The sequence below is a fragment of the Lithobates pipiens genome, unplaced genomic scaffold, assembly GCF_037356315.1.
Source record: "Lithobates pipiens isolate NorthernLeopardFrog02 unplaced genomic scaffold, aLitPip1_a1.2 Scaffold_19, whole genome shotgun sequence".
NCBI classification, from domain to species: Eukaryota; Metazoa; Chordata; class Amphibia; order Anura; family Ranidae; genus Lithobates; species Lithobates pipiens.
In genome coordinates, this window is record NW_027507764.1 from 44,267,024 (window position 1) to 44,555,381 (window position 288,358).

The 288,358-nt window shown below is 41.3% G+C and overlaps 2 protein-coding genes across 2 annotated transcripts in view; both read left to right on the plus strand.

Moving 5' to 3' along the window:
- The first annotated feature begins 87,345 nt into the window (after positions 1–87,345).
- On the plus strand, positions 87,346–241,544 carry MEOX2 (mesenchyme homeobox 2). The gene is made up of 3 exons (XM_077490702.1): positions 87,346–88,133; positions 206,451–206,623; positions 231,898–241,544. Exons 1-3 carry the CDS (start codon positions 87,632–87,634, stop codon positions 232,120–232,122), a joined length of 900 nt encoding a protein of 299 aa, XP_077346828.1. The 5' UTR covers positions 87,346–87,631; the 3' UTR covers positions 232,123–241,544.
- Positions 241,545–284,158: 42,614 nt separating this feature from the next.
- AGMO (alkylglycerol monooxygenase) overlaps positions 284,159–288,358 on the plus strand; it is a 311,710-nt gene continuing 307,510 nt past the window's right edge. Inside the window, exon 1 of the mRNA XM_077490703.1 lies at positions 284,159–284,440. Coding sequence (XP_077346829.1) covers positions 284,315–284,440 — 126 coding nt within the window. The 5' untranslated portion in view covers positions 284,159–284,314. The remainder of the gene's footprint in view (positions 284,441–288,358) is intronic.

A 288,358-nucleotide genomic window follows, 5' to 3' on the forward strand; every position in this document is an offset into this window, starting at 1 on the left:
AACTGCAAGGGACTGCACACTTGTCTCTGCTTGTGTGACAGAGGATGAGGAGAATGAGGAAGGTTTAGTAAGCCAGTCCACCACCTCTTCTGCATACTGTGGCTGATAGCACGTGCAAACTCACTAAACAGAGGAACTTATGCCCTGCCTGAGGACTGACCACCACGTCCACCTTTGCCTGTGGACACATTTGTTGCTGACCCCCTTACAGTGCCAAGGGAATGTCTGCCTCTGCTTGTCCTCCCAGACATTATTGGGAGGGAGGGGGCAGTGCTTATAAGCAAATTTAAAGAAGAAGTTGAAATCTGTACGGAGATGCAGTTTAATCAATGCAAAGAGTTTGGTGCACTTTAATTTGAGTACTCACACTACACAGACACACTCCACGAATACACTATAATATACTGCAATAGAATGTGCCAAATATACAGTGACAGACAGAACTGTATGATGATAAACTGCTAGCAACGCACAAAACTACAAGGCTTTAAACTGGCAGCAATCCACATAGAACTATATGGCGTTAAACTGACAGTAACGACCACAGAACTATAAGGCGTTAAACTGGCAGTAACACACACAGAAGTAAATGGCGTTAAACTGGCAGTAATGCACGCATAACAATATGGCGTTAAACTGTCAGTAATGCACACAGAACTATATGGCGTTAAACTGGCAATAATGCACACAAAACTATATGGCGTTAACCTGGCAGTAACACACACAGAACTATATAGCGTTGGCCGCTGCCATTGTGCCGACGTATATCGACGTGCAGCGGTCAACAAGTGCTTAAATATAGGCACCACATTGACTTATGCCAATCCAGGGGTACCATTCCAGCCATTAATGAGTCCCTAAAAATTAGATACAATGGCTTTGAAATGACAGAGCTCAATTCTTTTAGAGCCCTTTGGTGGATGCCTTTCGAGCCATTTTGTATCATTTGGGGCTGTGTCACTACCACCCCCATTATGGACAGGAGCTCCCCCATGCTCCTTTGTATACACAGAGCTGAAAAATGTATTTAATAAATTTGCCTTCTCTTTGTCCCCAGTCACCCACTTTAGATTATTTTGTAAAGGGCCTACATGCTCAGACCTGACCTTTTTACCATTAATATATTTGAAGAATTTTTTGGGGTTTGTCCTACTATCTTTTACAATCTGTCGTTTTGCGGCCTTGATTTCCTTTTTTTCCTTTTTACATATTCTGTTATAATATGCTTTGCAACTGTAGCGCCAGCTCCTGATGAGCATGTGCTATATGTTTTGAAAAATTTATATTCCTAAAACCACAGTTGCTAAATTATGTTTTCAGTACCGGTCTGGCTGGATTGCACTGAGTTCTCCTGGGCTGCAGGTGTCGCTGTCACCGCCAGCAAGTGGTAGAACACAGTCTAGTTGGGTGTATTGAGTGCCATTCTTTTCTCTGAACCAGCCCAGTGGGAGGGTTTTCCTGCTGTGCATTCTGGGAGGTGGTATTTAAGGTACTGAGGTCACGTTCTTCAGGGTTCCGGTCCAGAATATATTTTCTGTCTGTTTGGTCCTGGCCCCCCTGACCAGCCCCCATGGCCCTCCTGGCATGGGGTGTGGATCCATGCAATTAGGAGCCTCGGGGCTGGATAGCCCGAGGCGAAGCAACTGCAGGGACAAGCCCGAATGGATTTGAGGCCCTAATGATCCAAGGGTGGTCCGGTGCCATCTCATCTGAGGAGAGGCCCAGCAACTGGAGAAGCATGCAGGGGAGGAACTCTTCGGGAGAAGGCCATGCGCAAGGCTGGTTTCTCTGAAGGAGCCTGGAGGCTCAGTTGAAGGACACTTTGTGGATCTATATTTCCTACGGTATCGCCGGACCGGCTGAGAGATACTGGCACCGTATGATAGTTCTCTAAATTTGTCTACGTCCCTCAGTTACATCCAAGTCTGTGGCAGAGACTTTGTTTCTCAAGCATTCTACATCCAAGTCTGTGGCAGAGACTTTGCTTTACTTAACACCCTACCGGCTGCTAGGCCTAGTGAGAGGAGGTCTACCCGGTGGTTGTGAGAATCCAGCTGTGAAACATTTATTCTCTGGATTTCTTCTATAAGGCCCCTTTCACACTAACGTCCCGTTCAGGCCCGCCTGTCAGTTTTTCAGGCGGACCTGAACGGGTGCTCCATAGAGCTCTATGGAGCGTCGGATGTCAGCGGTGACATGTCCGCTGACATCCGACCCGCTCCGATCCGAAAAAGTGTGACGGAGGAAAAAGCTATTTTTCCATCCGTCTGCGGATCGGATCGGATGACGACGGGCACTGCGGTCCGTCGTCATCCGATCTCCCATAGGGGAGAGCGGCGCTGTGACAGGTCCGTCCCTGCACAGTGTGCGGAGACAGACCTGTCATCTCCCTGCTCAGCGGGGATCGGCGGAGTGATCCCCGCTGAGCAAACGGACATCCACGGGGCGGATCAGAACTGATCCGCCCCGTGTGAAAGGACCCTAAGAGACTTTCTATTTTTCCAGTTCCAAAAGTACCTGAACTTCCTTCCTAACCCTCTATCCTGCATTGTGTTATCTTCTAAATAAATAACCCAAAAGAAGATTCAGTGTCAGTTTCTGCATTTCTTTGGGCCATCTACCACGGGAACCCTTAGACGGAGGCGAGGTCAAGAAGGTAACGGTAAGCCCAACAAAACCAGAAGCTCCTTTGGGGGTAAGTGCTACACAACATTTAAATAATGATAGTGTTCCTTCATTATTATATAATTTTAAAAGCTCTTTTTTAATTATTGATAGATTTTTTACTTTGGCCGTGAGCCACATAGGTTTTATTTTTCGCCTTAAATACGTGCCACCAGTTGTTTCCTTGAAAAGTCCCCCTTGTCTTAAAGTGGCAAAAATAAAAATATATAAAAAAAAGTTATAAAAAAAAATTATACTTTTTAAGATATTTTTTATATAATTTTTTTAAACACTTTTATATAATTTTTTAATATATATTTTTACTTTTGCCACTTTAAGGCAAAGGGGACTTATTTGTTGATTTCGGTGAGTTTCATGTTGCTTGTGAGCAGCCGCTAGCACTTATTATTTGGGTTTAATACCCATAACGCGCGTTTTATTTGGATTTATATGTTCCTGTTATATTTCAGTGTGCACTTACATTCATGCACACCTGCATTTTTAAAGTGTTTAATATATTTGTTTGTTTTTTTTTGTTCTTTTTTACTTTCTAGTATATCATTTGTCATTTTTTTTAAGTTTATTGGCTCTATCAGAGGGGTTGTTCCCTTTAAGCAGTTGGTAGCAGTAGTAGTGTATTACTAGTACTAATGTTAGTGTAGTTGCAGCAATTCCGCCTAATGCATACAGCATGTTTGCCGCGGATACTGAATCCTTACACAGTTGCTGACAAGTATCTGTTTAATCTTCATCTGCCTGCACGGAGTATCTAGACTTTGAACTCGCCTGAAATCTAAAACTGAATAAACAGACTTTTGCTAAGGACAAAAGAAGTTAAAACATTTTTATTTACCAATTAAAGCCAAACAGAGCCCCGTACCCAACCACGGCGCAGATTTTTCTCATCAGGCTCATAAAGCGAATAAAGGGACCCCCGGTTCCCACACAAGGGAGATGTATGTTAAGCAGGACTCCGGATATTTTAGAGAGATGGAACACGGATTGCGCTGCTGTCACATCCAGGAGACCGGCCCGAGCAGATCATTCTTGATCATATCCAGGTCCCGACATATCTACATAATGCAATTGTGATATCATAATATATAATGGCTTATAGATGAGATGGAAATGATAAACAGATGGCTTAACTGTCAGGAAGATCTAACAAGTCTTTGGAAACGTTCCCAAGGATTGTTTTAATATCTCATTCTATGCATTAATTTATAGGTGTGCTGCCTTCAATCCCGCTCTTGTGTCAGGGTCGGCCCAAGATAACCTATGTGGTGCAAACTATGGGATAGAGGCAGTGCAAAGGGACTCCTATGTATCTGACCTGTCTCCCATGGCCTGTGCAGATCGCATGCAGATGGGAAAGTCTTTATTATATGTATGTTCTGGGCTAAGTGATGGATATACACCAAGGTTTTTCTTATTGGATCCAAATCAACAATGTTAATATGGGTAGCTTAAAGCAGACCTCTGGCAGTTAAAAAATTATTTATTTGCACTTTTGTTTGAACCAAGTGCTTCTCAGCCACTCTTGGGATTCATCAACCCTTGCCACAAAACCATAAAATACCATAGGTTCCTGTGACACCAACTCCTTGCTACTTTGACTACAGATAAGGATTAATACACCAATGAGGTCGCCCTTGTTCCCCCATCTCCATGTAGGTTGCACAAAATACCTCCTTCATCAGCCCCTCGTGCCTGAAAACACATCAGATTTTTGGTGCAATACAGACTTATTGGACGCCAGTGCATAACCTCCATTAGGACATATCGCTTTGCTACTTTGCACATTCTTCCTGGCTAGCTTGTAGGAAGGCGGTAGAGTGGTTACCCTTTAAGGTGCCTCCTCCCCCTGGGAAATGGATAGGAGACAAGGCAGGACCTAAGAGTGAGGTGGGTTAGACTGCTGAGGAAAAGAGAACTTGTAGGCAGGTGGTTGAGTGTTTTTTCCTTTAAGGTGCCTCCTCCCCCAGGGAGATGGCTGGGAGGCTAGGTAGGACATAGGAGTGAGGAGGGTTAGACTGCTGAGGAAGAGAGAGCATGTAGGCAGGCAGTAGAGTGGGTTTCCCTTTAAGGTGCCTCCTCCCCCTGGGAAATGAATGGGAGACTAGGCAGGACCTAAGAGTGAGGTGGGTTAGACTGCTGAGGAAGAGAGAACTTGTAGGTAGGCGGTTGAGTGGGTTTTCCTTTAAGGTGCCTCCTCCCCCTAGGAGATGGCTGGGAGACTAGGCAGGACATAGGAGTGAGGAAGGTTAGACTGCTGAGGAAGAGAGAGCTAGTAAGCAGGCGGTAGAGTGGGTTTCCTTTTAAGGTGCCTCCTCCCCCTGGTAAATGAATGGGAGACTAGGCAGGACCTAAGAGTGAGGTGAGTTAGACTGCTGAGGAAGAGAGAACTTGTAGGCAGGTGGTTGAGTGGGTTATCCTTTAAGGTGCCTCCTCCCCCTGGGAGATGGCTGGGAGAGTAGGTAGGACATAGAAGCAAGGTGGGTTACACTGCTGAGGAAGAGAGAGCTTGTAGGCAGGCGGTAGAGTGGGTTTCCTTTTAAGGTGCCTCCTTCCCCTGGGAAATGAATGGGAGTCTAGGCAGGACCTAGGAGTGAGGTGGGTTAGACTGCTAAAGGAAGAAAGAGCAACAAACAATATCCATCTGCTGTGCTTCTGCTCTCCCTCTCTTGGGGGAGGGCAGGGTGCCCTGTGGTTCCCTATCCTAGCTCCAGGAGAAAGAGAAGAGAGAGCATGGAGCTGGTTTTCCCTCATTCTGGGTCAGAAAGACTAGAGGCCCATCTAACTGCAAGGACAAGAGCAGCCACCGACAAGACCTAGGACTAAGAGTCCATTACATGACTGAACTGTGTTGTTCTATTGGAGCCATGATTGATTGAGGCTTTCAGTAAATTAATTTTAACTACATACAGCCTTGTGGTCCTTTATTTGGTAAGAATGCTGCTTTGAGGAATGTGAGAGTGAGTTATTCTGGTGTCCTCTGCTGGGCCTGAATAGGTCACCCAATGTCTGGTTAGGTTTCCGACACATCCAGGAGAGTCGTCGGACAAAGTTCTGCATTGGCCAGAAAATCAGTGTTACATTTAGGGTTCACCTTGGGTGCTTGCCATGCGAGAGAAAGCCCACCACACACCAACAAGCTCAGAGAAATGTTTTATACCAGGGATATGTAATTGGTGGACCTCCAGCTGTTGCAGAACTACAACTCCCATGAGGCATAGCAAGACTCACAAGCCACAAGCATGACACCCAGAGGCAGAGGCATGATGGAACTTGTAGTTTTGTAATAGCTGGAGGTCCACTAATTGCATATCCCTGGTTTATACTGTATAAGCCAGAAGGCCTCCTTGTGTAATGCACATGGTATTTTTTATTTTTTTCACTTATTTTTCAGGGGCACTTACACACCTATGTTTTTTTCACAGAATCTGAGGGTGCAGGTTTTTTGGGGTCTGTCTTGATGTCAGGGAATGGATCTGTGACCATAGGGTCTTTTTCCTCTTCTTAACCAGGAGTCTCTTTTTGGGAGAACTCTCACCAAGTCCCAGGAGGTCCAGCTTCAGTAGGTCCCTAATGAGCAGGGTCCACCTGAATTTGGCCTAGGTAGAATATAGATGCCCCTTGCCCGTGTCAGAAGCCTTGCACCCGGGGGGGGGGGGGGGATTCCTTCCATTTTAGGAGTTGGTCCTATTCTGTACCCTTCTTGTGCACTTTTCTGTGTGCTCTAATCTCACGGTTCACGTTTTTTGTTCACAGGATTTCGACTGAGCACCACAGAACCTTGTATAAAAAAAGAAAAAAAAAAGAAAAGAAAACCCTCCTAATTTTATGGTTTGTTGTATTTGGCTCCCACATTCAATCACCATTATAACTGTTGCTGGTAGTTTCCATTCTTTATTTATGTGGTTTTGTGATCGAAAGATGGTGGTAATTTGAAGGAGTTGCTTTAAAAGTTGCAATGTGTATGGCCAGTGTTTGTTTTATTTCTGCTCTGTGATGGATTATGGGAAAATATATAATACTCTATGGGGTCTATGTATAAATGTTTTCACCCCAGATTCACACGTTTACCCAGGAGTCGCATATTTTTCCATTTTAATCCAATTAGAAAAATGTGTGAACTTTGGGAGAAAATATTCATAAATAGACCTCTATATCACTAGGTTCATAGACACCTCATAAAATGAAGGCAATAAGAGTATCAATTGCTTGTCCCCAAATAACATGAATAAAGCCTCATACACACGGTCGGACTTGTACAAACTTTTCCGTGGACTTTTGTACAAAGGGCGTGGTCCACAAGTTTGTATTGCATACACACGGTCGGACTTTTTGACAACAAACACGAACGTGGTGACGTCACAACGTACGGACGCCACTTCAAAAGAGGACGTTCAATGACTCCAGCGCCACCTTTGGTCAACTTCTGTATTGTAGTCTGATCGTTTGCAATGGTTCTGAGCATGCGTGTTTGTACCTTGTACAAAAGTCCGATGCTTTTGCATACACACGGTCGGACTTTGCTCCATCGGACTTCTGTTGTCAAAAAGTTTGTCCGTTCGCAGAGCCAACAAAAGTCCGATGAAAACAGAAAAAGTTTGTCCGATGGAGCGTACACACAGTCGGATGTTGCTCCAAAACAGCTAATTTGCATGTTTGTTGTCAAAAAGTCCGACCGTGTGTACGGGCCTTTAGAAGGACGAGATGCCCCCTTGGGTCTTTAACGCAGCTTGAAATATAACACACATGTATTAATATAGAAAATAATATACTATATTGTACAAAACATTCTTAAATTCATCATGTGGACACTAAACATCTATATGGCAGCCCTGACAAAGCCATGAACATGATCCCCATATTGGAATAATTAATCCATCCAAAAACATATAATAACAATCATGAAAAATACGTATAACAGCCCCAACATGTTTCAGTCTTTCCAATCCAAGATCTTCTTCAGGAGGCCTTGAGAAGAGGGAGATCTCTAAGTGTTAGCCCTTGTACACACGGTCGGACATTCTGCCAACCCAATCCGTTGGATTTTGTCCGACGGATTTTGTCCGACGGATTGTGTTCGAAACTGTTGCATACACACAGTCGGACCAAGTTGTCGGAAAATCCGATCGTTCAGAACGTGATGACGTTATTTCGTTACGACGGGACTACGTTCACGCTAGTAGCCAATAGCTTTGGTGTAGGAATTTGATCTGAGCATGCGCGGCACTTTGTCCGATCAAAATTCTCTGCACATGATCGGAGTATGTCCGATCGGACCAGTTTGTCGGAAAATATTTCCAACAAGCTGGAAAATTGGGTCAGACGGATATTCCGACGGAAACAGTCCGATGCATACCACACACAGTCGGATTATCCGACAAAGCGGTCCGATAGGACACATTCTGTCGGAATCTCCGACCGTGTGTACAAGGGCTTAGACATACAATTAGTTGGTATGATATCACATTTCATTACAGACAATAATAACAGCAGATGTGTTTTTTGTTCTTATGCTAACAAAACGTTCAACTAAGAATCACTCATCCGTCAGAACCTCCTTAAAAACAGGAATCCTGAGTCACAGTGGGTGAGGGTGTCATCTAGAGCAGTGTTTCTGAACTCCAGTCCTCAAGGCACCCCAACAGGTCACATTTTCAGGATAAAATGGCTGTGGTAATTACTAAAGCAGCAAAACTAATCAAATCACCTGTGCCAAATAAGGGAAAACCTGAAAACATGACCTGTTGGGGCGCCTTGAGGACTGGAGTTGAGAAACGCTGATCTAGAGGTACACGGGTGAACACATGAACATCCCAACAATGGTGGAAGGGGGCGGAGAGCCAAAGGTGGCCACAAAAAATTATCAAAAAAAACAAAAAATAGACGTGGGCAGGGGAGATGTCTTACCTAACGGTCTGTGGTATATGATGTACTAACTGTAATACTGAGATGAAGAGAGAAGCAAAGATGTATTGTTATTCTTCCTTGTTAGATGATGATTGTGCTTGACTCAATTATCAAATAAGACTGCCCAAATTAGCTTAAAGTGGAGTTTCACCCCCTTTTTTAAATTCACTTCTTTTCAATCCCTACCCCCCCCCCCCCCCCCCAGGTGTACAGTGCTAAATGGCAATTATTATTTTTTTTCAGTATGTAAATACCTTTTTTTGTTGTCTTTAGGCGGCACTTTCTTGCCGCCTAGGCGATTACATCATTAGGCGAGGCCCATTGACTCCTGGGATATCGGTGTCATCTATCCCAGGAGTCTTTGGGAAGCCCAATATTCAAATCTCATGGTATTTGCACTTGCCGGGTTCTTGTTTGATTGACAGGTTGCCATAACAACAGGACGGGAAGTTCCGCCGCTGCCCTCATTGCTATGACAACCTGCAAACAACAACCTGCACCGTGCAGTGCCATTACAAGTCGGGAGGTTTATGCTGGGTAGCCAGCTGCACCTAATCCTGGAAATGAACAGGAGCGGGCTTCATATGCCCCTTTACGAGATGGACCCCGCCTACTTCCGAGATCATGTAAGAGATTAGCCATTTAAAATGTACTAGATAAAAGACATATTAGGAACAGCATACAATTATTATTATGCAAGATTTGACAGTTATGGAGGATCTTTAAAAAAAAAACTGATTGGGGGACTAGAGCCAGGGCTGGACAGGCCTACCGGGAAATTTCCTGGTATCCCGGTAGGCCTGTCCAGCCCTGGCTCCAGTCCCCCAATCAGTTTTTTTTTAAAGATCCTCCATAACTGTCAAATCTTGCATAATAATAATTGCATGCTGTTCCTAATATGTCTTCTATCTAGTACATTTTAAATGGCTAATCTCTTACATGATCTCGGAAGTAGGCGGGGTCCAGGCCGCCTGCCCTGGGGCCGATTTGAGCAGCGACTGCAGCACTCTCCTTCCTCTGTCCTCTGGTGCTCGTATATCACGGAACTGGGTCTGAGTGCAAGGTCCTGCCCACCTAGACCGGCTCATGTGATAGTAGATTGAATCAGTGTTCCGCCTATCACACAAGCCGGTCTAGGGGGGCGGGACCTTGCACACAGACCCAGCTCCATGATATACAAGCACCGGAGGACAGAGGGAGGAGAGCGCTGTGTTATCCAGAAAATGGTGAGGCTGACATTAGTGGGCACAGAAGCTGCAATTGGTGGGCAAAGTGAGGCTGCATTAATGGGCACAGAGAAGCTGCATTGGTGGACACAGTGAGGCTGCAATGAAGTGAAGCTGCATTGGTGGGCACAATGAGGCTGCATTGGTGGGCACAGAGTGGCTGCATTGGTGGACACAGAGAGGCTGCATTGATAGGCACCATGAAGCTACAATGATGGGCACAGTGAGGCTGCAATTATTGGCACAGGGAGGCTGCGTTGATGGGCACAGGGAGGCTGCGTTGATGGGCACAGGGAGGCTGCGTTGATGGGCACAGGGAGGCTGCATTGGTGGGCACAGGGAAGCCTTACTGAATGATCACTCTGACAGACAGTCTCAGTGAGAATTCAGTGTAACATTTTAGGCCAAAACAACAACAAGTAACATAGTAGCTATCTTATCTCCTGTATTCCCTGTCAGACCAATTTGTGAGAGAGCTGCAGCTGACAGAGGAAAGTTTTTATTGTGTGCACAGGGAGTTAACTCTTAATTAACCAGGACTCAAGCTCTTTTTTTTTTACTACTTGACCTTTTCACTTCAACCTGTATAATCACTATTTAACAGTTTCATCTCCTGTTCCATGTTTCTATATTAAATTATTTGCTGGAAATATTTTTTTTATAATGCACATATATACACACAGTGTTATCTTTAAGGATTTACTGTTAAAAATACATGGTTTAGGGTATATCTGTTTTTATTTAAATCAGTAAGAAGTATAAAATACTGATGCATTATACGAAAAAGGAAATGTATAAAAAAAACAACAGAAAAAAAAACTATTTATTTTATAAATATTTTTAACATGCTTTGCAACAAAAATTAAATTTTAATGTTGCAGTAAATAGAACAAGCAGCAAAATAAAGTTTTTGATGATGTTTGTAGATGTTTTCCTCACATTAATGTTATTAGTGTTCATAATAAAACTGATCAAACGTGAAAAAAAAAAAATGTCAGATTTGTACTCTTTTTCCTCTTAAAAATGCAAATAAAAGAAAAAAAATTCTATGAGGACTTTAGGGTCACGAGAAAGCCCCATTTGTCCCCCAAAAAGCAATATATGTAGTAATTCTTTATCATAAGTAATTACAAAGTTATAGACTCATGAACAGACACAACAGAAATGTGAAATATGATCTGGTCCGTAGGGGGTAAACAGATGTGAGAGCCAAAGTGGTTAACAGGTTAAAGCTTATATGAAATGTTAAGCCTCATACACACTACTCGTTTTTTCCCGTTCAACCCAGCGGGCTTAGGTCAGAGCCACGGTACTAATGATGTGATGTTAGTAAAGCGGTCTCTCCTGCTGTTCTATTGTATTCTGACAGGGGGACGCCCCCCCGCCAACCAAAACACTCTGGTCAGTGCTCTCAGCCCCGTTGGATCGGCTGCAGTACACACAGCTAAATTGTCAACTGGTTTCTATTGAACCGGCCGATGCCATCCGACATTCGGACCATTTTTACTAGGCTTTAGTGATTTGGTTTATATATACACTTCAACTCCGTTTATTCCTAATTAGGGATTTTGAGGGGGACCCCCACGCCATTTTTTTTTTCTTTTAAAATTTTGGCGCGGGGTTCCCCTTAATATCCATACCAGACCTGAAGGGCCATTATTTTTTTACATTTTGGTTCGGGGTTCCCCTGTGGGGAAACCCCATGCCATTTTTATCATTGAACTTTTATGTGTATTGCCGGTGTCTTGTCATATAACGTCCTCCATCCGATAGTGTCCGCTGCGTACTGCGCATGCGCATTACACAGCAACACAGATTCCGAAAATTGCCGAGGATGAACGGCGCCTGCGCCGTGAGTCCATGTTCTATCCCCACTATCCAAGTGGACAGAGAGTAGGAATAAAAAAGAGCTGAGCGCAGCGAGGCCGAGCCCGAAGCGTGACGAGCGAAGCTCGCCCACGAGGGGCCCTCTAATATTCACAACCATATGTCCGCTTGGATGGTGGGGCTACCACCTCCACTCACGGCGCAGGGGCCGTTCAGCTTTGGAGATTTTCCGAAGCTTCGGCTGCTCCGTACTGCGCATGCGCAGTACAGCCCGGACACTATTTGATGGCCGGACATTATACAGCAGAACACCGGGACCGACAATTCATTATAGCCGCGAGTAGTTTTAAATGACTTTTCTCCTTTAGAAATGTAATTTTGCTGTCAGACTGTTCTAAGCACGGGAAACATGCTCCACTTTACAGGCATACTATAGACACCCCCCAGGTATGAAATGTAAAGGAATATTACACTTTTATTGTTTCATTATTACCTGCATTGGTGGGCACAGTGAGACTGCATTCATGGTCACAGTGAGGCTGCAATTATGGCATGGTGAGGCTGCATTGGTGAGCATGGTGAGGCTGCATTGATGGGCACGCCGAGGCTGCAATTGGTGGGCACATAGAGGCTGCAATTTGTAGGCACAGAGGGGCTGCAATTGGTGGGCACAGAGAGGCTGCAGTTGGTGGGCTCAGAGGCTGCAATTGGTAGGCAAAGTGAGGCTGCATTTATGGGCACAAAGAAACTGCATTGGTGGGTACAGTGAGGCTGCAATGATGGGCACAGAGAGGCTGCAATGGTGGGCACCATGAAGCTACAATGATGGGCACAGTGAGGCTGCAATGATGGGCACAGTGAGGCTGCATTGATGGGCACAGGGAGGCTGCATTGGTGGACACAGTGAGACTGCATTCACAGGCACGGTAAAGCCATTTGATGGACACCATGAGGCTGAAATGATGGGCACAGTGAGGCTGCAATGATGGGCACAGTGAGGCTGCATTGGTGGGCACAGTGAGGCACAGTGAGGCTGCATTGATGGGCATGGCGAGGCTGCATTGATGGGCATGACAAAGCTACATTGATGGGCGAGACTGCATTGACGGGCACAGTGAGGCTGCATTTGATGGGCACTGATGAGGCTGCTTTGATCTCTTGTATCATGTCTGCAGTCTCTGGCCATCTTTAGTATGATGTCAGTATCTCCTGTACCATGCCCGCAGCCTCTGACATCTACTATATCATGTCTGCAGCCTCTGACATTTACTGTATCATGCCTGCAGCCTCTGACCATCTCTTGTATCCTGTCCTCAGTCTCTAGCCATCTCTTGTATCATGTCCTCAGTCTCTAGCCATCTCCTGTATCATGTCCTCAGTCTCTAAACATCACTTGTATCATGTCCGCAACCTCTGACCATCTCTTGTCTTATATCATGTCTGCAGTCTCTGAGAGGGAGTCTGGAGAGGAGTTAAGAGTGGGGGTGCCGCCAGGATGGAGGTCATGGCAGAAGTCAGATGTGTGTGGACTGTGGAGAGGAGACTATAGGATAAAACCAGAGCCACCAGCCTGGACCATCTAACTGAGCCCTGCACAGTGCACCCGAGAGGAGGTCAGTGACAGCGCCGCCAGGCAAGTCTGAGGAGAGGTCACTGATGAAAGGGAGGAGTGAATACAATAATATAAGGGGACAATGATATAAAGGTTTCCCCCTTATGTCAGTAACCCCCCCCCATTCTTTCTGCGGAAGGAGGTCTCTGGAAACCAGAGTCCCCCCCTCACATTCCTAAAGTGCCCCTTGATGATGGACCACTTTGAACTGGAATTTGCTTTTATATATATATATATATATATATATATATATATATATATATATATATATATATATATATATATATATATATATATATAAAGCCCTATGTGCTTTCATATCTGCCTTCTATTTATATATATAATACACTCTTCAGATGTGCTTTAAAATGCATGATTTTCCCTTTAATGAACAAGGAAATAATGACGTTATGGTGTTGGGCTGGTATAATAATGCTATGGGGCTGGTATGATATTTTTTACAGGGCTGGTTTTTATTCCTAGTCCGGCCCTGACTGGAGCTCCGCTTTATTCTGTAGTAAGGATCTAAAAGCAATATATTGAAGGTTCAGTAATCCAAAAGGTCATGACTAGTCCGGTCAACACAACCTTAATCCCATATATCTATATTGAAAAAAGACTTAGATGCCACCATAGTATGGTGGGGGTAATTAACAATGAAGCCATGGGTACCCTCTGAGATGTATGGAGGTTCCCTTAAAATCTAACTAACAATATCAAAGCATGTATATAAAATAAAAAAGTTTGTTCAGTATCAAAGAAGGGGTGAGGCTCTTTCTGTCTAATTTGCGAATCCCTAATGCTCACCGCAGTGAAGTCTTCAAACAACGTCTACCACAGACTGCCAGGAAAGCAATGACCCAAGCCAGAGGTCCTCTATCATTTCTGCTGTCTGTATGTCTAATTAAAAAAAAAATGACCAAAATAATTGGAGTCCAGCCCCTTCCACTCATCGAAGATGTTGCCATTCATAGGCACCTGATCATCACACCTATTTGGCAAAAAGTATGTGGGCACATCCCAAATTATGAAGTTCAGGTGTTTCCAGGGAAAGGTTCTGTTAATGCTACAGCACACAAAGACATTTTAGGGAATTGTACAGTTCCAAAACTGTGGTAACGGTTTGGTGAAGGCCCTTTTCTGTTCCAGTGTGACTGTGCCCCTTCATACAAAACTAGCTCCATAAAGACATTGTTTGATGGGTTTGGCTTGGAGGAACTTGAGTGGTCTGCACAGAGCCCTGACTTCAACCCTACTAAGCACGTTTGGAATTATTAGATAGGTCATCTCATCCAACATCAGTAACTGACCTCACAAATGTTCTTTTGACTAAATGGGCACAAATTCCCACAGAAACACTCTATAGCAGCCTTTCTCAACTAGGGTTTCTAAAGAGGTTTTCCAGGGGTTCCTTGAGTAATGAGCCACTTGTGCCTCTCTGGTGAACAATTAGCTATCTGTAAAGGGGGATTCTTCCCAATGACCCTTACACTAATGTACTGCGAGCTACAGATATAATAATTATTATCAGGGGTTTCCTGACTTGAACCCAGAAAGTTATTTCAAGGGTTTCTCTGTGGGCTGCTCTAAAATATTGTGCAAATTCTTACCAGAAAAACAGGGGTGTGTATTGATGCCATGATTTTGGAATGGGATGCTGTGTACTACACAGCCTGTAGTACATGCTTGACCAGACATATGTTGACCTGCCATGCAGCTCGTTGGCAAGCGTACCTCAAAGACCCACACCAAAGAACAAAGTGGACCTCTCCTTGCTCCTCATCAGCTGGGATCTCCAACCACACTAGACCTTCAGTCCTCTCTGAAACCTGCGCTGAGAGGAATGAAGGTGTAGAATTAGTGCTTGCGGGCACTCTGCTAGCAGTACACCCACATCCGATTGTAGCAGGCAAATTTCCCTGCCTCAGCTGCTGGACCGTCGAAAGAAGTTCACTCCCAGCCATCCACATGCCCAGCGGTTGAATGCTAGCTTGGCTAAATTGCTAGCACTTCAGCTGCTACCTTTTCAGTTGGTAGACTCGGCCCCCTTTCATGGGTTGTGCAATGTGCGGTTCCTCAGTGGCAGGTCCCCAAACCCCACTTTTTCTCACGGAAGGCGATTCCGGCTCTCTACCGGCATGTGGAAGGCAATGTCCTTGCCTCGCTGGACAGGGCGGTTAGCGGTAAGGTTCATATTACCACTGACTCATGGTCCAGCAGGCATGGACAGGGACGTTACCTGTCTTTCACGGCCCATTGGGTCACTCTTCTGGCAGCTGGGAAAGATGCAGGACAAGGTGCAGTAGTGTTGGAGGTTGTTCCGCCACCACGCCTCCAAAATGCTACTACTGGTTGTGACACACCTCTCTCCTCCACCCCCTCCTTATCTTCTTCCTCCATGGCCTCTTCCAGTGCTCTGTCCTCTGAACCAGCGGTGCTCCATAGGCGTTCAAGGGGCTACGCAAGTACACAGGCAAAACGATGCCATGCCGTGCTTGCGCTGGTTTGTTTGGGGGACAGGAGCCACACTGGGGCAGATATTTTGCCAGCTCTGCAGGGGCAGGCCGAGAGGTGGTTGACGCCACGCCAGCTTAAGCCAGGATTGGTGGTTTGTGACAATGGCACAAACCTCCTCTCCTCCCTCCGACAGGGACAACTGACCCATGTGCCCTGTGTGGCTCACGTCCTTAACCTGGTGGTGCAGTGGTTCTTGGGCAGGTACCCGGGCTTACAGGATGTCCTGAGGCAGGCCAGGAAAGTCTGTGTGCATTTCCGCCAATCATTTAATGCCTGTCCTCGGCTGGCTGAGCTCCAAAAGGAGTTGAACCTGCCCAAGAACCGCCTTATATGTGACATGCCCACCAGGTGGAACTCAACGTTGGCCATGCTGCAGCGGCTGCACACGCAGAAGAGGGCCATCAATGAGTACCTGTGCGACTACGGCACCAGGATAGGGTCAGGGGAGCTTGGTTTTTTCTCACCACGCCATCATGACCACGTGGGGCATGATCAGGGATGCATGCACTGTCCTGTCAACGTTTGAGGAGGCCACAAGGATGGTGAGCAGTGACAGTGCATGCATCAGTGACATTGTACCTCTTGTCCACCTCTTGGAGCATACGCTGCGTGAAATAATGGACAGGGCACTTGAGGCAGAACAGAGGCAGGAAGAGGAGGCCTTCCTTGCCTCTCAAGGCCCCCTTTATCCAGACAGTGTCCCTGCTGTCCCACCCATCACACAGGAAGAGGATGAGGAGGAGGAGGAGGAGGATGATTGTGTCAGCATGGAGGTGGAGGCTGGCACTCAGCATCAGCAGCAGCAGCAGCAGTCTTGTAGGGATGATTTACAGTCCCAAGAAACCCATGAACTTGTATGTGGCTGGGAGGAGGTAGCTGCGGATCATGTTGTCCTTAGTGACCCAGAGGACTCCGGACCGAATGCCTCAGCTAACCTACGCTGCATGGCCTCCCTGATCCTGTAAAGCCTGCGGAAGGATCCTCGTATTCTTCGGATCAAGGAGAGGGACTATTACTGGCTGGCCACTCTCCTTGATCCACGGTACAAGGGTAAGGTTGTCGACCTTATCTTGCCATCGCAGAGGGAGCAGAGGATGAGACATCTCCGGGAGGCCTTGCAGAAAGGTCTGTGCAACGAGTTCCCGGAGACTGGGAGGTTACAAACTCCTGGTCCTGGACAACGTGTTGCTGAGGCATCGGTCAGAAGGAGCGGTGGAGAAAGTGGCCGTCTGACCGATGCGTTCAGACAAATTTTTAGTCCGCAGCGCCAAGGTATGATCGGTTCCAGCAACCATAGCCAGCGTCTGATTTACATGGTACAGGAATACCTAGGGGCAAGGTCAGACTTGGACACCTTTCCCACCGAAAATCCTCTGACTTACTGGGTCTTGAGGATGGATCACTGGCCAGAGCTTGCACAGTATGCAATTGAGCTGCAATTGAGCTACTGGCCTGTCCTGCATCCAGCGTTCTTTTGGAACGCACCTTCAGTACTGCTGGTGGCTTTGTTACTGATCACAGGGTGTGTCTGTCCACCGACCCGGTTGATCGACTGACCTTCATAAAGATGATTCAGTCTTGGATCACCCACAGCTACCAAGCGCCAGAAGCTGATGTAACCGAATAATTTTTTTTGAAATATCACATCCCTTCAAGACTGCCTATGCTGATGCTGAGTGACTGTCCTGTTATGTTGACTGTCTATCCTCTTCTTCCTCCTCTGCTGATATCTTGGAAGAGCATTTTTGGTTCTGCCCAATTTTTCTGCCCCTGTTTAACAGGGGCGTTTAATTACAATTTTTGATGCAATGCTTTGCAGCAGGGCTCATTCCTGCACTACAACTAGAGTAGATGGGAGAAGTTGCAGTGCCTAAGGCCAAATTTTTCAGCCCCTGTTTAACAGAGGCATGTAATTACAATTTTTGATGCAATGCTTTGCAGCAGGGCTCATTCCTGCACTACAACTAGAGTATATGGGAGAGATTGCAGTGCCTAAGGCCCAATTTTTCAGCCCCTGTTTAACAGGGGCATGTAATTACAATTCTTGATATAATATTTCACAGCAGGGCCCGTTCCTGTGCCCACCGAGAGTAACTGTGAGGACTTATAGTGTTGTGGCACCAGCACCACCACCACCACAACCACCAAAGGCCCAATTTTTCTACCACTGTTCAACAATGGCATGTAATTACAATGTTTGATATAATCGTTCACAGCAGGGCGCTCCAACGCCCACCAAGAGTCACTTTGAGGGCTTACAGTGTTGTGGCAACACCAACACCTTGTTCCGCCATTTCTGCAGAGCATATAGGGCAAGCCCCTACTTTCAAACATCCAACTTACAAACGTCTCCTACTTGAAAACGGAAGGAGACAACAGGAAGTGAGATGAAAAAAGACGTATCGCAAAAAAAATTATACAGGAGTGATAACCCTTGCCTATGTTTTCCAAAAAGCTTAAAAATATTTTTTTTGACTGGATCTACACTTTAAAAATGTACCAGTTCAAAATTACAAACAGATTCTACTTAACACAACAAACCTACACAGTCCCTGTCTTGTTTGCTCCGCCTGTATACTGCTGTTCTGAGTATATAGGGCCTGGGGGCCCCACGTCTTTCCTTTTTTTAATATGGGTACGAGGTTCCCCTTAATATCTGTACAAGACCCAAAGGGGCTGGTAATGGGCGGGGGGGGCTACCCATGCCATTTTTCTCAATGACTTTCATCCATATTGCCGGAACCAGATATTACATTAAAACCGCAAGCAGTTTTAAATGACTTTTTTCCGTTAAATGTCATTTTGTGCAGGGACTGTTCTAAACACGGGAAACACGTGGCAATTCACAGGCATACTATAGACACCCCCCAGGCACGATATTTAAAGGAATATTTCACTTTTTTTCCCTTTAATCATCATCAAAATCAGTGCTCCGGAAAAAAATCGCCGTTTTTAAAAACATTTTAGGCATTGACCCATGTCCCCTGGGGCAGAAACCCTTTTTAGGACAACATCTTGCATATTAGCCATTAAAATTAGCACTTTTTATTTCGAACGTTCGAGTCCCATAGACTTCAATGGGGTTCTAAAGTTCGCACGAATTTGCGGTCCGTTCGAAAGTTCTGGTGCGAACTGAACTGGGGGGTGTTCGGCTCATCCCTATCCTCAACCATATATACGTAGATGTCCAGGAAATTTTAACTAGAACCCAGTACCCTTAATATTTTGAAGCCATGGTGATGGGGCCCTTAAAATTCCGAAATGTGTTGGTCTTTCTTGTTAGCTTGTTACAATGAAATACACTTCTTGGACTCCCAATAACGACGTGGTGCTCTTTTCCCACTATACCCCTTAGACCATATTTTGATGAGCCATTTCAGATATGCAGGGTATTTCAGACAATCTTGTATTTTAAGCTGATCCTATTTACATCCAAATCCAAAAATATTCAAAAGTCCACCGGAATCTGACAAATGTAAAAATAGAGCAAAAAAAAAAAAAAAATGATAATATTATTGCATCACCCAGTTTTCTTTTTCTAAAACATTTATTGCACTTAATTATTTTCCAAGGGCTGCAAGCTCAAGGTTATTACATTTCCAAAGCCTTCGAATCGGTGTCCAAATATGTCAGTAGCACTTTCATGGTTTGCTAAAACAAATTTAAAATAACAAACTGAGCACTTAAGCGGCCCCGGACAGACACTGCCAAGATGAGGGGAACAACGAAATGGACTTTTAACGAGACAGATCGATTTGCCCTTGTTTTTTGCTTCTCAAGCTGTGAAGCCTGCTGAAGGCAATAGACCTCGTGTTAGAGGTTTGTTTAGGTCAACTCCTTGGATGTTCAAGTTACAGCAACACTTTGGATGATAAATCCTTTAATCCATCCTCTTCTTAATTTTTTATTTTTTTTTTATAAATGGAAGATCATTGGGCTATTGGTTGGAATAATATTTTGTACAATGTTAAAGATTTGTAGCAGCAAAGAAAAATTATTGCCACTTTTTACACAATTTATGTCTTGGAAAAGTGTTCAGAGTTCACGTTCTTAGAGATGGTAATAACCAAAGGGAAAGAATTCACCGTGACAACCTGTAGCCTGCTGTTGATGTTCCTCTTTTACTATTTTATTTATTTATTTTTATTATTTTATTATTTATAATTAGTTTATTATTATATTATTATTATTATATTTATTTTTTGATTACTAATTATATTATTTAGGTGAATTCACATCACAGCAAGTTGTTGACTTAGTGGTGACTTACTAAAGTTGTTGTCCAGTCATTAGCTTATGCTGGCCATACACTATACGAAAAAAAATCGGTCGAAATTCGGTCCTTTAGACACTTCGTTTGTTTTCCGGCCAGTTAATGGGCACAAAATCGATAATCGTTGGATCGTTTTTGAGCAGAAAAAAACGAAGGACAAGTTTGGAAATTTTCTGCCGAACGAACGATAAATTGAAAGGTTAATGTGTTTCCCGTCCAAACTGTCTGCACTAGGTATATGTAAAAAAACGAATGGGAAACACATTAACCTTTCAATTTATAATTCGTTCGGCAGAAAATTTCCAAACTTGTCCTTAGTTTTTTCGGCTCAAAAAATGTCCCAACGATTATCGATTTTGTGCCCATTAACTGTCTAAAGGACCAAATTTTTGTATAGTGTATGGCCAGCATAAGCCAATGATTTTTAGTGGAAAACAAAATTATTGTGGCGGACAGATTGGACACTTTTGACACATTTTTGGGACCATTGACATCTATACAGCGATCAGTGCTATAAAAATGCACTGATTACTGTGTAAATGTCACTGGTAGGGAAGGGGTTAACACTAGGGGGGCGATCAAGTGTGTGTGTTCCCTCGTGTGTGTTTCTAACTGTGCGGGGATGTGACTGACTAGAGGAGGAGCCAGATCACTGTTCCTAACAAGTAGGAACATATGATCTCTCTCTGCTCTCCTGACAGAATGGAGATGTGTGTGTGTGTTTACACACACACATCCCCGTTCTGGCTCTCATGCCTGCGATCGCGCGTGGCCAGCGGACATTGCGCCTGCCGGCTGCTATAGCTGTTTAAAGGGCCCACGTTCAGCTACAGCGATTTGCACAGGGGAGCCGACCTGACACAGTAGAATTTCGATGGCTGGTCGGCTAGTGCTTAACCACTTGCTGACCAGCGAACTGTCGTAGCTATACGCCGGCTCGGGGGATCGGAATAGCAGGCGTCTGCGCCAGCTGCCCAGCGGGGGTGCCGATGCTCATGGCCGACGGTCCCGATGATCGCCGGCCACGAGCAATCACGAGCACCAGAGACAGAACAGCTAAGTGTGTGTGTAAACACACAAATCCCTGTTCTATACTGAGAGGAATGACAGATCCTGTGTTCCTAATAGCTAGGAACCCCGATCCGTCACTTCCTCTACTCATTCCCCTCCCCCCACAATTAGAACACTTCCCTAGGACACATTTAACCCCTTGATCACCCCCCTAGTGTTAACCCCTTCAATGCAAGGGACATTTATTACAGTAATCAGTGCATTTTTATAGCACTGATAGCTGTAAAAATAATAATAATAAAAATTCTATAAATCTAGCCCCTATTTTGTAGACGCTATAACTTTTGCGCAAACCAATCAATTTACGCTTATTGCACTTTATTTTTTACCAAAAATATGCAGAAGAATACATATCGGCCTAAACTGAGGAAAAAATTTGCTTTTCTTTTTTTTTTAAATGGGGATATTTATTACAGCAAAAAGTACAAAATATTGTGTTTTTTTATAAACTGTTGCTCTTTTTTTGTTTGCAGAGCAAAAAATAAAAACCACAGAGGCGATCAAATACCACTGAAAGAAAGCTCTATTTGTGGGAAAAAAAAGGACGTCAATTTTGTTTTGGGTGCAACGTTGCACGACTGTGCAATTGTCAGTTAAAGCGACGCAGTGCCGAATCGCAAATAATGGCCTGGTCATTCAGCAGCCAAATCTGAAGTGGTTAAGCAGGGTCCTCTTAAAGAGGAAGTAAACCCTGATGGGTTTACTTCTTCTTTCTCTCCCTGCAAAGGTAAAGCATAATGGACTACTGTGCATTGCCCATTATGTGCCATTATGTGTCACTCCTGTGTCACTTACCTGACACAGTAGCCAGCGATGTCACCGTTGTCCCCTGTAGTCCGGAGCATCCAACTTCTCCCAGGTATCGCTGCTCCGGGCACTCACAGCGCGGGAGCAGCGATGATGTCACACCCGCGCATGCGCATGGGAGCCGCCACTAACGGCATATCGCCGTTAGCAGTGGCATGCTGTGGCAGTGGCATGCTGCTAACAGCGATAGTGCTCCTGTGCGCCGCTGTCTACGGCTGTGACTGTCTATTAGTAAATATCTCCTAAACCGTGTAGGTTTAGGAGATATTTCTTGGACCTACAGGTAAGCCTTAAAGCGGGGCTCCACCCTAAAGTGGAACTTCCGCTCATCGGAACCCTCCCCCCCTCCGGCGCCACAATTGGCACCTTTCAGGGGGGAGGAGGGTGCAGATACCTGTACAGTACAGGTATTTGCACCCATTTCCGGCATAAATATCCGCAGAATCTGTGGATATTTACACCACTTCCTGCGGGTCCCCCACTGTCCGCTGGGAAATACACGGATCCCAGGGACAGCGGGGGACCATCCTTATTGCGCAGCACGATCCGCGCATGCGCAGCAGGGAACCGGGAAGTGAAGCCGCAAGGCTCCACTTCCTGATTCCCATACCCAAGATGGCGGCGGCAGCACCCGAGAGACGATCGAGAGATCGGCTTTCGGGTGCCGACATCGCGGGCGCGCGATGGCGGGTAGGTGTCCTTATTTTAAAAGTCAGCAGCTGCAGCATTTGTAGCCGCTGACTTTTAAAAAAAACAAAACAGCCGAACTCCCGCTTTAATCTAGCCTTACCTGTAGGTCAAAGGGGTTTGTAAGGGTTTACAACCACTTTAACCCTCTTGTATAATAATGCATTGTAACTGTATTGTCTCCCTTTTATATTGTAAAGCACTGCGTAAACTGTTGGCGCTACATAAGTCCTATATATCCTATAATAATAATAATAATAATAGACTTCAATGTGTCTACAAAATTTCAAACAGGATTCTCCAAACTCTTGCCGAATTGAACGCGGTCTGATTCACTTATCCCCCTGATAATAACCTAAAAATGATCGCCTCCAGGAGATAAATCTGTGTTTTCCTTACATTATGAGAACATACAGAGATTTCACAAGAACTCAGCTCAAGGCAATGATCATGTTTATTTAACAGGTCAAAGGCCGGCTGTATGTACTCATGCTGACATTATACTCTCTTCCCTTGACACTTCTATGGATGACATATATAATATACAGAAGAAGGCACCATCTTCAGGCACTCATACAAAAGCACCAACAACATCAGCTTTTTTTTTTTTTTTTTCTTTTTTTTAAAGACTTTACCATCTAAATTCCCTGTCTGTGACGTATTTATTAGTGAATTTGTAACAAAGGGTTCATAAAGCAAATAATATACCTACAGAAAAAAATAAAATAAAATAACAGACCAATAAATGTAAACCATATGTGGAACCACAAGAAGTAATTGTTACTAAAAGGCATAAATATTTGTGTAATTGTTCCCACACATTGATAAATATGTCACATTTTATTAATGGGATATTTAAAATTCTACCAGGTTTTTTTTTTTTTTTTGAACAATACAAAAAAAAAAAAAACCCCAAAAAACAACCATGTAATAAGGAGATTTATGGTCACGTAGACACACCAGGGACCTATTTGTATTGCTATCAGCAATCTTAACTGATGTCATTTGGCATGACTTCTGAAGCTATAAAAGTGATTCAAGAACCATAAATTAGGATTTATTTATTGATTAGGAGAAGTAGTATGCTGAGCAGTGAGGACTCTGGGGTGGGTTATTTACTAAAGGCAAATCCACTTTGTACTACAAGTGCAAACTACAAGTGCAAAGTGCACTTGAAATTGCACTGAAAGTGCACTTGGAAGTAAAGCCGCTGTAAATCTGAGGGGGACATGCAAGGGAAATAAAAAACAGCATTTTAGCTTTCACATGATTGGATAATAAAATCAGCAGAGCTTCCCCTCATTTCAGATCTACCCCTCAGATGCTGCCCACCCTGAATCAGTCATTTGAGCCAGCCACCATCACCATAGCAATGAATAGCGCCATGCATCCTGGCCCTAGAGTATTGGCTGTTATAGGGGTGTTGGCTGGCCTGCCTGCACCATGGCAACTCATGACACTAATCTATGTCTAACTGGGTTCCATGCTTGCGGCACCACGGTGGAGAAACACCGAGATAGCCAAACATGGTTAGAGTTTTATTGGAACATTCATACAAAATTCAGAAAAGGTGTTCATCAGAGCATTCGATGATGCCATCATTGAGTGAACACATTTTCGGTAAATCCGACCGTGTGTACACTCCATCGGACAATTGTCAGATTTTCTGCGGGCAAATGTTGGATGGCGGGTTTTAAAATTTTCCACGGACAAATGTGTGTTGTCGGATTTTCCGAGCGTGTGTACACAAGTCCGTCGGACAAAAGTCTAAAGTACAAACACGCATGCTCGGAAGCAAGGACGAGCCGGAAGCGGTCGGTCTTGTAAACTAGCGTTCGTAATGGAGAATTAACATTCATGACGCAGCAAATTATGAAATCTGGAAATGCAGCGCACAATTCTCTTCTTCTTTAATGGGATAATAATGAAGCTGCTTTGCTGATGATACTGATGGAGTTATTGAAAAAAAAGAATAATATTATTATGTTTTTTTTGTATTTTTTTTGGGCAAGTTACCACAACACCATTATCCTGTAGTTTTTAAGATCAAAGATACAACTATGTTGGTGTCCCTTGTCAATTTTATATTGTATTTTTTTAAATGTAACTGCCTACTCCCAAACTGTCATTTGAAGTAAAACACACAGCCAAGTATTATTCTACACAATTTTTTTTATTGTGCATTAAAAAAATAATAAAAATAAAATTAGACATGCTATCTGCCAATAGAACTTAACCAAAAAGTGCATTCTATGCCTCCAAAAATATAGAAAATACACCAAATCAAATCATTATTATTCAACCCAAAAAAATAATGTTAAAGCAATAACTCCAAGGCCAATAATAAATAACACATTATCTCCTCCGATTCTGCAACATGTCTGGTTGACGAACGGCCGTTCAGAAACTAACTGAAAAGCGCAAAATGAAAAGTGTGAAATGAATACCGTGAATCAACACTCACCAAACTTCTACTAACATGAAATTATCAGAAGGAGCCCAAAGGGTGGCACTACAGAGCTAAAAAACAATGCAGTACGTCACTATGTTCGTATTTGTTGGCCAACAATTCCTTGCTCTTTGTATGCAAGACAAGTTTGGGCCAACGCCCTTTGGACAAAAGTCCATGGTTTTGTTTGCCAACAATACAATCGTGTGTACGAGGCTTAAGGCTACGTTCAATCTTGTGTGTTGCAGGAATGCGCGCAAATTTATGGACTTTCCCACAATGCACAAAATTGCTCTGCCCTTTTGCAGACATGGGATGGTGCCATTAATGATTAACTCACGGTGCTGCAGTTTTGGTGCAGCATGATTTCTCTAAGGCCGCGTACACACGGGCGGACTGTCTGTCCAACTTAGTCCGCTGAAACGTGTTTCAGCGGACAATCCGCTCGTGTGTGGGCTTCAGCGGACTTTTTCAGCGTGCAGTCTGGCGGACTAAGTCTTTCGGAATTTCCGTAATACAGTCCGTCCAAACTTGGTTTCAGCGGACAGTCCGCTCGTGAGTAGGCAAGTTGGACGGACTAAGTATGGCGCATGCTCAGAAAGGATTTACACGGCCGAAGGTTGCATTGCAGTGTATTGGACGTCGTATTTCTAGTTCCGTCGTACGTGCTGTACACGTCATAGCGCAAGCTTTCAGCGGACTGTCTGTTCATCGTGTGTGGTCAAGTCCGTTCATTCGAAAGTAGGACGGACTGTCTGTCGGATTGTCTGACAAACTTAGTTGGCCAGACAATCCGCCCGTGTGTACGCGGCCTAAAGGATCAGGGGTTTCTTTTGAGTGTTTTTCACTGCGTAGGGCAGCCCATTGAAATGAATGGTGCAAATGGAGCCTTAACAGGTCAGGAACTGCTGCATTGTGAAATGGTTAAAGCGGGAGTAAACCCAGTTTCAAAAAACACTTACATTCCCGGCATGCCGGAAATGCTAACTTTCACATTGGCTGTTTTCTCAACCAAACTTTCAAACCATCCAATGGCTGGTTTCATAACTGATCACATGTGCAGCATTATGGCAGTTGAATAATCATTAGGCCGCGTACACACGGGCGGACTGTTCGCCCAACTTTGTCCGCTGAACAGAGTTTCAGCGGACAGTCCGCTCGTGTGTGGGCTTCAGCGGACAGTTTCAGCGGACAGTCCGCTCGTGTGTGGGCTTCAGCGGACAGTTTCAGCGGACAGTCTGACGAACAAAGTTTTTCGGAATTCCCATAAGACAGTCCGCTGAAACTTGGTTTGAGCGGACAGTCCGCTCGTGTGTAGGCTTGTTCGTCAAACTAAGTTCCGCGCATGCTCAGAAAGGATTTACATGCCGAAGGTTGCATTGCAGTGTATAGGACGTCGTTTTTCTAGTCCCGTCGTACGTGCCGTTCACGTCATCGCGCACGCTTTCAGCGGACTGTTCGTTCATCGTGTGTGGTCAAGTCCGCTCATGCAAATTTTGAGCGGACTGTTTGTCGGATTGTTTGACAAACTAAGTTGGGCGAACAGTCCGCCCGTGTGTACACGGCCTCAGAGACCAAGATGGCAGCTTCCTTGACTGAAAACAATAGAAGGGTTTACTTCCACTTTAAAGTAACACTGAGTTCTAGTTTAAAAAAGAAAAAAATATATACTCCAGTGTGTATTCTTAACTTTAAAATAAGCAGGGCAATAACTTCACATCAGGATATAGAATTCTACAAAAAGACCTGAACAAAATCATGGAGTGGGCAACCATATGGCAACTATATGGCAAATGAGGTTAAGGCTCCCACAGGAGTCTGGTGCATCTTGGATCATTGTTTCATGCCCGATTTCTGCCTGAATTTTGGGCTGAATTCTGACCTGAAATGGACCAAAAGATGCACAGGACCCCAGTGCAAATCCGCACTGGAGCTGCCGCGGATATATGTAAACTGGCTCCGTAGAGAACCGGTCAAAATCTCCTGCTATTACGACTTGGATCCGACTCCCCGCATCCAATTCGCAATGGTGTGAAGCCAGCCTTAATGTGAAGAAATGTAAAATAATGCACTTGGGGGTTAAAAACATAAATGAAAATTACTCACTTAAGGGAGAACCTCTGGGGGAATCAAGGATGGAGAAAGATCTGGGGGTCCTACTAGAAGACAGACTGGGCAATAACCTGAAATGTCAAACTGCAGCCACCAAAGCCGACAGAATATTAGCACGCATAAAAAAAGGGATATACTCCAGAGATAAAACTATAATCCTGACACTTAATAAAACACTGGTTAGGCCACATCTGGAGTATTGCGTCCAGTTCTGGTCACCAGTCCTCAGGAAGGATGTGCTGGAGCTGGAGAGAGTCCAAAAAGGGCAACGAAATTAATAAGGCGATTGAAGGACCTCAATTACAAGGAGCGAATACAAGCACTAAATGTATTCTCGCAGGAGAAGCGACGCTTGAGAGGGAACATGATAGCGATTTACAAATACCTCAATGGTGAGCCCAGTGTAGGAAAAAACCTATTGAGTCTCAGGGAGTGTAAGAGGAAATGGGGGCCACACAATGAGATTGGAGGAGAAGCGGTTTAACCTTAAACTGCATAGGGGGGTTTTCACTGTCAGGGCAGTAATATGGAACACTCTCCCTCAATTGGTGGTGTCAGCGGGGAGTATTCATATTTTTAAAAGACTCTTGGACGTGCATCTTAAGGAACACAATATACAGGGTTATGGGAAATGATTATCAATGCTGACACACGTACACCTACACAGGTTAAATTGGATGGACTATTGTCTTTATTCAAACCTGCCTAATATGTAAAAATGTAACTATTTAAAAAGTCGCTTCTATTTCTCTCAGCCTTCTCCAAATCTCCAAGTTTATTTTTTTGTTATGGGTTCTGACTTCCTGTTAGGAAGGGGCAGTAGACTTGTGCACATCGGAAAATTTTGTTTAGTTTCAGTTCGTTGTCATTTGTAAAATACATAAGCATGCCCCGGGACTGTGACGTCATAAGGGGCATGGTCACCGTGTGACATTTCCCGGTGACCGCGCCCCTTATGCCTATATAAGTCGCCGCGCACCATGTCCTCGGCATTACAGCGGGAGAGAGAGTTGTGTCAACATTGGAAGAACAGAAGAAGGAAGAAGATGGTGACGGCGACGACGAAGGAGAAAGCTGGGCTCCTCCTCTATCAAAAGAGCGACAAAAGAGCAGAAAATAGCGAAGGAGCCCGGTGAGAAGAACCAGAAAGCGCAGAGAAGTCGGAAAAAGACCCCCGAAGTCGGAAGAAGACCCACCCCATACTCAATCACCTAGGGTGGGGGGCCAGGATCTGGGGGCCCTCTTATTAAAGGGGGCTCCCGAATTCCGATAAACCCCTCACCCGCAGACCCCGACAACCAACAGCAAGGGTTGTTGGGAAGAGGCTCTTGTCCTCATCAACATGGGGACAAAGTGCTTTGGGGACAAGGTGCTTTTCCCCAAAACACCCACCCCCCATGTTGAGGGCATGCGGCCTGGTACGGTTCGAGGGGGGGGCGCTCGCTCGCCCCCACCCCCTTTCCTTACCGGCCGGGCTGCGTGCTCGGATAAGGGGCTGGTATGGATTTTGGGGGGTCCCCCACACCGTTTTTTCAGCGTAGGGGTTTACCCTTAAAATCCATACCAGACCTAAGGACCTAGTGTACAGTACCCTGTAGCCGAGAACCAGCGCGATAGGATTGCGCTGGAAACATTTTCGTGGGCAGGTGCTGTAGTTGCCATTGCGTTGTAGTTGGTCCGTTGGACCAGCATACAGACAAGCGGACTTCCGGACAGGAACTGGGTCGGGCGGACTTTCGGCGGAAATATTTAAAACATGTTTTAAATCTAGGTCCGCCGGACTTTGGGGAAGAAAAAGTTCGCTGGAGCCCACACACAATCGAATTGTCTGACGGACTCTGGTCCGCCGGACCAAGTCCGCCAGAAAGTCTGATCATGTGTATGCGGAATTAGATTTACTTTGAGTTGACCTTCTGTTTCATTAGATCTTTAACGAATTACTGAATCCTGTCGAATTCATTCGTTATATCCGCTATAATTTCTTTTGTATTAGATAAAATTCGTTATTTTTTTTATTTGGACATTCGGATGCATCTGAATGTCCGAAAGATGCAAAATTCGGCCGAATTTCAATTTGTTATGAAACCAATTGCACAAGCCTAAGGGGCATTAATAAAATAATAGAGTGGCGGGCTCTTGACATCCTATGTAAGAAAGGGGTGGGGTGCTCTGGACATTTAGTCTTACAGATGCAACTGGTCCTTTGAAAGCAACCATAATGCTGATGTGGCTCTTGATGAAATTAAGTTTGATGCCCCAGCTCTAAGGCCTTCTGAAGCAACTTTTCAGATATGCATGAAAGAGATTTGCACTCAAAAGATGAATGTGAGTAAAATGGAAATTGAAGTGCCACGCCACTGATAAGAGGTCCTGATACATCTTTATTTCAGTAAGAGTGAGGGGGACAATTCAAAGGTATCCAAAGCATTTCAGGGGTCCAAGAACACAGCTTGAACCAAATCATTAACATCAATACTTCAGGATAGCAATACCAACAAGATAACCCTATGGGTCCAGCACTATTTTTCCACCTTCCTCAGCTCAAAAGTTGAAGTCCACATACAGTTTAGTAGAAGCGTTTGTATCCAATTTGGGGATTATACAGGGCTGCAAATGTTGGGTTGGGAAAAGTTTTTAGTTGAAGGCTGACAACTCTACACCACTGCACTGTAATTAGGAGCAGTGTTTTCAGCCTTCCGTGTGCGATCCTTCAGTTGGACGTTTAGCTGCCTATCAGGTGTGTGCATGCTTCCTGAAAAACTAGAAGGTATCCTAACATCTAACCGAAGGAGCTCAAGTTTTAATGTATTTCTCTAAGTACAGTGCATTAGGGTGACATTCATGGTAAATGGGAACCCAATGCACTGTACAGTACCAGTCAGCACACAACATACCGCAGTGCACCACTAAGCACATGCCATGCAATGTAGTGCGCTGAAGGTAAGGCATTGGCAAAAAAAGGCTCATCATGGCTACAATGCAGGTCAACACGTCACAGTGGAAAGAAGAAATGTATATGGGCCCTGAGGTTTTTCTATAATAACATGCAGTAAAAGACTTGTAACTTAAACCCACACTGACCTCTGTAACTGCATACACTCTGAAATAATTCATCCTCAAAAACCACAATACACAGACTCTGAAGTTGGTTTATAATAGCTTATAGCACCTGCTGTGTGTTTACAAGTCCCCGCTGCCAAAGAAAATAGAGGGAGAGGGCTTGAGGTTTCAGTTGTGAACTTTGTCTTTAATTTCTCAACCGTATGTGCTGCTAATGAGGTTAGTGAGGGATTACTTTAAACTTTAAATTGCTTTTAATACTTATTATAAATACTAAAACCTATTTTTAGTGCCACATCCCATAATTTCCCATAAATTCTACAAATGATATATAAGAAGGAACATTTTAAGCGCAATAACACCACATTATATAAAAAAAAATATAAATTTTTAATACAATATAGAAAAGACATATAAATACATAATTGAATTCAGTACAGAAATAACAGTTAGAATAGATATAAACAATTGCAATGCAGATATAGCTCAACATGTTTTGCCATATATCATAGGGCTTCTTCAGGAGACTTAATTTATCTCGCATAAGCACATAATTTCTGAAATAAATAAAGAAAAATCAAAACACACAAAAAACACTAATCAATATAATTATAATTTTCACCACACAGGACATCATAGAGACCACAAGTCTCGACCTCAAAAGCTGACCTGTACACTTCAATTGAACTAGTATGGATACTTCACACGTGGCTGGATAAAAGCAAGGATCATATGATGATACCATAGAGAGGGATATATTCTAGAAGGCCATCTGTTTAACACAAAAAAAAAGATGTATATAAATAAATAAAGAAGAGATCACACACATCAAAAGAAAATATACGAAAAAAGGGACATACCTACAATTTTGTCAGGATGCCCAAACTTCTACTGGAAAACTGGACTTCTATATATTGATGTTAGGGGGTTACACCCCAAAATAATCCACAAAATGAAGTCCACAACACAGAGGGGAGTTAATGGTATAAAGATACCAGAATCCCCAGCTAGAAATACAAGCAACAAAAACCTTTTTAATAAGTAAGAAGACTAAGCCCTTGTACACACGGTCGGAGATTCCGTCGGAATGTTTCCTATCGGACCCTTTTGTCGGATATTCCGACTGTGTGTGGTCTGCATCGGACTGTTTCCGTTGGAATACTCCTATCATGTGTAGCCTACTCCGACGGACAAAGTGCCACGCATGCTCAGATCAAATTCTACTAGCCTGAACGTAGTCCCGTCGTAACGAAATAACGTCATCACGTTATGTACAATCAGATTTTGCGACAACTTAGTCCGACCGTGTGTATGCAACATCACTTCCGGACCTCTTCCAGAATTAATCCGTCGGAATTACTCCGACGGATTTGGTTGTCGGAATCTCCGACCGTGTGTACAAGGGCTAAAGTGTACCTGTTGGTATCCGGAGTCCTCAGAAATGGCATCAGCAAATCACCAAAGGAGGTAAATTTGAATTTGAAACACCCTGACTGCACTAACATCCAATTTTGGTTATTGACAGGTTTTTTTCCCAGCCGCAAAGCAAATGTTGGCTAAAGCCTGGTGGTCCTCCACACCAATGATAACCCAAGTAAAGCAGAAAATGGCTTGTTTTCTGATCTATGAAAAAACTATAGCGATACTAATAATACAACCTGTAAATTTGAAAACGTATGGTCCCCCTGAACAGACCACTATCTTCTGAAAGACCTAAACAGGTCTTTGTTGCTTGTGTAGTGGGGCCCCTCATATGTCTCGCCTGGTTCTACAGGCCTCTTAGAGAACTCATCTCCTGTCATCTCTCTTTTTTCCTTTCTTTTCCTTCTTTTCTTTTGATTTTCCACTAGTCTCTCTCCCAGCACTAGCTTGTAGTAGTCATCTCAGTTCCCCCAGGCCCACCTCAATACGTTCTTCTCCTAACACTATCATAAGAGCCGATGATTCTCTCAACCATTGGAGAGAGACCCCCCTTCGTTGTACAGATGCTATAAACAGTCCTTAAAGTACAACTAAAGGCAAAACCTTTTTTTCAGTTTTGGATAGAGTGGAGAGGAATTAGAAGCTCTTCCATTTTTATTGCTATATGTGATCTCTCATTAATTATCCTGTTTACCATTATCATCGAAAGTGAAAGGAAAAGTAAAGGAAACTCCCGCATTTTCGGTTGTCCCCAGAAAAGTCATAGTGGGGAAATCTTCCGATGGGGGCACTAATTCTGGTGACCTGGGGGTCCCCTAGGGATTTTTTTAGTTTGCAAGGATTTTCCTCCACTTCCTGTTTGGCTATAAGACAGGAAGTAAAGGGAAAGCTCCCCAATGGGATACCGATGGTAAAAAAAAAAACTGAAAGGGGATATAACCCTCTCTTACTCTATCCAAAATAAAAAGAAAATATTTTAAGGTTGGCCACAGATGGATAGAATTTGGAATGAAAATTCTCAGGAAAATGTGTACAAAAATTCTCAGAACATACCATAGCCCTTCAAAAGTTTTTTTTTTTTGCTTTTAAAATTTTATTTTGGAATTAATTGGACTGAATAAAAGCCACATCCTGTACATTGATAGAAATGTGTTCATTCAAGAAAAAAACTCCATCCTGCTCCTTCAAATCTTCTCGTCACTGAGGTCAAAAAACGGATGTCAACTTGATTGGAAAATTGAAATGATTGGAAAAATGAATGAACTTTCTTAACACCTTCTTTTCCCAGACATTTTTGTTCAAAATTCTATCCATTTATGTCAAACTTTACTCAGTAAGAGGAATGGTGCCTTTGTAAGTTATCTTTGGTATACATGCATTACCCAGCCGGTAGTGTAACCCTTATCTGTGGGATTTTATATGGTTCATACCATTTTTTGCAGGGTATGTGCACTTATATCAAAAACTTTGGATTCCTTTCCCACTGGCCTCTGCATTTTGGGATAAGGTCCTGGCATACATTGCACAGGTGCATGCAACAAGAATCCCTAAAGACCCTATGCTGTGCCTCTTCTGCTACGAAGGCTTGATGCAAATGTCTAAACCTCAGTGACTGCCTTAGTGGGCACATATTTGCCTTCTGGTGGCCCGCAGAGAGTTCCTCCAGTTTATGGACCCATTCATCAACACCTTGTGTTTCAGCTATGAACGCTTTGATGACTTTATTCACTTTACAGAAATTAGATACCTTCACCCAGAACTTCAAGTCTACTCAGCGTTTTATAGCCAGATGGAGAAGTTTTATGGAACATTCCTTTTCTCCAGTTGAGCTATCATCTCACATGCAACCTTTCCTGCTATACTGACGGGTACCTAAAGTCTGAGCTCACCCTTTCTTTGGACAAAAACTTAAAGTAACCAAGTCAAGTCATTCTCCTGCCCCTTCCATTTCCCCTTGCCTGACAACCCGTGGGCCACTTCCTTAATGGACCTTATCCAGTGACCTATAGTCTAGACCAAGGGTCTCCAAACTTTCTAAACAAAGGGCCAGTTTGCTTCAAACTTTAGGGGAGGGATGGGGGTGGGGGGGGGGTGTACCGTGGCCAGAGGGAGAAGAAAATGTCCTGGGGTCAATGGGATTACACAATGCCCCATGATTGGTATTATTGTTAGTAATAGTGCTTCATCGTTGATATCAATGGGAGGAATAGTGCCCTATCATTGGTGTCTGTGAGAGGAATGGTGTCCCATCATTGGTGTCAAGCAGAGGAATAGTGTCCCATTATTAATGTCAGTGAGAGGAATAGTGCTCCATCATTGGTATCAGTGGTGCCACACATGCTCAGAATAAATTACCAGACTAAAGCTATTGGCTAGTGGCCCGTTTAGAATCCCGTTGTACGTGTTCTATGTCACCGCGTTCAGAACTATCGGATTTTCCGACAACTTTGTGCAACCGTGTGTATGCAAGACAAGTTTGGGCCAAAATCCATCTGAAAAAATCAGAGGGTTTTTGTCGTCGGAAAGTCCGACCGTGTGTATGGGGCATATCTCATATGTTTTTCTAATAAAGTTTTATTGGAAATGAAAACGGGCAGAAAGGAAAAAAATTATTTAAGAAATGCAGAGAAAACCAAAAATTTCAAAAATTAGAATACAGAACCTAAGAATAGTCTGACCTTGCCTTTATAAAATTTTAGAGGAATTTTGTGATTTAGCTGATGTGCAAATGGAAGTTTGGAGGAGTTTTTAAAAAAAATATATATATATAATTAAAATCAACAAGGGGACACTCAGAATGTGGAAGGGATAGGAACAATATCTTTGGAGAGGATATGGCCGTTCTCAGTGTACCTGACGTGGCGACAATATCTGCTGTGTGCCAGGACATTCCACAGCTGGGAAACGCATTGCGCTATAAACTCGCTATGAGTTTTCTCAATACATTTAACACATTCATACCCAATGCCAGACACACGGCGATGGTGATCGTCACCAACCTATTTCTTTATTTCTATTACCAGTATATATATATTTTTTGCATTCATTTTGTTAATCATTTTTTCATCTTTTTAGTTCAGTTATATAGTCGTCTGAAAGCCACAAACGCTTGTTTTCTGTCCAAACACAGTGAGCGCAAAATCTGGTGCAACTCTGCATGGTAGCCAATCAGCTCCTTGCTTCAGCTTGTTCAGTTAAGCTTTAACAAAAACCCTAGAAGGTGAATGATTTCTCTGCAGAGCCGCACCAGATCTCCAATTTTAGTAAATCAAGCCCTGTGAAGCTGAATGTTGTCATTTTCTTAGCAGATTTATATTTTTGGGATATTTATACTACCTTTATCCGATATTTTGGAAGCTCAAGTCTAACAGCTAGGACCACACATCGCTTTATGGATAAAACAGGGTGGGCTTTATGTTAGTACTGTTCAAGTCTCTTTGAAAATCTGCAACAGTTTAATCTAGGTGGGTAAGTCCCTTAGATGGCTATCTATACATGGGATGTTGGTTTTTATGCCCCCCCCCCCCCCTGTTGTCTCTTACTGCCCCCCCCCCCCCCATGAATAATCTTTTATATTTATTTATCATTTATTTTTATTTTTGTTTCTAATTGTTTTTAATTTTTATTAACCACATGCCGACCACCTGGCAGCAGAATGGCTCCCCAGCACAAATCGGAGTAGCTGTACGGCGGACGCTTTAAGGGATCACTGAAGAGTCGGTGAGCATGCCCGGCGGGCCGCAATGTCCGCCAGGTGTCCGCCGGGCACCCACGATCGATCCTAAAAGAGCAGGAACGGGGATCTGTGCGTGTACATACACAAATCCACATTCTGTCAGGGGAGAGGAGACAGATCGTGTGTTCCTAGTATATAGGAACACCGATCAGTCTCTTCCCCCAGTCAGTGCCAACCCCCCACAGTTAGAACACACACTGAGGGAACACATTTAACCCCTTGATCATCCCCTAGTGTTAAAACCTTCCCTGCCAGTGACATTTATACAGTAATCAATGGCTATTTATAGCACTGATCGCTGTATAAGTGTCAGTGGTTTCAAAAAAGTGTCAAAAGTGTCCGATCTGTCTGCTGCAATGTCGCAGTCTTGATAAAAATCGCAGATCACTGCCATTACTAGTAAAAAAATAAATAAAAAAATAATACAAATGCCATAAATCAATAACCTATTTTGTAGGTGCTATAACTTTTGCGCAAACCAATCAATATAAGATGATTGCGATTTTTTTACCAAAAATATGTAGAAGAATACATATCGACCTAAACCGAGGAATTTTTTATTTTTTTTATTTTAAATTAGGATATTTATTTTAGCAAAAAGTAAACAATATCGTTTTTTTCTTTCAAAATTGTTGCTTTTTTTTGTTTATAGCGAAAAAAATAAAAACCTCCGCAAAGGTGATCAAATACCACCAAAAGAAAGCTCTGTTTGTGGGGAAAAGGGACATCAATTTTGTTTGCATACAACGTCGCACGACTGCGCAATTGTCCATTAAAGTAACGCAGTGCTGTATCACAAAATATGGCCCGGCCAGGAAGGGGCTGAAGTGGCTAAAAAAAACATTTTTTCTTTGTCCTTCCTTGTTAAATAGAATGATTAACTTTTTTTGCTCTCTCTCTCTCTCTCTCTCTCTCTCTCTCTATATATATATATATGCTATATATATATATGCTATATATATATATATATATATATATATATATATATATATATATATATATATATATATATATATAAATAAATAAATAAATATATATATATATATATATATATATATATATATATATATATATATATATATGTTGTGTTTTTTCTTTCTGGCTTCTTTGTTTTTGCAGTGTCCATCGCTAGGCGTGAATCCTAAAGAAGCTACTATAGCAAAACGCGTTGATTCCACATGCTTATTACATTCAATATTGACTGTCCAAAACTTTTTTGTTTTTTTATGAAATGATTTTATTGGATGGCACTTTATATTTTAATATGATATAATTAAAACAATAATTGTATATATTTTTTGTTTTTGTCTTTTCTCATTTGTTGGCACATTCAAAGTCCCTTCCCCTGTGGTTGGTGAGGCCCCCCTCTCCTTTTTGTTAGGATGCATTCCTCCCTTTTACAGGGGTTATGGTGTGGTCCAACCCCAGTATGTACCTGACATTGGACCCTATATTGGGCTGACACACATAAGCTGAAGGAATAATTTAGGCTAGCATTGTGAGTGCTCCATAAATCAAATAGTTAGAGGAGGAAGCATTTAAGAGGGGGATCTACAGCAGGAAAAAAAAAACTCAGGGTGGGCATTGCTAGTGTGGTGATATTCAGCAGTAACCACAAGACCAGGAGGTGGAGCAATGGCGCCAAATCTACAGGTTGCAGGTCATGAAATGTGATCACCCATTATGGTATGCCAGCGTATGACCCAAAAGGAATGGGGGGGGGGGGGGATCACAACAGTAAGGACATTACTTCAAACTATTTTGTTCCCAAGCCTCTAAACCAGAGATCTCCAATCAAATCATTATGAGGGCCACCTCATAATAATGGTATATTTTACTAATATTCACCAAAAACAAAATCAGTTTTATTAATCAACAAAATAAATTTAAGTAAATTAATAAGTATATGGTTTAGAACAACAGAAAAAAAACACTTCAGTAAACCAAAGCAAATAAATTCCAAATAAACTTGAGCCCATTAGACTCTCTCATACATCAAAGTCCTCATCAAAGTTCCCTTTACATTAAAGTTTCCCCCCTTGCAGGAGAATCCCCACCAGAGTCCTCTCTTACATCTAGGTCCTCATTAGAGTCCGCTCTTACATTAGAGGGCTGCACAAAATCTTGCAGTGGGTCGTATTTTCTTTGGAGACCTCTGCTTCTAATGGTGTCCTCTGAACCCCGGGTTCACCTTGACTTCACACTTAGACAATCTATCTAGACAGACATACCCAAGTAGCTTCCGTTCTAAGCCCTTGTACACACGGTTGGAGATTCTGACAACCAAATCCGTCGGAGTAATTCCGACGGATTAATTCCGGAAGAGGTCCGGAAGTGATGTTGCATACACACGGTCGGACTAAATTGTCGGAAAATCCGATTGTACATAACGTGATGGCGTTATTTCGTTACGACGGGACTACGTTCAGGCTAGTAGCCAATAGCTTTGGTCTAGGAATTTGATCTGAGCATGCGTGGCACTTTGTCCGTCGGAGTAGGCTACACATGATCGGAGTATGTCCGATAGGAGCATTTTGTCGGAAAATTGTACCGGCAAGTTGGAAAACTTGGTCCATCGGATATTCCGATGGAAACAGTCCGATGCATACCACACACAGTCGGAATATCCGGCAAAACGGTCCGATAGGACACATTCCGTCATAATCTCCGACCGCGTGTACAAGGGCTTACACATTTTGCCTACCTACTGGACCTAAACATAGGGCTCACACCAAGTAGGTTGGCTAGACACATTCAAGTGCATTTAGAATATCCAAACTGGGTTTCTTTGTTCTGTCCGTCTGGATCAAAAAAGTTAACTAAGATTATATGGATTATATGGTGTGTGACTACATTTCTTCAGATTGTTCTTCAAATTCTTCTGATTGTTCTTCATCGATTGTTTATCTGTTTGACCATGATTGCCGAGTAGTTTAATAGTTTTAAAGGGTAATTCTGCCCAAACCTTGTTTCAAGAGGATCCTGATCAGCTGAATCGAGCACCAGCTTTTGGTGATATAGACATGTTTGTTCTTTAAAAAAACGCCTTTACTTAACTTTTCTCTACTCTAAAACTTTTTTTTTGTTTGTTTTATGATGGAGACATAACAGGAAGTGATAGACCTCTACATAAAAATTCCCACTTAGCCCTTGTACACACGGTCGGACATTCCGACAACAAAATCTGTCGGATTTTGTCCAACGGATTTTGTCCGAAACTGGTGTTGCATACACACGGTCGGACAAAGTTGTCGGAAAATCTGATCATTCATAACGTGATGACGTTATTTCGTTACGACGGGACTACGTTCAGGCTAGTAACCAATAGCTTTAGTCTAGGAATTTGATCTGAGCATGCGTGGCACTTTGTCCACGCATGCTCTACAAACGATCAGACAAAGTCCGATCGGATCATGTTGTTGGAAAATTTTATAGCCCAGCTCTATAACTTTGTCGGTCGGATATTTTCAGACGGAAACAGTCTGATGGAGCCCACACACGTTCGGATTATCCAACAACACGGTCCGATCGGACATTTTCCGCCAGAATGTCCGACCGTGTGTACAAGGGCTAAGAGTGTTTTCACCACCAAAGAAGTTTCCTTTGGAAGATTTCCCCTCTGTACCTGTTCAAGGGTCAACTCAAAATAGTCTTCCCATCACCTGTGACAATATTCTCCAGAACAAGTTGAAAAAGAGTGAGCGGGGCCCCCAGCAGGGACACAGACAGCAAAAAAAATATATAGTACTAGAGTAGGAAATCCTGGTGTTCCAGTTTAATATTTTCCATTTATACTCATTATTTTATAATCAAAATAGTTTTGGACAATGAACGTTGATTGTATAAAACTCTTAACCACAAATGAGTATTATGTGTCACAAAAAAGCTGCAATAAAACAGAGGGAATAGCAATCAGAATCCAAAAACACTAACAGCTGTGTAAGTATTGCATATAATGCTCTCAGTAAAAAGTAAAAACAATAGCAAAAGAACAGTGCACTATGGTGAGATGGTAATAAAGTGTCCCAGATAGTTCACCTGTCACCAGCAGGAAAAAAACAACTCACCTGCGGTGGACAAGTAAATGAAAAAAATAAACAATAAAGAGCACAGCCATAAAACCAAATGGCAATCAGACCTAACACATCGCTTCTAACAGCATCACCACGAGCTTGGCCCAACATTTTCCCTCATATCTGAACACATCTAGCTGGGAGTGCCTGTTCGACCAGTTCTGGAGCTGGTGAAAGTGTCTCTATGGGGAAGCTTCGGTGAGGTTGGAATCTTCCATCATTTATGATGGGCACATGACCAATATTTTTTAACATCTAAAGTATTTAATGATGGGTCTACTTGAAATTACCTGGAACCACCTCAAGAGATGTTTTTTGGCTGTTCAGTCAACTCTGGAGCTGGTGAAAGTGTCTTTATGGGGAATCCTCTGTGAAGCTGGAATCTTCTATCACTTATTTTTTAATATCCATAGTGTTCAGTGATGGGTATACTTGTAATTATATGGAACCACCTCAAGAGCTCTCCTATCACTTATGATGGTTTCACAATCAATATTTTTTTAATGTCTAAAGTGTTCAGTGATGGGTCTACTTGGAACTACCCGGAAACCACCTCAAGAACTCAAGAGTTAGTGGAGCTGGTGAAAGTGTCCCTATGGGAAAATCCTCTGTGAAGCTGAAATCTTCTATCACAATTTTGTCCAAGGTATTCAGCGCTGGGTCTACTTGGAACTACCTGAACACATCTAGCTGGGAGTGCCTGTTCGGTCAGCTCTGGAGCTGGTGAAAGTGTCTCTATGGGGAAGCTTCAGTGAGGTTGGAATCTTTCATCATTTATGATGGGCACATGACCAATATTTTTTAACGTCTAAAGTGTTTAATGATGGGTCTACTTGAAATTACCTGGAACCACCTCAAGAGTTGTTTTTAGGCTGTTCAGTCAACTCTGGAGCTGATGAAATTGTCTTTATGGGGTATCCTCTGTGAAGCCGGAATCTTCTATCACTTATGATGGGTACACAATCATAATTTTTTTAATGTCCAAGGTGTTTGGTGATGGGTCTACCTGGAATTATATGGAACCACCTCAAGAGCTCAGGAGTTCTTTTTGCCTGTTCAGCCAACTCTGGGGCTGGTTAAAGTGTCTCTATAGGGAATCTTCTGTGAGGTTGACCTCTTCTACCACTCACAATGGGTATATAACCATTATTTTTAATATCCAAGTTATTCAGCGCTGGGTCTGCCTGGAATTACCTGGAACCACCTAAAGAGTTTTTTTTGCCTGTTCAGTCAACTCTGGAGCTGGTAAAAGTGTCTCTATGGGCAGTCTTCTGTGAGGTTGGAATCTTCCATCACTCATGTTGGGCACATGACCATTTTTTTTTAATGCCCAAGGTGTTTAGTGATGGATCTACCTGGAATTACCTGGAACCACCTCAAGAGTTTACTTTTTTCCTCTTCAGTCAACTCTGGAGCTGGTGAAAGTATCTCTATGGGGAATCTTCTGTGAGGTTGTAATCTCCCATCACTCATAATGGGCACATGACCATTATTTTTTTAATGTCCAAGGTTTTCAGTGATGGGTCTACTTGGAATTACCTGGAACCATCTAAAGAGCTGTTTTTTGGCTGTTCAGTCAACTTCTGGAGTTGGTGAAAGTGTTTTTATGGGGAGTTTTCAGTGAGTTTGGAATCTTCTATCACTCACAATGTGTACATTGTGGGTCTACCTGGAATTATATGGAACCACCTCAAGAGCTCAGGAGTTCTTTTTGCCTGTTTAGCCAAATCTGGGGCTGGTTAAAGTGTCTCTATAGGGAATCTTCTGTGAGATTGACCTCTTCTACCACTCACAATGGGTATATAACCATTATTTTTAATATCCAAGGTATTCAGCACTGGGTCTACCTGAAATTACCTGAAACCACCTCAAGAGTTGTTTTTTTGCCTTTTCAGTGAACTCTGGAGCTGTGTCTCTATGGGGAATCCTCTGTGAGGTTGACATCTTCCATCACTCATGATAGGCACGTGGCCATTATTGTTTAATGTCCAAGCTGTGCAGTGATGGGTTTACCACCTCAAGAGCTGTATTTTTTGGAACTGTTTTACAAGGTTACACATTTTGTTCCTAATTGGTCAACAGTAAACTCCATTTTTTTTTATCCTAACTGCAATAAATAAAGAAAATATGTACAAAATGGACAAAATGCAATGCTTGATTTTTACCAGCAGGTGGTGCTATAAATAAAATGTGGGGTTGGCCCAAGAAAATAGTAGATAATAGGGCAACTTGGAAGGGGGACAACACCAACAGGAAAAATCAGTTTAAGACTTTTTATTTAAACCGTGAAACCCCTTTGTAAGTATACAAATAAAAGTATAAAATTAGATAAAAGTATCTTTCATTTTCATGCCATTCCTATATCCAACTGCAAGTTATGTACAGATGAATAAGACCCATAAGTATCCTACTTCAGAGAACAATTCACAGGCTGTACACGCACCAACATTCTGACTAATATTCCAGATATCCTGCGGTGTAAAATCTTAGGGTTGCTGGTTTTCAAATTCCAAAGCAATGAAATATTGAGCGGCTGACAGGTGTGAAACATCATATTGAAATGACTGTTTTTGCGTCTGCATAGGATAAAAGAGAAACATATCACTATATATTTAAAAGATATTAGGTTGTTTATGGTAATATAAAAAAATCATAAATATGCTTTATAATGTAAAAAAAAAAAAAAGTATAATTAAATTTGTAAAATATGCGCTAAACTCTTACAGGCATACAGAAATGTATATTTACATAGACACACCACATGAGTCATTTTTACAGTGGCTTGTGTCCGCTATAAATTGACAGATCAGATTTATTTTTCATTTTTCATTAAAGCCTGTTTGTAATTAATCTGCTAGAAGAAAAATTCTCCAATCCTAAAATGCGCCAATGATTTTATTTTACTTTATTTTTAATACTTTATTAATGGTAATAATATTATTATGATTCTATTTTAGTATATATTTAATTATACTATATATAATTAATATTATTATACTTATTTATAATATTTTAAAAATACTACCATACCCAATGTATACAATTGTTAAAAAATAATACTAATGCATACAGAGGCAGAGTGGTTACAGGGGCCTACTAGTACATAAACTATAAATATAAAATCACTTTTTTATATGTAAAGCCATTGTCGATCTTACACAATGGGGCTGGTTTGCTAAAACTGGAGGGTGCAAAATCTGGTGCAGGGCCTGCATAGAAACCAATCGGCTTCCAGTCTTTATTGCCAAAGCTTAAGTTGGAAGCTGATTGGCTACCGTGCACAGCTGCACCAGATTTTGCACTCTCCAGTTTTAGTTAATCAACCCCATTGTCTGACACATCATGACATAACGTCATTTACAATACTGACAAAAAAATATTATATAAATGATAACAATTTTCTCAGTTAATTTAAACAACTCTTTTTAAAAGCAAAATACTAAATAGTGTTGACACTGCCATTTTTAGCTCTTTGAACTCAATGCTGGTGAAAAAAAAAAATTCCTTCTGGTAAAGTTTTCCCTAGATATGTCATATTTGTAATCTGTAAAAGTAATTTTTATGCTAGCCTGTTTTGTAAGTACCCAATCATGTTCAAAGGGATAAAAAAAACTTTTACAGTGAACATTTATGGATAATTGAAATGTACAGAGGGAAGGATCAATAAAGCAGCCCCATAAAATGTTTATTCTTGCCAAATATACTAATAGATAAATTATAATTAGAAATTATCATTTAATACAGTTCAATATTTTATTATTTTAAAACTATTAAAATAAATATATAATTGATAGAATGTTGTGGTTACTATTTTAAAACTTGTCACTGATTGTAATATGTGTCTTTAATGGCAGCTTTCATAAAATAAAATCTGGCTCCATACATCCATTATCAATGCTCAAGAAAACCCCCCCCAAAAAACTGAGTTACATTTTTAAAGGATGAGCATTGGCTGTTAAAATACTCTATAGTCCAATTGCATTTTATTGCAGTGTAAATAACGTTTTTTGCTAATATGTTATAATAATAATAATAATAATAATAATAATAATAATTATTATTATTATTATTATTATTGTACTATAATTACACTGCACAGCAAAAAAAGTTTCATCTTAATCAGTATAAATTATCTTAAAAAAAAATCTGCATGGCTGCACCTACATGCTCCCTACATAAGAAGTTTTTCAACGTAATCAAAATCAGCCAAACTACATAATGTAATTGCAATGTGTGTGGGTGTCAGGCAACTCAGTCTAGGTTATCTCAGTGGACGGAAGATGCAAAAGTTCCCAACTAAGCAAGGATCCTACGCATAAACAGAAGCACGTATAAAATTCCAAATGGATAAACCAGAAAGACAAAACAAATTTAAAGTATTATTTTTGTAACAATGATAACAGGGTGCCACTTCACCACTGAAGTAATAAACATTTGTCCTGTAAAAAGTTTTTGTATTTTTATAGAGAAATTGTTGTTTTAAATTTTCCTGTGATGTGATCTTCATCTGTGTATATTAAATATTATATTAAGTGTCACTGGATGTTCATAATCTTGGGAGAATTTTTTCTGGCAGAGGCTAAAAGCGTACTGATTTTGACAGGAAATCTCAAATGCTAAGCTGTTTTTTTTTTTTTTTTTTCTTTAGAAAGAAACTACAATATAAATATTGTTGCAACTAATGCTACATAAATCATTTGAGAGCATTTAAAAAAAAAAAAAAATAACCACACGTTATCCTTGTGATGACAACCCCGAGGAAAGGTCTGTGTTGTTAGAAAAAAAAAAAAATTGCAATCATTCAATATGCAATTCTGGTACAAACAGAAGCCCTTAAAGGCTAATTAAAAATAATAATAATAATAATAATTTTGATTTTTTTTTTTTACTTTCAATAATTTTTATTAGATTTTATACATATGTACAAAGTGATGCAATGATGCACAAAGTATCATAATTTTGACTTATTTTTAAGTGTATAGTATAATTGATTGTATTTTATTAAATGATCAGTTATATTAAAACCATCCAATCAGGGAAAAAAAAAAAAAACAGAGTAAATTTGGTTGGTTGTTTGTAGCGAGAATATTTGACCTGTGTCAGCTGAAAAATGCTCTTTTATTAATTATCCTTACATACATTGAGCAACAAATGATTGCATCATTGCAATAGTTTAAAAAAATTGAGTCTTGAAGGAAAATCTATCCAGTCCAAAGTGAAATATGTGCTTTACAGTCATGAAAAACACTCCAGGCTTAATTCCTAATAAAATATCTTCAAGAAGAGTCTTCAAACCTCCAATCAGAAAATAAAAGTGAGTAATAAATGATTGACTCATTAAAGTAGTGCCTTCAAACCTCCAATCAGAAAATTATTTTGGTTATATTTCCTTATTCCCGAAATGGTATGCTGCATTTTCAATATTGGGCCTCTGTGTTTGTTTCCTAAACCCAGTTTATCATTATAGCAGAATTTTAATTTCAAAAAACCCTGTTGGGTTGGTGGAAAAGGAACACCGATCCAAAGCCTAAAAGCAAAAAGCTTATTCCTTTAGTAAATCATACAACATAGCAGATGCGAGAGAGAGACAGAGAGAGAGCCAGAGACGCGGAGAGCCAAGGTTATAAAATATTCTTGACCCAGCATGGTGAGTTTTGTATTCTGAGCTCCATAGCAGAAGTTCTTGAGCAATCTTCCAGCCAGGCATGACTGGAATAATTCATAGGAGTTATTAATTCTTTTTTAAATCATATATTTTTTTTTCTGGAAGAAGAAATTTTATGAACAATTTTCTGTCTGTACCATTTCAAGGAACTAGTTGTGCAGATCTAACTTTGGAAATTCCGACAGATACTACTGGCTGGTGGCAGAAAAAAAATGAATAGCATACCCGATGATGTCAGTTAATCGCTGTTTTCCTCAGAGTTTCTAAACCCTAGAAAAGTAACGTAATATATTGCAGTTTACCAGTTCATTGATCAACCTTTCTCAACCCTTCAACACAGAGGAACCCTTGAAATACATTTCCAGCCTCAGAGAACCCCAGCAAAAAATGACTATTTACATGGTACATTAGTGTGATGGTCAGTGGGACGGATGCTCCTTACACTCAGTCACTGGGAAGAATTATCCCTTACAAATCAATAGGGTCAGTGGGAACTTATCTAAGAGGCAGAAATTGCCAATTTCGTATAATGATGGCGGGCGGTCTGGAAGTGGTTAAACAATGATAATGGTAAAACCGTAAATCAAGGCCAATTCAGCATCAAAAGTCAATATAACACTATTGTCTTCCTATATTACATAAAATTGTACGTAACTCTTGCTCTCTGAAGTAGCAGGATAGATATGGAATGGCACGTGTTTCGAACACTTGTCTTCCTGAAGGGTACATATGATATGTGATCTAAAACACAATGTACACTATATTGTCAAAAGTATTTTGATGCCTGCCTTTACATGCACATACATTTTAATGGCATCCCAGTCTTAGTCCGTAGGGTTCAATATTGAGTTGGCCCATCCTTTGCAGCTATAACAGTTTAGCTATACTTACTATCTCTCAAGCTTTCTTATGATTCAGGGAAGCCACTCATCACAATTAATGACCATTCGAAAGGGTTTGGTAAGCAGAAGATGGCGGGGTAAGCTCAACTTTTACAGGGAAAAATTAGATTCCATGTGACTTCAATTACTTGTGGTCTTGGGCTATTCTTATCAAGTTTCCACTTAAGTCAGGTCTGATAAAATGTAATAAGTTCTCATACATCCAGTCTGGATTACCCAGGCTTTGATAGGTTTACTTTTAGCTAAAGTGACACATTAAGTTGGCTAATTTGTTAGATTAAATAATAATTTTACAAAGTATTATTTTACCTGTACTGGCCACATAACATCGGGCCAATGTAATTTTTCATTCATGTGGAAGAGATGAAAAAAAATAATAAAATACTATCCCTTCTAGGTCTTCAGCCTAACATAGGTAAAGATTGCTGGCCCAGAAACATCCCCCCGAGTCCTAACTTTCTGAGATCGGTATAGTCACAGCACTTTTCCCACTGACTCTTAGGGATCCTAAAGAAAAGTAGGTTTAAGGCCCCCCTAGTTGGTTTGCTCTTCCTCCGATTCCTGCTACAAGCACCACCCAACTTGACAAACGTTGACATTAAAATTGACAGAACTAGTTTAAAAAATATGGGCTGACTGAATCCTCTCAGATTCAATAATATCTCTGCAACATCACTGTATTTAGGCAGCAGCGGGGTTCCTTGGCTGCTTGCATACAGTAGCCTATGTCTTGTCGAATACTGTCCCCCATTGGATAGTGTCTACCCTGTACTGCGCTTGCAAGGAGACGTCGAAAGTCTCCGAAGATGAAGGGCACCTGCGTGTCCAGGTTCAAGACCCACCATCCAAATGGACATAGAGTTAGAATAAAAAATAGCTGAGCGAAGCAAGGCCATGCCTGAAGCGTGGTGAGCGAAGCGAGCCCAAGAGGGGCCCTCTTACTAAGTGCTGTTTAGCATCATCTACCGTATGTCCACTAGCATGGTGGGGCTTGAACCTGGACTCAGGGCAGAAGGTACTATTAAGTGCGCATGCACCGTTCATCTTTGGAGACTTTCGACTTCTCCTTGTCCTCAGTACTGCACAAGCTCTGCACCTGCGCAGTACGGGGCAGACACTATCCGATGGGGGGAACACCGGCAGTGGAGCTTCCTCCATCCACTCCATTAGCGTGGATGGGGGAAGCTTTTGATTTTCTCTTGTTCAGCCTGTAGGCTGAAGGAGAGAAAATCGAGCCATGCATGCTGTTTGTACTGTCCATGGCCATTTCCTGCCACATCTTGCACTGAAGAAAAAATAGGTAGTTATAAGAAAAAATTCCTAAAGTAAAGGGATTTGCCATCTTAATAAGATAAGTGACTTCAGAGAAATTGATTTTACCTTGAAATTCTATGTTGGTAACATGTTTCCTCAGTGGAGACTCCCAAGCTTGCTAAGCTATGCTTAGGGTAGTTTGGTTTATTTAATTTTACTGTTTTGTAGTTCAGATTTTTTCTTTGTTTTCAACCATTATGTGTGTACTGTTGTTTTAATTATCCTTTGTTCTGTCTGCTTTTTTTTTTGTTTTGTGACAAATGTGAGGTGAATGAGGGACCAATCTGTGGCATATGAGTAGGTCCAGGATAGTTAAAGGGAGCCACCCTAATCGTTGGGAGCCATTTAAAGTGCCTTGCACCCTTAAAAACCAACAAGAAAAATGAAAGCGGAAGTAAACCCATCCATTTAACAGTTTCCAAAAAAAGTCAAATTTCCGGCAAATCCCGGGAATGTAACATCCAATGCTGATCACATGTGCAGCATCATGGCAGTTGAAGAGGCCAAGATGGCAGCTTCCTTGGCTGAAAACGATAGAAGGGTTTACTTCCACTTGAATTCTATCTTTACAATTGACTCTAGTGCATTTCCTCAAAATGGTATAATTTGCCAAAGTCTCACGATTTTATCCAAATATTTTGGGGAATGAAAACTTATAGTAATCTTTAACAGTTGTACCAGAACAGATGTTCTCACTAAAAATTTCCCCTCACTGTGCTGGTGACAACTGTAAAATTTTGAGCTTCTCATCACTTAAGCCAGCCATAGATGATGTGATTATGGGGGAACCATGCAATTTTCTTTCCTGCAACCTCGGGTTACAGTTAAGAAAATTGCTTGATTTCCCTATTAACACAGTCCGTGTTGATGGTCGAATCCCTCCTGCTGAGCTATCGTGTTCTCCTGGTGTGGAGAACACACTGAACTGCCCAAGATTCGAACCGTCTATGGCTGACTGTGTAGTCTCAATGGCAGTGGTCTCCAGGAACAATATAGAGTGTGTACCCGTTAGCAGGGGATACAGACAGCAATAAAACCCAACAGGGGTCCACACTCCATACATTCTATCCAAGAAAAAAAGCCTAGATGGAGTCCAACTGTAAATAAACAGATGGGCTCCACTTTGACTTGAATACTTACAGTTGGACTCCATGTAGACTTTTTTTTTCTATACTAAAGGAGGATGAATAGGATAGGTATGCCCGGTTCTTGGTTCTTGAAGATTTTATTGTATTGTGGAATTATCATCTTTAAAGCTTGCATGTGCTGTATGTTCCTAGGTTGTGCCTTGCTGGCAATGGAGGAGGATGTTGACATTTAGGGGTGCTAAGTAGATACAGAGTCTGGCATTTTGATACCCTCACGAACCCCTTCCCTGGTGGTAGTCAAATGTACATCAAATGTAGTCAGACTGGAAAGAATATTATCGAGAAACTCTGTATACACATTACAGGAGAAGTCTGGAATGAACTATGATAGCCCATTACGTGTCAAGTATGGGCCAATCCCCATAGGAATGTCCTTTGTGGGATCGGGGGTGAAGGATCTCAGGAACATATGAAGAGGTAACTTCCTTTTTTCTGGGAGAAGTCTTGTAATGTCAATGGAAATGAGGTGGCATGTCTAGCTGTGCTGGTGGAGTGTGGTACAGTCTCGGCTGTACCCATTCGGAATTGCTGCATTCATTAGTAGAAGCAGAGAGAGCAGTCAAAGGAAGTGTGAACAGTCAAGAAGTGATATGTACACAAAGGGTTAACTGAGCAGTGGTACATGCTCAGTTCTAAGATGGAGTGCTGCCTTAACGATGATTTCACATGATGGCAGCCTTATAAAGCATGGTCCGATTTATAATGGGGAAAAAAAAAATACCTTGATGATCTCTTAAAGCGGAAGTAAACCTTGATATCGTTTTCAGCCAAGGAAGCCGCCATCTTGGCCTCTGTTTAATCTTCATCTGCCATGATGCTGAACATGTGATCAGTTATCACACCAGCAATTGGATGGTTTGACAGTTTGGTTGAGAGCATAGTTAATGTGACATTGAGCATTTCCGGCATGCCGGGAATATAACCGTTTTTTTTTTAAACGATTAAATCATTGGGTTTACTTCTGCTTTAAAGCAATCGGATATTTCCTGGATCAACAAACGTTATACATATAGATTATATGTATGTTATTACATATAAATGTTATTAGCCAGTTATATTCTGTGCATTTAGCAATGCATCAAACTGCTGGAAGCAACAAATGCCATAACAGAGGTGATATATATATATATATATATATATATATATATATATATATATATATATATATATATATAAATTATTTAAATATCAAAAGTATTGGAACACCGGCATTTACACGCACGTGAACTTTACTGGCACCCCAGTCTTAGGCTGGATTCACACCTATGGCATTTTTAGTGCTTTTTGCATTTTGCAGATTTGCACTACAGAACGTGTTCCATAGGAAACCATGTTAAATGTCCTTTAGTGCAAATCTGCAAAATGCAAAAAGCACTAAAAATGCATAGGTGTGAATCCAGTCTTAGTCGGTACGGTTCAATATTGAGACTCTCCCTTTGCAGCTATAACAGCTTCAATTCTTCTGGGAAGGCCGTCCACAAGGTTTAGGAGGGTGTCTATGAGAATGTTTGACCATTCTTCCAGAAGAGCATTTGAGATCTGGTGAGTGTGGAGGCCATTGAAGTACAGGGACCTCATTGTCCAGTGGTGAGATGATTGGAGCTTTGTGACATGGGGCATTGTCCTGCTGGAAGGAGCCATCATAAGATGGGGACACTGGAGTCATAAAGGGATGGACATGGTCAGCAACAATACTCGGGTAGGTTGTGGTGTTTAAATGATGCTCAATTGGTACTAAGGGGCCCAAAGTGTGCCAAGAAAATATCCCCCCACACCATTACACCACCACCAGTCTGAACCGGTGATACAAGACAGGATGGATCCATGCTTTCATGTGGTTTATGCCAAATTCTGACCCCACCATCTGAATGTCGCAGGTGAAATCGGCACTCATCAGACCAGGCAACGTTTTTCCAATCTTCTACTGTCCAATTTTGGTGAGCCTGTATGAATTGTAGCCTCAGGTTCCTGTTCTAAGCTGACAGGAGAAGCACCTGGTGTGGTCTTCGGCTGCTGTAGCCCATCTGCTTCAAGGCTCGATGTGTTGTGCGTTCCGAGATGGTATTCTGCATACCTTGGTTGTATTCAGTAACTGTTGCCTTTCTATCATCTCCAACCAGTCTGCCCATTCTCCTTTGACCTCTGACATCAACAAGGAATTTTCTAGATATTTTGTCTTTTTCGGACCATTCTCTATAAACCCAAGAGATGGTTGTGTGTGAAAATCCCAGTAGATCTGCAGTTTTTGAAATGCTCAGACCAGCCCGTCTGGCACCAATAAACATGCCACGTTCAAAGTCCCCCTAAAAATCCCCTTTCTTCCCCATTCTGATTCTTCAGCAAGTCGTCTTCATTACGTCTAGATGCCTAAATGCATTGAGTTGCTGCCATGTGATTGGTTGATTATCAATTTGTGTTACCAAGCAATTGAACAGGTAGACCTAATAAAGTGGCTGGTGAGTTTATGTACACTATCTCACAAAAGTGAGTACACCCCTCACATTTTTGTAAATATTTTATTCTATCTTTTCATGTGACAACACTGAAGAAATGACACTTTGCTACAATGTAAAGTAGTGAGTGTACAGCTTGTATAACAGTGTGAATTTGCTGTCCCCTCAAAATAACTCAATGCAGAAAGATTGGGTGCATTCATGGTGATGTGGCCGTTTTTTCTTTTAATTTGTTTTGTGTAATGTTTGGATTTGATGTGTTTAAAGGTTGATGTTACGTGCTTGTAGTTTATTATAAGCAGTCCTTGTATTTTTATGAAAATTGAATAAAGAAAATATTATTCCCACTTTTGCAGTCCTTGTATAATATATTATGATATAATATAATACAATGCAATACAACATAATATTATATAATATATTATAAAATATTATAATATAATATTATAATATATTATATTATAAAATAATATAGAATGAAAATATGTGTCACTATACATTCCTTCAAAGTGTCACTAAACCCACATCATTAAAAAAAACTATTAATAATTGGTGTATTACATGCTGTTCATACTCACTCAGTCGCTATGGGATTCATTTTCTGTATTCTGCAAAAAAAACTGGTTGATCCTGCTGCTCTCTATCTCCCCCTTCTGTCCATGTCCCCAATGCTGATAGGCATTTTGCAGAGCAGTTCTGGCAGCTCTGCACATGCTCAGCTTTCAGTGAGTTTCTATGCTAAACATTTCCTCCCTCACATCTGCGCAGCCCAAGTGACTATAAAGTCACACATGTGGGTGTATACACAGTAATAAATGACAGCCCATTTCCTTCCTTCTCCTCCATGCCCACTAACCTCAATAGGGGTGGGATATTACATGTAGATTGATGGAGGCTTCACCTCCCTCTTATTCTAAGACACAGGCTGGAGGGACATGGCACATCCCGTGACTGGCAGAGATCTGCCCACACCATGTTATTGCCCCAAAAAATTATAAATATTTGATTTTAAATATATATTTGTATGCCAATTTATAACAGTTTATTGATATTAATTATTTATTTTTACTCTGTATTCCAAAGGACTTTTTGTTTTTTAATCTTTATTTTATTTTGAACATGTGACCAGCAGAAAAGGACTAGAAGCTCCTCCTGCTTATGTTTCCCTGCAGACAGGCTGGGAGAGAGCTCGGCCATGTGACAGCTGGATATCCATAAGGAAAAAGGTACTTCGATATTTTTTTCTATGAAAAATAATTACAGTGCCATCATCAATACACAGAAATAGAAGGGATAATTTAAATTAACTACTTTCTTCCGACACTGTAGTCGAAAGACGGTTACAGTGCGGGTTTAGTATGCCCTGTGGCGCGCTCTGTCATCACCGAGTCCTTTGGACTCAGCTGATCAGAGATTGGGGTAAAGGGCCAATCACAGCGGCCCCTCACCACGTGACCAGCTGTGTCCAATGCTTCTGGGTGCACCTGCAGAGCTGCAGAGGAGCGATGCTAGGAGGGCACCAAGCCGTGTGGGGGAGGCTGACTATAACACCCTCCATCTTAAGCTGCCCCTCTGGGATCTTCAATATCTCCAATAGCAGTCGGAGTTGGTGGGCGGAGCTGGGAGTGTGACTGCCTCCTCCACTCCTCCCACAGACCCCTTCATTCTGGCTGAAGGAGAAAAATGTGAGAATACACTAGCCCGGATGTCTTCATCTCCGGGCATGCTGTAGGTTATTGCCCACTGTCTCTACATAGAGTCCTAACCTGCCCTATACCACCCCAGCCTGCCCTATACCATCCTAACCTGGCACAATACCACCCCAACATGCCCTATGCCACCCTAACATCCTCTATGCCACCCTGCCCTACACCACCCCAACCTGGTACATGTCACCCAACCTGCCCTACACCAACCCAACCTGTCACATGCCACCCCAACCTGCCCTACACCACTGCAACCTGCCCTATACCACCCCAACCAACCTGCCTATGCCACCCCAACCTTCCCTACACCCCCCAAACTGCCCTATGTCACCCTAACCTGCCCTATACCACCCTAACCTGCCCTATGCCATCCCAACCTGCCCTATACCACCCTAACTTGCCCTATACCACCCCAGCCTTCCCTATACCACCTTATACTATAATTTACAGGGGCCGTTTGGGGGTGCGCCCCGTGACTGTGACCTGCCTGCAGGACGCTGGCCAGGATAGATAGGAGAAGGGATAACACCATGTTTTGTGGCACCAGGTGACACTAACCCTAATGGCACCACTGAGTGCAGTCCCAACAGTGACCACCAGTGCTGCCAATCAGTGCTCATCGGTGCTATCTATCAGTACCTCCTCATCAGTGTCACATACCATTGCTGCCTATCAGTGTCCATCAGTGCTGCTTACCAGTGCCTATCAGTGCCCATCAGTGCCGCACATCAGTGCTGCCTATCAGTGGCACCTCTCAGTGCCCTTCAATGGCACCTATCAGTGCCACCTATCAGTGCCACCTATCAGTGCTGCCTATCAGTACAGCCTCATTAGTGCCTCTGCATCAGCACCCATCAATGCCACATATCAGTGCCCCATCAGTTCCACCTCATCAGTGCCCATCAGCAGGGCAGGACTTAGGGTGGTAGGGGCCCTGGGCTTGAGTCACTTTCGGGCCCTACCTTCTATACTTTATTTTAAATAGAACAAAATGATGCATACACAAGCTATGTATTAGAGCTACACAATTCAGGATAAACTGAGAATAAAAATAGAGATCACGATTCTGAACAAACAACTAAACAAAATAACATAATTTATGTTAATTGCTGAAATCTATTAAAAATGTTAAATTAATCTGAATTATATAAAAAAAAAAAAAAAAAAGGGTTTGAATGAATGATTCAATTCCTCAATCAAATAAATTTGTTTCACAGATGAATCAGCATTTTTGGCACTGATGACACGTGGTACTAATACGTGCCACTGATGACATGTGACACTGATGACAGATGGCACTGATACGTGGCACTGATGACACGTGACACTGATGACAGATGGCACTAATAGGTGGCACTGATGACACGTGACACTGATGTGGCACTGATGACAGATGGCACTAATACATGGCACTGACAGATGACAATAATAGGTGGCACTGATGACACGTGACACTGATGACAGATGGCCCTTATATGTGGCACTGATGACAGATGGCACAGACAGGTGGCACTGGGGATAGATGGCACTGGCAGATGGCACTGTGAGCACTTTATTTCCCCCCTTTTTTTTTTTACCTTGACGCTGCAGCCATTCGCTCTTCCTCCTCACAGGCTGTCTCTGTGTGAGGAGGGAGAGCCGGCGATGAGAGATGATCTCATATGTTTACATATGAGATAATCTCCTATTGGACACTGCGACCTGTGATTGGCTGTGGCACCGTGGTGGCGCACAGAGGGGAAGTAAAGAGGAGGACATCCAGGGACGCCCTTCCGGCAATTGGCGTTTCGCGATCTAGGCGTCTTTCGGCGAGGCCCCCTATTGGGTGGGGCCCATGGGCTTGAGCCGAGTCAAACCCTATGGTAAGTCTTGCCCTGCCCATCAGTGCAGCTTATCAGTGCCCCATCAGTTCCACCTCATCAGTGCCCATCAGTTAAGGACAAAAAATTACCTGTTTGCAAAATTTCGTAACAAACTATGATTTTTTTTTTTTTATTCTAAATTTTTGGTCTTTTTTAATTTGTTTAGCAAACAATAAACAAACCCCAGTGGTGATCAAATATGATCAAGAGAGAGCTCTCTTTGTGTGAAAAAAATGATAAACATTTCATATGAATACAGTGTTGTATGACCGCACAATCAATTGTCATTCAAAGTGTGAGAGCGCTGAAAGCTGAAAATTGGCCTGGGCAAGAAGGGGGTAAAACTGCCCAGTATTGAAGCGGTTAAACAGTGTGTGTTCAGTATGACTTTATGTCCATTCTGCAGATTTACAACACAGAACAAGATCCAGTAAAGTTTATTCTGGAACTTCAGGAGGGAAATAACCCGGCTGTGCTCTCATCATGGCACAATGTGGAAAAGCAAGCCGCCGCTGACCTGCTATTGATAGTAATGATAAGGTGCGTATTCTTTTCCACAAGTATGCTTTTTTTTTTCCGAGTGCCCGGAGCTCCTCCGACCCGGAGAGTGATTGACAGCGGCAGGTTGCGAAGCAGTTTCAGGGCACGTCGTTAGCATCCGACTGACAGGGTGAAAGAAAATGCAACCTCTCCACATGCAAGATGAAATTCTGCCAGTTCAGGAAATTCTAGTCGCGCCGCTGTGCGGAGAGCCTTGTCACTCTCAGCTCCTGGCTGGCCAACGTCAGGAAGAAAAAAAAATGGAAAAGCCGCGGAGCCGGGTGAAGTGATGATTTACGGTTTCCAGGCACCCAGCAGCAATTTCTCTGTAATTCATCTCCAAGCTTTTGTCATTTCCTGAGAAAGATGAATCGGTAAAGGGAAATTTCAGAGGATCTAAATGACTGTTCTTCATGTAAAAGAGCTACGATGTAACAATTTCCGCAGACTTGTGGGATAGACTTTAGCGCCAAAATAATGAGGCTCGCAACATGCCATTGCCACACCCCTCGTCACTCCCATAGACAGACCTTCAATGCTTCATGCGCAAAATATATGCAATATATATATGTATATGTATATGTATATATATATATATATATATATATATATATATATATATATATATATATATACACACAACACCATCCCTACAGTCAAGCACGGAGGTGGAAAAATGATGCTTTGGGGCCGTTTCTCTGCTAAAGGTACAGACCAACTTTTCTGCATTCAGAGGCCAATGGACGGGGCCATGTATTGTAAAATCTTGGATGAGAACCTTCTTCCCTCAGCCAGAACACTGAAGAAGGGTCTAGGATGGGTCTTCCAGCATGACGATGACCCAAAACATGCAGCCAAGGCAACAAAGGTGTGGCTCAAGAAGAAGCAGATTAAGGTCATGGAGTGGCCTAATCAGTCTTCAGACCTTAATCATAGTTACATAGTTACATAGTTAGTAAGGTTGAATAAAGACACCAGTCCATCCAGTTCAACCTGAGTGAGTGTCTACAATTGTCCCTATCCCTTTACATTGCACACTCACATTGGACCCTACCCTCAAGGAGCCCATAATCCAAGATCCCCATTTGTATACTAGGGACAATTTTAGACAGAAGCTAATTAACCTACCTGCATATCTTTGGAGTCCTATAATCCTATAGAAAATTTATGGAGGGAGCTGAAACTTTGAGTTGCCAAGAGACAGACAAGAAACCTTAAGAATTTAGAGAAGATCTGTAAAGAAGAGAGGACCAAAATCCCTCCTGAGATGTGTGCAAATCTGGTCGCCAACTACAAGAAACCTCTTACACCTCTGTGCTCGCCAACAAGGGTTTCTCCACCAACTACTAAGTCATGTTTTGCTTGGGGATCAAATACTTATTTTACTCACTGAACTGCAACTTAATTTATAGCATTTCTTTTATATGTTTTTCTGGATTGTTGGTTGATATTCTGTTTATATCATTTAAAATACACATATTATAAAAATTATAGACCCTTCATTTCTTTGTAATCGGGCAAACTTACAAAATCTGCAGGGGATCAAATAATTATTTTCCCCACTGTATATCTATCTATATATATCTATATCTATCTATCTATCTATCTATCTATCTATCTATCTATCTATCTATCTATCTATCTATCTATATATATATATATTAGGGCTGTGAAAATTAAAGATTAATTCCTTGATTAATCGTAAATTTTTTTGATCCATCAAAATTATTTTGACCGGTACTCACCTCTCTGCCGACTTCCCGGGTCTTCAGGGAGTTCCGCTGGAGATCCGGTGACGTCACCGGACTCCTCCCCCCTTCCCCAAGTGCCTCCATCTGCTAAAGAAGATAAGGGGAGAGGAGTCCGGTGATGTTGAAGTTTCTGATTGAACGTAACGTGTACAGAAGAGGAACTACGCATGACGTCACCCGCTGCTGCCCTATGGTACTAACACGATTGTCGGCTTTACATGCTGTGTTTTTATCATCTTTATGTGAGTAGTTTGTGTTTGAACACAAAAATTAAATCTTATACTTAAGCGGTGAGCACTTTGATCTTTTCTTTCTACCCATGAGCTGAGATTGTGAGAGAAGTTTATGGTCCGTGTTAACCCTTTTGATACCCGCATGCATGACCACCTGTTTGCACAGGGGTTCATGCCATAAGGTGAGAGTGATTAGTTAGACCGGAGGTGGAGGGATTGTCACGCTACTGTGGAAAAAAAATTACTTACGTCAGCGCTACAGTTTGAATTTAAAACGTTTGTGTGAACTGTGAAGTTAAGCCATGGATTGTAGAAACAACTAGTGTCGGGTGATTGTATATAGTGTATACCACATTTACCACTGACTAATGCAGAGTTGCAATGCAAGGAGATCAGCTAAAAGTAGTTGGATCTGTATGTGCGTTATAATTAATCGAAATTAGTCGATTAATCGATAAAAAAAAACGATTAATCGAACACAAAATTTGTAATCAGTAACAGCCCTAATATATATATATATATATTTATATATTTGTATTTATACATGTAATCAATCCTTGTTTTACAAATAAACATTTAATACACGACAATGATTCCCAGAGCACACTGGGTCTCCAAAAGAGACATCACAGCAATAATCATCTCAATGGGCAAACTTGACATCACTGAACCATGTGATAGCAGTGTCCTCTAATTCCTCCTGTATTGAATTGTATTGTAACTCTACTGTCTGCCCTCATGTTGTAAAGCGCTGCGCAAACTGTTGGCACTATATAAATCCTGTATAATAATAATAATAATAATAATAATACGGGTAGCGGTTTGTTGAATAGCCAGTAAAGGAGGGCTCTCAGATCACCATCACTCCACTTCTGCCTTAAATAGATCTTGTCACCAGGGGATCTATTGTACAACAGGAAGATAATATACTTATCTATGTGTTAAAAAAAATGGTGGGGCGGGGGAGTGAATACCTGCTCCCCCCTTCACATGCTGTCATTCCTTTCAGTCCTGTAGTTATGTATGGGCCACACAGCATTTGCATTGAAATAAGTAGCACCTTAAAGCTGAACACCAGATAAAAAAAGATACAAATTAATCTATATTTTATTTATCTAATTATCTATCTATCTATCTATCTATCTATCTATCTATCTATCTATCTATCTATCTATCTATCTATCTATCTATCTAGATATACAGGGTCTTCGGGGCCTTTTAGGAGACTTTCTTTTTACTTTCTATCATTTATTTTCTAACAATCCATATCTATACTATCTATCTAGATATACAGGAATTTCAGAGTCTTTCTTTCTTTCTTCCTTTCTTTCTATCTATTTATAATCGGATAGGTCATATATATCTGTTTTGTATATAATGTATATATGTCTGTCTTTCCATAAATCAAATAATTTATTTATCTGGATATGCAGGGACCTCATGGATTTGTTTTCTTCTTTTTTAACAAATAATTTATCTATAAGATGTCTATCTCTCTATCTATCTAGCTATATATGCAGGGACTTCAGGGATTTATTTATTTCTATCTATTGATCTATCTGACTAACTTTCTATCTATATATACAGGGACTCTTTCTTCTTTCTTCCTTTCTTTCTTTCTCTCTATCTATCTATCCTTATAAAATGTCATATATACTGTTTTGTATTTATTGTATGTACAGTATGTCTGTCTTTCCATATTTATATTTATATCTCATGGACTTGTTTTTTTTTTTTTTTTTAATAAATCATTTAGCTATAAGATGTCTATCTATCTATCTATATATCTATCTATCTATCTTTTACTTTCTAACCAACAATCCATATATCTACAGTATCTATCTATCTATTTCTTTTCTTTCCTTCTATCTATCTAGATGTGCAGGGATGTCAGGGACTTCATTTTTTCTATCTATCTAGATATACAGGGATGTCAGGGACTTCATTCTTTCTATCTATCGTATCGTATATATCTGTTTTGTATCTAATATATATATGTCTGTCTTTCCATCATTCTAATTATTTATTTATCTGGATATGCAGGGACCTCATGGATTAGTTTTCTTCTTTTTAACAAATAATTTATCTATAAGATGTATATTTCTCTATCTATCTCTTATCTATCTATCTATCTATCTATCTATCTATCTATCTATCTATCTATCTATCTATCTATCTATCTATCTATCTAAATATACAGGGACTTCTCAGGGACTCCCTCTTTCTTTCTTGATATGTAGGGACTTTGGGGTCTTCTTTCTTTCTTTCGTTCTTTCTTTCTTTCTTTCTTTCTTTCTTTCTTTCTTTCTTTCTTTCTTTCTTTCTTTCTTTCCTTTTAAAAGGTCATATTTACTGTTTTGTATTTACTGTATGTATGGCTGTTTTTCCACCTTTCTATTTATCTATCTATCTGGATATGCAGGAACCTCATGGACTAGTTTTTTTATTTGTAATAAATAATTTAGCTATAAGATGTCTATCTATCGTATCTATCTATCTATCTATCTATCTATCTATCTATCTATCTATCTATCTATCTATCTATCTATCTATCTATCTATCTATCTTTCTAAATATATAGGGACTTCTCAGGGACTCCCTCTTTCTTTCTTGATATGCAGGGACTTTGGGGTCTTCTTTCTTTCTTTCGTTCTTTCTTTCTTTCTTTCTTTCTTTCTTTCTTTCTTTCTTTCTTTCCTTTTAAAAGGTCATATATACTGTTTTGTATTTACTGTATGTATGGCTGTTTTTCCACCTTTCTATTTATCTATCTATCTGGATATGCAGGAACCTCATGGACTTGTTTTTTATTTGTAATAAATAATTTAGCTATAAGATGTCTATCTATCGTACCTATCTATCTATCTATCTATCTATCTATCTATCTATCTATCTATCTATCTATCTATCTATCTATCTATCTATCTATCTATCTATCTATCTTTTCACCTAATATATCTATATACAGTAGGAATGTGCAGTGTTTGTCACCACAATATCTACCTACAGGTGATTTAATATAATCTGTCTAATCCATATCTACATTACATAACCAGACACTTAAACACACACATATAAACACTGACTTATTATCACTTTCCATATTTTTTGTTTCTATAACGCGGGACGATCCTCCTGTCGGATAGTCTAAGGAGTTTGGAAACTTCACATTCTAAACATATAGGAAGTTGGTCGGATGCCATACCAGTTTTGGTCTGTTAAAGCAATTTCCCTACCGAGAAAATTGAATTTCCATATTTAAGGGAAGGTTTCATTTTCTTTGGAACGCAACATTTACATCAACTGTTTGTAAATATTACTAACACAAGGCGAAGGAGAAAATGTAGATTTTTTTTTTTATTATATTATATATTATGTATATAGTATTATATTAGGTTAGAAAAATATTTTTTTTCAATTGATAGAAAATACAATTCAACTATGAACCAAAATTAAAATGTAAGCAAAATATAATTCAATGTAAAAAAAGAATAATAAAAAAAAAAACAGTAACACGACCAGCATAGCTGATAAAAAAAAAAATACTGAGCTATATATATATATATATTCACAAAAATTTTAAATTATATAACGCACTTTCTGCAAATTTTACATTCGCTGCAAGATCTCTCCAAGCATATGGTGTATAGATTATCGAAGAGGGAAGAGAAGGGGAGTGAGTCAACACTATTACGATTGTCCGGATATGTAGCCAATAGCTATAATTACCCCGCTCACCACCAGAGTAACATTTATGGAACTTATTTTTTAAAGAAGAACTCCACTCTCCAGTCTAAAATCTAATTTACACAGGCCCTGTACTGGATACAAGTTGGTTCTCCACAGGCGTAAAAGTTGCCTGTATCGACGGTGGTGCTGCCGAACGTGCTTTGCATTGTGTGTAATGGCTAGGTGGTCATCTGACAAAGTGATGATCACTGTAACAGCAATGTTTTTAACTGTTAGGAATTAGTAACATTCATAACAGCTGTGATTACTATTGTGACCTGTGATTGTCCCACAGCTATTACATGGTACAGGGTGGTGTGATTGGCTCAGGTACTATGTGATAGCTGTCGGCCAATCACAGCATCACTATAAGAATCACCACTGTTATGAATGAAATGCATTCATAACAGGTTTGTTGACATTGTGATCATGTAATTGCACATGAGCGGCTGGGAATTAGGTGCCGCAATCTGCTGTGTCCAATGGACCCTTCAGCCGTGGGAGCGGCACGTGGCACGCCTCTCAGCTGGATGATGTACATATACATTATCCAGCTTGCCCGTGCCACCCTGCCACAGTAAATACACTGTGGCTGAGTGGCAACCGGTAAAATGCGACAAAAACAATATAAGGTAAGGGCCTACCTAAGCAACATGTTATTGTTAGTACATCCAAAGGAGATTGGACAACGTGCCACATTATAACATATTACCAACCTAAAGTGTATCAACATTTTTTATGTTTTAAATTTGGATAGCGTGCAGAAGGGAAAGACCCTCTGTCAAGTTTTTTAATTTGTTGTCTATGCCTTATTGGGGGTGATTCAACAATCTATTTGTACTGGTGACCATTGTGACCAAAAAAGACTTCAAGAGAAAATCCAAAAATTGACTTGTCTCCAGAACAGGAAGTGAAGGGAAATCTTCCAATAGAGGACATTCTGCCTAAGAGGAGAATTGCCCTTTACTTTGGGACATTTTCTTTAACTTCCTGTTGTCATGGTCAGGGGTCAGGTTTAGAAACCAGTAGCTAAACCAGTAGGGAGGCTCCCAACGACCAGCAGGATAGGTACATGGGCAGGTCACCCTAGCGGATGACACGGGCTCACCTGAGGTGCGAAGTCTAAGCACTAACCGATCTTTCCCAGAGCTCCTGAAGGTGGAGATGAGTTTTTACTGTGTGCTATTGTCTGGTCATGGTCCTCAGGATCACCAGCCCAAAGGTGAGCAAGCTGGAGTTCAGTGGCAGATGGTGAGGTAAGGATCGAGCAGAAAACCATAGAAAATGCCTCCTGCGCATATATGTGGTAGCCTGGTTCAAGTCTTGGAGAAGACTTCACGTTACGGGGACATAACTTCAAGCTTTGCTGCCCTCTAGGACTGAAGCCACAACTAAAAACAGACAAAAGAGGGTGCACCAGCCTAGTGCATTATCTCACAACATTTAATAAGAAATCATCATAAATTATAATCACAAACATGTGAATTAAAATGGCTCATCGAGCTACTCTTCCGTAGCCATAAAGTCCTAAACACAGTACACTCCAGAGTTCAGGGGGAACTTTGCTGGGGTTCAAACTGACTAACGGGTTTCGAAGGCATCACCTTCATCAGAATCAAGCCATACAAGTTCCTTCATCTGATAAAATATCCTATCTTACACCATCTGAGGATCCCAATCACCACCCTTCGGGTGGGAGGAAACCAAACAGAGGTCAGGAGGGGGAGCAACCAGTCCACGTAATCCATGTATAGACTCAGTGATGGATGAAAACAGCAAAAACAGAAGCAAAGCCAGAACCAGGATGGGATCTAAACCAGAAAAAGAAATTGATAACACATATATTCAGGCAGTCACCGTCCATATCAATCTTCATATCCTGCAGTTTGCCATAGCTTACTGGGCACATATACCCGACTTTCTTCCCAGGCCAACTTTCTGCTTTCAGTGCTGTTACTCTATGAATGACAATTGCGCGGTCATGCAATACTGTACCCATATGAAATTATTAAGGATGTGGAAATTAAAGATGAATTCCTCGATTAATCGTTAATTTTTTTGATCAATCAAAAATGTTTTGATCGGTCAAAATTTTTTTGACCGGTACTCACCTCTGCGACAGCTTCAGGGAGTTCTGTCGGAGATCCGGTGACGTCACTGGACTCCTCTGGACTCCTGGACTCCTCTGGACTCTTTTGTGAGTAGTTTGTGTTTGAACACAAAAATTTAATCTTATACTTAAGCGATGAGCACTTAGATCTTTTCTTTCTACCCATGACCTGGAGTCCTTGCTGAGATCTGAGGAGACGTGAGAGAAGTTTATGTTCCGTGTAAACCCTTTTGATACCCGCTTGCATGACCACCTGTTTGCACAGGGGTCCATGCCATAAGGTGAGAGTGATTAGTTAGACCGGAGGTTGCAATGCAAGGAGATCAGTTAAAAGTAGTTGGATCTGTATGTGCATTATCATTAATCAAAATTAGTCGATTAATCGATAAAAAAAAAACGCTTAATCGAACACAAAATCTTTAATCAGTAACAGCCCTAATATATATATATATATATATATATATATATATATATATATATATATATATATATACACGTTGCAGTTTGCAAGTGGCTTAGCTGTCAGCCATAACCCTAGTATTTTTTTTTTTTCAGTCGGCAATTCTCTATCTCATGAAAGCAGTCTGAACGGTTAATTAGCCACTGGGTCACTCTCAGAAGCAGCGGGAGTGGTCCCCTCTCTCTCCCCCCGTTGCTCGCCGGTGTTTCCTGGGCTTACTGTTTTTACCGGCAAGAAAAAAGAGAAACCAGATCATCTCTGATCACCTCTATGATCTAGGAGGACTGGAACAACATCATGACATCGCTTCCAGTCTGGGCCGGAGGTAACCAATTTTTTATTTTTTTGGATCTTTTACTTTCAAAGGTAGAGGAGATATTTGGGCTCTTTTAGACCCCAGATCTCTCCATAAAGAGGACCTGCCATTATGGCCTTATTTCTATTACAAGGAATGTTTACATTCCTTGTAATAGGAATAAAAGTGATAAAAAAAAATCTATTTTTTTTAAAGCGCCCCCATCACTATGTGCTTACGCTCAGAAGTGAACACACTACAAGTGAACACACTTACGTGTACCTAAGTCGTACACGCATATGTAAACGGTTTTTGCAGCACACATGTGAGGTATCGCCGCAAACATTACAGCGAGAGCGATAATTCTAGCACTAGACCTCCTCTGTAACTCTCAACTGGTAACCTGTAAAAAGTTTTATAGCATCACCTATGGAGATTTTTAACCACTTGCTTACTGGGCACTTAAACACCATTCTGCCCAGACCAATTTTCAGCTTTCGGTGCTCTCACACTCCGGTGACGTCACTGGACTCCTCTGGACTCCTGGACTCCTCTGGACTCTTTTGTGAGTAGTTTGTGTTTGAACACAAAAATTTAATCTTATACTTAAGCGATGAGCACTTAGATCTTTTCTTTCTACCCATGACCTGGAGTCCTTGCTGAGATCTGAGGAGACGTGAGAGAAGTTTATGTTCCGTGTAAACCCTTTTGATACCCGCTTGCATGACCACCTGTTTGCACAGGGGTCCATGCCATAAGGTGAGAGTGATTAGTTAGACCGGAGGTTGCAATGCAAGGAGATCAGTTAAAAGTAGTTGGATCTGTATGTGCATTATCATTAATCAAAATTAGTCGATTAATCGATAAAAAAAAAACGCTTAATCGAACACAAAATCTTTAATCAGTAACAGCCCTAATATATATATATATATATATATATATATATATATATATATATATATATATATATATACACGTTGCAGTTTGCAAGTGGCTTAGCTGTCAGCCATAACCCTAGTATTTTTTTTTTTTCAGTCGGCAATTCTCTATCTCATGAAAGCAGTCTGAACGGTTAATTAGCCACTGGGTCACTCTCAGAAGCAGCGGGAGTGGTCCCCTCTCTCTCCCCCCGTTGCTCGCCGGTGTTTCCTGGGCTTACTGTTTTTACCGGCAAGAAAAAAGAGAAACCAGATCATCTCTGATCACCTCTATGATCTAGGAGGACTGGAACAACATCATGACATCGCTTCCAGTCTGGGCCGGAGGTAACCAATTTTTTATTTTTTTGGATCTTTTACTTTCAAAGGTAGAGGAGATATTTGGGCTCTTTTAGACCCCAGATCTCTCCATAAAGAGGACCTGCCATTATGGCCTTATTTCTATTACAAGGAATGTTTACATTCCTTGTAATAGGAATAAAAGTGATAAAAAAAAATCTATTTTTTTTAAAGCGCCCCCATCACTATGTGCTTACGCTCAGAAGTGAACACACTACAAGTGAACACACTTACGTGTACCTAAGTCGTACACGCATATGTAAACGGTTTTTGCAGCACACATGTGAGGTATCGCCGCAAACATTACAGCGAGAGCGATAATTCTAGCACTAGACCTCCTCTGTAACTCTCAACTGGTAACCTGTAAAAAGTTTTATAGCATCACCTATGGAGATTTTTAACCACTTGCTTACTGGGCACTTAAACACCATTCTGCCCAGACCAATTTTCAGCTTTCGGTGCTCTCACACTTTGAATGACAATTACTCAGTCATGCAACACTGTACCCAAATGAATTTGTGTCCTTTTTTTCCCACAAATAGAGCTTTCTTTTGGTGGTATTTGATCACCTCTGGGGTTTTTATTTTTTGCGCTATAAATGAAAAAAGACCGAAAATTTTGAAAAAAAACGCATATTTCTTTGTTTCTGTGACAGAATTATGCAAATTATTAATTTTTCTTCATAAATTTTGGCCACAATTTATACTGCTACATATCTTTGGTAAAAATAACCCAAATTAGTGGATATTATTTGGTCTTTGTGAAAGTTAGAGAGTCTACAAGGTGTGGTGCGAATCGCACAAAATTGATCACATCTGATGTACTGGTGGACTATCTCGCTTCTTGTGACCCGAACAAGTCAGGAAAGTACAAATACCCCCCAAATGACCCCTTTTTGGAAAGTAGACATTCCAAGGTATTTAGTAAGAGGCATGGTGAGCTTTTTGATGTTGTCATTTTTTTCCCACAATTCTTTGCAAAATTAAGATTTTTCATTTTTTTTTCTCCACAAAATTGTCATTGTAATAGGTTATTTCTCTCACATGGCATGTGTATACCACAAATGACACCCCCCAATAAATTCTGCTACTCCTCCTGAGTATTACAATACATAAATTACACATCTAACTTGTTGACTATTTATTACACTTTTGAAGCACCAGGACAATGACACGTGACACTGATGACAGATGGCACTGATACGTGGCAATGATGACACTTATACGTGGCACTGATGACAGGTGGCACTGATGACAGATGGCACTAATATGTGGCACTGATGACAGATGGCACTAATATGTGGCACTGATGACACGTGGCACTTATACGTGGCACTGATGACACGTGGCACTTATACATGGCACTGAAGACACGTGGCACTAATACGTGGCACTGATGACAGATGGCACTAATACGTGGCACTAATACGTGCCACCGATGACAGATGCCACTAATACATGGCACCGATGACGCGTGACACTGATGACAGATGGCACTGATAAGTGGCATTGATGACACGTGACACTGACAACAGATGGCACGTGACACTGATGACAAATGGCACTGATACGTGGCACTGATGACAGATGGCACTATGTGGCACTGATGACACATGGCACTGATGACACGTGGCACTGACGACAGGTGGCACTGACGACAGGTGGCACTGGGGGCAGGTGGCACTGGGGGCAGGTAGCACTGGTGGCAGGTAGCACTGGAGTGGATGGCACTGGGGGCAGGTAGCACTGGGATGGATGGCACTGGGGGCAGGTAGCACTGGGGTGGATGGCACTGGGGGCAGGTAGCACTGGGGTGGATGGAACTGGGGTGGATGGCACTGGGGTGGATGGCACTGGGGCAGATGGCACTGGGGCGGATGGCACTGGGGCGGATGGCACTGGGGCAGATGGCACTGCTGGGGCAGATGGCACTGCTGGGGGAGGATGGCACTTTTTATTTTATTTTTGTACTTTTTTTTTTTTTTCCTTACTACAGGCAGAACGGCTGCCGCTGCAGCCGTTCATCTCTCCCCTCTCACACTGTCTGTGCGAGGAGGGAGAGCGGCGCTGAGAGATGATCTCATATGTTTACATATGAGATCATCTCCCATTGGACACGCCGATCACGCTGTAAACGGCCGCTGTGATTGGCCGTTTACAGCGATCTGTGTTTGCCTGTCCCCGGGGGACACGGCGAACACAGAACTTCCGCGATGCGCGCCTGCGGCGGCGCGCATTGCGGAAGTAAACATCAGGCCATCCAGGGACGACCACCCGGACGAACGCGCCTGCTCTACGGCCGTCATTCGGCTATAGGGCGGGCGCGAGGTGGTTAAGTATCGTAGTTTGTCACCATTCCACGAGTGTGCGAAATTTTACAGCATAACATGTTAGGTATCTATTTACTCGCCACAACATCATCTTTTATATTTTACCACAAATTGGGTTATCAATGGTGGTTTTTTTGCATTAAAATTCCTTACCACTTACAGACCGGAAGATTTTCCCGAATAATGACCGGGCCATTTTTTGCGATAGGGCACTGCGTCACTTTAACTGACAATTGCGCGGTGGTGCGACATTGTACCCCAAAAAAAAAAATTGATGTCCTTTTCTTCCCACAAATAGAGCTTTTTTTGGTGGTATTTGATCACCTTTGCGGTTTTTATTTTTTTTGCACTATAAACAAAAAAATAGCGACAATTTAAAAAAACAAAAAAATATATATATTTTTTACTTTTTTGCTATAATAAATATCCCCCAAACAAACAAAAAAACAAATATCTTCATCAGTTTAGGCCACTATGTATTCTACATATTTTTGGTAAAAAAAAACGCAATAAGTGTATATTGATTGGTTTGCGCAAAAGTTATAGCATGTACAAAAAAAGTGATAGATTTATGGCATTTTTATCATCTTTTTTTACTAGTAATGGCAGCGATCTGAGATTTTTAGTGGGGCTGTGACATTATAGCGGACAGATTGGACACTTTTGACACTTTTTTAGGATCATTGACACTCTGTAAAAATTCACTGATTACTGTGTAAATGTCACTGGCAGGGAAAGGGTTAACACTAGGGGGGCGATCAAGTGGCTAAATGTGTTCCCTGGGAGGTGTTTCTAACTGTGGGGAAGAGGTGACTGACTGGAGGAGGAGACTGATCGCTGTTCCTGATTACTAGGAATAGCAGATCTCTCTCTCCTCCCCTGTCAGAACTGGGATCTGTCTGTTTACATTGACAGATCCCTGCTCTGGCTCTCTTTCCTGCGATCGCGGGTGGCCAGCGGGCATGTGCGCACGCCTGCTATGGCTCTTAAAGGAGTCGACGTACACCTACGGCAATTTTGTGGGAACGAACTGGCCTGCCGCATATAATGATGGCAACTGGTCATGGTTAAAGTGTACTTTTTCCCAAAAAATCGCATTTGAAAAAGCGATACGCAAATATCGTGTGGCATAAAAAATTTAAACAATCGCCATTTGATTCTCTTTTAAAAAAATAAACAAGACAAAGGTGTACCATAATAGTAAACCTAGGTTGGACTTTGAAGACATAGGAAACAACGAAGAGGTATGAAAATAGACACTACCATAAGGCTGTCTCCCAGGGGCCACACAACATTGTCTTAATATTAAAATTTTGCTAAACATTTTGTGGACAGTCTCTCAGTCTCATATTTGAACACTTTTCCCGGTGGGTGCCCACTTTGATTGGTGGGCTTTGTAGCCCACTCTTTGTGCATTATTCTGCTCCTGTCCCTGGGACCGTCTGGCTTTTCATGCTCCTCTCTTACTAGCAGATTGGGCTGGACTGACCTATCTGTGCATAGACGGTGGTGTAGTAGAACCATTTTCCAGTGGAATGGTACCCTCTGAACCAGTTTCCAAATACTTATAAGTGAGACTTATCTCTTTGTAAGACAGTGAGGTCCGTTCTCTTTATTTGCTATCTGTAGAACCTTGACTGTATCCTGAAGAAGCCTAATGGTGAAACGCGTAGATACACAAGGGCTCACTGCACAATATGTATTAGTATACATGATTTAAAATGTTTCTGTACTGTTCTATTCAGGTTGTGTATTTTACAATAAATAGTGTCTATTTTCATATCTCTTCATTGTTTCCTATGTCTTCAAAGTCCTACCTAGGTTTACTGTTATAGTACACCTTTTTCTTGTTTATTCCCTTAATTTATGGATGTGGCTATGTGAGTGCTCTTCTTTTCTGTTCATTACTACTTTATAAAGAAATCTTTTCTCTAAAGCCTAGGTATAGGTTGCAGTGGTTGCCATTTTTTGTACAGCTGGTTGAATTGAATGGAGGGATGCACTGAATGCTTTCGCTGCCATTGTGCTTTTGCTGGGCATCACTGTGCCTTTAAGGAGGGGTGGGCTCCCTTCAGGCACACCATATGTACGCCTACTATGGACAAGGGTGAACAGCGGCGCTAGATATGGTGATAACATAAAATTATATAACAACTGGAATATAGGTATACATAAAATGTGTGTGAATAAGCACACATGATATTAAAACATTTGTTTAAAACATAATGTCCATAAATGATCCGAGATCTTGTATGATTAGCACCTGGAGGCAGCTCCCTTAGAGTGAAGCGATGAGCTCTGTGTAGAAATGGGAACAGAGGGGCGCCAGACTGAGTGCAGTATAAATCATATATTTAATAAAAACAAGTAGTAACTCACAGGTTAAATTAGATGAGTTCAGTATGCAGTGAAAATCGCCAGTCCTGGAGTCTCATAAATGTCTTCCCTTTGCAGCCTGGGGCACTGGTGTGATCTTACAGGGATCCAGAAAATGCTGGGAACCAGGAGGCAGGAAACAAGAAGCAGCTGGTCGTGACTTCACAGGAACAGGAAGTGTGATTATTCACAGTGGCAAGGAATGGTAATGCATTTCGAAGCTACAGCTTCTTCATCAGACCATGATTAGCTGGCAAACCTGGCAGTCTTATATTACAGAGGAAATAGAAACAGAGAGATCTGATGGGCTGGCCAGCCCGTCAATCAAATACACAGATTCAAAGAGGTAGATGGCTGGAGACCGAAGAGAATGTAAATATGAGTAAGAAGCTTGCTGATTAATAGTGGAAGATAAGTTTATAACGTTTGCAGAAATCGATCAATTCACTAATTGATTAAATACATAAATATAAAATGTATAAATATACCTCAAATTTAAAATGAATACATTTTTATAAGTAAATTAACTAAAAAATGAATTAAGAAAATTATTAGCAATTTGGAAATCAATTGATTATTATAAATTATAATGAATTAATAAAATGGTGAGAATGGAGGAAAGAGAGGACTCTATGCTAGGTATAATATTAAGTTTCTAAGTTATATCATGACCAAAACATCATGTACATGTTCACAACATGCAGTTGTAAACATGTACATGTGCAACAAACGCATGTATATACGTGAGTATATACAAACATCTTTCTGTCCCAATACTCTCTAGAGGGAACATACTATTGTATAAAAAAGGGGAAGGGGGAAGAGAGAAAAAAAAAAAAAAAAAAAAAAAGAAAAAAAAAAAAAAAAAAGGCGGTGCCAAATTTGTGTCTGTTGCCCAAATGAGCTATTTAGTGGATAAAACTGGGTATCCATTCACCAGTAACCGGGCAACCCACTGAGGCATGACCAGGGGAAAATCACACCAGCACCTGATTAAATAACAGTGCTGATTTCGATCTCCTCGTTCATTCCTCTAGGCGACATAGTATCCAAAGTGAAAATCCAATACGTTTCCTGACGACACAGTCTTTTGAAACGTTCTGCTGGGGGAAATTTATCTGGAATTGATTCAAGGACCCAAACTTTTAGATCCTTGGATGATTGTTTATGATATTCTAGAAAGTGGCGGGGGACACTGTGTTTAGGGAGACCAGCATCGACAAATCTGCGATGTTCCCCAAATCTGGCTCTAAGGGCTCTGATTGTACGGCCCACATATAGCATGCCACAAGGGCAGGCTAGACAGTAAACCACAAACATGGAAGAACAGTTATGGAAGGTGTTGAATGTGTATGTCTTACCCTTATGAGCAAAGGATTTTTGACCATGTTCAATATGAGCACAAGTCAGGCACAGGGATTTTTTACACTGAAACATACCCACCAGAGGAATGAGTGTTAGTTGAATGTTATTGGATATAGATTGGGCATATTTAATTTTGCTAGGAGCGATTTTCCCTTTTATATTTGGAGCCTTCCTATAGGCAAATTGTGGCACTGTAGGAATACTGGTTTTTAAGTGTGGGTCTTGCTGTAGTATAGACCAGTGTTTTTTGAAAACGCTCTCCATTTTCCAGTGTTTGTTGTGATATTGGGTTATGAATCTTGTTCCTACATTTTCTTGTGATCGCTGTTTTGATTTTGGAATGTCATTGGTATTGTAAACCATATGAGCCTGATCGATAAGGTCTGGGGGGTAGCCTTTCTCTATAAATTTCTGTTTGAGGTGAACACTTTGTGCATTATAGTCCTCCAACCTAGTGCAATTGTGCCGTAACCGGCAAAATTGACTTTTGGGGACATTTTTAACCCATCTCGGATGGTGACAACTGGTGAAATGTAAAAAAGAGTTCCCTGATGTGGGCTTGGTGTAACCTTTAGCTATAATTGTGGACTCTTGGTGACTGAGTTCCAGGTCCAAAAAACAAAGAGAAGTGGCATTTATTTCTGAGGTAAAGGAAAGACCAAAATTGTTAGAGTTGCAGTGTGATAGAAATTCCTGTACAGTATGAGGAGGACCATCCCAGATGATAATAATGTCATCGATGTAGCGCCCATAGAAGACCAGGTGCGCTGCGAATGGGTTATGTGCCCATATGTACCTGGTCTCCCATAGGCCCATCGTGAGATTTGCATAACTGGGGGCAAAAAGCCCCCATAGCAGTCCCAGTATTCTGAAGGTAATAATCATCCTCAAAGTTGAAGTAATTATGTTCCAGGCAGAATCTGGTCGCTTTCAGAATAAACTGTGACTGTCTGGAATTGATGTCACTGTCCTCGGATAAAAAATGCAAAACCGCCTGTAGTCCAACCTCATGTGATTTTCCCCTGGTCATGCCTCAGTGGGTTGCCCGGTTACTGGTGAATGGATACCCAGTTTTATCCACTAAATAGCTCATTTGGGCAACAGACACAAATTTGGCACCGCCTTTTTTTTTTTTTTTTTTTTTTTTTTCTCTCTTCCCCCTTCCCCTTTTTTATACAATAGTATGTTCCCTCTAGAGAGTATTGGGACAGAAAGATGTTTGTATATACTCACGTATATACATGCGTTTGTTGCACATGTACATGTTTACAACTGCATGTTGTGAACATGTACATGATGTTTTGGTCATGATATAACTTAGAAACTTAATATTATACCTAGCATAGAGTCCTCTCTTTCCTCCATTCTCACCATTTTATTAATTCATTATAATTTATAATAATCAATTGATTTCCAAATTGCTAATAATTTTCTTAATTCATTTTTTAGTTAATTTACTTATAAAAATGTATTCATTTTAAATTTGAGGTATATTTATACATTTTATATTTATGTATTTAATCAATTAGTGAATTGATCGATTTCTGCAAACGTTATAAACTTATCTTCCACTATTAATCAGCAAGCTTCTTACTCATATTTACATTCTCTTCGGTCTCCAGCCATCTACCTCTTTGAATCTGTGTATTTGATTGACGGGCTGGCCAGCCCATCAGATCTCTCTGTTTCTATTTCCTCTGTAATATAAGACTGCCAGGTTTGCCAGCTAATCATGGTCTGATGAAGAAGCTGCAGCTTCGAAATGCATTACCATTCCTTGCCACTGTGAATAATCACACTTCCTGTTCCTGTGAAGTCACGACCAGCTGCTTCTTGTTTCCTGCCTCCTGGTTCCCAGCATTTTCTGGATCCCTGTAAGATCACACCAGTGCCCCAGGCTGCAAAGGGAAGACATTTATGAGACTCCAGGACTGGCGATTTTCACTGCATACTGAACTCATCTAATTTAACCTGTGAGTTACTACTTGTTTTTATTAAATATATGATTTATACTGCACTCAGTCTGGCGCCACGCCTACTATGGAGACCATGGAAGTTAGACATGATTTGTTTGGTTGTTTTGCAGGCTGGCTGGTAATTGTGCTGGAAAGTCTTTTGTTTGTTTGAGAAGCAAAATTTATATCCTTACCTATTTTCAGCCCGCTCCGGTCACATGATCTCCCCTGTGTCAGCCAGCAGCAGCTGCAGGGAAGAGGAATGAGCGCTGTCAACTGATGGGCCATGGGAGCCTATAGCTGACATCACCACTCTAAGCTTTACTATCCGTTGTTGAGGGCTCCCTCCTCTCCCTTGCAGCCACTGCTAGCTGACACAGGGGAGCAGGATCATGTGACTGGCTGACAGGTGAATGTAAATAAGGGAATAGGGACAGGATTTAAGAAAAAAAAAATGGTGTGATGTCCCCCCAACTTAGGAAAATATTGTGAGGTCCCCCCAACCATACTAGACCCTTATCCAAGCATGTAGTCTGGCATAAACTATCAGAGAAAATGCCTCCTGCGCATGAATGTGGTAGCCTGGTAGAAGTATTGGAGATGAATTCACATCACGGGGATTCGCTTTAAGCTTTACTGCCTTCTAGGACTGGGGGTGTCCTGAATTCACTACAAGAAGCAAACACAGAAGGGTGCACCAGCCTAGTGCATTAGCCCACAAAATCACTTCTATTAAGAAATCATCATAAAATGTGCCCACAAACATGCAAATAAAAATGCTCATCAAGCTACTCATCCATAGCTTAACAGTCCTGGATACTCCAGAACTCAGGGGGACCCTGCCGGGGTCCAATCTGACTAAAGCGTTCTGAGCCTCGCCTGCGCCCATCAATGCAGCATGACCAGTGCCCATCAATGCAGCATGACCAGTGCCCACCAATGCAACCTTACCTGTGCCAATCATTGCAGCGTGACCTGTACCCATCATTGCAGCGTGATAAGTGCCCATCAATGTAGCCTTGCCTGTGCCCATCAATGCAGTGTGACCTGTGCCCATCATTGCAGCATGACTAGTGCCTACCAATGCAGCCTCACCTGTGCCAATCATAGCAGTGTGACCTATGCAGAGGAAGAGAGAGGGTGGCCAGATCATCACAGAGTGGGGATTGCCCGCTGTAACAGCTTACATTTGAATTGCTGTCCGCTCGTGGTCACACACAGCTCCTGACCCAGTGCCTGTGACAAACAGAACACTGGTCCAACGCTGGGTTGTGTTCTGTCTGTCACAGGCGCCAGGTCAGGAGGCGGGGCTTTATGTGACCGCGAGCGGGCGGCAATTCAAATGTATTATGGTGGGCAATCCCCGCTCTAGATATATTTATAGATGTATAATATATATAGATCTATATCTATCTTTCTATCTATCTATATATAAATATATATGTAGTATACTGTATATACAGGGCCGGACTTACCATGGGGCTTGACTGGGCTCAAGCCCATGGGCCCCGCCCAATAGGGGGTCCCACCGAGATACATTGCCTCGTGTACTTGGCCCGGCTCCGCTCACAGTCACGCCCAGTCTTGCCCTATGATGGACACAGGGACTGGGCGTGACTGTGAGCCGAGCCAAGTACACTTGGCTACTCTCGGCTCCGCTCGGGACTGCGAGATGGAGCCATTTTTAAACTTCAAGACTGCAATGACAATGCTGCAAATGACACTGACAAGGCATTGATGGGCATTTAAATGTAATTTTTTTCCTTAAAGGGGTTGTAAAGGTAATTTTTTTATTTTCTACATAGTTTCCTTTAAGCTAGTGCATTGTTGGTTCACTTACCTTTTCCTTTGATTTCCCTTCTAAATGTTTTTTTGCTTTGTCTGAATATCTCACTTCCTGTTTCTCCTCAGTAAACTTCTCACCATCATCCGAGCGGTGGTTAGTCAGCCAGAACAGCTTACTGAACAGCTTACTGAGGAGGAACAGGAAGTGAGAAATTCAGACAAAGAAAACAAAGAAAAAAAAAACATTTAGAAGGGAAATCGAAGGAAAAGATAAGTGAACCAACAATGCACTAGCTTAAAGGAACCTATGTAGAAAATAAAAAATTTACCTTTACAACCCCTTTAAACTTCCCTTCTAAAAGTTTTTTTCCTTAAAATTCCCTCCTAAACTTGGGGTGCATGTTATACGCTGGCACGTGTTATATGCCGATAAATACAGTAATGTATAGAAGGTAGGGCCCAAAAGTGACTCAAGCCCAGGGGCCCCAACCACCCTAAGTCCTGCCCTGTGTGTATATAATATATTTTATATTATGTTAATTATATATAATGATTTTTTTTTAGCCAGCTGGTTAAACTGTGCATGGTTGTGCTGAAAGCCTTCTTTCAATTTGCAGACAGTGGCTTTGTTAAAAAACACTGGACTAAAGAAGACTGGTGCCAAGGTGGAGTTGTTCATATCAACAGGTGACACATTTCAAATGAGTTTTATATATTGATTTTAGGGAATAATCTCAGTCTCACTCAGATTTTCCTAGCTAGTACAGTAGTATTTTATTTTATTTTTTTAGATGAATTAATTTACTGTGTGCTCCTTTCCCTCAAACATCTGCATCTGATTTCCAGCGATCTGCGCGGTGACCTGGCTCAGGCTGACGCAGCAGTTAATACTGTTTGTCGCACCTCCAGAGATTGAGTATCATGCTTGTAAAAAATTCACAACAGCTTTTTCTGGCAAAATCCTTCTGCCTTTTAGTTACTATGTATTCATTCTATTGTATGAAGATATCTGAAATCTGGGGAAATAAGAATTAAAGAGGAATTCCAGGTATGAATATTGTCTACATCAACCATTCTCAACCAGGGTTTTGAGAAACCCAAGGGTTCCTCAAAGGATAGTTAGGGATTCCTTGAGCTGTGGCTAACTGACTCTGCCCCCCACCCCATCCCCCCCCCCAATCTGAGGGTGCCCCCATAGCTCCAGGTCCAGTGCCAATTGGCAGAACCAGCAGAATAATTGCAAAGGAATCATTCTGGCCATCACCCTGTAAGTGGAGCTTTCTTCCGTCCTACCACCACCAGTGTAAGGCCGTGTACACACGCGGGGACTGTTCGCCCAACTTTGTCCGTCAAACAGTTTCGGCAAACAGTCCGCTCAAAATTAGCATGGACGGACATGGCCACACACGACGGACGAACAGTTTGCTGAAACCGTGCGCGATGACGTGAACGGCACGTACGACGGGACGAAAAATACGACGTCCTATACACTGCATTATAACTTTCGGCGTGAAAATCCTTTCTGAGCATGCGCGCAACTTTGTTTGACGAACAAGCCTACACACGAGCGGACTGTTCGCTGAAACAAGGTTTCAGCGGACAGTTTTTCGGAAATTCCGAAAAACCTTGTCCGTCAAACTGTCCGCTGAAACTGTCCGCTGAAAGCCCACATACGAGCGGACTGTCCGCCCAAACACTGTTCAGCGGACAAAGTTGGGCGAACAGTCCGCCCGTGTGTACGCGGCCTAAGGGACATTTTCTCAATGACCCTTGATAGGCTAATCTTACCAGGGGTTCCTTAAGACCTGACAATTATTTTAAGGGTTCCTCTGGGTTGAAACAGTTGAGAAATCAAAGTACAAAGATATCTCACCCCCAAAACCCGAGGATTGGGAATGAAGAGAAAAATAGACACTCTGCACTTGATTGGTGTGCACAGACAACAGACTAAAATATATTGTTACCATTTTTTATTAAGAATCTTGGAATACCCCTAATGGTGGACTTTTAAGGCACTTACAGCAAATTTTTAAACTACAAAGAAATTTTTTTTTATTGAAAAGATTAAAAGGGTACATAAAACAAGGAATGCATAAATACACTGATGATCTGTACATATATAGGTTATTCGAAATACCCTACATGTTTCGGAGAGACTAGATCTACTTCTTCAGGGGGTATGCACATTGGTAAGTTATACTATACTCATAACAGTGTGTCAAGTAGACATTCCATCAGAGTTGTGATTAAAAACATGACAGAAAACCAGGGAAGATATTGCCGATGGTTGTTTTGCCCCCCCTGAAGCCTTCGAATGTGATCGTTCCGACAGTAGAGGCCGAGAAACCAGCAGAATGTCATAAAGGGACTAAACCCCTGGTATATGTGGGTAGATTGGAGCTGAAAGCTCCCAACCCGGGAGAGACACTGGGGCAAAGCAGCCGGTCCTGGGAACCAATGAATAGTTCTAGAGGTGATGTCAACACACAGAGCAGCACCTTAGTGTTGTTAAAGTATTCATCCGTCTGTCACAGCATCCAGCACCAAAGTGTTTTTTATTAACAAATCTTAGTTTAAAAATATTAAAACTCCCCAACAGCTTAGACATGACGTAGATGGTATAAAGGGGCTTCTCATTAACCTTCTGACTGCCTCTACGAGTTTTTCAGGGACGAGGCCTGCTTCTTCAGGATTCCAAGGTTCGGTTTTCTAAAATAAAAATTGCACATGTAAGTATTTGTCCAACATAATATACATAGTCCATGCAATACAGTTTATGTACAGTCAAAAATCTCAGCGGGATACAAATAGGGCTTTATTCACTCACTAGAGTATCAGATTCCAGTTCACCAAGAGCCCAATGAAAAAAGGTGGGGGAGGAAGGTGGACATCGAACACCAGGAACCCATGAAGGTTGAGATATGCTGGTTTTATACATAGTTACACTGGTCCAGCTCTGACCAATGTAACCATGTACAGGTGCATCTCAAAAATTAGAATAGCATCAAAAAGTTAATTTATTTCAGTAGTTCAATTCAAAAAGTGAAACTCATATATTTATTTAGATTCAATAAACACAGAGTGAAAAATTTCAAGTATTTCTTTCTTTTCATTTTGATGATTATGGCTTACAGCTATTGAAAACCCCAAATTCTGTATCTTAGAAAATTTGAATAATACATAAGACAAATAAAAAAGTTTTTTTTTACTACAGAAATGTTGAAAAGTGTGTCCATGTACAGTATAGTATGCACTCAGTACTTGGTCGGGGCTCCTTTTGCATGAATTACTGCATCAATGCGGCGTGGCATGGAGGGGATCAGCCTGTGGCAATGCTGAGGTATTACGGAAGCCCAGGTTGCTTTGATAGCGGCCTTCAGCTCGTCTGCATTCTTGGGTCTGGTGTCTCTCATCTTCCTCTTGACAATACACCACAGATTCTCTATGGGGTTTAGGTCAGGCGAGTTTTCTGGCCAATCAAACACAGTGATACCATGTTCATAAAACCAGGTAATAAACGCTGCTGGTGTTGGTCCACTGTATTTTATCAAGTTCAAAGTCAGTGCAGCCCTCTACCAGGAAATTCATGCATTCATTTCATGCTTCCCTCTGCTGACCAGCTTTATGGAGATGCTGATTTCATTTTCCAGCAGGACTTGGCACCTGCCCACACTGCCAAATGTACCAATACCTGGTTTGTGATAGCAATAAAGCATGACAGGTCTTCTTTACTGAGACATCTGTTCTCCCGTCTGTCCTCAAAAGCATCTAAACAAGTCAAGATCGGTTTGAACAGATGCTTTCGCGATCCAAAAATGGATTGTTTACATTCTGCCCAAACCGGAAGTGACAAGTTACTTGTCGCTTACAGTCTCTTAGACCAGGGGTCTCCAAACCCAGGCCCGTGGGCCACATCCGACCCACTTGTGTTTTCTCCGGCTCGCAGCTCAGACTCTGCCAACATAGCATTGCCGATCTGCTGCCTTTTAAAAGCACCTGCTGTTATCGGTAGGATGTCTGTCATCCTCTCACCCCCACACCCTCCCATGCTTCCATGCTGTGCTGAGGATTGGCTGCTGGGAGCACCGATGTCCTAGCAACCAGTGCTTTTTGCCCACTGTTTGCATTAGAAATAATTACACGTGTAAAGCAGGGAGCGGGAGTCCGGGGGTGAGGAGAGCTGAAGTCTGCAAGAGGCAAACAGGGACACTGCTGGGGAACTTGATGCTGGGGACACTGATGGGGAACTTGATGCTGGGGACACTGCTAGGGAACTTGATGCTGGGGACACTGATGGGGAACTTGATGCTGGGGACACTGCTAGGGAACTTGATGCTGGGGACACTGATGGGGAACTTGATGCTGGGGACACTGATGGGGAACTTGATGCTGGGGACACTGATGTGGAACTTGATGCTGGGGACACTGATTGGAAACTTGATGCTGGGAACACTGATGGGGAACTTGATGCTGGGGACACTGATGTGGAACTTGATCCTGGGGACACTGATGGGGAACCTAATGCTGGGGACACTGATGGGGAATTTGATGCTGGGGACACTGATAAGGAATTTGATGCTGGGGACACTGCTGTGGAACTTGATGCTGGGGAAACTGAGGTGAACTTAATGCTGGAGAAACTGGGGTGAACCTGATGCTGGGGACACTGATGGGGAACTTGATGCTTGGGACACTGATGGGGAACTTGATGCTGGGGAAACTGGGGTGAACGTGATGCTGGGGACACTGCCGGGGAACTTGATGCTGGGGACACTGATGGGGAACTTGATGCTGGGGACACTGATGGGGAATTTGATGCTTTGATGCTGGGGACACTGATGGGGAACTTGATGCTGGGGACACTGATGGGGAACTTGATGCTGGGGACACTGATGGGGAACTTGATGCTGGGGACACTGATGGGAAACTTGATGCTGGGAACACTGATGGGGACATTGATGCTGTGGACACTGATGGGGAACTTGATGCTGGGGACACTAATGGAGACACACTGATGGGAACACTTTGCTTGGGGGGCACTGATGGGGGGACACTGATGGGGACACTCTGCTGTGGACACGATGATGAGGACATGATGATGGGAACACGATGCTGGGTACAACTGAGGTGAACTTAATGCTGGAGAAACTGGGGTGAACTTGATGCTGGGGACACTGATGGGGAACTTGATGATGGGGACACTGATGGGGAACTTGATGCTGGGGACACTGATGGGGAACTTTATGTTGGGGAAACTGGGGTGAACTTGATGCTGGGGACATTGATGCTGGGGAACTTGATGCTGGGGACGCTGATGGGGAACTTGATGCTGGGGACACTAATGGGGAACTTGATGCTGGGGACACTGATGGGGAACTTGATGCTGGGGACACTGATGGAGACACACTGATGGAGACACACTGATGGGGACACTCTGCTAGGGACACACTGATGTGGGGACACTGATGGGGACACTCTGCTGGGGACACAATAATGAGGACATGATGATGGGAACACGATGCTGGGTACAACTGAGGTGAACTTAATGCTGGAGAAACTGGGGTGAACTTGATGCTGGGGACACTGATGGGGAATTTGATGCTGGGGACACTGATGCGGAACTTGATACTGGGGAAACTGATGGGGAACTTGATGATGGGGACACTGATGGGGAACTTGATGCTGGGGACACTGATGGGGAATTTGATGCCGGGGACACTGATGGGGAATTTGATGCTGGGGACACTGCTGGGGAACTTGATGCTGGGGAAACTGAGGTGATCTTGATGCTGGGGAAACTGGGGTGAACTTGATGCTGGGGACACTGCTGGGGAACTTGATGCTGGGGACACTGATGGGGAATTTGATGCTGGGGACACTGAGGTGAACTTAATGCTGGGGTCACTGATGGGGAACTTGATGCTGGGGACACTGATGGGGTGAACTTGATGCTGGGGACACTGATGGGGTGAACTTGATGCTGGGGACATTGATGCTAGGGACACTGCTGGGGAACTTGATGCTGGGGACACTGCTGGGGAACTTGATGCTGGGGAGACTGATGGGGAACTTGATGCTGTGGACACTGATGGGGAACTTGATGCTGGGGGCACTGATGAGGAACTTGATGCTTTGATGCTGGGGACACTGATGGGGAACTTGATGCTGGGGGCACTGATGTGGAACTTGATGCTTTGATGCTGGGGACACTGATGGGGAACTTGATGCTGGGGACACTGATGGGGACATTGATGCTGGGGGCACTGATGGGGACATTGATGCTGGGGGCACTGATGGGGAACTTGATGCTGGGGACACTAATGGGGAACTTGATGCTGGGGACACTGATGGGGAACTTGATGCTGGGGACACTGATGGAGACACACTGATGGAGACACACTGATGGGGACACTCTGCTAGGGACACACTGATGTGGGGACACTGATGGGGACACTCTGCTGGGGACACAATAATGAGGACATGATGATGGGAACACGATGCTGGGTACAACTGAGGTGAACTTAATGCTGGAGAAACTGGGGTGAACTTGATGCTGGGGACACTGATGGGGAATTTGATGCTGGGGACACTGATGCGGAACTTGATACTGGGGAAACTGATGGGGAACTTGATGATGGGGACACTGATGGGGAACTTGATGCTGGGGACACTGATGGGGAATTTGATGCTGGGGACACTGATGGGGAATTTGATGCTGGGGACACTGCTGGGGAACTTGATGCTGGGGAAACTGAGGTGATCTTGATGCTGGGGAAACTGGGGTGAACTTGATGCTGGGGACACTGCTGGGGAACTTGATGCTGGGGACACTGATGGGGAATTTGATGCTGGGGACACTGAGGTGAACTTAATGCTGGGGTCACTGATGGGGAACTTGATGCTGGGGACACTGATGGGGTGAACTTGATGCTGGGGACACTGATGGGGTGAACTTGATGCTGGGGACATTGATGCTAGGGACACTGCTGGGGAACTTGATGCTGGGGACACTGCTGGGGAACTTGATGCTGGGGAGACTGATGGGGAACTTGATGCTGTGGACACTGATGGGGAACTTGATGCTGGGGGCACTGATGAGGAACTTGATGCTTTGATGCTGGGGACACTGATGGGGAACTTGATGCTGGGGGCACTGATGTGGAACTTGATGCTTTGATGCTGGGGACACTGATGGGGAACTTGATGCTGGGGACACTGATGGGGACATTGATGCTGGGGGCACTGATGAGGAACTTGATGCTGGGCACACTAATGGGGAACTTTATGCTAGGGACACTGATGGGGAACTTGATGCTAGGGACACTAATGGGGAACTTGATGCTGAAGACATTGATGCTGGGGACACGATAATGTGGACACTGATGGGGAACTTGATGCTGTGGACACTGATGGGGGAACTTGATGGGGGAACTTGATGCTGAGGAACTTGATGCTGGGGACACTGATGGGGAACTTGATGCTGGGGGCACTGATGGGGAACTTGATGCTTTGATGCTGGGAACACTGATGGGGAACTTGAGACTTTGATGCTGGGGACACTGATGGGGAACTTGATGCTGGGGACACTAATGAGGAACTGGATGCTGAGAACACTGATGGGGAACTTGATCCTGGGGACACTGATGGAGACACACTGATGGAGACACACTGATGGGGACACTCTGCCGGGAACACGATGATGGGGACATGATGATGGGAACATTATTTACAATGAACACATTTTTTCGGGCCAGCAAATATTTGTAAATTCTACAGTGTGGCCCTCAGGCTAAAAAGTTTGTAGACCCCTGTCTTAGACCCTAGAGAAGATTGGGGATGTTCAGGTCCCTGCCCAGCTCTATGGTAAGGCAGCCTCAGTCCTGGGTTCCCTAGTGAGACGGGAGAGCCCGGAGATTTACCAGAGGGCGGATGCCGCCTGTAAAATCGATCCACCGGCTAATTAGACGCTACGATCTCTTTTAGATTGTAGAGCATCGCCAGCTCTAAAAAAAGATAACGGGGTAATGACTGCAGATGCAGCCATGGCCCTGGAATAATCACTCAAACTTCCAACTACGGGAATGCCATTCGGTGCCAAGTGGTTAACGCGTGTTTAAGTGCGTTTACATGCATTTCGGTGCATCAAGCATTTTTTCTGTTAAAACCCAACTGCTCCTAAACATGCTAGCAGTGTTTTTATTTTTTCTGCCTGTAAACGCCTAGGCTAAAATTGAGGGGTGTTTAGGGGTAGAAAAGAAAAACCCATCAATTGCTCCTAAATAGTGGCATTTTTAATGCCCAATGTGCATGAGGCCTTGCTACTGAGACTATATGACAACTTCCTGCTGTGAGTTACAGGAAATCTGAGCAGTACTGGTATAGTGGCAGAGGAGAAGGCTTTGGTGGGAAAACTTCTGCCTGGGAATATACTGTATAGTATATACATCTCTATCAGAGAAGGAGAGGCCCCTCAAGCCGCACATTGCTTCAAAACAACTAATGACAAAGTGTGCGGCAGTCACAGCCTGGGTTCTGGCCAGGCCAGGCGCCCAACGCATTTTGCTCTGCCCCCTCCGAGATAATTTATGGTTGAGCTCCAGGGGGCGGAGCCCCTTCACTACATGCTGATGTTTGGAGCTGAGGGGAGCACTCCCAGCAGTTGGCGATTGATAGGGATCCTCTAGGAGCCTGAGCAGCATCTGCACTCACTGGCCACGTTATCAGGTACACCTGTTCAATGGCTTGGTAACACAAATTGCTAATCAGCCAATCACATGGCAGCAACACAATGTATTTAGGCATCTAGACGTGTTGAAGACGACTTGCTGAAGTTCAAACCGAACATTAGAATGGGGAAGAAAGGGGATTTAAGTGACTTTGAACATGGCATGGTTGTTGCTGTCAGACGGGCTGGTCTGAGTATTTCCAAAGCTGCTGATCTACTGGGATTTTCACACACAACCATCTCTTGGGTTTACAGAGAATGGTCCAAAAAAGAGAAACTATCCAGTGAGCGGCAGTTTTGTGGAGGAAAGTGCCCTGTTGATGTCAGAGGTCAGAGGAGAATGGGCAGACTGGTTCCAGATGTTAGAAAGACAACAGTAACTCAAATAACCACTCGTTACATCCAAGGTATGCAGAATACCATCTCTGAATGCACAACACACCGAACATTGAAGCAGATGGGTTACAGCAGCAGAAGACCACACCGGGTGCCACTCCTGTCAGCTAAGAACATGAAACTGAGGCTACAATTCGCACAGGATCACCAAAATTGGACAATAGAAGATTGCAAAAACGTTGCCTCGTCTGATGACTCTCGATTTCAGCTGTGACATTCAGATGGTGGGGTCCGAATTTTGCTTAAACAACATGAAATCATGGATCCACCCTGGCTTATATCAACGGTTCAGGCTGGTGGTGGTGGTGTAATGGTGTGGAGGGGGGGGGGGATATTTTCTTGGCACACTTTGGGCCCCTTAGTACCAATTGAGCATGGTTTATACACCACGACCTTCCTGAGTTGCTGACCATGTCCATCCCTTTATGACTACAGTGTCCCCATCTTCTGATGGCTCCTTCCAGCAGGATAATGCACCATGTCACAAAGCTCCAATCATCTCACCACTGGACAATGAGGTCACTGTACTCCAATGGCCTCCACACTCACCACATCTCATCCAATAGAGCACCATTTGGATGTGGTGGGACAGGAGATTGGCATAATGGATGTGCAGCCAAGAAATCTGCAGAAACTGTGTAATGCTACCATGTCACTATGGAGCAAAACCAACACCTTGTTGAATCTATGCCACAAAGAATGAAGGCAAAAGGGGGTCCAAAAATAACTATTTTGAAAAAAAAAATATGTAGCACTAACCCCCGAAGGAGCTGCTGGTTTGATTGGGTTTACCGTTACCTTCTTCACCTCGATCTGTGTCTAGGGTTTCCCATGGTAGATGGCCCAGCAACTTGAGAGACTGACGACAGATCCGCTTAAAGGGATTTCTATTTGCAAAAATGTAATCAACGAACAGTCTCTTAAAATAGGATCAGAGGGTTAGGAAGAAAGTTCAGGTACTCTTAATGTCAAAGTCAATAATGAAGGACTTGCTTACTTTGACTAAATCCAGAGAATCACCATTCATAGCTGGATATTCACTCAGGTTGGACAGTCCTTCTCTCACAAGGCCCAACAGCCAACAAGGTGCGTTACTCAGGAACAAGTCTCTGCCCCAGACGTTGTTGTAGAACATTCAGGAAACTAAAACTTGTGGAACACTCGTATGATACCTGGATATTTCAGCCAGCTTGGCTATACCCACGAGATTGGATTCACTTTGGTACTTCAGCCCTTCCAGGCTCTTACTAAGAAGCCAACCCGTACGTGGCCTTCTTCTGAAGAGTCCTCCCCTGGATAGTTACGAAGTTACTGGGCTTCTCCACGACCGGAGACAGCACCGAACCACCTCAGAATCCTTCTTTAGTTTCCTTGCCTCGGGCTAGCCAGTCCGAGACATAAAGTTGGGTGGATCCTCACCCCAGGCCATAGCCTTCCTGGGGGCTGGTCAGGAGGACCAGGACCGTGGAGTCAGAACATACTTCTGGACCGGAACCCCGAACCACGTGACGTCCACATCTTAAATACCCTCTCCCAGAAAGTACAGCAAGAGTGACCTTCCCACTGGGCTCGCTCCGAGAAAACACCCAACCAGACTGTGGTCCCATGCCTGCCAGAAGAGACAGTGCCCCCGGTGGCCAGGCTGAACATCCTATAGTCCAGTCAGACGCTGAGGTCCAAATTTGGAACAATTGTACCCAAACCAAACTGCAGTTCAGGTGTGACATTAACTTTCAAAACATATAGCGCATGCTCTTTCAGGAGCCGGCGCTACAAATATATATTTTTTACTTTCTAATTTAAAACACATCCAATAAAATAATGTAAAATTAAAAAAAAAAATGTAAAAAATGTCTTCATGAATTTAGCAAACATTTTTTATGTCAGCAGCTACACATACAGGGGGGGGGGGGGATATAAGCTGAGCTTCCACTTTTGGGTGGAACTACACTTTGGGGGTTATTTATGAAAGGCAAATCCACTTTGCACTTGGAAGTGCAGTCGCTCTTAATCTGAGGGGTAGATCTGAAATTAGTGGAAGCTCTGCTGATTTTATCATCCAATCATATGCAAGCTAAAATGCTGTTTTTTTACTTTCCTTGCATGTCCTCCTCGGATCTACAGCGACTTTACTGCCAAGTGCATTTGCAGTGCAAAGTCGATTTTCCTTTAGTAAATAACCCCCATTAAGTAGAAGTGTTTCAAAATGCACAGGATGTCTTTTTCCATGTAATGCACAGGTAACTTCTAGTGTGAAAATGAAAAAGAAAAGAAAAGAGAAGGAAAAAAAGAAATGAGAAAAGAAAGGAATGAAAAAAAGTAGAAAAGAAAAGAGAGAAGAAAGGAAAAGGAAAGAAAAGAAAAGTAAAGAAAAGAAAAGAGAAAAGAAAAGTAAAGAAAAAAAAGGAAAAGAAAATAGAAAAGAAAAGAAGGAAGAGGAAAAGAAAAGAGAAAAGAAAAGAAAAAGGAAAAGAAAGAAAAGTAAAGAAAAGAAAGGAAAAGAAAAGAGAAAGGAAAGAATAGGAAAAGAAAAGAGAGTAAAGAAAGGAAAGAAAAGGAAAAGAAGAGAAAAGAAAAAGGAAAGAAAAGAAAAAAAAGAAAAAAAGGGAAAGGAAAGAAAAGGAAAAGAAAAAAGAAAAGAAAAGAAAAGCAAAGGAAAGAAAAGAAAAAGAAAAGAGAAAAGAAAAGAAAAAGAAAAGCAAAGGAAAGAAAAGAAAAGAAAGGAAAAGAAAAGAAAAAGGAAAAGAAAAGAAGGAAGAGGAAAGGAAAAGAGAAAAGAAAAGAAAAAGGAAAAGGAAAAGGAAAAGAAAGAAAAGTAAAGAAAAGAGAAAGGAAAGAATAGGAAAAGAAAAGAGAGTAAAGAAAGGAAAGAAAAGGGAAAGGAAAAGAAGAGAAAAGAAAAAGGAAAGAAAAGAAAAAAAAAGAAAAAAAAGGGAAAGGATAGAAAAGGAAAAGAAAAGAGAAAAGAAAAGAAAAGCAAAGGAAAGAAAAGGAAAAGAAAAGAGAAAAGAAAAGAAAAAGAAAAGCAAAGGAAAGAAAAGAAAAGAAAGGAAAAGAAAAGAAAAAGGAAAAGAAAGGAAAAAGGAAAAGAAAGGGAAGGGGAAAAAAAAATAAAAGAAAGTAAAAATAAGAAATTAAAAGAATAAAATAAAATAAATAAATTCCTGATGCTATTTTTATTCTCTTTTCATGTACAATGTTTCTAAATGCACATGAAGTATGGAGATCCATGAAGCACAGGCCCCGGCGTCAGCTCCCCTGTCAGCAGATCTCTTTGCCTCCAGTGAATTTGGTTTGTCCTGGTTCTTGGTGAAAGGTAAGCTCGGTGTTGCCGTGTCTCCAGCTTGGTCTTATGAGGAGCAGTGAGGAGCGGTGCTGGTGATGCTGCAGCATTGTACACAGAGACCTCTTAAAGTTTTGGAGAGAGTTTGTGGTCAATGCTGTGTTGCTAAGCCAGCCCCCCGGCTCACATTACACACTATTTATATCCTCTGCAAGCTGTTTCCCCCTTAAAGCAGCTTCATGGGACCACCTTCTGCTGCCTTTAACCTCTCCTACTCTTGACATCTGAGTAGCTCACAGAGAGCAGCTCATCTGGGTCAGTGTAGAAGGTTTAAGCCTAGGAGAGCGGCCACCACTGAGCTGAAGACCTGGATTATCTGATCGGTGCTCCCGTTACTACTTGGAGGGGGGGAGAGGAAAAAAAAAAAAAGCCTATATCATTTTACAGTGAAAAGTGACAGCCGCGTGGAGTTTAATCCTTTTTCGCTAACTCTCCCGTTGAAACTTCGCATGCCATGGAACACACGTTGTTCGGCTGCCTGCGCAGCCCGCACGCCACTTCGCAAGGCTTGCACCCCTTTTCCCAGTCGTCCCTGGCCCTGCATGGAAGATCCGACCACATGTCCTACCCCGACCTCTCCACATCTTCATCGTCTTGCATCATTACCGGCTATCCCAACGAGGAGGGCATGTTTGGTAGCCAGCACCACCGAGGCCACCACCACCACCACCACCATCACCACCACCAGCAACAGCAGCACCAGAGCTTGCAATCCAACTGGCACATTCCTCAGATGTCTTCCCCTCTGGCCTCCCCCAGGCATAGCCTCTGCCTCCAGCAGGATTCGGGACCCCCAGAACTAGGGAACAGCCCCTCTATTTTGTGTTCAAACGCCTCTAACTTGGGCAGTAACAGCTCTTCTGGTTCGGCTTGCGCAAGTGGGGACTATGGCAGGCAGACGCTCTCCCCTTCCGACATGGACAAGAGGACGGCCAAAAGGAAAAGTGACAGCTCAGGTAAGAGAGGGCTTACAATGGACTTGGGGGGGGGGGGGGCCGTCCCGTGATTGGCATCTTAAATCCCTATAAACTTGCAAAGATCCTTCATTTCAGCACCAGTAGCAGTGCTGTGGTAGAAAGTTTATTGGTCTAAAATTTCAATTCTTGTTCTCCAAATGATTGTTCTGCGTAAAAAAACAAAACAAAAAAAACAATATTTGTTTCAAAATATCATTCCGGTGATATGCTTTTTGGCTGATCGGTTCAATCTATCTATCATTTATCTATTATGTTTCTATCTACTAATCAATCAATCAAGCAATCAATCAAACTACAATGTTTCTATTATCTATTTGCTATATCTATCTATTCTCTCTCTATTTATATATCTATCTACTAATCAATCAGTCTAACGACAATCTATCAATAATCAATCTATCCTCTATCTAGTATCTATCTACTTATTAATCAATCTAACTACAATGTATCTATTATCTATCCTATCTATCTATCTATCTATCTATCTATCTATCTATCTATCTATCTATCTATCTATCTATCTATCTCTCTTTATATCATTTATATATTATGTTTCTATCTACTAATCAATCAATCAATGTAACTATAATATTTCTATTATCTATCTGTCTACTAATCAATTCGACGATCTAACTACAATCTATCAATCTGATATCTATCTATCTACTAATCAATCAATCTAACTACAATGTATCTGTAATCTGTCTATCTATCTATCTATCTATCTATCTATCTATCTATCTATCTATCTATCTATCTATCTATCTATTTATCTATTATCTATCTATGTACTAATTAATCTATCAGTCTATTAATAATCAATCTATCATCAATCTATTATCTATCAACTGATCAATCATTCTAACTGCAATGTATCTATTATCGATCTGCTGTATCTATCTATATACTTATGAATCAGTCAGTCAAACTAACTACAATATATCAATAATCATAATAAAACAAATCTATCTATCTATCTATCTATCTATCTATCTATCTATCTATCTATCTATCTATCTATCTATCTATCTATCTATCTATCCTATCTATTTCTTTTTTTCCCCCAACAATCTTTCCATCTAGCTATACAACCTATACATCTATCTATCTATCTTTAATTAAATACAACTTTATCGCTCTAAAATTATGAAATTTTACTTTTCAAACTTGTAGAAGATTCCTTTTTTTAGCATCTACAATGGGATTTCTATCACTGTCACTGGCAGAGAGCTCCCTGCTGATCTGACAGCTTAACAGCACTACAGCGGTAGATTCTGTACATGATGTGATGGGTCTTTTATTATTTTACTTAAAGTAATTTATTACGGTAGTTTAGTAATTTTTTAAGGATTATGTCAAATATATCATTCTAGAACAGCTCTGTAACTTGTGATAAGTGCGTCTTTAGGAATACTTCTCAATGGGATAAGCGGTACTTCTGTCTGTTAGACAAAATGTAAAATTTGAGCAGATAATGCCACTTATCAAATCAAGTTACGTAGTTACATAGTGAGGTTGAAAAGGGACACAAATCCATCTAGCGCAAGCAATAGTAAAATAACACAAATGGAAAACCTCCGTATACACTATGCTATACCCATAGTTGATCCACTACCCATAACTGATAGTAAAAGACACAATATCAATATTTTTATAAAAATCTTCTCATGCCTGAAATAGAATAATGTACATTAATAGCGGGTATAAATGTGATTGTTGCAATGAGAGATTGGCTCTCTGCCCGTCTTAGTAACCCGGCATTGGTGGTTTATGAACGAGCGTAAAATAGGTGATATAAGCTGAAAGCGTTGGATACATTCTGTATATTTGAAAGTTGGACTTTAACACGTTTAGAAAGGATAAAATGACTTTTTGCGTTACTAATGGCAATCCCCCTAATTAAAATTTTCATTGTAATAAACAAATGATCTAGCTATACCTCAACTGATGGGGATGGGGCAGTACCTTCAATAAATGTCCCTACCCAGGTACTATGTGAGTTGTACCTGGTAAAAGGTAGATGCAAGGTGGCAATTAACAGAAACACAGAGGAGTGATGTCAGAATAGAGAACCAAGTTGCCCATCAAGTCTGACCCATCCTTATTATATATATATATATATATATATATATATATATATATATATGTGTGTGTGTGTGTGTGTGTGTGTTTATATATATATATATCATTTTTTTTTTATTATTTAAGGTAAGGGTAAAATAACATTTATATGAATGTATATATATATATATATATATATATATATATATATATATATATATATATATTTATTTTTTTAAGGTAAGGGTAAAATCACACCATGAAATATTTATTTATTCGTTTTTTTTTTTAGTTTGGTAAGTGATAACCTAATTGAAACACTAATCAAAAATATCAATAACACATGAGCAAAACGTCTTACCCATCACTTTAAAGCTGGCATAACATTTTCTGTACCTCACATTGGCATTTTGTTTCTCCAAAATATACAGTTCCGCATGCAACACAGGAACAAAGCTATGAAACCAGCACACTGGAAAATTTCGCCTTTATGCCTTTATATCTACATAGTCTGGTGAAAAAGGGCACCAGTCAATCTAGTACAACCAATAGAAGAAAAAAAAAAGATACAATCCTATATATACAATCGTATACCCCCAGTTGATCCAGAGGAAGGCAATTTAAGTTTATGCTTTATATCTTTTCCCAAAGGGCGCTACATTTTCATACACACAATCGCATTCTTACATCTACATTGGAAATATGAACAAAATGGTAAGCGTTTAGCACACAACAGAACTCAATTTCGTAAAAATTCCCATCGGTATTGCTTTATACCACCGCGGGGAGTCAGTTATTTAATATGTAGTTACATACATATCATTTTTGCTTTTCAGGAATTGTGATTTTTTCTCTTATTTTTTTGTTCATAAAGCATATTTTTTGTTTTTTAATTGTACGTAGTAAATTTTTTTTCAGTGTAGTAAGTTTTTTTTTTATTCTGTGTAGTGTTTTTTTTTTTGTGTAGTAATTTTTATTTTATTCTGAGTAGTGTTTTTTTTCCCCTGTGTAGTAATTTTTTTTTTTTTATTCTGTGTAGTAAGTTTTTTTTAATTCTGTGTAGTATTTTTTTTTTTTTAATTCTATGTAGTAAGTCACAAATGTAAGTTTTTTTTTTTTTCCTCATACCTGACGTCTCATAGTGCAACCAATATAAATGTGACCCTAATCCTGTTTGCAGTTACTTACATTTTACCTGCCACTGAGTGATTTACGCATTAGAAGCCCATAGCAGTCTATTGACTCTGGACATTTTAAAAACATGCCTAATCTTTGCATTAATTATCCTATTATGGCTGGAGTAGACCGCCATTAAGGTGCCATTACATATTTATTTTCAGGGAAGTTATAACCAGCGACACGGTCATTTTTTAAAATAATGCATGCGCCGTGTTTTCCTTTATGTCTTAGCGTTGAATCAATTAAGTGTTATAGTAGACTCTGGAGTGCTTGTGATTTATCTGATGATTAGCAAGACATTATTATGGTCATTTTTTTTTTTTTTTTTTTTTTAGTATTTTGATGAGAATTAGGCTAATGACTGAAGTCATTAACTTTGGTAATATTCTGTAACTGTCTGTGAGATGTCTGGCAATGGCACATTTTTTTTTTTTTTTGGGGGGGGGGGGGGAGGCGGGGGGTTATGATTAGTAGTGATGAAAAAATATATCAAAATGCTCTATAGCTAATTTTCTGTAATTTTTTTTTTCAAACTTCAAATCTTATTTATTACTTTATTAAAAGTGGTAGGATTTTTTATTTTTCTTTCCAGTGCAACTTATTCTGTTTCAACACTTCGCATCCGGAAGCAATTTTGGAAACATCAATTAGCATAATAGGAACACTATAGCAGGGGTGAACATTTCTGTAGAGAAAGCCATAGTAAAGCCATAATCAGGCGCTCCATTACTGCACTCACAAAGTGTTCAAGAAAACTTTTAAAGTAGTTCACTTTGGGGGGAGATTTACTAAGACTCGAGCACACGGAATCTGGTGCAGCTGTGCATAGCAACCAATCAGCTTCTAACTTCAGCTTGTTCTAAGCTTTGGCAATAAAACCTGGAAGCTGATTGGTTACTATACACAGCTGTACCAGATTCTGTGTGCACCAGTTTTAGTAAATAACCCCCCCCCCCCCTTTGTGTATGTGAGTATGTTTTCGATAATATTGCCACAATTTGGATAATTTACTAAAGGGTGTTGGGAATTTGCATCTAAAAAAATTCAATTTTTTTCTTTAAGTATCCAATCATGTGCAGATGAAATAAATAAACAGGAATTTGTTTTTTGACATGATTTTCGAATCAAAATTCTATTTATCGAGTGAAGATTCTTAACAAACACCTTTAGTAAAAGCAGCCTCCGCACTTCCAAAAGACACAAACATGATTGGGAAATTTGGCGCCAAACCATTTAAGTAAAGAGATATTCGTACCAGAACAAGTAAAATTACATAATTGATGAATTTAATATAATAATATTATATATAATAATACGTTTAATACATGCCATAATAGTTAAACAAAATAAGTGAAATATATATAAAATAATAAGTGAAATGTAAGTGAATATATATTTTTAAGGGAATAAGTGAAACAACTAAATATATATTTATAACAACTTATATATATATATATTTTTATATTTTTATTTAACTTGTTTATATTTATTTTAATTTTAATTTATTTATATATAATGTATATATAAATATATTTAAATATTTATTTATACTATATATACTTAACTATAATTATATATATATATATATATATATATATATATATATATATATATATATATATATATATATATATATATATATATATATATATATATATATATATTTAAATATGGATAGATCTATCTATAGATCTATTTTTATTTAATTTTTTTTATCTATATATAATGTATATATAATTATATATATATATATATATATATATATATATATATATATATATATAGAGATCTTTATATATAATTTATATATACATATAAATGTATTTATTGGCAATCCCCCTTCTTGTTGGTTATAAGGTTTTACACTGGTTTTATTGCTAAGTATTCACTGCAGGCAACCAATCAGGCAAGGAGCTTGAGCAGGTGAATGCAAATCTAATTATCTGGGGAGTAAAAGTGACCCTTTAGGTAGAATACAAGATAGATAGATTTTTTCCAAAAAATAATTTAAATGAACAAAGCATATTTATCCCAGCACAAACCTTTTATGCAACTCGTTTAAATATTTGATACACAAGAATATTTTCCAAGCACCTTAAATTCAAATGACGGTATGCCGTAATGTACACAGTACAAGTGGATAATGTGTGGTTTATCCTGTATTTTGTCCATTTTCCTGTTTCAGATGTACATAAGGGAAATAGTTATTTCCTTCTTTTTTTTTTTTTTTTTTTAAGCCTATACCAAGATGTAAAAACATATTTTCAGGGGTATTGCTTTGTCGGCAAAGAAGCAGGAACTTGAATATCCGACAAAACACACTGTTTTTTTTTTCTGTTGTCTTTAGTTTGATTCACGCAAAAAGTGTCACTATTTTATTTTTTGCATTTCAAAGGAAAAACTAGTCATTTAAAATTATAAAATATATTGTAGGTGAAATGATGCAACTATGCAAAACCAAATATGTCAAAAGGTAAACTGAACCTTAACTATTATACTTATATACTGTATGATATATATATGTAAAAAGCGTTGTGTAAATTTACGGTGTACCTGTAATTAATAAAATAAGTAAATAAAATATAAAGAAACTTCCTATAGTGGGCATCAGTGAATAAAGCACAGGTGCTAAACATTGTGAACGGATAACATATGGGGGTTGATCGACTAAAACTGGAGAGTGCAAAATCTGGTGCAGCCGTGCATGGTAGCCAATCAGCTTCCAACTTCAGCTTGTTCAATTAAGCTTTGACCAAAAAGAAAAAGAAAAAAGGAAGCTGATTGTATTCCATGCAGAGCTGCACCAGATTTTGCACTCTCCAGTTTTAGTAAATCAACCCCCATAATTTGTTCCCTTTGAGCGAGAATTTATTGTTCTTTCCGGCAGTACCATCTTGTCCTGTACCTTTGATAACTAGGAACAGGATATAGAAGCATACCTAAATATATTGATGAAAGGATGGCTTTGCCGTCCACCTTGCAGAACTGTTCTTCCCCTGGAGATGTTGGGAATTTACTCCTGTAAATTACCTTCCAAATTTAAAAAAAGTCTCTTAGAGTCATGGAACGTTAAATAAGCATACCTTATACCCAAGTAGTTTTATTGAAATCTCTACTTGCATATCATTATTTTTTTTAAAAAGATTAAACTTTGTCTTGAGTCATAAAATACATTAGATAAGACTTATAAAATCTAAGGAAATGTCACTACAGGCATACCCCACTTTGAAGTACACAATGGGGTTTATTTACTAAAGCTGTAATGTGCAAAATCAGGCTCCCTTCTGCATAGAAACCAATGAGCTTCTAACCTCGGCTTGTTAAATTAAGCTTTGGTAATAAAACCTGGAAGCTCATTGGTTTCTATGCAGAAGTAAACCTGATTTTGCACTTTCCAGCTTTAGTAAATAATCCCCATTGTGTACTTAAAAGTGGGGTATGCCTGTATATATCTATATATAGTTTAAAAAATAACATATCAGGAAAGGATCCTTTGACATCCACATTGCATGGTCTTGTCCTAAAGATGCACTTTGTAGGTAATTTACTCCTTTAAATTACCCTCCCCCCCAAAAAAAAATAAAAATAAAATAGGCTCCCAGAGTCACACAATTATAAATAAGCATATCTTTATTTTTTTAAGAGTTAATTTTTTTTTTTTGTTTGTTTGAGTCATACATTACATTAGATACAGCCTTATAAAATCTAAGGAAGGTTCACTATAATATATCTATATATAGTTTTAAAAATAGCATATCGGGGAAAGGATGATTTCACGTCCACCTTGCGTGGTCTTGCGCTAAAGATGCACTTTTCAGGTAATTTACTCCTTTAAATCACCCCCCAAAATAAAAAAATAAAAGACTCTCAGAGCCTCATAATTATAAATAAGCATATCTTTATTTTTTTAAGAGTTACATTTTTTTTTTTTTTGAGTCATACATTACATTAGATATGGCCTTATAAAATCTAAGGAAGGTTCACTATAATATATCTATATATAGTTCTAAAAAATAACATATCGGGGAAAGGATGCTTTGACATCCACCTTGCGTGGTCTTGCTCTAAAGATGCACTTTGCAGGTAATTTACTCCTTTAAATCCCCCCCCAAATGAAAAAAAAAGACTCTCATGCCCCGTACACACGAGAGGAATTAAGTCTGACAGACCTCCAAAGGAGTTCCGCCGGAGTTCCGCTGGAGTTCCGACGGAGTTCTGGCGGACTTTTCGACCGAACGGACTTGACCACACACCATCACACCAAACTCCGACGGAGTCGAACGTGATGACGTACGACTGGATTCGACGTAGGAAGTTCATAGACAGTAGCCAATAGCTGCCCTAGCGTCGGTTTTAGTCCGTCGGAGTAGCACACACACGAGCGGATTTTTCAAAGGGGACCGGGTCCGGCGGAGTTCCGTTGGGAAAATTTAAAGCATGCTTCATTTCTAAAGTCTGTCAGACTTTAGCTTCGCTAAAGTCCGTTGCAGCCCACACACGATCGGATAGTCCGCCGGACTCCGTCCGTCGGAGTTTGGATGTCGAAAAGTCCCCTCGTGTGTACGGGGCATCAGAGTCTCATAATTATAAATAAGCATATCATTATTTTTTTAAGAGTTACATTTTTTTGAGTCATACGTTACATTAGATAAGGCCTTATAAAATCTAAGGAAAGTTCACTATAAATATATAATATATATATATATATATATATATATATATATATATATATATATATATATATATATATATATAGTTTTAAAAAAAATATCGGGGGAAAGGATGCTTTGATGTCCACCTTGCATTTTTTTTGCCCTAAACATGCACTTTGCAGGTAATTTACTCCTTTAAATTACCCCCCAAAATAAATTAAAAAAGACTCTCAGAGCCACACAATTATAACTAAGCATGTTTTTTTGTTTTTGTTTTGATTAATCAATTGCATTAGCTAAGGTATAAAAAATCTAAGAAAGGTTCAGTAAATATCTATATATAATTTACATTAACAAACAACATTTGCTTGCCAATAGACTTATGAAAAAAAATATTCTCATTTAGGGATTAAATATATGAAAAAAATGAATCTTTATCTTTCTGTCTATAGTTGCATACCCCATTGCTAAAGGCAGAAAAAATAAAATATAGAGAACATAGAAATAAAGATACAATGATGTGATAAGCACATAATATTAAAAAAAAAAATGTAAATGACTTGACTGTAAAAAATATATATATTTTAAAATGACTACTGTCTGGGTTATGTAACAAAAATAAATACATTTTGAATTATTTGAATTGACCAACACTTCAATACCTTTGAGCTACCGTTTCCCAGGAGAGATGCTTAAATAAACATCCCTTTGTATATTTTTACTGAGTAAGTTCTAAGTGGATTGGTACAGTAGTAAAACATGATTTCAATGAAGAAAACTCTCCGAGCTCTCCGATATTTCGCGTGCATTGAAAAAACAGAGCCTTAACGGGCCTTCCCCAACTGTTTGTTCCATAGTCTTATTTTAACGATAACGGCACCGAAATGAATTTTACAGAACTGCAGTTGCCGCCTCGTTTTATTATAAAGCCAAACATTTCTAGAAACCATCTTGTTAAAATGTATTTTAACCTGTAGAGGGCTACAACAGAGAGTGGTTACAAAATAACTTTTTTTTTTTTTTGTTCAATAATTTTTATTAAAGAATTATAAACATATACAATTAGCTTCCAACGGGACTGACCATAAAAGTAGAAGGCCAAGCATAGTACATACAGGAATAATTTTCTCCTATCCATCATTGTGAAGTATAACAACCAATCTCAGGACACTATATGGTCTTGGTGGATCAATAAGAGTTAACTACAAAAAAAAGAATAAAGTACAACTTTTCTAATGTGCTCCAGAACTTTTTCGAGGCATGGACTCTAAGCTATGTGTACCTTGCCTATTAACACACACACACGGGTTGATTTACTAAAACTGGAGAGTGCAAAATCTGGGGCAGCTGTGCATGGTAGCCAATCAGCTTCCAACTTCAGCTTGTTCAGTTAAGCTTTGACAATAAAACCTGGAAGCTGATTGGTTTCTTTGCAGAACTGCACTAGATTTTGCACTCTCCAGTTTTAGTAAACCTGCCTATGTGTGCTAATGGACAAGCTACATATAGCTTAGAGGTCATGCCCAAAAAAGCTCTAGAGCACATCAGAAAGTTGTACCTTATTCTTTGTTTTGTTTTTTGATACAGCATACATTTTATTTATGGAGCATCGATTTTGTTACGTGTAGTCACTATAGAGGCAAAATAACATTCTTTTATAAAATATAGGGCATTGTACAGCAGTGTAGAGCGGGCAGAAATAATGGGAAATGCACTAATACTTTTTAAGTTTCCACTGCCATTGCTAAACAGTCCACAGTGGTAAATCAATAGCTGGGACCCCTTTCTTGACATATCCTCCAAAAGATCTTGAGAACGGTCACCAATATTGTACAGCATGGCATAGCGGCATTGCTTAGCAGCATGGAGTGGGTTTAGATGACAGGGAATTTGCTCATACTTTTTACGTTTTTATTGCCATTGCAAAGCAGACAGCAGTGGAAAATCAATAGATGGGAGCCTTCTCTTGACATATCCTCCAAATATTCGAGAGCTCTTGAGAATGGTCACCATCATTGTACAGCATGTACAGCATTGTAGAGGGGGCATTGTACAGCGTTGGAGAGAAGGCTGAGATGACAGGGAATTCACTCATATTTTTTACGTTTTTACTGCCATTGCAAAGCAGACAGCAGTGGAAAATCAATAGCTGGGAGCCTTCTCTTGACATGTCCTCCAAAAGCCGAAAGCTCTTGAGAATGGTCACCATCATTATACAGCATTGTAGATGGGGCATTGTACAGCGCTGAAGAACAGGCTGACATGACAGGGAATTCACTCATACTTTTTATGTTTCTGCTGCCATTGTTAAGCCGCCAGCAGTGAAAAATCAATAGCTGGGAGCCTTTTCTTGAAATATCCACCAAAAGCCGAAAACGCTTTTGAGAATGGTCACCGCCAACAATTATGTATAATAACTGTGCCGAAAGTGAATTTTAGTTGACATTAATCCATACACCAACCAACCTGAAAGAAACTTATAATTTTGTCAAATGCTGAAACTCCAAATGCTCTTTTTGGAGATGGAACTTTGCTTTGTAGGGATTCATTTTTGGTAGAAAAGTGAAGAAGGGATTTTTAAGGTGCTATTGCACTTTGTAGGGATTGCAGTTTGTGAAAATATATATAAAAAAACATGTAAGCAAAGCATTTACTGTACGCAAAGGCTTAACTGAAAAGTTAGACAAAGTTAGACAAAGTTATATAAAGTATAATCCTTCTATTGGTGAGTTTTTGTCTGGTTACTGATAGAAGTTAGAAGTCTGGGCATATCCAATTAGGTTGGAGTTGCCATAGATAATAAATACAGGTGGATATTTTATTTATTTTTTTCAAATATTTTATTTCCAGAGACACACAAACACGGAACACAGCATCATATATATATATATATATATATATATATATATATATATATATATATATATATATATATATATATATATATGTATAAAATAAAAAGAAAAACAAAAATAATGACAACAGTTCAAATATATCAAACTAACATTGTCCGTCAGAAATAGCATTCCCAGATACAAGTATACATGAAATATGAAGCAGCAGAAACATCCACCATTCTTCCCAAATGCATCTAGCCCTATTACTAGAACAGAGCATAAGCCATTGTTTCTATGTACCTAAGTGTCTATTCCGTCAAATTATAGCCTATTGCCCTGGGTGTCACCCGCCTCAGGTTTTCCCAAAATTAATGAACCAGAGATATACCATATCTCTATAAAAAAAATTACAAAAAAAATAAAAAGAAGCAAGAAAGAAGCCAAGTAAGAAGAAGAAAAAAAAAGGGGGGTAAATAAAAAAAAGTTAAAGAGGTATCGCCAACATTATGGGGGAGAAGTGAGATTAAAAAGGGGAGGTGGTAATAGGGTATGAAAGGATTAGGGAGTGAAGGGGAGAGACCAAAACCATAAAAAATAACCTAAAAGACTTGGGGGTGGAGGTCGCAAATGCGCTCCCTTCAGATTTACATACAATCAAGAAGAATATATAAATCTCCACAGCAAACCACAATGTGACCCTATGGGGTAAAATTAATCTACCATATCACCTTCGAACAAGGTCCGTCCCTCATCAGAAAAGATTAACGTATTCCAAAGTGTCCATGTCTTGGTATATCGTTCATTTTGATGACGTGCTGTGAGGATAAGATCCTCCATTTTCTTGATTTCCTCTACTTTTTTAAGCCGCAGGCCTATAGATGGAGCTTGTGTAGACTTCCAGCATAAGGGGATGGACGCGAAGATGTCGAAGAATAGATTTTTTAGAAAGTTTGCTCAGAATATTAGATGCATGAAGCAAAAGAAACACCGGATCATTCGTTATTGGACGTTCCGTAAAATTTTGTGCTACTTGTTGAATCGTCTTCCAGAACTGTTCTAATTTTGGACAGGACATTTATTTTTTTATTACAGGTACTTATATAGCACTGTCAATGTATGCACATATATTTTACATTCACATATTAGGATATTTCAGAATTCCACAATGTTTTTTCAGTCGAAAGACCTAGTAGGATTATGCCACCTAGCAGAGGTGTAATGATATACAGCGCATGTTAGGATAGCTAAAAGCGCAAAGGGCATTAATCAGTTGTAGGCAATCACCTATAGTCTGTCTGCCCTACACAGCTGTAAAATTACAATTAGATTGGTTGATGTGTTGTTTGTATTAACGTTCTCACTGATACTAAAGATATCCTTCAGATTTTATGGACATGTGTGATTTGTATCTTTATCCTTTCTGCTCATGTCACCCATAATATACCTTAACATGAACAGATTCACTAGGTCAGTTATTATAATTGTTATCGTGATTATTATTTAGAAATGAGAAGTTGGCAGTAGATTTTATAAAAGAAGATGCAAAAATGAAAAAGCCAGTTTAAAGATAAGGAGGGAATAGGGCTGGATATTTGGGTCATGGAAAAGAATTGTTAAACGTAGATGGGTGGTGAGTCAAATAGGGGTGGCTGGTAAGTTAAATGGGAAAAGATGGTGAGCCAAACATGGAAGGATGGTGACTTAAATGGGGTCGTGCAGTAAATTAAGATGGAAAGTAAGCTAGGTTAGGATGGCGAGTTAAATAGGGAATGGTGGTGAATTAAATAGAGATGGATGGTGAGTTAGGGTAGGATGGTGACTTTGGGGGGAAGGGTGGTGAATTAAATGGAGATGGATGGTGAGTTTGGGGTGAAGGGTGGTGAATTAAATGGAGATGGATAGTGAGTTAGGGTAGGATGGTGGGTTAAATATGGAAGGCCGGTGCTTTAAATGGAGATGGACAGTGAGTTAGGGTAGGATGGTGAGTTAAATGGGGAAGGGTCACGAATTAAGTGGAGACGGATGGTGAGTTAGGGTAGGATGGTGAGTTTGGGGGGAAGGGTGGTGAATTAAATGGAGATGGATGGTGAGTTTGGGTGGAAGGGTGGTGAATTAAATGGAGACGGGTAGTGCGTTTGGGGGGAGGGTGATGAATTAAATGGAGATGGATGGTGAGTTAGGGAAGAGTGGTGAGTAAAATGGGGAAGGGTGGTGAATTACATGGAGATGGATGGTGAGTTAGGGTAGGATGGTGGGTTAAATATGGAAGGGTGGTGAATTGAATGAACGTGGATGATGAGTTAGGGTAGGAAGGTGAGTTTGGGAGGAAGGCTGGTGAATAAAATGGAGATAGTTGGTGAGTTAGGGTAGGATGGTGAGTTAAATGGAAAAGGGTGGTGAATTTAATCAAAATGGATGGTGAGTTAGGGTAGGATAGTGGGTTAAATATGGAAGGGTGGTGAATTAAATGAAGATGGATGATGACTTAGGGTAGGATAGTGAGTTTGGGGGGAAGGGTGGTGAATTAAATGGAAACGGATGGCGAGTTTTGGGGGAAGAGTGGTGAATTAAATGGAGATGGATGGTGAGTTAGGGTAGGATGGGCAGTAAAGCGGGCAAGGGTGGTGAATTAAATAGAGAAGGATGATGAGTTAAATATGGAAGGGTAGTGAATTAAATGGAGACAGATGGTGAGTTAGGGTAGGATGGTAAGTTAAGTGAGGAAGGGCGGTGAATTAAATGGAGATGGATGGTGAGTTAGGGTAGGATAGTGAGTTAAATGGGGAAGGGTCGTGAATTAAATGGAGAGGGATGGTAAGTTAGTAGGATAGTGAATTGAATGGGCACAGACAATAAGTTAATCGTGTATGTATGGTGAGTTAAACAGTGAAGTGAGTTAAATAGGTAAGGCTGGTGAGTCAAATGGAAACAAATTGTGAGTTGAATAGAGTAGGATGGTTAAAGGGGAAAGGGGTGTAAATTAAAATGAGACACAGGGTAAGTTAATGTATGATGGTGAGTTATATGGGGAAGGGTGGTGAATTTAAAAGGAGACAGAAGGTGAGCTGGGGTGGCACGGTAAGTTGAATAGGACTTTAAGAAGCTAAATGTGTACGGATGGTAGGTTAAATGGAAATGCATAGTGAACTAAACAGGAAAGGATGGTGAGTTAAATATAGATGGGTGGTGAGTTAAATATAGATGGATGGTGAGTTAAATAGAAAAGGATGGGGAGTTAATCGGGGACAGGTAGTGAGTTAAATAGGGAAGGAGGTGAGCTTAATGGAGTCAGGAGCCTAGTAGAGTCAGGATTCTATGAACACTATTATTTAACACACACACTGGAATGTTCAATAAACCAGTAAGTAAGGAGTTTAAACGATCCCCTTTATTGCCTAAGTTAACTTTTTAAAGACTCAAGCCTGAAGGATGTCTTATAGATTCCTTCTTCTGGCTTGAGAGATCCCGAAAGCTTGAATCGTTAATAACTTAAATCAGCCAATAAAGCAAAAATATCACTTAAACTCAAAACTTTCGGCATCAATCAATGGCTAACACGTTTCAATACTCCAATAAACCTGTACCAAGAGAAATGATTACATGCACAGTTTAGTAATCCACGGTGACAAGTTTTAATTTATTAAAGTCAGATCAGTGAAAAACAGATTGTCTAGCCTCCAGCTATTGGATTTTCAAAGGGCAATCCTTCTATCTCCCCAGGGTCCCACTATCCCTTTTTCTTGCCGAAAAGTTATTTTTTTATGTCCTATATACAAATCTTTTAGGGTTTATTTTAAGGAAACAGCTCAAAAGAAAAGTTGTAATAATGCCCATAGCAACCAATCAAGTGTTTTTATTTTTCAAACAATTCTTCGTAGTATTTCTCTCCATAATGCCTTTGGGGCTGTAAATGTGTTTTTAAGTGCGCATGAGTAACTAAGAGTCATCTCTCTTCTTTTCTGACCTAAATAATAAAAGTGATGTGGGACTACACAGATCATTTGCTTAAAAATTCTGGCATTACAAGGTTTTTCCAGTCTCAGAAAGTTGGCCGGTGTAAGATTCTGATTGGTCCCGTAGAGTTTATAATGTGTGTATCCATTGTTCTTGACCCTGTTAAACAAGCCCCTAACAATTGTTGGAGCATAGAGCTAGGCATGGCACTGGAATGGCAACATTTCACTACCAGAAAAACTAGCAATAGTAACATAGTAGTGTAAAAACAAAAACACACAAGAGTTTGCTAGTTATCAGTCACGCATATTTCAATTTCCATTGTTTTTGAGGTGTCCTCCTTACGCACCATAGAAAATAGGGAATAGGATTTAAACATTTAACGTCGTGGTGTATGTCGGCATTAAACATGGCCTGAGCCAGGAGGAAAAAAGTCATATTACGTTCAGCACCCAACAACAATACGCAGACCTTCCTTGTCCTATTGCTATGGTCATCCTTCAGAGATGCTGCAATACCTTCAAATTTTAAAAAACTGTGATAAAAAACAAATTTTCTTCTGCAAAAATATCTTTCTTTCTTTTTTTTTCTTTTTTTTCTATCTTTATTTGTGCTTTCCATTGTGTTTGCTGCTCTGTTTAGCTCTGGAAAAGTTCTTTCACGTAGGCCTTGGTGTAAAGAAATTAGATTTGAACACAGCCATGCTAAAGAGAATTTATTGGCACTTAATCTTATTTTTGGGGGGGGGGGTTTCTAGGTAACTTTATAGGACAAAAAAAACAAAAAAGTGCAGCTCTACCTTACTAATCAATAACTTAACAATAATGGTAGTAAGGTAGCATTTCACTTTTTAGGTTTTTTTTTGTGTTTTCTTGGGTGTGGGAACACATACCAGTGCTTAGCAGCAAGACTTTTACTCACAATTTTTTATTTTTACCTTCAGTAGTTCATTGTAAATAGTAGCACGGTGATTACTTATTACACTTTATGGGACTGTGTTGTCTTTTATTGGTTTCTTCAGCTTGTTTGGAAAACTGTTTGGCAACATAAAATACGATACAAAAGTGTTTGTATTTAGGGAAGAAGTTGGGCCAAAAGGCATAAGATGTCAGGTTGTACATGCACGTCTGAATAATCTTCAACAATCTTCAATATCTCAGAATATTCTTTCTTTCTTTCTTTCTTTCTTTCTTTCTTTCTTTCTTTCTTTCTTTCTTTCTTTCCTTTTTCTTTCTTTCATGCTTTCTTTCTCTCTCTCTCTCTCTCTCTCTCTCTTTCTTTCTTTCTTTCTTTTTCTCTCTCTCTGCCTTTCTTTCTTTCTTTCTTTCTTTCCTTTTTCCTTTCTTTCATGCTTTCTTTCTCTCTCTCTTTCTTTCTTTCTCTCTCTCTCTCTCTCTCTCTCTCTCTCTTTCTTTCTTTCTTTCATTTTCTTTCTTTCTTTCTTTCTTTCTTTCCTATGGCAACATAAAATATGATAGAAAAGTTTTTGTGTTTAGGTAAGAAGTTGGGCCAAAAGGCACAAGGAGATGTCAGGTTGTACATGCACGTCTGAATAATCTTCAGCAATCTTCAATATCTCAGAATATTCTTTCTTTCTTCCTTTCTTTTTTTCTTTCTTTCTTTCTTTCTTTCTTTCTTTCTTTCTTTCTTTCTTTCTTTCTTTCTCTGTCTCTCTCTTTCTTTCCTTCTGTCTCTCTCTCTCTCTCTCTTTCTCTTTCTCCCCTTCTTTCTTTTTCTTTCTTTCTTTCTTTCTTTCTTTCTTTCTTTCTTTCTTTCTTTCTTTCTTTCTTTCTTTCTCTTCTTCTTTCTTTCTTTCAGTGAATAGATTTTACTCCTTTAGGAAATCAGCAACATTATTACATTGCATAACTGAAATGGTGGCCGATGCCAAAGCAATCCAATATTCTACCATAAACTTTTACAGATTATGGAAGAAAATGGCATGAAGACAGTGAGAAAAATAATTCTGCTAGAAAAATATATGTCTATATATCTATATACCTACAGTATGTGCAGTATGTATCTATGTATCTATCTATCTATCTATCTATCTATCTATCTATCTATCTATCTATCTATTTTTCATTTCATATCTATCAATACATCTTATGCCTACTTGGACGCATTCTTCATTATATATTTCTATTTTGTCACATATAGCCAGATCTATCTATTTATCTATCTATCTATCTATCTATCTATCTATCTATCTATCTATCTATCTATCTATCTATCTATCTATCTTTTATCTATTTCAGGCACAAGTAAACTGCCTAAAATGTTTTTTTATGTGGCAGATATGCCTATACACATTCATGCTTATATTGCTGAAGCCTTTTCTGTTTATGCGCAAGGCAAACAATTCTGCCTTACCTTAGGGGAACTATGGTGATTGGCCATAAGTGAAGTCGCCATAGCCAATTTTGTTTCCATCTAAGATCAATTTATCTAAGGCCGGGTTCACGTATGCTATGGCCATGGTTTACAGCATGGGGTCCGAAGCGTTCCTGTTCACTGATTCAAGCGTGAATCAGGTCCAAATGTTTGCCTGAAGTTGTACCTGAATCGAAAGCAAAGATGCACAGGACCCTTTTTTAAATGCGGACCACGGCCGCCCCGGAGATGTGTGAACCGGCTCCATTGAGAGCCAGTCAGACTCTCTTTACATGCGAATCGAATGCAGAGAAACCTACATCCAATTCGCATATGTATGAACACGACCTTAAGAGGCTCATAGACATAGAGTTGACTTCCTTTTCTGGCCAACTCGCAGGCTAATTATTACTGGGCTCATAAAGATGATGTGTATTTGAAATACCAAATAAACATAGGTCAGTATATTCCCATTGACATTAATGGAGCAAGGATGGGTGACAGTTCAGAGGCTGCGTTTGTTTCTACTTTGCATTGGGATTCTTCTGATGCAGAAGGTCCCATTGAGGTGAGATTAAATTGTGGTCCAAGTAAGTTAAAAACCTTATTATCCTTTCCTGGGAAAAAAAAGTTGTGGCACCAACTTGGAAGGCCTTAATAAATAAGGCTTTTCCATTTTATAAAGCTACCTACGCAATCGACTACCTATTAAATTTGATTGGTTTTGGGGTGGCTGGCTTAATTTTACATCGTTGTTGATGGTTAACTATACTAATTGTTGGTTAACTATAAACTATAATGCATAAATTATCTTCTTCAGGTTTCTCTTATGATCCCTTCTTAAATCCCCATAATTAGTTGGTTTGTGATGGCCTCCTTTGTTCTTTGAATGTCCCGTTTTTTTCGATTTTTTTTTTTAATTAAGTATCGGGATTGCCCTTCATTGTGTGTTGTGTGACCTTTCAATATGTATCTTATATTCACCGTGTGGTTCTGTTTTTCAACTTGTGTATGGCTGATTACTGGAATTGCTATTGTAGCCACCGGTGCTGCTTTTGTGTTTTACTGTTTAGTGTTGTCTACTGTTTGATGACTATAATTGTTTTGAAATTGAAAAGCAATAAAAAGAGAAATTTTAGAAAAAAAAAAGAAAAAAAAAAAAGGAAGTCAAAAACAACCTTTTCATTTTCTCAAACTTTGCATTCACATCCATGGTTTTGAGTCGAACTTTGTTCGAATGGAAAAGGCTGAGTTGGATAAGGACCTCCATTTACACGAGCACTTATATGGGGATTACATTTTTTTATAATTTACAGACACATTTTCATTTCTTATATACAGGTCTTTCAAATAAATCAAGCAGAAAAGTCACAGCACCATCATTTGAGCAGATACTGGATTTTTATGCAGAAAAAAACAATAAAAATATTGAATATTGAGTTCCACAAAACCAATACAAATATTGATAATAGTAACTCGTGCTTTGCATTTTAAACCCAGTGAGCAAAAATGTTTGTAATTGTCACTGAATTGTCTTTTTATTAGCTGAGAGTTGCTTCCGGATATTTCTGTTTGGGGATGTTGTACAAATATTTTGACATTGGAAACATCTGGGAAAACATCATTAATCTGGGGTTCTGTATTGCTGAAACTGTATCGTGTTACGTGTATGTATTTTGCTTGTAGCCTCAGTATAGGTTAGTTGTAGCCTAGTAAAGTGAAATAATGGGGCTGATTTACTACAGCAGTGAAATTGCTCACTCAGCTTAGTGAATGTAGTGGGGCTGTGTTCATTCTGAATTCCCAATTGCATGCAGGTTAAAAAATAAATAAAAATAAATACATGTATATATATATATATATATATATATATATATATATACAGTTTCCTCCCGCACCCCAAAGACGTGTTGGTAGGTTAGTTGGTTCCAGCCTAAATTGGTCCTAGTGTATGAATGTGAGTTGCTGATGTGCATGTGTAATAAATATATATATATATGTGTGTGTGTGTGTGAAGCTATATAAGTACCTGTAATAAAGAAAAAAATAATTATATATATATATATATATATATATATATATATATATATATATATATATATATATATATATATATATATAGATATATATATATATATATATATTCAAAGCCTGTACCTAAAGTAATAAACTAAAGTAATACAAAAGTGGGCATACCATTTTTATTACCTTACATAGGTCATTAAAATTTCACATGTTGGTAGACTAACTCTTCCTCTATAGCAGGCATGTCCAAAGTCTGGCCCACGGGCCAATCACGGCCCTCGTTCTGGTTTTGAACAGCCCGCCTGGTCATTTGGACATATATATCTTTTGTGGCCCCAAAGATCTCCCAGTGCCGGGGGCCACAAAAGATATATATGCTGGCTGCCTTGGAGGGGACAGGGAGGAGGCGGGAAGAGTGCCGTATACAAAGGAGAATTTCCTGTTTACACAACAGCCGCTGTAATAGGAAGTCCTGTCTCCTGCGCAGCCATTGGACGACTGGTCTGGGGAGTGCTGCATTCATGGCAATGGGGGGTGCTGCACTGATGGCAATGGGGGTGCTACACTGATGGCAGTGGGGGTGCTACATTCATGCCAATGGTGGGGCTGCATTCATGGCAATGGGGGTGCTGCACTGATGGCAATGGGGGTGCTGCATTCATGGCAATGAAGGTGTTGCACTGATGGCAATGGGGGTGCGGCATTCATGGCAATGGGGGTGCTGCCTTCATGGCAATGGGGGTGCTGCATTCATGGCAATGAAGGTGTTGCACTGATGGCAATGGGGGTGCTGCACTCATGGCAATGGGGGTACTGCACTCATAGCAATGGTGGGGCTGCGTTCATGGCAATGGTGGGGCTGCATTCATGACAATGGTGGGGCTGCATTCATGCCAATAGTGGGGCTGCAGATGGGCACTGACCCTTATTATGCTTCAAAGTTCTTTATTTAAAATATAAGTTTTTTCCCTGAAACTTCCCTCTTAAAGTGAAGGTGCGTGTTATAGGCCAATAAATACGGAATATATAACACACCCAAGCTCATCTCTTTACTCACACACAGCCACAAAGGCAAAGGAATTCTTATTGGGCAGTGTATTAGTGCTCGAACTAACACACTTAGACCAAATTTTAAAAACAATTTTAACAAGAAAAGAAATTGACCGAATTTAAATGGTTCAAAGAATCTCAGGCAAAATGGCCGGCCCTCATGCATGTTCACTTCATCAAATCTGGCCCTCTTTGAAAAAAGTTTGGACACCCCTGCTCTATAGTAACTCGTCTTTTTTCACTGCAGGTAAATAATGGAATCCAAGCAGGAGAAATGTGCCCTCATTGAGTTGAGTTCTTGATGATGGAGGGGTGCATGGCTATCCGACATCCCCAGAAGGCAACAGATTGTTTACAGAGATGACACCATTGATGAGCAATGTCTTGTCAGTGGTGACTCTTGTCAATGGTACAATCTCTGTAAACATTCTGTAGCCTTTTGTGGATGTCGGACGTTCTGCACCTCCCCTTCATCAAGAACTCCATGAGGGCACATTGCTTCTGCTTGGAATCCAGTATTTACCTGCAGTGAAAAAAGAAGAAGAGACAATATATAGCAAGAGTTACTCTACCAGCATGTGAAATCTGAATAACCACTTCAGCCCCAGAAGGTTTTACCCCTTAATGACCAGGCCATTTTTTGCGATATGGCACTGCGTTACTTTAACTGACAATTGCGCAGTCGTGCAACGTTGTACCCAAATAAAATTGACGTCCTTTTTTTCCCACAAATAGAGCTTTCTTTTGGTGGTATTTGATCATCTCTGCAGTTTTTATTTTTTGCAATTTAAACAAAAAGAGAGCGACAATTTTGAAAAAAAAAAAAAACCCAATATGTTTTACTTTCTGCTATAAAACAAATCCAAAATAAACATTTAAAAAATCGAATTTCTTCATCAATTTAGACCAATAAGTATTCTGCTGCATATTTTTATTAAAAAAAATCCCAATGAGCGTATATATTGGTTGGTTTGCGCAAAAGTTATAGTGTCTACAAACTATGGGATATTTTTATGGCATTTCTATTTATTTATTTATTTATTTACTAGTAATGCCAGCAATCAGCGATTTTAGCGGGACTGCGAGATTTCTTCATTAAAAATTGCACCATAATCTCTGAGATTGCTAACGTTATATTGGCACCTACTTTGCTGGACTCTTGGCACAGAGAACTTACCTGTTTTCTCACAGGGAACCAGCACTGTTAAATTGGTAACTGAAATGTTATTCCCTCTACAGCTAGAATATTTTAAACAATGTCCAAGTCATTCTCATTAAAGGCCATGTTTGATTGGGCTGAGAACAGCAAAAGGCCATTGATGGTCAGATCATCAAAGATGGTGTATCTGGACCTCATTAAACAACGTACGCCTTTTTGAAATGTCAACTTATTCATCATTCTTATCCTGTTGTGATTTAGCATGTCCATCACATTCTTTTGTATGAATCCATTCACAGAGGTTAATTTTCCAAAGAAGTAAAACATTTTCGCATTGCGTTAAAATTTTTGGTGAATAAATCACAATTATCCAATCATGTGCAAACCAAGATTTTTTTATTTATTTTTTCCTTGCAGGTAATTGGGAATTCAAAGCAAACAGAGATTCAGTTTGCTTATATATTAACAAACTGTTAGTATATGACCTGCTATTTATTATATAGCTATATATCTCAATCCTTAAATATATTTTAACTATACAAAAATATATTTGCAAGTCAGTTCTTTAATATGATTTATTGTTTTTCATGACATCAAACTCTTTTAATGGGGCCTATTAATAATGCTGATATATGTACTAGTTCTGTCACTGGTCTTATCTATGAGTTCATTTTTCAGCAAAAATTATATTTTCAATTCACAGTTTTTCAGTTATTCTTTCCCATCATGTTATAGGAGCATAGAAAAGTGATGCCAGAAAAAAGAACAAGTGGTCAATCGCGTCTGCCTTTTTTTTTATACATGGATTGTTTTTTTTTTTCTATTTTTTTGGTTAACTTTTTTGTCTTAGTATAGATCTATATTTATCCCATGCATGTTTGAAACCACTTGCATCAGCTAAGAACCTAGACACACAAGTTCCTGTACTAAAAGTATACATGTCTGTATGCACATCAGTGTAAGGTCAGCCAGCAGATCGTTAGACCCTCATTATACAGCTCGTGAGGGGTCAGAGTATCATGTACAGTATTCAGGAAGAGTATGTTTTACCGTTCTGGTGATAATGAGCTTGTATGAGTATTTAATTAGATATAGTGGAATTTCTTTGCAAGCATTAAAAGGTCATTACCATTTTCTATAGAGAAAAAAGGAGTCTCCTTTTAATTCTACATATACTAAAAATTGCCCACAATGTCACACCCAGCTTTACAGTGGATAATGTTTTGTATGCTTGCTCACATTTTGTGAATATGGAGCAAATAGCCCCCTTAAAAGGGAACAGACTTTTGGGTAAGCTTTCTTTTAGTATTTTATTTTAGTATTTTAGTTCTTTTAGTATTTTATTGGCGATAAAGAAATTGGTAAGGATTTTTCAAATAAAATAGGAATTCACGAGAATCTATTTCATTTGTAGTTTAACAAAACAAAAAATACTTATATACATACACAGTACATAGAGAACACACATACACAAAAAGTTATATAAATATATACTGTATATATATTTGTTTATATATATATATATATATATATATATATATATATATATATATATATATATATATATATATATATATATATATATATATATATTGATAAATATATAGCTCTATCAGAACACACATACACAAAAAATATATTTTTATATAAATATATACTGTATATATATATATATATATATATATATATATATATATATATATATAGATATATATATATATATATCTATATATATATAGATAGATAGATAGATAGATAGATAGATAGATAGATAGATAGATAGATAGATAAATAGATCTATCTATCTATCTATCTATCTATCTATCTATCTATCTATCTATCTATCTATCTATCTAACTATCTATCTATCTATCTATCTATCTATCTATCTATCTATCTATCTATCTATCTATCTATCTATCTATCTAACTATCTATCTATCTATCTATCTATCTATCTATCTAACTATCTATCTATCTATCTATATACACATATACATATATATTTATTTATTGATAAATATATAGATCTATCAGAACACGCATACACAAAAAAATATATTTTTATATAAATATATACTGTATATATATAGATATATATATATCTATACATATATATATATATATATCTATACATATATATATATATATATATATATATATATATATATATATATATATATGAGATAGATAGATAGATAGATAGATAGATAGATAGATAGATAGATAGATAGATAGATAGATAGATAGATAGATAGATAGATAGATAAATATACATATATATATATATATGAATATATGAAAAGAATTTAAATGAGAAATGTGAAGCAGCAATGCACTAACACGAATCAAATACACTCAAAACCAATATATTTTTTAAATATAGTACAAAGAATAGAAAAATTAAATATATTAACGTAGATTCCGAGCGTTAACAAACAGGGCCCTCTGATTCATCCTGCATTGAGTTGTACTGTAACTGTAATGCCTCCTTTCATTTTGTAAAGCGCTGCACGCACTATTTGCACTATAAAAATCCTGTCTCTTAATAATAATAATAACTAGCCTAAAAAGAGACCTAAGAAGCTCAGTGAGCAGAATTAACAGTTTCCATTTATGGTCAATTTTGCTGACGGCAAAATCAAGTTCACATAAATCCCTCCACTCATTCGTACAAGTGCACCACATTATGTAGGTGATAGACAATTAGGTTATTTACAACAACTGGTCAACTTAATGCCATTGGGAATCGTATTCTCTGTCCCTCCTTCAATAGACCCTAAAGACCAACATTTGGCAAAAGACTAGCCTACACAATTCAGCAGGAACTAGTTAAATAAGCAAGTAACGTGAATACTATCCTCTTCATCCATGTGTAATAAATGGGGCACATAAAAGTATTCCAACATCATTGTGATTGTAGAGGAAAAAACAAATGCGATACAATGACTAAAGTCAGCCATAGATGATTCAAATCCCAGTCGATTTAGCAGGAACCATGATTCCAACCAGTGGCGGTCCATCCATAAGAGGCCCCCAATCCATGCGCCCAGCCCCTAATCTACATGCAGGGTGCCGGATGCATGGATTTTAATGTTTTTTTTAATGAAGCACATGATTAGATCATGAGGCTCTAATTGGCTTAAAAAAAGAGTGGGCATCGGGGCGCAGAGCACTGATGACTTTGATGACTCAAAGAGACATGCCTCTAGAATCTCCTTATATTTAGCATTAGAATTTAAATTGGACCATTAATACCAGAATCTTTAATTTTGTTTAGAGTTGGCCCTCCTCTGGCATGCAGACAGTTCATATCTGTCAACCTTCTCTGGTGGTCGAAGTGGACCAACTATCTTCAGCTATCTGGACTTTTAAAAATTCAAAGGGACATGCTTCTAGAATCTCCTTATATTTATCCGGAGAAATTAAATTGTGTCCATTAGAACCACATCTTACGGAATCTTTCATTTTGCTTCGAGTTGGTCCTCCTCTGACATGTAGACAGTTCATATCTGTCAACCTTCTCTGGTGGTCGAAGTGGACCAGCAATATTCAGAAAATTAGAAACATTATAACATATGCTTTGACTGAAGGCCTGTTCCTTTGCCCCCTTCCTGATAATGTTGGTTACCATTCCACCCAAATGACCATACAAATAAAATGCAATCAAACGTATGCTTGTGTCCTTCTCCTGAGTCTTTCTCCTGTGTCCTTCTTGGACTACTTGGCAGAAAATAGCGAGTGAACCTCCAACAAATCATATTTTGTATCCCTAGGTGGAGCCTGTGGTATTTTGCCATTACTCTAAATAAGAAAGAAACTCTGTTCCGATTAATAGAGTTTTACTGTGCACAAAGAGCTGCAGTTTTTTGGCTGAATGTTGTCTTGTAGACACAAGGGAAAATGCGGCCTCAATAGAACTTTTTAACTGGTGGAAATAAAAATGGAAGTGTTGCTTACAGCAATTTGTTGTACTCATTGATCCAGGGGGCTGATATACTCCACAGTAGAAGCCAATTAATCCATCTGTATGTTGCATATTGTGGACGGAAACCAAACCTGAACGCCCAAAGGGGGGGGGGGGGGGGCGGCTTGCACAAATACAAGGAGAGCATACAGACTCCATGTGCATGGCGGCATCCTTGCTGGGACTTTCCCAATCATCTTATGCTACCTTTCATTTTCTAAATCTGACTTTAAAATGCTATGGCTGAAATTAGGTCACCTCAGCGCTGCTCTGCTACACAGTTGGGCTGATTTACTAAAAAAGTTGAGAAACTTCACACAATAAATTGTGTGAATTTTCACTTCAGTTATCCAATCATGTGAAAAGCAAATTCCTGTTCACTTTGAATACCCAAGTGTGTGCAGAAGAAACATTAAAACAAGAATCTACAATTTATTCTGTGAAGATTCTCAACCCCTCTAAGCCTTGTTTACACAAGGCGAACACCCCCCCCCCCCCCCAAACTGCTCCCCCTTAACCTCCCAAGGCTTTGCATCGTGGCACAGCTAAAATTATGTCTGCTTTGCATCACGGCGCAGCAGGCCCTGCTGTTGAGCTTGGCATGCGGTACTGCCCACCAAATACAACCTAGTCAATTGAATAGGGCTGTGCCGCAATCGTCCCGCAATGGTGTGCAATGTGGGCTTTTAGGGACTAAAACTGCCAGTGAGGCGGTAACATAATTGGGTTGATTTATTAAAGGTGAATAGACTATGCACTCTGCAAGTGCAGTTGGTCCAGAGCTTAGTAAATGAGGTGAAGCTTCACTTTATAAAAAGTACCCAATCACGTGCAAGGAAAATATTAAAAAAAACTGTATTTTTGCTTGCTCATGATTGGATAATGGAAGTCAGCAGAGTTTTTGCATATTTACTAAGCTCTGGGGCAGCTCGTAAAGTGCACAATCTGTTTGCCTTTAGTAAATCAACCCCAATGGCTTCTCACTGCCTTTCAAACACCCTCTGAAAGGCCATCCACCAGGTATCGCTCTCCAGGCCTTAGTAAATCAGCCTCTAGTGATACAGTATCCCAGAAGTATATAAAGGCCAACAGAGGGATTCCATAAAGACCTTAAAGCATTCCTAAGTAGCTGTTTGTGATATTGACAATTCAGTACAAACTGGAGTATTCTGTCATCAGCATCGACTGTAACCAGCGCTCAAATGGCACAAAAAAATTTGCATCTGATAAAAATGCCCGCTGGCGGTTATTTATGCCAATGCAACATGCTATAACTGTGTTCACCTTCCTAATTATTGTACTTTGCACAGAGCATCTGTATCATTATTGCATTCATGTCATGACTTCATCAATGACTTCATAGGTCAATCACTCCAAAATTGGGCATTGCTAGAAACAGTTCACAGCTGCTTAAGTTGTGACTTTCAGGAATTCCTTACTGCAGAAAATTTGAGTTTAAGTCACTGGCATCGCTAACTTCATTTACTAATGTTGGAAGCGCTTGGGACTTCCGTGTGCATTATGCAATTATTTAAGGAAGGAATCAACTCCTGAAAGATTGCATCTTTAATAATAAAAGGGTAATCATTTAAAACCCCAACTTTCTCAATTAATTGACGGCTATCACAATACAAGACTCTACTACTGCAAGGAATCCCTTAGAAAGAGTTAAACCATATATATTGGATTCCTTCAGGTTTTTATCAACGGATATCTCAGGTTGGTTAAAACTCCAGTTATTATTGATTTTCCAGCTATGCTTCCCATGTTGTTGGGTCTACATGGCTACTTCTCTATAGTAAGCTGAAGAATAACTGACATTTAACAGGTCGGAACAATTGTTGGAGCAAAATTTTGACAACAAATGTTGCGTGTCAAATTTTTTGGTGCTGCTTTTGGCTGTCATAAATATCAGTATAAAAGCTTAGTAGGTAATGGATCTTGACACGGATGGACTGTGATAATAGGTTCAGTTTAGGGGTTCGATTTTAATTTAGATTATCAGTGGGTAATATCTAAGAATTATATTTATGGGTTAAGTCTAGGATTAGTTAGGTTTAGGGTTAATGTATTTGGTGTGAAAAAATGTGATTTGTTTCTTAGGGGTCTGATTCATTTTTGGATGGGCTGACTTTTGCATTGTGGAAACTATTGCACCCAAAACCATGGCAGTTTTAATATGCAGAAAAATTATTTGTATTTTACAGAATAGGAAGTAATGAAATTAGGGTTTTCTACAATAACCACTTGCCTGTCTCCTGATGCTATTCATACTGTTGTCTATGGGGACACCAACTGTCCTTTAGTCTCTTATTGGCAGTAAAGTAGTCATATACCGTTCATTCCTCCATATTTCTCCATATGGCCTGTAGTCTCAAAATAATTGTAAATATCAGGTCTGGAAAGTCCCTTCAAACATCAACCTCAATCCCTTAATTCCAGGAATAATTTAAAGCAACCATGTAGGGCCAACATAACACTTTCTATAATTATGTTGTTTCTCTTTTTTTATATAAGGGTTCCTAGAAGTGTTAGGTACTTTTTACTACTGCAAGGGAAGCCCGTCGATTTGCTGCTGCTTTAGGATATCTGTGCTCTAACCTTATTAAATAAAAATATAATAAAAAATACTGTATTTATCGGCGTATAACACACACCTTCATTTTAAGAGCCAAGTTTCAGGAAAAAAAACTTACATTTTAAATGCAGCACTTAAGAGTCAGTGCCCATCTGCAGCCTCACCATTGCCCATGTGCAGCCTCACCATTGCCCATCTGTAGTCTCACCATTGCCCATTTGCAGCCTCACCATTGCCCATCTGCAGCCTGATCTGTGCCCCTCTGCAGCCTCACCATTGCCCATCTGCAGCCTCACCATTGCCCATTTTCAGCCTCACCATTGCCCATCTGCAGCCTAATCTGTGGCCCTCTGCAGCCTCACCATTGCCCATCTGCAGTCTCACCATTGCCCATTTGCAGCCTCACCATTGCCCATCTGCAGCCTGATCAGTGCTCATCTGCAGCCTCACCATTGCTGGTGCTTGCTGCTGGGACCCACTGATCTACACATACTCTCAGATGTGACAGGAAGTTACAAGTCTTACTTTGTTTTTGCTGGTTGACCATATACTGATTGAAATAGTTACTCCTATCAGTGGGAGCTCTTGCAACCATTGTGGGACAATTGTCACTGTCATGACTGTCCTCAGCATGGCTTACCATCTCAGAAACACATCCTCAGTAGTGAGCAGCTCAGCCATGTTTTACACTCACATATCGGAGCATCTATGTTTTCTTCACAGATCCTCGCTCTAAGTATTATGACGGCGCTCGTCCCGCCCCCGTCCCCTCCGAGGCAGCCCAAATGCAAGTATCGGCGTATAACACGCACACACTATTTGCACCTGATTTTCAGGGAGAAAAAGTGTGTGTTATACGCCGATAAATACGGCATATAGATATATATATATATATATATATATATATATATATATATATATATATATATATATATATATATATATATATATATATATATATATATATATATATATATATATATATATATATATATGTAAGTCATCAGGATTGTTGTGGAAGTGACCAACAATATTACTAGGCTAAAAATAAAAGTAGAAGATGTTCAAGTATCAAAGTGACTCACTTGGTAAAAAAAAAAGTTATGTTGTGTTCACGTTGAATACTGTAGGCAATCAGAAGGACAAAAATAACATTAACCGCTTGCCGACTGTTTTACTTACATATACAGTGGCAAGACGGCTCTCCTGCATCACATCATGTACTAGGTACTAGGTACGTAATCCGGTATTCCTGGGCAGGGACCCGGTTCTGCTGTGATTATACAGGATTATGTTGGGAAGACACGCAGGACAGGGCTTTGCCTATGTAAAATAGTTTCTACTGCAACTTTTCAACCTTTATGAGAAAGAAGGTCAAAAAGAGATCATGTTCTTTTAAACTTACCTATCATCTGGGAATCTTCTTTTTTGGGGGTGAGGACACCTCAACAGCTTGTGAGTCTCAGACATTTTATCACAACTGATGAAACATCTACCTATCTGTAAGCAGTATAACAATCAGTACTGGACTTTTTGCTAACACATAACATTGTTATCCAAATTAGATATTAGCTAAAACATTTGTGGTTCAGCCAAACGTCCTCAAAACTTGAAAACCCCAGAAATTTAAAACTTTCAAACCAAAACTCCCATTGAAGTTTATAGATATCAGCGCCAGAGAGAAATGGTTACTAGTTCCTTCTTTTTTTTTCCAAAAAAACTTTTTTTGGCTATCCAATTTGTAAAATTTGGCACAAATCTGATGTATTCCGAAAATTCCTCCTTTAGAAAATTCAGAGTGTCTGGCTATTATGCTGATCCCCTGGCATCAAAGCTTGAGTTGCTGACCCTGAGCAAGAAAGCAAATTGAAAGTTCTAACATCATTCTCACTTTGCTTGCTGCATGCTTGACCCAAGTCAGTGACTAAGTATTGAAGCCAGAGACAGCCAGCAAACTAACATCAATCTATCAATGGCACATTTCTCCCAGTAGCGTTTGAAGGTTATTTTTATTTCCACCAAATAATATCCTTGTAGACGGCTCTACAGATTATACTGGAGAATAATGGCCTCATCTGGATCAGAGAATGATGGCCTCAGCTGGATCAGAGGATGATGGCCTCAGCTGGATCAGAGGATGATGGCCTCAGCTGGATCAAAGGATGATGGCCTCAGCTGGATCAGAGGATGATGGCCTCAGCTGGATCAGAGGATGATGGCCTCAACTGGATCAGAGGATGATGGCCTCAGCTGGATCAGAGGCTGATGGCCTCAGCTGGATCAGAGGATGATGGCCTCAGCTGGATCAGAGGATGATGGCCTCAGCTGGATCAGAGGATGATGGCCTCAGCTGGATCAGAGGATGATGGCCTCAGCTGGATCAGAGGATGATTGCCTCAGCTGGATCAGAGGCTGATGGCCTCAGCTGGATCAGAGGATGATGGCCTCAGCTGGATCAGAGGATGATTGCCTCAGCTGGATCAGAGGATGATGGCCTCAGCTGGATCAGAGGATGATGGCCTCAGCTGGATCAGAGGCTGATGGCCTCAGCTGGATCAGAGGATGATAGCCTCAGCTGGATCAGAGGATGATGGCCTCAGCTGGATCAGAGGATGATGGCCTCAGTTGGGTCAGAGGATGATGGCCTCAGCTGGATCAGAGACTGAGGGCCTCAGCTGGATCAGAGGATGATGGCCTCAGCTGGATCAGAGGATGATGGCCTCAGCTGGATCAGAGGATGATGGCCTCAGCTGGATCAGAGGATGATGGCCTCAGCTGGATCAGAGGATGATGGCCTCAGCTGGGTCAGAGGATGATGGCCTCAGCTGGGTCAGAGAACGATGGCCTCAGCTGGGTCAGTTAAGAAAACCAGTGAACTATCCAGGTATATTTTTGCATAACAAGCATACTATCTCTCTTTGAATTAGTACAAATTACCGTACTGATTTGCAACCAATATGGAATACCTTCTGTTTTAATGAGATTTACAGAGACATGAAGCTGACCCCCTTTTTGATGGCGCACACGGTCCAATCCTGACCCAAAGGTCCATATAGGTGAATGGAAGGGATATATTAGATGTTGTGCTGCTAAATTTCAGTGTTCCAATGTAAACAAATAAATTAATTACAGTAATCAAATAATGTGTTAACTCAAAGAGATGTGCATTCGTTCTCCTTATAGCAAAACAATGACTTGATAAATACCATACAAATAAAACATCAGTAATCCAATCCAATAATAGTGAGTCCGTGTAGTTCAAAAAATACCAGTATACACAATACTAGTGATGTAAATACTGTTCCGTGAATCAACCAACACCCGATATCTCAGAGTGGGTGCCTGAAACTTCACACACTATGTGCCACCCTTGTTCTCTGTGCTCACAGAATGCCTACCTCCAGGTTGATATCATATATCATGTATATGATACAGGTTAGATGGTGAGATGGTGGCCACCTCCTAAGGGTTCCACTGATGGGAGAGTGTTATGCCTTTAGGGGTATATTGGATTCATGCTGCCCAAATGCCCTGCCCATATGTAGGAGAAACATCAGTAAGCCTCCTATGGTGCAGTATGTTGGTAATGTAAAAATGTATTAAAACCAAATGCACTTACACTTTAAAAACTTTAATTGAGCCTCATTACGAATAATCCCAGGCTCTACTGCCACACAGCATTGCTTCTGGTTGGTATCTGCCTGTTCTGGCCCTATGCGTTACATCACAGTCACGTGACTTCATTAGGGGGGTCATCATCATATAGGGGAATAGTTTTAAAAAAATTCGTTATATCATTAAATACTGGGGGGGATTTACTAAAAGTGGTGCACACAGAATCTGGTGCAGCTGTGCATAGCAACCAATCAGCTTCCAGGTTTTATTACATAGTTACATAGTTAGTCAGGTTGAAAAAAGACACAAGTCCATCTAGTTCAACCAATAAAATAGAAAACAATTAAATAAAATCATACAATCACATATACACAATCCTATATTCCCAGCAAAGCATGATCCAATTTTATCCAGCAGGGGGGAAAAATTCCTTCCTGATCCCCTGAGAGGCTATTGGATATTGCCTGGATCAACTTTACGTATACATGTTAGTACCCAGTTATATTCTGTACATTTAGGAAAGAATCCAGGCTTTTTTTTAAAGCAATCTACTGAGCTGGCTAGAGCCAGCTCTTCAGGGAGTCTATTCAACCTTTTCACAGCTCTTACTGTGAAGAAACCTTTCCGTATTTGAAGATTAAATCTCTTTTCCTCTAGATGTAAAGAGTGCCCCTGTGTCCTCTGTGATGACCTTAAAGTGAATAACTCATCACCAAGTTCACTATATGGACCGCTTTTGTATTTGTACATGTTGATTATATTTCCCCTTAATCCACTCTTCTCAAGAGAGAATAAATTCAGTTCCTCTAATTCAGGGATCTCCAAACTACGTCCCTCCAGCTGTTGCGGAACTACAAGTCCCATGAGGCATTGCAAAACTGTGACATTCACAGACATGCCTAGTCATGATGGGAATTGTAGCTCCTGAACAGCTGGAGGGCCGTAGTTTGGAGACGCCTGCATCCTCATAGCTGAGCTCCTCCATGCCTCTTATCACCTTGGTTGCCCTTCTCTGCACTTTCTTTAGTTCCCCCCCCCCCCAATATCCTATTTGAGAACTGGCACCCAAAACTGAACTGCACATTCCAGATGAGGTCTTCCTAATAATTTGTACAGGGGGGGGCAAAATTATATCTCTCTCTCTGGAGTCCATGCCTCTCTTAACCTCCCTGGCGGTATGATTATTTCGGATTTTAGGTGCTGAAAGCGGTACAATTATTTTGCATGAAAATTTGGCGTTTTGTATTGTAGTCCTGTAATTCTTAGGAATAACTCACTTAAATCTGTCCAAACCAGAGTCTAGCAGACATCCCGGGTATGATAAAGTTTGAAAAATGAAATAATAAATCATGGAGATCGGCTCCATGATGAATCGAGCGGAGGACGAGCCGCTCGTACAGCGCGGGGACATCGCTGGATCCAGGGGAGAAGGTAAGTAAGCATCCTCCTGCATTCAGTGATGCGGTCCCGAGTCTGGCTCGGGGTTACCGCTTTTGGTGTAAAACTTCCACCCTGAGCCAGACTCAGGAATACCGCCAGGGGGTTAATACAAGAAAGGACTTTGCTTGGGTTGGAAACTGCAGCTTGGCAGTGCATGTTATTATTGAGTTTATAATCTACCAAAACCCCCAGATCCTTCTCCACCTATTGATTCATTTGATTGTCAAAGCTTAAAGGGGTTGTAAAGGTTCGTTTTTAATTTTCTAAATAGGTTCCTTTAAGCTAGTGCATTGTTGGTTCACTTACCTCTTCCTTCGATTTCCCTTCTAAATGTTTTTTTTTTCTTTGTTTTCTTTGTCTGAATTTCTCACTTCCTGTTCCTCCTCAGTAAACTGTTCAGTAAGCTGTTCTGGCTGACTAACCACCAGCTTGGATGATGGTGAGAAGTTTACTGAGGAGAAACAGGAAGTGAGATATTCAGAAAAAGAAAAAAAACATTTATAAGGGAAATCGAAGGAAAAGGTAAGTGAACCAACAATGCACTAGCTTAGAGGAACCTATGTAGAAAATAAAAAACAAACCTTTACAACCCCTTTAATTGAACAAGCTGAAGTTAAGAGCTGATTGGCTACCATGCACAGCTGCACCAGATTCTGAGTGCTCCAGTTTTAGTAAATCTCCCCCATTGAGGTATTCCAGGAGGGCACCTCCGAGTTATGGAAGCTCCCCAGGTGCTCAAAGAAGACTTAAGTATAAAGGTAGAGATGCTCGGAGTTCGACTCCAAAAAATAATAATGTTTAGTAATATTTTGAGTGCCATGTGCTTGAGATAGCTTGGAAGAACTTATAGTATGTTGAGTGTCAGAACCCATAAAACATATCTTCAATCCTGCGGGGAAAATATTTCTGCACCCACACAAATCTCTGTTTTCATATAGTTGCTCTTGATTATTGCAGGGTGACAACAATGGGCCTATTTACTGTGGTGTGATTTACGATCGAGTTGTATAATATAAGAGATAGGGGGGGGGAACTCTCAGGTTTTCTGCAGAGGGAGTTTATGGTTCCACGAAAAAGATAAGCTTTGACTTCTCCGAATATCATCTTTTTTGAGGTGTAAACACTGAGTTTTTTTAATTTTTTTTATTGTCTCCAACCAGATGCTCCACGCTGCTTGTGTTTTATTGGAAGATAAAATAAAAGATATATGACCAGCAAAGCACCTTTTAGAACATTTTTGTGACAACTTTGATACAAAAACTCATCAGTATTAAACAAAAATTTACAGTTTACATCCTTATTCTGCTTTGGTTTGGAAATGCTGCGCTGCAGATGTTGTTTGTAGCAGATGTTACTTTTTTTTTGTTGGTTACCTAAGAATTGATTAAAATAATTACCCCCCCCCCCCCTTCTAAAAGTAAAAAATAAAAAAACGCCACGGGCTCCATCCCTTTATAATGATGACTATATAATGCATTCTTCCTTCAACACTTTTCTGTATAACAAATGTGTGGTCTTTAAGTGTGCGAATGGGTGACATCATTGACAACATATCCTTTATAAATTAAATTTAACCCTCCTAGTCCATTTTTATTATTTATTGAAGCCTATAAAAACTGTAGTTACTTTAAAAAAAATATTTAATGCTAACTATTTAAAAGTTAATTAAAAAAAAAAAATCCCAAAGTTGTTTTAAGTTCATTTTTACCTTTTTTAAATACATTATTAAAAGGAGGGTAACATAGAAGAATGAAAGACAAAGTGGTCCATTTGGGCTGCCACATTTTTAGCTTCATTATTGTTTGTTACATTTCTCCCGAGTTTATACCTAGAATGCTTAGTTTCACTATACCTCTGCTGAAAGTCTATTCCATGCATAAACTACATTTTCAGCAAATATATAGCTTTACTGAAAGTGCTTTATAATAAAATTCTATAAGGAAATAGTTTGTGCGTAGACGTGAATTTTTGTTTTAACATATATCAGCGCAGTTCGATTGGTGCGAACCGTATCACATCAGAGTGAAAGGAGCCCCTCTGCTTTAACTGAAGATGTAGCTGGGTTTCATTGTAATCAAAATATCTCAGATTTGTTTCATCTTATCATTTATTTTGTCATTTAAATCTTCACAATGTTTAACAAAATGCACTTATTTAAACAACCGATATTTTGCGATGGGAAGTATTTTCACAATCCGAGATTAGGCCTTGAGGAGCTGTTGATCAAAGTTTGGTTTGCTTTCAAAATATAATTAAATAGTAGAGCTAATAAATATGAAATTTAATTAATATCCAAGTAATCATGTCTTCTTTAAAATTGTTACAGTAAGATACAATTTTGGATGTATATCTGTAATTTTTAATTGCATTAATTTAATAATACTACCATATTATTATTATTATTTGAATAATTGTTAATATGAATATATATATATATATATATATATATATATATATATATATATATATATTATATATATATATATATATATATATATATATATATATATATATATATATATATTCATATTAAAAGTGATTCAAATAATAATACAAATAATAATAATAAATAATAATTATGTGTATGTATATATATATATATATATATATATATATATATAATATATAACTTAATATATTAATTTTATATATATATATATATATATATATATATATATATATATATATATATACATACATATATGTAATTATTATTTATTATTATTATTATTATTATAATCATTTTTAATATGAATGAATATATATATATATTCATATTAAAAATGATTCAAATAATATAATAATAATACATAATAAATATATATATATATATACATATATATATATATATATATATATATATATATATATATAATTAATATTTAATGTTTATACTATATAAATTGTATTAAATAATCATAATAACAAAATAATATTAATAATAATAATAATAATAATAACAATGTAATAAAATGATACACCTCATAGCTGTCTGGCAAAATGCACATATTTTATTAATGCAGTTGATTTTTGTGTATTTTTTAAAGCTGAGACTTCACAAACGACTCACTTTGTGCAAGGCGTCCAGACATTGAAATATATCCCACATTGTCTTAATCTGCATTTGTGCAAACCTGGGTCCAATGCAGACTTTAGTTATAATTTAGATCATCGTTCTCACAGTGTAAAAACTTGCAATGTTATAAATCTATTTTATTTTTCTACTGAAAGTAAATTTTTAAGTAAAGGTAAAAACTGCAAAGGACCATTATTCATTTAATGTATTTATTTGTTTAAGCCAATTTTTTTTTTTAAGAGTGTGGATGAAACCTGCAAATGAACATTTTCCATAATTAATTAGTTTATGTTTTTGATCTCTGAATTCAATCTTGATATGTTACCGAATGGGCCACAGTGTTCGTCACATTTTGTGTCTGTCCTTTGAATTTGCTAAGGGTTAATTTTTCTGGACTGCTATGGCCTGCAGAAGTGCTTGCACCCTCTACTTGTTGCTAAGTATAGATTTTCCTTACAGTAGCGTGCTTGAGTAGGATAAATATATAAATGTATCCAGTATATATAGCAATCAATGGCATCTCTCTCTTATTAAGAGCATTCCTTATATATCGATCACCTATTCCTATTCCATCGATTCCTATCTGTTATCACAGGAACTGTATTTGCTTCCCCTCCTTATTATTTAGACACAAGGCCCAATCACACCACAATGCAGCATGCTACGATGCACAGGATTCAGAGCGTTAAGGCCCGCTGAGTTACATTTTTAACCACTTCCATACCAGCCGTATTCTGGCACTCCTCTTCTACATGTAAAAATGATCATTTTTTTGCCAAAAAATTACTCAGAACCCTCAAACATAATATATGTTTTTTAGCAGGGACCAGGGAATAAAATGGCGATTGTTCTAACTTTTTATGTCACACGGTATTTGTGCAGGAATTTTTCAATTGCGTTTAAAAAAAAACTGTTTCATGAATTAAAAAAAAAAAACAGTAAAGTTAGCCCAATTTTTTTGTATAATGTGAAAGAGCATGTCACGCTTTAAAATTGTGCACACTCGTGGATGGCGGCAAATTTAGGTATTTAAAAATCTCCATAGGCGACGCTTAAAATTTTTTTTACAGGTTACCTTTTTAGAGTTACAGAGGAGGTCATGGTGATTTGAACTCCATTTACATATGTGGGTGAAACTCAAGTATGCGTTCGCATCTGTGCGTGAGCACACGGGGAACGGGGGGTGCTTTCAGTTTTTTTAATTTTTTTACATTTTTATTGTTTATTTTACCTTTATTTTTTTATTTTTACAGTTTCTCCTTATTTTTTATTTATTTTTATCACTTTTATACCTATTACAGGAAATGTAAACATCCTTTGTAATAGGAATTGTGTGTGACAGGTCCTCTTTATGGGGAGATGTGGGGTCTACATTTCTCCTCCAGGCTGAGATATGAACTGTCTCGGCCTTTTCAGCTGCGTCCCCAACATTGTTTATATCCGCCGGCCCGGACGTGATGTCATAACGTCGCATCCGGGCCTCCGAGGGTCATAGAGATGACTGGGGACTATCTGATCACCAGAAATCTCTATGATGGAACGCTTTAAATTTTTAAATTTTTTTTTAATCTTTATTGTTTATTTTACCTTTTTTTTTTTTTTTTTTTACACTTTCTCTTAAAAAAAAAATATTTTATCACTTTTATCCCTATTACAAGGCATGCAAATATCCTTTGTAATAGGAATTGTGTGTGACAGGTCCTCTTTATGGAGAGATGTGGGGTCTACATCTCTCCTCCAGGCTGAGATATGAACTGTCTCAGCCTTTCTAGCCGCGTACCCGGCATTGTTTACATGCGCCGGCCCGGTCGTGACGTCATAACGTTGCACCTGGACCTCCGAGGGTCATAGAGATGATTGGAGACCATCTGATCACCAGAAATCTCTGTGATCAACTTCCATTGGCGATCAATTAGTTCTCCAGCTTGCCGATCGCATGGGCGAGATAGTAGAAGCACTGGAGGGTGGTGGGAGGGTGGGATGTCTTCTCCCGCTACACCTGTCAGAGCGATCAAGCGGCTGAACTGCCGCTATGGTTGTTCTTCCGGTGCAGGGAATTGCCGGCCGAAAAAAGATGATATCTGAAGGGTCCTTCAGATATTCCCACTCAAAGTCCAGGGTGTCATATGACGTCCTTGGGCTGGAAGTGGTTAATAAGCTAAAATCACACCCTAGTGCATAAAAAAATAATCCCTGCACAACTTTTTTTTTTTTTTACTTGAGGTCAACGCAATGTTCAGAGCACATGGCCTCCCCACATTGTGTCATAAGGCTGGTGTGTTGGGATGCAGTTTGAATGTCAATGAACTGCATTGCAGTGGATACGCTTTAATGCATTTCCTTGAGGTCAGAAATTACCCTTTGGCTGCAATAAAAAAAAAAATAGATGCCAAATCAAATATGCAGCTTCATTTTACAGAAAAACAGCATTACTGCAAGAACCAGAGTCTTCAGTGAGCGCGCCTGGCACAATATATAGGAAACAGATTATATGCTTTTCTGTAATCAGCTCACCTCATCCTTCACACCTTTCTCATGTAAGATTGATCAGTTGCCCATTTTGTCATTTATGTAAATAGAATGGAAATTTAGTAGGCACACTCATAGGGGGGGATTTACTAAAGGCAAATAGACCAGTTGCACTACGCACTATGTTGTTGCCACCACCATGCTTCACTGTAGGGATGGTATTGGCCAGGTGATGAGCGGTGCCTGGTTTCCTCCAGACATGCTTCCCAACAAGGCCAAACAGTTCAATCTTTGTTTCATCAGACCAGAGAATTTTGTTTCCCATGGTCTGAGAGTCCTTCAGGTGCCTTTCGGCAAACACCAGGTGGGCTGTCATGTGCCTTTTTCTGAGTGGCTTCTGTCTGGTCACTACCATACAGGCCTGCTTGGTGGAGTGCTGCAGAGATGGTTGTTCTTCTGGAAGGTTCTCCTCTCTCCACAAAGAAACGCTGGAGCTCTGTCAGAGTGACCATCGGGTTCTTGGTCACCTCCCCGACTAAGGCCCTTCTCTCCCGATCGCTCAGTTTAGCCGGGCGGCCCGCTCTAGGAAGAGTCCTGGTGATTCCAAACTTCTTCCATTTACGGATGATGGAGGTCACTGTGCTCATTGGGACCTTCAATGCTGCAGAAATTTTTATGTACCCTTTCCCATATCTTCCCCGTATATAGCCATACAATCCCGTCTCGAAGGTCTACAGACAATTCCTTGGACTTCATGGCTTGGTTTGTGCTCTGACATGCACTGTTATCTGTGGGGCCTTATATATACAGGTGTGTGCCTTTCCAAATCATGTCCAATCAACTGAATTTACCACAGGTGGATGCCAATCAAGTTGTAGAAACATCTCAAGGATGATCAGTGGAAACAGGATGGACCTGATCTCAGTTTTGAGCGTCATGACAAAGGCTGTGAATAAATACTTATGTACATGCGATTTTTTCGTTTTTCTTTTTTAATAAATTTGCAAATATTTCAAACAAACTTCTTTCATATTGTCATTATGGGGTATTGTTTGTACAATTCTGAGGGAAATAATGAATTTAATCCATTTTGGAATAAGGCTGTGGAAAAACTTGTAGGGCTGTTACTGATTAAAATTTTCGTGTGCAATTAATTTCTTTTTTTAAAATCGATTAATCAACTAATTTCAATTAATTATAACGCACATACAGATCCAACTACTTTTAGCTGATCTCCTTGCATTGCAACTCTGCATTAGTCAGTGGTAAATGTGGTATACACTATATACAATCACCCGACACTAGTTAGTTTCCACAATCCATGACTTAACTTCACAGTCCACACAAATACGTTTTCAATTCAAACTGTAGCACTGACGTAAGTCATTTTTTTAAATTAAATTTTAAGAAAAACGTAGAAAGTTAGTTTAACTTTAATTATAAAAGGTATCTAGTATATTGACATTCAGTCACTTTATAGCAGGCAAGTAGGCATCACTTTAGCCAGTCACACAGACATACCAGAGCATTTACATTTTGTTGTTTTTTTTACAACAATATTAAAAACTGCAGTTATCAAATTTGCCTACACTTAGCTCACCGAATGATCCCAGTTAACCACATCAGTATTTACCATCACTGTCCAGGCTGTCCGATGACGTCACAGACATTGACGTCACCGGACTCCTCCCCCTTCTATTCGTTAGCAAACGGAGGCACTTGGGGAAGGGGGAGGAGTTCCGGTGACGTTGATGTCCGTGACCTCACCGGATCTCCGATGGAACTCCCCGAAGACCCGGAAGCCGGCGGTGAGTACTGAAAGAATTTTGATCGATCAAAAAAATTAACGATTAATCGAGGAATTAATCTTTAATTTTCCCAGCCCTAGGAAAAAGTGAAGCATTGTGAATACTTTCCAGATGCGCTGTACATCCTGTAGTTTGTAGACATGAAAACTTTTGCACAAACCAATTGACATATGCTTATTGGGATATCACGGGTTCCCACTAAGTGTCGGTTAGTATCCCTTTGTCTGCCACAATATATCACAGTCCTGCTATAAGACTCTGATCACTGCCATTACTAGTTACATAGTTAATAAGGTTGAATAAAGACACCAGTCCATCCTGAGTGAGTTTCTACAATCATCCCCATGCCTGTACATTGTGTCTCTTTAAGATGTTCATCTATTATATTATAATTTATTTAAGGTACCCATATAGTGCTGTCAATTTATACATGCTCTCCACACATACATCGCACACTCACATTGGTCCCTACTGTCAAGGAGCCCACAATCCAAGGTCCCCAACTCACATTCATATACTAGGGGCCAATTTTGGAGAGAAGCCAATTTACCTACCAGCATGTCTTTGGAGTGTTGGAGGAAACCAGAGTACCCGGAGGAAACCCAAGTTGGCACAGGGAGAACATGCAAACTCCAGGCAGGTAGTGTCATGGTTGGGACTTGAACCAGTGACCCTTTTTACTGCTAGGCAAGAGTGCTAACCACTACACCACTGTGAAGCCCAAAAACAAAACATATAAAATAAGTATAAAAAAAATAAAAATCCCCTACGTTGCATTACTATGGATTTATTATTCCATTATGTAAAATAATGTATCAATTTCTCTGTATTTTCTCTGAAAAACTTTAATAAAAAACTATTGAAACTTAAAAAAAAATTCCCATATATATATATATATATATATATATATATATATATATATAAAAAATTATATATATCTATATATATATATAGATATATATTATATAGCTAAATATATATAAATTATTATATATATAATAGTTTGTAGACACTAAAAGTTTTGCGCAAACCAATCAGTATACGCTTATTGGGATTTACCCAAAAAATGTAGCAGAATACATATTATGAAGAAATTCTATTTATTTTTTCTATTTTTTTATTGGATATGTTTTATAACAGTAAAAAAATAAATATATATTTTTTTCAAAATTGTCGGACTTTTTTTTCTGTTCATAATGCAAAAAAGAAAAAAAACTGCAGCGGTGATGAAAAACCATCTAAAGAAGCTCTATTTGTGGGCAAAAAAGGACATAAATTTCATTGATGTACAGCGTCGCACGACCGCACAATTGTGAGTTAAAGTGACGCAGTGCAAATGGCCTGGTTGTGAAGGGGGGGGGGGTAAAAATCTCCTGGAGGCCAAGTAGTTAATAAAAAAATATACTGTATGTGTTTTCTAGTTTTCTGATTGGTCAGTTTTTTCGTTAACCCTTGCCTGGCTCTACCGGTAAACCACAGGGGATACATTGTATATTATATGAAATGAATACTGGTGAAGTGCCAAATTATAGACCCTCATAAACACGTAACAAGGACTCTTCATAAACTGAATTTGATTTATAATTTGGCAGTTGGTTGTGAATAAACGAGAAATAATTTATAATAGAAGCTTGGGTGTTACAAAGTTTTTTTTTTGTTTTTTTTTGGCTGCCAGAGTTTTTTCCAGAAGACCAGAACATATGAATTTGAATATTTCCATCTCATTCCATACTGGAATCCACCATGTCAGTTACATTACTATAACAGTTGCCAACTGGCATGGCACAAAAGAGTAAGAGCAAGAATTTTAAGAGCAAGAAACACACCTTGGATTTTGTCTAAGTAGTTATTAAAGGATTACATTATAAAATGAAAATGTTTTAGACGGGTTTTGCACAGGGCTCCTTCATCAGATCCTCTTTGCCTAATTGAACCTTCTGATTTTGGGTGCCCTTTGAGCACACCTACTAGCAATTATTATTATTTTTTTTTATTAAAACTGAACACTTTCAAATCTTTTAAAAAATCACCTATCAAAAAAAAGTATTTCCCAGACACTTATTGCTATTTTTTTAACAGCTTCAGCCCCGGAAGATTTTACCCCCTTCCTGACCAGAGCCCTTTTTACAATTTAGCACTGCGTCGCTTTAACTGACCATTGTACGGTTGTGCGATGTTGTACCCACACACAATTTGCATTATTTATTTTTTCCCACAAATAGAGCTTTCTTTTGGTGGTATTTCATCACCTCTGCGGTTTTTATTTTTTTGCGCTATAAACAAAAAGAGAGGGACAATTTTGAAAAAAAAAGCAATATTTTGTACTTTTTGCGAAAAGAAATACCCCCCCCCCTCCCCAAAAAAATATAAACAAACAAATTTTTTCCTTAGTTTAGGCCGATATGTATTTTACATATTTTTGGTAAAAAAAAAAAATCGCAATAAGCGTATATTGATTGGTTTGCGCAAAAGTTATCGTGTCTACAAAATAAGGGATAGATTTATAGCAAAGACAGCGACAATGTTGAAAAAAATAACCGTAGACACTATAACATTTGCGCAAACCAATCAATATACACTTACTGCGATTTTTTTTTAACCAAAAATATATAGAAAAATACATCAGCCTAAACTGAGGAAAACATTTTTTTTATAAAAAATGTGGGATATTTATTCTAGCAAAAAGTAAAAGATATAGAGGGTTATTTATGAAAGGCAAATCCACTCTGCACTACAAGTGCAAAGTGCATTTGAAATTGTTCTGAAAGTGCCCTTGGAAGTGCAGTCGCTGTAAATCTGAAGGGGTAGATCTGAAATGAGGGGAAGCTCTGCTGATTTTATCATCCAATCATGTGCAAGCTAAAATGCTGTTTTTTATGTCAATTGCATGTCCCCCTCAGATCTATTTACTTCCAAGTGCACTTTCAGTGCAATTTCAAGTGCACTTTGCACTTGTACTTTGCACTTGTAGTGCAAAGTGGATTTGCCTTTCGTAAATAATCTTTTAGTTTTTGCTAGAATAAATATCCCACATTTTGTATTAAAAAAAATATGTTTTCCTCAGTTAAGGCTTATGTATTTTTCTACATATTTTTGGTAAAAAAAAAAAAAAATCGCAGTAAGCGTATATTGTTTGGTTTGCGCACAAGTTATATCGTCTACAACATAGGGGATAGATTTATGGCATTTTTATTATTTTTTTTTTTACTAGTAATGGTGGCGATCTGCAATTTTTATTTTGCATTGGACAAATTAGACACTCTTGACACATATTTGGGACCATTGACAATTATACAGTGATCACTGCTATAAAAAAAACGATTACTGTAAAAATGTCACTGGCAGGGAAGGGGTTAACACTAGGGGGCGTTCAAAGGGTTAACTGTGTTCCCTCTGTGTGTTCTAACTGAAGGGGGAGGGGACTTGCTAGGGGAAGAGAGAGATCGGTGTTCATACTTTGTATAAAGACATGATCTGTCTTTTCTCCTCAGGGAACCAGTTTACACACACAGATCCCGGTTCTCGCTGTGTCATGAGCGATCGCAGGTGCCCGGCGGCCATCGTGCCCGCCAGCCACTTGCATTGGCTCCAGGGGAGAGCAGCAGGTGTGCACGTGTGCCTCCGGCGGCGTGCGCCCCTAGTGGCCAGAGGGCGAAGCGACGTAACATAACGTCATTGCGCCCAGCCGTGCTATTCTGCCGCAGTTTCACCCCAGCCCATTTTTTTGCGATACGCCACTGCATTACTTTAACTGACAATTGCGCGGCCGTGCAACGCTGGAAACAAATAAAATGAATGTCCTTTTTTTCCCCTACAAATAGAGCTTTCTTTTGGTGGTAATTGATCACCTCTGTGGTTTTTATTTTTTTGTGCTATAAACAAAAAAAAGAGCGACAATTTAGAAAAAAAAAATATTTTTTACTTTCTGCTATAAAACACCCCCCCCCCCCAAAAAAAATAAACGTTAAAAAATCGAATTACATATTTTTGGTAAAAAAATACCAATAAGCGTACAGTGGTTCCTTGGATTCCTGACAACACTCGCAAACCGAGTCAGGATTTAAAAATAAATAACAGCTCGTATTGGCAAACGCTCATTAAACGCATTACTCACGATCCGAGTTATTGCTGTACATTGATTGGTTTGAGCAAAAGTTATAGCTTCTGCCAACTATGGCAGTGATTCTCAACCAGGGTTCCTCCAGAGGTTGCTAGGGGTTCCTTCAGCATTAGGTAATTTCTGCCTCTCAGATAAGTTCCCACTGACACCATTGATCTTTTTAGCTATCTGTAAGGAGGTAATTCTTCCCAATGACCATCACACTAATGTATTAGGAGTTGCAGATTTCTCATTTTTAGCAGGGGTCTAGAGAACTATTCCAAGGGTTCCTCTGTGTTGAAAATGTTGAGAAAGGCTGCACTATGGGACAGGTTTAGGGACTTTTCATTTATTTTTTACTAGTAATGGCAGCGATTTTTAGCGGGACTGCGACATTGCGGTGGATGAACTGGACACTAAGAGACACTTTTTGGGGACCAGTGACACCAATACAGTGATCAGTGCTAAAAAAAAAAAAAAAAAAAAATGCACTGATCACTGTATAAATGACACTGGCAGGGAGGGGGTTAACATCAGGGGCAATCAAATGTTTAAATGTGTTCCCTATGAGTGCTTTCTAACTGTAGGGGGAGGTGCTTTGACTGATAGAAAACACAGATCCATGTTTCTATTGAGCAAAAACATGAGAACTCCATCCTCCTTTCTGGCAGAACAGCGGCGGACCGTGGTACTGCCTCTCTACGAACCATCGTCGGGTTCCCGGCGGCTATCGCGGTTGATTCACTAAAGGCAAATAGACTGTGCACTTTTGCAAGTGCAGTTGCTCCCGAGCTTAGCAAGGGCCGGTTCACACTACTGCGATGCGAGAACCCTGCGAATCAACTGCGGGTTCCCGCATCGCACCCGACGCGCGCGGCAGTTCACACTGCCATATGCCAACTGCTGGGGAGTGTCATTATATGTTAACAACACCCCCATTTCAGCTCGCATATTGCACTGCGAACTGACAGATCGGACATGAATCGGGTTGACATATGTGAACACACATGCGATTCGATTCTGGTCCGAACAGAAAAAAGGGTCCTGTGCGTGTGGGAGGATAAAGCTTCACTTCGCAAAAAATATCCAATCACATGCAAGGAAAGAAAAAAACAATTGACTTGCATGTGATTGGATGATGGAAGTCAGAAGAACTCTCCCTCATTTACTAAGCTCGGGAGCAACTGCACTTGCAAAACTGCACAGTTTATTTGTCTTTAGTAAATCAACCCCACTGCCTCACCTGCATATGCTCAGCTGCTCTCCATTTTTAGGCACTTCTATTCAGGGCCGTCTTTAGTATAGATTGGACCCTGGGCAAAAAATTTCTTAGGGCCCCCCCCATGCAATTTCCCTTTCCATCTGCTCTGAGACATACAATAAATAGCAGCTAGACTTAAAATCTATTTTCTGTATCAGATCAGGCAACAATTGCAATTGGTTGCCAGCAGTTACAGCATATCATTACTGCTTACTGACTGGTTGCTAGAGGTTACAGCACACATTACGGCTCACTGATTAGTTGCTAGAGGTTACAGCACCTCACCTCCTCACAGCAGGGGAGCATGATATACATAGGAATGCCGCCTTTATTTGCATATCAATGCAGCCGGCCGCAGCTATTTACTTAGTATTGTTGTCGCTATTTACATACGAATGCCGGTTATTTACATGTAAACACAGGGTCTGCAGGTGATTCATCTACACACAATAGGGCAGAGCTGGGCAGCATTAGTACCAGCACTGCACACTGAGATATCGGGACACAGCACAGGAATAAAACTTCAAGGGACGAGGGAATTTAAACCTGGATAGTTGGCAAGTATGAGGCAGCTGTTTTGGGCCCCACAACAATGACAGGGCCCAGGGCAGCTGCCCCTTTTGCCCTGCCTTAAAGACGGCCCTGCTTCTATTGTAGAGGCCGATCTGCTGACATTTTTAAAGCGGAATAAAACCCTCCTATCCCTTACAGCCAAGGAAGCTGCTTCTGTTTGATCTGCAACTGCCATGACGGCCGGTTATGACACCAGTCATTTAACAGTTTGACAGGAATGTAAAGTTTTTTTCTGAAACTGTTAAATCGATGCGTTTAATTCTGCTTTATGATTTACTGCAAAAGTATTCATGTAGAATGCATGATCCTTGCTAAAGAACATTCTTTTTTATCAAGTTGTTATGGGTAAAGTTTAGGGTTGCCACTTTTTCTTCACGCCAAACCCGAACACTTGGTGTGGTGCCCAGTTCCTTTTTTTTTTGTTTTAGTATACACTACAGGATTGTAAAAGACCTGGAACACCTTTTTGGCACTCCAAAAGAATAGTAATGCGGCGTGCATAGTGCCCCCTCACCCTAAGGTCAAGCCCTGTTCAGAGCCACATTCCTGTCTGAATAATGTATCCGGGTTTCAAGTGGACTGAAACCCGGACACATGATTCAAAACCCTGACTGTGCGAGTGAATCCTGGACAGGTGGCAACCATAGTAAAGGTACGCTTTAAAGAGGAATTAAACCCTCCTATCCTTTACAGCCAAGGAAGCTTCCTCTGTGTGATCTGAAACTGCCATGGTGCTGCACATTTGATCAGTTATGACACCAGCCATTTGATTGTTTGACAGTTTGGTTGAGAGCACACAACCAATGTGACAGTTACATTCCAGTATTGCAGGAATGTGACAGTTTTTTTTTAAACTTGTTAAATCGATGGGTTTAGTTCTGCTTTATGATTTACTGCTGCTCAGGGGCTCTGGGCTTCAGCAAAATGGCAGCCTCCAGCAAGAAGAAACAGGAACAATGCTGGAGGCGATTTACAGCACACGGTAATTATGGTAGCATAATTATTAACCGCTTCCAGACCTCCCTTCGTCGATTGACAGCGGCAGAATGGCTCCCCTGCGTGAATCGCCGTAGCTGTATGGTGGCCGCTTTTAGGGGATTAGGGGGGCGCGGGCCACATCAGTGAGGAGCCAGTGCGCGTGCCCACGATGTCCGCCAGCGCACACGCGATCGCTTCTGACAGAGCAGGAACGGAGATGTGTGTAGTGTAAACACATCCATGTCCTGTCAGGGGAGAGAAGACAGATCGTGTGTGCCTAGTATATAGAAACACTGATCGGTCTCCTTCCCTAGTCAGTCCCATCCCCCCCACAGTTAGAACACACAGAGGGAACACAGTCAACACCTGGATCGCCCCCTAGTGTTAACCCCTTCCCTACCAATGACATTTATACAGTAATCAGTGGCTATTTAAAGCACCGATCGCTGTATAAATGTCAATGTCCCAAAATAGTGTCAAAAGTGTCCGATGTGTCCGCCGCAATGTCGCAGTCCTGATAAAAATCACAGATCGTGCCATTACTAGTAAAAAAAACAACAAATGCCATAAATCTATCCCCTATTTTGTAGATGCTGTAACTTTTATGCAAACCAATCAATATACACTTATTGCGATTCTGTTTACCAAAAATATGTAGAAGAATACATATTGGCCTAAACCGAGGAAATTTTTTATTTTTTTTGGGCTATTTATTATAGCAAAAAGTAAAAAATATTGTGTTTTTTTTCCAAACTGTTGCTATTTTTATATTTATTGCGCAAAAAATAAAAACAGCAGAGGTGATCAAATACCACCAAAAGAAAGCTCTATTTGTGGGAAAAAAAGGACGACAATTTTGTTTTGGGTACAGCGTCGCACGACCGCGCAATTGTCAGTTTAAGCGACACAGTGCTGAATCCCAAAAAATGGCCCGGTCATTGAGCTTCCCGGGGGGGGGGGGGGGGGGATAAAGCACTAATCGCTGTATATATGACAATATATATGACAATGGTCCCAAAATAGTGTCAAAAGATGTCCGATGTGTCCGCCACAATGTCGCAGTCCTGATAAAAAATCACAGATCGCCACCATTACTAGTAAAAAAATAAAAATAATAAAAATGACAGAAAACGATCCCCTGTTTTGTAGGCGCTATATCTTTTGTGCAAACCAATCAATATACGCTTATTGTGAAAATATGTAGAACAATACATTATCTAAACTGAAGAAGAAATTTGTTTTTGTTTTTTGTTTTTTTTTAATTTGGGATATTTATTATAGCAAAAAGTAATAAATATTATGTTTTTTTTTTTCAAAATTGTCGCTCTTCTTTTGTTTATAGTGGAAAAATAAAAACCGCAGAGGCGATCAAATACCACCAAAAGAAAGCTCTATTTGTGGGAAAAAAAGGACGTCAATTTTGTTTTGTGTACAGCGTCGCACGACCGCGCAATTGTCAGTTAAAATGATGCAGAGCCGCATTGCAAAAAAATGCTCTGGTCAGGAACGGGGGAAAATCCTTCCAGGGCTGAAGTGGTTAATGTAGAATGTATGTTCCTTGCTAAAGAACATTATTTTTGGATCTGGTTGTTATGGGTAAAGTTCTGCTTTAAGTTTACATTTTAGCTTTGAAGTTGCCACCACTGGGCACATCATGGCTGAACTTCAGGTTCGGGTGCCCTCAGAACACGCATACCAGGATATGAGGAACGTTTGTCCCCAGAACACTTTGTATCTTGAAAAGCTCAATATTTATTACTGTAATGCAGTCAAGCTGCACATGCAACATGCTTGTGGTTTTGTTTTCTTGTTTACATACTTCTTTTCTTTCTTTTTTTTTTTTCTTTTTTTTTTAAGTACTTTGTGCTTTAGCTAGGTTTTAAATATCATTGGCTGCAGTTGAAGAGTCACATACAAGCAGTGCTTCAGGCCGACATGCCTTCCTTGCACACTACTACCGGAGACCCGGACCACTGCGTTGTGCGTTGTGCACATAGTTGCCAACATTGTAAAAAAAAAAATTCGGGACACTTTTTTGGCTGTAGGCGGAGTTGTGTTATAATTAGGGGGCGGAGCATGCGGTTATAGGTGTGGCATAGAAAGGCAAAAATGCGGCAATAATATGGGCGCGGTTTGCGTAAAACAGTGGGGCGTGGCTTACATCGGGCGTGACTCAAAGGGGTGTGGTTAGAGTCTGAGATGAATGAGGGATGGAGAGGGAAAGGGGGCGAGAGGGAAAGGAGGGGGGAGAGGGAAAGGAGGGATGGAGGGACAGCAGCCCCCCGATCCTACACCACAATAGCAATATGTGTTTTCCAGAGTTTGACAATCAGCAGATAAAGATATTCCAAATACCTGGTGTTAGTGCTTCAATCATCCCGGCGCCATGATTGTTATGGTGTCAGGATGATTGAAGCACATTATTGCTATTATTACATTGTAATATGAAATGGAATCATTCAACTCACCATAATGCAGAATCAGTGGGAGCCATGAGCACGTCACTAGCCATGTTGCCTGCCACCAGATGCCATCAGGTGCCCCCAGCAGAGTCCCTCCTTACATCAGGTGCCCCATCAGAGGTACCTTCCTAACATCTGTGTCCATCAGCGGAGCCCCTCCTTACATCTGGTGCCCCTCTGACATCCAGACTGCGCCCTCTGACATCCAGACTTGCCCCTGACATCCACAGACTGGCCCCCGACATCCACAGACTGGCCCCCACATCCACAGACTGGCCAACACATCCAGACTGGCTCCCGACATCCACAGACTGGCCCCCACATCCACAGACTGGCCTCCACATCCAGACTGGCCCCCGACATCCACAGACTGGCACCGACATACACAGACTGGCCCCCGACATCCACAGACTGGCCCCCAGCATCCACAGACTGGCCCCCACATACACAGACTGGCCCCCGACATCCAAAGACTGGCCCCCGACATCCACAGACTGGCCCCCACATACACAGACTGGCCCCTGACATCCAAAGACTGGGCCCCACATACACAGACTGGACCCCACATACACAGACTGGCCTGACATCCACAGACTGGCCCCCACATACACAGACTGGCCCCCACATCCACAGACTGGTCCCGGACATCCACAGTCTGGCCCCCGACATCCACAGACTGGCCCCCACATACACAGACTGGCCCCCACATCTCCAGACTGGCCCCTGACATCCACAGACTGGCCCTGACATCTCCTCCAGACACGGCACGCCATCGCTGCCGTGCGGAATGACTTTGAACTGCCACAGCATCTGGTCTCTATTGAAGACCAGCTTCTGGTCTTCTTTAAAATGGTGGTATTGTCTCCGCCGGTCGCGGACCTCTAGCGGCCGGTGGTGGCGAAAAACGGGACAAACCGAATTTCCTGGGACATTTCCCGTGACAAAATTAAATAGGGACAAATGTCCTAATCCCGGGAATGTCCCGGGAAATTCGGGACAGTTGGCAACTATGTGTGCGTTGAGACAAGTGGGAGAGATTTACTAAAACTGGTGGCCAATCAGCTTCTAACTTTAGCTTGTTAACCACTTACAGGCCGTCGCACGCCGATATCCGTCGGCACGTTGAAGAGGAATATCGTTGTTAAGGCAGCAGCTAGCTACCATAAACCTGGTATCCTCTTATTCAGCCAGGGGTCCGCTTTCAGATAAAAGTGGTCTCTGTGGCGGATACACAGCAAGATCACTTATCTGCGGTGGGAGAGGGCCCCCCCACTGCCGCCACATTCCAGTGCCCTCCTCCGCTTAACAGAGCCATTGGCAGGCGATCAGATGTTCCTCCTAATTTGCCCTGCAGACGAGTGAGGGGAAGATGGCCCCAACCCGTCTCCATACCGCTGCAGGGCTGAAGTGACGTCAAAATGTCACTTCCGCCCATAGCTCTTAAAGGGCCATTTTTTTATTATTATTTTTTTTAAATAACAAATCATTTTTTCTTTTTTTTCTTTTTATTGCATTTTAGTGTAAATATAAGATCTTAGTTCTTTTTGACCACCAGATCTCATATTTAAGAGTTTTTTTTTCTTTCTATTACAAGTGATTTACATTCCTTGTAATAGGAATAAAAGTGACAGATTTTTTTAAAGAACAGTGTAAAAAAATAAAAAAAGGTAAAATAAATAAGAAAAATACATTTTTTTTAAACGCACCTAATCCCGCCGAGCTCGCATGCAGAAACGAATGCATACATACAGTAAGTGGCGCCCGCATATGAAAACAGCATTCAAACCACACATGTGAGGTATTGCCGCGATCAGTATACTCAAAATATGCAACCTGTAGGATTTTTTTTTTTAAACGTCGCCTTTGGAGGTTTTTAAGGGTAAAAGTTTGTCGCCATTCCACGAGTGGGCACAATTTTGAAGCGTGACATAATTATTTTATTATTTTTTAATTAAAAAAAGTGTATTTTTTCCAAAAAAAGTGGGCTTGTAAGATCGCTGCGCAAATACGGTGTGACAGAAAGTATTGCAACGACCGCCATTTTATTCTCTACGGTGTTAGAAAAAAAATGCATAATGTTTGGGGGTTCTAAGTAATTTTCTTGCAAAAAATCCTGTTTTTAACTTGTAAACAACAAATCTCAGAAAGAGGCTCTGTCCTTAAGTGGTTAAATTAACCACTTCCGGATCAGCTATCTGCTGCCATAACAACAGTATTCAACGGCAAAGTACCAGCGGGCTGGTACTTTGCCGTTGAATACTGTTGTTATGGCAGCAGATAGCTGATACTAGTATTTTTTTTAAAACAGCGGGCGGTCTTCTTTCAGATAAAAGTGGTCTCTGCGATGGATTCGCCACAAGATCGCTTTCACTGGTGATGGGAGAGGTGACCACCCCCCTCCTGCCGCACCCTGGTGGTCCTCGACGCTTACCGGAGCCGTCGGTAGTGGCGGAGACAATTGGGTCCTTTCCCCTGCGAGGCATGGAGTCGAGTGAGGGAAAGATGGCCTCCCACTCGACTCTATACAACTGGATGACAGATGATGTTAAAGGGGAAATTATTATTATTTTTTTTTAAAAGGACAGTGTAAAAATAAAAAAATAACAAGTAAAATAAATAAGAAAAAATTTAAGAAATCGACCCGTTCCGCCATGCTCGCACGCAGAAGCGAATGCATACGTAAGTTGTGCCCGCATATGTAAATGGTGTTCAAAGCACACGTGAGGTATCACCATGATCATTAGAGCGAGAGCAATAATTCTAGCCCTAGACCTGCTCTGACTCAAAACTGGTAACCTGTAGACATTTTTTAATGTCAACTATGGTGATTTTTAAGTGCCAACTTTTTTTGCCATTCCACGAGCGGGTGCAATTTCGAAGCAAAACATGTTGGGTATCAATTTACTTGGCGTAACATTATCTTTCACATGATAGACAAAAATTGGGCTAACTTTACTTATTTTTTTATTCAAAAAGGTGTATTTTTCCCCCAAATAAATTGTGTTTGTAGGACCGCTGTGCAAATATGGTGTGACATAATGCATTTTCGTATTACCGAATTTCCAAATTTTCTAATTTTCAAAAAATTCTGAATTTTTGAATTTGCGAATTTAAGAATTTTACGAATTTTCAAATTTAAGAATTTTCTCATTTACGAATACAGCATCTAAACGAATGGAACATTCAAATTTATTTGAAATTATAAATGAATGAAAACGAAAAAAAACAAACAAATGAAACGAAAATTAACAAATTTTTTGCCAGTGCACATGCCTGCTTTTTAGGACATTCACAATTTCAATGATATATAAAAAATATATTTTATTTGAAATAGATTAAAAAATATTTGCATACAAAGAGCTAGAATTCAGATGCAGTTTACATGACTATAACTATTTGAAACAGTCAACACAGAAATATGATGAAGACAACAATGGTCCAACGCGTTTCGAATTTTACAGATTATAGCATTCTTCTTCAGGGGCATATAAGCCTACCTAGTAGTAGTATGTTATCCGACACTTCCAGGTGGGTATCGATGAACATACAGAGCAGGAGCTGATCTGCGGGTATGACACCCACCAGTCATTGGGCAGAGAGCCAGAATGTCAGTCTGCCTATGTAAACAAGGCAGATTGCCATTTTGACAGGTGGGAAGGGATGGATTCTGTGTCTCTGCAGAGCAAGAACGTGGTGTCAGGGCTGGGCTCAGCCCTCCCTTCTCAGTGCTCAGCTGCCATCTAATTGCCAGTGCTCATTGTTCCACAGTGCCTCACCTGGTGATCATTTCCTGCTCATCAACCAGCCCCTTCTGGCCATTTAAACTGCCTGGTTCATTTCCCCCATGCCTTCGCCTTGGTCAACATAGCTGAAGCATCTCTGCAGTGTTCCTGTTAAAGACTTGCCTGGCTGACATCCCTTCTGAATTCTAATCCTGTTTGCTGTCTCCGACTACGCTGATCTCTGGCTTCCTGATTTACTGGCTTGTACTGACTACCTGCTTTGATTACCAAACCCTGGCTATGTTTTTACTATTTGTACCATTTTTACCACTATATTAAAAGTGATTTTTACTGCATTTTCTGTCTACTTGTCTGATTCATAGTTCCTGACACATGAATCCATTTAACCTTGCCCCTGATGTTTAACCCCTTCCCAGCCAGAGTCATTACTACAGTGACAGTGCATGTTTTTACTATTTAAAGTCTTATACACACAATGAGATTTTCAGTTGATCGATCGTCTGTTTTTTGTGGCATGCTAGTCTCATGTCTAACGTAAAGAGCTAACTTAATATTCGAAAATTTTCGTATGGCAGAATACAACGTCACAAGTGAGTTGAATTGTTCTGCATGTGTTCTTTTGTTTCTGAGCATGCGTAGTCTTGCTCTTACGATTTTTTTGTAATAATGAAACAAAAATCAGACGTTGAGTTCACGCATGACAAAAACTTTGTAGTCTGCACATGCAGCTTTTGTCTGACGAAAAGCCGTAATCAGCTATCGAAAGCACCGTACTAACAATCTGAAAATTGGAAGATCGTTAGTCGGACGAAATTATTCTTCCGGTTTTCGTATCGTGTGTACGAGACTTTAGTCTCACTGGCCTCTAAAAAGTGTCAAAAGTGTCAGTTAAGTGTCCAATTTGTCTGCCACAATACGGCAGTCCCGCTATAAGTCGCTGATCGCTGCCGTTACTAGCAAAAAATAAATTAATTAATTAATTAAAATATCCCATAGTTTGTTGATGCTATAACTTTTGTGCAAACCAATCAATATACGCTTATTGGGATTTTTATTATTTTTCTACCAAAAATATGTAGCATAATACATATTGGCCTAAATTGATAAAGAAATTACATTTTTTTTTGAATTGGATATGCTTTATAGCAGAAAATAAAAAATATTGTTGTTATTTTTTTCAAAACTATCTGTCTCTTTTTTTATTAAAAATACGTAGCAGAATACATGATGAAAAAATTGTATTAAATCAATTTTTTTATTGGATATGCTTTATAGCAGAAAGTAAAAAATACTGTTGTGGTTTTTTTTTTCCAATACTGTCTGTCTCTTTTTTAACAAAAATATGTAGCAGAATACACGATGAAGAAATTTTATTACGTCATTTTTTTTTCTTTTTTTATTGGATATGCTTTATAGAAGAAAGTAAAAAATATCGTTGTTGTTTTTTTCAAAACAGTCTGTCTCTTTTTTTTTTTTTTACTAAAAATATGTAGCAGAATACACGATGAAGAAATTTTATTAAATCATTTTTTTTTATTGGATATGCTTTATAGCAGAAAGTAAAAAATATCATTGTGTTTTTTTTTTCAAAACTATCTCTTTTTTACTAAAAATGTGTAGCAGAGTACATGATGAAGACATTTTATTAAGTCATTTTTTTTTCTTTTTCTATTGGATATGCTTTATAGCAGAAAGTAAAAAATATTGCTGTTTTTTTTCAAAACGGTCTGTCTCTTTTTTTACTAAAAATATGTATCAGAGTACATGATGAAGAAATTTTATTAAGTAATTTTTTTTCTTTTTTTATTGGATTTGCTTTATAGCAGAAAGTAAAAAATATTGTTGTTTTTTTTTTTAAACGGTCTGTCTCTTTTTTTACTAAAAATATGTAGCAGAGTACATGATGAAGAAATTTTATTAAGTAATTTTTTTTCTTTTTTTATTGGATTTGCTTTATAGCAGAAAGTAAAAAATATTGTTGTTTTTTTTTTTTTAAACGGTCTGTCTCTTTTTTTACCAAAAATATGTTTGCAGAATACACGATGAAGAAATTGTATTGAATTGAATGGATAATCGTCCACAGTCTGACACACATTTAAAAAAAAGAGGACCATTGAGCTCTCGATTCCTTACAGATTATGCACATTAAACAGCACTCCAGTTTTTTTTTTTTTTTTTTATTAAAGGAAATGAGCGGTGAGCCAGAAAATGAATGGAAATGTTATACGTGTAATATATGTCTTCCCGGGATTAAAGTCAGTGATTTAATACAATAAACAGAGACTCTATTGCCGGCAGTTACTGTGAGGTTGACTCTAAAGTGTGGGGTTTTTTTTTTTTGGGGGTGGGGGGGAAGCTTAGTAGACAATTTGTAATAATCCATCTTGGTAAAAGTTAAGGATGGTTTCTATAATGGAGGACATTTTTAGAACGGTAGTCGATGACTTTAGCTATAAGAAGGTTGTTACCTTATAAAAATACCTTTGCTTGGCATACAGTTTGCTTCTGAAACAAAATACACACAATGTACCGAGAGTTCCGAGTACTTTGCCTGGAGTGTGTTAAGAGTATAAGTAAAAATAAGTACATGGGGAAAAAAAAAAAAAAAAACGATACAAAGTATTAGAATTAATTAGAAGTAAATTCGGGGTGAATACAAATTTCCCCCCAAATTTCCGTGAAAGTAAGGAGGTTTCCTTATTCCAGAATTCCACTTTGGGGAAATGCATTGAAGTCAGTGGGGGGGGGGGAAGGCTAAGCTAAAGTAGACCTCCTTCCCTTATATCCAATTGTCATTTAAAATGCACCCATGGCAAGACATTAAAAACAAATCTACTTACCTTACCCCTGCTTTCCACTCACTGGGCCTAGCTAAAGGTGTTTTATATATATATAGTATAATATATATAGTATAGTATATATAGTAACTATATATAGTATAGTATAAGTAGGCCAGTATGGTAGCCTGAATTTATGAGAGGAGCCAGGAGGGTATTTAAGCAGACCACTCACCTGTGATCTTTGTCGGCCCCGGTGCACCATACCCTCCCTCCCATTTCCCTTTTTCCGGGCATTTCTCAGCAAATTTCACTCCATAATCATCCATTACTTATCTTGGTTATGCCCCCTCTTCTTGGCATACCGACCAGACGACCAAGGCACACCTCAGCAATATGCTATGTGGTAAGGCTTGTCCCGTGTTTATGTGATCCATATATGCTTTGGCCGTAGGGCTACAACTATATATATATATATATATATATATATATATATATATAGTCGTAGCCCTATATATATATATATATATATATATATATATATATATATATATATATGGGCTGTACCAAAAGTAATGCAAAAGTGGGAATGTTTATGGAGATGACACCATTGATGAGCAATGTCTTGTCATTGGTGGCTCTTGTCGATGGTGTCATCTCTGTAAACATTCTGTAGCTTTCTGTGGATGTCGGAATCGTAACGTCTCTTTTGCCTAGGCACATTTTGTCTATGTGTACCTCGGCAAAAGAGACGTTACAATTCTTCCAGCTAAATCTTGGGAACTATTAGGGCTAGTTTACACTTGCTTCAAAACAAGGCTTTGGAAACGCTTTGTTAAAGCTCTCTGAGCGCCAGTCAAAGCTCCTGTCACTAAATAAAATGGTTAGCTTACAGTCCTATTTACACTTTGCTTTTGCTTGGTGCTTCGTTGAGGCTTTGGTGGTGCTTTGATGAGGCTTTGGTGGAGCATCGATGAAACTTTGGTGGAGCTTCGATGAGACTTTGGTGGAGCTTCAATGGGGCTTCGATGAGCCTTTGGTGGAGCTTCGATGAGCCTTTGGTGGAGCTTCGTGGGTCTTCCATGAGCCTTTGGTGGGGCTTCGTGGGGCTTCCATGAGACTTTGGTGGGGCTTTCATGAGACTTCGGTGGGGCTTCCATGAGACTTTGGTGGGGCTTCGATGAGCCTTTGGTGGGGCTTCCATGAGCCTTTGGTGGGGCTTCAGTGAGGCTTCGTGGGGCTTCCATGAGACTTTGGTGGGGCTTCGTGGGGCTTCCATGAGCCTTTGGTGGGGCTTCGGTGAGGCTTCGTGGGGCTTCCATGAGACTTCGGTGGGGCTTCCATGAGACTTTGGTGGGGCTTCGTGAGACTTCCATGAGCCTTTGATGGGGCTTCGTTGGGCTTCCATGATCCTTTGGTGGGACTTCGGTGAGGCTATGTGGAGCTTCCATGAGGCTTCATGGGGCTTCCATGAGGCTTTGGTGGGGCTTCAAGCGAGCTTTGCAATAGACCTCTAGAGAGACTTTGAAGATGCTTTGAAGCACCACTAAAGCTAAACTTTAGTGGAGCTTCCATGAGACTTTGGTGGAGCTTCAATGGGGCTTCAATGAGCCTTTGGTGGAGCTTCGATGAGCCTTTGGTGGAGCTTCGTGGGGCTTCCATGAGCCTTTGGTGGGGCTTCGTGGGGCTTCCATGAGACTTTGGTGGGGCTTTCATGAGACTTCGGTGGGGCTTCCATGAGACTTTGGTGGGGCTTCGATGAGCCTTTGGTGGGGCTTCCATGAGCCTTTGGTGGGGCTTCCATGAGACTTCAGTAGGGCTTCCATGAGACTTTGGCGGGGCTTCGTGGGGCTTCCATGAGCCTTTGGTGGGGCTTCGGTGAGGCTTCGTGGGGCTTCCATGAGACTTCGGTGGGGCTTCCATGAGACTTTGGTGGGGCTTTGTGAGACTTCTATGAGCCTTTGATGGGGCTTCGTTGGGCTTCCATGATCCTTTGGTGAGGCTTCGGTGAGGCTATGTGGAGCTTCCATGGGGCTTCATGGGGCTTTCATGAGGCTTTGGTGGGGCTTCAAGCGAGCTTTGCCATAGACCTCTAGAGAGGCTTTGAAGATGCTTTGAAGCACCACTAAAGCTACATGGGGCATCATTTTTGAAGCAAAGCAAAGCAAGGCAAAAGCAAGGTGTAAAAAGCAATGTAAGCTTATTTAGTGACAGGGGCCTTGATTGGTGTTCAGAGAGCTTTAACAAAGTCTGTCCGAAGCCATGTTTGGAAGCAAGTATAAACTAGCCGTTATTATGTGTTGAAGCCGAAGCAAGTGTACATGAGCCCTAAAGATCCTAAATCTCGCAAGAAGATTCTCCTGCACTGTCTTGGAGGTCATCTCACAAGATTTTCGGATATTTAATATGTCCAGAATGTCATGGGAAGGATTGTGAAGTCAACTTTTCCTGTGAAGAAACTGGGTGTAAGGTAAGTATATTATTTGACTTTTTGTGCCATGGATACTTTTTTTTTTATTGCCATCATTTGATATGAAGGAATGTGGGAGAATGGCCGGGTGTAACCTGCAAAGTTCCCGACTTTACAGCATTTTTCTGACACTTCCTGTTGTATTTTCTGGACAGGATGAAATAAAGATCCGCAATGGGATATAGACAGCCAAAAATAAACCAAAGGGGCTTAAACCTTTCTCTACTCCATCCATAACTTAAATTTTTTCGGCTCTAGATACATTTTAACTGCTTGCCGACGAGCGCACGACAATATACGTCGGGAAAATGGCAAGGCTGCGCAAATGGGTGTACAGGTACATCCACTTTAAGAAGCGGCATTGTGGACGTGTGCGCCTGCTGCATGCTCCATGACCCTGCCCACGGGATCCGCGCACTCAATGTCCTCCGGTGTCCCGCGATCGTGTCACAGAGCGGCAGAACTGGGAGGTGCCTATGTAAATAAGGCATTTCCCCGTTCTGGCTTGTGACCTGACAGAGATCTACTGCTCCCTGTGATCGGGAGCAGTGATCGCTGTCATGTCAGTGGTAGCCCATCCCCCCCACAGTTAAAATCACTCCCTAGGACACACTACACTTCCTACAGTGTTTAACCCTTTCCCTTCCAGTATCATTTATACAGTAATCAGTGCATTTGTATAGCACCGGTCGCTGTATAAATGACAAAATTGTGTCCAGTGTGTCCGTCATAATGTCGCAGTCATGATAAAAATCATAGATTGCCATTACTATTAAAAAAAAAATTATAATCAAAATGCTATAAATCTATCCCCTATTTTGTAGACGCGATAACTTTTGCGCAAACCAATCAATATACGCTTATTGCGTTTTTTTTTTAACCAACAATCTGTAGAATAATACATATCGGCCTAAACTGGGGGATATTTATTATAGCAAAAATTAAGAAATGTTGCTTTTTTTTCCCCAAAATTTGGGTATTTTTTTGTTGATAGCGTAAAAAAATAAAAACCGCAGAGGGAGTCAAATACCACCAAAAGAAAGCTCTGTTTGTGGGAAAAAAAAGGACGTCAATTTTGTTTGGGTGCAACGTCGCACGACCGCGCAATTGTCAGTTAAAGAGAAGAGGTCCTTAATCGCAAAAACTGCTCTGGTCAGGAAGGGGGGGGTAAAATCTTCCGAGGCTGAAGGGGTTAATAAACAAAATTAAAGTTCCTACTTTGAAAATTTTCTGAAATCAATCCACGTATTCCTATCATTGAAAAGTAGACGGTTTCTCATCCTTTCAGCAAAGAGGGAAACTGTCAATTGAATTCTATTTTTATCCCAGGCTCTGGTACTGGGTTACGTAGGTGTATTTCCAATTATTGCACATTTTTATTCCCCTCTTCTAGTGTTTGGGTTGTGCTCGTGAAAAAGGCAGACTTGTTCGGGCCAAGTTCACCTTTCACTGGATATGGCTGTAAACTGTAAAACCGTGTCTGAGTTTGACTTCCAGTTTATTAATCCCGTTTTTAGGGTATGACATTATTGGAAAAAAAGTTTCAAAGAGAAAACTATAATTTATAAAGGCTTAAAAAGTACTAATGAACTTTTATTTTTTTATTTTTATTGCACAAACTGTTCCACGGTTCACTTCAGTCCAACCCGTGTAAAATGAGACGGCTTTTGGTAGGAAAAAATGTTATAATTTCTACCACAATTTTATTAATAGATGAAATAGAAATGCTTTGAAGGTGTGCATGGATTTCCTTTTTGTTTTGAGCTGTCGTCTTTTTTTTTTTTTATACTCTTTAACCACTTGCCCTCTGGAAGGTTTACACCCCTTCACGGTCTTTTTTTTTTTTTTATACTCTTTAACCACTTGCCCTCTGGAAGGTTTACACCCCTTCACGGCCAGGACATATTTTGTAATAAGGCACTGCGTTACTTTAAAGCCTCGTACACACGATCGGATTGTTGGCCAACAAAACCGTGGAATTTTGTCCGAAGGGCGTTGGCCCAAACTTGTCTTTCATACACAATTGTTGGCCAACAATTACGAATGTAGTGACGTACTACGTTGTTTTTCAGCTCTTTAGAGCCACCCTTTGGGCTCCTTCTGCTAATTTCACGTTAGTAGAAGTTTGGTGAGCGATGATTCGCAATTTTAATTTTGCGCTTTCCTTTTTGCACTTTTCATTTCACGCTTTTTCGTTTGTGCTTTTCATTTTGCACTTTTCATTTCACACTTTTAATTTCGTGCTTTTCATTTCTCGCTTTTTAGGTCGCACTTTTCATTTTGCATTTTTAATTTTGCGCTTTTCATTTTACACTTTTCATTTTGCGCTTTTAATTTCTCGCTTTTTAGGTCGCGCTTTTCATTTTGCATTTTTACTTTTGCGCTTTTCATTTCGCACTTTCCATTTCGCGCTTTTCATTTCTCGCTTTTTAGGTCGCGCTTTTCATTTTTCATTTTTAATTTTGCGCTTTTCATTTCGCACTTTCCATTTTGCACTTATCATTTCGTGCTTTTCATTTTGCATTTTCATTTCACACTTTTCATTTTGCGCTTTTCATTTCACACTTTTCATTTTGCGCTTTTCATTTCACACTTTTCATTTCGCGTTTTTATTTCACTATTTTAATTTTGCACTTTTCATTTCACACTTTTCATTTCACAATTTTCATTTTGCGCTTTTCATTTCACTCTTTTCATTTTGCACTTTTCATTTCACACTTTTCATTTTGCGCTTTTCATTTCGTACTTTTCATTTTGCATTTTCATTTCACACTTTTCATTTTGCGCTTTTCATTTCACACTTTTCATTTTGCACTTTTAATTTCACACTTTTCATTTCGCGTTTTTATTTCACTATTTTCATTTTGCGCTTTTCATTTCATGCTTTTAATTTTGCACTTTTAATTTCACACTTTTTATTTTGTGCTTTTCATTTTGTGCTTTTCATTTCACACTTTTCATTTCACAATTTTCATTTTGCGCTTTTCATTTCACTCTTTTCATTTTGCGCTTTTCATTTTGAACTTTTCATTTCACACTTTTCATTTTGCACTTTTCATTTCAAATTTTTCATTTTGCACTTTTCATTTTGTGCTTTTCATTTTGCGTTTTCATTTCACACTTTTCATTTTGCATTTTCATTTCACACTTTTCATTTTGCGCTTTTAATTTTGTGCTTTTCATTTCACACTTTTCATTTTGCGCTTTTCATTTTGTGCTTTTCATTTCACACTTTTCATTTCACACTTTTCATTTCACACTTTTCATTTTGCGCTTTTCATTTCACATGTTTCATTTTGCGTTTTCATTTCACTATTTTCATTTTGCGCTTTTCATTTCGCACTTTTCATTTCATGCTTTTCATTTCACACTTTTCATTTCACACTTTTCATTTCGTGCTTTTCATTTCACACTTTTCATTACTGGGCTTGTGGTAACTTGCGCCAAATAAAAAAACAACAAAACAAAACATAATAATATTATTCTTGATATCACTAGAAAAAAAAAGCCTTTGAAAATTCCTTTGCAATAACTCCATCAGTATCCCCAGCAAAGCAGCTTCATTATTATCCCATTAAAGAAGAAGAGAATTGTGCGCTGCATTTGGAGATTTCATAATTTGTCACAAATGTTAATTCTCCATTACGAACGCTAGTTTACAAGACCGACCGCTTCCGGCTCGCCCTTGCTTCCGAGCATGCGTGTTTGTACTTTTGACTTTTGTCCGACGGCCTTGTGTACACACGCTCGGAAAATCCGACAACACACATTTGTCCATGGAAAATTTTAAAACCTGCCATCCAGCATTTGTCCATGGAAAATCCAACAACAATTGTCCGATGGAGCGTACACGGTCGGATTTACCACCAACAGCCCGTCATCAAATTCTGATCATGTGTATGCGGCTTTAGAGCTATTCGTCTTTCAAAGGTATAGTGGGGTTGACCAATAGAAATGCCTCTGACAGACTGGGTGCCAGCTCTCCTTCACTTTTTAACAATTCCTTACATACCTAAGGTTAGGCTCACAGTAACCTATGCTCTGAAAAGAGGGGTGTACTCACTTGTTAATTCTACATTACGAACACTAGTTTACAAGACCGACTGCTTCCGCCTCGTCCTTGCTTCTGAGCATGCGTGTTTGTACTTTGGACTTTTGTCCGACGGACTTGTGTACACACGCTTGGAAAATCCGACAACAGACATTTGCCTGCGGAAAATTTGATGCGATGCATACTAGATCATTATGCCTTTATCTTGCAGGTTTTTTGGTTTTTTTTTTGAGAGTTTACAACCACTTTAACAAAATGTCTGTGGAACCCTAGGGTTTCTCCGAAGGTTTACTTGGGGGTTCCATGAGCAATGACCAATTCTGCCTCTCAGATAAGTTCCCACTAACACCAATTATCTTTTTTCACTATCTGTAAGGGGGGGGGGGGAGGTAATTCTTCCTAATAATGGACAATGTAAGGGGGTAATTCTTCCCAATGATGGCCAATATAAGGGGGGTAATTCTTCCCAATGATGGCCAATGTAAGGGGGTTAATTCTTCCCAATTATGGACAATGTAAGGGGGGGTAATCCTTCCCAATAATGGCCAATGTAAGGGGGGTAATCTTTCCCAATGATGGCCAATGTAAGGGGGGTAATTCTTCCAAAAGATGGCCAATGTGAGGGGGGGAAATTCTTCCCAATGATGGCCAATGTAAGGAGGGTAATCCTTCCCAATAATGGCCAATTTTAGGTGGGGTAATTCTTCCCAATGATGGCCAATGTTAAGGGGGCAATTCTTCCCAATGATGGCCAATGTAAGGGGGGTTAACTCTTCCCAATGATGGCCAATGTAAGGGGGTAATTCTTCCCAATGATGGCCAATGTAAGGGGGATAACTCTTCCTAATGATGGCCAATGTAAGGGGGTAATTCTTCACAATGATTGCCAACATTAGGGGGGTAATTCTTCCCAATGGTGGCCAGTGTAAGGGGGGTAATTCTTCCCAGTGATGGCCAATGTGAGGGGGGTAATCCTTCCCAATAATGGCCAATGTAAGGGGGGGTCTTTCTTCTCAATGTTTGCCAATGTTAAGGGGGTAACTCTTCCCAATGATGGCCAATGTAAGGGGGTAATTCTTCCCAATGATGGCCAATGTAAGGGGGATAATTCTTCCCAATGATGGCCAATGTAAGGGGGTAATTCTTCCCAATGATGGCCAATGTAAGGGGGTCATTTTTCCCAATGATGGCCAACGTTAGGGGGGTAATTATTCCCAATGACGGCCAGTGTAAGGGGAGTAACTCTTCCCAATGATGGCCAATGTAAGGGGGGTAATCCTTCCCAATAATGGCCAATGTAAAGGGGGTAATTCTTCTCAATGATGGCCAATGTTAAGGGGGTAATTGTTCCCAATGATGGCCAATGTAAGGGGGGTAACTCTTTCCAATGATGGCCAATGTAAGGGGGATAATCCTTCCCAATGATGGCCAATTTAAGGGGGTAATTCTTCCCAATGATGGACAATGTAAGGGGGGTAATTCTTCCCAATGATGGCCAATGCAAGGGGGGTAATTCTTCCCAAACATGACCAATGTAAGGGGAGTAATTCTTTTGAATCATGGCCAATGTAAGGGGGGTAATTCTTCCCAAAGATGGCCAATGTTAAGGGGGTAATTCTTCCCAATGATGGCCAATGTAAGGGGGGTACTTCTTCCCAAAGATGGCCAAGGTAAGGGGGGTAATTCTTCCAAATGATGGCCAACATAAGGGGGGTAATTCTTCCCAATGATGGCCGAGGTAAGGGGGGTAACTCTTCCCAATGATGGCCAACGTAAGGGGGGTAATTCTTCCCAATGATGGCCAATTAAGGGGGTAATTCTTCCCATCGACTATAAGTGTAAGGAGCATTCTTCCCACCGACCATCACTAATATATGGTGAGTTGTAGATATCGTTTGTCATTTTTAGCAGGGGTTCACTGACACTGAAAAGTTATGGCGTTGAAAAGGTTGAGAAAGTCTGACCTATGGACACCCGAAGCCAAATGTAATTTTGTCTTCAGCGTTGACAACCTGGAACGGGACAAATCAGAGTGGGGCTTTTGGCAATGACAACTGTGAATTTACCCCCTTTGCACTCTGTCCCACATCCCTTTAACAGGATCTTTAAACCCAGGAGGGAAGGAAGTACTCCCGGGTCATGTGACCCAGTGTTAACTTTGACGTCAGATTTCGATTTAGTTTTAGTTAAAGTCTTTTGACTAAAATGCCATTTTAGTTTTAGTCATATTTTAGTCGATTAAAAATCTCCAGTACATTTTAGTCTACGAAAATCTAATGGGTTTAGTTACATTTTAATGCATTATTTAAGCATTTCTTTAGAGTTGCCAAACTCATTATATACTCCTGGAGTAAAACTCTAATAAAATGTATATTAAAGCCTTTTTCTTATTTTTTTTTCTTTTTGCAGCTTAGTAGATGCCCCCTACATATTCGTATGTGGCAGTGCAGTGTTAATTAATAGTCTTTTGACTAAAATGCCATTTTAGTTTTGAGTCGTATTTTAGTCATCTCAGCTGTTTTAGTTTTTAGTCGTATTTAGTCTACTAAAATAGTATTCATTTAGTCAACAAAAATATTTTAATCAACAAAATGAACACTGATGTGACCAATGTGATTGGCAGTCAATCACAGTGGCTCCCTCCAGCTTGTGATCGTTACTAGAGACTGGGGGCTGTCCATGACAGCTTGGGCATTGAGCTGGGAGTGCCAGCCTCAGCTGAGCATGTTTCCCTATGAGACTTTGTGGAGGGAGTTGTGTCCTTTCCTTCCACTCGGGTCTCAGATTACACTCAGCTACTTGCTCTATGCTCTGCCGTGTGTGACATCAGATCCCCGCCTGCCTGCTAGAGCTCAGAAAAACTGTGTAAAATGTGTGCTTTCAGGAATCTGTAGGTACAACCTATGTAGGTGGATTTGTTTCATCTCTGTGTATTGCCTGAGGCCAGTCACCTCTCTGGGTATATGTATTTTTCTTTTTTTCAAAGTTTGTTAAAACATTTTGAAAACAGGTAAATTTTCTATTTCACTGATGTGCACTGATGAGCACTGATAGGCAGCACTGATGAGGAGGCACTGATAGGTGGCATTGATAGGCGGCACTGATGAGTACTGATAGGAGGCACTGATGGGCACTGATAGGAGGCACTGATGGGCACTGATAGGTACTGGTAGGCCTCAATAGTAGGTGACACTGATGATGAGGCACTGATAGCCCCTGATTGGCAGCACTGATAGGTGGCACTGGTGGGCAGTGATTGGCACTGAAAGGTGACAATGGTGGGCACTGATAGGTGGCACAGATTGGGACCAACAGCAATTGAAAGAGTAACTCGAATTTTGTTAAGAAAAAAACACTCCCCTCTGGGTGATCGATGTACATTGCAAGGATTTTTACAAACTTTGTTGCAGATTCCTACCTTTTGTTATTCAGAAGAAATAGCTGTTTGTTTGTTTGTGTCCATGTGCAAAGTGAATATGAATGGGAGAGATTTTATAATGATCAATCAGCTGCTGTGCTTGTAGGGCTCTAATGAGGAAAGTGACAGGGTCTGCATCCCTTTAGCCATGATTTCCCTTTGGGAGTATCTCACCAAATTCTCCCCTGCAAAAAATGTTGCAGGGGATGCCCAAAATCTGACTTGTATCTCAGTGCAGACTTCTGGGAAAAATCAGTGAGCCAATCACACAAGCAGGAAATAACATTTCTGGGGGCCATATTGCATTTTACAGAAAATGACAGCGGCTGCCGATTGAGAAGGAAAGGTCATTCAATTACAATATAGGGAACATCTTCAGGGAGAAGTTAGGGTCCTGGATGAAGTCGTTGACCAAATATGGTGATGACAAAATTTGTTCAGTGAAATTCCCCCCGGATCCCCGGCCAGATTGTTTACAAACATAAGCTGGCTGGGGTCTGTCATTTAGTGATGATAGTGTTACCACCGCTAGATAAGAGGTCCCTGCCCACTGTTTGTAAATGTAGCACCCTGGTGTTTATTCAGGGTTGCTAAGTAAGTTTAGTGTAGCACCCTGGTGTTTAAGGAGGGTTGATAAAAAATGTAGCTTGCCAGGTAGTAGTTGCCCTGGTTAATTGTTAGTAGATCCACTGATTCCTCTCTAGCGCTGGACTTGATGCACCTTCTCTTTTCGGTCGCTAGGTGGCGTTATGCTGGTGACATTAGATAGACAAGGGCTTAGCAAGGTTAGGTTATGAATGGATGGGGTGTCTCAGCCAATTAGCAGAGGTTTCTTTAGTCCCTTGGCCTGCTGGGAGAGCTTATTTATTTGGGTAGAGTCAGGTGATCGGGGTTCTGTGCCACCTGGACAGCTGTCTGGGTGGACCTGTGTTATGCTGCCCGGGCGGCTAGGCCGGAAGCCTGAGGCCTATCCCAGGGACATCTGGCTGCTAGGCTGTCTGAGGGCCTATCCAGAAGTAGGAGAAGCAGCGTAAGGTTGGGACTGCAGGATTGGAGTCCAACCGAGAGTAACGGTTCACCCGGACGGGGAACCAGTTGAGGTCGGAGGTAGCGGGGAAGCTGTCGCCACTAAAGGACCATCCACCTTGTTACCGCAGACCATTGTACCTAAGCTGGGGCCGGTACCAGAGCAGTCTTCTCACCAGCTGGGGATGGTGAAGAAGTGCGAAAACTTCAGCAAGTGCCAAGCCAGGGACTCAGCGGGACAGCAAAGGTGACACTTGAGGAGCATCAGTGAGTACCAGGCCATGGACCTAGCAGGTCAGCAGGGGTGATGCTTGAGGAGTATCTGTGAGTGCCAAGCCAGGGACCCAAGCAGGGAAGCGGGGGTGACGGTTGAGGAAGATACTGAATAATGGAGGTGGAAGCGCTCAGGGGATCCAGTGGTGATTGGGTCTGAGAGTCCAATGAGAGACAGGAAGCTCCGTGAGTGAAGACCTACAGTGAGCGACTGGGAGACTGGGAACTCAGTGAGTGAAGACGTACAGTGAGCGACTGGGAGACTGGGAGCTCAGTGAGTGAAGACCTACAGTGAGCGACTGGGAGACTGGGAGCTCAGTGAGTGAAGACGTACAGTGAGCAACTGTAGCCTGAAAAAATAACTATTCTGTGTTACCAATAGTTATGTACAAAGACCGATAGGAGACAGCGGTCCTACCTATACAGAAGTGGTGTCCGGCTGGAGGCCTACTACTGTATAGATGTCTACTTACAGAAGTCTCGGATTCTGCCAATTATCATTGCATCTACTTGAGGATGTCCTGGCCCTAAACCTCTCTCCCACAGTTCTTGTTCAAGAGACAATAAATCTCTTTGCATACAAAAAGTGTCTGGCGCCCATCACTTCAGCTTGTATTACACCCATCATGCCTAGTAACCCACTCTACCAAGATGGAGGTCAGCTCTCCCTGACTCTGGAGGTCACCATTAGGCCTCTAGAGGTCCGTGACCTCACTACATAAATAAATCATATCACTTTTAACCACTTGACCTCCCTGCATTTCAGGGAGAAGAAACAGCCAGATTGCTGTTCACTGCACAGATAACAAAGCCGGAATCGGCTTCGATCGGGTCTCCGATGTAGTAATCCGGAAGCGACGTCACAACGTCACTTATGGTTTACTCAGCTGCCAATGGCGCTGATTTAAAAAAAAATCTCTCGTATTCCAAAAACGCAGATTTTGGCGTTTTGAATACTTTCAGGTGCAAAGGAGGGATTTGTTTTTTTTTTTTAGACCCCCAATCCCTCAATAAAGAGTACCTGTCACCACCTATTACTGTCAGAAGGGATGTTTACATACCTTGTGACAGCAATAAAAGTGATCAGATTTTAACCGGTTCCTGACCAGCTCACTCCGTACGGGTACATCCTTCCCCTCCTCAGCCACAAGAGGGCGCACGCACACCACCGCATGGTGGTGGACTCAATGCGCGTGGCCGGAGGTCGCCGCCAACCACGCGCGATCGCGTGAGCGAGTGCCAGCATGGGGATTTGTGTGTGTAAACACGCAAATCCCTGTGCTGTCAGAAGAGAGGAGACATGTAGTTTGTTCCTAGTAAGTAGGAACAGCGATATGTCTCCTGTCTTACTCAGTCCTATCCCCATACAGTTAGGACACACTGAGGGAACACACATTTAACCGCTTAATCACCCCCTAGTGTTAACTCCTTCCCTGCCAGTGACATTTATACCATAATCAGTGCATTTGTATACCCCTGATCGCTGTATATTTGTCAATGGTCCCAAAATAGTGTCAAAAGTGTCCGATCTGTCCGTCACAATACCGCTAAAAATCGCAGATCACCGCCATTACTAGTAAAAAAAATGTATATTATAAAATAAAAATGCCATTAATCGTTCCAGTAATTTGTAGATGCTATAACTTTTGTGCAAGCCAATCAATATACGCTTGTTGCGATTTTTTTTTACCAAAAATATGTAGAAGAAAACATATCGGCCTAAACTGATGAAGAAATTTGTTTTAAAAAAAAAAAAATTGGGGGATATTTAAAAAGTATAAGTATATAAAAAGTACTCTGGTCGGGAAGGGGGTAAAATATTCAGGGCCTGAGGTGGTTAAAGAGATAGAGTAAAAAAAATAAAAATAATAATAATGTAACGCAGTGCTGAATAGCAAAAAATGGCCTGGTCATGAAGGTGGGGGGTAAAATCTTCCAGAGCTAAAGTGGTTAATAACTGGCCTTCATTCTCTCTTTTTTTTAATGTAAATGTGACAAGTGAAGGGAGAGCCCAAAAGTCTTCTATCCAGGACTCACTCCAGAAAGAGTCAGATGGGGTCAGGCTGTATAGAACTTTCCCGGCTATGCTCCTGGGTGCCGCTTTATTTATTGCTGCTTTATAAACGTCTCTGGCGCCCACCTGATGGCAGCGGGATGTGATATAACACTGGGCACAGCTCTAATCTCCCTGCCAGTAATAATGGTGTAATCATCTCACCTAGAGGAACAACTGAGAAAGTGGGCACTGCCCACAATTATCATGGCTGCCAAGCCTGACACATTATTATTACATTCCACAACTGAAATGACAGCTGATGCCAATGTAATCCAATATCCTCAATATCCTGCCATATTATTTCACAAACTATGGCAGAAACTGGCAGAGAGACAGCGAGAAAATAACTCTGCAAGAAAAATTGTGCACACGTGTCCGACTCTTCTCCATTATCTTCTATGTAATACCGACTGTACACTTCCCACCTTTATGATCTATCTATCTATCTATCTATCTATCTATCTATCTATCTATCTATCTATCTATCTATCTATCTATCTTATCTACAGTCAAGTCCATAAATATTGGGACATCGACACAATTCTAATCTTTTTGGCTCTATACACCACCACAATGGATTTGGAATGAAACGAACAAGATGTGCTTTAACTGCAGACTTCCAGCTTTAATTTGAGGGTATTTTCACATCCAAATCAGGTGAACGATGTAGGAATTACAATAGTTTGTATATGTGCCTCACACTTTTTAAGGGACCAAAAGTAATGGGACAGATTAACAATCATCCATCAAACTTTCACTTTTTAATACAAATCCTTTGCAGTCAATTACAGTCTGAAGTCTGGAAGGCATAGACATCACCAGACGTTGGGTTCCATCCCTGGTGATGCTTTGCCAGGCCTCTACTGCAACTGTCTTCAGTTCCTGCTTATTCTTGGGGCATTTTCCCTTCAGTTTTGTCTTCAGCAAGTGAAATGCATGCTCAGTCGGATTCAAGTCAGTGATTGACTTGGCCATTGCATAACATTCCACTTCTTTCCCTTAAAAAACTCTTTGATTGCTTTCGCAGTATGCTTTGGGTCATTGTCCATCTGCACTGTGAAGCGCCGCCCAATGAGTTCTGAAGCATTTTGCTGAATATGAGCAGATAATATTGCCCGAAACACGTCAGAATTCATCCTGCTGCTTTTTTCGGCAGTCACATCATCAATAAATACAAGAGAACCAGTTCCATTGGCAGCCATACATGCCCACGCCATGACACTACCACCACCATGCTTCACTGATGAGGTGGTATGCTTTGGGTCATGAGCAGTTCCTTTCCTTCTCCATACTCTTCTCTTCCCATCACTCTGGTACAAGTTGATCTCGGTCTCATCTGTCCATAGGCTGTTGTTCCAGAACTGTGAAGGCTTTTTTAGATGTTGTTTAGCAAACTCTAATCTGGCCTTCCTGTTTTTGAGGCTCACCAATGGTTTACATCTTGTGGTGAACCCTCTGTATGCACTCTGGTGAAGTCTTCTCTTGATTGTTGACTTTGGCACACATACATCTACCTCCTGGAGAGTGTTCTTGATCTGGCCAACTGTTGTGAAGAGTGTTTTCTTCACTAGGGGAAAGAATTCTTCGGTCACCCACCACAGTTGTTTTCCGTGGTCTTCCAGGTCTTTTGGTGTTGCTGAGCTCACCAGTGTGTTCTTTCTTTTTAGGGATGTTCCAAACAGTTGATTTTGCCACACCTAATATTTTTGCTATCTCTCTGATGGGTTTGTTTTGTTTTGTTTTCAGCCTAATGATGGCTTGCTTCACTGATAGTGACATCTCTTTGGATCTCATATTGAGAGTTGACAGAAACAGATTCCAAATGCAAATAGCACACTTGAAATGAACTCTGGACCTTCTATCTGCTCCTTGTAAATGGGATAATGAGGGAATAACACACCTGGCCATGGAACAGCTGAGCAGCCAATTGTCCCATTACTTTTGGTCCTTTAAAAAGTATGAGGCACATATACAAACTGTTGTAATTCCTACATCGTTCACCTGATTTGTATGTAAATACCCTCAAATTAAAGCTGAAAGTCTGCAGTTAAAGCACATCTTGTGTGTTTCATTCCAAATCCATTGTGGTGGTGTATAGAGCCAAAAAGATTAGAATTTTGTCGATGTCCCAATATTTATGGAACTGACTCTATCTATCTATCTATCTATCTATCTATCTATCTATCTATCTATCTACTATCTATCTATCCATCTATCTAAGTGAGGGAAGATAGTAATGATGAGCTGTTCCCCCTTCCCTCACCACCGTACATAAGACTGGACATCTTGGACATCTTATACTTTGTATATGGTCTATATGATGTGTATGGTGTATGTGGTGTATATGGTGTATATGGTGATATGGTGTATGTATATATATATATATATATATATATATATATATATATATATACATACATCATATGATGTATATGGTGTGTGATGTATATGGTGCATATGATGTATATGGTGTATATATATACATCATATGGTATATATGGTTTATATGGTGTATATTATGTATATGGTGTATGTGGTGTATATTATGTACACTATCTTACCAAAGTGAGTACACCCCTCACATTTTTGTAAATATTTTCTTCTATCTTTTCATGTGACAACACTGAAGAAATGACACTTTGCTACAATGTAAAGTAGTGAGTGTACAGCTTGTATAACAGTGTAAATTTGCTGTCCCCTCAAAATAACTCGACACACACCTATTAATGTGCTTCTTTAGTAAGGCAGTGGTCATTTTGGAGGTGTGTTTGGGGTCGTTATCATGTTGGAATACTGCCCTGCTGCCCAGTCTCTGAAGAGAGGGGATCTAGCTTTTCTTCAGTGTTGTCATATGAAAAGATATAATAAAATATTTACAAAAATGTGAGGGGTGTACTAACTTTTGTGAGATACTGTATATGGTGTATGTGGTGTATATGATGTATATGGAGTATACAGTGTATATGGGGTATGTGGCATATATGTGGCGTATACGGTGTATATGGTGCATACGGTGTATATGGCATATATGGTGTATATGTTTGTATGTTTGTATGTGGTGTATGTGGTATATATGGTGTATGTGGTGTATATGGTGTATATGGCGTATAAGGCCTATACGGTATATGTGGTGTATATGGTGTATGTGGCGTATATGATGTATATGATGTATGTGGTGTATATGGTGTATACAGTGTATGTGGTGTATATGGTGTATGTGGTGTATATGGTGTATATGGTGTATACGGTGTATATGGTGTATATGTTGTATATGGTGTATGTGGTGTATACGGTGTATATGGTGTATATGTTGTATATGGTGTATGTGGTGTATGTGGTGTATATGGTTATGTGGTGTATATGGTTTATACGGTGTATGTGGTGTATATGGTGTATGTGGTGTATATAGTGTATACGGTGTATATGATGTATATGGTGTATGTGGTGTATATAGTGTATACGGTGTATATGATGTATACGGTGTATGTGGTGTATATGGTGTATGTGGTGTATGTGGTGTATATGGTGTATGTGGTGTATGTGGTGTATATGGTGTATGTGGTGTATATGTTGTATACGGTGTATGTGGTGTATACGGTGTATATGATGTATATGGTGTATGTGGTGTATATGGTGTATGTGGTGTATATGGTGTATGTGGTGTATATTTGGTGTTTTTTGTGGTAGAAGGATCAGTGATCAGTCCTAGGCCTCGGATTGGTGTTTATAATAGATCGCCCGTCTCCTGTTGGCTCGCATCGCTTCCACTTGGCAGAAGCCGCAGTGACAAGAATGTGTTAATGAGCCGACTACAAAGCGGGGATAATAGAAATTTGTTTCCTGGTTCCCAAATTCATTATCTTGTTATTGCGTTGAGGCGAAGGCTGATGGGTAGCCGTCAGCTCTTAAACGATGTTTGTTTACGAGGAGCTGGCGGTTTTTTTCGTTTTGGCTCCCACCGCACTTATAATGGAGAATAATAAAACCCCTCGCCTATTATGGAAAGTTCAGGGCGGTGCGCGGGACGGGATCGCGTCCTCACTCAACTGTCTACATTTCCTGCAATTCCCTTGTTTAGGTTAATTTCATAATTTAACAAATCAAAGCTGGATTCATAGCCTACAGATCTCACCGCATTTAAAGGACCAATCCACTCCAAACTGTTCTTCTGGTAATGGACGGGTGCCAGTGGGTCATATCACTCACTGGTTATTATTAGCTCTTCTTGAAAACTCCAAAAGGAGGTTTTTTTTTCCAATTGAAATTTTGGAATTTGCCATTATTAAGACAACCAAGGCCGTGGCTATGTGGCAGATGGGCGGAGCTGGGAACTCAGGTGTAATGGTGATAGTTTTCCCTAGAGACGTCAAGAAAACACAACGTTCCCAAGATGTTTCCATGTAGAAGACCTTATCAGGTTTTTATGGATATCGTGGTCCCTAAAGCAGAAAGAAACTCTCTCGATCAACATGAACTATTTTGATTGCTTATGCTAATAGCAATAGTAAATACACTCACCGGACACTTTAGTAGCTAGTTGGAGCCCTAGTTGATTGGCTTCAGAACTGCCTTCATTCTTCGTGGCATAGATTCAACAAGGTGTTGGAAACGTTCCTCAGAGATTTTGCTCCATAGTGACATGATGGCATCACCGAGTTGCTGCAGATTTGTCGGCAGGACATCCATGATGCCAATCTCTCGTTCCACTACATCCCGAAGGTTTTCTATTGGATGAGATGTGGTGAGTGTGGAGGCCATTGGAGGACAGGGACCTCATTGTCCAGTGGTGAGATGATTGGAGCTTTGTGACATGGTGCATTATCCTGCTGGAAGGAGCCATCAGAAGATGGGGACACTGTAGTCATAAAGGGATGGACATGGTCAGCAACAATACTCAGGTGGGCCGTGGGGGTTAAACTATGTTCAATTGGTACTAAGGAGCCCAAAGTGTGCCAAGAAAATATCCCCCCCCCCCCCACACACACCATTACACCACCACCACCAGCCTGAACAGTTGATACAAGGCAGGATGGATCCATGCGCTTTCATGTTGTTTACACCAAATTCTGACCCCACCTTCTGAATGTTGCAGCTGAAATCCAGACTCATCAGACTCTGCAACGTTTTTCCGATCTTCTATTGTCCAATTTTGGTGATCCTGTGCCAATTGTAGACTCAGTTTCCTGTTCTTAGCTGACAGGAGTGGCACCCGGTGTGGTCTTCTGCTGCTGTAGCCCATCTGCTTCAAGGTTCGGTGTGTTCAGAGATTATATTCTGCATATCTTGGTTGTAACGAGTGGTTATTTGAGTTACTGTTGTTTTTCTATCATCTCCCACCAGTGCCCATTCTCCTCTGACCTCTGACATCAACAAGCCATTTTCCTCCACACAACTGCCGCTCACTGGATATTTTCTCTTTTCTCTGTAAACCCGAGAGATGGTTGTTTGTGGAAACTCCAGGAGATCAGCAGTTTCTGAAATACTCAGAGCAGACGGCCTGGCACCAATAACCATGCCACGTTCAAAGTCACTGAAATGCCCTTTTTTGCACTGAGTTTCAGCCATGTGATTGGCTGATTAGCAATTTGTGTTACCGAGCAATTCAACAGGTGGAACTAAAAAAGTGACCGGTGAGTGTAAGGTATACCTTTTTTTCTACAGTTCTTCAGTTACTTTCTGTTTCTTACCTAGGCCAAAATGAAGTCATACATCCCAGAAGTCTTCATGAGAGGAGGAGGGGCTTTCATAGCTAAGCATACCTTTCATAACTAAGCATCATGCCTGAGCTAAGGGCAGATGGAGTCCAGGAAGTAAATGCTACATGAATCATCTGCCCTTGTTCAAGATGGCCGCAGCCAGAAATGTTAGGGGGTGTTTTTCAAAGTGATTTTTCAACAAAATAAAGCATGGAGACAAGATGAAAGGGGGAGTTCTTTAAATAATAACAATGTATTACATAGTGTTTTCAGTTGTGGTGCTCATTTAGATCTGCTTTAAAGGGAAGATTCATCCTTACTTCCTGTTCCTGTTCCCACAGAAAGGAGACAATGTAACAGCAGAGTTTTGTATCGTGTTAGCCACTGACAAAAGTAAAGGGTTCCTCAGTTCCTGCTTCACCACAATATCCATAACCACCAATGACACCAATGCTGGGGGTTATGAATAGTGGCACAATTCTGCAACTTTGGGAGTTACAATGAATTCCACTGACACCAATGATGGATGTTACTTTAACGGACACCAAAGGTGGAAGTTATTATTACTGCCACTGACAATGCTGAGGGTTGTTATTGTATGCAGTGCCACCGATGCTGGGGGTTATTATTGTGGCCATGAATACCATTGTTGGGGGTTGTTACTGCCACTGTCACCAATGCTGGGGGTTATTATTGTGGCCATGAATACCATTGTTGGGGATTATTATTGCCACTATCACTGCCACCAATGCTGGGGGGTTATTAGTCTATCCACTGACACCACTGCTGGGTGTTATTATTACTGTCACTGCCACCAATGCTGGGGCTTATTTAATACCACTACTGACACCAAAGCTGGGGGTTACTATTACTGACATTGACACCAATGCTTGGAGTTACTGTCACTTCCACCAATGCTGGGGGTTATTATTGTGGCCAGGAATACAATTGTTGGGGGTTATTACTGCCACTGTCACTACCACCAATGCTAGGGGTTATTATTGTGGCCATGAATACGATTGTTGGGGATTAATACTGCCACTGACACTACCACCAGTGCTGGGGGTTATTATTGTGGCCATGAATACCATTGTTGGAGGTTATTACTGTCACTGCCACCAATGCTGGGGGGGTTGTTAGTCTATCCACTGACACCACTGCTGGATGTTATTATTACTTCCACTGACACCATTTTATGGAGGTTATTTAATACCACTACTGACACCAAAGCTGGGGGTTACTATTACTGATATTGACACCAATGCTCGCAGTTAATGTCACTGACACCAGTGTCAGGGGTTATAATTGCAGCTACAAACATGAATGATGGGGGTTATTATTGTGGCCATGAATACTAATGCTGGGGGTTATTATTACTGCTGCTGACACCATTGCTGGCTGTAACTATTACTGTCACTGACACCAATGCTTAGCGTTACTGTCACTGATACCAGTGCTGGGGGTTATAGTTGCAGCTACAAACATGAATGATGGAGCTAATGTTTTGGCCATGAATACTAATGCTGGGAGTTTTTATTACTGCCACTGCCACTAATGCTGGGGGTTATTAGTCTGTAGCAGAATCTCTTACCTCTTCCAGTCTAATGAGGACCTCCAAGGCCAAAGATAGCTAGTTATTATTGCAGTTGCAAATACCAATGTTGGGGGAATATTAGTCTATCCATTGACACCACTGCTGGGGATAATTATTACTGCCCCTGACACCATTTGCTGGGGGTTATTAATACCACTACTGACACCAACACTAATGCTTGGAGTTACTGTCACTGACACCAGCGCTGAGGGTTATAGATACAAATGCTGAGGGTTATCATTGCAGCTATAGATACCAGTGCTGGGGGTTATTATTGCAGCTACAGATACCAATGCTGGGGGTTATTATTGTAGCTACAGATACCAATGCTAGGGGTTATTATTGCAGCTACAGATACCAACGGTAAGGGTTATTATTGCAGCTACAGATACCAATGCTGGGTGCTATTATTGCAGCTATAGATACCAATGCTGGGGGGTTTTATTGCAGCTACAGACACCAATTCTGGGGGCTATTATTGCAGCTATAGAAACTAATTCTGGGGGTTATTATTGCAGCTACAGATACCAACACTGGAGGTTATTTTTGCAGCTACAGATACCAACGCTGGGGGTTATTATTGCAGCTACAGATACCAATGCTAGGGGTTATTATTGCAGCTACAGATACCAGCGCTGGGGCTTATTATTGCAGCTACAGATACCAATGCTGGGGGTTATTATTACAGCTACAGATACCAATGCTGGAGGTTATTTTTGCAGACCCTAACATCACGACAACAGGGTTTTGTTACACCCACTTTCCCTTCAATATCTAATACTTCGATTGTGTGAGTATAAAGTTTTTTTTTTTCCTGTTGGGGCGCGGAAAGGTTTTGGAAGGATTTACGACACCCTGGTCACACAAAGGTTGAGCAGCGCTGGCGTAAAGGACCTGTAAAAAGTAGGCGGAATGGCAAAAAATAAAAACTATTTTCACTTTTAATAAAACAGAACTTTTTTTGCATGTGACCACGATGGATGAAAAGAGAAGACGATTGCATAAATGAATATGATTTGCACTCACAAACATCTGCACGTAGCGCAGACCCCTCGCTATAGCTACTGTGCGGCGTGCCAGTAACAGTATGTACAGAGGAGCAATACACCGGGTGCATGCATCTGTGCAAGCATAACACATGTGTTAATAAAGTGTCTTATGCATAAAACAGACCATTAGAGCAGCGTAAATAAAGTCCTTGGCAGCCGCCTCTAAACCCCAAACTGCCGGAAAAAAAAAAAAAGATGTCCAATCGGGAGGGAGCAGGTGATAGACTCCCTTTTATTGTTCAGATCAGGTCATTTTTTTTTTTTTTTTGCCATGACTTCTGTAGCAACACCTCACAAATCCCCGGCGCCCCGCGCCGCACTCCGCGTAGATGTTTATCTTTCATATGCGGGACGGCGGTGCAAACATCCAGTAAAATCAAACCTTCCGAGGGGAAGATCTACGGTTCAAATTATACGAGCTCCTGAGCTGTGAAAGGAACGAATTCTATTGTTAGACGGGGCGGCTCCAAATGTGTCAGCAATGAAAACGTTCGCCAACGTAGGTGAGAGGTCTCAAACGCCGACTTAGGGGAATGGAGACAGAATAAATCAGAGTTATCTGGATGTTATCCAGCAAGTGCACCAGCCGTGCTAAAGTCCGCCCAGTTTAAAGGGTGCTTTGAGCAAACAGCTAAATGCACAGCAGGAAATATTGGTTGATTGTAGGATCCATCTGCAGGATATGGGATATTTTGAGATCATTATTGATAATATTTTTTATACATTTTGAGACAATGGGGTTGCTTTACTAAAGTTAAATAGACTGTGCACTTTGGAAGTGCTGTTGCACTGTGCAAGGGGATTTGCTCTAGCGAAGGGAACTTTCTAAACAAAGGGCCAGTTTACTGTCCTTCAGACTTTAGGGGGGCCGGACTGTGACCATTGGGAGTAAAAAAAGGCCCCGGTGTCAGTGGGAGAAAACAATGCCCCATCTTTGGTGTCAGTGGAAGGAATTGTGTCTCTTCATTGGTGTTATTGGGCCTTGTTGATAGTGTCATTGAGTGAACGTGTGCCCCATCATTGGTGTCATTGGGCTTCATTCTTGGTGTCATTAGGAGGAATTGTGTTAAATCATTGGTGTCATTGGGAGGAATTGTACCCCATTATTGGTGTCGTTGGGAGTAATTGTGCCCCATCATTGGTGTCATTAGGCTTCATTCTTGGTGTCATTGGGAGGAATTGTGTCCAATCATTGGTGTCATTGGGAAGAATTGTACCCCATGATTGGTGTCATTGGGAGGAACTGTGCCCCATCATTGGTGTCATTAGGAGGAATTGTACCCCATTATTGGTGTCGTTGGGAGGAATTGTGCCCCATCATTGGTGTCATTAGGCTTCATTCTTGGTGTTATTGGGAGGAATTGTACCCCATTATTGGTGTCATTGGGAGGAATTGTGCCCCATCATTGGTGTCATTAGGAGGAATTGTGCCTGTTCCTTGGTGCTATTGGGAGGAATTGTGCCCATCATTGGTGTCATTGGGAGGAAGTGTGTCCATCATTGGTTTCATTGGGCTTCATTGTTGGTGTCATTGGGAGGGATTGTGCCCCATAATTGGTGTTATTGGGCTTCATTCTTGATGTCATTGGGAGGAATTAAAGTCCCATCATTGGTTTCATTGGGCTTCACTGTTGATGTCATTGGAAGGAATTGTGCCCCATCCTTGGTGTCATTGGGCTTCATTCTTGGTGTCATTGGGAGGAATTGTGTCCCATCATTGGTGTCATTGGGAGGAATTGTACCCCGTTATTGGTGTCATTGGGAGGAATTGTACCCCATTATTGGTGTCATTGGGAGGAATTTTGCCCCATCATTGGTGTCATTGGGAGGAAGTGTATCCATCGTTGGTTTCATTGGGCTTCATTGTTGGTGTCATTGAGAGGAAATGTGCCTCATTTTTCATGTCATTGGGGGGAATTGTGCCCCATCATTGGTGTCATTGAGAGGAACTGTGCCCCATCGTAGGTGTCAATTGCAGGAATTGTGCCTCTTCATTGGTGTCATTGGGAGGAATTGTGTCCCATCAATGGGCCTCATTGTTGATGTCATTGAAAGGAATTGTGTCCCTGTTGTTGGTGTCAGTGGGCGGACTTGTGTCCCATCTCTGGTGTCATTGGGAGAAATTGGTGTCAGTGAGGGGGAATATGGCCCATTGTTAGTGTCAGTGGAGGAAATAGTGTCCCAGGGTCCAGGTAAATACAAGAAAAGGGCTGCAGTTTGGAGGCCACTGCCCTAGAGCTTAGTAAATGAGGTAAAGCTTCACTTTGCAGAAGAATACCCAATCGGTTTGCGTCACTCCATTGCGAATGGGGCCTAAGTTATAATTTAAGGTCCCATTATCACCTGAGCATAGCATGAACATGGATTCCCAATCGCGTTTTTTTCACGCGTTAGCGCATGTTGCATTTTCTGCCTACATGGGCTGCCCTACATGCAACCAACTCCCCAAAGTAGCTCCATAAAATTTTCTGTTGTGTTAAGTGGGCGTTTTGGCACATTTGCAGCGTGCTTTTTTGTGTGACAAACGACTGGCAAAACGTGCATCTACTACACTCGCTGAGGGTGCCACTAACTATTAATCGCATTGCCAGTGTGACCCGCAATTGCAGCGCCTTTCCGAAACATGCATCAAAACGCACACATTTGTGTGTATTGTTGTAGGTTTAGGCTGCTTTTACAGTGATGGATTTTTGCTGCAGCGCTAAAAAAATGCAACAAAAACTTGATCTTATTAAATCCTATGCCCATTAATGTCACCTCATCAGTGCAGCCTCATCAGTGCCGCCTATCAGTGCCTGTCAGTACCACATATCAATGCCCATCAGGACTACATATCAGTGCCCATCAGTACTGCATATCAGTGCCCATCAGTGCCGCATATCAGTGCCCATCAGTGCCGCATATCAGTGCCCATCAGTACCGCATATTAGTGTCCATCAGTACTGCATATCAGTGCCCATCAGTGCCGCATATCAGTGCCCATCAGTACCACCTGTCAGTGCCACCTCATCAGTGCCCATCAGTTTGGCCTCATCAGTGCCCATCAGTGCTGCTTCATCAGTGTCGCTTTATCAGTGCCCATCAGTGTCGCCTCATCAATATTAATCAGTGCCGCCAGATCAGTACCCATCAGTGCAGCCTATTCGTGCTGCCTATCTGTGGCCATCAGTGCCGCCTATACGTGACACCTACCATATCCCATAAGTGCTGCCTTTCAGTGTCCATCACTGATAGGTGGCAGTAGAAAGCCTATCAGTGCTCATCGGTGCTGAATATCAGTGCCACCTTTCATTGCCCAGCAGTGCTGCATATTAGGGCCACCTCATCAGTGCCCTTGAGTGCCATCTCATCAGTGCCCATAAGTGTTGCTTTATCAATGCCCATCAGCACAGCCTATCCGTGCCCATTAATGCAGCCTATCAGTGCCCATCAGTACCGCATATCCGTGCCCATCAGTGCTGCCCCATCAGCGCCGCTTCATCAATGCCTATTAGTGCAGTCTATTAGTGCTGCCTCATCAGTGCCCATCAGTGCCACCTTGTCTGCGCCCTTCAGTGCTCATTGGTACAGCCTCATCAGTGTCCAACAGTGCTACCTCATCAGTGCAGCCTTATCAGTGCCCATCAATGTAGCTTATCAGTGCCCATCAGTGAAGAATAAAAATTACTTATTTGCTAAATTTTATAACATAAATGAAGAAAGAAACCTTTAAAAAAAAAAAAAAATGTTTGGTCTTTTTCTATTTATTTAGCAAAAAAAATAGAAACCAGTGGTGATTAAATACCACCAAAAGGAAGTTCTTTTTTTAATATATATATATATATATATATAAGTGTTTTCTGTAATCCAGCGCGCCTAACGTCAAGTTTCCTCCATCGCTCCCGATCCTAAAAAATGTCATTTTCCCCCCCAAATCCTGCTGAGTATTATCTGGAGGCATTAAGGCTTGATGGACGTCTAAATTACAGCCGCGCGTCACATTACCGCCAAAGTGCCGGACAGAGTCGTAAAGCTTTCAGAGCGGCGGTAGTAAAACGACATTGTGAAAGCCTTTGATTGCTGGCGTTCGATGTTCCGCTCTCGTGTAATTCGCCCTCCTATCCGTACAGGAACACTTCTTCTGCGGTTAGAACTCGCCCGGCCAGTGCAGGAAAAGACAAAAAAAAGTCTGAAAAGCCTATGGATGTCCTTATAGCCAATAAATCTGTCGCCACCGACTGACTTCCATTTCCTGCGAATGAGCAAATTACAGCCAGGCGTGCAAAATGCACTGCTGATCAGGTGGATGATTTACAGTGGAACTAAAAGCATTTTTTTTTTTTAAGTCTTGGATAAGAGGGACTAGAACCTCTGTCAGGTTTTTATTGCTTCACCCCCCTCTATTTGTCCTGCTGATCGTTATCATGAAAGTAAAAGAAAATTAAAGTTTTGGGTTATCCCCAGAACAGGAAGTGAGGGGAAATCTTCCAGTGGGAACACTAGTTCTGGTGACAACCACTTCCTCTTCTCACTTCCTGCTTTAGTTATGGGACAGGAAGTGAAGAGAAATCTACACTATGGGGCAAAAAAAAAAACTTACAGGTGTTACAATTCTTTCTTACTCTATTCAAAAAAAAAGAAAAAGTTTTGCCTTTAATTACACTTTCAAGCGGTAACAAAAATGTATTATATTGCAACATACCAAACCATTGGATGTGGTGGCTGCATTCGTTTTCTTTTATTTGGCTTTTTTCCTGGGTGATCTGGTCAGTAGCACACCTCCTGTATTACAAAGACACAACTCTGGGGGAATAAGAACAGGAGGCACAGCAGAACAGCAGCATTGTCAATCTGAAAAGGGAGGGCAGAGTATTAAAGGTATTAGCACGTCACGCACCCGAGGAGTTACCAGACTCTCTTTCCTTGAAATTGAAATGGAGGTGCAGCAGGTGCTCATATATATATATATATATATATATTTTTCTTTCATTCTTTCCCTCTTTATGCTTCTTTTTTTTTCCCTCTTAAAGTCTATTTAAAAAAAAATAAAAAAATCACAGAATCCATCTTAGTGGGGCCCTGTAATGCAACCCTGTAAGGGGCACACATTTATTGTTGATTTTTTTTCTCCATTTATTGTTGATTTTTTTGTAGATATAATATATATTTTTTTCTTTCTTTCTCTCCCTCTTTTAGTTTCTTTTTATTTATTTTTTTCTCTTAAGGTCTATTTAAAAAAAAAAAAAAAAACACAGAATGCATCTTAGTGGGACCCTGAAATGCAACCCCACAAGGGGCAGACATTTATTGTTCCTTTTTTTCTCCATTTATTTTTTATTTTTTGTAGATATAATATTTTTTTAATTTATTTCTTTTCCTCTTTCAGTTTCTTTTTATTTATTTTTTCTCTTAAGGTCTATTTAAAAAAACAAAAAACAAAGAATGCATCTTAGTGCGGCCCTGCAATGCAACCCCACAAGGGGCACACATTTATTGTTCATTTTTTTCTCCATTTATTTTTCATTTTTTTTGTAGATATAATACTTTTTTTTTTCTTTTCTTTCTTTCTTTCCCTCTTTCAGTTTCTTTTTATTTATTTTTTTCTCTTAAGGTCTATTTAAAAAAACAAAACAAAACAAAAAAACACAGAATGCATCTTAGTGGGGCCCTGCAATGCAACCCCGCAAGGGGCACACATTTATTTTTTGTAGATATAATATATATATTTTTTTCTTTCTTTCCCTCTTTCAGTTTCTTTTTATTTCTTTTTTTTATCTTAAAGTCTATTTAAAAAAAAAATCACAATCAAAATCCCTGCAATGCAACCCCGCAGGGGGCACACATTTATTGTTGACTTTTTTCTCCATTTATTTTAAATTTTTTGTAGATATCATTATATTTTTTTCTTAGCCTTAAGGGTCCGGAGCCATACAGATCCATCAACCATACAGATGTATTTTCTCTTTTCTTGCTCTGTTCAAATATGTAGGCATTTTATGATACTTGCCTGCCTGTCTGCTCCTGTGTGCAAGCGAACTCTGCCCCCCTCCCCTCCTGCCCCTATTAGTAGCTGGTAAAGTCAGGGTAGGATTACTGGCAGCCCCTTTGTTCTACCAAGGCAGCCTTTCTCAACCTTTTTAACCCAAGAGAACCCTTAAAATTATTTTAAGGTCTCGAGGAAACCCCTGATAAAACTCATTCATTGGGGGTTAGTGGGAGCAATGCCCCTTACTTTGGTGGTCAATGTAAGAATAGCCCCCCCTCACAGAGAGCTATAAAGATCATTGGTGTCATACCACTGGCTCCTCCAAGTGACATTGGCTCAGAACTATGTAGGCACCATCAAAGAGGAGGTAAATCAGCCACAGCTCAAGGAACCTCTAGCCACCTCTGGAGGAACCCTAAGGTTCCATGGACCCTACAACGGCTGTACCAAGGTATAATACACAGTGTAAATGTTTGACTAAAATGATTTAGATAAATACCTGATTTCAGATCTCTTTGTGGTCACGTGACCTCCCGCCGCTCTCCTCCCCCCCTCTAAAGGCTGGGAGGGGCTGAGTAGAGGCCACATGACCTCGGAGGTGGATCTCATCCCCTCTCGCTGTAGCCGTTAAAGCAGCCTTTCTCAACCTTTTCAACACAGAGGAACCCTTGAAATACTTCTCCAGTCTCAGGAAACCCCTACTAACAATTAGAAATCTACAACTCATGATACATTAGTGTGATAGTCATTGGGAAGAATGGTCCTTACACTTGCTGTTATTGGGAAGAATTACCCCCTTACAGATAGCTAAAAAGATCAATGGTGTCGGTGGGAACTTATCTGAGAGGCAGAAATTGCCCAATGGTGAAGGAACCCCTAGCATCCTTTGGAGGAACCCTAGGGTTCCTTGGAATCCTGGTTGAGAATCACTCCCTTAGATGGAGGAGAGCAGTGGGAGGTCACGAGATCCAAAATCAGGTATTTATCTAGTGGTGGCTGGTGGTTTTTTTTTTGGGAGGGGGGCAAACAACCACTTGACCTGACCTGAGCGGTCAGTATGCAATTCACCCCATCGTGACGGGTAGCAGGTGTAGCGGCTCCGTTTCCTCTCCTCCATGGCGGCTTCCAGCTCCTTCCTCCTCCTCCTAGGTGTCCAATAGCATCGCCTGTCCTTTCAATCAGGAGACTGGTATCAAAACCCACTTCCTGATTGGCGGGGAGGAGGATTAGGCCGCGTACACACGCGGGGACTGTTCGCCCAACTTTGTCCGTCAAACAGTTTCGGCAAACAGTCCGCTCAAAATTAGCATGGACGGACATGGCCACACACGACGAACGAACAGTTTGCTGAAACCGTGCGCGATGACGTGAACGGCACGTACGACGGGACGAAAAATACGACGTCCTATACACTGCATTATAACTTTCGGCGTGTAAATCCTTTCTGAGCATGCGCGGAACTTAGTTTGACGAACAAGCCTACACACGAGCGGACTGTTCGCTGAAACAAGGTTTCAGCGGACAGTTTTTCGGAAATTCCGAAAAACCTTGTTCGTCAAACTGTCCGCTGAAACTGTCCGCTGAAAGCCCACACACGAGCGGACTGTCCGCCCAAACACTGTTCAGCGGACAAAGTTGGGCGAACAGTCCGCCCGTGTGTACGCGGCCTCAGTGTTACAACAGCGAATATTAATTCGGAGTGCACTCTCCGCGACCTGAGCCCACCCTATATTGAAGTTTCTGGCTCTAAACGGGTGCTTCAAAAACGAAACCAAAAAAAACAGTCCCCCCCCCCGTATAGGAGTCCATGCGCCGGTGTCCTAAAGGGGCCAGACGCATGAATAGGGGAGGCGGCGATGGAAAAGAGGGGCTGCCAGTAATTCTTTTCGGACTTTACAACCACTTTAATTTCAGTCTAGTGGTACAGAACTCTATTCCAAGTTACCTTGGCTTAGTAATTATACTGTCTAGTGGTCTGTGTCTGAACTTCAACCTACCTTCTGTGTTCATTTATGCTCAAACCACCATTTACTCCATTAACATTCCAACCCGTACCAATACATTCAATTCAGTTACCACTAAACGGTCCTGTGTCTAATTCCTGGTACTAATTAGTTAAACGCATTTAAGACACTCGTGTTGTCACACAGAAAGTGCTTGTAGTAACTTTTATACAACCAGGTGTGTCAAAGGGGCTGAGGTCGTTCCTGGAGTTGAGGAGCAGAACAGAGAGCCCAAATTACCACTCCCTATATATTTTTTTTCTGCACATTGCACTTTATTATTCATATGGCAATTAGTGATATTTATACATATGTTTGGAGTTACACTTATATATTTTGAAGGAGTAGGGGAGTAATTGGGAGGTCTCTTTCCTCGGTTTCCCCCTCCCCACATTTTTTAATTATTATAATAGAATTTCTATTGCTATCAGTTATTTTTGCGATATCTTGCACATAGCACTTTCAGTTTTATATGGTAGCACAACACTATTTATTTTCTAATTATATCTAATTATTTTGATATCTAATTATCTGGAATTATTTGGATAACTGGCCATTTTAGGCACATTTCACTTATTGTCCACATTTGCGCTCGAGTATCTTTGTCTTGATATCTATATCTATCTATCTATAGATAGATAGATAGATAGATAGATAGATAGATAGATATACACTATATTACCATAACTATTGGGGTGCCTGCCTTTACACACACATGAAATTTAATGGCACCCCAGTCTTAGCCCTTGTACACACGATCGGATAATCTGTCGGAATGCGTCTTATCGGACCGTGTCGTCACATAATCCGACTGTGTGTGGTATGCATCGGACTGATTCGGTCCGAATCTCCGTCCGACCCAAATTTCCAACATGTTGGAAAGATTTCCTGACCAACTGGGCCGGACGGACCTAATCCGATCATGTGTAGAGCATTTTCATCGGACCAAGTGCCACGCATGCTCAGATCAAATTCCTACATCAAAGCTATTGGCTACTAGCCTGAATGTAGTCCCATCATAACGAAATTACGTCATCACGTTCTGAATGATCGGATTTTTCGACAACTTAGTCCGACCGTGTGTATGCAACAGTTTCGGACACAATCCGTCGGACTAAATCCGACGGGCAAAATCCGACGGATTTGGTTGCCAAAATCTCCAACCGTGTGTACGTGGGCTTAGTCCGTAGGGTTCAATATTGAGTTGGCCCACCCTTTGCAGCTATAACAGCTTCAACTCCTCTGGGAAGGCCATCCACAAGGTTTAGGAGTGTGTCTATGGCAGTGTTTCTCAACTCCAGCCCTCAAGGCGCACCAACAGGTCATGTTTTCAGGCTCTCCATTATTTTGCACAGGTGATTTAATCAGTTTCACTGCCTTAGTAATTACCAAAGCTGTTTCATCTGAGGGAAATCCTGAAGAGATGACCTGTTGGGGCGCCTTGAGGACTGGAGTTGAGAAACACTGGTCTATGGGAATGTTTGACCATTCTTCCAGAACTGCATTTGTGTGGTCAGGCACTGATGTTGGATGAGAAAGCCTGGCTCACAGTCTCCGCTCTAATTTATCCCAAAGGTGTTGTATTGGGTTAAAGTCAGGACCCCGTGCAGGCCAATCAAGTTTCTCCAGCCCAAACTCACTCATCCATGTATTTATCGACCTTGATTTGTGCACTGGTCCAAATCATTTGGTGGAGGGGGGATTATAGTGTGGGGTTGTTCTTCAGGGGTTGGACATGACCCCTTAGTTCCAGTGAAGGGAACTCATAAGGCGTCAGCATACCAGTGCATACAAGTCATTTTGGACAATTTCATGCTCCCAACTTTGTGGGAAGAGTTTGGGGTTTCCTGTTCCAACATGACTGCGCACCAGTGCACAAAGCAAGGTCCATAAAGACATGGAGGAGCGAGTTTGGGGTGGAGGAACTTGACTGGCCTGCACAGAGTCCTGACGTCAACCCAATAGAACACCGTTGGGATGTATTAGAGTGGAGACTATGAGCCAGGCCTTCTCGCCCACATCAGTGTCTGACCTCAGAAGTGCGCTTCTGGAAGAATGGTCAAACATTCCCATAGAGAGGACTAGTCTCTGCAACAACCCGTGCACCTTGGACTATTGGTTGTTCTGCAGACACCTCTCCTGGCACAGCAGCCATAGCTTCCACCACTCCTTTAGCCGACTCCTAAACCTTGTGCACTGCCTTCCTAGAAAAGATGAAGCTGTTATAGCTGCAAAGGGTGGGCCAACTCAATATTGAACCCTACAGACAAAGACTGGGATGCCATTAAAGTTCATGTGCGTGTAAAGGCAGGTGTCCCAATACTTTTGGTAATATAAGGTATGTGTGGACACCAGCTTGATCATTCATTGTCTGGTGTGATAACCTGCCACTGACCTCCTTCTGACCGGCATTTGACCTGATTGGCATTTCCATAGACTTGAATAGGAAAATAGGGAGTTTTTGATGCCAACAAATGCCCATGGACATCTATAAAGCCGGGATAGCCCTGACGGTATCCGCTTAGCAGGGAAAAAAAGGCAACAGCCTCGTTAACTGCTTGAACTTTTATTTTATTTTTTTATGGAGCCGCCAGTTAAAAAAAATGCCCGTCTGACCACGACAAATGGAATCTCTATTCCTTCACACCTGGTAGGAAAGAGGGCGGAAGTTTGCATCCAGCCGGAGAGCAAACACATCTTAAGTCAATGCCACGAGAGGACAGAACCTGGGAGCAGCCAAAGCTAAATCCTTGTCTGCGACACCGCTCCGTGTAAATAATGGGAATGAATAACGGGGCCACTGTACGCCGCTGCTAAGGTGATGAGTTTCCCAGCGCAGGTGGAAGGTTTTACGAGCGCGCTTCATACGACGACGCCGTAAAAAGAGATCGGTTTAAGACTCTAAAATCTTCAGAGCACGGCTCTCTTTTGAAAGGGACCTTTGTGACTCGCGTCGTGGTGCTCGCTCAGATTCGACGCGCGAGGGGTCGGTGGGCCGCGTATTATCGGTTAACCCTCCGCCGCAGAGCCAGACGTGTCTGACCAAGTCCGGGGCCAAAATAGCAATTCCATCTGCACAAGCTATAAAACCCATACATCAAATGCGGATATACCCCCCCCCCCCCCCCAAAAAAACCTTCCGATTCCAATATTTTTAAATTAGACGGGACTGAAAAAAAAAAGTTGGACGAAGAAAAGTAAAGTCTAGCAGTTTTTTTTAAGCAATGGAAGTTCTGTGGTTATACTAAATAAGAGGAAAGAAAATGGGACTTTATATGAAGGCGGTTACAATTATATTAATAATTGTTACAAAGTAATATTTATTGATGCATAAAATTGTATACACAGTATCTCGCAATTTTTGTCAATATTTTATTATATCTTTTCATGTGACAACACTGAAGAAAGGACACTTTGCTACAATGTAAAGTAGTGAGTGTACAGCTTGTATAACAGTGTAAATTTGCTGTCCCCTCAATATAACTCAACACACAGCCGTAGGGTTCATCGATGCAATTAACATCGATATCGATTTATCAAAAATATAAATTTCTTACTGTGATATTTTATGCCTCTGTTTGTGGCCGTTTCCATCATGATTGTGGGCATGTCAAGTCCAATCAAGATCGCTTCCTGGGATAGCTTTGGAGAGGTGCATGCTGGGTAACCAGCGCGCGCCTCTCGATCTCACGCCTGCACGATTTACCGGCTGTAGCGCCGATTCTTTCTAAAGTTGCCATAACAACGGGCTGCGATGGGGAAAGGTCCCGCCCCCTTGTAACGGCAACATCACAGTACTGCCCACAGACTCCTGGGAAATGATGTGTCGCACAGGCGAGGGAGGAAGTCATGAGGAGCTCCGCGGACCAGGAAGTGGCAGATTACTAGAATTACATAGCAACAAGGCGTTTCTGGTAAGTATATAAAAAAAAATTATTTCCTCCAAATGTTTGTCTATAGGTTAAAAGGACTAATTTAAAGGAAAAAATATTTTAGGGTGGAACTCCGCTTTAACACGTTTGGGATGAATTAGAGGGGAGACTGCAAGCCAGGCCAACATCCAACATCAGTGTCTGACCTCACAAATGTGCTTCTGGAAGAATGGTCATTCCCATATACACACTCCTAAACCTTGTGGACGGCCTTCCCAGAGGAGTTGAAGCTGCAAAGGGTTGGCCAACTCAATATTGATACTAAGGCTGGGATGCCAATCAAGTGCATGTGCGTGTAAAAGCAGGTGTCCCAATACTTTTGACAATATAGTGTATACATATACGGTATATAGATATAGCTACTGTATATATATATATATATATATATATATATATAGAGAGAGAGAGAGAGAGATATTATCTATATAGATAATATCTATCTATCTATCTATCTATCTATCTATCTATCTATCTATATATAGAGAGAGAGGGATCTATATAAATATATCTATATAGATAATATATATATATATATATATATATATATATATATATATATATATATATATATATATATATTGTATATAGATTAAAAATATCTATCTATCTATCTATCTATCTATCTATCTATCTATCTATCTATCTATCTATCATTACCTCTATAGCAGGTGTGTCAGAGGGGCTGAGGTCGTTCCTGGAGTTGAGGAGCAGAACAGAGAACCCAAATTACCACTTCTGGGGGGGTTAGCGCTATATATATATATATATATATATATATATATATATATATATATATATTAGGGAATGGCACATTTAAACCTATATCAATCTATAGGTCTATTAATTAGGATGAGGGCACATCCTGAACACCCAGGTGCATTATGAGTGTATGGATTTGTATTTGCAGCACTGTGATTTTGGTCACAATTTCCATCTTCAGCGTGTGTGAAGAATGTTGCACTGAACAATTTTTTTGCACTATTCACAAAGAAGATTATTGGATATGTGTGGACTTTATTGAAATGTCATGATTATTTATTATGTTTATCTAATCAGATGTGATGTTTGTCAGCAGCGCTACACTATGTACCCCCCCCCCCCCCCCCATGTTTCCCTTTAAATAAATAAAATAAATAAAGTTTGAATTACTTTCGGTATAACCCTCCTACTATTTTTATCATTATTATACAGTATATATATATATATATATAGCGCCAGCAGTATGTCCAGCACTTTACAATATAAAGGGGGACAGTGCAGTCACAATACAAATCAATGGAGGATTAGGATTGCGTCATGTTGGAGATCAGAATGACTTTATCAGAATGAAGGCTGCATTAATATTGGAGGCCGGTCTTGGTCCTGTGGGGAAGAAGGACTTTTCATATCTGCAAAGCTGAATGATCGCATGACCATAAGGATTCCGCATGTGTTAAAACTATTTGCGAGGAGATCATAAACTTGTTGGCAGAGCTGAAAGACATTAACACAATGGCCTGACTATAGCTTGGCTCTATTTTGTCTTGAAAGAACAGGTGTAGGCAGCTGAAAAAAAATAAAATAAATAAAACATAAAAATATTACGACACCAAAAAAATGATTTTGTCGTGTTTGCAGTCTGCTATATCATTCACGGCGACACAGTTCCCGGGGAATGAAAATGGTTTCACAAGCCTGACATCATGCACCGATTTTCCATCAATGTGGGGGAGGGTTATAAAAGGACAAAGAGCTCCAAAAACTTCCAGGGGTTCTTCAGGACCAACCTTTCTCCAACTTCTGAGCAAGAGGGAACCCTTGGAATAACATTCAGGGAACCCCCTGCTAATTGTAGCTACAGCATGACCAGTAAGTGGAGACATGAGGGGTAATCTGTACAACAACAGTATTCTCAGTAATAATAATGAATTGCAACAGATAATATTATTGGCCAGAAAAGAACGTGAAACCATGCAAATTGTAGTGTCCCATCACATTGATAGGAAGAATGTTCCTTACATTGGTGATCAGTGAGAAGAATGTCCCTTACATTGGTGATCAGTGGGAAGAATGTTCCTTACATTGGTGATCAGTGGGAAGAATGTCCCTTACATTGGTGATCAGTGGGAAGAATGTTCCTTACATTGGTGATCAGTGGGAAGAATGTTCCTTACATTGGTGATCAGTGGGAAGAATGCTCCTTACATTGGTGATCAGTGAGAAGAATGCTCCTTACATTGGTGATCAGTGGGAAGAATGTTCCTTACATTGGTGATCAGTGGGAAGAATGCTCCTTACATTGGTGATCAGTGAGAAGAATGCTCCTTACATTGGTGATCAGTGGGAAGAATGTTCCTTACATTGGTGATCAGTGGGAAGAATGTCCCTTACATTGGTGATCAGTGGGAAGAATGCTCCTTACATTGGTGATCAGTGAGAAGAATGCTCCTTACATTGGTGATCAGTGGGAAGAATGTTCCTTACATTGGTGATCAGTGAGAAGAATGTTCCTTACATTGGTGATCAGTGGGAAGAATGTTCCTTACATTGGTGATCAGTGGGAAGAATGTTCCTTACATTGGTGATCAGTGAGAAGAATGTTCCTTACATTGGTGATCAGTGAGAAGAATGTTCCTTACATTGGTGATCAGTGAGAAGAATGCTCCTTACATTGGTGATCAGTGAGAAGAATGCTCCTTACATTGGTGATCAGTGGAAAGAATGTTCCTTCCATTGGTGATCAGTGGGAAGAATGCTTTTTACATTGGGGGTCAATGGGAAGAATGCTCCTTACATTGGTGATCAGTGGGAAGAATGTTCCTTACATTGGTGATCAGTGGGAAGAATGTTCCTTACATTGGGGATCAGTGAGAAGAATGTTCCTTACATTGGTGATCAGTGGGAAGAATGTTCCTTACATTGGTGATCAGTGGGAAGAATGTTCCTTACATTGGTGATCAGTGAGAAGAATGTTCCTTACATTGGGGATCAGCGAGAAGAATGTTCCTTACATTGGTGATCAGTGGGAAGAATGTTCCTTACATTGGTGATCAGTGGGAAGAATGTTCCTTACATTGGTGATCAGTGGGAAGAATGTTCCTTACATTGGTGATCAGTGGGAAGAATGCTCTTTATATTGGTGATCAGTGAGAAGAATGTTCCTTACATTGGTGATCAGTGGGAAGAATGTTCCTTACATTGGTGATCAGTGGGAAGAATGTTCCTTACATTGGTGATCAGTGGGAAGAATGCTCCTTACATTGGTGATCAGTGGGAAGAATGTCCCTTATATTGGTGGTCAGTGAGAAGAATGTTCCTTACATTGGTGGCTTTTCTAATAGACCCCTGATGTCTCCACTACTTTTCTATTAGACCCCTGATGTTTCTCTTGCTTTTTTAATTAGAACCCTGATGTCTTCTCTGCTTTTCTATTAGACCCCTGATGTATCCCCTGCTTTTCTATTAGACCCTTCATGTTTCCCCTGCTTTTTTTATTAGAACCCTGATGTCTTCACTGCTTTTCTATTAGACCCTGGATGTCTTCCCTGCTTTTCTATTAGACCCCTGATGTATCCCCTGCTTTTCAAATAGACCCCTGATGTATCCTCTGCTTTTCTATTAAACCCCTGATGTCTCCCTTGCTTTTCTAATAGACCCTTGATGTCTCCCCTGCTTTTCTATTAGACCCCTGATGCTTTCCCTGCTTTTTTTTATTAGAACCCTGATGTCTTCCATGCTTTTATATTAGACCCCTGATGTATCCCCTGCTTTTCAAATAGACCCCTGATGTATCCTCTGCTTTTCTATTAAGCCCCTGATGTCTCCCCTGCTTTTCTAATAGACCCCTGATGTATCCCCTGCTTTTCTATTAGACCCCTGATGTCTCCCCTGCTTTTTTATTAGAGCCCCGATGTCTTCCCCGCTTTTCTAACAGACCCCTGATGTCGACCCTGCTTTTCTATTATACCCCTGATGTATCCCCTGCTTTTCTATTAGACCCCTGATGTCTCCCCAGCTTTTTTTATTAGAAGCCTGATGTCTCCACTGCCCTCCAAAGCTTTTAAACCAATCACATATAATGCTTGCTTGGATGCATCCCTGTGATAGCCAAGGAATCTCTGAAACCAGGAGTGACATTCCCAGCTGCTTTCCCCAGTCCCTGACTCCTTGGAAGAGCAGGAGAGTCGGGGAACCACCATGGGCAGTGACGAGACGGGGGGGGGGGGGGGGGTACACCTTTGAAGTGCTGTAAAAGTGATCTGGCAGCTGTAAAAGCCACCCTGATTGCTTTTACAAGAAAATCAAAGCCATGATCCTTGTATACCCACTTCCTGATGGGATGTTTTTATACCCAGATAGCAAGTACTTGTGCTGCAAGTATGAAAATTACTTTCTAGGCTATTGCTAGACTTGCCAGGCTTCACAGGTTTGTTGCACAATTGCAGTAAGTCCGCATTGCATGACTCCAGATCAACTTTCTTTGCAAACATTCTGCAACTCTGCTGCAAGTCCTAGTTCAGTTACGTTGTGCAATAGTCATCCCACCACGGGGGGTACTGTGGCTGAATTTTCATGCTGTAGACTTGCAGAGCTCTTGCTGTAGACTCCTTACTGCAATTTTGCTCTTGCTAGAGACTTGCCACGCAAATTTGCTACAAATTGGAAAAGTGTTAACTAGAACGTGTGCTTCAAGTGCTCTGCAAGTGTACAACTTGCCAGTGAAATGTGCAGCAAGTTAACAAAACTTACAATTCAACACTGCCACAAATTTGTAGTTATTCTTGCTATCTGGGTATGTACATTGGTCAGAAAGTGGTTAAAGCGATACTAAAGCCTTGTTTAAAAAAAAAAAATTATATGCAAAACCATTACACAGAGCAGTCCAGATCCTCCTCTTCTCGGGTCCCACACCGGCACTTCTGGCTCCTCCCTCCTTCCGGGCACCCCTACAGCGAGAAGCTTGCTCTGGGGGCCGCGGCTCTGTTTCCATTCACACACAGAGCCGCGGCTCAGCTCCGCCCCCTACATCTCCTTATTGGCTCACTGGCTGCCAAAGGCTCTCCCTGCTGTCAAAAGCCAATCAAGAGTGCCAGTCCCCAGAAATGTACCCTAGTGACCTTCATTCTTTGACCGGAGGTCAAAAAGTAAAAACAGGAAGCCCATAGGTCATTAACCTATGGGTGCTCAACCCGTGGCCCTCCAGGTGTTGACTACAAGTCCCATGATGCATTGCAAGGCTTACAATTACAAAGCATGACTCCCAAAGGCTAAGGCATGATAGGACTTGTAGTTCCACCACAGCTGGAGGACCACAAGTGGAGCACCCATGCACTGACCTGACCACAGAAGGCACTATGGTGAGCTGTCAAGGGCTTAAAGAGGAAGTAAACCCTTATGGGTGTTACTTCCTCTTTGTTTCTGTGCAAAGGTAAAGCATAATGGGCTACTATGCATCACACAGTAGTCCATTATGTGCCACTTAGCTGACACAGGACACTTACCTGACACAGGAGCCAGCGTTGTCCCCGATTTCCTCACCGGCTGGAAGCGTCCATCTTCCTTCCGGGGTCACGGACTCCGGCTCTGTGACTGGCTGGAGTCGTGTGACGTCATTCCCACATGTGCGCGCGGAAGCCGCCAATAACAGCATGTCGTTTAATGAAAACGGCACGCCGTGACCCTTCTAAAGTGCGCATGCGCCAAGTACATAGGCGCATGCGCAGAAGGAATCCTCGTATGGGAATTGTAAATATATCCTAAACCGTGTAGGTTTAGGAGATATTTGCAGCACCTACAGGTAAGCCTTAATCTAGGCTTACCTGTAGGTTAAAGTGTGTTGTAAGGGTTTACAACCACTTTAGGAAGACCCATTTATCAGTTTACACCTTGGGGGTCGTGATAATTGCTTAATTTTTTTAAACTTACAGATAATAAAATTATTGGGTTGGTTCATTGGGCCAGATTGTGAAAGATTTGTAGGTATCTGCTTATATGTCCATTTGTTTGAGATCCCAAATTCCGGCAATTCGATCCCCTCGCCGTGTCTAATCTGCACCCGAAACAGAAGGAGCGATGTGGGGAACGTGTTCTCCTTCTCCCGAATATCATTATCCAATCCTGGCTTGGCAGAGAAGGTAGCTTGAAGTTTTTACTTCTGCTGTGATGTACAGACTTGGCCTTCAGACATCTGGCTGCGGATTCGTTCTGTCATCTCATACGAGCGATTCTCACTTTCTAGCTATGTGCGGCCTTCATGCCAAAGACCGCCATACGGCAGATGCAGAAAGGTGGAAATGAAGTTGGATGTGTTTGAATTGGAATTGCGCTTCACATTTTTTAATTGCATTGCGTAATTTGATTGCATAAACCCCATATTTCTTTAGATGCTGTCTTTTACGACTACTGATGGACTAATGACACAAACATTAAAGACCAACAGTTTTTTTTTTTTTTTGGGGTGGAGTGACAAGGGGTTAGAACCTCTGGCAGGTGTCTACTGCTCTGTAACAAATCCATCCAGAACCAAACCCTCAAGGCTCATTCACACTTGTGGTGCTTTCTGAAGAGCAATCCACATTCTGATCACTCTTAAGAGAACCTTTGTCAGGCAGTAAAGGAGAGCCGTAATCCATTGTAATCCCTCTCCCTGCACTAGCCATGATGGATCTCTTTCTCGCTGTCTGTAACCTTAAAGTGAAGTTCCACCCAAAAGTGGAACATCCGCTCATTTGTCTCCTCTCCCCCTCCGGTGCCACAATTGGCACCTTTCAGGAGGGGGAGGGGGGACAGGATACATGTCTTTGATAGCTATCCTGTTCCCACTTCCAGGAGTCCGGGCCACGGCCTGTGACATCACCGTGGGGCTCCCACCTCCTTCCTCCTCCTCTCCCTGTTGCCGGGCCAGTAGGGAAGAGGCACGGGCCAGTAGGGTTCCTGACGTGAAGCCGTAAGGCCAGGGCCGTTTTTAAGGCAGGGCAAAAGGGGCAGCTGCCCTGGGCCCTGTCATTGTTGTGGGGCCCAAAGCAGCTGCCTCATACTTGCCAACTATCCTGGTTTAAATTCCCTTGTCCCTTGAGGTTTTAGTCCTGTGCTGTGTCACAATATCTCAGTGTGAAGTGTTGCTACTAATGTTGCCCAGCTCTGCCTTATTGTTGTGTACAGATGACTCACATGCAGACCCTGTGTATACATGTAAATTACAGAAATTCATATGTAAATTGTGGAAACATTCATATGTAAATTGCAGCGCCCGGCGGCATTGATATGTATATCATGCCCCACAGTAATCTCTAGCAACCAATCAACAAGCAGAAATCATGTGCTGTACCTCTAGCAACTAATCAGTAAGCCGTAATGTGTGCCATACCTTTGGCAACCAGTCAGTGAGCGGTAATGATACACTGTAACCACTGGCAACCAATCGCAATAGGTGCCTGATCTGATTCAATAAACTGAATTTGAGTCTAGCTGCTATTTATTGTATGTCTCAGAGCAGGTGGAGAGTGAAACTGCATGGGGGGAGGGGGGCCCCAAGAAAAGTTTTGCCCAGGGTCCAATCAATATTAAAGAAGGCCCTGTGTAAGGCTACACTGCTGGGTACCCTTACCCGCATTAGCGGCGGCATGAGCCCGACAGCTGATGGAAACATCAGCTGCGGTGCCGACATCACGGGACTCCAGGACAGGTAAGTGTCCTATGGTTAAAAACCAGCAGCTGCAGTTTGTGTAGCTGCTGACTTTTATTTAAAACATTTTTTAAAGAGGAAAAGTAGAAAGAAAGAAAGAACGAAAGAAAGAGATATGCCCCGTACACACGATCGGAAATTCGGCCAGCAAAAGACCAATGAAAGCTTTTGGTCGGAAAATGTGACCGTACGTATGCTCCATCGGACTTTTGCTGGCCGAATTCCCACCAGCAAAAGATCGAGTGCAGGTTCTCAATTTTTCGGTCGTAAAAAGTTTTGATCGGAAATTCCGATCGCCTATAACCAATTCCGAAGCGAAAAATTCCTACGCATGCTTGGAAACAATTTGACGCATACTCAGAAGCATTGAACTTCATTTTCTCGGCTCGTCGTAGTGTTGTACGTCACCGCGTTCTTGACAGTTGAAAGTTCAGAGAACTTTTGTGTGACCGTGTGAATGCAAGCCATGCTTGAGCGGAATTCCGATGGAAAATCCGCTCGTGTGTACGGGGCAATAGAGTGTATCATGTCTATTTGTGCACATTTTTTGTTTTATCATCACAAAATGACCTCATTAAAATGTTGAGGTCTATGGGTTGAGTTTTGGTTCTTTCTCTTTTAGGTCTGTACTGTAGGGACGGGTAAACGGTTCGGCCCGAGTAAAAGCGCTTGAATCGGAGACACAATCCCTGTTGTGTTCCTGCTGGAGCAGACTCTGCGTGGCATTATGGACAGGGCACTCCAGGCAGAGCAGCAGGAGGAAGAGGAGGAGGACATTTTGAGATGGGAATGAGGGAAACCTGCTAGCAAACGTAGGCATAGGACACGCCCCCTGTCACACCCCCTTAAAGGAGAACTAACCCAAAAATAATTAATTAAATCCACAAGTGCTTTTTTTTTTAACCACTACAATTTAGGTTTAGCGCTGGTAAACACTTTTTGAAAGATAAAAAGTGCATTTTATATACAACTATATAGATCAGACCAAAATGAGGGACAAATGAGGAGGAAAGAGGGACAGAGGGACATTGCTCCAAATCAGGGACAGTCCCTTGAAATCAGGGGCAGTTGGAAGCTGTGCCCAAACATGATATATTTTCTGAGAGCAGACACCCTAGAGCAGGGGTCTCAAACTGGCAGCCCTCCAGCTGTTGTAGAACTACAAGTCCCATCATGCCTCTGCCTGTGGGAGTCATGCTTGGAACTGTCAGCGTTGCAATGCCTCATGGGACTTGTAGTTTCGCAACAGCTGGTGGGCCGCTAGTTTGAGACCCCTGCCCTAGAGAATAAAATAGTGGTAGCTCCAATTATGTCACACGATATCACAACAAAATATCAGTAAAAAACACACTAACGTTAATTTTAGGGAAAATAAGCGCAATAAACAACCCACATTTTTGGTAAAATGTAAAAGACGAGGTTGCCCCAAGTTAATAGATACCCCATATGGCAAACCTTAAATTTGCGTGCGCGCGCACCCTATATTTTCTATAGGCGATGCTTCAAAAGCCCCCTATATGTATCCGTTAAGTGTTACAGAGGAGGTCTTGTGCTAGAATTATCGCTCTCACTCCGGTGTACTCAGCAATATGCAACATGTGCAATCAACATTTTCACGCGTAGGCGTCCCCGACGTGTGCCTTGTATGTGTATATATATGGAGAACGAGGGGGGGGGGCTCAAAAAAAATTTTTTTTGCGTAACTTTTTTTTTCATCACACCTGAGACAAAAAGTCCTCTATACGATGATTTTAAAGTGACAGGTTCTCTAAAAGACTCTGCAGGTCTCCTCTGGGCTCCGCTGAATGCATTGCAATGAACATTGCACTGTAATCACATTCCTTCCCAGCTATGTGGGAAACGTGACAGGGTGACCCAGGAGTGATGGCATACACCCCATTTTTTCCGGGTCACAGGAAGAAGGGGAGGAGAGCCGTGTCTTTCCCGGGCTCACAGATGGGCAAGAGGAGCCCGAAATACATGCGGGGGGTTGGTGTCGGTTAGGGGGGTGTGTGGAAGCAATCGGATGGCAGCTACTGTTCGGACCTGGCAGCAAAAGGGTTAAAAAAACATACATTTAAAAAAAATGATTCCTCATCTCCCCCCTCATTGTGCTAACGAAATAAAAGCTTTCTACTTTTGCTACATCCTTTATTTTAGACCCAGTGATGATATCACTGGGTCTCTGTGCTTCTCTATGCAATGCAGGCAGATCATGGCTTCTGGGAGGGGTCGGCAAGGTTCTGTAAACAGCTTCCTGAAAACATCACAGCACTCCTCTCAAGAGCCTTCACCCCTGATGCAAGCAGTGGGAGGAGTTGTGCAAACGTCAAAATGCCCTAATGGGTAGATGTCAGTCTGGAGGAATGGGAGTTTCTGGGCAGGTTGTATTTGCATGCAGATCACCCTCGGTAAAAGTCGCATGTGATGCCGAACCTCTGTGATTGAAAAAAAAATGAATTTCAGTAAGTGAAAGGGGTGAGCCAGGGACAGGCACACTGGGGAGGACAGACCTAGATGATGCTGGATGCCCTCCAGCCAGGAAATGAGGCAGAGCTCTGTCTGACTTACTCCAGCTTTTAATGAACATTGTGAGAAGCTCACAGTGTGCAGTGAAATCAGAAGAAGTGATTTCAGGAGTCTGTACAACTGTCCAAGGGAAGGCTGGAGGTTAGCTTTAAAGTGGCTCTAAAGTTAGAGGGCATTTTTTACCTTCTGTGCCAGAGGATCCACCCCCAGTCCCCCTAAATACCTCTCTTTGCCTCTTTGCTGGATTGGGATGTTTCTTTGCTGAATATATGTGGATGTCTCTTTGATGAATATATTGGGATGGATGTCTCGTTGCCTCTTTGCTGGTTGGGATGTCTCTTTGCTGGATGTGATGTCTCTTTGCTGGATGGGATGTCTCTTTGCTGACTATATGGGGATGTCTCTCTGCTGAATATATTGGGAAGTCTCTTTGCTGAATATATGGGGATGCCTCTTTGCTGGATTGGGATGTCTCTTTTCTGGATTGGGATGTCTCTTTTCTGGATTGAGATGTCTCTTTGCTGGATTGGGATGTCTCTTTTCTGGATTGGGATGTCTCTTTCCTGGATTGGGATTTCTCTTTGCTGGATTGGGATGTCTCTTTGCTGAATATATTGGGATTTTTGTTTTGTTTTCTTAGATCTTAGGGGGCATTGAAAAGATAGTTAGTGTTAGTATAGGGTCCTGCTCAAAAGAGTCTACCTTGTCGTGGTGGCAGGCTTCATATTTCTTGGCCAAAATTCAAATTCCTTACTGTTAAATCTTGAAAGTACTGATGACTTTGAATACATGTTTCATGTTCATATAATAAGTTGTAAGAGTGAAAATAAAAGTGGGTGCACTAAAGGACTCAGTGGGGTGGTTGGTGTGCTGAATTGGTGGGACGGCCAGTGGGCAGGCACTGGGGAATGTTGGTGGTCAGGGCAAGGGGGCCCAGACCTAAAGCTTTGCTCTCTCCCTCCTCACTGAACATAGAGGCAGCAGGGTTAGCCATTGGTTCCTGCTGCTGTCAATCAAAGCTAGTGAGAACAGAGCAGGGGGTGGGGCCAAGCTGTGTTGTGTGTGCCTACAGACATGCACAGCCTGGCTTGGGCTTGAGCGCAGAAGAGTGGTCCCATAGCAAAGTGGCTTGTTTCGGGGGCACTTGGCAAAACGGAGACTGCAAGCGAGGCCTTCTCGTCCAGTCTCGTCCAGTCTCCACTTAAATTCATCCCAAAGGTGTTCTATCGGGTTGACTGTAGTACTCTGTGCAGGCCAGTCAAATTCCTCCACCCCAAACTCGCTCATCCATGTCTTTATGGACCTTGCTTTGTACACTGGTGCGCAGTCATGTTGGAACAGGAAGGGGCCGTCCCCAAACCGTTCCCACAAAGTTGGGAGCATGAAATTGTTCAAAATGTCTTGGTATGCTGATGCCTTGAGTTCCCTTCACTGGAACTAAGGGGCCAAGTCCAACCCCTGAAAGACAACCCCACACCATAATCCCACACCATAATCTCCCCCTCACACCATAATTCCCCTCCACCAAATGATTTGGACCAGTGCACAAAGCAAGGTCCATAAAGACATGGATGAGGGAGTTTGGGGTAGAGGAACTTGACTGGCACAGAGTCCTGACCTCAACCCGATAGAACACCTTTGGAATGAATTAGAATGGAGACTGCGAGCCAGGCCTTCTCGTCCAACATCAGTGCCTGACCTCACAAATGCTCTTCTGGAAAAATGGTCAAACATTCCCATAGACACACTCCTAAACCTTGTGGACAACCTTCCCTAAAGAGTTGAAGCTGTTATGCTGCAAAGGGTGGGCCAACTCAATATTGAACCCTACAGACTAAAACTGGTATGTCATCAACCACTTTCTGCCCTCCGGCCATCAAATGACGGCGGGGCAGTGCGGTTCTCCTTATGGGAAACATCATATGACGGCGCACCCCAATGGCCGCTTCTGCGTGCCCGCAGAGCTGCAGTCGCGCCGTGTTGCTAGGACATGGCGCAACCCTGATCTCTGTATTCCGGCTGTTTAATCATGTGATCGGCTGTGTCCAATCACAGCCAGTCACATGTAAACAAGGAAGTGCTGGTAATCGGCTCTCATCGCCTCACACTGACAGAGTGAGTGCGGCGTGGAGAGCTGAACAGTGGCATTTCCTCGCAGGGGACAGTGAGAGGTGTAATAAGGGCACTGATGATCAGCAACCCATGCTAACCCATGCTAACCAGTGCCAGCAACCAGTGCCAGCCAGTGCTAGCTATCAATGCCCACCAGTACCAACAGTCAGTGCCCACCACAGCCAGAAATCAGTGCCCATTAGTGATGCCAGTAAGTGCTGGCTTTCAGTGCTGCCTATCAGTGATAACCATCAATGCCCATCAGTAAAGCCCATCGGTGCCACCCATTAATGCCCATCAGTGCCCATTAGTGCCACCCATCAGTGGCACTTATCCATGCCATCTATCAGTGCCCACCAGTGCCGGCTATCAGGGCCCATCAGTGCCACCTATCAGTGCCCACCAGTGCCACCTATCAATGCCCACCAGTGCCACTCATCAGTGCCGCCTATCAGTGCTCATCAGTGTCACATATCAGTGCTCATAAGTGAAGAATATTAGTGCCTCCTCATCAGTGACCATAAGTGCAGCCTATTAGTGCCCATCAGTGCCGCCTCCTCAGCGAAAAATTACTTATTTACAAAATTTACTGACAGTTTTTTTCAACATTTTTAGTCTTTTTTTTTTCCCCCCAAAAAATAAAAAACCCACCAGTGATTAATTACCACCAAAAGAAAGCTCTATTTGTGTGAATAAAATTATAACAATTTCACATGGTTACAGTTTTGTAAGACCGTGAAATTGTCATTCAAAGTTTGACAGCGCTGAAAGCTGAAAAATGGCCTGGGCAGGAAGGGGGTGTAAGTACCCCGGTAGATAAGTGGTTAACCACTTCCCGCCCAGTCAATAGCAAATTGACATCCAGGAAGTGGTTCTGTTATCCTGACTGGGTGCCATATGACGTCCTTCATGATAACATGCCGCCACGCCCCCGTGGGGGCGCACATCGTGGCGATCGGTGGAGCGGTGTGTCAGTCTGACACACCGCTCCACCGATCTCGGTAAAAAGCCTCCGGCAGAGGCTCTTTACCATGTGATCAGCCATGTCCAATCACGGCTGATCGCAATGTAAACAGGAAAAGCCGGCGATCGCCTTTTCTCACTAGAGGAGAGCCGATTGGTGGCTCTCCTGACAGGGGGGTCTGTGCGGATTGCATCATCATGTACCAAAATAAAATCAGTGATGCCCAGCAATGCCAGCCATCAGTGTCATCAGTGCCACTCATCAATGTCCAGCAGTGCCACCTATCAATGCCCATCTGTGCCCACCTATCAGTGCCCATCCATGCCACCTATCAGTGCCACCCATAAGTACCCATCAGTGCCGCCTATGAGTGCCCATCAGTGCCACCTATGAGTGCCCATCAGTGCTGCATACTAGTGCCACCTATCAGTGCCACCAATTGGTGCCCACCAGTTGGCGTCAATGCCACCTCATCAGTACCACCTCATTGGTGCCCATCAGTACCGCCTTATCAGTGCCTGTCAGTGCATCCATATCAGTGCCCATCATTGAAGAAGAAAACGTTCTTATTTACAAAAAATGTTAACAGAAACAAAGAAAAACTTTTTTTTAATTTTTTTTTATTTTTTTTTTATTTGTTGCCCAAAAAATAAAAATCGCAAAGGTGATCAAATGCCACCAAAAGAAAGCTCTATTTGTGGGAACAAAATGATAAAAAATGTGTACTGGGTACAGTAGCATGACCGCGCAAATTGTCATTCAAATTGCGACAGCGCTGAAAGCTGAAAAATTGCCTGGGGCAGGAAGGTGTCTAAGTGCCCTGTATTGGAGTGGTTAAAGTTCATGTGCATGTAAGGGCAGATGTCCCAATACTTTTGGTAAGATAGTATATTTAATAATCAGCCTGACACACATAACTAATATAAAATACACCTGGAATATGATATCAGCTGTACTAGAGAACTTTGGATTGTAGATAAAATATCTCATACATTGCAACCTTTGGAGTCTGAGCGAACGTACAATATGTTTCTTTTTTCCACAGAGGCGGCACTGACCAGAGATGAATGGAAGGAGATTGCTGGGTACAAATGAACAGGGCTTAATTGCAGCACTATTGCTCGGCACACATGCGGTTCTGTGCGTTTTCAATGGATTGTATAGGACAGCCCATTCATTTCAATGGGCTTCCCTACCCACAAGACACACGTGGAAAGGAGTCTTTTGTAAAATGGCGCCGAAAAAAAACCTGCATGGGGCTGCGTTAAAGCATTAGTAAACCACAGATTTTTTTAAAAAAAATTTAACCACTTGACCAGGAGATTTTTTTGCGATACGGAACTGCGTTACTGTAACTGCCAATTGCGCAGTTGTGCGACGCTGTACACAAATAAAATGTATTCACTTTTTTTTTCCCGCAAATAGAGCTTTGTTTTGGTGGCATTTGATCACCTCTGCGATTTTTAATTTTTCCGCTATAAACAAAAAAAAGACCGACAATTTAAAAAAAAAACGAAAAAAAATACTTTTTAATTTCTGCTATAAAACATGTCCAAAAAAAAAAAAATACATTTCTTTATCAATTTTAGGCCAAAATGTATTCTGCTACATATTTTTGGTAAAAAAAAAAAAATCCCAATAAGCGTATATTGATTGGTTTGCGCAAACTATGAGATATTTTTATGGCATGTTTATTTATATTTTTTACGGTGGAATTTTTTTTTGGGGGCGGCAAACAGTATGCCATCCCCCTCCTCCCCGGTCGGTGGCACTTAACCCATCACCGGTGGCTTCGCCTGCTCGGCGGCCTCCCGTTCTTCTGCTCTCCACAGGTCATCGCGTTGAGGGCGACGGCTTCCGTGTCCTCCCTCCTCCTTCTCGACGGCCAATCAGGAGTCTTCTCTTTTCGGCCATTCAGAAAATGGGTCTCGCACCCGCTTCTGATTGGCCGGATGGAGGTTCTGTGTTTCAACAGCGAATATGCATTCTCTGTTGAAACACACCTGGGTGGACAACAGTCGCATGCTCTGCGCCCCGTTCCCACTCTATTTTGAAGCCTATTAGAGCCTCTGGCTCTAATCAGGTGCTTTAAAAAAAACCCTTTCGCTCTAATTCATTGCCCTGAAATAGGGGGCGGCCACGGTGGCCATGGATAGATTCATGCATAGCATGAATCTATCCATTACTCATATAGGGGGATGGCCTGGAGAGAGGGGACGGCACCCAGGTGCCCCTAATGGATGGGCTTCCCCTGCTAGTAATGGCGGCTATGAGCGACTTATAGCGGGACTGCGACATTACGGCGTTAAAAATCGGATACTTTTTTGGGGACCAGTGACACTAATACAGCGATCAGTGCTAAATATGCACTGTCACTGTACTAATGACACTGGCTGGGAAGGGGTTAACATCAGGGGCAATCAAAGGTTTAAATGTGTCACTAGGGAGTGCTTGCTAACTGTGGGGGAGGTGCTTTAACTATGGGAAGACAGAGATTTCTGCTTAGCAGAAACACAGGATCTCTGTCTTCCCTTGTCACAGAACAGCAATCTGTCTTGTTTGCATAGGGCCTATGTTGGGAATGATCGTGGGTCCCGGTGGACATCGAGTCTGCCAGACCTGTGGATTGGCTCCCACTGTAATTTGGACATGGGGCGGTGGGCAAGCGGATAAACGCTGCAAGACAATGGCATAATGTGCTAGTATGCATCGCATCAGGTAACCTGTTAGATGGTAAGCAGGACCCTCTTAAGCCTCTTGTACTTTATGGTATTATTGTAACTGTACTGTCTCAGTTTTTACATTGTAAAGCATTGTGTAAACTGTTGGCGCTATGTAAATCCTGTATTATAATAATATTGGGGGGGGGGGGGGCAGCACACAGAAGGCTCATTAGGTAAAAAACCTTCAGACTTTTGTCACTTTAACTCTAAAGCCGTGTACGGATTTTACGATGGGAAATGTTCGATGTCAGGCTGTTGGCGGAAAATCCGACCATTTTTACACTCCATCGGACAATTGTTGTTGGATTGCAGGATGGCATTGTTGGATTGATGAATGTTGGCAAATGTTGGATGGCAGGCTTTAAAATTTTCCGTGGACAAACGTCTGTTGTTGGATTTTATGACCCTGTGTACACAAGTCCGCCGGACAAAAGTCCAAAGTACAAACACGCATGCTCGGAAGCAAGGACGAGCCGAAAGCGGTCGGTCTTGTAAACTAGCGTTGGTAACGGAGAATTAACATTCGTGACGCGGCAAATTATGAAATGTCGAAATGCAGCGCACAATTCTCTTCTTCTTTAATGGGATAATAATGAAGTTGCTTTGCTGGTGATACTGATGGAGTTATTGCAAACTAATTGGCAAAGGCTTTTTTTTTCTAGTGATATCAAGAATAATATTATTATGCTTTTTTTTTTTTTTTTTTCGTTTGGGCAAGTTACCACAACACCATTATCCTGTTGTTTTTAAGATCAAAGATACAACTATGTTGGTGTCCCTTGTCAATTTTACATTGTATTTTTTTACACGTAAATGCCTACTCCCAAACTGTCATTTGAAGTAAAACACAGTATTATTCTACACAATGCATCCAAAAATATAGAAAATATAACAAATCAAATCATTAGTATTCAACCAAAAAAATAAAATAAAAACCTCATGCATGTGTCCTGCTTCTTAACCCTTTCATGACTAAGCCTATTTTTGGAATTTGGTGTTTACAAGTTAAAATCCATATTTTTTGCTAGAAAATTACTTGGAACCCCCAAACATTATATATATTTTTTTAGCAGAGGCTCTAGAGAATAAAACGGCGATTGTTGCAATATTTTATGTCACCCGGTATTTGCGCAGTGGTGTTTTAAACGCAACTTTTTGGGAAAAGGGACACTTTCATGAATAAAAAAAAAACAAAACAGTAAAATTAGCCCAATTTTTTTGCGAAATGTGAAAGATAATGTTACGCCGAGTAAATAGATACCAAACATGTCACACTTTATAATTGCGCGCACTTGTAGATTGACGACAAAGTACGGTACCTAAAAATCTCAATAGGCGACGCTTTAAACATTTTTTACGGTTACCAGGTTAGCGTTACAGAGGAGGTCTACTGCTAGAATTATTGCTCTCGCTCTGACGATCGCAGCGATACCTCACATGTGTGACTTGAACACCGTTTACGTACGCGGGCGCGACTTCCGCATGCGTTTTCTTTGCTTCGCGAGCTCGCGGGGACGGCAGGCGCTTTGAAAATTTTTTTTTATTTTTTTTATTTATTTTATTTATTTTTAAATGACTAAATTGTTTAAAAAAAAAAAAAAAAAAATTTGATCACTTTTATTGATGTCACAAGGAATGTAAACATCCCTTGTGACAGTAATAGGTGGTGACAGGTACTCTTTATGGAGGGATCGGGGGTCTAAAAGACCCCCCACCCCTCCTTTACACTTCAATGTATTCAGATCGCCGAAAACGGCGATTCTGAATACCGGATATTTTTTTAAAACCGGCGCCATTGGCAGCCGAGTAAACGGGAAGTGACGTCATGACGTCGCTTCCGTGTTTACGATGAGGAGACTGGAACGAAGCCGATTACGGCTTCGTTCCAGTTCCTCCCCAGCAGCCAGAGCCGACGGATCTTTAATCGGTGCTCCCGATCGAGCGGGAGCACCGGTAACAGCGGCGAGAGGCGGCGGGAGGGGGGGACGTCCCCTCCCGCTCCTCCGGCATAACAGCCGAGCGGCTTTTAGCCGCATCGGTTGTTATGCCTGGATAGCCAATCGCCTGCTGTAAAAAACGGTACCGGGATGATGCCTGCAGGTGCGGGCATCATCCCGGTATAACCCCCGGAAGCCGAGTACGCAGATGTGCGTACGCTCGGCGGGAAAGGGTTAATATAGGGGGTCAACAATGCCAAGGGTTGGTGAAAGCAGGGGTCCATCATCCGGAGATAATTCCGAAAATCATCCGGATTATTCTCCTGGAGCTCCCACAGCAAAGGCATATGACATAATTGGTCACCGTTAATAAAGCAACCAATTTTTGGTCCAAGAAATCCTCCTCTTCCTGTTCCTGGACTGGACTTGGGTCAAAGCAATAACTCCAAGGCCAATAATAAATAACACGTTATCTCTATATTCACCATAATAATAATTTTAATCATATATATATATATATATATATATATATATATATATATATATATATTATTATTATTACATATGTTTTGTACTGTTTTTTTATATATATATAAACCATATGTAATAATAATTGTAATCATATATATATATATATATATATATATATATATATATATATATATATATATATGTGTATATGTAATACTGTTTATATATATATATATATATATATATATATATATATAAAAGCTCAGTGAAAGGTTTACCGCACACCCACCAGCTGGAGCCCATTTACAGTTCCCACATACAAAGTGATGCAAAGTAGCTGCAGAGTTTGTCTTCTTGATTAATCCATCAAGGATAACAAGCTTTCAATATTTCAAAACTTTCAAAAACAGACAACAAGCTGGCAACAGTTTTGGGTTTAGTTACTTGACCCTTGTTCAAGCCTATTGTCTAATATCCTAATCTTGTGCTCATTACCTTAAATCTGACCTTGTATTTCTATATACTGTAAATATATATATATATATATATATATATATATATATATATTCATCATTAAGTAACAAAATCCTGTCAGTTCTGTGTTCTGTCACCTTGGAGTTCAGTGGATCACAGAATTTAATATACCTCTTGTATTAGCATATTGTACACCAGATGTATAGATGAAGGGAGGACAGCGGGTCATCTCCTCGAATTCCCAGGGGCCAAACGATTTTGACTTCCACATCTATCATAGGGCATTCAGGAATAAGCAGTCCTTATAAAGCAGGACACAACTGTTGAGCAAGGAGCAACATCTGTACAACAGATGGAAGCTTGTTTCGAAAAACCTGCCAATATTTTTTTTTTTGTTTTGGGTCTCCAACCCTTTTTCCACCGGTGAGAAAGCATGAGGGCCCAGCCTCATAGGATATGAAAAAAGACCGTAAGGTCAGGGTGGGATGGTATCTCCCATCCCACAGTCCCCAGAGGGCTATGAAGTCAGGATATTTCCAGAACCAAGTTTCAAAAACAAGAGATTTACAGTGACTTGCATTTAAAAGGAAAACACAATGATTTTGGAGAGGTAAAAAAAGGGGGGGAATAAAAAAATAACACTTACAATTTAAACTGCCCAACAAAATGAATAGGAGAATTGCAGATGCACCATGTTGTCTTTTTCAAAAGCTTAGAATTGTTTTGTTCTTTTTTCCTGAATTGTATGCAAGTTTAGTGCCAGCAAATCTTTTAAAGATCTGGCATAACATAGGCCAACATTGTGAAATATTTAGAAATATTTAGAAGCAATAAATGTAATTGGCTCACTAGACAGCCATAATAGTACAAATAGACTGCCATCCAATATCTGAGAGTTCCACCAGGTGTCTTCAGTTTGGTTAGGGAAAGGGACAGAGAAGGACTTGGAGGAGTTGGTAGATGCTGCAGGTTCTCAAGGAGGACAATTGTTGACCAATTAAGGTTTTCCAACATGTTAGGTTGGTTGTTCCCCTAGACATCAAATGCCTGAGGTTTGAAGAATGCTTGTGCAAGCCGGAGAATCTTCATGTGTGATATTGACTGTGTCCATCAACCAGAGAAGGTTGTCTTTGACTCCTATGGAAAGTATTAAAGACCTCATTATCACAACCCCCATGAAATGAGTAGATTCAAAATTGAGCCAAAAAATTACAGTTGGAGCCCAGTGGGACTCTGAAAGGTGGTTGTGATAAAAAAAAAAAAAAATAAAAAAAAAAAAAAAAAAGCTATTCTACTTCTTGATACACCTGGGTAAAAGCTTGGCAAAGATTGGTCTCCAAACTCTTTCACCAAAATTACACCAAGGTCTGCCAACTGACAGCCCAAATTACACCGACTTCAAAGTATATGTTCCAACCTTTGTTAGGTCAGTAATACTGTCACCAGTGCCATCTTTAATATTGATTGCATCCTGGACAAACATTTTCTTGCCCCCACACCCCATGCAAATTCGCTCTCCACCCCAAAATCCCAAAAAACAAACACACATAGACTAATCTAAAAAAGTAAAAGTAAAATCATTACACAGGTCCCCTCTCCTACATCATTGCGTAGGACCCCTCCCCCCACTACCCCCCTCATTACACAGGTCCTTCATACTACCCCCATTATTACACAAGAGCCCCCTTTTCCATCATTACATATGACCCCCTCCCCTATACTACCCTAAACATTACATAGGACCCCCATTCCACCCCATCATTACACAGGACCCCATCATTACACAGGAGCCCCATTCTACACCATCATTACACAGGACCCCCATCATTACACAGGACCCCATTCTACCCCCATCATTACACAGGAGCCAATTCTACCCCCATCATTACACAGGACCCCCATTCTACACCATCATTACACAGGACCCCCATCATTACACAGGACCCTATTCTACCCCCATCATTACACAGGAGCCCATTCTACCCCCATCATTACACAGGACCCCCATTCTACCCCCATCATAACATATGACCCCTCTCTTATACTACCCCAAACATTACACAGGACCTCCATTCTACCCCCATCATTACACAGGACCCCCCACAGACCCCTACATTGCCCTCCCCAGCGGTCTCCCCTTGATAGTTTCCAGAGAATGTCAAGCAAACACCAGGCACATTCCGCTGAACCCACGGGCAAAGAGGTTCTTTAGCGGGCCAACGGTCTGCTGCTTATCGATCATGGTGAGGGAGACGGGCCGGTGCACCTGTGCCTGCGACTAACAGTCACTCTCCCCGGACAAGGTTTACCTTAATGAGCTGACCAATCACCACACAGACTGCAGACATAACACCTAACCAATCACCAGTGCCCTCAACATTCAGTCCCGCCCTCATCACCTGAGTGATAGGCAGCTCCACTTATCAACTATTTGTGAGCAGCGCAGACCCAAGAGGCAGCTCCGCTGCTTTGGGCCCCACAGCAATGACTGGGCCCAGGGCAGCTGCCCCCTTTTGTTTTAAAGACAGCCCTGCCTGTCACCGTTACTTAAAGTGGACTTTCACCCATAAATAGGACTTTCAGTCCTCTGATTCCTCCCCCTCCCTCTTACACAATTTTTTTTTTCAGCCTACTTTTTTTTTTTTACACATTCAGTCTAATTCACCCTTACCTAGACGAGGATGATGTATTCAGTATGACCTCATACATGAGCAGCTACGGGATCTACAACATATAGGACCAGAGATGGCTGGCATGTCTGCACAATTTCTTACCTTTGTAGTTGTCTCTTTAGCAGATTTATACATATAATCACAAAGGCAGTTTGCAATCTGTAATTAGGTGACAGATCTATTGACTTTTTTTTTTATGCGAATTAATGTGCAATGTACCACTGAAGCCTTGAGATCCTTTACCCTTTCTTAGGATGGACAGTGTGCCCATGTAGTTTACAACTGATAATGAAGATCTGCCAGCACTGTAAAGACAGGGTTAATTATAGTAATTACAACTCTCCAGCCCCCACCTTAATATTACTCCCCGCTCCCCTTCCACTTTTGGCATTTTTTAAGGGTGCGGCAGGAGTGGCCAGTCCATAAGGGGCACAGGGGCGCCGCCCCCACTAGTCTGCTTGCCACCCCCTAGATTGCATGTGGGGAAGCATGCGGGACGCTAGACTCAACTTTCTATGAGGTTTTTTTTTTATCAAGTCACATGAATTGAGCCTGAGGCTCTAATTGGCTAGACAAAAGTTTGGCTCTGCGCCCCAAACCCACCCATTGTAGACACTAGCAAATGAACATTCGCTATTGTCTTCCGGCTTCTCCTCCTGGCCAATCAGGACAGGAGGTGGAACGGGTTGGCCGGGAGGAGAAGCTGAGAAAGCTGCGCTGGTGAAGGGGTAAGTGCGGACCTGGGGTAGGGGCGTTTGTTTGCCACTCCCCAAAAAAAAAGTTTGGCACCAGCCGCCACTGGGGTGTGCAATGGGGAACTTGCTATGGGGCCTCAGGGCATCACAGCCAGCTTCCCACAGTCAATATGGCGGCGTGGGGACCCAAGACTGGCGAAGAACCGGTCTGGGTGGATCCCTGGACGGGCAAGCATCCCTTTCTTAAACATCACCAGCTACAGTATTTGTATTATTTTTAAAAACTGACTTAAGATCCCCTTTACACACGATCGAATTGTCCGGCGTACTTAGTCCGGCAAACAATCTGGCGGATAGTCCGGTGGACTTTCTACCGAATGGACTTGGCCACACACGGACACACAGAAAGTCCGGCAGTTGCTAGCGCGATGACGTACAGCACGTACGACGGGACTAGAAAAAGGAAGTTCAATAGCCAGTAGCCAATAGCTTCCTTCTCGTACTTGCTTCTGAGCATGCGTCATTCTTAGTCCGCCGGACTAGCATACTAACGAACGTATTGTCCGCTGAAACCCACGCTGAGAAAGTCCGCTGAAGCCCACACACGATCGGATTGTCCGGTGTAATGCGTTTCGGCGGACTAAGTACGCCGGACAATTCGATCGTGTGTACGCGGCATAAGGGTAACAAAGTAATACACAAATGATTGCTTTGGGGACAAATTAGCCTTTCCATTTGGCAATATTGTCTTGCGAAAATTATTTTATGTTCTATGTAACTTATACACAAAAATAAATAAAAATAAAATTGTTAGTGTTTTTGTTGTTTTGCTGTAAATAAAAAGTATTGTTTTTTTTCTATAATTTATACTTTGTCCCTATAAAAATTATTCTAAAATGTGTTTAAATATAATGCATAGTGAAGATATTTACAAATGACTCAATCTGGCAAATTCTTATGCAAGAAAATATAGCAATAAATACAAAGGAAAAGAAACAAATGCATATAAATTTTAAAGAAATTTTTTTTTTTTAAATCTGAAAAAATAATAGCTAAATGCACAAGGGGAGAGAGGAGTTAATTAGGGCTGATTATGATTAACTAAGGCTTAATAAGGGGATAGGTCCTTTAAAACCTGGGAAGGGAATATCACCGCTCCAGGTAGGTCAGCCAAAAGTGAAACCTCTCCTCCAGTTTAGAAGCCACAGCTGCTGGCAATGCATATAGCAATGGAAAATAGGAAGAAGTTATGGACAGCCGCACTCCAAAAATTGCCTTTTATTCAAAAAAACAGGATCAAAAATACATGCCACAGCAGAACAGAAGAGCTGACGTGTTTCACACTATACACAGTGCTTAATCATAATGATTAAGCACTGTGTATAGTGTGAAACGCGTCAGTTTTTCTGTCCGTTCTGCTGTGGCATGTATTTTTGATCTTTTTTTTAAAATAAAAGGCAATGTCTGGAGTGCAGCTGTCCATAACTTCTTCCTATTTTCCATTCCTTTAAAAGCCTCCAGGCAACACTTTGTATCAGGGAATGAGCATTAATACTGGTTGTCACTGACAGCTCTGGTCTCCACTGATGATCTGTAACCAATCAGAGTGGCTACTGATTATGTGATCACTAGGTGGAGGCTTCATTGCAATATGTTTAATATCAGATTAAATTGCAGTACTAAAAAGTATATATATATATATATATATATATATATATATATATATATATATATATATATATATATATATATATATAGAGTGAGAGAGAGAGAGAGAGAGAGAGAATTTTTTTTTTTTTTACATTTTTGCTCATTTTTAAGCCTATAAAAACCATATAATAAAAACCTTGAGATATATAAACATTATTTAGGTATGCAAATAAGCCATAAAGTTATTGTCAAGGTAACTGATGTGTGCTGATGCTGCTAAATTTGGCCCTGACATCTAGGCAACGATGACCTCTGGTTGTAAAAAGCATAAATGGAAAAAAAAATATAAAAAAAAAACATAGGTAGTACATTTCTCATGGGATTCTGGGAGCTCAGCTATACCAAGAGGCAGCGATGAGGCTCAGTAATGACACTACCACTAATGCCGCGTACACACGATCAAATTGTCCGGTGTACTTAGTCCGGCAAACAATCTGGCGGATAGTCCGGCGGACTTTCTACCGAACGGACTTGGTCACACACGGACACACAGAAAGTCCGGCGTTTGCTAGCGCGATGACGTACAGCACGTACGACGGGACTAGAAAAAGGAACTTCAGTAGCCAGTAGCCAATAGCTTCCTTCTCGTACTTGCTTCTGAGCATGCGTCATTCTTAGTCCGCCGGACTAGCACACTGACGAACATACTGTCCGTCTGAAACACTGAAATACTGAAACCGCGACCGTGTGTATGCTCCATCTGAATTTTGCTGGCCGAATTTCTGCTAGCAAAAGATTGAGAGCAGGTTCTCAATTTTTCCGGCGGAAAGATTGGACTGCAAAAATACTTTCTAAGTCCGCCGGACTTTACACTGAGAAAGTCCGCTGAAGCCCACACACGATCGGATTGTCCGGTAAAATGCGTTTCGGCGGACTAAGTACGCCAGACAATTCGATTGTGTGTACGCGGCATAAGTTGTTCAGAAGTCCGGATATTTTTTTCTTCTAATGATTTCTTTTTTTAGCCTTTAAATGGGGTTTTAATGAAGAGTTGGGGCTTCAGATCTTGATTTTTTATGCAATTCCCTAAACTCAGAGATTATCATAAGGAAGGTATAAAAACAACTTCATAACTTGGTTAATTTTCCTGTAGGATGCAAAAATTCTTCCCAATTGATTAATGAATTGTCCATTTTTTTCAGGTGCAAGTTTTTTTTCATTTTTTTGGGGGGGGGGGGGGTTCTCTCTCTCTCACACTTTTTTTTTTTTTAAATACCTTGTATTAGATTTTAAGAAATACAAACACCTGCAACCACATGGGCATAGGAGGAAAGGGAAATTACAAATGTTACAAGTTCTTGGGTAACAATAACATCAGGAAAATTCTTTTTTGATGGCTAGCCATGCGTATTTTAAATTGTATTGCAGTTTTTGATATTATAACTGATCAAATCTGTGGTAAATTTAATCCAATCAGTTTTTTTCTAACTAGAAATTATAGAAATTAAAAATATTAGTATACTTTTTCTACATGCCACACCACTGAAATTAATAATGAATTATCACATGTGGACACCATAATATTCCATTATATGGGACAGAAAGCTGTATTTAAAAAATAAATAAATACATAAATCACATAAAAGCTTCAAAACTTATATTTACAACCCAAATGATCAGTGCCAATGAATCTGGGTACCAGCTGTTGACCTCTACAGTTCACTGCTTGAGAGCCGCTCCATCGCTCTTCACAAACAAGACCTGAAAGTTCAAAAACAACCAATTAAATGATAGTTGTCACTTCCCTAGTTAAAAATATAAAGTCCCTCAGGCACCTGGCTTTTTCATTTGATTATTAAAGTCAACTCCACTAATTTCACCAATTTTATTTTTGGAAAATTGTCTGCGTCCAAATAAACATATTTTCATCTCCTGTCTCCTATTCCAGGCGCATTGCACGAGGGTTCTAAACGGTTTCCAAATTTTTTATTTTTTTTTTAAACTCTTTTTTTATTAAGAATTTCAAAAACAAATGACATCACTCTTCTATATAGTCACCTTCCTGTGCGATGTATTTTAGCCAACGTCGTACCAACTCTCAGACATGACCATTTACTAATCCTCGTGCCCTCACCGCTCTCAACGAAAAATATAAAAGCGTAGAAACTTTTTTGGAAGATCCCTCGCATCGCCAGATGCCCATATACATCAGGCATTACCATCACAGTGCCTATATACACCAGGCATCACCATCACAGTGCCCATATACATCAGGCATCACCATCACCGTGCCCATACACATCAGGCATCACCATCACAGTGCCCATATACATCAGGCATCACCATTACAGTGCCCATATACATCAGGCGTCACCATCACAGTGCCCATATACATCAGGCATCACCATCACAGTGCCCATATACATCAGGCATTACCATCACAGTGCCCATATACATCAGGCATCACCATCACAGTGCCCATATACATCAGGCATCACCATCACAGTGCCCATATACACCAGGCATTACCATCACAGTGCCCATATACATCAGGCATTACCATCACAGTGCCTATATACATCAGGCATCACCATCACATTGCCCATATACACCAGGCATCACCATCACATTGCCCATATACACCAGGCATCACCATCACAGTGCCCATATACATTATCTCACAAAAGTGAGTACACCCCTCTTTTCAGAGCATAGGGTACTGTGGGCCTAACCTTAGAGATGTAAGGGATTGTTAAAAGGTGGAGGAGAGCTGGCACCCAGTCTGTCAGAGGTCATATCTATTAGTCAACCCCACTATACCTTTGAAAGACAAATAGCTCTTAAGCCTCGTACACATAATCGGAATTTCCGACAGGAAATGTGTGATGACAGGCTGTTGGCGGTAAATCCGACCGTGTACGCTCCATCGGACAATTGTTGTTGGATTTTCCACGGACAAATGTTGGATAGCAGGTTTTAAAATTTTCCGTGGACAAATGTGTGTTGCCGGATTTTCCGAGCGTGTGTACACAAGTCCGTCGGACAAAAGTCCAAAGTACAAACACGCACGCTCGGAAGCAAGGACTAGCCGGAAGCGGTCGGTCTTGTAAACTAGCGTTCGTAATGGAGAATTAACATTCGTGACCCGGCAAATTATGAAATCTCCAAATGCAGCGCACAATTCTCTTCTTCTTTAATGGGATAATAATGAAGCTGCTTTGCTGGTGATATTAATGGAGTTATTGCAAACACATTTTTAAAGGCTTTTTTTTCCTAGTGATATCAAGAATAATATTATTATGCATTTTTTTTTTTTTTTTTTTTTGGGCAAGTTACCACAACACCATTATCCTGTAGTTTTTAAGCTCAAAGATACAACTATGTTGGTGTCCCTTGTTAATTTGACATTGTTTTTTTTAAAATGTAACTGCCTACTCCCAAACTGTCATCTGAAGTAAAACACAGAGCCAAGTATTATTCTACACAATTTTTTTTTATTGTGCATTAAAAAAATAAAACAAATAAAATTAGACATGCTATCTGCCAATAGAACGTAACCAAAAAGTGCATTCTATGCATCCAAAAATATAGAAAATATACCAAATCAAATCATTATTATTCAACCAAAAAAATTATGTCAAAGCAATAACTCCAAGGCCAATAATAAATAACATGTTATCTCCGATTCTGCAACATGTCTGGTTGACGAACGGGCATTCAGAAACAAACTGAAAAGCACAAAATGAAAAGCGCAAAAAAGAAAAGCGCGAATCAACACTCACCAAACTTCTACTAACACAAAATTAGCAAAAGGAACCCAAAGGGTGGCACTAGAGAGCTGAAAAACCATGTTGTGTGTCTAGTAAGTCACTACATTCGTAATTGTTGGCCAACAATTGTGTGGCCGTGTGTATGCAAGACAAGTTTGGGCCAACGCCCTTTGGACAAAAATCCACGGTTTTGTTGGCCAACAACCCGATCGTGTGTACGAGGCTTTAGAACAAATTCATTGAAGAATTTTGAGAAAGCTTGCCAACCTTGGATAGACTGGTACAGTGAATAACTTACTGACTTCAGAACTTTGTATTAAGAAATTATGTATGTGGATACCCTACTGCCCTGCGAGGCAAACCACATGTGTTTACTTGATTTGTTATGCCCCTCATGCTGTTGCAGGTTTCTTTTTTTGTACATTTTAAAACTTTATTAAAAAACATTGTGCAAAAAAAAAAAAAAGATGTGTGAGCAAAGAAATGTTGTACTCAGGTTTTAGAGCCAGACGATCGACATACAGTTGGATTACTAACATTTTGAGAAAGTCATTGATGGTTGACGTTAATTCGAAGTAAATGGACATTTTCAGTGTGTTGACTTAATTGTTCAACACACCCAGACATTGGAAACCACAGTGAAATCCTCTTTATTGAATTAATATATGTGGGTACCTTCAATTTAAGAGCTCTCAAAATACAGGATTAATATTGCATTTATTTTTATTATTTACTTTGGATAACAGTCATGTGTTTTTAATAATAATAATAAAAAAAAAAAATATATATATATATATATATATATATATATATATATATATATATATATATATACAGTTATTCCATACTAACGCCAACTTAAGAGAAATTGCTAACATTCAGTTTATCCACCATCTGTGTTTGATTTGAAAACCTCTTTCACAGGAAAATACACACATACAAATGATTTTATTTTTCTTGTTTGACAGATTCCCAGGAGGGAAGCTACAAATCCGATGTAAACAGTAAACCTCGGAAAGAGCGGACGGCATTTACCAAAGAGCAGATAAGGGAACTGGAGGCCGAGTTTGCCCACCACAACTACCTGACGAGGTTGAGGCGATATGAAATAGCCGTAAACCTGGATCTCACGGAAAGACAGGTAATATCCATAAGGTGCATCATAGGATTATGATTTGGGGATTTTCAGATTCAGCACGAATTACGAAAGGTGTTTTTTTTTTTATTTTAAATAAAGATTACCTGCCATTTGAATACAATGGAGCTAACCAATTAATGGTTTAAAGAAATGTAATAGAAATACAGAAGAAAAGTAGACATGACATTAGGCATCATAGTTACATAGTTACATAGTTACATAGTTAGTAAGGTTGAATAAAGACACCAGTCCATCCAGTTCAACCTGAGTGAGTGTCTACAATTGTCTCTATCCCTGTACATTGCACACTCACATCGGTCCCTACCCTCAAGAAGCCCACAATCCAAGGTACGCATTCATATACTAGGGCCAATTTTGGACAGAAGCCAATTAACCTACCTGCATGTCTTTGGGGTGTGGGAGGAAACCGGAGTACCTGCATCAATAGGTTGTGTAGGCCAGTGGCTCTCAACCACTGGGCTGTGGCTCACTGCCAGATCATGGCCTCCCTCCTCCAGGGCCTCCAACTAGCTGCAGAACACCTAACCTGCCACAGTGCCAACCAGCCTCCCATAGCAGGCCAAAGTGCCCCTGAAATCAACCTTCCACTGTTACCCCAGGCTCCCTACTTAACCTCTCAAAGTACCCCCAGCCCCCTGCAGTACCCCTTCACCTGTTACTGATCCCCCTCAGTGCTCTATAGTGTCCCCAGTCTTTAACAGTATACCACAACGCACCCCAGCCCCCGTAGTGCCTTCTAGTCTCCCACAGTGTCTCTGCAAAGTCCCTAGCAGGGGCAGACTGACAATTCATGGGGCCCCTGGGCAATAGGAGATTATGGGGCCCCCTGGGCAATAGGAGATTATGGGGCCCCCGGGCAATAAGAGATTATGGGGCCCCCCGGGCAATAGGAGATTATGGGGCCCCCGGCAATAGATTATGGGGCCGCACAGTATACACACACATAAAGTATACCCACACAGACACACAATATACACACACAGAATACACATACACACACTGAAAAGGTACTGGAGAGGCGGGGCAGCTATAATCTTGAGTTTTTAAAAAAACACTGATTTTTACATACTGTCCCTGGTTTTATTGAGGCTGGCAACCCTGATGGGGCCCCTTAGTGGCATTGGGCCCTCGGGCAATGCCCGAGTGCCCGAATGGTCAGTCTGCCCCTGGTCCCTAGCCTACGAGACACCTAGCCTCCTTGAGCGACCCCATCCCACACAGTTGCTCCTAGCTGTCTCCAGTAAGCACACCCCTTACAGGGCTACCAAGTCTGCTGCAGAGTCCCCTTACCCCTCCACAAATCACATCCTCTTGTAGTGGCACCCAGCCCCATCCAGAGCCTTCCTGCATTTCAATACATATTTTTATGCCCCTGTTTTTATTCTGTGAGTATAAACAGTTTTTTATACTGCTAAGGCATGAAAGGATTGAAAGAAGTTACTGGGCAGTGGTCTTAATAATGTTGAGAACCACTGGTGTAGACAGTCTAAAACAGAGGAAGTGGTTGATTGGATTTTTTTTTAGCTGAATATATAAAGGTAGAGTTTTCCACACTATAAAAAAAAATCATATATACTATAAAGCAAAAGTCTGTGGCAACCTCACCATCACATCTGCATGAGTTTATTGAACATCCCATTCCAAACTCATGGACATTAACATGGAGTTGGTTCCCACTATGCAGCTATAACAGCCTCCACCCTTCTGGAAGGCTTCCCACAAGATTTTGGATTGTGTCTGTGGAATTTTTACCCAATTCAGCCAAAAAAGTATTTGTTAGGTTGAGGTGCTGATGTGGAAGGAGAAGAGCTGGCTCGCATTCCACATTCCAGTCCATCCCAAAGGTGTTCAGTAGGTGAAGTCAGAACATTGTGGCACTTGAGTTCCTCCTCCATCAAACTAATTAAACCACGTCCTTATGGAGCTGGCTTTGTACACAGGGGCACGGTCATACTGGAACAGAAAAGGGAACCTTCCCCAAACTATTGTCACAAGTTTGGAAGCACACAATTGGCTAGAATGTCTTTGTAGCATTAATACTTACCTTGACTGGAGACACCTCAACTCAATCAGGTATAATGGTCAGGTGTTCACATGTCCATATACAGTTGTATGCAAAAGTTTAGGAACCCCTGAAAATTTCCATGATTGTCATTTATAAATATTTGGGTGTTTGGATCAGTAATTTAATTTTGATCTATCAAAAGAAGGACACAGTAATATTTAAGTAGTGAAATGAGGTTTATTGGATTAACAGAAAATGCGCAATATGCATCAAAACTAAATTTGACAGGTGCATAAATTTGGGCACCCCAACAGAAAAATCACATCTATATTTAGTAGAGCCTCCTTTAGCAGAAATAAACAGCCTCTAGAGCAGTGATGGCGAACCTTGGCACCCCAGATGTTTTGGAACTACATTTCCCATGATGCTCGGCTACACTGCAGAGTGCATGAGCATCATGGGAAATGTAGTTCCAAAACAGCCAAGGTTTGCCATCAAGGCTCTAGACACTTCCTATAGCCTGTAATGAGTGTCTGGATTCTGGATGAATGTATTTTTGGACCATTCCTCCTTACAAAACATCTCCAGTTCAGTTTTTATTTCCCAGTTTAAAAAAAAAGTAAAAATGTATATATATATATGTATACAGTATTTTATAAATATTTTATTCTATCTTTTCATGTGACAACACTGAAGAAATGACATTTTTCTACAATGTAAAGTAGTGAGTGTACAGCTTGTATAACAGTGTAAATTTGCTGCCCCCTCAAAATAACTCAACACACAGCCATTAATGTCTAAACCACTGGCAACAAAAGTGAGTACACCCCTAAGTGAAAATGTCCAAATTGGGCCCAAAGTGTCAATATTTTGTGTGGCCACCGTTTTTATCCAGCACTGCCTTAACCCTCTTGGGCATGGAGGTCACCAGAGCTTCACAGGTTGCCACTGGAGTCCTCTTCCCCTCCTCCATGATGACATCACAGAGCTGGTAGATGTTAGAGACCTTGTGCTTCTCCATCTTCCATTTGAGGATGTCCCACAGATTCTCAATAGGGTTTAGGTCTGGAGACATGCTTGGCCAGTCCATCACCTTTACCCTCAACTTCTTTAGCAAGGCAGTGGTTATCTGGGAGGTGTGTTTGGGGTTGTTATCATGCTGGAATACTGCCATGCGGTCCATTCTCTTGAGGTAGGTGATCATGCTCTGCTTCAGTATGTCACAGTACATGTTGGCATTCATGGTTCCCTCAATGAACTGTATCTCCCCAGTGCCAGTGCAGCCCCAGACCATGACACTCCCACCATCATGCTTGACTGTAGGCAAAACACACTTGTCTTTGTGCTCTTCACCTGGTTGCCGCCACACACTCATGACACCATCTGAACCAAAAAAGTTTATCTTGGTCTCATCAGACCACAGGATATGGTTCCAGTAATCCATGGTCTTTAGTCTGCTTGTCTTCAGCAAACTGTTTGCAGACTTTCTTGTGCATCATCTTTAACCTCTGCAGCAATGCTGGCAGCACTTATACATCTATTTCCCAAAGACAACCTCTGGATATGACGCTGAGCACGTGCACTCAGCTTCTTTGGTTTACCATAGCGAAGGCCTGTTCTGAGTGGAACCTGTCCTGTTAAACCGCTGCAGCTCAGTTTCAGGGTCTTGCCAATCTTCTTATAGCCTAGGCCATCTTTATGTAGAGCAACAGTTCTTTTTTTCAGATCCTCAGAGAGTTCTTTGCCATGAGGTGCCATATTGAACTTCCAGTGACCAGTATGCGAGAGTGAGAGTGACAACACTAAATTTAACACACCTGCTCCCCATTCACACCTGAAACCTTGTAACAATAATGAGTCACATGACACTGGGGAGGGAAAATGGCTAATTGGGCCTAATTTGGACATCTGCACTTAGGGTGTACTCACTTTTGTTGCTTGTGGTTTAGACATTGATGGCTGTGTGTTGAGTTATTTTATGGTAAAACATTCCCATAGACACACTCCTAAACCTTGTGGACAGCCTTCCCAGAAGAGTTCAAGCTTTTATAGCTGCAAAGGTGGGCCAACTCAATATTGAACCCTACGGACTAAGGCTGGGATGCTATTAAAGTTCATGTGCGTGTAAGGGCAGGCGTCGCAATACTTTTGGTAACATAGTGTATACTGTGTATATATATATATATATATATATATACTGTACATATATACTGTACATATATACTGTACATATAGTATGCCTTTAAATAACAGGTACACTTTAGGGTGAGACCACTCAGCATGGCTACAATTACACCATGCACACATAAAAAACCCCAAAAAAACAAATGTGCAAATTATTAACAACAAATACATAGCAGATGACCAGGACTTTAAACACATGTAAAGCAATATATTAGTAAAAGTGCATGCCAGGTGCCAAGGAAATGGGGAGTTTCCTCAAGCTATCAAAAGTAAAGAAGGCGAGTGTTTTCAATCCTCCCTTTTAATTTATATCTAGAGTATGTTCCTACATATAATTTATAGATACAGAAATGTCATCATATATGTCTCTCCATACGTACAGCTGTGCACGTTTAGATTACTATATACAGATAAAAAGCTGAGGACTTAATTTTTAGCAGATCCCGAGGATCATTTTTATACATGTAACATATAAGGTTTTACATTCTTTTGTTCTTGTTGTTCATATGGCTACTGAGCTACAGTATATCACCCCCTAGTCTGGAAAAAGAATGAGCAAGTCTCCATGGGCTGTATTGTTGACTATGGGGTAAAGGGGCTTAGTGCAAACTTAACGTATGACCTCTCAGATAATTCTTAGTTATTTTTTTAACTTCTTTTCAGTTGTTTAAAAGGTTCAATGTTATTCTAAAAATGGATATGTATGTAAATATCCATCCAGTCATATCCGACTCTTGGCAATTCTATGGGCCAGTTCTCTCTGGTCATCTCTCTGGGCACCATATCTGATATGCTTGAAAGCCTTTCCCATAGAATTGTTGTTGGCAATTTTTTTTTTTACAAGATAGGTCACCATGTCTTTCCTTAACCCTGCCCAGTTGCTTTACCTGGGACTAGCATGACACGAGACAGGGAGACAGGAGCCAATGGCCCTACCAGCATGTCTTTGGAATGTTTGAGGAAACCTGAGTATCTGGAGTAAACCTACATGAACATGAAAACCCCATTTGGGCAAAAGGATATAAGAGGTGCTTAGTTTGCTACAACTTTAAGAGATTTAAAAAACTTTTTACCTCCCAAATCTCTGAGATGGGAAAGAGGAATGCCTTTCAGCACAAAAGATGTAGGCAAAGGGCCATGCAGACTACAAAGAATTAACACTCAAAAATATTTTTTTTGTAAAACCACAAGTGGATTTTCTTACTGCTACTTTTCCTTTATATTGGCTTTTCAGAATAATATGCAAAAATTCAGGAAGATGTCCTGCAAGCCGACCTGTGTCCCCTTCCCCCCCTCCATTCCAGTGCTGCAGCCACCATCAGCTTCTTCGGCATGCAACGCTTCAGAGATATCTGTGTCCTCCAACCCCTATATTACTGGGGGACTTAGCAGTAACGAGTCAGAGGATGGAACCACAGCAAGCGGTGGTAGCCACAGGTTTCTGATGGAAGCTATCAGAGGCTCTGGAATGGAGGGAATGTGGAAGACATGGGCCATCAGAGAAGTAAATAGTCGGAGGATGGAACCACAGCACGTAGTGGGGGCCACAGGCTTTAAACACTCCTGTAATTGTTGTACACCATAGAGGCTATCAGAGGCTCTGGGATAGAGGAAAAGTTGAAGACAAAGATAGATAGTCAGAGGATAAAACCACACTATATATTTTGGGCCAGAGGCCTCCTCCAGATGTTGCTAGGGGTTCCCTGAACAACAAGCAATTTCTGCCTCTCAATATTGATCTTTTTAGCTATCTGTAAGGGGGAATTTTTCAGCACACATCCGCACGTGTAAGGAGCATTCTTCCCAGTGACCATCTCACTAATGTATCATGAGCTGTAGATATAATAGGTTTTAGCAGGGGTTCCCTGAGACCAGAAAGTTATTTCAAGGATTTCTCTGTGTTGAAAAGAACGGGAAAGGTTGTCATATAGACTAAAAGAGGCTCTGGGACAAAGGGAAGGTAAAAAACATTGCAGCATAAATGTGGCCCCATCCACGGTGTGGTTGGGGCCACAGGCTTTTGACACTCCTGTAAGCATTAAATGCCACTGAGGCAAAAAGAGGCTCTATATTGGGGAAACGTAAAAGACATGGAGTACCATAGAAGGGAATTATGAAAGGATGGAACCACAGCATGTGGTACGGGCCACAGGCTTTCAACACTCCTGTAAGTGTTGAATGCCATAGAGGTTAACAGATATTTTGGATTAGAGGGTAGGTAGAAGACACAGGCCACAAGAGAAGTTAATAGCTGGAGGATGCAACCACAGCATGTGGTGGGAGCCACAGTCTTTCAACACTTCCGTAAGTTTTGAATGCCATAGAGATAAAGGAGGCTCTATATTGGGGGAAGGTAGAAGACATGGACTACTATAGAAGTGAATAGTCAAAGTAAGGCACCACAACATCTGGTACGGGCCACAGGCTTTCAACACTCCCTGTAAGTGTTGAATGTCATAGAGATTAACAGAAGCTTTGGATTGGAAAAATATTAGAAGGCACACGCTACCAGAGAAGTTAATCGTCTGAGGATACAACCACCGTATGTGGTGGGAGCCACAGACTTTCAACACTCCCATACGTGTTGTATAGAGGGTAAAAGCTTTATATTGGGGAAGGTCAAAGACCTGGACTACAATAGATGTGAATACTCAGAGGATAGAACCACAGCATTTGATGGAGGCTACAGGCTTTCAACACTCCTGTGTTGAATGCCATGGAGATTAACAGCGGCTCTGGAATGGAGGGAAGTTAGAAGACACAGACAACCGAGAAGTGAATAGTCGGAGAATGGAACCACAGCACGCAGTGGGGGCCACAGGCTTTCAGCATTGCCATAAGTGTTGGATGCTACAGAATCTATCAGAGGCTCTGGTTTGGAGGGAAGGTAGAAGGCACAGGCTGCGAGAGAAGTAAATAGTCAGATGATGGAACCACATCATGTGGTGGAGGCCACAGACTTTCGACACTCCAAAAAGTGTTTAATGCCATAGAGGCTAACAGAGGCTCTGGAATGGAGGGAAGGTAGAAGGCAAGGGCTGCAAGAGAAGTGAATAGTCAGATGGAACCATAGCATGTGGTGGAGGCCACAGACTTTTGACACTCCCATAAGTGTTGAAACACTGACCACGGGAAAAGCAAAAAGTCAGATAATGGAGCCAAAGCACATGATGGGGACCACAGGCTGTCAATACTCACGTAAGTTTTTAACACCATAGAGATTAACAGAGGCTCTAGGTTGGAGGGAAGGTAGAAAACATGGTCCACTAGTCGGAGCATGCAACCACAGCATGTGATGGGAGCCACAGACTTTCGACACTTTCATAAGTGTTGAATGCCATAGAGGCAAACAGAGGCTCTGGAACTGTACGCAAGGAAAGTAGGAGACATGGGCCATCAGAGAGGTGAACATAAAACTTCTTTGAAGGTCACCTTCTTTTAGGACCTCTGACATGGTCACTTGAATAACTGAAATTTTCAGAAATGGTCTTTTCTTATGCTAGCTTTGTATGTATAGAGTAGATCAATGGTCCATATTATTTTTATTTTTTTTGTGTGTGGGGGGGTATTTTATTCATATGAAGGGAATAAAGGGCCACTAATGCTGAAAATTAGACTTCTTGTTTTCCTCCATGGCCCCAGAACTCTTCAAGCAAGACTGAAATCTGATTTGTGATCGAAGTAACAAAAATAGAGTTCCATAAATAAAAACACCAGCGCCTGCTGGGCAATACAGTGATATTCTGCAACCTGTTCCATCGTCAGCTTATTCATCATTCTGTAAGGGAGTGAGCCCGGCAACATGCTGAGTAAGGGAGAGCGGGAGAGAGAGGGAGCGCCATTCCAGGAACAGATGCAGCTAATAGATCCGTCTACAATTGCTGACCTGGGGGAGGTTTTTAATACCATCTCTAGTGCAATTAAGCGTTTGCATATCATGGACAAGTGATCTTGCCACAGCTGTAGTAGCTTACTACTGTAAATTATACAAATAGCAAAAGAAGAATGTCTGCGTCACTCCAGACTGTAAATCCGTTCCCATTGGACACTTCGTGGATAGGACAGTGGGTGAAATATTAGAAAAGAAAGCCAGGATTTTTCTAGGGTTGCTGCATAGGACACACAAAGGGGTACATTCATAAAGCAGTAAATGCGACATTCCTCAGACAATATTAGGTGGATAATTGTTACCTGAAATGTTACCTGAAATGTAATATACAGTACATGTACCTGCAGTGAATAGTTGGTGAATGTCCTATTCACTGCTTTATAAATATGCCCCAAAGTGTTTATAGGGAACAACAGAAAAATATGATTAAAGACCAAGTTAAAGTAGTAATAAACCGGTTTTCAGATTAAATTTATTTAAAACAATCACATAATAAAAAAATAAAATAAAAAGCAATTGTGTGGTAGTATATCTAACATGCAAAATAGGGATGCAGAGTCAAAGTTAAAGTACAACTAATGGTAAAACTTTTTTCTTTTTTTTTCTTTTTTTTTACTTTTGGATACAATGGAGGGAGATTAGAACCCAAGTTGGGATTTTATTGTTGTTTGTGCCTTAATTAAGGAAATTCCCCCCTCTCTGTTTGTCCTGTTTACTATTATCACCAAGAGTGTAAGTGAAGAGAAAATCCCAAATTTGGGGTTTGTACAGGACAGGAATAGAGGGGAAATATTCCAAAGGAGACACCAGTTCTTATAACGACCAGGAATTCCCTGACTTTGGGGGGATTTTTCTCACTTTCTGTTTTGGCTATCGGACAGGAAGGGAAGGGAAATCTCCCCCAAAAAAACTATATGTATTATAACCCTCCATTACTCTATCCAAAATGTAAAAAAAAAAAGTTTTGCCTTTAGCTCTACTTTAATTTTTAGGGACTATATATCTATATACTGTATATTATACATTACAATCCAGTGGTTGTTATTGTCAAGACAAACCGAGTCTAGGTCAGGTGTCTCCAAGCTTTCTGAATAAAGGGCCAGTTTACTCTCCTTCAGACTTTGAGCTGGCCGGACTGTGGTCATTGTGAGTAGAAAACGACCTATCATTGGTATCATTGGGAGGAATTGTGCCCCTTCATTGGTGTCAGTGGGAGAAATAGTGCACCATTGTTGGTATCACGGGAAGGAAGTGTGACCCATCATTGGTGTCAGTGGGAAGAATATTGTCCTATCATTGGTGTCAATGGGAAGAATATTTCCATGCAATTGTTGCCAGTGGGAGGAATAGTGCCCCATTGTTGGGACTATTAGTAGGAATATTGACCCATTGTTGGAGTCACTGGTAGAAATAGTGCCCCATTGTTGGGGGTCAGTGGTAGGAATAGTGCCCCGTTGTTGGGATTATTAGTAGGAATATTGACCCCTTGTTGGAGTCATTGGTAGGAATAGTGCCCCATCGTTGGGATTTATGGTAGGACTAATGACCCATTGTTGGAGTCATTGGTAGGAATAGTGCCCCATCATTGGGATTTATGGTAGGAGTAATGACCCATTGTTGGAGTCATTGGTATGAATAGTGCCCCATCATTGGGATTTATGGTAGGAGTAATGACCCATTGTTGGAGTCATTGGTAGGAATAGTGCCCCATTGTTGGAATTTTTGGTAGGTGTATTGACCCATTGTTGGAGTCTCTGGTAGAAATAGTGGCCCATTGTTGGGGGTCAGTGGTAGGAATAGTGCCCCGTTGTTGGGATTACTAGTAGGAATATTGACCCATTGTTGGAGTCATTGGTAGGAATAGTGCCCCATCATTGGAATTTATGGTAGGACTAATGACCCATTGTTGGAGTCATTGGTAGGAATAGTGCCCCATCATTGGAATTTATGGTAGGACTAATGACCCATTGTTGGAGTCATTGGTAGGAATAGTGCCCCATCGTTGGTATTTATGGCAGGAGTAATGACCCATTGTTGGAGTCATTGGTAGGAATAGTACCCCATTGTTAGTGTAGGAGTAGTGCCTTTTATTAGTGTCCCAAGGGAATGATAAAGGCAAGCGAAAGGGCCACATCAGCCCCCCCCCCCCAGGCCGCAGTTTGAAGACCACTAGCCTAAGTGGTCAGCAAAGCATAAGATACGTATAATAAAAATGATAAGGTGACACTCACAGGCTTTAAAGAGGAAGTAAACCCCAGACTTTTTCTCTCTTTTTTTTTTATTTTTTTATATTATCATCCAGCAATGTATTTAGAAGTCTTGCATATAAAAAGATTACTAAAACAAGGTTAGTAAATACCATTTTTTGCTGTTTTTCTCTTCTTCCAAATTGGGCGCGCCATCTTTGCTATTGATTGCTGGCGCTTGTGTGGACGTAATTTCCGCCCTTCTTTTCCTTCCCTGTGTTAATCTCGAGCATGCGTGATTGTGGTCGCGTGTAAACCAAACCTCTATCCAGGAAGGTGAGGAGGAGGGCACAGTATCGCAAGGCTTCCTTTCCTGTGCCGTTCTCAGTGAAAGGAAATAAGTTGGATAGTAGATAGTGAAACGGCACACATAGCGTGCCATTAAAGAAGCTACGGACTGGGCATGCGCCGGTGACATCATTACAGATTGCAGGGCGGATTGTGAGGAGACTGTTATGCTGCGTACACGCAACTGGACTTTCCGGCAGAAAAGGTCAGAGGGTCTTCCCGACTGACTTTTGACCGAGTTACGATGGATTTCCGAATGAACGGACTTGCCTACACACAAACGGACTAAAGTCCGTTCGTTTTGAACGTGATGACGTACGATAGGACTAGAAAAGGAAGTTCAATAGCCAGTAGCCAATAGCTGCCCTTGTGTCGTATTTGGTCCATTGAACCAGCATACAGACGATCGGTTTTCCCGATAGGAATTGAGTCCGTCGGACAGATTTGAATCATGTTCTATTTCTAGGTCCATCAGAATTTTTTTTAAAGAAAAACGATCAGACTATCCCACACACGATCGGACTATCCCACACACGATCGGACTATCCAATGGAATGATTCTCGTTGGACCTATTCTGCCGGAAATTCCGGTCGTGTGTACGAGGCATTAGAGTAAGTGAAATGTCACCAGCAGCGATCAGCTGCCTGTTCTATGCTGATTATATTGAGCTAAAGTTACATAGTTAAATATTAGGTGAGGTCCATCAAGTCCAACCTATGTGTGAGATTATATGTCAGTATTACATTGTATATCCCTGTATGCTGTGGTCGCTCAGGTGCTTATCTAATAGTTTTTTTAAACTATCAATGCTCCCCGTTGAGACCACCGCCTGTGGAAGGGAATTCCACATCCTTGCCGCTCTTACAGTAAAGAACCCTCTATGTAGTTTAAGGTTAAACCTCTTTTCTTCTCATTTTAATGAGTGGCCACGAGTCTTGTTAAACTCCCTTCCGAAAAAGTTTTATCCCTATTGTGGGGTCACCAGTCCGGTATTTGTAAATTGAAATCATATCCCCTCTCAAGTGTCTCTTATCCAGAGAGAATAAGTTCAGTGCTTCCAACCTTTCCTCATAACTAATATCCTCCAGACCCTTTATCAGCTTTGTTGCTCCATTTCCAGTACACCCTTCCTGAGGACTGGTGCCCAGAACTGGACAGCATACTCCAGGTGCGGCCGGACCAGAGTCTTGTAGAGCGGGAGAATTATCATTTTATCTCTGGAGTTGATCCCCTTTTTAATGCCAATATTCAGTTTGCTTTGTTAGCAGCAGCTTGGCATTGCATGTCATTACTGAGTCTATCATCTACTAGGACCTCCAGGTCCTTCTCCATCCTAGATCCCCCCAGAGGTTCTCCCCCTAGTGAGTAGATTGCATTCATATTTTTGCCACCCAAATGCATTACTTTACATTTTTCTACATTGAACCTCATTGAAGTGAAAGCGGAGAGTTTACAACCACTTTAAAATGAACAACGATAAGGTTTATTTTACAGTTTGCCAAGGCACAAGATAAAGACAAGCTGGTGCCTTGTTGAAATGTCAGAATAAACTTTATCCACTTGACCTCTGGAAGGTTTACCCCCCCTCCCCCCCCTCATGACCCGGCCATTTTTTGCGACACGGCACTGCGTTGCTTCAGCTAACAGTTGCGTGGTCGGTGCGATGTTGTACCCAAATAGCTTTCTTTTGGTGCCATTTGATCAGCTCTGCGTTTTTTATTTTTTGTGCTATAAACAAAAAAAGACTGACAATTAAAAAAACAATATTTTTTACTTTTTGCTATAAAACATATCCAATAAAAAAATGTAAAAAAAAATCAAATTTTCTTCATAAATTTAGGCCAATATGTATTGTTCTATATATTTTTGCTAAAAATCCCAATAAGTGTATATTGATTGGTTTGAGCAAAAGTTATATTGTCTACAAACTAGCTGTGCCTCTGTGTAAATCCAGGAAGTGAACAGGCAGCAGCTTCAGCTGCCCACAGTTAAAATGGCTGCAGCCAGACTCAGTGGAGGGAGATTTCTGCAGTATATTTGGCAACTACAGAATCACAGTATATATAAAATAATATGCACAGTGGTTGGAGGGAAGCTTCAGAATGGCAAAAAATGTTTTTATTACAAATTAGGTAAGCAGACTGCACAGTGGGCGGCACAGTGGTGTAGTGGGTAGCACTCTCGCCTAGCAGTAAAAAGGGTCGCTGGTTTGAATCCCAACCTCGACACTACCTGCCTGTTTGCATGTTCTCCCTGTTTCTGTGTGGGTTATCTCCGTGTACTCTGGTTTCCTCCCACACTCCAAAGACACGCTGGGAGGTTAATTGGCTTCTGTCCAAAAAAAAAAAAAAACAAACAAAAAAAAAATTGGCCCTAGTATATGAATGTGAGTTGGGGACCTTGGATTGTGGGCTCCTTGAGGGTAGAGACTGGTGTCTTTATTCAACCTTACTAACTATGTAACTGCAGCTCCTCTTTAACCACTTCCCATCCCGGGCTATCATATGTCTATACACGGGATGGGAAGTAACCACTTACCATCCTGGGCCATCATGTCTATACACGGCCCAGGGACCCATCCCGGGCCATCATATATCTATACACAGGATGGGAAGTGGTTAAAGAGGAGCTACAGTTAACACATTTAACCCCTTTATTGCCCCCTAGTGTCAACCCCCTTCACTGCCAGTAACATTTATACAGTAATCAGTGCATTTTTATAGCGCTGATTGCTTTATAATTGTCAATAGTCCCACAAATTTGTCAAAAGTGTCGAATTTGTTCGCCGCAATATCGCAGTCCTGATAAAAATCACAGATCGCCGCCATTACTAGTAAAAAAATAAAAAAATAATAAAAATGAAATAAATCTATCCCCTATTTTGTAGACAAGAAAACTTTTGCGGAAACCAATCAATATACACTTATTGCGATTTATTTTATTTTTTTAACCAAAAATATGTGCAAGAATACGTATCGGCCTAAACTGAGGAAGAAATTTGTTTTTGGTTTTTAAAAAATTGGGATATTTATTATAGCAAAAAGTAAAAAATATTGGGGGTTATTTACTAAAGGAAAATCCATTTTGCACTGCAAGTGCACTTGGAAGTAAAGTCGCTGCAGATCCGAGGGGGACATGCAAGAAAAAAAAAAAAAAAATTTTTTTGTATTATGTAATTCACTCAATTCTGGTATATAGTTTTTTTTTTGTTTTTTTTTTGATTATATGGAATAATATTATTCTAGTCACTAATCATTGTATGTGGCACAGCTCTTGAGTCTTTCTTTATGCTGTTTTGTGTGTGTATCCCACTTTGAGCTGCAGCCTTTTGATTCACCTGTTATCATTAATTATTCATTTTTATTTATTTATTTATTTTATGCCAAGTGCAGTTTATTATTGTTTTTAAGGAAAATAAAAAAAACAGCATTTTAGCTTGCACATGAATGGATGATAAAATCGGCAGAGCTTCCCCTCATTTCAGATCTACCCCTCAAATTTACAGTGACTGGACTTGCAAGTGCACTTGTAGTGCAAAGTGTATTTGCATTGTGTTTTTTTTTTTTTATTGTCGCTCTTTTTTGTTTATCGCGCAAAAAATAAAGACCGCAGAGGCGATCAAATACCATCAAAAGAAAGCTCTACTTGTGGGGGGGGGCGATCAAAATTTCATATGGGTACAGTGTTGCATGACCGCGCAATTGTCATGCAAAATGTGACAGTGCTGAAAGCTGAAAATTGGTCTGGGCAGGAAGGGGGTGAAATTCCCGGTATTGAAGGTGTTAAAGCGGAGGTCCACCCTAAAGTGGACCTTCCGCTCATCGGAACCCTCCCCCCCTCCGGTGCCACAATCGGCACCTTTCAGGGGGGAGGGGGGTGCAGTTACCTGGATAATCCAGGTAACTGCACCCACTTCCGGGATAGCTCTCTGCGGAAAGGGGCGTAACTTACGCCCCTTTCCGCAAGTGCCCGCCCCTTCCCGCAAGTGCACCGCTGCCTGCTGGGAAACACACAGATCCCAGAGGCAGCGGGGAGTGTCCTTATTGTGCAGCGCGATTCGCGCATGCGCAGTAGGGAACCGGGAAATGAAGCCGAAAGGCTCCATTTCCTGATTCCCATACCCAAGATGGCGGCGGCAGCACACGACAGACGACCTAGAGATCGGCTTCGGGTGCCGACATCGCGGGCGCGCTGGACAGGTAAGTGTCACTATTTTAAAAGTCAGCAGCTGCAGTATTTGTAGCTGCTGGCTTTTAAAAAAAAAAAAAAACGCGGAGTCCCGGTGGACTCCCGCTTTAAGTTAATTTTCATGGCAAAGAGGAACTTTGCAAATAATTGCAATTCATCTGATCGCTCTTCATAACATTCCCGGAGTACATGCAAATTGCCATCATAAAAACTGAGGCAGCAGACTTTGTGAAAATTAATATTTGTGTCATTCTCAAAACTTTTGGCCCACAGCTGTGTATATATAATAATTTAGTATTATTTAACCACTTTCAGACCGGACCATTTTGCTGGTCAAAGACCAGACCCCTTTTTGCGATTCGGCACTGCGTCGCTTTAACTGACAATTGCGCGGTCGTGCGACGTGACTCCCAAACAAAATTGACGTCCTTTTTTCCCCACAAATAGAGCTTTCTTTTGGTGGTATTTGATCACCTCTGCGGTTTTTATTTTTTGCGCTATAAACAAAAATAGAGCGACAATTTTGAAAAAAACACATTATTTTTTACTTTTTGTTATAAATATAAATAAATATCCCCCAAAAATATATAAAAAAACATTTTTTTCCCTCAGTTTAGGCCGATACGTATTCTTCTACATATTTTTGGTAAAAAAAATCGCAATAAGCGATTATTGATTGGTTTGCGCAAAAGTTATAGCGTTTACAAAATAGGGATAGTTTTATAGCATTTTTATTAATAATTTTTTATTATTTTTTTTTTTTACTAGTAATGGCAGTGATCAGCGATTTTTATTGTGACTGCGACATTGTGGGGGACACATTTTTGGGACCATTGTCATTTATACAGTAATCACTGCTATATAAATGCAGTGATACCTGTGTAAATGACACTGGCAGTGAAGGGGTTAACCAGTGGGTGGCAGTGTAGGGGTTAAGTGTTCCTAGGGGTGTGTTACTAACTGTGGGGGGGTTGGGTTTTCATTTAGTGAACACTGATCTCTGCTCCAATCACATGGAGCAGAGATCAGCGTCACTAGTTGCTTGGCAGAATGGAGAAATGTTGTTTACAACGGCATTTCTTCATTCGGCCGCTCCGTGAGACGATCGCGGGGATGCCCGCGGCGATCGAGTCCGCGGGTCCCGCGACCGGACTCACGGAGGTCCCGACCAGCGTGGGAGCGCGCCGCCGGCGGCGCGCTCCTGATGGCAGGGCGGCAAATTTAAAGGGACGTACATGTACGCCCATTTGCCTGCCCGTGCCATTCTGTCGACGTACATCACCGTGCGCTTATCGGCAAGTGGTTAAGGTACTTATATAGCGCCGTCAATTTTATGCAGCGCTTTATATATACATTCTGCATTTACATCGGTCTCTACCTTCAAGGAGCTTACAATCTAAGGTCCCTAACTCACATTCATATACTAGGGCCAATTTAGACAGAAGCCAATTAACCTACCTGCATGTCTTTGGAGTGTGGGAGGAAACCGGAGTACCCGGAGGAAACCCACGCAGGCACAGGGAGAACATGCAAACTCCAGGCTGGTAGTGTCGTGGTTGGGATTCTCTCTCTCTCTCCCTCTCCCTCTCTCTCTCTCTCTCTCTCTCTCTCTCTCTCTCTCTATATATATATATATATATATATATATATATACTATTATTATTTTATATGATATTATCATTATGATTAACAACGCCAGCCCCAGGAAGGTTTTACCCCCTTAATGACCGGGGCATTTTCTGCTATTCAGCACTGTGCCACTTTAACTGGTAATTGCACATACATCTACGTGATCCAGCCTTGTCCGAGTCGGCTGCCCGCAGTAAGGGCCAATTCACACCACATGCAGTCCAGTGCGTTTTTTTTTTCTGCACCAAAAACGCATAGAAAGTAGGTTATATGGTTTTCAATAGCTTGCAGTTCCAGTGCGTTCCAGTTCCAGAAAAAAAAAAGTAGAACATGCTGCATTTTTTCTGCACTGGGCTGTACTGGAACGCTGTAATGCCCTGTACACACGGTCGGATTTTCCGATGGAAAATGTGCAATCGGACCGTGTTGTCAGAAATTCCGATCGTGTGTGGGCTCCATCTGACTTTTTCCATCGGGTTTTCCGACCCACAAAGTTTTGAGAGCAGGATCTAAAATTTTCCGACCACAAAATCCGCATAAATTCCGACGGTGTGTAGACAATTCCAACAGACAAAGTGCTACGCATGCTCAGACGAAAGCTATTGGCTACTGGCCCGTTTATAGTCCCGATGTCCGTGTTGTACGTCACCGCGTTTAGAACGATCGCATTTTCCAATATCTTTGTGTGAACGTGTGTATGCTAGCCAAAATCCAAAAAGTCGGAAAAAATCAGACGGATTTGGTGGTCGGAATGTCCGACCGCGTGTATGGGGCATAAAAAGCATCAAAAACTCACGGGAACGCACCAGAATGCACCTAAACGCACCAAAAACGCACTGGAACACCTATCTTATTTAGGGCCAGTTCACACCAGACGCAGTTCCGTTCAGTTCCGTGCGATTTTTTTTGCACTAAAAATGCATGCACAGTGTTTTCCATGTATTCCAATGGCTCTAGTTTACACCATGCAGTCAGTTTCTGGTCAGATTGGTATTGGTGCAGGAAAAACTGAACTGCATGGAATTGCATCTGGTGTGAACTGGCCCTTACCAGATGCAGTTCTATGCAGTTCAGGTTTTTCTGCACCAATACAGTCAGTTCCGGTCAGTTTCTGCACCAGAAACTGACCGGAATCTGACCAGAAACTGACTGCATGGTGTGAAGTAGAGCCATTGGAATACATGGACAACACTGTGCATGCATTTTTAGTGCAGAAAAAAAGCACACGGAACTGAACAGAACTGCGTCTGTTGTGAACTGGCCCTTAAGGTTAAGGGGAAAAAAAAGGGGGGGGGGGGGGGGAGATGCACTGGACTGCATCAAGAATGCACCAAAAAAAAAAAACATATCAAAACTGCCCTGGAACGCATCAAAAACGCGGATGCAAAAAAGCACCCGGAGCACACCCGGACTGCGTTTCTATGGTGTAAACTGACCCTAAAAAGCACCAAAAAAAAATCACAGGAACGCACCAAAAATGCACTGGAACACCCATGTTCTTATTTAAGGTTACGGGAAAAAAAAGGGGGGAATGCACTGGACTGCATAAAAACACACCAAAAATGCATCAAAACCGCACTGGAACGCATCAAAAACGCGGATGCAAAAAAAGCATCTGGAGCGCATCTCGGGACTGCGTTTCTATGGTGAGAACTGGCCCTAAAAAGCATCAAAAACTCACAGGAACGCACCAAAAATGCACTGGAACACCCATGTTCTTTTTTAAAGTTAAGGGGAAAAAAGGGGGGGGGGTGCACTGGACTGCATCAAAATGCACCAAAAACCGCACTGGACTGCATCAAAAAAATGCATGCAAAAAAAGGCATCTGGAGCACATCTGGATTGCGTTTCTATGGTGTAAACTGGCCCTAAAAAGCATCAAAAAATCACTGGAACTCACCAATAACGCACTGGAACACCCATGTTCTTATTTAGGGTTAAGGGAAAAAAAGGAGGGGGGGGGGATGCACTGGACTGCATCAAAACGTATCAAAAATGCGGATGCAAAAAAGCATCTGGAGAGCATCCGGACTGCGTTTCTATGGTGTGAACTGGCCCTAAAAAGCATCAAAAACTCACAGGAACGCACTGGAACGCACCAAAAATGCACTGGAACAGCCATGTTCTTATTTAAGGTTAAGGGAAAAAAAAGCACTGGACTGCATCAAAACGCATCAAAAAAGCACTGGACTGCATCAAAAACGCACTGGACTGCATCAAAAACGTGCATGCAAAAAAAGCATCTGGAGTGCACCTGGACTGCGTTTCTATGGTGAGAACTGGCCCTAAAAGTACTGTGGACGGTTGGCAATGGAAGTGGGTAATATTATTTGCTTAACCACTTGCTTACTGGGCACTTAAACACCCTTCCTGACCAGACCAATTTTCAGCTTTTGGTGTTCTCACATTTTGAATGACAATTACTCAGTCATGCAACACTGTACCCAAATGAATTTTTTGTCCTTTTTTTCCCACAAATAGAGCTTTCTTTTGGTGGTATTTGATCACCTCTGGGGTTTTTATTTTTTGCGCTATAAATGAAAAAAGACCGAAAATTTTGAAAAAAAACGCATATTTCTTTGTTTCTGTGATAAAATTTTGCAAATTATAATTTTTTTTTCATAAATTTTGGCCACAATTTATACTGCTACATATCTTTGGTAAAAATAACCCAAATTAGTGGATATTATTTGGTCTTTGTGAAAGTTAGAGAGTCTACAAGCTGTGGTGCGAATCGCACAAAATTGATCACACCTGATGTACTGGTGGCCGATCTCATTTCTTGCGACCCGAACAAGTCAGGAAAGTACAAATACCCCCCAAATGACCCCTTTTTTGAAAGTAGACATTCCAAGTAGACATGTGCATTCGTTTTCGTCCGAATGCATTTTTGTCCGAATTTCAGGTATTTTCGTTTTCGTTTTGACAAATAATAACGAAAGTGCAGATTCCGAAAAACGAAAGATCCGACATAAATAAATGCTTTTTTTCGTTTTCGTTGTTACAACAGTTCGATATAGAATAGGAGATTCGAAGTGACCGTTCGATATAGAATAGGAGATTCGACGTGACTCCATATGTCTATTGAACCTGTGGTCGAATGTGCCTAAGTTTCGTTTACCTCTATTAGTCCTATTATATAGAAAAGCTTCGACAGAGAGTAAATATTCGACATAGAGAGAACAGAATCGACAGAGAGACACGATACTGGAATTGGGTGGGGGAAGTAAATTAAAAAAAAATAATGATAATATTCGACGGGATCGTTGCACGTTTATAATAATATTCGACGGGATCGTTGCACGTTTATAATAATATTCGACGGGATCGTTGCACGTTTATAATAATATTCAACGGGATCGTTGCACGTTTATAATAATATTCGACGGGATCGTCGCAACTATACGACACTGCAATCGTACATTTCGGCAATCGAATGCTCCGCCTATAGGCTATATAGTTTAGCAGCTCCATCGAATCTTCTTTATCCATTCGACAGATACCATAAGCCTTCCAAGACAGATTCGACCGTAATTCATGTGGATTTTCGGACGAATGCAATTTTTGCACGAAAAACGAAATAGATAAAAACGAATTTCGGGAGTAACTAAATAAATAAAATTTACGGACGAAAACGAAAAAACGAAACGAAATATTCTAGTCTGCACATGTCTAATTCCAAGGTATTTACTAAGATGCATGGTGAGGTTTTTGATGTTGTCATCTTTTTCCCACAATTCTTTGCAAAATGAAGATTTTTTTTTTTTTTTTTCTCACAAAATTTTTAATGTAATAGGTTATTTCTCTCACATGGCATGTGTATACCACAAATGACACCCCAAAATACGTTCTGCTACTCCTTCTGAGTATTACGATACCAAATGTGTGAGACTTTTACACAGCCTGGCCACATACAGAGGCCCAATATTGAAATAGCACCATCAGGCGTTCTAGGAGCATAAATTACACATTTCATTTCTCAACCACCTATTACATTTTTGAAGGCCCTGGAGCACCAGGACAATGGAAATGCCCACAAAGTGACCCCATTTTGGAAAGCTAACACCCCAACGTATAATCGATGAGGCATAATGAGTCGTTTGAATTGTTCATTTTTTTTCCAGAAGTTTTGGGAAAATGTGGAAAAAAAATGAAAACACATTTTTTTTACGCAAAGTTGTCCATTTATAAGATATTTCCAACACATAGCATGTACATAGCAAAAATGACACCCCAAAATACGTTCTACTACTCCTCCTGAGTATAACGATACCAAATGTGTGAGACTTTTACACAGCCTGGCCACATACAGAGGCCCAATATTGAAATAGCACCATCAGCGTTCTAGGAGCATAAATTACACATCTTATTTCTCAACCACCTATTACAGTTTTGAAGGCCCTGGAGCATCAGGACAATGGAAATGCCCACAAAGTGACCCCACGTGGCACTGACAACATGTGGCACTGACGACACGTGGCACTGACAGATGGCACTGGAGGCAGATGGCACTGGAGGCAGATGGGGCTGACAGATGGGGCTGACAGATGGGGCTGGCAGATGGGGCTGACAGATGGGGCTGACAGATGGGGCTGGCAGATGGGACTGGCAGATGTCGCTGGCAGATGGCACTGGGGCTGGCACTGGCAGATGGTGCTGGCTATTTGCTCTGGCTAATTGCTCTGGCAAATTGGGCTGGCAGATGGCACTGCGGCTGGCAGATGGCACTGGCGCTGGCAGGTGTCACTGGCAGGTGGCACTGGCGCTGGCAGGTGGCACTGGCAGGTGGCACTGGCAGGTGGCACTGGCACGTGGCACTGGCGGCACTGGGGCTGACGGCACTGGGGCTGACGGATGGTACTGGTGCTGGCAGGTGGCACTGGTGCTGGCAGGTGGTACTGGCAGGTGGCACTGGCAGGTGGCACTGGCACTGGTGGTGGCAGGTGACACTGGCAGGTGGCACTGGCGGCACTGGCACTGGCGGCACTGGGGCTGACAGATGGCACTGGGGCTGACAGATGGCACTGGGGCTGACTTACGGATTGCTCTCCCTCCTCACACGCTGTCTCTGTGTGAGGAGGGAGAGACACGGCAATGGGAGATGATCTCATATGTTTACATATGAGATCATCTCCCATTGGCAGCTGCGATCGCGCTGTAAACGGCCGCTTTGATTGGCCGTTCACGGCGATCTGTATTTGCCTGTCTCCGGGAGACACGGCGAATACAAAACTTCCGCGATGCGCGCCCCCGGCGGCGCGCATTGCGGAAGTAAACACGAGGCCGTCCAGGGACGGCCAGGCGAAGGAACCCGCCTGCTCTAAGGCCGTCATTCGGCTATAGGGCAGGCGGAAGGTGGTTAAGGACCGCCTCCTGCACATATACGTCGGCAGAATGGCACGGCTGGGCACAATCACATACCTGTACGTTGCTCTTTAAGTGCCCAGCCGTGGGTCGGGAGGGCGCCGCCGACGGCACGCTCCCAAACCGGTCCTGAGCTCCGTGACCGTGGCCGCGGGACCAGGGGACCTGATCGCCACTAGTGTCCCGCGATCTGGTCACAGAGCTGAAGAACGAGGAGAGGTCTGTGTAAACAAACCTCTCCCCGTGCTTCCTACTGTGGCTGTCACCGATCGTCTGTTCCCTGTTATAGGAAAAGACGATCAGTTACATCGCATGCCAGGCCACGCCCCCCCTACAATAAAAAAAAACACATAACGTCATAAATAACCCCTCTCCGCCCCCTAGTGGTTAACTCCTTCACTGCCAGTGTCATTTACACAGGAATCAGTGCATTTAAATAGCACTGATTGCTGTAGAAATGACAATGGTCCCTAAAATGTGTCGAAAATGTCCGATGTGTCCACCATAATGTCGCAGTCACAATAAAAATCGCTGATCGCCGCTATTACTAGTAAAAAAAAAATATATTAATAAAAATGCTATAAAACTATCTCCTGTTTTGTAAACGCTATAACTTTTGCGCAAACCAATCAATAATCGCTAATTGTGTTTTTTTTTTAACCAAAAATATGTAGAAGAATACGCATCGGCCTAAACTGAGGAAAAAAATAGTTTTTTTATATATTTTTTGGGGATATTTATTATAGCAAAAAGTAAAAAATATGACATTTTTTTTCTAAATTGTCGCTCTATTCTTGTTTATAGCGCAAAAAATAAAAACCGCAGAGGTGATCAAATACCACCAAAAGAAAGCTCTATTTGTGGGGAAAGAAAAGGGCGCCAATTTTGTTTGGGGGGGGCCACGTCGCACGACTGCGCAATTGTCAGTTAAAGCGACGCAGTGCCGAATCGCAAAAAGGGGGCTGGTCCTTTGGCTGCAAATTGATCCGGGGCTTAAGTGGTTATACAAGATTTATTATACAGGATTTATAATAATAATAATAATAATAATAATAGTAATATAATATAGGATTTGTAATACTATTTTTGTTGTTGTTAATAATAATAATAATAATAATAATATGATATCAATATGTTATTATTTTGTATTATATATAAAATGTATCTGTTTTATTATTATTATTGTTATGGATTTCTATAGTGCATGTCATTGATGTTTCTCAATAATTGAGTGGCTCTTGTTCCGTGCACGCTTCCAAGTACACGTTGTCTTGGAGGGATCGGAGAGTTCCTTGATGAGTTGTAGAGTTAAAGTGAATCTCTGTAACAGAATCCGTCTGTCCGGTGACGTCTGGGGAGCCGTCCTGCGGCTCCGGAGCCCAGTTGGTGTAACAGGCACCGCGCAGTGACAGCGCCTCGTGTATCTGAAGCCGCAGCGAGCGGGGCTTGTTGTGTGTGACTCGGGCTTTGCTGTTGCTACCATCTCCTGTAGTGGGAACAAAATGTAACAGGATGACACTCAGAGCACGATGGGAGGTCAGAGCCGAGTGACCTCTAACCCGTGGCAAGGCACCATGTAGACTTGTGTTACAACAGTTGTTACATACGCACAACTGCATTAAACTGAGTAGTTTTATTTTGCACAAAGTTATTTGTTGTGTTTCCATAGGCACCGGGAAAATATTCATAGATGGGTATAGACACAGCCAGCCACAACGGATGCTTTGGAACAAAAAAAAATTAAAAAACATTTTTGGGCCATGGACAGGCATGTGCGAGATCCACGCAAAACCAACCGATACACAAAATACATTTCCTTTCAGCTTAGTTGATTTGCCAGCCAACACAATATCCACTATATTGCCAAAAGTATTGGGACACCTGCCTTTACACGCACATTAAATTTAATGGCATCCCAGTCTTAGTCCGTAGAGTTCAATATTGAGTTGGCCCACCCTATGCAGCTATAACAGATTTAACTCGTCTGGGAAGGCCGTTCCATAAGGTTTAGGAGGGTGTCTATGGGAATGTTTGACCATTCTTCCAGAAGTGCATTTGTGAGGTCAGGCACTAATGAGGCCTGACTCACATTCTCCGCTCTATTTCATCCCAAAGGTGTTCTATCGGGTTGAGGTCAGGCCTCTGTGCAGGCCAATCAAGTTCCTTCACCCCAAACTCACTCATCCATGTCTTTATGGACCTTGATTTGTGCACTGGTCCAAATTATTTGGTGGAGGGGGGATTATGGTGTGGGGTTGTTTTTCAGAGGTTGGGCTTGGCCCCTTACTTCCAGTGAAGGGAACTCTTAAGGCATCAGCATACCAAGAGCTTTTGGATAAGTTCATGCTCCCAACTTTAAGGGAAGAGTTTGGGGATGGCCCCTTCCTGTTCCAACATGACTGCACACCAGTGCACAAAGCAAGGTCCATAAAGACATGGATGAGCGAGTTTGGGGTGGAAGAATGTGACTGACCAGCACAGAGTCCTGACCTCAACCCAACAGAACACCTTTGGGATGAATTAGAGCGGAGACTGAGAGCTAGGCCTTCTCATTCAACATCAGTGCCTGACCTCACAAATGCTCTGCTGGAAGAATGGTCAAACATTCCCATAGACACACTCCTAAACCTCGTGGACAGCCTTCCCAGAAGAGTTTAATCTGTTTATAGCTGCAAAGGGTGGGCCAACTCAATACTGAACCCTACAGACTAAGCCCTTGTACACACGGTTGGAGATTCCGACAACCAAATCCGTCGGATTTTGTCCGTCTGATTTTGTCCGACGGATTTTGTTCCGACGGATTTTGTCCGAAACTGTTGTATACACACAGTCGGACGAAGTTGTCGGAATGTCCGATCGTTCAGAACGTGATGACGTTATTTCGTTACGACGGGACTATGTTCATGCTAGTAGCCAATAGCTTTGATGTAGGAATTTGATCTGAGCATGCATGGCACTTTGACCGATCGGAATTCTCTACACATGATCGGAGTATGTCCGATCGGAGCATTTTGTCGGAAAATATTTCCGGCAAGTTGGAAAATTTGGTCCGACGGATATTCCGACGGAAACAGTCCGATGAAGACCACACACAGTCGGATTATCCGACAAAACGCTCCGATCGGACACATTCCGTCGGAATCTCCGATCGTGTGTACAAGGGCTTAGACTGGGATGCCATTAAAGTTCATGAGCGTGTAAAAGCAGGTGTCCCAATACTTTTGGTAATATAGTGTATCTGGATATTATGAAATGTTAGTGGTGAATTTTATTTTTCCTTGAAAAAATTTTTTAAAGGACAATTTTGGATAGATTGGAGAGAGGTTAGAACTCCTGTCAGTTTTTTTCTGCTGTCTGTGTACCAATTTGGGAGATTTACTCTCTCTATTTGTATTGATGACCATTAACATTGGGGAAAAAAGTGGAGGAAAATCTTGACATGTATTATTTTTTCTTCTACAGGTAAAAGTTTGGTTTCAGAATCGCAGGATGAAATGGAAGAGAGTGAAAGGAGGACAGCAGGGAGCTGCAGCCAGAGAGAAGGAACTAGTCAATGTGAAAAAGGGAACTCTACTACCTTCCGAGCTCTCCGGCATTGGAGCCGCGGGCCTCCAACACACAGCTGACTCACTAGCCAACGATGATAGCCATGATAGCGATCAGAGCTCTGAACATGCTCACTTGTGATTTTTTTTTTTTTTAACGTAAAGTGACTTTCAAACCAGATTTGTTCTCAGGAAAGACAAGTAACACGGCAAAGACCGGCTCGGAGATTTTCAGGATCTGACCTGAACGTTTTCTGCAAGGAAGACTTCCTTTAAAGACTACACTATGGTCTTACTCTTGAATTGTTAATGTTTTGACGAGGAACCGGACCGGGATAAGGACAAAAAAGGCAGAAGAAAGATTTAATTTGAATCCTAAAGGTCTTAAAGGGATTGTCTATCTCCAGTAGATATTATTCTATTGGCTTTTGTCCTGTAACTGTTTTACATCTATAGTCCACCAACCTTCCATATTTCCTCTCAACCTTCCTTCTCAAGTTCTCCTCATTGAAATCTGCCAACTCTTTACTTTTCTAGAATACATTTTTTTTGGAATGCAGAAGTAGGGATGTTTGGTTATGTTTTCACCATGATAAAAGCCTGATGGGACAGTTAGGTGGGCCGGTGGTAGGCTGAGTAATCCCTTGGCTTGACACTCCAAAAGTGAAATATGTTTGTGGTCATTTCAAACCCTGTCTCTGTATGCATTTGAGGTTCGGATGTTCCTGCCCACTGCTATGTGTTCCAGCATTTCCTCTTACATTCACTATAATAAGGGTGACCTCAGTTATGGTCAGTGGCATATCCTCAATGTGCACAAATTGAGGATAAAGGTCATCAGAGGCTTCCCATGGTCTATGCTTGAACCCCTTTCATTGCAGATCCTGCGGGGGGGGGGGGGTTACTCTGATGAGACCCTGATGTGAGGGGGAATATGATGGGGACCCTGCAAAAAGGGTGGACTCTGACTGAGTCCCTGCTGTAAGGGGGAATTTGATAGGTAACCCTGATATAGGGAGGGGCTCTAATAGGGGCCTGGATGTTTACAGGGACTTTGAGGTGGACCATGATGTAAGGAAGACTCTGATAGGAACCCCGAAGTAAAGGGGGATATGATGGAGAACCTGCTAAAAGGATGGACTCTGACTGGATCCCTGCTGTAAGGGGGGAATTTGATAGGTAACACTAAAATAGGGAGGGACTCTAATAGGGACCTTCATGTAAACAGGGACTTTGAGGTGGACCCTAATATAAAGAAGACTCTTATAGGAACCCTGAAGTAAAGGGGAATATGATGAACTCTGACAGTGTCCCTGATGTAAGGAGGACTATGATGCTGTAAGGGAAGACTCTGATGGGGACTCTGATGTAAGGGGGTTCCCCAGTGTAAGGCAGACTATGATTGGGACCCTACTGTAAGGGGGGCTCTAATGGTAACCCTGATGTAAGAGTTGACTGTTGTGGGGACTGTAATAGGGAACCCTGACTCTAAGAGGGATTCTGATGGGGATTTTTATTGCCCACAAATATTTGTAAAACTTACAACATGGCCTCTATACTGAAACATTTGGAGAACCCTGCACTATAATGTAAAACAAATATAAAATATGCAGCTAGGATGGTAGGAGCCGCTAGTAAAGGCCACAACTATGGATGAGCGGAACACCCCCGCTTCGGTTCGCACCAGAACCTTCCAACTGACCTTAAAATTCATAAGAAACTTTAGAACCCTATTAAAGTCTATGGGACTCGAACGTTCGAAATCAAAAGTGCTAAATTTAAAGGCTAATATACAAGATATGCAACAGACAACACCAGCAATAAGGGGTATCTTCAGGTGTATACTGTGCTGGAGGCACACAACACCCACTTTAACTCCTGCAGATGCCTGTATTAGAGAACACCAGCAATAAAGGGTAGATACAGGTGTATATTGTGCTGGAGGCACACAACACCCACTAACTCCTGCAGATGCCTTTATTATGGAACACCAGCAATAAAGGGTAGATACAGCTGTATACTGTGCTGGAGGTACACAACACCCACTAACTCCTGCAGATGCCTTAATTAGAGAAAAACAACAATAAAGAGTAGATAGAGGTGTATACTGTGCTGGAGGCACACAACACCACTTTACCTTTAGGATGAGAAAAAAACACACTGTCCCTGCCTATCTAGCTCTTTCCCTGCACGCCGGAACACACTACACAAGGCCGCAGCTCTGGCAGCCTTATATAGTGTGGGGCGTGTACTAAACCCCCTGAGCTATAATTGGCCACAGGCATCCTGCCTGTGGCCAATTATGGCTCTCCACGCTGCCGGCACTGTGATTGGCCAAGCATGCAAGGTCACAGTGCATGCTTGGCCAATCATGAGCCAGCAATGCACTGCGATGGCGTAGTGCATTGTGGGCCTTTGTGGGCGAATTTGGTGCGAACGGTCCACAAAGTTCTGAATTCGCCGAACAGATGAACGGCCGATTTTCGAGTCAAACATGCGTTCGATTCGAACACTGAGCTCATCCCTAGTCACAACTGGTGTACAAATCTGGGAACCCATCAGCCAACCTAGAAAGATAAAAGAAACTCCCAGTTTAACTCTCCAACATTTTGCCAAAAACTTACAAACATTTTGGGTGGAGTGACCCTCTAATGCCCCGTACACCCGACAGGATTTTCCAACAACAAATGTTGCATGTGAGCTTGTTGTCGGAAAGTTTGGTGTGTTTGGTCCATAGAACACACCATAGAACATTTGTTGTCGGAATTTCCGCCAACAAATGTTTGAGAGCAGGCTCTCAAATTTTCCGACAACAAAACTTGTAGGAAATTCCGAGTGTGTGTACACAATTTGGATGCACAAAAGTCCACGCATGCTCAGAATCAAGCAGAAGAGCTGCACTGGCTATTGAACTTAATCTTCCTCGGCTCGTCGTACGTGTTTGTACCACGTTCTTGACGATCGGAATTTCTGACAACATTTGTGTGACTGTGTGTATGCAAGACAAGTTTGAGCCAACATCCTTCGGAAAAAAATCCTTTTGTTATTGGAATCCTTAAAGCCCCGTACACACGAGGGGACTTATGTCCGACAGACTTCCGAAGGAGTTCTGCCGGAGTTCTGCCGGAGTTCCGACAGAGTTCTGATGGACTTTTCGGCTGAGCGGACTTGGCCACACACAATCACACTAAACTCCGACGGATTCGAACGTGATGACGTACGACTGGATTCGAATAAGGAAGTTCATAGCCAGTAGCCAATAGCTGCCCTAGCGTCGGTTTTAGTCCGTCGGAATAGCATACACACGAGCGAATTTTTCGAAGGGACCGGGTCCGGCGGAGTTCCGTCGGAAAAATTTGAAGCATGTTCCATATTCTAAAGTCCGTCAGACTTTGGTGAATCAAAAGTCCGTTGCAGCCCACACACGATCGAATAGTCTGACGGAATCAGTCCGTCGGACTTTGGATGTTGAAAAGTCCGCTCGTGTGTACGGGGCATAAGTTTTGTTATTGGAAACTACTAATGTGTGTACAGGGCATAAGGTTGAAGACAAAGAACAAACTCCATAAATCTGTCATTGGACCAGCCCACAAAAAAAAAATACACCGCAACCTCCAAATATTAGAGCATAAGATTCTGTTATCACAACGCCGGGACTTTTCAGGTGCTACAAAGCTGTACCCAAGAAGATTAGTATAAATAAAATATATATATTTTCCTTTACACCACAAACCAAACCAAAAAATATATATTTCATTTGTTTTAATATTCAGACCAAACTCCCCCATCCATCCATGTCTCCGTGCTTTATTTTGTTGAGAAATCACTTTTAAAAAACACCCCACTTGGCATTTCAAACCATCTTGAGTAAGGGCAGATGATTCATGTAGCATTTATTTCATGAAATCCACCTGCCATTAGCTCAGGCATGCAGGCAGGAGGGTGTGCTTAACTGAGAAGTCCCTCAACCCCTCCTCCAAATTAAAGGAAAAAAATGCCCATGAAAACTTCTGGGATGTATGAGATAATTTTGGCCATGGCTAGAAACCAGGAAGCAACTGAAGAAAAGAAAAGAAAAAAAAATGTAAAAAATAAAATATACTATACCTCCCTATCTATTTACTAATGCTAGCGGCAAAACAACTAAAAACAGTTCATGCTAATTCAATTTAGTCACGGCAGAAAAAAGACCGAGTTGTCTGCACATTTTTTTTCTATAGATCTATGTTTGTCCCAAGCATGTTTGAAGCCATACAATCAATTTGTAAATGGACAATCCCTTTAAGTACATTGATTCCAATTCAATAAGGTGTGTTAATTATTAAGTGCATTAGTTCTTAAAAGCCATTTTGATATTGAGTAGGCTTTAGTAGGTAAGCTCCGACATTTAGTATGGGTTAACTCACTTAATAATTAAACCTTGCCATTGAATAAGATCCAAGAACTTTAGTTGACATCAGTTATGTTTTTGTGATTTATTTTTGAATGGAAAAAAAAAAAAGAAAAGAAAATATTTAATATGTAAAATGTTATGAACGCTGTGTGTCCAAGGGAAGGGGGACAGCAGGATGCCTTTGCCTTAATTGCCAAAGCCTTGACCCGGCACTGACGAAGAATATAATTGGTTTGGAACATTCCAATACATAAGAATATGAATATGCTGACTATGGTATGGTCAGGTTACTTTGCTTTTATCTTGCACTGACGTTTACAAGAAAACAAAAATCACATTGTTGAAGCTAACGTTTTTTAAAGTTTCGAATTTCTTCTTCTTCTATTTTCTTCTCCTTCACCTTTGAAAGTCTTATTTTCTTATTTGGTGCTAATTGCACAAATGATGTGGTCTACCGGATGTAAAACAAAGAAGCCATTGAAAAAATGCTGCATAAGAGGAAATTTCATTTAAATCTGCAACTATTTTAACCAGGAAATAACGCATGTACAAAGCTGGCTACTAATTAGTAATGCAGCTATTTGGAGGACCTTATTATTACTAATTAGGCTTTAAAATGGTCAGCCACATAGATATTCTTTTTCAAACAATCCAAATTCAAAAAGAATACACAGAAATTGTACAATTGTAGCTGTGACTTGCATACGTGACCCATAGCCTACTTGCACCAGGCCATAAAATCCTTGCATCTTCCTAGCCCCTAAATTGTATGTAAAGCCCAAACTTTGTGTTTTAGATAAAATATTGAAGGGTTAAGACCTCTGTCAAGTTACGAGGGCTGTACCGAAAGCTGTGACTTGCATATGTGACCCATAGCCTACTTGCACCAGGCCATAAAATCCTTGCATCTTCCTAGTCTCTAAATTTTATGTAAAGTTCAAACTTAGTGTATTGAAGGGTCAATGCCGCATACACATGATCGGACTTTCCGACAATAAAACCGTGGAATTTTGTTCGAAGGGTGTTGGCTCCGACTTGTCTTGCATACACTCGGTCACAAATGTTGGCCAACAATTTACGAACGTCTTGTACGCAGTGACGTACAACACGTACGTGGTATCGAACGCTGGTTTTACAAGACCAAGTGCTTCCGGCTCGTCCTTGATTCCAAGCATGCGTGTTTGTACTTTGGACTTTTGTCCGATGGACTTGTGTACACACGATCGGAAAGTCCGACAACACACATTTGTTGGCGAAAAATTTGAGAGATTGCTAGCCAACATTTGTTTGGCGGAAAGTCCGACAACAAATGTCCAATGGAGCGTACATACGGTCAGACTTACCGCCAACAAACTCACATCCACCATTTCCCGTGGGAAAATATGATCGCGTGTACACGGCATAAGACCTCTGCCAAGTTAGGAGGGTTGTACCGAAAGCTGTGATTGCATACAAGACCCATAGGCCTCTTTGATATGGGGCTGTCTGTATTTAGCATCCGCTTGCTCAACAGGGATCTGTCGGAGAGTCCGCGCTCCCCTATGGGGGGATCGGATGATTACAGACCGCTTGTCCATTTTCACAAATGCAGGCCACACTTTTCAGATATTTATTTGTAAAAATTTTGGAAAACCATTTATTATTTTCCTTCCACTTCACAATTATGTGCCACTTTGTGTTGGTCTATCATATAAAATCCCAATATGATTTTATGAATACTTTTTCAATGTACTATATTTCATTTGTAGGAGAAATGTGCACAGGTGGATGAAGAAGATTAAATGGTGTAATCTCCATAAATATTCTGTAGTCTTCTGTGGATTTCAGACAGCCTGCACCACTTCATCAAGAACTCAATCATGGCTAGTTGCTTCTGCTTGGATTCCACTTGTTTACCTGCAATGAAAAAGAAGCAGAAGAGTTATTAAGCAGAGTTTCTCAACCGGGGTTCTGTGGAACCCTATGGCTCTTCCAGAGGCTGCTAGGGACTCCTTGAGCAGTGACCAATCTCTGTCTCTCAGACAGGTCCCCAAAGACAACAATGATCTTTTTAGCTATCTGAAAGGGGGGAATTCTTCCCAATGACCACATATGTAGGGAGCATTCTTCCCACTGGCCATCACACTAATGTATCATGAGATGTAGATATAGTCATTTTTAACAGGGGTTCCCTGAGACCAGAAAGTTATTTCATGGGTTCCTCTGTGTTGAAAAGGTTGAGAAGGTCTGCTATAGAGGAAAAGTTATGCCGCGTACACACGATCAAATTGTCCGGCGCAATTCACCGGACAATTTGATCGCGTGTGGTCTTCAGCGGACTTTCTCAGCGTAAAGTCCGGCGGTCTTAGAAAGTATCTTTGCAGTCCAATCTTGGGTTTCAGCGGACAATACGTTCATCAGTATGCTAGTCCGGCGGACTAAGAATGACACATGCTCAGAAGCAAGTACGAAAAGGAAGCTATTGGCTACTGGCTATTGAACTTCCTTTTTCTAGTCCCGTTTCTGTACGTCATCGTGCTAGCAAACGCTGGACTTTCTGTGTGTCCATGTGTGGGCAAGTCCATTCGGTAGAAAGTCCGCCGGACTATCCGCCGGATTGTTTGCCGGACTAAGTACGCCGGACAATTCGATTGTGTGTACGCGGCATTACTCTACTAACGTGAAATTTGAATGACCTCTGTATATTCATGTTAAAAAATTATGGCCACATTTGCTTTGCTTTTGGTACCACCCTAGTATTTTTGTTGTCTACGTCCAACTAGTGAGATTATCCTTAACTTCCTGTCCTGGAAACACAACAGGAAAGAAGAGGAAATCTCTTCAAAGAGAACAGAATTCCCGTCTTAGAACGTTGCCACAGGAGCAGGTGACATTGTTGGAGGGGCTTTTCCTGACCTCTTGCTCTGATGACAATTTTTGGATTTTCTCTCACTTTCAATCTTAGTGACAGTGGTAACAAGGGGCTAATTGAGGGGCAAATTTCCCCAGTGGCCAATAAAAATTAGAAAAAAGGTCAAACCCTTCTCTATTCTATCCAGAAACAAAATGTCTTTACAAACACTTTAAACAGCAGGATAATTACATCATCATTATAATTATATAACACTCCAGCCTCCTCCTTATATTGTCTCTTCTCAACTCTTCACCACCCCCATTCCTGTCCACTTGCCGTCTCCATTTTCCCACCTGAACTCCAGTAACCCAATGCTTCCCAATCCACCCAATTCCTGCTGGGCCTCCTCCTGCACTTTATCTGCTCCCTTTTTCTCTCATCCCCTTTCCCTAGACTGGGAGGATAGCATGGTCCCTCACTAAATGCTTGGATCTAGAGCAATGTTGCATGGCCACTGTTACCTTTGAGGAGGTAGGTTCAGTTGACCCTTCTTTCAATATAGAATTGTGTTATTTTTCCTGGAACGTTTTGTCTAGGCTTGCTGTTTTAAAGAGGAAAAAAATATGTAGAAAGTTAACCTATACAAAAAAAATGTAAAAAATCATAATAGCCATACATGGAAATTAATTCTGGCTCTTTGTATCATTTTTTTTTTTTTTTTTAATAACCGAACAATCCAAAATCTAGATGTACAAGGTGCTCCCTTTCAACAACATAATTTTTATTGGTGATTCAGTGGCTGGACTGTTTGCTTCCAGTTGGCAAATAAAACCTCTTTAAGACAAACATTAAACAGTCCTAGTATTATTTTTTTCAAAAATAGTTTTAATAACTTCAGTGATGTAATTCTAAAAAAATATGCCAAAGAAGTAAACATTTTGTTTTAATTCTGGCAAAAAAAAATTGTACTTAAGAGTTGTTCCGACATGCTGGAAATAATGTAAACATTAAATGAAGAAAAAAAAAAAAAAAGAATGAAAAGCATAATAATTATTTTTTTCTGTAAATACACATCTCATCGCTTTAGTGACTTTAGCTCCCAATACAGCAGTATACTTTTGTACAGATTCTCAATTGTTTTTTTTTTTTATTATTTTGTTTTTTTTTTAACTACACTTAGTTTTTTTTTCTTTTACCATGAAATGGATTTACTCATGATTATATGTTCCCCTTGCACTTTTGCATCCAACCAGGTGGATAAGGATGATGATGAATGAACCTGTGGTTATGTATATACATTTTAGGGAAAAGTCGCATTCTGAGATATTAGATTTTTTTTTTTATTATTGATCTCTCCACTATATGCACCACTTTTCTGGAGATAATCAGTCTCCTCCAGGATCAAGTGATAGGGAGAGCAACTCAATTTGAAACATTTATGGAGCTGTTGGGAGACTAGGATTTTTCATTAGATTGTATTATTTCAAAATAATCATCCGACCCTGCCTTAACAACAAACGTATTCAATAAGAATACTTAATAATAAAGTGGAATACATTTATTAAACTATATTAATTATACAGAATTTTTAAGCAAATTAAAGGATCCGACATTTGCATTGAAACCCAAAAAACACAGGCGATCTAAATTATAAATAAAAACAGAATTTGAAACTTTGCTGAATTTACATCAAAACAAGTTCACCATTTCTGCTTAAAAAATGAACCATAATTTTGAAGTTAATCATTTTATGCAATGAAAACTCATTTATTCAATTGTTCTTACCTGTGTAAAAATTTCATATTTTTTTAAACATATTCTAAAAATGTAAATTTTTACAATTCTCATTTAAAATACTTTATTAATTCATGGCAAAAATGTACCAAAGAAACCCATAGTAAAAATGTTTTACATGTTTCGGGATAAAATTGTATAGCTTTCAAAAAATACATTTCTGCTCCATTTTATTAGCATTTCTAGCCTTGTTTTTTATTTTTTATCGATGGAAATAGTGTTTCAATTTGTATAGATGTCAACAACACGCAAATGGAAAAAAAAAAATGGCCACCATGGTAATGCTGAATTGGGGAGTCCATTTAGGGTCTACTTACCGTTCTTACAGGCAATGAAATAATGGTTTACACAAAGCAAACGGCTTTAAAATGTTTTAGGAGTATGGACTAGCCGAGTTTATACTTTGGCTTTGTAAATAGTATGTATGCATTAAAAATTCCTTCTCATTTACCAAAAACAAAATAAGACATAGCAAAAAAAATTGTTTGTACTTTGTAAAAATGTTCAAAAAAATGTTCAATAAAATTCATCCTTTTTAACTACACAGAGTTTGTGAAGTTTATTCATCAAAAGTGATCGTTATGATAGGACTAAAAAGAAAACATTCCAAACTGTTTTCTATTTTTTTTTCTTTTATCTGAAATATTCCATGGGAAATGTATTTATAGTCAACAGGTGAAGCTTTTGCAGATCTCCTTTAGTAAAAAAAAAAAAAAAAAAGCTTATTGTTTTTAGACCTCAGGAGCTCAAGCTGAATGAGTTGGGTTGATTTACTTGAGTAGAAGATCATGTTCAAATTGCAAAGTGAATGTTTACATTGTGAATATAGTAAATTTAAGTTTACTTTGAAAACCCAATCATTATTCATGATTATTATTATTCACGATTTATATAGCGCCAACAGTTTACGCAGCGCTTTACAATGTATAGGGGGGACAACACAATTACAGTACAATACAAAAGGTACAGGAGGGCCCTGGTCGTAGAGCTTACATTCCAAAGGGAGGGGGTGGTGGTAAAAAAGGTAATCATATGCAAAGGAAATTAAAAAAAAGGGTTTGTGGTTTGTGCTTGCACATAACTGGATGATTGAAAGTGAACACCGCTGGACCTTATTCATTTATCTAAGAAATTCAGTTTAGCAAGTTTGTTTTCTATCAAAGTGTCTACTCCTTTAGTAAATCAACCCCTTGGAGTCAGAGCAGTGACTCACTCTCCTCTCCCCCCCTCTCTTTTATATGGTTAGGTCAAGGGTTTCAATCAGAAAGAGTTAGCCTGAAGGCAGACAGCTTCTGTTGTGCTCTCTCTCTCTCTTGAGAATACCCATAGGCCTTTGGGAGTCATTTGTCATCAATCAATATTTGATCTATATGGTGGTTCCTCATATTACACAGCTGTACATCTAAGCAAGATTGTAAAACAGAAGAAGTAAAGAATATGGTAAAGAAGTCCTTAAAACTTCAGTATGCTACCTCTTTCGTTTCGTCTCTACTGCAGTCTGCGGAAGGGATTCTACAACTCTCCTAACCTGGGAGGAAACTCCCATGCATGACTTTTACCTACAAGTAAGCCTACAGTAAGGCTTATATAGTTACATAGTAGGTGAGGTTGAAAAAAGACACATGTCCATCCAGTGCAACCTGTGTGTGTGCTTATGTTAATAGTACAATGTATACCCCTGTATGGTGTGATCCAGGTCCTTTTCCATCCTACGTTCCCCCAGAGGTTCTCCCCCCAGTGACTAAATTGCATTCACATTTTTGGCACCCAAATGCATTGCCTTACATTTTTCAACAATACACCTCATTTGCCATGTAGTTGCCCACCCCATTAATTTGTTCAGATCTTTTTGCAAGGTTTCCACATCCTGCGGAGAAGTTATTGCCCTGCTTAGCTTAGTATCGTCCGCAAATACTGAGATTGAGCTGTTTATCCCATCCTCCAGGTCGTTTATGAATGAATTAAATAGGATTGGTCCCAGCACAGAACCCTGGGGGACCCCACTACCCACCACTGACCATTTCGAGTACTCCTCATTTATCACCACCCTCTGGACTCGCCCCCTTAGCCTGGTTTTAACACGGAACGACCCAGATCTCTGTAAAGAGCCATGGCCACAGCTCTTTAACCACGTGATCGACGTTGTCCAATAATAGCCGGTCACATGTAGACAAGGAAGGGACTTTAATCGGCTATCCTTGCCTCACACTGACAGAGTGTGTGGCGAGGAGTGCTGATCAGCGGCATTTCCTTGCAGGGGAGACCTGGGCTGATCGTCAGTGCCCTGATTTATGGAAAGCCCTAGCAGTACACATCAGTACCACCAATCTGTGCCCATCAGCGCCTGTAATGATACCAGTCAGTGCAGCCTTTCAGTGCCCATCAGTGACTGCTCATCGTTGCTGCCCATCAGTCCCTCCCATTAGTGCCCATCAGTACCGCCCATCGGTGCTGCTCATCAGTGCCCATCAGCACTGCCCACTACTGCCACCTATCAGTGCCCACCACCGTTGCCTATCAGTGTCCACCACTGCTGCCTATCAGTGCCCGCCAGTGCTACCTGTCAGCGCCCGCCAGTGCTACCTGTCAGCGCCCGCCAGTGCTACCTGTCAGCGCCCGCCAGTGCTACCTATCAGTACCCACCAGTGCTGCCTATCAGTGCAGCATATTAGTGCCTCCTCATCAGTGCCACCTAATCAGTGCCCAAAAGTGCTGCCTCGTCAGTGCCCATCAGTGCAGCCTATCAGTGCCCATCAGTGAAGGAGAAAAATTACTTACAAAATTGACTCACAGAAGTTAAGGAAAACTTTTTTTTTTTAACTTGCACATGCGCCCCTGACGTCAGAGGCTGCATGCAAGGTCAATATCTCCTAAACCATGCATGTTTAGCAGATATTTATTTACCTACAGGTAAGCCTTATTATAGGCCTTATTATAGGCTTACCTGTAGGTAAAAATCACCAAGAGGACAATACAACCGCTATAGTAGAACTATAGGGAAAGCTTTTTTTTTTTCATCTTGGATTGAGTAAAGAAGGATTAGAACCCCGATTCCAAAGAAAGTGAGTGGAAATCCCTCCAAAGAGATGGAATCCCTGGTTGTCACTAGAACTAGTGTCCCTATTATCCCCTCTATTCCGGTTGTGGTGACAACCCAAAATTAAGGGATTTTCTTTCACTTTCAATGATAATGGTAAACAGGAACAAATAGACAGGGGGAATCACAGTAATTTGGACACAGACAGTAATAAAAACCTGACAGGGGCTCTAAACCCTCTCCACTCTTTTCCAAACCTAAGGCCCCTTTCACACTGGGGGCGGTGGGTGCATCGGCTGTCAATTTCATGGCACTATTCAGCAGCTAGCGGGGCACTTTTACCCCCCTCGTTGTCGGCCGAGAAAGGGTTAAAACCACCGCAAAGCACTGCTGCAGCAGCGCTATGCCAGCGGTATAGCCGCACTGCCCATTCATTTCAATGGGCAGGAGTGGTGAAGGTGTGAAAGATGCTGCTGGCAGGACATTTTTTACCATCCTGCCGGCGCACCGCTCCAGTGTGAAAGCCCTCGGGGCTTATATACTGGAGACACAGGAGAGGCTCTTTCAGGGCGCTATTTTTAGCGTTATAGCGCCTGCAAAGTGTGAAAGGGGTCTAAAGCAAAGTTTTGCCCTTAGTTATACTTTAATTGCAGTTTTGTATTAGAATATTTTAGTTCTCAGGATTACCAGGTGAGACTAAAATAAAATTCTGTTTTTTAATCCTAATTAATTCTAATGAATTTGTTCTATGCATTGATTGGTGTTATTTATATCCTCCCGGAGTTCAACTATGAAATACATTAAACATTATTGGAATACATGACGGTCTGTTATTAATAAGGAGCTCCAGGCTCCTTCAGAGCAAAATTAAAATTCAACAGATACAAATACTGTAGCTCCTGACTTTGAATATTTTTCCGCAGACAAAACCTCAGACTTTTATCCGAAGGCGTGTGCCTGGATTTCGTCTTGCATACAAACAGCAAGGAATTGTCAGCCAACAAACACGAACATATTGATATCCTACGTGGTTTTTCAGTCCTTTTTAGCACCAATCTTTGGGCTCCTTCTGTTAATTTTGTGTTAGTAGAAGTTTGGTGAGTGTTGATTCGTGCTTTTCATTTCACTCTTTTAATTTCGCACTTTTCATTTTACGTTTTTCATTTCGTGCTTTTCATTTCATTCTTTTCCTTTCGCACTTTTCATTTTGCGCTTTTCATTTTGCGCTTTTCTTTTCGTACTTTTAATTTTGCGCTTTTCATTTTGCGTTTTTCATTTCATGCTTTTTATTTCATTCTTTTCATTTTGCGCTTTTCATTTCCCGCTTTTCATTTTGCGCTTTTCATTTCCCGCTTTTCATTTTGGGCTTTACATTTTGTGCTTTTCATTTCATTCTTTTCATTTTGCGCTTTTCATTTCACACTTTTCGTTTTGCGCTTTTCATTTCCCGCTTTTCATTTTGCGCTTTTCTTTTCGCACTTTTAATTTTGCGCTGTTCATTTTGTGCTTTTCATTTCGTGCTTTTCATTTTGCGTTTTTCATTTCATGCTTTTCATTTCATTCTTTTCATTTCGCACTTTTCATTTTGCGCTTTTCATTTTGCGCTTTTCATTTCCCGCTTTTTATTTTGCGCTTTTCATTTCGTGCTTTTCATTTTGCGCTTTTCATTTCCCGCTTTTCATTTCGTGCTTTTCATTTTGCACTTTTCATTTCCCGCTTTTCATTTTGCGCTTTTCATTTCCCGCTTTTCATTTTGCGCTTTTCATTTCCCGCTTTTCATTTTGCGCTTTTCATTTCCCGCTTTTTATTTTGTGCTTTTCATTTCGTGCTTTTCATTTTGCGTTTTTCATTTCATGCTTTTCATTTCATTCTTTTCATTTCGCACTTTTCATTTTGCGCTTTTCATTTTGCGCTTTTCATTTCCCGCTTTTTATTTTGCGCTTTTCATTTCGTGCTTTTCATTTTGCGCTTTTCATTTCCCGCTTTTCATTTCGTGCTTTTCATTTTGCACTTTTCATTTCCCGCTTTTCATTTTGCGCTTTTCATTTCCCGCTTTTCATTTTGCGCTTTTCATTTCCCGCTTTTCATTTTGCGCTTTTCATTTCCCGCTTTTTATTTTGCGCTTTTCATTTCGTGCTTTTCATTTTGCACTTTTCATTTCCCGCTTTTCATTTTGCGCTTTTCATTTTGTACTTTTCATTTCACACTTTTCGTTTTGCGCTTTTCATTTCCCGATTTTCATTTTGAGTTTTTAATTTCCCGCTTTTCATTTTGCGCTTTTCATTTCCCGCTTTTCATTTTGTGCTTTTCATTTCAAGCTTTTCATTTCAAACTTTTCATTTCGCACTTTTCATTTTGCATTTTAATTTCCCGCTTTTCATTTCGCACTTTTCAGTTCATTTCTGAATGGCCGTTCGTCAACCAGCCACATTGCGAAATTCTTGGACCAAAAATTGGTTGCTTTATTAATCATGGCCAATTATGTCATATGCCTTTGCTGCGGGAGCTCCAGGAGAATAATGCAGACAATTTTTGGAATTATCTCTGGATAACGGACCCCTGCTTTCACCAACTCTTGCCATTGCTGACCCCTATATTAAGAAGCAGGACACATGCATGAGGCTTTCATTTTATTTTTCTGGTTGAACAATAATGATTTGATTTGGTATATTTTCTATATTTTTGGTTGCATAGAATACACTTTTTGGTTAAGTTCTATTGGCAGATAGCATGTCTCATTTTATTTGTTTTCTTATTTTAACCACTTCAGCCCCGTAAGATTTGACTGCCGAATGCCCGGGCCATTTTTTGCGATTCGGCACTGCTTCGATTTAACTGACAAGTGTGCGGCCGTGCGATGTTGTACTCAAACAAAATTTTTCCCCACAATTAGAGCTTTCTTTTGGGGGTATTTGATCACCTCTGTGGTTTTTATTTTTTGTGCTAAAAACAAAAAAAGGGAGAATTTTTGAAAAAACACAATATATTTGGACTTTTTGCTATAATAAATATCCCCTTTTGTTTTTTAAAAAAGCTTTTTCCTCAGTTGAGGCCGTTATGTATTCTTCTACATATTTTTGGTAAAAAAGTTATAGCGTCTACAAAATAGGGGAAAGATTTATAGCATTTTTTTTTTTTTACTAGTAATGGTGGCGATCTGCGTTTTTTATCGTAACTGTGACATTATGGCGGACACATAGGCTTTTTTATTATTAATTTTTTTTTTACTAGTAATGGCAGCGATCTTCAAATTTTAATGGGACTGCGACATTATGGCGGACGCGTCGGACAATTTTGACACATTTTTGGGACCATTGGCATTTATACAGTGAAGTGGTTAACACTAGGGGGTGATCAAGGGGATAAATGTGTTTCCTAGTGTGTGTTCTATCTGAAGGGGGGAGGGGACTGTCTAGGGACATAACAGATTGCTGTTCATACTTTGTATGAACACAAGATCTGTCTCTTCTCCCCTCAGAGAACCGGGATCTGTTCTCTGCACCTTGTGATTGGTCCCATAGTCTTCTGGGATCTGTAATGTGTCCCAGAAGACTGCGGGGGAAGGAGGGGGAGGAGAACTTCCTAGGAAAAATGCCACGATGATCTTAGCCAGTAGTGGGGGGGGGTACCTGTCAAAACCAGGTACCCGCTCCTCCCCTCCGCCCCCCAAAAGTACCAAATGTGGCAGTGGAGGGCGCAAACAAGCAGAGCTTACCCTTTTAAAAGAAGAAGTTCTGTTTAAGGTCTGATGTTTAAAGTGGAACTTAAAGCAGTGTTAAACCCAAAAGCAAACATTTATTATATTGCAGCTTACCAATTCTTAGGTGTGATGGCTGCATTCGTTTTCTTTGTTAGGCTTTCTTTCTTCTACAGTATTTTCACCTGGTGATTCAGTGAGGTCTGATGTTTTTCCAAAGAACAAGCTCTTCCAGATGTATCATTTTATAGGGATGAGATAAACCATTTAACACTGACGGGTGCTTAAAATGATCAGATTTTTTTAATTCATTATCCTAAAAAGGAAAAAGAAAAACAGTTTGCTGTAAATGCTTATAAAATGTTAACTAGCGTTTGGCTTCAATTTAGTGTATTTAAACCTGCTAGTACATCTAATGCCTCGTACACACGATCAAACAATCCAGGGGAAAAGTCCGGCGGACTCAAGTCCACCGGACAATCCCCCTGTGTGTAGGCTTTTTTTACCCAAAAGTCCGGCGGACTAAGAAAGTATTTTTGCACTCCAATCTGTCCGTCGGACTCGCATTTCGGCGGACAATCAATAAACAGACTTTTCCCTCCCGGAGAAAAGTCCGCTCATTTTGAGCGCGTCTCCAGGACGATGATGTCCCCGCCCATTATGATGTCACAGCCCCAGAGGATGCTCGCGGCCTGGTACGGCTCAGGAGGGGGGGGGGCGCTCGCTCATCCCCACCCCCTTTCCTGGCCGGCCAGGTAGCTTGCTCGGATAAGGGTCTGATGTGGACCTAGGGGGGGACCCCCACACCGATTTTTTAGCGTAGGAGTTCCCCTTTAAGTCCATACCAGGTGACGCAATATATTAAATTTTTAGTTCTGGGTTTAACCACTTTGCCGGTTGCCTTCTGCATATATACTGCGGCAGGGTGGCTCGGCTGCAAAAACTGTACATGAGATACAGTGGGCACGCGTTTCGGGAGCCACCCGCGATCGCTTCACAGAGACGCAGAACGGGGATCTGCCAATGTAAACAAGGTGGATCCCCGTTCTGATAGGGGACAATACTGAGATCTGCTGTTCCTAGTGATTGGGAACAGTGATCTCTGTATTGTCCCAGTGAGCTCATCCCCCGCACAGTTAGAACACACCCAGGGAACACACTTAACCCCTCGATCACCCCCTAGTGTTAGCCATTTCCCTGCCAGTGTCATTTATACAGTAATCAGGGCATTTTTGTCCACCGCAATTATCGCAGTCCCGCTAAAAGTTTCTGATCTCCACCATTACTAGTAAAAACAATAAAAAAGAAAAAAAGTCCATAAATCTATCCCCTATTCTGTAGACGCTATAACTTTTGCACAAACTCAATATACGCTTATTGGGATTTTTTTACCAAAAATATGTAGAAGAATACCTATTAGCCTAAACTGATGAATAAATTAGTTTTTTATATATTTTTTTGGATATGTTTTATAGCAGAAAGTAAAAAAATATATATATTTTTTCTAAATTGTTGCTCTTTTTTTGTTTATAGCGCAAACAAAAAAAAAAAAAAAACGCAGAGATGATCAAATACCACCAAAAGAAAGCTCTATTTGTGGGGAAAAAAAGGACATAGATTGTGTTTATTTTTCTAAGAAAATCACTTCGAAAGACACCCCAACCCAGCATTTCTAGCTGTGGCCATCTTGAGTAAGGGCAGATGATTCATGCAGCATTTACTTCTTGGAATTCATGCGCCCTTAGCTCAGGCACGCAGGCAGGGGGGGTGTTCTTAGCTGAGAAAGCCCATCCTCCCCTCCTGAAGACTCCTGGGATGTATGACACCATTTTTGGCCTAGGCCACAAATCGGGAAGCCACTGAACAAAACTAAAAATAAATAATTAAATAAATAAAAGAAAGAAAGAAAAAAAGTTAAAACAAGTAAATATAATATACAGATTTCAGGAAGTAGTTTAGTGGCACTTTTCAGGTGCCAAATACACAAAAAAAAAAAAAACGTATAACTTATACAAAAAATTTATTCAAAGGTAACACAGACATTTAAAACCAATAACAGTGGCTATACCAAAAAATAGCACAGTACAGTTATACATCATGAAATATAGATGGATTGAAGTCTTTCAGCAATTGTGTCCCGACATGTTTCGCCCCCCCCTCCCCCGCTGGGGCTTCCTCAGGGGATATTTGTTGAAAGACAAAGTGGATGTATAACTACACAAAACAAAAATACAGTTGTAAACATACAATGCAATACCAATATACAGAGAGGTGTGTGTCATAACCGGACGCATCCATTGAATACCCACCAAACAGGGCTCGTTACCTGCGCACTGATGATAAGCCATTGCTTATATTATATATTATAATTATATATTATAAGGTATATTAAATTTATCCATTGCGCAATATAATATACCTTCCTATCTATTTACTAATTCTAGCAGCATAATGATTAAAAATAGAGATGGAGACTGAGATGGAGTTTAGTTCTGCTTTATGTCCCAGGATTACCAAGTAAAAATAAGAAAGAAAAAAAAACGTATTTCTAATTCTAATTAATTCTAATTAATACATCGCTGCATTCATTGGTGTTATTTATATCTGTCTTGATTTCAACTTTAATACATATATTATTATAAAAATACATATATATTATTATATTATATATACATTATATTACTATATTATACATAAAAAAACTTTATTTTTTATTTTTTTTTAAACAAACACGTAACTGGATTAAGTGGTGAAGTTTTATTATGGTCTGAAATGTAACTTTACCCCTTTACCCCACCTATGACTGCTATTACATTGCCACTGTAATCACTTCATTACTCAGCAGTAACAATGATTGGGCACGATTGTTGTTGTCTTTTATTATTTTGCAGAACGCTGGGAAATGATAATAATAAATCCTTGTAGGAAATGCTGAATTTTTAAATGATGTTGGCACACGAAAAACCGCTGGAATTTGGAAGCCCTGGGACCCAAGATGCAGCTATTAATAGAGGGAAAATTTCAAAACTATTATCATAAACTTCCATTGATGGTGCCAAGATTATCCAATAGGCATAGTTACATGTAGCCACAATATTCAGCTTTCTGCACCGTCTCCTGCAGCCCCCCTCGTCTGATTTTACTTAAAGCTGAACTAAACTTTCGCAATCAACATGAACTATTTTTAATCCTTATGCTGCTAGAATTAGTAAATAGATAGGAAGCTATTAGAAGAAGAAACTTTCCCTGTGGGGTTTTGTGTTGCAGCCAAAAAATTAAAGAGATAAAGTATATTTTTTTATTGAAAAAGTATCATACAACATAAGTTATGTTAAAACATGAGCTCTGTTAATCAATTCATTGTATATACATAATGATAATACAAACATAAATATACATAAAGCGCATATAGTATGGAATAGGCATATAAAGTCATACAAAGATACACTGACGCGTTTCGACCATACATGGTCTTCTTCGGGGGGAGAAAGAGGACTACAAGAGCTCTACAAAAAATATAATAAAAGAGAAACTGCTTTTGAGCAACAGACTATATGTAACAACAATATAGGTATTGGCAAAATATAACCATAGTTACCAAAAATGGCCATAGAGATGGCCTCCAAGGTGCTGTGCTTGCCAATTGTTGTGAAGTCCGATCGACTTAGGATAGGAAGGTATATTATATTTACTTGTTTTAACCACTTCGCGCCCACGCTATAGCCGAAAGACGGCTACAGCACAGGCACTACCTGCCGGGAGGGCGTCCCTGGAGGTCCTCCTGTTTACTTCCGCAATGCACGCTCCTGAGAGCGCGCATCGGGGAAGTTCTGTGCTGGCTGTGGACACAGCCAATCTGGACACAGCCAATCATAGATCGCTATAAACGGCCAATCACAGCGGCCGTTTACAGCCCGATCGGCGTGTCCAATGAGAGATGATCTCATATGTAAACATATGAGATCTTCTCTCAGCGCCGCTCTCCCTCCTCACACAGAGACAGCGTGTGAGGAGAGAGAGATGAACGGCTGCAGCGGCCGTAAGTTCCGGAAAAAAAAAACGTAAAATAAACTGGCATCTGTCCCCACTGCCATCTGCCCCCACTGCCACCTGTCCCCAGTGCACCTGTCCCCAGTGCCATCTGTCCTCAGTGCTACGTATAAGTGCCATCTGTCATCAGTGCCACGTGTAAGTGCCATCTGTAATCAGTGCCACATCAGTGCCACGTGTCATCAGTGCCACATAGTGCCATCTGTAATCAGTGCCATATCAGTGTCACGTGTCATCAGTGCCACATATTAGTGCCATCTGTCATCAGTGCCACGTATCAGTGCCATCTGTCATCAGTGTCACGTGCCATCAGTACCACGTATTAGTGCCATCTGTCATCAGTGCCACGTATTAGTGCCATCTGTCATCAGTGCCACGTATTAGTGCCACGTGTCATCAGTGCCACGTATAAGTGCCATCTGTCATCAGTGCCACATATTAGTGCCATCTGTCATCAGTGTCATGTGTCATCAGTGCCCCGTATTAGTGGCATCTGTCATCAGTGCCACATCAGTGTCACTTGTCATCAGTGCCACGTATCAGTGCCATCTGTCATCAGTGCCACATCAGTGCCACATGTCATTGTCCTGGTGCTCCAGGGCCTTCAAAAGTGTAATAGGTAGTCAACAATTTAGTGTAAAACACAAATGTGTAATTTATGCTCCTAGAACACATGATGGCGCTCCCTGCATGTTGGGCCTCTCTAAGTGGTCATGCTGTGAGTAGCAGAATTTATTTTGGGTTGTCATTTGTGGTATACACATGCCATGTGAGAGAAATAACCTATTAAAATGACAATTTTATGGAAAAAAATGTAATAAATAAAAAATCTTCATTTTGCAAAGAATTGTGGGAAAAATGACAACATCAAAAAGCTCATCATGCCTCTTACTAAATACACTGGACTGTCTACTTTCCAAAAAGGTGTCATTTGGGGGATATTTGTACTGTCCTGGCATTTTAGGGCCTCAAGAAAATGAGATGTCAGCACATCAGGATTGATATCAAATATACAGTGTAGGGCTGCAACTAACGATTATTTTCACAATCGATTATTTGCCTGATTATTGTTTTGATTAATTGGATAAAATCATAAAAAATTTAAAATATAAAAAAATAAAAATATAAAAAGACCTGAAATACTATTCTGCAGATTTTCAGACAGGACTGTAATATTATAATGCATGGCAGAGTCCCTTGTCATATACAGGTATCCTGTCTTGTCTATTCCTCCCAGGAACACCAATGATGGGGTGCTATTCCTCCTGGGAACACCAATGATGGGGTACTATTCCTCCTGGGAACACCAATGATGGGGTACTATTCCTCCTGGGAACACCAATGATGGGGTACTATTCCTCCCAGGAAAACCAATGATGGGGTACTATTCCTCCCGGGAACACCGATGATGGGGTACTATTCCTCCCAGGAACACCAATGATGGGGCACTATTCCTCCCGGGAACACCAATGATGGGGCACTATTCCTTCTGGGAACACCAATGATGGGGTACTATTCCTCCCAGGAACACCAATAATGGGGTACTATTCCTCCCGGGAACACCAATGATGGGGTACTATTCCTCCCAGGAACACCAATGATGGGGTACTATTCCTCCCGGGAACACCAATGATGGGGTACTATTCGTCCTGGGAACACCAATGATGGGGTACTATTCCTCCCAGAAACACCAATGATGGGGTACTATTCCTCCTGGGAACACCAATGATGGGGTACTATTCCTCCCAGGAACACCAATGATGGGGTACTATTCCTCCCGGGAACACCGATGATGGGGTACTATTCCTCCCAGGAACACCAATGATGGGGCACTATTCCTCCCAGGAACACCAATGATGGGGTACTATTCCTCCCAGGAACACCAATGATGGGGTACTATTCCTCTCGGGAACACCAATGATGGGGTACTATTCCTCCCAGGAACACCAATGGGGCACTATCCCCCCAAAAAATACTTCTTGTCAACTTGTCATCATAGAAATGAATGTACTACTGGGTATTGTATAGCCGCTACCTTATATCACTACACAGCTGCTTCTCGCCTCTCTCTCTATTCCCTTGAGGCAGCAGCTGGCGGGGCTGAGAATACCAGGGGGGAGCTGACATCAGCAAGGAGGAGAGAAGCGGACGTGCCTGGTCCCATGAGCGCCGCTGTATTCTCATGAGAATACGGTGGCGCCGCCGCCTTGTACACAGGATTTTAACACTGGGACAAAGGCGGGACTGGCAGGGAGGAAGGTGTGTGCCGTTAGACCAACTAATCGATAATGAAAAACGTTGACAACGATTTTCATTATCGATTATATTGATTAATCGTTTCAGCCCTAATACCATTGTTTGGAAAATCTATAACTTTCACACAGACTAAATAATATACATTGGTTTGGGTTATTTTTTAACAAATAAATATAGCAGAATACATTTTGGCCTAAATGTATGAAGAAAGATTATTTATTTGCAAACTTTTATAGCAGAAACTAAGAAAAATTTGAGTTTTTATTTTTTTATTTTTATTAATGTTCTGTATTTTTTCGTTTATATAACAAAAATCTAAAACCTAGCGATTAATAAATTCCACCAAAAGAAATCTCTATTTGTGTGAAAAAAATGATATAAATTTTAATTGGGTATAGTGTTACATAACCGAACAATTGCCATTTAAAGCGGAATTCCACCCAAAAGTGGAACTTCCACTCATTTGTCTCTGGTGCCTGTCTTTGAAAGTTCCCCTTCTCCCACTTCAGAGAGACCGGGCCGCAAGCCTATTACATCAGCGGCTCGCCCCCTCCTCCTCACTCCCCTGTCGCTGGGAGGAGAGCGCAGTGGTGCCTCGCACATGCGCAGTAGGGACCCAGCATGAAGCTGTAATGCTTCACTGCTGGGTTCTCTTACCGGGCAATGCCAGTGGCAGCACCTGACAGCTGATGGATCATCGGTCTGTGATCGTCAAGTCCTTTGAGCTCAGCTTATCACAGAACAAGGTAAACAGCCAATCACAGTGGAATGGAAGTAAACAGAAGCCAGGTTATCGATTTTTTTTCTCCTCACGATCAGCAAGAGGAGAAAATAAGATAGCCAGTCACCAGCTTCTGTTACAAGGACATTAGTTCCAATCTGTGTTCACTAATGCTGCTAATCAGTGTCACCTATCAGTGCGCATCAGTGCCGCCTATCAGTGCTTATCAGTGTATCAGTGCCTTTAAGTTCCACCTATCATTGCAGCCTTATCAGTGCCCATCAGTGCCTCATCATCAGTGTCACCTATTAGTGCCACCTACCAGTGCCTATCAGTGCCACCTCTAAGTGCCCTTCAGTGCCACCTATCAGTGCCCATCAGTGTCACCTATCAGTGCCCATCAGTGTCACCTATCAGAGCCCATCTGCGACACCTATCAGTGTCCATCAGTGCCACCTATCAGTGCAGCCTCATCAGTGCACATCAGTGCTGCCAATCAGTGCCCATCAGTGCCTTATAATCAGTGTCACCTATCAGTGCCACCTACTAGTGCCACCTCTAAGTGCCCTTCAGTGCTACCTATCAGTGCCCCCTATCAGTGTGCCTCATCAGGACCCACCAGTGCCGCCTCATCAGTGCCCATTGGTGCAGGTTCATCAGTGCCCATCAGTGCCCACCAGTGCTGCCTCATCAGTGCCCACCAGTGCCACCTCATTAGTGCCCATCGGTGCAGCTTATCAGCACACATTAGTGAAGGACAAAAATTAACTGTTTGCAAAATTTTATAACAAACTATGACATTTCTTTTTCTATATATTCATTCTTTTTTTGTTTCTTTATCAAAAAATAAAAAACCCAGCGGTGATTAAATACCACCAAAAGAAAGCTCTATCTGTATTTAAAATGCTAAAAAAAAATGTTTGGGTACAGCATTTTATGACCGCATGATTTTTGAAAGCTAAAAATTGGCCTGGGCAGGAGGGGGGTATATGTGTCCAGTAAGCAAGTGGTTAATGTTAATTTTTAAAAAATATACACAAGTTTAAAGTCAGAGAATAGTCACAATTTGCTTGTTCAAAGGTTGGCATTCATTGAGTTGTAATAGGCGGTACTCCCCAAAACCATTTGCCTTATGAAATTCTGTCTTTTACATAGTTGCTTGTTTAGCGGAATTGGGCATCCGATGTGTTTCGAGATATGTTGGATCAAAACCAATCTCTTCCTCAGGGATACATGAGATACCACCCTACAAAGCAAAAGGAGAAAACACCCCATAACATCTTGTCCACAAAATAGTTTCAACGCATCATAGGGGATTTTTTTGCATTAATACTTAAAGTGGTTGAACTATGCCTATAATAAGGCTATATTAAGGCTTACCTGTAGGTGCTTGAAATATCTCCTAAACCTCCATGGTTTAGGAGATATTCCCTAAATATCCCAACACCGATGTTATCGGTGCATGCGCACTTTAGAATGGGCTCTTTAGAATAGGGGTCATGCCGTGACTCCGGCCAGTCACAGAGCCGGAGTTTGCAGCCCTGGAAGGAAGAGGGGTGAAGATGGACACTCCCTGCACGTGGGGACAACAGAGACATTGCAGGCTTTGGTTTCAGGTAAGTGCATAGTAGCCCGTTATGCTTTACCTTTGCAGGGAAATGAAGAGGAAGTAAAACCCACCAGGGTTTACTTCCTCTTTAAATAGTATGGATCAACAATCATAAGGAATCTAATATAGTATATAAAAAAACAATAAGTATAGCAAAACAGCTCATTCTAATATAATAAAATAATAATAAACATGAAGTTAGAAGTTAACTACCAGCAGCTTAGTCACATATTAGAAATCTTGAATTGAAACTGCCATGAGATCTGTCCAGCTATGCTCAGCTTCTATTGTACCCAATGTGCTCCTGTTCATAAATAACCATGGGAAGAGACATTTCCACCAATTAGCATGTGTGCAACTGAGTAAAAAACACCTGTAGCACCCTAGGTGCTAGAGTAGGATTTGTGTTCTGTAGTTTCGGTAAATTTTGGCAGGCCAGTTTGTTTTGGATTGTGTGGGCTGGGAGTGGCTCAGAGTTAGCAACTGGTGACTCACAGGCAGCGTCACTGAGACCTCCCTCTTTCTCCTAGAGGATTCTAGAAGAAGAGGAGGAGAGGTGGAATTGCCTGGGGTGTTCTGAGGAGCCCTGACCAATCCCCAACCTGGATTGGCAGGGGGCAGGCCTCCTTAAATACCCAGGGTCAGACCAGCTGGGGGGGGGAGTTGTTGGATGGAAGAACTGGAGATGAAGTAGTAGGCTGTTGGGGCCTTTGAGGGAACTCCCCAGTCTGGGGGGGGGGACCTTGGGCTCGGGTGCAGGACGGAACTTTTCAGGAAAGCGTGAAGGTTCTGGACAGGAGGAGCAAGAGAGGACAGCAGGAGCTAGTAGTGCCAGACAAGTCTTCAGTAGGGAACCACCGGTTGCAGCCAGGAGGGCTAGTGATTGACATGTACAGTCAGGAGGACTGGGGAGGCAGGCGTGAGAGGACTGAGAGAAAACAGTCAGAGATGGGTGCAGAGCCAGTAGTGAGGACTGCAATGTCATGGGCAGTGGAGTTGGGCAGATACAGCCAGGAGGTGTCAGGTCACCTTGAGGCCAGGTGACAGATGCACACCGTAGGGATCAGGAGTGCACCGCAAGGTTGTGGACCCTACGGCTGACTGCTGCGGACAGGGGTCAAGGTGATAGGAAGGCAGGGCCACCAGAACACCAAGATGGATCCCACTGGGGTTAGAGCGTAAGATTCCCTGGGGCGCGGAGTCTAAGAGCCAGCAGGTGTTCACCAGAGCCTCTAGTGGTGAGGATGGACTTGGCTGCAACTGGCTCCAGGTCACAACCGCCAGGGTCCCCCAGCTCACACCCACAGTAGGCAACAGGAGGATAGGGATGGTGAGGGACAAAGCCAAGGTCGGGGCCACAAGCAGACAGGAATAGTCAGGGACACGCCAAAAGGTCAGGATCACAGGCAAACAGGGATAGTCAAGGACACGCCAAAGTCGGTAACAGAACAACAGCAGAGCACACGGCAGGTAACAGGAAGCTAACACACAAAGGTTGATCAGCAGGGTTGGCCTGCAGTGCACAGGTTAATATAGAGTTCTCTGATAGGAGCTAGGGTGGAGCCATGCCAGAGGATGGATTACAACAGCAGTCAGGTGAGGGTTGGCTGGTCTCTAGAGATGAACACATGGAGACAGGTAAGCAGACAAACTCTATTGCATAACCATGACAGGAGGGCTGTTGGGCCTGAAGAGGGCTGACTGGCAGCAGTAGTCCACCAGTAGGAAAGCTAGCACTAAAGACTTTCTATTTCTGCTACACTATAGGGGCCTGCCGTCCCTGCCTGTAAGGGCCGATTGTTGAGGCCTGGCCGAGCCAGTGTCAGGCCTAACCTTACACGTGTTAGCTGGTGCTGTGCTGAGGATTAAGAGTTGTGCAGGAGGAAGGAAGAGGAATAGTCTGCAAGCAAGGAAAGTTCTGGAAGAGACTGAAGTAGTGACTTATACAGAGAAGTGTACATAATTATCCCAATTGATTGATATACAATCCACCAATTGATTGATATACAATTCACTGGGCATCCCATATTTCCCTCACCCCATTCAAATTAAATTATCTCTTAAAAAAAAGGGGGGGGGGGCATGGACTATTCATCGTCTTAAGGTGACTGAGAAGTAAATGCCAGGCTGGGCAGGGTGACAGGTGGACCACTAAACTCAGCGGCTCCTACGGGGCCACCACTCCACACGCCAAACCAATCAGCAGAGATATAGGCAGCTAAAATTGACTTTTGATTTTTCCTGTTGAAGTCAAACTTGGTCCCACCCATCTTCCATGTTAAAAGCATAACTATTTGTCTAGTGGCTTTTCCAGAAGGTCTCCAAGCTGAAGGACCTGGGATTCTCTATGGAGTGGCGAGCCCCAAGATAGCTGCTGAATGTGGTTCACAGTACTTACTCATCATCACTCTGAGTCCATATTAACATTGTGAAAGTCTTAAAGAATGGGGAAATGTGTGGCCCAGAAACACAACTCATTTATTCAAAATATTGTAAGTTTGGAATAAAATCCTCAACTTTTTACTCTAAATTTCGAGTGTGGCACATTGATTTCTTTAGACTCCAAACATTGCACTGGGATTCTCAATGACCTCTTAGTTTGAGCTCTGCAAGCTGCACAGCACAGAGATCATAGTCTTTCCATGCCTCCCTTTTAGTATGCATTATACTGCTATATTTACATAACGAGCACATCAGTACACAGAACCATGTGGCTTCTAAATCCTCATACACACGATCGGACTTCAAACAAACTTTTCCCTGGATTTCTGTCCCAAGGGGCGTTGGCCATGAACTTGTATTGCATACACACAGCAGGACTTTTTCAGCCAACTTTCACCAAATCACGTGTTTTTTCTGCTCTTTACCGCCACCCTTTGGTCAACGTCTGTATTGTTGTCTGATCTTTTGCATTGGTTCTGAGCATGCGTGTTTGTACTATGGACTTAAGTCCGATGGTTTTCTATACACACGATCAGACTTTGCTCCATCGGACTTTGTCTGTTTGCAGAGCGAACTTTAGTCCGATGAAAAACGAAAAAGTTTGTCCGATGGAACGTACACACGGTCGGATTTTGCCCAAAAATAGCTAATTTGCATGTTTGTTGTCAAAAAGTCTGATTATGTGTATGGGCCTTAACAGTCCCCAACCGAAAATTTTTAGGTATATATTTATGCGCAATTTTCACCTTCCAAGTTTTGGAGTAAAAAAAAAAAAAAAAAAAAAAAGAAACTTTGGTTCTGCTTTAAGTCTTCCTATTGGTTATGCAAAAGGGTTCACCAAGCACCATCAGAGAGTACTACTACACATATAATCAAAAAATTGTTATTAAAATTTAGGTTATTTATATTGTTTAAATTCTTTTTATTCATTTTTAGGAAAAAAAAAGTTTACAAATGTAATACATCACAATGAAAAACTAGACAACATTCATAAATTGAAAAAAAAATAAAAAATTAAATCTCATACATAACATTACATACAAAGGAACATATTCTGTATCCTAATCATATCAACCATAGGTATCATATTTATTTTTATTCCCCAAAGAGGAGGGGAAGGTTATGAGAGGTGGAGGCTCCTCATATCTGAATACAAATAATCTGAATGATCTTTATCCCAGATGGATCTAAGAGCCGGTTCACACAGCGAGGCGAGGCGAGGCGACACGGCTCGCCTCGCCTCGTTCCCGCAAGTCGCCCCCATTCAGTACTATGGAACCGTTCTGAGAGGAGCGACTCGAGTCGCTCCGACTCAGAAAAAAGGTTCCTGTACTACTTCGGGGCGACTTCGGGGGTGACTTGCATTGACTTCTATACAGAAGTCCTCTGCAAGTCGCCGCTGAGCTCCCCGCAGGTCGCGGCGAGGTAAGTCGGAGACGCCTCGCCGCGCCTCGCTGTGTGAACCGGCCCTAAGGATCACCAGGCCTCTTCCTCTCCTCCCTCCGTCTCCCCCAACCACCCCATATTACATGTGTTTACAACGTGACCAAAAACCAAAAAACATACCAAAAACAATCCATATGTGATATTAATGGGAAAAAATTAAGGGAAAATACTCTCATCTTCCTTGACAATTCTTCCCTATCCTTCCTCTTCCCCTTCCTCTATATCCCCCCTCCCTCCCTCGTTACCCATTAGGGCCCATTGTGGCATTTTAATCTAGTGAAATACCACTATCCCAAATTACCATGAGTATATGTTTGTGTTACTTAAAAAATAAAATTGATGTTATTTATATTACAAATAATTTCCCCTTGGATTAATAAAGTATTTTGAATCTGAATGTCCCTATTTAAAATCTCATCAATACATAACAAATAAATGCTGATTTGTATCCAATATATAGTATTCCTAAATGTAAAAAATATAACTGGACATGAACATAGGTAATATAGGTAATAGCACCAGAGATTATTGATCCAGGGAATATCTGATTGCCTCCTGGGGGATAAAGAAGGATTCTTTTCCCCTGCTAGAGCAAATGGGGTCACGCTTTATTGTTTTTTTGGGGTTTTTTTTTTTGCGTTCCTCTGGATCAATGGTGAATATGGAATTGTGTATGTGGGGGTTCTTTTTTCCTTTCTATTGGTTGAACTACTGTAAATGTACTTGTTTATTTATTTTTCTTCAACCTGACTAACTATATAACTATAGTGTTTTTATATAGTATACTGTTTCTACATGTCCTCCGCCCCATACTCCAGCATTGAAAACCTAAATTGGAAAAGGTTCCCTCGGTTGGGTTTTGAATTGCAGAACTGGAAAGAGGAAAGTCCAAATAAAAATAAAAATACGAAAATAAAAATGAATTATAAATATGACAAAATGAAAATAAATAAGAATAATTAATTAATTCTTATTTATTTTCATTTTGTCTTATTTATAATTCATTTTTATTTTCGTATTTTTATTTTTATTATTATTTATTGAAATTACAATTAAACATTGATAATGAAAACAATTATGAAGAAAAATAAATACATTGTATTAAGAAATGAATAATAAATGAATAAATAAAAAATAAAAAATAAAAATAAGATTGTTGAATAAATAAGAAGATACAGTGATGAAAATGGCAGAGAGAAAAGGTGGCTACTGAGAAAAGTGAACAAAACAAAATGTGTGGAAAGTGAAACTTGTAGGCCCCCGTTTTTCTCTCTGGTATTCGCCCCCCTCTCTTGGTGTTTGAAGTGGGGGTACTTTGACGCACTGCCCGGATCCTTTGGCGGTTCTTAGGCACAATAATCAGGAGGCTATTCTTTCCAGCTGTTATTGGTAAATACATTTGGGCAATTACAATCTATATGTCAATGTCAACATATATTGCTTTTTGATATTGTTGGAGTCCAAATAATTCTACTTTTATAATGTGTATTTCTCTCTAGAGTTTTTTGCTCTTTACACCCAGAAGAAGACCTCTAGTGCTAAGGTGGAAACGCGTCAGATTCCAGTATGATTAAATACTTTTATCATGCTATGTTTTTCTTTTGTATACATAACAGCTGTATTTTAATGTACATGTAATAGCCTTACTTACAGAGCTCATTTTTTAACACAAACAAATGCTTCTCTGATGTAAATATTTTTTTCTAAATAACATTTATATACTTAAAAAAAAAAAAAAGATTGAATCTTTTCTGCTGCAATACAAAACCCCACGGGGAAACCTTTCCAATTGATGTCTAATTGGAGCGTGCAGCGTCCTTTCTCTCGCAAACAGTATCGTTCTCCATTTTTCCATTGAAAACCTAAAGATCAAGAGTTCAAATAACAGACACAACATTCTTGCGCTTATACAAGGGTGGGGCTATACTGTTCAAGGCAACATTTGTATACTTTGTTACTTATATACATGTTGTTAATGATAATTTTGCCATATGGATTTCACTGCTTATGATTTTTTACATCATATTAATTCCGAATGATAGACTTCTTCTTCTGCGCTCACTCTACTTTAATGCTATTGTGTTTCTATATTACAAAATAAAATATAAGTAAAAAAAAAAAAAAGAAAAAAAAAAGGCAACTGCCATTTTCAAAGCACCCTATCAGATATTTTTTTCCTCCCTCTAATCTTTCCTAGAAAATACTAGCTGAATTTCGGTTGGTTCTTGAGGGGAGCTCCACCTTTTTTTATTTGATATTAATCTTTGAAACTAAATACACCTCACATAATAATGTATTTTTTTTTTTTTTTTCATGTTTTGGGGCTCTTGAAAAGAAACAGATTAATATAATAGCACGAGACAGTTTAACAAATTCACAATTCCGATTGTGAAGCCCGTTCGAGAAATACTTTGAACAAATTCCATTACGATTGGGTCATTTTTAATATTTGCAGACAGCCTATTTCCCTTGGTATTTTCATTCAAGCGCGAGTCCAGTAATAACATTCCTCTATTATTGCAGAAATAATTTTTAACGCCGCAAAATTGAAACGGTAACATATTGTTAAGCAGGAAAAAAAAAAATGACTTCTGCGCAGCTGCATAAATTTTCCTCTGTATACATTAAGAAAAATTCCTGAGGAAATGCATTTTGAAAAACTGAGTCAAATAAAACTTCCGCAGTGACGGGACCGAAACGAGTCGTGTAAAAAAAAAAAAAAAAAGTTTAGACGTTTTCAAAGTTCTTCCAAACAACTTGCTGACAGGCTGCTTGTTAGGTGCCGTCTTACGGCTGTCTCTGCATCCTGTTCACACCTTGGGAAATAATGGAAAGGGTTTTTTTTTTTTTTTACAGATAGGAAATTCGAGGATCGGATTCGAGAGTAATTGCTGAAAATTAAAGTTTGTACACATCAGCAGCAGTTTAATGGAGGGGGAATTATGTGGTTATTGCCTGTACAGAGGATAAAAACGGTGGTTCACGTTCAAAATGTGGTTACGGGTGCCAGTGAAGTGTTTCATTTTATGCGACTGCTCAAGCAAACTGCAACGGAACATTGTAAAAACAAGAATGAAAAATAGCTTGATCCCAGGAAAGCTTTGCGGAAGTCTGGAAATGAAAAGAAATAGAGGCTTGTAGAGGAGGATGGAGGACTTTACCACCAGAACAATTTTTAGATTAGAGACAGGAGCGGAGTTGGTTATTGTTGGTTGGTTAAGATTTCTCGACTGACGGGCTAAAATTCAGTATTGGACCCCGCCCGTGCATTTGCCGTAAAGCGCCGCTCGTTTTAGCGGCACTTTATCTCTGTTTAAGTGGCGCTTTTCAGCCAATAGCAGGGCACTTTTAACCCCTAAAAAAAAGGGGTTAAAAATTCCCGTGTTGTGGCGCTTCTGAAGTACTTTTTAGGCGCTTTGGAAGCACTGCCCATTCATTCCATTCATGTATACAACGCTCCCAGACTGCCCCAAAGATGCTGCTTGCAGGACTTTTTCTAACGTCCCGCAAGCACACGACCCGAGTGTGAAAGCACCCATTGCAATGAATGGGAGGCAGTTTTCAGGAGCTTTACAGGTGCTATTTCTGAGGTGTCGCCTCCTTCTTCAGGCAAAAACCCTTTTCCTGATGAAGGAGGCACCTCCTTTTTCCTGAAGAAGGAGGCGCCTCGGAAACGCGTTGCAGCCCGCCCCATCCCGATTTGGTCTCTTGCTAGCTCTGTGAGAGCTGGAGACGCTGCTGGTTATACACCTCTATATGGCAGATCCCCACAGTGGTCTTCTAATCAGTTGTGATGGCTGACTGCTTGATTGGTGATCCACACCCACCCCGCGTGCAGCTTGCAAGAAACTTTTATGTAAGTGTATCTGAATAAAGTGTTGCTTTTACTATCACACTGACCCAGGTGCCCTCTTTCTGCTGTTTTTGTTTGTCTGAAGGAACTCCCATATCCTGCTGAGGAGCTCCCAGTGACTATATGCAATCCCCATCCACCTGTGGATCCACCCATCCTGTGGACTTCTATTTGATATCCCTTACTACTATGGACTGTATGGACTAATTCTCATTAATTAATTTTGGGTATATCTTGTTGCCCCTTCCCTGTTATTGATCCCTTATGATCCACTGAAGGTGAGCGCTGACTCACACACTACCTGACACTTCTGTGTGATATAATGCTTGAACTAATACTAATAACTAACTATTAAATTATAGTTATTGTAATTTTCCTTTCAAATTTGGCTGTTAGTGCACGTAACAAATACAAATTTATATAAAAAAATAAAATAAAAACAAAACAAAATGACACAAAAGTAACAAAAGTAAAACAAAAGTAAAAAATAAATAAAATTGTAAAAAATTTAATGGTAAAAAAAAAAATACTGACAAAGTCTACATGTCATCAATGCTGCATATTAGTGCCACTGTCACGTGACAATAAAAAAAAGTATCGGTAATCTGTATCGGCGAGTACTTGAAAAAAAGTATCGGTACTCCTACTCGGTCTTAAAAAAGTGGTATCGGTGCAACCCCAGTCACAGTCTCTATTATTTAATTTCATTTAAATATATTCCCCAATAGCCACAAAGGATATAAACCTTCTTTATGTGCACCAAACACCTTTGTAAACCAAGATAATATTTTGTGGCTGTGCAGAGAGCAGATTCCAGCAGGCTCCACCCACTACAGGCTGCCTGTAGAAATCTACCAAAGGGGGCGGAGACAAGACCAGCTCCCCTGCACAAGGAGAGAGAGCAGCAGTGATTGGTCTTTATTACAGGAAGCTCTACACATAGGGAAAGTCTCACACTGGATTACTGCACAGATCTGGAAGAAATACACAAAGCACACGAGATCCACATGGCTATTATATTTAGACAATATTTTCTTTAAATGCTTCCACTGCGGAGATTTCTTCTCTCTTCCTGTTCTGTCTGACACCCGTCACCTGAGCAGGAAGTAAAATAAACACAAACAGCAATAAAATCCTGACAGAGGTTCCAGTTCTTTCTCTTCATAGTAGATTTTTATTGTTTGTGCCCCTGTCTGTGAAATTTTCTTTTATTTCCTGTTCTTCTTGAACCACAGGGCTGGATTAACATAGGGGCTATTGGAGCTGCAGCTCCAGGCCCCTACCTTAATATAGGCCCAGCCACCCAAAAAAGGACAGACTGCCCATCGAAAGCAATGGGTCCACGGGAAGAGATCTCCCCCGATGGGCCCTGCATTCCACATGCACCGCCTGGGCAGGGTGGTGCAATTGATAATGGGCACTGCATGAGCAGTTCTGACAGAAGCCTGGGGCACGTCAATGCAGGGCTCTTACAGAAGTCTGGGGCTTCCATAGAGTGCAGCTGCGCAGACCTAACGCTTTCAGCCCAGAGTGCACGCTGATGCACAGCCCTTACATAAACTTGGCAAATCAAATGCCAAGCTTCCTTAGTGTTATGCCTGTGTGGCTGTGCCCTTTTGAGTTTGGGTGCATGCCAGCATAGGCTCTTGGAAAACAGAAGGGTGACCAGTAAAAGGTCCACCAAAATCCTCAGCACCAAGCACATGATGCTCTTAATCTGGCCCTGTTGAACCAGGGTTCTCTCTGGCTGCTCTACTGGTGGAGAGATCTCGGGTCTGCTGATTCCTTTAAAGTGTGATGCTCAAGTGTACAGAGTTTAGATTTTTCTAGACCAGCCTTTCTTAACCTTTTCAACACAGAGGAACCCTTGAAATAGTTCTCCAGTCTCGAGGAACCCCTGCTAAAAATTAAAAATCTGCAACTCATGATACATTAGTGTGATGGTCAGTGAGAAGAATGGTCCTTACACTTGTGGTCATTGGGAAGAATTACCTCCTTACAGATAGCTAAAAAGATCAATGGTGTCAGTGGGAACCTATCTGAGAGGCAGAACTTGCCCAATGCTGAAGGAACCCCTAGCAACCTCTGGAGGAGCCCTGGTTGAGAACCACTGTTCTAAATCATCCCACCTGGTTAGACAACCTGCAATGCACTCACTGGACTAGATATCCATGGCTTTGGCCCTGAAGAAGCAGTTTAACCCTGAAACACGTTGAATATTTTCTATAGACGCATTTCACTATAAACAAGATTGTGTAAATGATAAGAAAGTGTTTTAAACCCTTCTGTATGGTCCACAAAGGCTTTTAAGAGACACTAGCCATGTGCAATTTGTTTAATTCCGAATATGTTTTTTTACCGAATTTCGACAAATTAGTTAATAAATATATAATTCCGAATTAATCAAAATCCCGCCTAACAAATTTTTATATATATTTATAAAATTCGAATATTCGAAAATTAGCAAATTTGGAAATTCAAGAATTTGGAAATTCGAAAACCCGAAAATTAGCAAATTTGAATTAATAATTAACTAATAATAACTTAACTACTACTAACTATTAAATTATAGGTATTGGAATTTCCTTTCAAATTTGGCTGTTAGTGAACGTAATGAATACAAATTTATCCAAAGTTACGAATTATCTGAAATAACGAATTTTGTGTCTAAACGAATGAATTGTAATTAATTAATAATAATAAATAACAATAATATTAATAAAAACTTTTTTTTTTTAAATTTATTGTTAATTCGTTCCATTCCATTTGTTTAGATGCGGCATTCGTTATTTCATAAAATTTGTTTCTTTGGATAAATTTGTATTTGTTATGTGCACTAACAGCCAAATTTGAAAGGAAATTACAATGCCTATAATTTAATAGTTAGTAGTAGTTAAGTTATTATTAGTTAGTTATTATTTCAAATTTGCAAATTTTCGGGTTTTCGAATTTCCAAATTCTTGAATTTCCGAATTTGCAAATTTTCGAATATTCAATTTTTCGGGTTTTCGAATTTCCAAATTCTTGAATTTCCGAATTTGTAAATTTTCGAATATTCAAATTTATAAATATATATAAAAATTTTAATAGTTAGTTATTAGTAATAGTTCAAGCAATATATCACACAGAACTGTCAGGTAGTGTGTGAGTCAGTGCTCAGCTTCACTGGATCATAAGGGATCAATAACAGGGAGGGGGGGAGGGGCAACAAGATATACCCAAAATTAATTAATGAGAATTACTCCATACAGTCCATAGTAGTAAGGGATATCAACTAGAAGTCCACAGTACCGTGCAAGGGGGACGAATGAGAGGACTTTGAAAATATTTAAACATCGCCTGAAACAACATCAAATGATGGACGTATGGCGGATTCAACATGAAAAAATGAAAGACTATACTTTCTATTCCCCAGTTCACGGGACGTATTCCAGGCTGGATTACATATTGGTGGACCACAGGTTGTTAGAGGACGTCGTAGAGACAAGGATAGGAATAGTTTCTCTGTCGGACCATTCTCCAGTGATAATGAAGATGAGGATACCTGGATTATATAGACAACCCTTTACTTGGCGATTAAACGAAAATCTTTTACAGGACAAAGATACCATAGAGATAATTCGGAAAGAATTAGAATTCTACTTCTTGACGAATGACACAGGGGAAATCTCGGGAGCCTCCCTATGGGAAGGACATAAAGCATATATCAGGGGTATCCTCATCTCCATAGGCGCAAATAAAAAAAAAGTTAAAATACAGAAAAGGGAGAATTTGATAAAAGAAGTTCATAGATTAGAACAAGAGCATAAAAAACAAAAGGTCCAACAGCAGGAACTCTTTCACCTATTGATCAACAAGAGAGAGGAACTCAAGGACCTCATGGAGCAGGAAGCATGGAGGGCACATGATGGGAAAGTCAGAGAGAGACACTATGGGAAAAACAAAACTGGCAAATATCTAGCGAGACAGTTAAAAGGGAGGAGGGGGACTAACTTTATCGATAAAATTCAGGATAAGAACGGGAAGATGGTCCATACTACTAAGGAAATTGCGGAGGTATTCAGGCAATATTACAATGCCCTATATAACGTAGGCCAAAAAGGGGGGTGTGATAAAGGGGATAAGGAAATTATTAAATAATTTTTGTATGATACTAATTTACCCCAATTACAAGAGAGTGATAGATATAATATAGACAGACCTATTACAGAGGAGGAAATCTATAAAGTGTTAAAGGATACGGAATCGGGCAAAAGTCCGGGCCCGGACGGGTACACGATTACTTACTTTAAAAAATTTAAGGAGATCTTAGTCCCTAGATTATGCAAATATATGAACGGATTAGGCACAAAATACGAAATGAAGGCTGAGGCATTGCGGGCCTCGATCACGGTAATACCGAAGGAGGGGAAGGATCACTTACTTTGCTCCAGTTATAGGCCAATAGCATTATTGAATGCGGATACAAAATTATTCGCCAAAATACAGGCGTCCAGGCTGAAGAATAAGATGAGCGAACTAGTGCACCCAGATCAGGTCGGATTTATACCCGAGAGAGAAGGTAGGGATAATGGTGTGAGGGCATTACTCCTCCTCCAGGCCCTAAAAAACAGTGGGTCCCCAGGTCTATTCCTGTCTATAGATGCTGAGAAAGCATTTGACAGGGTGGACTGGGGACTTATGATAGGAACGTTAGAAGTTATGGGTATAGGCCCGAGAATGATCCAATGGATCCAGGTACTTTATAACCATCCGCAGGCCTCGGTAAAAATAAATGGAGAATCCTCCTCTCAATTCCAAATGGGAAACGGTACTAGACAGGGGTGTCCACTGTCCCCACTTCTCTTTGCCTTATCTCTGGAGCCGTTACTGACCTTTATCCAAAAAAATCAGGATATAAAGGGGATCGGGTTGGGAAGGGACAAACACAAATTAGCCGCTTATGCGGATGATGTGCTCTTTTTCATCACCAATCCTAGGATCACGATCCCGAACTTGCTGAGGGCGTTGGAAAAATTCGGCAAAATATCGAACTTGAAAATAAACCTCGGCAAGTCCGAAGTTATGAATGTCAATATCAGTAACCAGGAAGAGGAGAAGCTCCGGGCAGAATTCCGTTTCCCCTGGCGCAAGGAGATCAGATATTTGGGAGTTTTTCTTTCGGATACCACAAGGAAAATATTTACGAATAATTATATCCCCTTACTCGATGAAATTAAAAGAGAAATAAAAAAAATCTCAACATGTCCCCTCTCCTGGCTAGGACGTATCAATGCAGTTAAAATGATATTGGTCCCGAAGATTATATATAAGTTTCAAATGTTGCCCATTCCGCTCTCTCAGGCCTATTTTAGATTAATGAAAAATATAATTTCGAAGTACATATGGCAACATAAAAAGCCGAGAATTGCCTTGGCGGTGTTAAGCAGGGGGAAAAGACAAGGGGGATTGGCAGTCCCAGATCTAAAAAGATACTACAATGCAGTGGTTTTGTCACGAGTAGTGGAATGGGCGAAAGAGGTAAATGAAAAAAGATGGGTGAGTGTAGAGAACGCAATGAGTCAAGCACTTTTAGGACGCACAATATGGAATCCTCCACAGTTCAGGTCCATTGGACCAAACGCACATGAGATAACACGTTTAGCATTAAAGATTTGGGATCGAACACATTCACAAAATAAATGGGGGTACAATTCACCCCTGATTTTTCTTAAAGATAATGATTATTTCACACCGGGCAAACAGGAGGTGGGGGGTAACTGGATAATGAAAGAAAACGCACAATTAAAAGATACACTAGTTAATGGTAAAATAGCCTCATTTCAAGCACTGTGTGCGGACACAGAACTTATGAAGATTGATGTATGGCGGTTCCTCCAGCTAAGTCACTTTATCTCAAACTTACCTCAGCCAATCCGTAGTGAAGAGGAATTGAGACCTCTGGAGCGGCTATGTCTGAGAGAAAAATCAAAAAAAAACATAACCCTTTTATATAAGATTCTCTCAGAGGGAGATGAGCTGGAAGACCCACCATACATCCAAAAGTGGGAAAAAGAGTTGGGGTCACAATGTAGCACACAAACCCGCAATAAGATATTCAAATTAATTCACTCGGGGGTAGTAGACAATAAGCTGATAGAAACAAACTACAAGTGCCTAGCAAGGTGGTACGCGACACCCCGATAAAATGGCCAAATATGTAGTTGAGCAATCTGCGGATTGCTGGCGTGGGTGTAAAAAAACTGGGACTATGGCCCACATTTGGTGGGACTGCCCCATTATTAAAAAATATTGGAGAAAAATCTTAGAGATAATTAAAGTTGTAACTAAAAAGGAAATTAGAGAAGATCCGTGGATGGTCCTATTTCATGGGACAGACGAACCCATAAAGCAATATAAAACCTCGTTAATTCCCATACTGCTAGACACCGCCAAAAATGTAATCCCAAAAAAATGGAGAGAAAATGTGAGCCCTAAAATATCGGAATGGATTTTCCGTATAAATGAAATACAAAAAATAGAAAATTATAACGAAGGGGATGAAGATCTAACAGTAGAAGAGGGAGGCTTAGATAAATGGGCATCGTGGGAAGAATTTAAATTGTCTTGGAGATATGTAGAGGAAATTACACAATAAACTCAAGAAGAAATTAATACCCGGCCAGAAACAACGGTCACAAATAGGAAACCCATTAGAAATCCTGCAAGGAAAGGGGGGGGGGGGTGGGTAGGGGGAGGGGAAGGGGAAGGCAGAGGGGTATTTAATATTATGATGGTGTAGGTTTAAACCACAAAGAAATTAAGGAATGATTGTATATATGTGTAATAAGGTTTTTTTCTTGTTCGAAACTGTTTTAAATATACTCTGTTGGAAGGAAAAAAAAAAAATTTCTTTGAGATAAATAAAGAATAAAAAAAATAAAAAATAAAATAGAAGTCCACAGGATGGATGGATCCACAGGTGGATGGGGATTGCATATAGTCACTGGGAGCTCCTCAGCAGGATATGGGAGTTCCTTTAGACAAACAAAAAACAGCAGAAAATTCTAAAATTATAAAATTCGGAAATTCGTACATTTAAAAAATAAGAACGAGAATCCAAAAATTTTCGAAAGAACGAAAATCTGAAAATTCTAAATTAAAATGAACTAACTAACAATAACTATTAAATTATAGGTATTGGAATTTCCTTTCAAATTTGGCTGTTAAGTGAACGTAACGAATACGAATTTATCCAAAGTTACGAATTATCCGAAGGAAACGAATGCCGCATCTACACAAATGGAACAGAACAAATTAATAAATAATATTAATAATAATAAAAAGTCTAAAAGAGCGAGCTGTTGTAGGTCCAGTCAACTCTTCGTGTTGAAACCCCCCCCCCCCCCCCCCCTTATGTAGAAAACTACCAAATAAATACAAGTCTAAGTCGCCCGGCGGAGAACATTTTATGGAGTCCAAAGTAAACAGCATTTCCTGTCTTTACCTAATTTACCGCCGTTGTGTGGTCCAATGTTTCTGGCTTCCTCCAATAACTGTTGAAGGAGGCAAAACGATCTGTATATTTTATTTTTAACGGTCTTTAATTTGGGACGATTAATCAAGCATCATTCCTTAAAAAAAAATCAAGGACGGCTGATATATGGGTCGTAGAGCGCCTAAATTAAGCGGATCTCGGAGCTTACTGCCATTCCCTACTGTTGTTGGAAGATTTGCACGGAAACTGACGAGCCTTCGGGGAGGGAACTGTAAATTTTAATAAATAATAATCCGCACTTGGAATTTAAATCTTTTCGCATGACAGGTCATAAACAAGACGCCCTACGCACTGCTTGTCGGGTTTAATGATATATTGTAATATAAATGTATTGAGATACAATAGAAAGGAATGAAGGTGGACATTTTTTTTCCCCTTCAACTGATATTTATTCGAACTTCTTGCCTATTTTGATTGGCAAGGAATGCGGCAAAGGATGGAGAAACAAATGGCGGCACAAGTGCTGATAAAAAGATGGACAGATTTTGTAAACTTTTGGACACGCTTAATTTGGCCAAATCATTGGTGGACAGAGGATTGACTAACCACATACCCTATATTGCCAAAAGTATTGGGACGCCTGTTTTAGCACGCACATTAACTTTAAAGTGGTTGTATACCCACATTTTTAACTTTTACCTACAGGAAAGCCTATAATAAGGCTTACCTGTAGGTAAAAAAAATATCTCCTAAACCTGTACGGTTTAGGAGATATTCCCCTCGGTATGCGCCGCTGACTGCAGCGGCGCATGCGCACAAGGGGTTTCTCGCCGTCAAAATCCGGCAGCAGCCGAGCGGCCGGACTGAAATCTCCCGCGCGCATGCGCGGGAGTGACGATATCGCGGCTCCGGCCACTCACAGCGCCGGAGCCGCGATACCCGGAAGAAACGCTGAGGGAGCATGTCAGCTCCCTCGGCGTGGATCGGGCCAGATGTCGGGGCCTCGTTCTAAGGTAAGTATTTCATAATGAACTAGTATGCGGTGCATACTAGCTCATTATGCCTTTTGCTTTGCAGGTTTAAAAAAAAAAAAAAAAAATGTGCGGGTTTACTACCGCTTTAATGGCATCCCAGTCTTAGTCCGTAGGGTTCAATGTTGAGTTGGCCCACCCTTTGTAGATATAACAGCTTCAACTCTTCTGGGAAGGCTGTCCACAAGGTTTAGGAGTGTGTCTATGGGAATGTTTGACCATTCTTCCAGAAGTGCATTTGTGAGGTCAGGCACTGATGTTGGAAGAGAAGGCCTGGCTCGTAGTCTCCGCTCTAATTCTTCCCAAAGGTGTTCTATCGGGTTGAGGTCAGGACTCGGTGCAGGCCAGTCAAGTTTCTTTACCCTAAAATCTCTCATCCATGTTTTTATAGACTTTGCTTTGTGCACTGGTGGATGTTGCATCTTGGAGCAGGAAGGGGCCATCTCCAGTTGCCCCCAAGTTGGGAGCATGAAATTGTCCAAAATGTCTTGGAAATGCTGACACCTTAAAAGTTCCCTTCACTGGAACTAAGGGGTCAAGCCCAACTCCTGAAAAATAACCCCACACCGTAATCCCCCATCACCTATGATTTGGACGAGTGCACAAAACAAGGTCTATAAAGACAAGGATGAGTGAGTTTGGGGTGGAGGAACTTGACTGGCCTGCACAGAGTCCTGACCTCAACCCAATAGAACACCTTTGGGATGAATTAGAGCTGAGACTATAGAACCAGGCCTTCTCATCCACATCAGTGCCTGACCTCACAAATGCACTTCTGGAAGAATGGGCAAACATTCCCATAGACACACTCCTAAACCTTGTGGACAGCCTTCCCAGAAGGGTTGAAGATGTTATGTGAGTGTAAAAGCAGGTGTCCCAATACTTTTGGTAATATAGTGTATGTTACAATTAGAAATAGTATGTGCACGATGGATACATTTGCTTAGTTTTGTTTCAGATTAGTTTGTTAAGTTAATCATTTTGTTTAGTCATACTGTACTTGTTATGTAGCCGAGTGCTGGCTGCGTTATTACCTTCACTCAGGGACACCCTTTTGAGCGCTATTTTTTTTTTAGATTTTTTTGTAATTTTTAATATTATTTTTTTTCAGGGTGGCCCTCCACTTTAATACTGTTCAGTGGTGGCTGCTGCTCAAAATTTTTGAGGTTGCGCAAATAAACTGAAAAAGTCTGAAAAAAACCCCATCAATTGCAGCCTCACTGTGCCCATCAAATGCAGCCAGTGTGCCCATCAATTGCCGCCACTGTGCCATCAAACGCAGCCACTGTGCCACAGTGGCGGTTGGTGAAGTTTTAGAATGGGGGAGGGTCAGACCCCGCCCTTCCTTTTTGACCCCTCCCACTTCCCCATAAGCCCCAGCCCTTATAGAAGCAACCCCATCCCCTGTATTGCACTTGCTTGCACCCATAGTGTCAGAAGTATACAGCTCAGCATCATAGGACAGAGTATACAGCCCCAGAATCATGGGACAGAGTATACAGCTCAGCCTCACAGATAGGGTATACAGCTCAGCATTACAGATATGGTATATAGGTCAGCATCACAGATAGTATACAGATCAGCACCACAGACAGTATACAGATCAGCACCACAGATAGTATATAGATCAGCACCACAGATAGTATACAGATCAGCACCACAGACAGTATACAGATCAGCACCACAGATAGTATACAGATCAGCACCACAGATAGTATACAGATCAGCACCACAGACAGTATACAGATCAGCACCACAGATAGTATATAGATCAGCACCACAGATAACATACAGATCAGCACCACAGATAGTATACAGATCAGCACCACAGATCGTATACAGATCAGCACCACAGATAGTATATAGATCATCACCACAGATAGTATACAGATCAGCACCACAAGTGTCCCGTGGGTGGCTCGCTGCATTTTTACAGCACCCTCCCCCATGCGGGTGGCTCCTCATCAGTGCCATCTTAAGAGCATTATAGGCCCCCGGGAAATACAGTGCACTGGGGCCCTGTCTACACAATCACGGACGAGAATAAAAAAGCAAATGACCAATAAGGCTATATTTATTGGTACAAAATCAGTGTTTAAACATAAACATCCACTCAAAACATTATATTTAATTTCTGCTCTAAAGGTTATTTTCACCAACACAAAGTTTCTTTTTCCTCCCCTTTCTTACACTTCCTCGAACTACAGTAGGTACCGCCGATATTGTGTTTCCAGCGCGATACTGTCGCGCTGGTTCCCGTTGACAGGCTTCTCTAACCAGCACGATCCTTCGTTCTCACGCTGGCTGCAATAGGAAAATGTAATTTTCCTATAGTAGCGAGAGCGGCGATAATGTCGCCTCATTCATGAAACCTGCATGCCTTCTCTGGGGCATACCAGGCCCTTAGGTCCGGTAGGGATTTTAAGGGGAAGCCCCTACGCCGAAAAAAACGGCGTGGGGTCCCCCCCCCCAAAATCCATATCAGACCCCTGTCCGAGCATGCAGCCCGGCTGGCCAGGAAAGGGGTGGGGCCGCACGCCCCCCCACCCCAAAGCACCTTGTCCCCATGTTGATGAGGACAAGGGCCTCTTCCCGATAACCCTGGCCATTGGTTGTCGAGGTCTGCGGGCGGGGGGCTTATCGGAATCCGGGAGCCCCCTTTAATAACCTCTCCTCGTGCTTTCTAGTGAGCCTGTCACTGATCGTCTGTTCCCTGTTATAGGGAAAAACGATCAGTGACGTCACACACCAAGCCACGCCCCCTACAGTAAAAAAACGCAAACACACACTTAACCCCTACACTGCCCCCTAGTGGTTAACCCCTTCACTGCCAGTGACATTTTTACAGTAATCAGAGCATTTTTAATCGCACTGATCGCTGTATTAATGCCAATGGTCCCAAAAATGTGTCAAAATTGTCCGACGTGTCCGCCATAATGTCGCAGTCACAATAAAAATCGATGATCACCGCCATTACTAATAAAAAAAAATATTAATAAAAATGCCATAAAACTATCCCCTATTTTGTAGACGCCATAACTTTTGCGCAAAGCAATCAATAATCGCTTATTGTGCTTTTTTTTTACCAAAAATATGTAGAATCTATTTATGGCATTTTTATTCGCTGTTCCTGATCACTAGGAACAGCAGATCTCACACTACTTCCCTGACAGAACGGGGATCTGTCTGTTTTACATTGACTGATCCTCATTCTGCCTTTCTGAGGAGCGATCGTGGGTCGCCGGCGGACATCGCGAACGCCAGCCGCCCCCCTATAGCTCTTAAAGCGGCCGACGTACACCTACGGCGGTTTGCGCAGCCGTGCCAACCTGCCACAGTATAAGGACGGCAGCTGATCGGCAGGCAGTTAAAGTGGAACCGTAGCTGTAAAAAAAAATTGCAGAGTCTCTTCTGCAATAAAAATATCGCATGCGTAGCTCAGTGTATAATCTTTGCATTTCTTGGTGCCAAGATGAAAGAACTCTCGTGGGCATACAGTGACAGTGAAGGAAAATTAGCAAAGCCAGCATGACAGCCAGACAGTTGGCATTTTCAGAAGAAGGTAGGCAATGACAATGGAGTTCTGTCCACAACCTGGAGTGGGGGAAGGGTTAAAACCTCCTGTCAGGTTATATTGGTTTTCCATTCCCCCCTTTAAAGCTGAGCTCCAGGTAGATAAAAAAAAAAAAAAAGTCACAAATGAATGCAGCTCTGTATACATTTATACACCCTTAACCACTTTCAGACCGGACCAATTTGCTGGTCAAAGACCAGACCACTTTTTGCGATTCGGCACTGCGTCGCTTTAACTGACAATTGCGCGGTCGTGCGACGTTGCTCCCAAACAAAATTGACGTCCTTTTTTCCCCACAAATAGAGCTTTCTTTTGGTGGTATTTGATCACCCCTGCGGTTTTTATTTTTTGCGCTATAAACAAAAATAGAGCGACAATTTTGAAAAAAACGCATTATATTTTTACTTTTTGTTATAATAAATATCCCCCAAAAATATATAAAAAAACATTTTTTTCCCTCAGTTTAGGCCGATACGTATTCTTCTATATATTTTTGGTAAAAAAAATCGCAATAAGCGATTATTGATTGGTTTGCGCAAAAGTTATAGCGTTTACAAAATAGGGGATAGTTTTATTTTATTTTTTTTAATTTTTTTTACTAGTAATGGCGGCAATCTGCGATTTTTATTGTGACTGCGACATTGTGGGGGACCCATCGGACATTTTTGACACATTTTTGGGACCATTGTCATTTATACAGTAATCACTGCTATATAAATGCAGTGATTCCTGTGTAAATGACACTGGCAGTGAAAGGGTTAACCAGTGGGTGGCAGTGTAGGGGTTAAGTGTTCCTAGGGGAGTGTTACTAACTGTGGGGGGTTGGGCTTTCATTTAGTGTACACTGATCTCTGCTCCAATCACATGGAGCAGAGATCAGCGTCACTAGTTGCTAGGCAGAATAGACAAATGTTGTTTACACAGCATTTGCTCTATTCGGCCGCTCCGTGAGACATTCGCGGGGATGCCCGCGGCGATCGAGTCTGCGGGTCCCGCGACCGGACTCACGGGGGTCCCGACCAGCGCGGGAGTGCGCCGCCGGCGGCTCGCTCCCGATGGCAGGGCGGCATCGAATATTGGACGTACCTGTACGCCAATATGCCTGCCCGTGCCATTCTGTCGACGTACATCGTCGTGCGCTGGTCGGGAAGTGGTTAACCACTTCAGCTCCGGAAGGTTTTACCCCCCCTCCCCTTCATGACCAGGCCATTTTTTGCTGTTTCAGGAACTGCGCTATTTTAACTGACAATTGCGTGGTCATGCGACGCTGCACCCAAACAAGATTTATATCATTTGTTTCACACAAATAAAGCTTTCTTTTGGTGGTATTTGATCACCCCTGGATTTATTTTTTTATTTATTTTTTGTGCTATAAATGAAAAAAGACCCAAAAATTTGGATTAAAAAACATTTTTTTTTTTACTTTCTGCTATAAAGCACATCCAATAAATTAAAATTGCGTGCACCCGCAGTACGGTGGGGGACCCGATCCGCATTGGCTGGCAGCCGCGATGTCCACCGGCCACCGGTGATCGCGGGAACGAGAGCCAGAACAGGGATCTGTCAATGTGAACAGACAGATCCCCTTTCGGACAGGAGAGAAGAGAGAGAGATCTGCTGTTCCTAGTGATTATGAACAGCGATCTCTTCTCCTCCTCCAATCAGTCCCCTCCCCCAACAGTTGGCAACACTCCCAGGGAACACAGTTAACCCATTGATCGCCCCCTAGTGTTAACACCTTCCCCGCCAGTGACATTTATACAGTAATCAGTGGCCATTTTTAGCTCTGATCGCTGTATAAATGTCAATGGTTACAAAAAAGTGTCAAAAGTGTCCGATCTGTCAGCCACAATCCTGCTAAAAATTGCAGATTGCCGCCATTACCAGTAAAAAAATAAGTGATGAAACGCGTAGGGTGGAGCGATGTACTGAGGTCCCGGAGTGACGGGCTGCAACTTTGACTGGCTTGTTTTTATGCTACAAACTACTTGCATATTTGTTAGTGTACTAGCCTTTTTAACCAATAAATGGCACAAAGATTTTACGCTATGCAGGCTTTTATCCCTCTTTGGGTTTCCTGTACGACCGTGCCTAATCGGAGCAGTGGAAGATTTTGAAGTGCGATTTTCCCTGGATTCACCAAAGGCCCTGGCTGGGTATAGAGCCAAAAGCGCGTGTGATTCCCCGTAATAGGAGATCATAGGGAGTCGGTAAGCGGACATTCTATAGGAGGCGGAGCTTTTCTGAAAATCACTAATTTCTTGGTGCATTTTCATGTATTGTGGGATCCCCTCGCCTTGATGGACTAAATTACTCATTTAATTTTCACTATTTTTATTTATTGTTTATGTGTTTAGCGCAACTAATTTGTGATCCATTGATTGATCCTGTGTATATCCCAGAGGAAGTTGCTGCTTATTTATTATTTGTAAACAAATCTTTCTGACAGTGCAGTAATGTTTCCCTTTTTTTCCATGTGTAGATGTGTACCATCAGGCCCACCACATCTCCAGCACTGGTCTGGTAAGGCCGGTTTATTTTATTTAGCCGCTTCAGCCCCCCGGAAAGGTTTGGCTGCTGAATGACCAGATGCTTTTTTGTGTTTCGGCACTGCGTCGCTTTAACTGACAATTGCGCGGTCGTGCGACGTTGCACCCAATCAAAATTGACGTCCTTCTTTTCCCACAAATAGAGCTTTCTTTTGGGGGTATTTGATCATCTCTGCGGTTTTTATTTTGTGCGCTATGAACAAAAAAAGAGTGACAATTTTGAAAAAAAACACAATATTTTGTACTTTTTGATATAATAAATATCCCTCTTTTTTTTAAAAAAAGCTAATTTTTTCTCAGTTTAGGTCGATACGTATTCTTCTACATATTTTTGGTAATAAAAATTGCAACAAGTGTATATTGATTGGTTTGCGCAAAAGTTATAGCATCTACAAAATAGGGGATATATTTATAGCATTATTATTATATTTTTTTTGCTTACCAGTAATGGCGGCGATCTGCGATTTTTAACAGGACTGCGACATTATGGCGGACACATCGGACACTTTTGACACATTTTTGGGACCACTGGCATTTATACAGCGATCAGTGCTATAAAAATGCATTGATTACTGTAAAAATGTCACTGGCAGGGAAGGGGTTAACACTAGGGGGCGATCAAGGGGTTAACTGTGTTCCCTAGTGTGTGTTCTAACTAAAGGGGGGGTGGGACTGTCTAGGGGAGATGACAGATCGCTGTTCATACTTTGTATGAATAGACGATCTGTCTCTTCTCCCCTCAGAGAACCGGGATCTGTGAGAGAACCGGGCACTCGCCTCGGCTCCGGGTGTAAGCAGTGAGTGCCCCTAGTGGCCACAGGGGCGAAGCGACGTAAGGTAACGTTGTTTCGTCCAGCCGTGCCATTCTGCTGCAGTAAAACTGCAGCGGCTGATCGGCAAGTGGTTAATGGGGCCGGACAGTGATACCATCTAGATATGATTTTATAGTTTCTCTCTTTCAAATTGGAGGCTAAGGTTGATTTAAATGTAAGAAAAAAAGATTGTATCCCATTCCGCAGGAGCCAATTCATGACCTAGTTCTCGCTCCCAGTCTCGGATATAGGAGGGGGGGGGTGGGGTAATGCGCGGAATAAAAGAATTTCATACATTTTAGAAAGGATATGTGTACATTTTTGATCAGAAAGACACAGCTCCTCAATCTTAGTCAGATCCCTACAAAGTTTCTCCTTACCCAAACCATCATAATAATTACGTAATTGGGAATATTAAAGCCAATCTCCTCGTCTAACGCAAGGTGTAGAGCTAAGCCCACTCGTGGGTTTCAGACCCTGCTGAGTGAGAGCATGTTGGATAGGAGATGGGTATGGTGGTTACCAACACTGAGCGCACCACTGTCAACGGCGATATGCCGCGAGTGGCGGCTCCCGTGCGCATGCGCGGGAGTGACGTCATGGCGGCTTCGCCGAATGACAGCGGCGGAGCAGCGAGACCCACCGAGAAGATGGATGCGCCGGACTACAGGGGACAGCGGTGACTTTGCTGGCTCCTGTGTCAGGTAAGTGACACATAATGGACTACTACGCGATGCATAGTAGTCCATTATGCTTTGCCTTTGCAGGGAATGAAAGAGGAAGTAAACTCATCAGGGTTTACTTCCTCTTTAAGAGGCTAGTGCCCGAGGGTAGTGCATTCATCGTTTTCAGAATTTCCTCAGTAGTAAATGGTGTATTTAATGAGAAGGCAGTAGACAATCTACTAATCTAGGCAGGGCTGTGGTCGACATGTATTCTGAAAGCTTTTCATGTCCCAACCAATTGGTGGAGTTTGTGATGGTATTGGAGATGTTCTAAAGAGTTTTTATTGTTATTATTATTAGGATTATACAGCGCCAACAGTTTAATCAGTGCTTTACAAAATGTAGGCAGACATTACACTTATGATACAATTTGGTACAAGAGGAATCAGAGGGCCCTGCTCAGGTTAGGGTGAAGGTCTTCTTTAGAAAAAGCCAGGTTGGCAAGTGGTTAAGGTGAAGGTCAACTTAATTTAGTGTGAAGGTCTTCTTTAGGGTGAAGGTCTTCTTTATAAAAAGCCTGTTCAGTAAGTGGTTAAGGTGAAGGCCACCTCAATTTAGGGTGAAGGTCTTATTTAATTTAGGGGCAAAAAAATCTACTTTGATTTAGGGTGAAGGTCCACTTTTATTGTTGTTATTATTATTATGATTATACAGCGCCAACAGTGTGCTCAGCGCTTTACAAAATGTAGGCAGACATTACGGTCGTGATACAATTTGGTACAAGAGGAATCGGAGGGCCCTGCTCAATTTAGGGTGAAGGTCTTCTTTAGAAAAAGCCAAGTGGTTAAGGTGAAGGTCCACTTAATTTAGTGTGAAGGTCCTATTTAATTTAGGGCAACAATCTACTTTCATTTGGGGTGAAGGTCTGCTTTTATTATTATTATTATTATTATTATTATTATTATTATCATTATTATTATTATTGTTATAATATAGCACCAACAGTTTGCTCAATTTAGGGTGAAGGTCTTTTTTAGAGTGAAGGTCTTCTTTTAGGGTGAAGCTCTTCTTTAAAGTGAAGCTCTTCTTTTAGTGTGAAGGTCTTCTTTATGGTGAAACCCTCCTTTTGGGTGAAGGTCTTCTTTAGGGTGAAGGTCTTTTTTGGGGTGAAGGTCTTCTTTTAGGCTAAAGATCTTCTTTGGGGTGAAGCTCTTCTTTTGGGGTGAAGGTCTTCTTTAGGGTGAAACCCTCCTTTTGGGTAAAGGTCTTCTACAGGGTGAAGGTCTTCTTTTAGGGTGAAGGTCTTCTTTAGGGTGAAACCCTCCTTTTGTGTAAAGGTCTTCTACAGGGTGAAGGTCTTCTTTTAGGGTGAAGGTCTTCTTTAGGGTGAAGGTCTTCTACAGGGCGAAGGTCTTCTTTTAGGGTGAATGTCTTCTTTAGGGTGAAGGTCTTCTTTTAGGGTGAAGGTCTTCTTTAGGGTGAAGCTCTTCTTTTAGGGTGAAGGTCTTCTTTAGGGTGAAACCCTCCTTTTGGATAAAGGTCTTCTTTAGGGTAAGGTCTTCTTTGGGGTGAAGCTCTTCTTTTAGGGTGAAGCTCTTCTTTAGGGTGAAGGTTTTCTTTTAAGGTGAATGTCTTTTTTAGGGTGAAGCTCTTCTTTTAGGGTGAAGCTCTTCTTTTAGGATGAAGGTCTTCTTTGGGGTGAAGCTCTTCTTTTAGGATGAAGGTCTTCTTTGGGGTGAAGCTCTTCTTTTAGGGTGAAGGTCTTCTTTAGCACGCTTGAGAGTGAAGTGTATTTTCCGCCTATCTATCTATCTATCTATCTATCTATCTATCTATCTATCTATCTATCTATATATATATATATATATATATATATATATATACAGTGGTGTGAAAAAGTGTTTGCCCCCTTCCTCATTTCCTGTTCCTTTGCATGTTTGTCACACTTAAGTGTTTCGGAACATCAAACCAATTTAAACAATAGTCAAGGACAACACAAGTAAACACAAAATGCAATTTGTAAATGAAGGTGTTTATTATTAAAGGTGAAAAAAAATCCAAACCATCATGGCCCTGTGTGAAAAAGTGATTGCCCCCCTTGTTAAAACATACTATAACTGTGGTTGTCCACACCTGAGTTCAATTTCTCTAGCCACACCCAGGCCTGATTATTGCCACACCTGTTCACAATCAAGGCATCACTTAAATAGGAGCTGCTTGACACAGTAAGGTCCACCAGAAGATCCTTAAAAGCTACACATCATGCCGAGACCCAAAGAAATTCAGGAACAATTGAGAAAGAAAGTAATTGAGATCTATCAGTCTGGAAAGGGTTATAAAGCCATTTCCAAATCTTTGGGAATCCAGCGAACCACAGTGAGAGCCATTATCCACAAATGGCGAAGACATGGAACAATGGTGAACCTTCCCAGGAGTGGCTGGCTGCCCAAAGTTACCCCAAGAGCGCAGCGACGACTCATCCAAGAGGTCACAAAAGACCCCACAACAACGTCCAAGGAACTGCAGGCCTCACTTGCCTCAGTTAAGGTCAGCGTTCATGCCTCCACCATCAGGAAAAGACTGGGCAAAAATGGCCTGCATGGCAGAGTTCCAAGGAGAAAACCACTGCTGAGCAAAAAGAACATCAAAGCTCGTCTCAATTTCTCCACAACACATCTTGATGATCCCCAAGACTTTTGGGACAACATTCTGTGGACCGATGAGACAAAAGTGGAACTCTTTGGAAGGTGTGTGTCCAAGTATATCTGGCGTAGAAGGAACCCTGCATTTCATAAAAAGAACATTATACCAACAGTAAAATATGGTGGTGGTAGTGTGATGGTCTGGGGCTGTTTTTCTGCTTCAGGACCTGGAAGACTTGCCGTGATAAAAGGAACTTTGAATTCTGCTGTCTACCAAGAGATCCTGAAGGAGAATGTCCGACCATCTGTTCGTGTACTCAAGCTGAAACGAACTTGGGTTCTGCAGCAGGACAATGATCCTAAACACACCAGCAAGTCCACCACCGAATGGCTGAAGAAAAACAAAATGAAGACTTTGGAGTGGCCTAGCCAAAGTCCTGACCTGAATCCTATTGAGATGTTGTGGTATGACCTTAAAAAGGCCGTTCATGCTCGAAAACCCTCTAATGTAACTGAATTAGGACAATTCTGCAAAGATGAGTGGGCCAAAATTCCTCCAGGACGCTGTAAAAGCCTCATTGCACGTTATCGCAAACGCTGGGTTGCAGTTGTTGCTGCTAAGGGTGGCCCAACCAGTTATTAGGTTTAGGGGGCAATCACTTTTTCACACAGGGCCATGATGGTTTGGATTTTTTTTCACCTTTAATAATAAACACCTTCATTTACAAATTGCATTTTGTGTTTACTTGTGTTGTCCTTGACTATTGTTTAAATTGGTTTGATGTTCCGAAACACTTAAGTGTGACAAACATGCAAAGGAACAGGAAATGAGGAAGGGGGCAAACACTTTTTCACACCACTGTATATATATATATATATATATATATATATATATATATATATATATATAATATGGATTTTAAATGTATCTCTTTTTGCTATTTTAAAAAGTTTGCAAGATAAAACACTGTAACATATCCAAATAATGTACATGAAACAACAGGAAAGTAAAACTGCACAGACAAGTATTTCAGGCAAAGCTACGATATCACAAAAGTATAAAGTACAAAAACCTCCACCTCTGTGCAATCCAAGTTCAACAAAATCAACAAAGCGCTGTGCGGCATTTTACTGCCAAATGTTGTGAATGTTCTGCACTGTCACTAGAATTGTCTGTAATATCTTATCAGGATCACAGCAAGCATTCTAGTATCATAGCAATGCATTCCCCTGCATTGTGCGTTCCTGGGTGAACTTTTCCCCGACAAGCGGATCACATGACCTGCTCCCTGACTGCACATTACTGTGTTACAGGAAGATCACAGAGTAAGGACGCCCATTGCTTGTACAGTGTTTACAATCTGCAACAAAGAATCACTTGGCTGCATTCAGCTTGGAGGCATTGCAGGGGCTGCATTGTATTTCTGCGCGCCCTGTGACCCCAGCAGCAGCCATGGGAGGTTATACAGGCCAGGTTAACCTTACTGTCTCCCAAGGAGTCCGGATGATGTTCTATGTCTTGTATCCCAATGAGACCTCATTTAAAACTGTGGAGGAAGTGCCAGATTATGTGGACAAGGTGAGAAACCTGAAATGTTTATATGGGAATGCTGGGACATGTCGTAGGGGATTATGGGCAGTCATCAAATGTAGCTAATCAGGATTTACATTTAGCATGTATTTTATATATATATATATATATACACACAGTATCTCACAGAAGTGAGTACACCCCTCACATTTTTGTACATTGTCTTTATATCTTTTCATGTGACAACACTGAAGAAATGACACTTGTCTACAATGTAAAGTAGAGAGTGTACAGCTTGTATAACAGTGTAAATTTGCTGTCCCCTCAAAATAACTCAACACACAGCCATTAAAGTCTAAACCGCTGGCAACAAATGTGAGTACACCCCTAAGTGAAAATGTCCAAATTGGACCCATTAGCCATTTTCCCTCCCCGGTGTCATGTGACTCGATATGCCGCGTACACACGGGCGGACTGTATGGCGTACTTAGTCCGTCGAAACACATTTCAGCGGACAGTCCGCTCGTGTGTGGGCTTCAGCGGACTTTTTCAGCGTGCAGTCCGGCGTACTAAGAATTTCGGATTTTTCGAAATTCTGTCCGTCGTACTTTGGTTTCAGCGGACAATCCGCTCGTCAGTATGCTAGTTCGACGGACTAAGAATGGCGCATGCCCAGAAAGGATTTACACGGCGGAAGGGTGCTTTGCTGTGTATTGGACTTCCTATTTCTAGTCCCGTCGTACGTGCTGTACACGTCATCGCGCAAGCTTTCGACGGACTGTTTGGGTATCCGTGTGTAGTCAAGTCCGTTCAGTGGAAAGTATGACGGACTGTCCGTCGGATTGTATGACGGACTAAGTACGCCATACAGTCCGCTCGTGTGTACGCGGCATTAGTGTTACAAGGTCTCAGGCGTGAATGGGAAACAGGTGTGTTAAATTTGGTGTTATCGCTCTCACTCTCTCATACTGGTCACTGGAAGTTCAACATGGCACCTCATGGCAAAGAACTTTCTGAGGATCTGAAAAAAAGAATTGAGCTCTACATAAAGAGGGCCTAGGCTATAAGATGATTGCCAAGACCCTGAAACTGAGCTGCAGCACGGTGGCCAAGACCATACAGAGAGGAAGTAAACCCTGCTGAGTTTACTTCCTCTTTCATTCCCTGCAAAGGTAAAGCATAATGGACTACTATGCATCGCATAGTAGTCCATTATGTGTCACTTACCTGACACGGGAGCCAGCGAAGTCACCGCTGTCCCCTGTAGTCCGGCGCATCCATCTTCTCGGTGGGTCTCGCTGCTCCGCCGCTGTCATTCGGCAAAGCCGCGATGATGTCACTCCCACGCACGCGCACGGGATCCGCCACTTGCGGCATATCGCCGTTGACCACGGCGCGCTCAGTGCTCCTGCGCGCCGCTGTCTATAGCACATGCGCCGTAGACATCGTGCCTGTCTTTCGGCAAATATCTCCCCCGTGTAGGTTTAGGAGATATTTCTTGGACCTACAGGTAAATCTTAATCTAGGCTTACCTGTAGGTCAAAGTGTGTTGAAAGGGTTTACAACCACTTTAACAGGACAGGTTCCACTCAGAACAGGCCTCGCCATGGTTCACCAAAGAAGTTGAGTGCACATGCTCAGCGTCATATCCAGAGGTTGTCTTTGGGAAATAGACGTATGAGTGCAGCCAGCATTGCTGCAGAAGTTGAAGGGGTGGGGGGTCAGCCTGTCAGTGCTCAGACCATACGCCGCAAACTGCATCAAATTAGTCTGCATGGCTTTCATACCAGAAGGAAGACTCTTCTAAAGATGATGCACAAGAAAGCCTGCGAACAGTTTGCTGAAGACAAGCAGACTGGATTACTGGAACCATGTCCTGTGGTCTGATGAGACCAAGATACATTTATTTGGTTCAGATGGTGTGAAGCGTGTGTGGAGGCAACCAGGTGAGGAGTACAAAGACAAGTGTGTCTTGCCTACAGTCAAGCATGGTGGTGGGAGTGTCATGGTCTGGGGCTGCATGAGTGCTGCCGGCACTGGGGAGCTACAGATCATTGAGGGAACCATGAATGCCAACATGTATTGTGACATACTGAAGAAGAGAATGATCCCCTCCCTTCAGAGACTGGGCTGCAGGGCAGTATTCCAACATGATAACGACCCCAAACACACCTCCAAGATGACCACTGCTTTGCTAAAGAAGCTGAGGGTAAAGGTGATGGACTGGCCAAGCATGTCTCCAGACCTAAACCCTATTGACCATCTGTGGGGCATCCTCAAACAGAAGGTGGAGCAGCGCAAGGTCTCTAACATCCACCAGCTCTGTGATGTCATCATGGAGGAGGGGAAGAGGACTTCAGTGGCAACCTGTGAAGCTCTGGTGAACTCCATGCCCAAATGGGTTAAGGCAGTGCTGGAAAATAATGGTGGCCACACAAAATATTGACACTTTGGGCCCAATTTGGACATTTTCACTTAGGGGTGTACTCACTTTTGTTGCCAGAGGTTTAGACATTAATGGCTGTGTGTTGAGTTATTTTGAGGGGACAGCAAATTTACACTGTTATACAAGCTGTACACTCACTACTTTACATTGTAGCAAAACGTAATTTCTTCAGTGTTGTCACATTAAAAGATAGAATAAAATATGTACAAATGTTAGGGTGTACTTACTTTTGTGAGATACTGTGTATATATATATATATATATATATATATATATATATATATATATATATATATATATATATATGTAAATATATATATATATATATATATATATATATATATATGTAAATATATATATATGTAAATATATATATATATATATATATATATATATATATATATATACAGATTATATATATATATATATATATATATATATATATATATATATATATATATACAGTATATATATACAGTATTTATATATATATATATATATATATATATATGTGTATATATAATTATATATTTTTTAAAAACAAAAGATACTTATTAACCACTTGACCTCAGAAAGATTTACCCTCCCCCTTCATGACCAGGCCATTTTTTGCGATACAACACTGCGTTATTTTAACTGCAACGCTGTACCCAAATAAATTTTATGTCATTGTTTTTCCCACAAATAGAGATTTCTATTGGAGGTATTTGATCACCAATGCGTTTTATTTTTTATTTTTTGCGCTACAAAAAAGACTGACAATTTTGAAAAATAAAACAATATTTTTTTACTTTCTGCTATAAAGAATATCCAATAAAAAAAAAATCTAAGTTCTTCATAAATGTAGGCAATACATATTTTTGGTAAAAAAAAATGACCAATAAGCGTATATTGATTGGTTTGCACAAAGGTTAGCAGACAGCGATATCGGTCAATCGGACACTAACTGACACTTTTGACACTTTGTGGGAACAAGTGAAACGAATACATTGATCAGTGCTAAAAATATGCACTGTCATTGTACTAATGACACTTGCTGGGAAGAGGTTAAACATCTGGGGCGATCAAAGGGTTAATTGTGTGCCTAACCAGTGTTTATATGTAAACTTTGTGCTGCTTTTTCTAAGGGAAGTGATGGATTTTCTTTCCCTGCTTTGATTTGATGAGGTGGAGAGGCAGGGCAGTGAGGCCATGCTCCCCACCTTGTCTAATCAGAGAACTCTTTGCATGCATTAGGAAAATACCAAGTATTCTCCGCATTGGCACCCATGGTGAGCGGTTGACCTTCTGTGTTCACAATGCAGCAGGGCAGCCACTTGGCACAGGACCTGGAAGCTACAGAGATCAATGGAGTAGAGTTGTCTACTACAATGATTTCCTGCTTCCAGAGGGATTCCATAGGTATGGTACACTCTGTGTAGAGTTACATTGATCTAAGCTGGACCAAAATCTCCAGGGCTGGACTGGGACAAAAAATTGGCCCTAGACTTCATCATGACCAGCCCACTTTAACTTTGAGTG

Bases quoted from the DNA above. Each gene is read 5' to 3' on its own strand.
- MEOX2 (XM_077490702.1), top strand. From the start codon at position 87,632: ATGGAACACACGTTGTTCGGCTGCCTGCGCAGCCCGCACGCCACTTCG. The intron at 88,134-206,450 runs GTAAGAGAGGGC...CTTGTTTGACAG, and splicing joins AAGGAAAAGTGACAGCTCAG to ATTCCCAGGAGGGAAGCTAC. The intron at 206,624-231,897 runs GTAATATCCATA...TTTCTTCTACAG, and splicing joins TGGATCTCACGGAAAGACAG to GTAAAAGTTTGGTTTCAGAA.